This window comes from Zootoca vivipara, chromosome 11 (genome assembly GCF_965207765.1).
Source record: "Zootoca vivipara chromosome 11, rZooViv2.hap1.1, whole genome shotgun sequence".
Classification (NCBI taxonomy): Eukaryota; Metazoa; Chordata; class Lepidosauria; order Squamata; family Lacertidae; genus Zootoca; species Zootoca vivipara.
In genome coordinates this window covers 7,071,347-7,289,381 of record NC_142594.1, presented here as the reverse complement: position 1 = coordinate 7,289,381, position 218,035 = coordinate 7,071,347, and the positions used below count along the sequence as shown (strand labels likewise).

The 218,035-nt window shown below is 42.5% G+C and overlaps 2 protein-coding genes across 4 annotated transcripts; one reads left to right on the top strand and one right to left on the bottom strand.

The window, feature by feature from the left end:
- The first annotated feature begins 27,467 nt into the window (after positions 1 to 27,467).
- BMPER (BMP binding endothelial regulator) lies at positions 27,468 to 185,899 on the top strand. Of its 3 annotated transcripts, XM_088653429.1 has the most exons (16): positions 27,496 to 27,951; positions 29,227 to 29,312; positions 61,564 to 61,663; positions 61,813 to 61,902; positions 68,856 to 68,938; positions 71,656 to 71,746; positions 73,253 to 73,335; positions 106,280 to 106,379; positions 114,084 to 114,193; positions 115,213 to 115,353; positions 118,109 to 118,213; positions 124,765 to 124,810; positions 129,278 to 129,607; positions 134,303 to 134,639; positions 180,804 to 180,934; positions 183,385 to 185,899. In XM_088653429.1, exons 5-16 carry the CDS (start codon positions 68,924 to 68,926, stop codon positions 183,564 to 183,566), a joined length of 1,671 nt encoding a protein of 556 aa, XP_088509555.1. In that variant the 5' UTR covers positions 27,496 to 27,951; positions 29,227 to 29,312; positions 61,564 to 61,663; positions 61,813 to 61,902; positions 68,856 to 68,923; the 3' UTR covers positions 183,567 to 185,899. The 3 variants fall into 3 exon arrangements, with proteins under 3 accessions (XP_034984627.3, XP_034984628.3, XP_088509555.1); XM_035128736.3 differs by lacking the exon at positions 61,813 to 61,902 and having other exon boundaries at positions 27,468 to 27,951; XM_035128737.3 differs by lacking the exons at positions 61,813 to 61,902; positions 106,280 to 106,379 and having other exon boundaries at positions 27,469 to 27,951; positions 73,253 to 73,285.
- A 586-nt stretch (positions 185,900 to 186,485) lies between these two features.
- FANCD2OS (FANCD2 opposite strand) lies at positions 186,486 to 190,104 on the bottom strand. Its single transcript, XM_088653430.1, has one exon. The coding sequence runs from the start codon at positions 190,025 to 190,027 to the stop codon at positions 189,497 to 189,499; it is 531 nt and encodes a 176-aa protein (XP_088509556.1). The 5' UTR covers positions 190,028 to 190,104; the 3' UTR covers positions 186,486 to 189,496.
- Between the last annotated feature and the right edge of the window lie 27,931 nt (positions 190,105 to 218,035).

The window sequence follows — 218,035 nt, the reverse complement described above, 5'->3', positions numbered from 1 at the left end:
TCTGGGCTTTGAGTTCACACTACGTGTCTGAACATTCCTCCATATTGCCCCATGTCAAAGATACTGTGTCAGGGAGAAAAATTCCAGTCTAGCCTTTGCCTTGATATCAAACTTTATATATATATATATCTAGAAAGGCTTTTTTGTGAGAAAGTTTGCCATCATGAGAGACTCCACTTGCAGGTTGAATTGTTACCACTTTCATTAAGACCATTGCAAAAGATGCTTGGGTCAAGCAAATGCTTTGCCCAACTTCATATAGAAAGACTAGAAGCAGAACTACCAACTTTAATGATGTTCAAGTCCATTTTCTCCCCAGGAACAAAGAATGCAGTAGGTAGGTAATATATCCCATAGCCACGATTGCCAGCAGAAAGCTCCAACTAAATCCGGATTAGAGATCAGAATATCCCACGCCCTTTTAACAATTAAAAGATTTCACCAACATGGAAAAGGGGGTGTCTGCCCTCCTAGGGATGTGGGTGATTTAATGCTGCAAGGTTTGTGAGAAGATTTAAAAAAAACCACATACCTCAGCTGGGCAGCTAAGCTTCTGCATTTGCATGTAAAGCAGTGGAGGCGATCAGACGATGCACAGCCATTTCCTGGAAAGGCCTCACTAGCTCAGTCCACTTGTAACACTAAGCCAACCCATGGTTTAACACAATGAGCAAATGTATGGGTTCCTGGAATCAAGATCATAGTCTCAAGACCCCTCTCTTGGTCCTGCTGCAGACATGCTACTCAGGACCAAACTGTGGCTTAGCTTAGTGTAACTTATAAACTGGGTCACCACCTGTGATGGATATAGAATATCTGTAAAACCTGGCTAAGTTGGCTGATTCTGCAAAATAAGAGTTTGGGGCTTTTAAAAATGGAAGCAGGCCAACAGAGACTCAGTTTTGTCACATACATATCAATGTTAGTTTTCTTTTATTCTAAGCATAAAGTTAGTGAAGAGTGGTATGGAATTCCTATTGAAATTCAGGAGAGTCCCATCAGGAACGTTTTACTGTTCTCAAACATTTATGACAGGCATGCACAAGATGTCCTCTCTGGGTGGGACACCAGTTGTGTATTGTGAATCCTCGGGTGTTTGATCTAGAGCACCTGCATTTATGGCCCCAGTTGAACTGGATAATAGTATCTGTAAAACAGGTGGAAGCCTTCAGGACATGGTTAGTGTAGCACACCCACGGGCCACAATTAGTGCAGTCTTGGCTTCCGATGTGAATAAAAATAGTGTGAGAACACCATGCAGTTACGGTACATAGTTCCCATTCACATCAGGACAACCTACTAGGAGAGAACTACAGTATTTATAAAGAAATAAAGAAAATGTGAATTATTCATGGATAAAGTATGAGTAGTAATAACACATGGAGGTCTTTTACCTTCTCGATAAGATGGAGCAATTAATTACATACAGGAGTTCATTTAGCAGGCAGGAAACAGTGCAGGTGAGTCACCATTTTCATTTCCTTGGCTATGTGGATGAAAGTAGCTCAAAGGACATTGCCATTTGTAGTGTAGATAATAACGTAACAGAATGCCCTCCAACATAGTATCTGTTACAATGTGATCATCTTGACTGCCAAAACAGAAAAGTCAAAGCCAAATGTGTTTAAAAATTAAATATAAGCCAATTTGCTCACTGGGTGGAGGGTGGGGGCTGCTGTGCAAAAGTCAGCACCCACGTTTCTGAACACTGAAGATAATATTACTAAGTCAAGTGTGGGACTCTGAAGCGATATTAAGTTGGTTACATGGCTAATAAAGAGGTCACAATCCTTAGTGTAAATTGAATTTTCTTGTGTTAGTTATTTATATTTTCAGTAAGGGATAAGAATATTTTTTAAAAAATGTTCATTTACAATCAGACAAGCTTTAAATATGCAGAATGCGTGTTAACGTCATCAACTTATTTAAAATGTATGCTCTATTTTTATGAGATGCTTGTACCAAAACAAATGTTTGTCTTTGTCAAATATATTATAGGCATATATAAATGTAGGAATTGTGGGCAAAGTGTTTTATGTTCTAGCCAATTCATCACAGATGCTAACTTGATATTTCTACAAGGTATAGTTAAAACTTTCTACCATTTTACAAAAGTATTTTCTAACTTGCATCCTTCAACAAAAATGTCTAATTTCGATTTCTTTAAAGAGCTGAATATTCTGTAGTACTTGATTGCTGAAGAATATTTGCCCAAGGCTATGATCCACAGAGCAGGTAAGCATGCACAGTTGCATCTATGTTGGCACAAAAAGCCTATTCCACAAATCAGTTAAATCAAAGCATTTAAAATGATGTTATCTAAGTTGTGGAGGGAGATGAAGGGAGATAGTAAAGCAATTCATTTGTAGACAGAACATGGAATTGTTACATTGTCCACAATTCTGAACTACATTAAAACCTGCAAATTGCTTTTGCTATTTTGCTATCAAAATAGTATTAGGCAAAGAGTAATACATGTCTTTTTCTATTAGATTTTATTTCAATAATACAAGGTTTCTTATTGTCATCTATAGTTCTGTGTTAGGTATATACTTGATATTTTTGTTGCTATATATGGAGAATAATTTACTGCCACAAACCAAAGGATGTTGGGTGAGGATAATTTTCATGTTAAATCTATAAGTAGAAATATATTATTATTTATGTACTGTGCTAAATAAAATATTGTCTTTATCAAAACAGCAATTTTTACACATTTTTTTTGAAATGGATTTATTTGCCTCTGAAATCTTTTTAAGATTATCAGTCTTCTGCAAAAGCAAAAAGTAACTGGGGACAGGTTGTTGAATGAGATTTGTGGTGCATCTGATAAAAAAAAGTTTAAATAAAAACATTTTACCCCACCTTTTCAAAGGAAAATCGCCTTTTGTTCTAGGTGACTTGATGGTTCAGGATTTGACTGTTCTGTTAGCAATACAAAGGAGTTCCTGACTGATCAAGTGGGCTAGTTACTGGCTGATAGTGGCGATGCCTTATCACCCTTAGTTAAGCATGGCATGTTGCTAGCTGTTGCTCTGTCTTTATGGCAGGCTAAAGCCAGCATCCTGTTAGAGCTGCAGGCTTCTGTTTCAGGGATCAAATGTGGCCTTAACAAATCTATGCATCTGTGATTAAATTCTTGTGTAGTTTATTTAGCAAGATCAGTTCAAATTTATAGCACTTAAGTGACACAACTGAAGCACACTTTATGACCTGTTTGGGGGGTAAACTCTAAGTTTGTTTGCAGTTCTATACCCTTTTTTTTTTTAAGTACCAAGAAGAGTCATTCCTGGGGAAGGGTCATAGTTCAGTTGTGACATCTCCAGTTAAAAGTCTTTCAGGTAGCAGAGCTGGGAAAGACATTTGCTGTCACTGTGCTGGGCAATGTGGAACCAATGGCCTAACTTCATGCAAGATAGGTCTGGAAGAGAGATATTTTTTTTAAAAAATAATGTTATGCATTCATGTATTCTTAAACCAGGACTATCTGTCTTTAGTTCTCTTGTCTAGCTGAGAATCTGGAATCCCAAGGATCATAGCATACTTTATACATGTAGTGGAGATCAGAGGAAAGTGATGTGGGACGTTTGGCTAAAAACAGGTTGCAGCTACATAGACAGCCATGGCCCAGATGCTAGGGAATATGAGGGGATGTGTAGAGGTAGTTGTAGGTTCTTGACTTCTGCCCTTGACCATCACCTAGGCTTATCTCTTCTGGTTTTGTTAACCTCCTCCCCCAAAAATAAATATTCCCAAGTTTTGCAAATGTTCCATCTCTCACCTATTCTGCTCTTTACCTGTTCAAAATTCCCATTGGGGCTAGAAAGAGGCATGGATTGTTTGACTTCGATGCCAATCTGCACAGTTTCTGCGGAACTTCTATTGTGCCTTCCAATCACACCTCATCCCTTCTGGAATGTGTATCCCACAATCCCACTATGGTTTGTGCTGCTTATGAGTGAAACCATTTGTGGGTGGTTGTGCCAGTGGGTAAAGCCCATGAATGAATGAATGAATGTGTCAGTTGCCTTATAAACTTGCTTTAATTCTCTGCTGCAAAAGGTGGAATGGGTAAGAAAGGACTTGCTGAATTTGGTTTCCATAATCTTTCCAAGGAAACTTTATAGATTCAAAGACTGCAGTGCCAGACTAAGAGCACATCTACCCCTTTCATTGCACTGCAATTATTTTAGCATTTCCAGAAAACCCCATAGTAATTATTCCTACTAGCCACATTAGGACAGATAAAAATCTCCCTTTTAAAAAAATATGAAACATATGGTATGAAATATGAATTTTAGAAGTCTTTGTCTGCATTGTTGATTTCCCATGTGCTCATTTTTTTTCATAAGTGTGGCCAAGAGATCACAGCGCAGCTATCTAGCGGTGTTTTATTAGGGTTCAATGTAAAAACAAGTGATTTAATTAGTTGTGGGATTGAAGCAAAACAAAGTTAAGTGATTTGACCTGATATCTTCTGGCAGAGTGTCTTGGCCACCATATCTTAACATCTGTTCTGGGTGAGAGAATAAAAGATATACAGAAAAATAAACATACTGGGAAGGTATGTCCAGACTTTACCAGTTATTAAATACCATTGTATTTCCCAGGTGATTGCAAGTTGTGGGAATCCGAAAAGACTTTGTAATAAGCTAGTAATCACTTGCAGACTGAAACTTCCTTGAAGGGTGACTGCATCTCTTCCTATGAAATCCCTGCATTCATATTTTGAATCTACAATAAAAAGAAATTATTATAGTTTAAAAACATGTTACGTGAAGCATTTATAAACTGCCCATCTAATCCAGATTCCACAACAATAATATACATAATGATTTTTGTTCAAAAATAAAAAATATATAGAAAATACCAATATAAATTACTTTTATGGTTTAGGGCTAGTAGATTAAAATGCCTGGGTAAATAAAAAAGTAAAAAATGAGGGCATTCCAAATTGAGCTGCTGAAAATATGAGCTGGTTATATGGACCACAATATTACCTAATTTCAATAAAGTAAAGAAGGTAAAGATTATTAAAGGTAATTTTTCAAAATAAACAATTTAGCTTCGTAGTGGTGATTAGGAAGAAACGTTTGCAGTTACATCTTAAGTGTCTACCGGGAAGTCCAGTCATTAGCACAGAGCTGATACCATCCCATGGCCATCCATATTACAACAGTATGACCAGTGGGAATAGTGTTCTTGCTCCAAACTTCTGACCATAAGCTCTTAGTAGTCTCCTTTGCATAAGAACCACTGCTACATTCTGGGGTAGCTTCACTGAGTCGAGAGCCATATGAAGGCTTGGTTCAGATGCAATGTGAAACATTATGCTAGCCATAGTTAAGAAGCCACACCATAGTTTGAGCTTTCCAACAAACATCAGCCAAACCATAGTTTAGGGCTGCTCTGGTTTATAATTTCATTAAGTTCATTCACCTCTACTTGGTGCAGAAGGCTTCTGCGGTGGAGCAGCAGCCATAACTGTGGTTGTCAATTGTCTGAATTTAACACAGTGATTTACAAACCAGCTTCAAACTGAGGTTTAAGATTTGAAATTTATGGGCAGGCTTTGGTTCAGATGTTAAAATAAACCATAATTTTGCTCAGTGTTAAGAACTGGATCCAGCCTGGGGGCTAGATCTTTACTTCTCTCACCCATTGCAGGCCAACTTTGACATTTAGGTGGGGCCACCTAACTGTCAATCACTTGACATCATTACAACTTCAGGCAACAATTTAAAAGGGATTTGCTCTCAGCATCTATCACCTGGTGCTGAGGTGTGGTGCTGAGGTGTGGGGCAAGTGGGTGTGGCCTCATGGGCCAAATGTGGAGGACTGCCAGGTCTAATTAGGTCCCACAGGCTGAAGGCTCCCCACCAATGGTTTAGCTAACTAAAGAATGAATTTGTATTGCACTGTATACCACTGAACCTACCGGTAGTGTTCTTTGGGGGAAGGGATTCTAATAATTCTGATGAAATGGACCGTTTCAAAACGTATTGCTGTGTCTACCATTAATCCACAAAATAATCTAAAATAGTTCTGCTGTGGAGTTAAGGAAGAGCTGGTCCTATAAACTGACTGGATAGTATATGGAACCATATCTACGTGGCCCAGAGTATTAGCATTGTATGTGTAACAATGTTTTGCAGTTAACCCCCCTGCTAGCAAGCACCTTCAGAAGTAGCTCTTCAAATCATGCTAATCCAATTAAATTAAGAAGGAATAATCTAATAATTAATGGAGAAAGTAACTGCAATATATTTCAAGCATTGTTGTTGTTGTTTAGTCGTTTAGTCGTGTCCGACTCTTCGTGACCCCATGGACCATAGCACGCCAGGCACTCCTGTCTTGCACTGCCTCCCGCAATTTGGTCAAACTCATGTTCGTAGCTTCGAGAACACTGTCCAACCATCTTGTCCTCTGTCGTCCCCTTCTCCTAGTGCCCTCAATCTTTCCCAACATCAGGGTCTTTTCCAAGGATTCTTCTCTTCTCATGAGGTGGCCAAAGTATTGGAGCCTGAGCTTCACGATCTGTCCTTCCAGGGAGCACTCAGGGCTGATTTCCTTAAGAATGGATAGGTTTGATCTTCTTGCAGTCCATGGGACTCTCAAGAGTCTCCTCCAGCACCATAATTCAAAAGCATCAATTCTTCGGCGATCAGCCTTCTTTATGGTCCAGCTCTCACTTCCATACATCACTACTGGGAAAACCATAGCTTTAACTATACGGACCTTTGTCGGCAAGGTGATGTCTCTGCTTTTTAAGATGCTGTCTAGGTTTGTCATTGCTTTTCTCCCAAGAAGCAGGCGTCTTTTAATTTCGTGACTGCTGTCACCATCTGCAGTGATCAAGGAGCCCAAGAAAGTAAAATCTCTCACTGCCTCCATTTCTTCCCCTTCTATTTGCCAGGAGGTGATGGGACCAGTGGCCATGATCTTGGTTTTTTTGATGTTGAGCTTCAGACCATATTTTGCGCTCTCCTCTTTCACCCTCATTAAAAGGTTCTTTAATTCCTCCTCACTTTCTGCCATCAAGGTTGTGTCATCTGCATATCTGAGGTTGTTGATATTTCTTCCGGCAATCTAAATTCCGGCTTGGGATTCATCTAGTCCAGCCTTTCGCATGATGAATTCTGCATATAAGTTAAATAAGCAGGGAGACAATATACAACCTTGTCGTACTCCTTTCCCAATTTTGAACCACTCAGTTGTTCCATATCCAGTTCTAACTGTAGCTTCTTGTCCCACATAGAGATTTCTCAGGAGACAGATGAGGTGATCAGGCACTCCCATTTCTTTAAGAACTTGCCATAGTTTGCTGTGGTCGACACAGTCAAAGGCTTTTGCATAGTCAATGAAGCAGAAGTAGACGTTTTTCTGGAACTCTCTAGCTTTCTCCATAATCCAGCGCATGTTTGCTATTTGGTCTCTGGTTCCTCTGCCCTTTCGAAATCCAGCTTGCACTTCTGGGAGTTCTCGGTCCACATATTGCCTAAGCCTGCCTTGTAGAATTTTAAGCATAACCTTGCTAGCGTGTGAAATGAGCACAATTGTGCGGTAGTTGGAGCATTCTTTGGCACTGCCCTTCTTTGGAATTGGGATGTAGACTGATCTTCTCCAATCCTCTGGCCATTGCTGAGTTTTCCAAACTTGCTGGCATATTGGGTGTAGCACCTTAACAGCATCATCTTTTAAAATTTTAAATAGTTCAGCTGGAATATCATCACTTCCACTGGCCTTGTTATTAGCAGTGCTTTCTAAGGCCCATTTGACTTCACTCTCCAAGATGTCTGGCTCAAGGTCAGCAACCACACTACCTGGGGTGTACGAGACCTCCATATCTTTCTGGTATAATTCCTCTGTGTATTCTTGCCACCTCTTCTTGATGTCTTCTGCTTCTGTTAGGTCCTTACCACTTTTGTCCTTGATTATGGTAATCTTTGTACGAAATGTTCCTTTCATATCTCCAATTTTCTTGAACAGATCTCTGGTTTTCCCCATTCTATTGTTTTCCTCTATTTCTTTGCATTGCTCATTTAAGAAGACCCTCTTGTCTCTCCTTGCTGTTTCAAGCATAGATTAAATCAATTGCCAGACACACAATGGGTGTTAACTGTTTTCTTTCCCTGAACATTAATTGGGGTGGAGACAGTTGGGATCCATAAATAATCTACAGCAATCAGTTTTTCATAGACATATTTATATAGCTGGAGATTCTCCATTGCTGCCTGAGTTGAGGGTTTTTCTGCATTGGTACTTTTTTTTTTTTGCCTTGCTTTGTTGTGAACCACTCTTGAGTGTATAGTGTATGCAGAATGTGCTGGGTGTACAAATAAAATGTAGAGAAGAAATGTACAGATAAAGTGTAGAGAATAAAATTAGCAAACAGCACTTTTGCTGCCGTGCTCATCTCTATTCTACGCACTGCTAAAAGAACCACTGAAAGATCCAACCATTTGTAGGGATCATACTTTGTACTGTTAGTTTTTTTGAGGATGAAATAGTTAGGCACTGTTATAAAAGGGCAGTCCCCACTCTGGCACAAACTATAGGGTAGCAATGGGAATCCCATCCTATTCTCTCACTGCTGCCAGCAGCCACTTAGGTGCCACTCAGGGCAAAGTGTGCAAGATTCCAACTGGCTTACAGTGGTCTCTCCAGGATTAGGGAAGCAGCCAGCTGTATTTCAAGTCTCCAGCTTGGCAAATTCAGCCCATCTCTTCTCCTACTTTCCTAGATACTTTAACAACCACTAGTGTAGCCCAAACAATTTATGATTATGATGATGATCTGTTTATTTTTCACATTTCTATCCCATCTTTCTTCCAAAAAGCTCAAGGTGATATACATTGTCCTTTTCTTCCTATTTTTATATTCACAACAGCCCTGTGAGGTGACTTGGGCTTAGACACTGACTGGTCCAAGGTCACCCAGCTATATGAGAATCAAATGCACCATGCTGAGCTCCTTAAAGAAAATGTGGGATATGAATGCAAAAAACAAATGAACAAAATTAACATCATCAATCTCCAAACCATTAGTTGCAAGGGATTATGAAAGTCATCTCAAGGATGAATTTGGAAAGAAAAAAACTGTACAAAGTAATTACAAGTGTTGATGAAAGAGAATTGCTACCACTATAGTTATCACAAGAGGATAGCTGCATATTATTAAAAGTCAGTAGAGTGAGAATGAACCACTAGAATATATAGGCACTTAATGGATCAACAGGAAACAGGTTTGAGGATGCATTATCAGGAGCTGAAAAAATGCATTATGGCAGATGCAGTTGAATTGTGGAAATTATACTTCACTGCAGGCGGTTTATGGTTATTGGCTGAGTGTTTACCAGCAGTGGAATCTTGGATTTCTTGAACAATTAAGTACATGCACATTGGGGAGAGGCTGTTGTTGGCTGGCTACAAGGTCAAGGTGGCAACTGTGATAGCAAATAGCATTACACTGTGGAATATGCTGCATTTGCCTTATGTTGCATGTTTTAATAATAATAATAATAATAATAATAATAATAATAATAATAATTTTATTATTTATACCCTGCCCATCTGGCTGGGTTTCTTTTTTGTGTGGCAACATTCCTTTTATCTTCCTCCTCTTCATCTTCCTTGTTGTTCTCGACTGCCATTTTTATTGTTTTATTACTTACCACTCCTTACTTGGGTGGATTGAGGGAGAGAGGCCACAGTGGGAGGGCAGAGCCATGAAAGTGTGTACATATCATTGTAGAACCAGGACTTTGCTGACTTCATGACCAACGTTGGATCTCTGGTGTTTTGTACTCGCCTGGCCTCCAGAGGGATTTGGTTATACTGCTGCTTTCAGCTTTCCAGAGTGTTATGGTTTCAGAGAGTAAAGGTAGCGGTTAGATTCATAAATGCAAACTTTGGACTTTATTAGAGTACAGATTTCACAGCAGTCTGCCTGCTTTACATGTTTTCTGATTGTATCGTGTTCATGAAGTCCAAATTCAGCAGGGGCTATTGTTTGGATGAATCATTCAGTAAATGTCAGCTGGTCATCAGATGAGTACTAAGTGGTAACTGACACCCTCATCTGGCAATCAGTAGGTGTGTCAAAATGTGTGGAACATTCCAAGGGAGGGCCAAAAGGGAACAGTAATGAGAGTGTGTCTAAAATAGAGTGGTCTCACATCCTGCCCCTCCCTAATTATTTGCACATGCCTCACTGGCTAAATGAGTTCTGACTGCGGATGGTCCTGTGTGAAGCACAGGAGTGGATCTGGTACCGGTTTAGAAGTCCCTGAACCAGACTTTTTTTTGTCCCACTGGGTTGCCTAGAAAAAAAACTGGAAAGGGGAAAGAGGTGTGAAGGAAGAGGAACACCGGATCTGCCTCCTGCCAGCCTTGCGGAGCTGTGGGTGTCCACAGCAAGTTCTTTTCCAGAGGCAACAGCTGGTACCCAGATTCTACCACAATGTCTCCAAGAACGCCCACCACTGTGTGACATTTTCCTTTTGCGTAGGACAGGCCATGGTTTGAAGCTAATTACAGCTTCAGGCACACTCTTAGCTGAAGGACAGGGCCTTTTTAAAGCTCTCCCACAAAGGCCATTTGGATAAGAGAACAGCATGGTTTGATCTACTGCAGTTTCATCTCTCTCTCAGTTGATTCTTACCCTCCTTACCTGGCTTCCGTTGTTATGGCCTCTCACCAGAAATTTACTCTCTGAACTTTTGTCCGCACCAACTCACTCTTCTACGCAGTGGGTCAATTCTACTAAAACCACACAAATATGATTAATTTATGCATGCAGAAGCATCAAGGCAACAAGATTTTACAGATTAACACAGTGGGGGGGGGAGGAAATGGGTTTCTGCTCTGATGTACTTTCAATTTCATTTATAGTAAGATCTCTCTTCACCCAAACCGTGTTAATATACCGCCCTATACCCAAACCTGTTATTAATATACCGCCCTATACCTGCAGGTATAGCAAAACAATGGAGTGTATTTGTAGACTGACACATTGCTATACAACATAAAAGGTAAAGGACCCCTGACAGTTAAGTCCAGTCACGAACGACTCTGGGGTTGTGGCGCTCATCTCGCTTTACTAGCTGAGGAAGCCGACGTTTGTCCGCAGACAGTTTTTCTGGGTCATGTGGCCAGTATGACTAAGCCGCTTCTGGCAAAACCAGAAGGTAAACTCTTGTTTACCTTCCTGCCGGAGCGGTACCTATTTATCTACTTGCACTTTGACGTGCTTTCGAACTGCTAGGTTGGCAGGAGCTGGGACCGAGCAACGGGAGCTCACACCGTCGTGGGGGTTCAAACCGCCGGCCTTCTGATCGGCAAGCCCTAGGCACAGTGGTTTAGACCACAGCACCACCCGCTTCTCGCTATACAACATACATTTGGCTTTATGTGAACGTGGACAACATAAATCAGGCTCAGAACTGGAATACGTAAAGGAGTACTGAGCATGTGCAGTTACTATTTCTCGTCTCTGAGTAAGTGCAGCCTGCCCATATATGTGATTGCCACATTTTGTTTTTACTTTCATGATTTTGTGCTATTTCTATTAATAAACTGTGAGCTGTAACGAGATATAAATCTAATTGTTGCATGCCATCAGCCTACAAATTAGATGAAAGGATGCTTGTGATTTGTCGTCATCTGTAGACGCTACGTATGTGTAGAGATGAACCTCCTCTCCTTCCCCACATCTGTGGAAGCACATTGAATGAATTAATAAATGGATTTATTCAATAAGCAAAACATCTAAATAAATAACAGTATAAATCTAAGCGAATAATTGCTAAATCAATGGGAGCAAAAACCAACCGTAGATTAAAACATATACAGTACATAGAATACTTGATTAAGCATAAATAATGGGTGAATAAAAACTAAGAAGAATTTAAAAAGACCAGTTAAAAACAGCTATATGAGGTGGGGCTTCAATGATACAGATCTAACAATATGGGCCTACATTTTAGGACTATGGAATCACATTAACGTGGGGCCTGCAGAGGACCAGATCTCAGGACTAGAGTCTGCAGTGGGTAGAGATTAAGGAAGACCATCCAAGGAAACCTCTTTGCACCAATAGACCTGAGCAGGTCTCCTATAAAACCTCCTAAAAAGGTTTGCTCTCTGGTCTGAGCAACATGTAGATATATTCTTTCTGGCTATAGGATGGCCTTCAATTTTCTGTTCACCTTGCTCCCATTTTTGAACAGCTTGTCACGTGCCAAGTGGTTGTTAGTCCTGACCCATAGAGTTTGAAGGACATACTGCAAGCACTTAATGTGTGATATCTATTATTTATTAACTGCATCAGAGTGTTGCCGAAGTTTTTGTGTGCCACTGTAATACTCAGGAGCATGGCAGGGCTCCATTCAGATCTTGATTCTGTGCATTATACTGTAGTGTGTGACCTTTTCAACATATAAACTTTTGTTTTTGGCAATACCATTACAAACATCTGGCCTAAATAATGTGTGTATGTATGCAAGGAATTAAGAAGGGATGATCTTAATGAAGCAACTCATCCAGCACCAAGCGAATTATGTTCCTAAGAGCTCCATTAAAAATTGAGACAGGAAGGATCAAGGTAATGGCTCAACATCCGCTAAGTACCTCTTGCACATACTTTAAAATGTCAAGTGAAATCAAAACGGGTGGAAGGCACTTGTGAACCCTGCATGTGGTCTTCAGCAGCCAGGAAGATTGATTTGTAAGGTCACATATTCTCAGTGAGATTTTGGGCAGTTTAGACACATGAAAATTGATTGGTTTAAAATAATCCTCTCCACCAATTTGAGTTTGTAGACTGCTGTTAGTACCTCTTTTCTCCTGCACTGCAGGGTCAGAATCTCTGGCTGTGTCTTGCTTTTGTGTTATCAATTTTTGCCACATTCTATGATCTCCCCAAAGCCATTCCCCTTCCTTTTGCATGTTCTCCACCACTTACCAAATGGCTGTTGGCAGCAGTGTCTTGGTAGAAATTGGGAAAATCCGGACATATGGAAACCCTACCTACAAATCTGGGCCAATCTAAAAAAAAAGAGCTCAACAACTTTTCTGTCTGGATTTCCACCGTTTGAAATATGGCAACCCTACACTAGGATAGGTCATGACAGTGGTTGGCATCTCATGGACTGGACTAGTTCTTTAGCCTGACCAGGACTACAGACTAATTAATCTGAAAGCAATCCAAGTATTTGAAAATTTTCAATCTAGATTAATATTTGCTCATGTTTGTGTTTACATTACCCTGAGAATTAGGGCTGTTTCATACATCATGCCTATATAATCATTACATGAAAACCACATTAATTCCAATGTGTGTCAATCTCTCACATGGGTTCTTCGTTGTGAGAAGCTGGCTGTAAGATTCCCACATGCAAATGTCACCTGTGTAGGAACTCTGTGAAACAACTCTGAATCGGGAAAATGATGTTTCCAGAAGATGAATGCAAGAGTTGGATAAAAGGACTTTCCATTGTAACTTTCTGCTACAAACCCAACAGGAGCTTTAAGATTAAGAGTTCCTGGAGAAAATGACTAGGTAGGAACTAGGTGAGCTCAGTTCTATTAAAGTCTTTTATTGGTCCCAACGAAGTCAAATTTTCAAAGGGCCTGCTAATTTTTGTATGTCTAAGGACTAATTCACGTCATCATTTGACACAGTGATGCTACCACAAGTTGGCTTTTTTAAATTTGTTGGCCAGGATCTCAGCTTGGCCTATTAGCTTCCTTTTCTGCCCTGCAGACTGGTGGGAGGCCAGAATTTACACCCTACATGAACACATCCAGTCTTGAGAAAGGAGGTCTTTGCAGATGTGCATTAACACCAAGAAGGTGATCTTGGTGTGAACACATCCCAAGTCACTCCCTTGCTTTTGGCACTGGATATGTGAAGGCCGATCCCTGGTTTGGAAAGAAGTCTTGTAGTTTGATCATGACACAATGCAAACTCCTACAGCTTTCCAGTATTACAAAAATAAAAAATAAGGTGCAAGATATTAATTTATTCTGTTGCTAGTTTTCTCCATTCCCTCTTGAAGTAAAGAGGCAGGGCTGGCCTAGGTGGCAGGCAATCAGACTGGCAGATCATAGAGCCAACATTAAGGGAGTGCCAAATCATCCTGTTCCTCAGATTTTGGGTGATGGTGCTAGAAGTGTGGTGGGAACGAGCCAAAACTACTTTCCACCTTGGTTGCCAAAATGTCTATGGGCCGTTCTGACCTAACAACCAGCCAGAACTATGTTGAATGTTTCAAATACAGATTGCCCTTTCACAACAGAGGTGGGTATGCAGCAGTATTCAGTTCAAGCTTCCTAAAAACAGACTACAAAAGAGAAAGAAAGAAAGAAAGAAAGAAAGAAAGAAAGAAAGAAAGAAAGAAAGAAGGAATGAATCACAGCGAGGGGGTCTTACGCCAAAGTCAACATGAAACAATAATTCCTATGGGTGTTGGAATTTTAATTAAAAAATTCAAAAGGTTTATGTGAATTTTGAATGTAGGCTTTTCCACTGGGGAAACGGGCTAATGAAAGTGACGATAGCAGAATGCATGCCACTCTTTCTTTTTCTGATCCCCACCCCAAGAACAGAATCTAAGCCAAGTTAGACATGTTAAATGCACAAGTACAATTGACTTGGATCTTTTTTGTTAAGCAAATAGCAGCCACAGCTGAACAGCATCTGGACCACGGGGGCTGAAGAGGGAGTTTCTCTCCCTTGCTGTGGTTTCAATGAAAATTCCCTTCCCTAACTTTGATTTGCTTCAGGAGAGGAGCTGCATTTGGCACCAGTGGAGGCATCCTTCTCCCTCTAGATCCTGAAAAGGTGATAGGGTAATTTTATTGGGACCACAGTGAAGAGAAAGGGTTAATATCTCTCTTTTTACCCCACACAGTCTTGATTTGGCTTAGGCTCCCCTGTGGCAATTTTTATAAAAAGGATTTGGGCAGGTTAATTGCATTCATGCAATCCTAAAGGTAAAGGTAAAGGGACCCCTGACCGTTAGGTCCAGTCGCGGACAACTTTCGGGTAGTACGCTCATCTCGCTTTACTGGCTGAGGGAGCCGGCGTACAGCTTCCGCGTCATGTGGCCAGCATGACTAAGCTGTTTCTGGCGAACCAGAGCAGCGCATGGAAACGCCGTTTACCTTCCTGCCGGAGCAGTACCTATTTATCTACTTGCACTTTGACGTGCTGTTGAACTGCTACGTTGGCAGGAGCTGGGACCGAGCAACAGGAGCTCACTTGGTCACGGGGATTCGAACCGCCGACCTTCTGATCGGCAAGCCCTAGGCTCTGTGGTTTAACCCACAGCGCCACCTGCGTCCTAGTCATGTTTATTTCAGCTCTCAGAATTCCTTGCATTTTGCAATGTTTACATTTCCCTCCTAAGAACCTTGGCATTTCAAAATGTTTTCATTAAACTCTGGATATCCAAGTGAACCATTTTTCTATCCATATGTGCAGCACAGAGTGGTCACCTATTTATGACTTGCAATGATAGCAAGTGGAGCTTCCTTGTACAAGGGAAGTATACCTTGAATCAGATGCTGGGAGACAAATCACGGAAAGAAGCCTTTACTTTAATGACCCAACAAAGGGGATCCTAGAGGCACCTGCCTTGTTGCTATTTAAAACAAAATGACATTGGTCTGACCTAGCAGCACAATTCTTATGTCCCAGCAGGAGCTGCCCACATCTCTGACCATGTGCTCTAAAGCACAACACAAAAATGGCACTCTCTCCACTTTCTCCTTGGGAAATTGTTTCAGAAATGCAGCCATATGCACATCACAGCCTTCACCCTGTAAGTCATGTGGCAAGGACCTAAGCATCCTACAGGTTGCAGACTTAAGGCTTCCAGTCCCCACAGTAGAAGCCATCTGGAAGTGCCCTAAGCTAATGCTGCCCTTGATGGCTTTTTATGGTCAGCATCAAGAAGGAAGAGGGAATATTTCCTTTGAAAACTTACCACAAAGATGCGAGTTACAGCCGGCCACCTAAGGGGTGCGGGTGGGGAGAGAAAGATCACTTTACAATTATGCTAAGTTTGAATCTGGAAACTAATGACAGAGATATAATCTCTGTAATGCAGTCTTTATTTGATTTTTTGTTCGAGTTCACATACAGGATAAAAATAAATGCATCTAGTATACAAAGAAAGTGATTCTGGAAAATAAATCATGAAAGCAATTTTACCCATCTTAGAAGAACCCATTAACACATTTAGAACACACCAAGCCAAGTATACAGCTGTAGCTGGGACCAGCTGAGACATCTTATCTACTCTGCTGTGAGGCTGATAGTTCCCAACACTGCCATCTATAGGTAGTTTCTACACACAACAATTCTCCTTCTCTGCCTAAAACCTGAATAATCTTTTGGGTGGCTGTTCTTCTTTTATGTAATTCCTGTTATTTATTCATTCCTTGGTCTATAAATATTATTATTTATTTAAGGAAGTCTCAAACATTATTTAATTCTAAGGGGAGTAACTAGCCACTATTCTACAATTATTTATCTAAGTGTTACAAAAGAAGTATGTGATAAAGATGGAATATATACATAAGAGCCTGAATAGATCAAATTTTAGTAATTTTAACACATATATATTGTGAGTACAATATACTCATTCTCCTAAAATGTGAGAATACAATAAAAGCAAAATAAATGTGAACAATATTACAGTACATGACATTAATATTATGTCCTTGGGCCATCTTCTGTGGGTTTATCATTTTGAAGAACATATAATCAGGAGGGATTTCTGGTGTTTCTCTTTACTGACATTTTAAAAGGAGAATGTTTTTAGTACATCAAAACAAGCACAAAGCATGAAAATCATTTTAGGTGTGTTATATTGCAACACCAAAGAATACTGTCCAAGAGAAAAATTACAACCTCCAATTCTATGCACACTTAACATGAAAGCAAACATGTATGGGACTAAACTGAATATGTGGAGGGGAAATTGGCTTTTTTGTTGGTACCTCTAATATATCTGGACTGAAATGACAAAATTCTAATGTGTACTTTTGATTTTTTGGCCTTCCATTAAATAGGATACATCTTTTAACTACCCTTTGCATGGTCTTTGAAAGGAATTAGTAAAAGGGAAGCAAGCCCTATCTCAATTATATTGTTAAGTGTTTTTTTATTATAAAGCTGCTCATATGAAGCAATGAGAAACAGAGAAGCTTTTGCTTTTCTATTCTGTTGAATAGTCTTGGAAATCTGAAAAATGTCATTGTCTTGAAGAAGTCTTTTCTGCATGGAAATGCTCAAACTCTCCCCTTGTGAATAAATGCTGCAACTGTTCACCGATGTCTCCGAATATCTGGTTCCTGGTAAAACACTGCCCCTAGTTTGCCTTTTGGTGGTACCTTTTAAAATAATAGTGTGCACCCATGTGGTCATACCTGAATATTCAGATAGAAAACATTGCTGAATGTGCAATCTTATACACATGTAGCTGGGAGTAAGTCTCATTGAATTCCGTGGTATTTAACTTCTAAGCAGACATGGGTAGGATTTCACTGAGTCACAGTTATTTCACAAGGTACACACCAGTTCCACTGTCCACTCCAGTATGGCTGCGCTCCAGTACATGCTTACTTGGGAATAAACTCCATTAAATTTAGTGGGACTGACCTGTTTGCAAAATCCCATAAAACATTCCTCCTAATTTTTAAACTGATAATGGACAGTCTGCAAATTATCATCTTCAGAAGACAGGGAGGAATAGGGTGTCTTAGGGTAAATGAAATATTGCATGTACCTCAAGAGACTTCAGTAATATGTAATAGGTGGGTTGGATGCTCAAGCAGTTATCCTTAGGATGAGAAGAAGGTTGTAACAAGGGGGCAGAAATGCTGGGTGGCAGAGAATGATTTCCTGACGCTTTGGTTAGTTCAAAATCCTAACAGCAGCTAGATGATGCCTGTGGATATAAGTATTTCCCCAATTTATCTCAAATTTCAAAAAAATGTTTCATGAAAAGGTATTGTTGTTCGGTCCAGATTTGCTAGCCTGTTGTTCTAAAAACAACAACCATGAAATGCTTAGTATGTGATTCCTTCAAAACAATTGCTTAGAAGTCCAACATACCTTGAGAATTATTAGTTTTCAAAGTGAGCAAAAAGAAAGTGTCAGTTTCAAACTATCGATTTATTTTGTAAGATTTTAATAAATATGAAGCTATACTGTAAATCAGCACTAAAATGACGAAGGTCTCCCTTTCTAATTACAGGTAGGTAGCCGTGTTGGTCTGAGTCGAAGCAAAATAAAAAAATTCCTTCAGTAGCACCTTAAAGACCAACTAAGTTTATATTTTGGTATGAGCTTTCGTGTGCATGCACACTTCTTCAGATACGAAGCAAAATAAAAAAATTCCTTCAGTAGCACCTTAAAGACCAACTAAGTTTATATTTTGGTATGAGCTTTCGTGTGCATGCACACTTCTTCAGATACTTCTTCAGGTATCTGAAGAAGTGTGCATGCACACGAAAGCTCATACCAAAATATAAACTTAGTTGGTCTTTAAGGTGCTACTGAAGGAATTTTTTTATTTCCCTTTCTAATGTTCTTGATGCCAGCTGACTTCTTTAGCTAAGCTAACTTATGGGGACATAGGAATTTTCCAGACAAAGAACTACAGCTGATTTGTGCTGCTCGGCGACTGACTTTGCTAATGCTTACTCCTTATCAGCTACACCAGCTGTTCAAAGGCTATCTTTCACAAAACACTTTTTTATGACTGCAAGGATATTTTGTTTACAGTGACCAAGTCACAAAACAAAATACAAATGCGCCTATACAGTTGTGTTTGTTTTGTCTGTAGCCAATTTAATGGCATCCGCTATCACTTTTATGGCTAAACCTGACAGCATTTCCTATGTGTCTGGGGTATACAAGGGATGTGAAAAGTGCAAGTATCCATTATCTTCATATGGGAGTGATTTTTTATTTTATTTTTAATTAAAAGAACTTGTTCAGGTTTCAGATGCCTGGATTACTGTTGCCAATGGGAATGTCCTCTCCCTGCTTTCTTTTTTTGTTAAAGGATTCTGATTTCAGTGTTTAAATATAGTCAGCAATCCATCTTTTATACAAAACAATTGCCTGTTCTGTGTTTCAAGGGGAAAGAACTAAAACAACCCAAGTGTTTAATTATGAGTCGTATCTACACAATATATCTATATTAGATATAGTATCCATAAGAGTTTATGAAGTGTTTTAACAATAGGTAGTTTAATAAAAACGTGCTTGAATTAATCAAGATTCTGGGGTAAAACCCATAAATTTAACTGAGAATGACAAAATGAAGATATATTTAGAATAGTTCACTAGCATTTCATTTAACGTTCTCATTTTACATCTTCAGCTTTAAGTCTTGAAACAGTGCTTTATTAAATTTGATTGGTTTTGCCTAAATGTTGGCCTTAACAGAGTTTTTAGTGAACTATTGAAATGTTCCAAGCTCTTACTTTAAATCTGATTGTATTTTGAAAGTTATTTACAGGAAACTAAATTATTGACCACATTCACATAAAAAAATAAACCTCAAGTTCATGTACACATGTACACACACACATACACGGTTCGCCTACCATGTACCTGGAAGACTTCAGGAGCTTTCCCTCTTGGTTCAAGTTAAACACAGCTTCTCTCTCTGAACCTTGGACACAATTACCTAAGAATAAGCCCCACTGAATTCAAAGAGACTTGCTTTTAAATAGGAATGTCAGATTGTGTTATAAATTATTGTTTTTCTTGAGCTATTATGGTCTTTCTGTCTTTAAATGCAGTGTTGAGTTTGGACGACATAACTATAATAGCACAGGTGAATTATTATTATTATTATTATTATTATTAATTATTATTATTATTATTATTATTATTATTATTATTATTATTATACCCCACCCATCTGGCTGAGTCTCCCCAGCCACTCTGGGCGGCTCCCAATTGAATATTAAAACAATACAGCATTAAATATTAAAAGCTTCCCTAAACAGGGCTGTCTTCAGATGTCTTCTAAAATTAAGATAGCTGCTCATTTCCTTGACTTCTGATGGAAGGGCATTCCACAGGGCGGGTGCTGCTACCAAGAAGGCCCTCTGTCTGGTTCCCTGTAACCTCACTTCTCCCAATGAGGGAACCGCCAGAAGGCACTTGGCACTGGATCTCAATAGCATTTGGAGGACAATGAGTTAAGCTAGTGATCCTGGATATACATATGACTGCACTTAACTAGATACATCTTTGACACGATTTTATGTTATGATTCTTGATGACACTGCTTCTAATCAACAAAAGGTCAATCATATGGTTAATTTCAGACCAATGCATTTACAGCTGGTTTTCTCTCTCAAAGTTATTTGGGCAAGCAACATACTATTTCAGTGATGGAAATGAAAATGTTAGACCTTTTCTTTCCCCCTGTGAATGGAGCAAGAGCACTTGTGCAGATTTTGAACTTGAAATGTTGAATTGTGTCCTGAATTATTATGCTATGTTTTATGCTCTGTTTCAACAGTAAGGGGGAATACTGAATTCCAAGGTAGAGATCAAAAATGTTACACTGCTCAACCACTGGTGGGTGGATTGGAACCATTTCAAATGACAAATGTAATTATATGCTCAGTGCATTTGTAATGATATCAGATTACAAACCTATAATGCAAATGAGCGAGCTAAGATGAAGATCTTCCTTTGTATTGCCCATTGTTTGCTGATTTGCTGTTAAGTCACAAAATTCACAGGTCATTTCAATCTGATAGTATCAAAACTTTATATTGCTGTGACACAACATATCCTTGGCTTAACAAAGGGCATGATGAAAATACTTTTTCCTAATTAAAAGAGTCATACACAGACAAAGGAAGACTCCAAACTGAGCCAGGAAGTCCGTTCACTAAACAACTGAGAAGGAACTTCCTGATTTATTCAGAAGCTGGTCTGGGGTCTTCCTTGGGGTGTACATCACTCTAGATTTTTCTCTAGATTCTGACAATGGAGAAGGAATGCCAGGTTTATTTTGACAGGAATTCCTGGTTCATTTTGAAACTATTTTACCTTTTCAGATAGCGAAGTGATTGTAGCCCAGAGAAATAATTGCTAATTTTGTAATTAGCTCCTGCAAAGACAAGAGTTCATGCTCTTTCTAACTGAAGTTTAATTTTGGCAAAAAAAGGTTTTTTTTCTGAATATGTAAAAAAATACAATGGAAATGCAAACAAAAGCTGGCATGTGTATATATCCATATTGCAGGGGAGATATTGTGATTGACTGAGAGTGTAGATTACATCAGCCCTGCAAAGTAGTCCAATGTTGCTGTACTAATATTGTTTTGGGGTTGGGATGAGAAAAATGAAAAGGAAGGGGGGAGCTGCTGATTTGTAGTACCAATATGAGGGTGGTGGTGATGAATTGCTTCCCATCCAAGGAGGGAAACAGGAGAATTCTTGGGGGGTGTAACTGTTAGTATAAACTAGGGGTAAGGTAAAGGGACCCCTGACCATTAGGTCCAGTCGTGACCGACTCTGGGGTTGCGCGCTCATCTCGCATTATTGGCCGAGGGAGCCGGCGTATAGCTTCCAGGTCATGTGGCCAGCATGACAAAGCCGCTTCTGGCAAACCAGAGCAGCACATGGAACGCCGTTTACCTTCCCGCTGTAGCGGTTCCTATTTATCTACTTGCATTTTGACGTGCTTTCGAACTGCTAGGTTGGCAGGAGCTGGGACCAAGCAACGGGAGCTCACCCCGTCACAGGGATTCGAACCGCCGATCTTCTGATCAGCAAGCCCTAGGCTCTGTGATTTAACCACAGCGCCACTAGGGGTAGTCATCCTTTTTATACCTACCGCCCACTAATGCATCTTTCTTGTTGGTAAAATTTCCTTACTGCCCACCAGTGCTCAATGGAAGGAGGATTCAGCTTGTGCCGTAGAACCCCCCTACCGCCCACCTAGAATCCCGAAACACCCACTAGTGGGTGGTAGAGACCAAGTTGACAACCCCTGGTATAAACACTTAAATGGATACATTTACAGTGGTACCTCTACTTACGAATTTAATGCGTTCCGAACACACATTTGTAAGTCGAAAAAAATTGTAAGTCGAATCCCATAGGAATGCATTGGGAGAAAAAATTCGTAACCCTATCTAAAAATTTGTAAGTAGAAAAAATCCTATCTAAACCGCATCCAAGATGTCAGACGGAGCTCCATTCGTAAGTAGAAAAAATTGTAAGTAGAGTTATTCGTAATTAGAGGTACCACTGTATGTTAAAGGCTCAAAAAGAAAAAGAAAAATGAGGAGGGGTGTAATGTCTTGTAAGTGTAGTTATTATGAGGTATATATTGTTCTATACTGCCTTAATATTTTATGTGGCCAGTTTATTCTTTTCTAAATATGGGCAGTTTATACATATTTCTATCAATATAAATCAATGACCACAAGAAATGCACCCAGAATACTCTGTATTTAAATAATAATAATAATAATAATAAAGTAATACTAACAATAATAATATAATTTATCTAAGCACAGGCACCAGAACTTTAGTTGCTATAAATCTTATATTTCTTATGAGCCCATGCCCACCCCACCTTCCACCACCTGAAGTACCATTCCTGCTCTTACCAGTGTTAGAAACTGAGATATGAAAGCCAGGAGCTAAATGGCACTTTAAACCTAGTTTATGGGAGCAGCAATTGAATATCTAGGTGCGCTTTTTTTATAACAAGAATACAAAGGTGAAATGAATGAACTGCAGCTAAAATATTATGTTCATTTTATACATTTTATACATTCATTCTCCTGCCTACCCCCCTAATATTCTTCATTCTCCTGCCTACCCCCCTAATATTCTTAAAAGGCTCTCTCTTCTCCGGTCTTCAGAAGGTAGCTGGAAGTGGGGAGGCAGAAAACAGCGATCTTGGGCCTTTAACAGCTTTGTGACAGCAGAAATGAAAAAGATTAAACTTTTTCTAGTATGGAAATAAAATTAAAGAAAAAACTCCATCTGTTGAAATTTTGTCTCTCTGAAATGTTATTGCTTGTGTGTGGCCCAATTTATTATGGGGCCCACAATTTCACCTGCAAAACAGGATACAAATTTGTGTATAACACAAACTGTATGCAAATTTTATGCAAAGTTTCAAGAGGCAGAAGGCCCAATTCACATACTTGGCCCAGAAAATCCTGTTGGTGCCCATGCCATGTGGCATCTACAACTTCTGAAAGACACAGAGCAGCATTCATAAAGAATCTCACCACTGCCAGGAATGCTAGGAAACCCTCTACTGATCAGGCCAATCCACATTGTAAAAGAAGTTCCCATGTGAATTACTGTAGTGTTGCCTTTGAAAACAGTTTGGAAACTTGGAGTGGGTATGGTTTTTGTTTGTTTGTTTACAAAATACGTAAGTTAACTGGGAGCAGACAAATGAAAATCATTTTGCCAGTCTTAAAACAGTTGCACTTACACATAATCTGCTTCTTGTCTCAGTTCAAGATGCTGGTTGTAGCTTTGAAAACCCTAAAGGATCAAGGCACCTTAAGGACAGTCTCCTCTCACATACACCTGCATGGCTATTAAAATACCCCTCAGAGAGAACCATTTTGGGTCCCCATCTTCAAAGGCGAGACTGAATATGTTCAGCCTTCTACTGCTCTCAGAGACAGAACAATTAATTAGCAACAATGGGATCTTCCCTCCAAATTCAAATGGCAATTGTGGAGAGGGAGAGTCCAGACTTGGGCAAAAGGATTAAAGGGCTCTCTTCACATACCATGATCCCAATCTCTCTCACACACAGAGAGATACACTTTCACACCACAGCTGCAATTTGCTTTAAATATGTACAACCACACAATATCCGACCCTCTTAATTACTTAGATTTCAATCAATTTTGGCTTTTTCTTCTTCTTTGCATTAGGACTATCTACACAAATTGTCAGAGAAGAGTGAATCAGGTCCAAATCAGTAGAAAAATGCCACCTTTGTTTTGTAAATAACCCTACTTCTATCAGGAATGTCAAAGGCAACAATTAAAAAATGCATTTACTGCTTCCTAGTCAGCTGGTACTAGATGTCTATGGATGGAGGCTATAATTTTGTCTGGATTATCTCCTGATGCATTTGAAATGTTACAGAAGCCAGAAGAGAATACAATAGGTGGGTCTCCTTGTGAGAATTAATAATCACTTTCCTGTTTTGTTCCATCGTTTGCTGACCTTTTTGCTAATTCTTCTATACAGAGTGGAACCGCAGAGAATGGTTGCTTAAAATAAGCTTTTCAAAGAGATGCCACAAAAAACAATCAGTTATTTTCTAAATAAACTTAAGTAAAAGCTGCCAACAAGCCTAAGTAGTGAAGTATGGAAAGAGTCCAGCATTGAAAGGAGGTGGATGGTAGCACATTTGCAATATATTGCAGGAAACACAGCTGATCTGTTTTTGCTTTATTGCATTTTAGTAACTGCTGTCATAATGTAAAGATGTGCAAAGCATGTGACTAACTTCTCTAAAAAGATGTTATGTATTTATAGGTTTCTGCAGTCTGGCTTCAAAGTTTATGGATTCATAAGATCAGAGAAGCAAGCTGTTTATGTAACATATTCATATAAACATCCAAATGTGATAGGAACAACATCCTCATCAGGAACTTGTACAATAAGGTATCTTACTAGCTCAACAATTGATAAAAGTATGTTGTATGATTCTCTCTCTTCACAACAACAAGAATCACAAATAAGGAGAACCTGGGCATTAACCTCAACGAGTTTTGCGCAAGCATGAGTATATTGTGATTTAAATATCAACCTGTGTAGACAGAACACAAGAGAGGGAAGGTAAGACAAAGTGAAGGAGCAGCAGGTATATTAAGAAGTATGTGACAATAAGACAGAGGGGATTGGAAGAATATACAGTTGTACCTCGGTTTACACAGGGATGTGGGTAGCGCTGTAGGTTAAACCGCAGAACCTAGGGCTTGCCAATCAGAAGGTTGGCGGTTCGAATCCCCGTGATGGGGTGAGCTCCTGTTGCTCGGTCCCAGCTCCTGCCAACCTAGCAGTGGGCACAACAAAGTGCAAGTAGATAAATAGGTACCGCTACAGTGGGAAGGTAAACGGCGTCTCCGTGTGCTGCTCTGGTTTGCCAGAAGCAGCTTTGTCATGCCGGCCACATGACCTGGAAGCTGTACGGCGGCTCCCTCGGCCAAAAGAGCAAGATGAGCGCCACAACCCCAGAGTCGGTCACGACTGGACCTAATGGTCAGGGGTCCCTTTACCTTTAGCTCGGTTTACAAACACAATTGGTTCCGGAAGTCTGTACTTAACCTGAAGCAAACTTTCCCATTGAAAGTAATGGAAAGTGGATTAATCCATTCCAGACGGTCCGTGGAGTACTTAAACTGAAGCGTACTTAACCTGAAGCGAACTTTCCCATTGAAAGTAATGGAAAGTGGATTAATCTGTTCCAGACGGGTCCGCGGAGTACTCAACCTGAAGCGTACTTAACCCGAGGTATGAGTGTAATTGGTACCGGAAGTCCGTACTTAACCTGAAGCGTACTTAAGCTGAAGTGAACTCTCCCTTTGAAAATAATGGAAAGTGGATTAATCCGTTCCAGACAGGTCCACCGAGTACTTAAACTGAAAATACTCAAACAGAGGCATACTTAAACCGAGGTATGACTGTATTCAAATGATAAAAGACCATGATTAGGAGAGGAGAAACCCCTGTATCACCCCACCCGCAACCCAATATGACTACATATTCAGGACTGCCAGAACTCTCCTCTTGCTTTTAAAAAAAAACAAATAATACTAAAATGCTCCAAGTCTGAACTCGGCACTGAAAATATGTTCTAAGACTGTACTTTGTGCTTGTGTGTGAATGATGTCCTAATGGGTGTGCAGAAAGAAGCCCAGGAAGAGCAATGTGGGTACGTGGGGTGGGAAAAAGTTGAATGTGATGTGGAAACACTTAGCTGAAGCATGACTCTGTTAGGGATATGAGCAGGGCACTTTTTATCAGCCTGTTTTTCATCAGTCAAAATGGGAATAATAATAATCACACAGGACTGCTGCAAGGATGAATATGATAAAAAGAAGACATACAAGTGAGGTGGATGGAAGCAAAATATGTATGTCTGTATGTGTTCCAAACGTGGTAGCATGAGGAATGGCACAAAAGTGCATGCATGAAATGGTCCTCTGAATTGGCCTGCACACTGGAGGGAGAGAACAGCACTGGATTTAGGGGAGACTATCTAGCAGTGCATGCTCCAGCAACCATTGGCATTCCTCACCTTGAATTGCCAAAGGTGTAATGAGACGTAGCACCTCACACAATTTTAAATGTAAGCTCTGGGATAGAAATAGGAGTAGTTCTGGGAGAAGTGCCCTTCCTGAACTTTGTCCCTTACTGCTTGAAGATGAGGCAGAAGAGGCAACCACTATGTTTCCTACTTGCAGAGTTGCTTTTACATTTGTTTTACAGCTTTGCGTATTTTTTAAAAATACATCATCATCTTAATCTTGGTACCTTTAAAATGGATTAATCCAGGCAGCAGATTTAATAATTTTTAAAATGCTTTTACAGAATCAGGTGGCGCTCCAATCGCACTTAACCCCCGAAATAGGCCCCAGTGAATCCCATAGGAGCCAACTCCTAGAGACTGACCCCCCCCTAAAATATTTGAGAGGGTCAGCCACCCACCCACACCCCAGTAGATGGGCATTGCCAATCAAATAAGTGAGCGCATGCTACATCATGTGATCAACTATGCAGGGCGGGGATTACCTGCCTCCCCCCCCCCTTGTAATCAAGTTGGCACCCCTGATGAACTCAGCCGGGTTTACTTCTGAGTAGGCAACAGGACTGCCCCGCAAGTCTTTGCACCTCCACGTCTCCTATCCTCTCTCTCTATATATATACGTAATAGGGTGAAGGTCAGGCTGGCAGAGCAAATAAGGGCCGTGCTGCTGGTTTCACCCTGAAGGCCTCTCCCGCCACGACCACGGGCAGGGCAAGAAAGTGCCTTTTCCTTATGAGGGGGGGTCCTTAAATTTCAAACCATTATTATTATTATGAATAAAAAATGTGCGCGGTTTCTCTACCTCCACCGACGACTCGCCACGTGCGAGGAGGAAGGCAGGCTCCCTTCACCTTAGCGGCGGACCCCGGAGCACTCTCTCCCCTCAAGGGAAAGGAAAAAAAGGACGTGAGGAAACTCTAAAGCGACGCGGGACAGGGAGCGAGGTTCTCCTCCTCAGAGTCTCCTTTTCCCGCCGCCCCCTCACGAAACAACCCCCTTAAGCCGAGCAGCGCTGAGGGGCGGGGCCCGGTGGTGTCTCGCGGGCCGCCGCCGCCGCCGCCCCCCAACGCCTCTCGAGGGGGCATGAGGGGCGCTGCGTGAAGGGCGCCCGCGGGCGCGGCGGCGGTCACGGCAACTCCTGTCAGGGCACGAGGCAGGCGGGCGGGGGGGGGGGTCCTTCGCGCAGCGGCAGCCGCCGCTGGCTGGCCCCGCCTCGCCCCCACCCACCCCGTCCGCCCACCCATATCCCGCTCAGGAGGGGCCGGTGGGCTGGCGAGCGCCTCACAGCAGCAGCAAGGGAGAGAGAGGGGGAGAAGTCCGCCTCCCTCCGCCGCCTCTTCATCCCCAGCAGCAGCAACTTCCCTGCCCGGCTCCCCGCCGCCGCCTCCTTCTCTCCCTGCTTTGCAGTAGCAGCAGCAGCAGCCGCAGCCGCCGCCGCTCCTCTTCTCCCGGGGACGATGCTCTGGCTCGTCAGCTGCAGCAGCTCCCGAGCCGTGTCCCCGCGGCTCCGCTCCCCCGGGCTCACCTCCTTCGCCGCCTGGCTCCTGCTGCACCACCTGGGGGCAGCTCCCATGGCCGGGGCTTCCTCCTTCCCCACAGGTAAAGGGCACATGAGGGAGGGCAAGCGGCACGCGCTCAGGCTGCTCGCCCGTGCCGAAAGTTGCGCGCTGGGACGTGTAGCGGGGGGGACGGGACGGGACTGCGTGCATGATGGAGGCAGGTTTTTTTCGGGTCGTCAGAATGGGCCGAAAGGGGGGTCTGCGGCGGGCGAGGTTATTTTGCACGCGCGCACCCCGCGTTCGGAAATGCGAGCATCGCGCAGATGAGGATCGTTAAGACAGCCGAGCAGCCCGGCTGCCGAGCGTCAGATCTGGATCTGCAAGTTGCTTGCTTGCAGAGCTGGAGAAAGAACGGAGCGTACAGACAGGCTGATAGCCGTAGGGTGCAGTTGCGTGGCGTAAGGACGGCTGCATCTTCTCACTTAAGATGATCAGCATCAACACGCGGATAAAGCTGTGTTAAGGGAGCATTACGCACTCGGGGAGTCCTTGAGAGCCTTTGGTCAGCAGATGTAGAGATGTTGAAAAGGAGAGGTGATTTCTAAGTTGCATGCCTTGCTTTCAGCCAGGTGAAGGACCTCAGCTGCTCTCCTCTCCACCGTCCCCTTGCTTCATGGAGGGCATACTTTACTGACACCTGGTGCGTCCAGAGAGATGTTGAGTCCATTTCTAGCCATTGTGAGAAGTGTTAGCTTTCCAGAGATGCCCCTCTATGATGTACTGTGTTTGAGGGTGTGTGGGGATGTGTGTGTCTCCAGGGAGGTTTTGCTCACTGGACACATTTTGCAAATTGTTGCTGATTATAGTCTTGGTCTTTAGGTTTCAAAGACACCAGTGGGTTGAGTTCATGTGATCTGATCCACATAAGTAAAAGAGAAATTCCCACCTAGAAACATCAGGTCCTTATCAAAGTTGCCTAAATTTCTTTTTTAAAAGTAACACTCCCAAGGAGTTCCAAAGGATCAAAAACATTCCTGTCTGTTGAGACCTAGGAACAACTAACACAATTAATTCATTCCCATACTACTTATACTTTGTGGATGCGTAAGACAACAATAATTTTAAAAAAATGTACAAATGCTTAACAAAATAGTAATAATCCCAAATACTTGCATTTCTTCAATCAAAGGAAAACACATGTTTACTTAAAAGTAAGCCCTATTCATTTCAGTGGGCTTTTCTTCCACGTAAGTTACATCATAAGTATGTGTAGGACTACAGATTTTTTTTACTGCAGTGCTGTGCATAGTTAATTCAGGCTGAACGTGAGCAAAGTGGGAAGAGAAAGTATTAATTTTTAAAATATCTATTGCAGGTTCTGTTGCAAAATGTGAAAATGAAGGAGAAGTACTACAGATCCCCTTTATCACAGACAATCCTTGCATAACGTGCATTTGCCTGGTAAGTGTGAATTCCACTGATAAGATCAAACAATAATGTCTCATGTAATCAAATTTCCTTATCTTTTCCCTTTGTGCCGCCAGAGGTTAATTTCCAGTCCATAATCTTGGAATCATATCCTTGACTTTTGCTTAGAGACAAATCTTTCAGCTGACTTTGCCCATGACATTGTCAGGCTACCTGAACGCTCTTGTTTACAGGATGTATTTGTGATTGAAGCTTTTCCCTTCTAATGTCCATTGTGCTGAGCCACTGTTAAGTGGTTTTTGTGCTTGTAGAGTTTGTGCTTATGGACGAGGAGAAGGATTTGATGTTTAGCTGAGCATTTGCTTATTTTCTGCCCAAGTTCTAGAAATTGGCTTCAGAGTTGCAGTGAAAGATATAACAGGTCAGTAACTGCAACAAAATCCAGGTGGTTTCGAAATGCGGTGTGGTATACATTCAGGCTCTGCATTCTTGGCTAGACATATTGTAATAAAAAGACAATGCCAGCACACATGATACTTCTATCAAAAAACTGCACTCCGAGGATGACACTGGCTGTTGTTTGTTCAGGAAGTTCAGATTCCCTGGTAGTTAACAATGACCCTGGTTTGTATTTTGCAGCAAAGGAAATGCCCCCTTATTCTTGCAAGGGATCTCAGTTTCACAGTAGAAATGCTTTGCAAGCCTGACTGTCAGAGCCACATAAAAATAATCACTGACAGTTGGAAAACAAACAAATTTGAGCAGATATTTTTAAAAGGATTTCCCCCCAAAAAAGTCATATGGGAACTAGAGTAGGAATAACTGCATTTATCTAAGTGAGGGAGGAGCAGGACCTTGCAGATTTTTTGTGTGTCATAAAATGAGGATTTTCCATCTGTCAGATCAGAAAAAGAGACAGGTGGTATAGGTCACTGTTGCTCCAAAAAAACCCAAACCACTATTTTATTTATATTATGAAGGTACCCAGCTCTGCAGTTTGTCTCATTAAGTGAAGGCAGGTGTGCCTGGCCATTATTTAGAGAGCCATCAAAACTTTGAATCAGTGTTCGTGATAGTAAGTTTAGAGGAGGAAGAGAAACTGGCGGGGGGGGGGAAATGGGATGGCAGGGAGCAAAGTGAAATATAATGAGTTGTCTGTGGTTTTACTTTTCCCAAAGATGTCTGCAGCCAGCTGTTTTCCATGTGATTTGCAGTTGAATATATCACATATAGCTTGTGTTGTTCATATCTTATCATGTTTAATGTCCTAATTAGTGCTTCAGTTTTGATTTTTAAAACATTAAATGAAGATAAATTACAATGTTAAACAGGTGCTGCTGCTAACCTTTATACCGTGTCCTCCATATTTCTTGCAAAAATCCCAGAATAGCTCTTCTCCTGGCTATTTTCCTGGTGCATTATAAGAATGTTAGTTCCCTTTCAGTTTTTGTATGTAAAGGTTAACCTACTAACAGATACCCTCCCATCCCACACCCAAATGAATATTATGTTACTTATTTTATATTTGTGTATCCATGTTTTTCAGTTTGGAAACTGTCATTTGCATTACTATTTTCCTTAAATTTTAAGGTCTCCTGTTCTTACTTTTGAGCTTTGGCTTATAGACTGAACTTTGGGTACCTGCCCTACCCCTAGATCTGTTTTAGATCATTATCTTGGTCCATCCAGAGTCTAGCCCAGTATAAGATGGAGCCATATTGGACAGTACTCAATAGACACAGGGAAGGAGGCAGGGAAGTTTCAATTCCCTGCTGGAACATTACTGCAAGGACTAAGGTTCTCAGCATTCTGGAACCTGCTGTGAGCAAGTGCAGTTACATCTGAAGCTTCCTTGTGTCTTCGCCCTCCTCTCTCACTAGTGGAAAACCTCCTAAATTCACTTTGTGGATTAATGTAGGCTTGTGTGTGCATTCATCACTAACTCTTTACATAACCTAATAAAACTTGAACACAACACAGCTGTCTGTATGTATCACTTACACTTTTTTTTTAAAAAAGGAAAGCAGACCACCATTCAAACAGGAAACCATGTGCATGCACAGTTTTTAGAGGGGTCCCTTGTTGCAGGAAGAACAAGGCACTTTGTGGCACTTAAAAGGTAAAGGGCAAAGGGACCCCTGACCATTAGCATAGCTGCCAAATTATCCCTTTTTAAAAGGGATTTTCCCTTATGCTGAATAGGCTTCCTCGCGAGAAAAGGGAAAACTTGGCAGCTATGCATTAGGTCCAGTCGCGGATGACTCTGGAGTTGCGGCGCTCATCTCGCTTTACTGGCCAAGCGAGCCGGCGTACAGCTTCCGAGTCATGTGACCAGCATGACTAAGCCACTTCTGGCGAACCAGAGCAGCGCACGGAAACGCTTAGGAGGCACTTTGTGGCACTTAGGAGTCCACAAAATGCTTTAAGGTGTCATAAATAAAATGTCATAAACATTGCTATTTTTGTGGGGGAACGCAAATATGAGAGTTCTAATATTTTGTGTATGAAATATGATATCAGAGCATTGCTTTGTGTCTCTACATTGAATGCTCTGGTTGACTTGTCATTTCATAAGCAAAATAGGTATTAGGTCCCACACATTGCCCCCATTTCCAGTTGTGATCTTCCAGCCAAAAACATCATGCTAGAAGAGGCCTACATACCAAAATTGGCTCAGCTCCATGAACTTGTTTTGGGGTTATTGTGGCCATACTTCATGCACATTAAATTAATGATTTTTCATTTAAAAAGAAATTTAGCAGATTTCAAGCTAATTTATATTCTTCAGAATTGCCTATCATTCCACAAAGAAGTTACATTTCACATGCATGGAACTGCACAACAGCTCCCACTAAAGAGGTGCATCAGATTATAATGAGTTGCACTTAGGTGTTTGAGCATTTTCACACTTGCCTTTGTACTATTTTTGTTAGTACTTGGTCCTTGTTAGTGCAGAAGCGAAGCTGCAGAGGCCTTTTCCAGTGTGACTCTGCCAATGTAGGTTTTATATTTTCATTACAAAGAGGTTTAAACGAGCTGCTTTGGTCCCATTTGTGAAAGCACCTGATGCTAATTCTGTAGTTTATATGATGGTTGTCACGTGTGCTATAGTAGTATTGTAAGATTTTTAAAAGTAACTTGGATTATCTAGACTGGTATGTGTAAAAAATGGTTGTGTGAATTGTCTCTGTGCGTTACCTGCTGGTCAGCTGGAAGTATAACTTTCATATCCGTCTGTTTGTGCAATCATTTCTGTATGTACTTTTGTAAGGGCTATGATTTGTACTTGAATAATACCCTCCACTCAAGCCCTTCAGACTGTACAAACATTGACGAATGGAGCCTTACACGAACTCTGCGTCAAACAAGGAGCCTTACGTACAGAGAGATGTGATTTGCCTAAATGCGTTCCAAGAAGGCAAAGCAGGGAAAGGAGCCATAGACTAGTAGTCTTCAGCCTTTACAGACACAGAACTCACTTTCAACACAAACACGCATTTAGGGAACCTTTTTTTAAAACCATATATCTGTATGGCAGGAGTGCTGCTGTTATGACCCACCTTATACTAAGTCATGACCCAATAATGGGTCATGAGCCACAACTCAATAGTTGGTTCTGAGCCACCAGTTAAAGACCAGTGCTATATACAGTATAGCACTCATCCCTGCTATTGTTGAAAACTTTTAAAATTCAGCAAACCTATCCAAACATAAGGGATGCGGGTGGCGCTGTGGGTTAAACCACAGAGCCTAGGGCTTGCCGATCAGAAGGTCGGCGGTTTGAATCCCTGTGACAGGGCGAGCTCCCGTTCCTCGGTCCCAGCTCCTGCCAGCCTAGCAGTTCGAAAGCACATCAAAGTGCAAGTAGATAAATAGGTACCGCTCTGGCGGGAAGGTAAACGGCGTTTCCGTGCACTGCTCTGGTTCGCCAGAAAGCGGCTTTGTCATGCTGGCCACATGACCCAGAAGCTGTCTGCGGACAAACGCCGGCTCCCTCAGCCTATAGAGCGAGATGAGCGCGTAACCCCAGAGTCGTCTGCGACTGGACCTAATGGTCAGGCGTACCTTTACCTTTACCCTTTTATCCAAACATAGTTATATATACTTGCTTTTAATTTTTCCTCATTTTATCTATGTTTTATTGATAATTGATTTCTTTTATTTTGTACACCTCTTAGAGATTTATTTTTTTGTTGATGATGCGGTTAATAAATGCTTATAAATAGACTGTTATCTTCTCAAACCATTTATTCCAGCCCAATGTATATAACTAGGGTTATTTGGAAGTAAAAGTTTGGAGTGTAACAATGGCATCTCTTAATTCTTCATTTTTTATTCATATATATTCTTATTTGCCTTCCAGAGCTCTTTATTCTATGTCCATCAGTATTTAGCCACATTTGTCTTCACACTATACTTGTACATGGGTGAATTAAAGTGCAACTATTGAAGGACATTGCCCTCTGCAGGCATTCAGTGTTCATTTCTATGCATGGAAGGGGCAGGGTGGAACTGTGAATGTGCCCCTCTGCAGATGCCCAACATCCATCTGTACAGCAGAGTCTTTGCATCCAGGGACCTGTGCAGACATCCAAAACTTGCATGATCGACACAGACCACGTGAATTTTGGCTATGCATGCAGGCTGCGTGCAAAAATTCTGCTTTACTCGTTAATATCAGGCACATGGTTCACAGCAGGCCTGTTCTGTGCCAGCAGTATGCAAAATCACCTACTTTTTCCAGATATGTAACCCTTTATTTATATTTCAGTGTATGATGAGCCACATATTCTTTTGCCTGTGGCTTCTGCACTTCCACTTTGAAATAAATTTTGGTCATCCAATGACCATGCTTTGGCAACATTATGACATGCAAAACCTCCAAAATATTGCAGTCATGGTAGTATTGTGATGGGCATGCAGTTCGTCCCACTGTTGAGGAACAATGATAATCTCAAATAGCCTCCTGATTTTCAGGTCCCATCATTTCCGTCCTTGAAAGAGGCAAGGAAACAGTAGAACCATCCCAGTTCTTGATGTTCCTTCTGTTTTGCTGGGAATGTGATATAAAACTTAAGCCTCCTTTCCTTGCTGTGCCACTTCTGACCTCTGCCCATATTTGGTTTAAAAACATAAGAGGAGTCCCATTAGATCAGCCTAAAGGCTCATCATCTGATCCATCATGCTGTACTTAGTGGTCAACCAGATGGCTATGGGGAATTCACAAGCAGGATCTACATGCAACAGCACTCCCCCCAGTTGTGATTCCCAGCAACTGGCATTTGTTCCCACACCCAGAAAGAATACTCAAGGCAACTTATTAGGTGATTTAAAAACTATTGAAATGTAACAAATTAGCTCATTTGCTAAGTGTGGGCAGGGGGACTCAATGAGGGAACCATCCCTCAACCCTGGGCATTTAAGCTGGCACATTATTTACCCCACATTGTGCACCTGCACCCCACCGTCCAGCATACATCGTGATGCACAGACAATCCCCCAAGGAAACCCCCCAGGCTTCCAGTTATGGGTGATGACTCAAAAGCACCATTATCCCCATAATGCCTTGGGGTGGTAGTGAATTAAGGCCTTATCTTTCCTTACGTGCCTTCAAAAGTGGTGGGAGAGCATAGCCATTATGGTTAGTAGCCATTGACAGGCCTCTCCCCCATAATTTGTCTAATCCTCTTTTAAAGTTGGTGGCTGTCACTATACCTTGTGGGAGCAAATTCCACACTGTGTGCTGTATGAAGTAATTTTTTGTCTTGAATCTTCGAACATTCATCTTCACTGGGTGGCCCCAAATTGTAGTATCATGAGATGTGGAGAATGGAGATCTGAAGAAGTGAGGGTTTTGAAAAGAACACAACTCATCTTCCATCCACCGATGAAAAGTTCCAGAACTGCATCGCATAGCCTACATGTTTCAGTGTTGTGGTTGAAATGCAGGATTAAGGTTTATAAGACTTCACAGGTACCTTAATGGAAGGCTGCATAACTAAGGGCACTTCTTCATTTAGGCTGTGAAACGTGAGGATTTAGATGAGGCAGGATGGGTTCATCAATGTTCATCAATGACTTTTGATTTGTGACTTGTACAGTATATTACTCGTAAACTTTTTAATGTCTAAAAATAGGACTTTCATATTACTGTACCTCAGAAACAATGTCATTCAGTAGAGTCAGTTCCTGCACTCACATGCCAGTCATCAAAGTACAAAAACATCAAGTGAAGTGCCTGCACGTCTAAACCAGCCATAGACTCGGGAATTTGAAGGAAACTCTCATTTTGCCATGCCATTACGTAGGGACCTGTTTTATATGAAAGTTTTGCAATATAGAAAAGGGATAAAACAACAGGGATATTTTATGGTAAACCTTGGTATAAGCACAATAGAGAACCATATTTAGCTTGGTTCTTCTATGTCTGAAAATAGTTCACATGGGATATTGTAGCATTTATTTGTAAAAGTATCTGAAGAAGTGTGCAGGCACACGAAAGCTCATACCAAAATAAAAAACTTAGTTGGTCTTTAAGGTGCTGCTGGAAGGGATTTTTTAAATTTTGTTTCGACTACGTCAGACCAACACGGCTACCTACCTGTAACTATTTGTAAAAATATGTCGTGCTTCAGTGTTATCTCATAAAATTGCATAAAATTGCCCCAGCATAGCAGAAAGAGCTGAAATGAGATCTGTGCATAATTACAGGGTTTAAAATGTTTGAGTGCCCCCACAAGATCAACCTAGCCTGAATTAAAAATTTTGAGTTTTTAAATGTTCGGAGATGATTATGGCCATGAGGGTTGCAGCTTGGGTGGTGTTGGTGGAAGAAACCATATAATTTCATCCCATGTGTCATTGCCTGCATAAGACTGGAGCATCTTACCAGATGGCAGCTGGGATCCAAGAATAACCATCCCATAAGCTGTTTCTGGATTTTTAGTTTTTAAAACAAAACCAAAGGGAAAGATTAAGCACACTACTGCAACTGGATGGGTGACTTGACAGTCTCTTCCTTCACACAGATTTGTACTGGCACAAAAGAGGTGTGTGGTGTTGCATAATGAACAATATACTATATGACCCAATCTACTGGAACATTTTAAGGCATATTCAAACAAACTTCATTAGGACTACTTCCCATGGAGCTTGGCATTGGGGGAATTCATAAAAACAAACCGATTGACTGCGGCCTGCACCAGCGGACCCTCGGCACAGGGCCACTAATGCCCCCCTCCAATGTGGCACACTTTTTCTCTTGCTGCCACCACTGCCATCCATCTGTAGACTAGGGCATTGTATTTTAGGCAAGTTGAAATGGCGAGTGGTCACTTTGGATGGGAGCCAGGCTTGCCTTCTGTTCAAAAGTGACACCACCACCCACCCACGGCTAAAATGTAACCTGGAGGCCTGGAAAGGCTGATAGTAAGGTAGCACAGAGCTGTCAAGTTGGTGAGGAGACATTTTGAGCAAGTGAGGCCCTTGGCCTGTGCCTGACCTGGGCCCACCACTGGGGAAGGGGGGGAGAAAGAAGCAAGCAGGGCACCTGATCCACAAGCTGCTTTTGATAGTTAATTAAATGCAAGAACAGAGATACGTTACATCTTTTGTCTGCAAGAAATCCCTGACTGTCTTCTCTTAATCTCCTCACACCTTGGCCTGTTGAGGTGGTAAAACATTGTCTGACTTGTGCCATTGAAGACTGCAGCTTTGGTGTGCCGTATTCCTCCATACAGAAAATTAGATGTCAAGGAGAAAAGCTCTTATTGGAGCATGGGGAGGGAGGTTTTAGATGGAAGATCATTTGATCCCCTACCTGGAGTCGGATGTGATACAGCTCACACAGAGATTTATTATCTCAGTGAGGACTAGGCCTTAGTTAACTTTCAAAAGTAGGTGATCTGACATTGATCTCTTGGAGATGTAGCCATAAATCTTTACAAGCCAATCGTTGCAAGAGCTGATTTCTCATTTCTTAATTATCCTGCTAAAACAGCTCTACACTGAATCAAGTCTTCTAGGGATGTTAAAGGTAAAGGGACCCCTGACCATTAGGTCCAGCCGTGACCGACTCTGGGGTTGCGCGCTCATCTCGCATTATTGGCCGAGGGAGCCGGCGTACAGCTTCCAGGTCATTTGGCCAGCATGACAAAGCCACTTCTGGCAAACCAGAGCAGCACATGGAAACGCCGTTTACCTTCCCGCTGTAGCGGTTCCTATTTATCTACTTGCATTTTGACGTGCTTTCGAACTGCTAGGTTGGCAGGAGCTGGGACCAATCAACGGGAGCTCACCCCGTCACAGGGATTCGAACCGCCGACCTTCTGATCAGCAAGCCCTAGGCTCAGTGGTTTAACCACAGCGCCACCTGGGTCCCTACCTAGGGATGTAGATAAGTTTTAAATTCTGGTTTTGTTTTGTGTTTGTGTTTGTGTGTGTGTGTGTTGTTGTGTAGTACTTTTGAAAACCATGAGTGAAGTAACAGTTGATAAAAGCCAGAGTAATGACCTTGACAAATGACATCCATACCAATCCCCCCACCCCGCCAAACCTAAAGCCTGCCAAGTGTACCTGAGCAGCAGTAATTGCAGTTCTCAACCTTTTATCACCTAAATGTGGAACAGAAGGAAACCAATGTGAGCCAGAAAGTGTAATCTGGCGTTGGAAACATGAGAAAAGTTGGGAGACAGGCACTCGGGAAACGAGAAATCGGAGCTTTGCTTGGCATGAGTTTTATTCAGCATGAAACATCATTCTGTAGTTTAAATTTCCATTTCTATATCCAAATGTGCCATGTAGAATTTGACCTTGCAGTTATAAAAATGATGTGAAGCCCAGTGTTATAAGAATTGGGTTCTACCTAGCTTGAGAGAACGAAGAGGTGTAGTGAAGGAAACCTAACATTCCTCACATCTAATATCAATAAATGAGTAAATAAATAATATTGCTGATCAACACCCACACTCCGCTGTCTTGAATTCTCTACATACCTGTTACAAGCCTTTTGCACAACACCCTATTTGCAAGTGATGCTCAGTCTGGTCTAAAGGCAACTGTTTGGCATATGTCTTTGGTGAAAACAGCAATATCTTAGTACATCAGGATCCAATTTTTGTTGTATCAAGGTATAATATGGGCCAGATGAAATGTTGTGGAATAGTGCATATTAAAAGAAAACCATCAAACAGTACATTCAAACCTGTTTTATTCAATATAATTTCATGAGTTGATGTACATTGTCCAAAAGAGCCTACCTGAATTTAATCTTCCCTCACTTTAAATGCCTTTATTGCTGTAAAGTACAATCAATTTTCTTCTCCTCCCCTCCTACACAGTGGTTAACTGTAACCTTTTATGGCATCATGCTGAAAAAGGTTTTGATCAGAATTTGGTAAGTGCGTCCCAGAGTAGAAATGGGACCATATGCTGTTACTTTTAAATGTTTTCACAGATGCATCAAATGTACACGAGACAGAAATCATGTTTAGAGTAGTGAGGTTCCTGAAGCATGTTTTTGTATTGTCATATTGACCAGTGCTAAATTAGTAAGTGCGAATTAATGATTAAAAGGATGCATAAATCAATCAATCAAGAATGTAAAAGTTTTCCAACTGCTCTACTTGTTACTTTCATTCTATAACGGACCCAGTGGCTGCAGGGCAAGAAGAACTGATGAAGAAATTACCGGAATGCTGGTGGTTCTCTGGTTGAAAGCAAAATAAACAAAGTTCAGTCCCTTTCCTCAGGTGCTTAACTGCAGCCAGAAATTCAAACAACAATTTATTGTATATAGCCAAAGGCCTTCACAATGAACAACACAGGGCAAAAAGTAGGATATTCAATTAGAATCACACAACATAAATTTAAAATTACACAGCATAAAATTTTGAAACTACAATGCATTAACATTAACTGGAGCACAGCTGCTTAGGTGCCAGAGCAAATTTGGCTACCAGATGTGTAATCTGTAGGTATTTATCCGCTAAGAGTTCAACTATCCATTCCTGGGGGATCGCTCTGAGAACAAATCAACGAATAGTGCATGATATCCTCAACCTGGTTACATCCATAAATTCATTTCCATTCCATGTCTTCTATTCCAAAGTATGTCCCCTCTATGGATGCTGAGGGCATCTGTTGAAACCTAAATTCAACAAAGACCTGTGTAATTATGGAAAGGTCAGTGTCTCAAGGTAATGGGGCCCTGAGTGGTTGTCCTTGCTTTGAGGGTACCAAATAGAGTAATGGGCAGCAATAATGGATGCTCTGCCTTGGTTGCTGTCATGGTCCAAGATCCACTTTCTAAGACCACACAAGCATAGGACAAATATTTATCCTTTTGGAGACTGTAAGCCTTAAGCTTATCTTGACACTTCTGTGCTTGGTGATGATATGATCCTCAAAGGCATTTAGTCTATGCCAGTATCTTAAAGTAGGCTAGATTAATTCTGGCTGCTATCGAAAGGAGACCCAATTGGGCTCTAAGGTGAGCCAACAGAGTCCTAGGAGAAAGCCCCAATATCTGCCTCATAAATTTATCTTGCAGAACTTCAAGCTCAGATTTGACACCAGATCCCCAGAACTCTCATGTGAAGATCAGAGTACACATGGATTTCTGGAGTGAAATAATTTTGAGAAATGGTCCTTGTAACATAAAAGGATTTTGTTACTAACAGAAATGACACAGAAATACAGTAATAATAACAGTAATTTATTATTTATATAGGTAAAATGGTAAGGTAAAGGACTGAGGGAGCCGGTGTTTGTCCACAGACAGCTTTCTGGGTCTTGTGGCAATCCATGACTAAACCACTTCTGGTGCAACAGAGCACCGTGACAGAAGCCAGAGCGCACAGAAACACACCCCCCACAGTGGTATCTGTTTATCTACTTGTACTGGTGTGCTTGCAGTGCCAGTGTGATGTAGTGGTTAAGAGCGGTAGACTCGTAATCTGGGGAACTGGGTTTGCGTCTCCACTCCTCCATATGCAGCTGCTGGGTGACCTTGGGCTAGTCACACTTCTTTGAAGTCTCTCAGCCCCACTCACCTCACAGAGGGTTTGTTGTGGGGGAGGAAGGGAAAGGAGAATATTAGCCACTTTTGAGACTCCTTCGGGTAGTGATAAAGCGGGGCATCAAATCCAAACTTTTCTTTTGAACTGCTAGGTTGGCAGAAGCTGGGACAGAGCAACAGAAGCTCATCCTGTTGCGGGGATTCAAACCACCAACCTTCCGATCGGCAAGCCCAAGAGGCTCGGTGGTTTAGACCACAGCGCCACCTGCGTCCTGTATCATTCATTCATTCATATATTTGTTTGCTTGCTTGCTACCCCATCTGACTGGGTTCCTCCAGCCACTCTGGGCAGTATTTCACAACTGGGAACAATCTATTTTTTCAAATGCATTTCACATTTAATTGATCATAATGAGAACTAATACAATGTTTGGAAGTCTGCATTGATTACAGATGTTGACGTCACTCTGCCAAAAGAGAACCAATACTGTAGTAGTGTTAGTACATCAGTGCTGCACTTCAACTAGAGTAAGCTGGAAAGTGCCAAAGGCTTTGCTTTGGCATAATTAAGAGTTCCAGAAATCTGAATACAAAAACACATAGTTAAAATGAATAAATAATAAAATTTGTAAAGGGCGCCCCACCAAATACCATAAACTAAATGGGGAAAGTCTAATTTAGGTTGAAAATGTCTCTGGAATGTTTCTGCTTTATATGCAAAGTGGGTCTGGGTCTGTGCTAAAGAAAGAAATGGATTTCCCCCCTTTATTGCCAATAAGAGCAGTGTTGTTAAAGAGAAGGTTCAATATCAAAAATCAGTTTTAAAAGCATACTGTTACCTGTGCATATTCCTTTATAAGCTTTCAAGTTTCTTCTATTGAGTTGCTAATAGACTTTTTAAAAATTACGATCTTGTAATTCAGTTGCAGGGTATCTGGTATTCTGCTGATGTTGCTATATAAAAATAGTCATTTTTCTTTAAAAGGGGGGGGGCTCTTATTTTTAGTTTCCCATAATGTTTTAATATTCAATTCTGGAGGCGGATACATAAAGGAATTCATGTTTAAACTTAAAAAGGCACCATAAAAATAAAAATAACTTGAATGAAATGTTTGTATTTCAAGACTATAGAAACTGCCACTGTTCTGGTGTTTTTATTTTAATGTTATTAAAATAACAATGCTGTCCTTCAACTTTGGATGTTTCCCTTTCTTTTTAGCAAGTACATATACTGTTTGTAGGCTTATTATTATTATTTTCTGTTTGTAGGCTTATTATTATTATTATTATTATTATTATTATTATTATTATTATTATTATTTAAAAGGAGGGGTAGAGCAGAGAGAAGCATTGCTGGATCTGATCCCAGGACAATAGTTGACAATTTGGTTATCAACCCCACATCCCACTTAACATGTTTTTCCTTTTTCTCGTGTGAATCCAACCCCATACCCCACGATCTACCAGTGGTACCCCCAACTACTCAACCTTTTGGGCCTCTTCCCTGAGAAGTTATCTGGAGGGTCTTCCATCATTCAGAAGTTCAAGGCAGAGGAATTCTGCCACCAGATGGACAGAGTGCAAAAGCCTCTTTGAAATAAGAGAAAAAACCACCTGCTATTTTGGGTCCAAACCATTGATTTCTTGTATTTGTAGATAAGTCTTCATTTAATCACGTCACGTCAATGCCTGCTGAACACCTCTTCACCCCTAGCTCTTTAATTCCTAATCCTGTGAAATGTAATTTCACATATACATGAAATAAACATTTTTTTTCTATTTAGCAATTTGAAAGTTGTTATTTGAATGTCACTAACCATTGGATTTTGTTATGATGGACAGGATCCACAAACTCTACCATACAGCTGAACACACCCATTGAAGCTGTTTTGTACTGAGTCACATTATTTGCCCATCTCGCCCAGCATTGTCTACCATGAGTGGAAGTGGTTCCCTGGAGTCTCAGAAAGTGGTGTTCCACACAGGGGCACACCTAGGAGCTGCCCAGGTTGGCCCCCACCAAGGGAGCAGGCCCAGGGGGCGCCAAGATTGTGCCTGGTTTGGAGGGGCAGAGCGCCCGTGGACAGGGGGCTTTGGTGGTGCTGATTCAGCTCCTTGCCAAGGGCACAAGGGAGCCTAGGTACACCTCTAGTACCACAGTAATAACAGAGGTGCCAGGGGTTAAACCTGGGAGCTTTTGCTTGCAAGACATGTGCTCTACCCATAAGCTACAGCCCCACCCCATCAGTCAGCCATCAGTGCTTGCCTCTCAGTGGATGTCATCTTCTGTTCCCATTGTAGCGCTTGGACCCAACGAGTCTTGGGTCACCTTACCTTTTATTGTTCAGCTTGGGAAACTTTCCTGGAATGCTGTTCTAGACTGCAGGAAGAATTGGACTATGGCAGATACAATCACAATAAACTCTCCCAGTGTCACGGCGTTTAGGTTATAGGGTTTAAGGTTATTGTCACAAATTATAAACACTTAAAATACACCTGGCAATCACACTCCGTATATGTGCAGTTGTCTGCTCACTCTTAAAACTTCCCAAAGAATTCCTGCTTTTATACATTCCATTTCAGCGCAGACCTGGAATTGTACACTTCTCTTCAAATGAATGTGGCATTTCAAACAGAGAAAACATCTGTAGCTGGCTTTCCTCCTGTGTGGATTTTTTCAGCCATGCATAATCCCGTTTCCTGGCATTTGAGGACGATTAGTTGGATTAACAAGATGCTATCTGCTGTCACTAGCTATGGAAAGTAACCTCCTTGCAGAGATCGTAATGGCACTTGATATATCACACAGCTTTTATAGCCATCACGAGGTGTAACTGCAAGAGCCAGTTCCAAAGCAGGTTGTGTTTCAAGTCCCACAAGGCCCCTTCTTGACTTGTAAGGATTGCTGGTGGTCGAGGCCAACCATTCAGATGTCTTTGACAGTGTCCCACTGGTGACCAGAAGTCACTTTGTCAAAATGACAGATGAGCTGTGCATGTAGCTTTTTCACTCTGCCTCTGCCACTTCGTGTGTGATGTCAGCTCTGCTCACTTGTCAAAAGTAGGTATTTTTGTTATATCCAGCAGAGCCGGTGGGGGATGAGAAGGGAGCAAAGAAAGCACAATCTGGTTGAATAGCTCCTAGTCAACTATTATTGAGGATAATAAACTCTGCTCTTTTCCCTAATCCGTTTTATGTGCTGGAGTGCAGAAGTAGGAATAGGAGCTGGTTTTTTTAATGTCATTCTGGCCCTGCTGGGTTAAGATTTTTCAAAATCTTATTATTATTATTTTCTCTGACATAATGCAATAAATTTATTCCAACAAGTAAACCCATTGCGGGGAACAAAACTGTTTATGTAACTTATTATTCAGTAGCAATGAATGTGGTCTATGAGCTGATGGAAGCAACCTTGTTAGTTCTGGTTGTAGCACATTGCTACAAAAATAACTCTTCAAAAGGTTTTTTTATATGATAATAATCATACCCATAGGAATTGGGTAATGGTCAAACTGGAGCTCCCTGTATGAGCAACCAGGACCCCATCCTGATTTCTTGATGAGGGCACTGGAGTTAAAGGCTGTGGAGATGGCTGAGGAAGCCAAGGCTGCCCCATTTTGGTGCCCAAGACAGAGCAGCAGATCCCTGTTCCCCAAAGTCAAGATGCTTAGCACTCAAGACTGGTCAAATTATTGTATCACCTCAGCCAGAACACCCCACAAGTGACTGGGCTCCTGGTCAATAATAGTTGACTAGGAGCTACAAGCCTGGTAGATGAAGGGAATGCTGTGGATATAGCCTATCTTGATTTCAGCAAGGCCTTTGACAAGGTGCCCCATGATATTCTTGTAAAGAAGCTGGTAAAATGCGGGCTAGACAATGTTACCATTCAGTGGATTTGTAACTGGCTGACTGACCGAACCCAAAGGGTGCTCATCAATGGCTCCTCCTCATCCTGGAGAGTAGTGACTAGTGGGGTGCCACAGGGTTCTGTCTTGGGCCCAGTCTTATTCAACATCTTTATCAATGATGTGGATGATGGGCTTGAGGGCATCCTGATCAAGTTTGCAGATGACACCAAATTGGGACGGGTGGCTAATACCCCAGAGGACAGGATCACACTTCAAAATGGCCTTAACAGATTAGACAACTGGGCTAAAGCAAACAAGATGAATTTTAACAGGGAGAAATGTAAAGTACTACACTTGGGCAAAAAAAATAATGAAAGGCACAAATACAGGATGGGTGACACCTGGCTTGAGAGCAGTACATGTGAAAAGGATCTAGGAGTCTTGGTAGACCACAAACTTGACATGAGTCAACAGTGTGATGCAGCAGCTAAAAAAGTCAATGCAATTCTGTGCTGCATCAATAGGAGTATAGCATCTAGATCAAGGGAAGTAATAGTACCACTGTATTCTGCTCTGGTCAGACCTCACCTGGAGTACTGTGTCCAGTTCTGGGCACCACAGTTCAAGAAGGATACTGACAAGCTGGAACGTGTCCAGAAGAGGGCAACCAAAATGGTCAAAGGCCTGGAAACGATGCCTTATGAGGAACGGCTTAGGGAGCTGGGTATGTTTAGCCTGGAGAAGAGAGGGTTAAGGGGTGATATGATAGCCATGTTCAAATATATAAAAGGATGTCATATAGAGGAGGGTGAAAGGTTGTTTTCTGCTGCTCCAGAGAAGCGGACACGGAGCAATGGATTCAAGCTACAAGAAAGAAGATTCCACCTAAACATTAGGAAGAACTTCCTGGCAGTAAGAGCTGTTTGACAGTGGAATTTGCTGCCAAGGAGTGTGGTGGAGTCTCCTTCTTTGGAGGTCTTTAAGCGGAGGCTTGACAGCCATCTGTCAGGAATGCTTTGATGGTGTTTCCTGCTTGGCAGGGGGTTGGACTTGATGGCCCTTGTGGTCTCTTCCAACTCTATGATTCTATGACTCTGGCTCTGGCTTCATACACACCAACCCGTATGTAGCACAAAAATATAAGGTCCCCCCCCCCCCCAAGAATAGTTTGCTTGTCCTTAGCATGTTGTTTTCCATCTAGTTGATTCTAGATCCTGCTGTCCACAAGGGAGAGTGTGGTTACCTTATACAGACATACCTCATGTTACGTCCGCTTTGGGTTACGTCTTTTCAAGCTGCATCCCACAGCAACCCGGAAGTACCATAACGGGTTACTTCCGGATTCTCCACATGTGCAGAAGCGCTTAATCGCACCGCACACAGACATGGCGCTTCTGGATGCGAATGCTTCGAGTTGCAGACATGCCTCTGGGACGGATTACGTCCGTAATTCGAGGCTCCACTGTATATGTTTGAAAACCCTGCCCTTAATTACTCCTTTTCTTTCCTGCACATTCCCCAGATGAGTGCAGAAGGAAGTGGTGCTTGCAATTTTGGCATACGCACACCCACAATGTTGCTGGAACTGCCTGCATCTGTTGTCAAATGGACACGCTGCAGGGCAACACAGCATCATTCTGCAATGGGCTTTTATTTCCAGAATGAAGCCAGTTTCTCAAAAGGCAGTAGCAATTGCAGCTGCATTTTACTCTTACTGGGGTAACTGGGCTAATTAAAGGCACTCGTATTTGACATAAACCATCAGCATGACTTGAAGCCGCCAATTGCGAGCATTGGTACGCATGGGAACTTTTGCACAGGCAGTGCCCCTCGGTATTGGCGTTACTCTGTAATCCACAGCTAAATAATGAAAGCGAACTGATATATATATATATATATGTCATGGCAGTGAAATAGGGCTAGGTCTGCAGTGCAATTGTGAGAGTACCAACAGAGCTCTCTTGAAAAAATTGCTGGAGAGTGGGAAATGGGTACATGCCTATCACCATCTGAAAATCCCAAAAGTAAGACAAATAAAATTCGACCATGTATTAAGGAGTTTTCTGGTTGCCTTTTCTGAAGGCTGTAGAGAATACTTATGTTTAAATATGTTAATAATGTTAGAGGGTTATCATGTTTATCATAATTGCTACCAACATTCATTGGTCTTCATTAGTGAAGTAAGGGTGTGATGCCCGTTATTTGAATGGAAGTGCAATATAGAAGTGATAGATTTGACCCAGTGGCTTTAGGAAATTAGGTCAGCCTTAAAGTTGTAGTATATTGCCTAAAAAGGTAGCTTTTTGGCAGACCTGCATGGACCTTGTTTTGTTTTTCCCCCCAGGAATACTGACATACCACTTTTACAACTTTGTTTACACAGGTCTGCCTAAGCTGTTTTCTCTCCTTTGTAATATTTGCTAATACGTAGCACAGACAAGATCACAGTAAGAAAATAAAGCCAGGGTCAGCTCTTATTCTAGCTGCAAGTACTTTAAGGCAGCAGTTTCTGGAGGCCTCCTTGTTTAGATAATTTTGTAATAGAAAACAGATTGCTGCTACTTTCTTTGGGCTACTATTTTTATTTTGCTGTTGCTTTTCAAGCTCTTTGGGCAGAGGTTCACAATTTTATGCAAAGGCAACAAAGAACCTCCTTGACATGTTTTTCCTTGTGAAATCTGCGGTATAATTTATAACTCACTAAAACGTTTCAGTATTTCAAGGTCAGAAGGGGGAGAAAAAAGTTCTGAAGAAAATAATGCCCTGGACCCAAAAAAAAGACACTGTAACACATACCTGCCCTTTGCATTTTAAAATTGTGGATAACACACACACAGACACACACACATGGAAAGAAAAGCATTCCCTGTTGCTTCTTCTGTCATCTGTCATATTTTTAAGAATAGAGTATCATGAGAACACTGGAGTTTGGTGATGTATTAGGGTCATATATCTCTAGAAGATCATTTCTTTAAAGGATATGAGCGGTAGAAGACATGATTCTGGCCAGACAGATCAGCAGGGGATTTTTCTTTCTTTCTTCCTTCTTCTTTAATCTAACTCTGTTTTTGTGTTATACAGAAGTGAGTTTCTTCATGGGATATGACTTGTTGCAAAATAAGCTGGGAGGCCCAGTGGGCTTTGTAAACCCTTTTGAAACTGAACAGCTTCAAGGGCCGCTTTGTTCAGAGTTTTTAGTGCAGGCTCTGGCCACAAGGAAGCCCAACAAGGTAATATTTGTCATGGCCCAAATCTCCAGTGTAAAGACCGTCTGAGCAGACCTTTGATATGTAGGAGAGATGGAGAAAGAGAGAGAGAAGAAAATCACAAGGCAGCTGCAGTGGAAGCAGTGACGGAATGAAAAAGGCTATGAAAAAGGTTATCATTAGGTGAAGCATTAGGTAGGGTAAAACTTCGTGGAACTATTCAAAGAACTCAGCAATTTTCTTTTGTTGAGAAAACACAGGCATCCTAGAGAAATTCAGTTGTTGTATTTAGGAGAACATCTTGTTACTTTTCACTGTAGGACTGCAAACACTTTTTCTTTGCACTCAACACCAGTGGTACAGACCCCAGTAAAGGGACCCCTGACCATTAGGTCCAGTCACGGACGCCTCTGTGGTTGCGGCGCTCATCTCGCTTTACTGGCCAAGGGAGCCGGCATACAGCTTCCGGGTAATGTGGCCAGCATGACTAAGCCACTTCTGGCGATCCAGAGCAGCGCACGGAAACGCCATTTACCTTCCTGCCGGAGCGGTACCTGTTTATCTACTTGCACTCTGATGTGCTTTTGAACTGCTAGGTTGGCAGGAGCAGGGACCGAGCAACAGGAGCTCTCCCCATTGCAGGGATTCGAACCACCGACCTTCTGATCGGCAAGCCCTAGGCTCTGTGGCTTAGACCACAGTGCCACCCTTTACTTTGAAAGGGAGCTCCCGATTGTTTCCACACAAAGCTGCTTCAGCAACCATTCCCTCTTTCTGTGGAACAGCGGATACTGTTGTTTTGCAGTGGATATTAGGGTCCAGAAAAGTCTCAACATACTCACCAAACAACATTTTTTTCAAGAATCTTTGGGGGAAACCATTGCTGTCAAAGTAATATAAAAGCAATCCAACCTTTGTAGTATGTGTACAGTACCTTGACCTCAGAACATCCTGGTCTATTAGCAGACTGTTTTAACAGGTTTCAAATAAAATACTCAAATCAATACTATTTTTTTTTTAGACAAAAGCCTTCATAATTTAATTAAATTTACTAGAGGGCAATTGATAATAGCAGAAGATCTTAATTTTGTAATATGCAGCAAAGCACTGCATAAAAATTCCTTTGTCCCAGTGGGAGCCTAGCAAGGCAATACTCCTTTAACATTTGGTTGATGCATGGAGACATGTGAATCAGAAGGTCAGAGACTTATTCACATATATTTTTCTGAGTTATTAGTTATATTTTCAGCTGGGTTATGTACTAATCTCTGCCCGGCTAGGAACTCACATGGGTGAATAGTTATCCTTTATACAGAACATTTTATGGTAGAGGTGAGATTGCAAATTAAAACTAAAGGTCTATTTCTTCCAGTGTGGCATTTAGATCCAGTACTACTTTTGAAACAACTCTCAGTAGAATCCATTTCAGAAGCCCTAAAGGAGTGTTTTGATATAAATATATCCCCAAGAATGAGCTTCACCACAATCTGGGATGCTATAAAAGCAACAGTGAGGGGCAAAGGCATTGTGGAATCTGCTACGTATAAAAGGCGGAGTGATTCAATTAGGCAAGGTCTCTTACAAGAGATTGAATCCCTGGAAATAAAACACAAATGCTCTGGCTCCTCAAAGTTTTTTAAGACTTTTAGATAATAAACGGAAGGAACTAGAAGCACTGGGCTCATATAAGATTGCTAAATCTCTGTTGTGTGTTAATCAGAAGCACCATGAGGCAAGCAATAAGCACTCCAAACTCTTCCACATGAATTAAAAGAGAAACAGACAGTTAATAAAATTCATTACTTGTCAGAAAAGGATGGGACTATCGCATATGATTAGTCCAAGATTAATGCTATGTTTGTAGAGTATTACGCAAATTTGTACAGCTCAGTAAAGCCCAACAAGAATCATATAGATATGTATTTAACTGAAGCTGCTATAAATCCTATCAATGAGACACCAAAAAATACATTAAATAAAAATATTTCAGAAGAAGAGATTCAACAGGCTATGAGAAGGCACTAGGCACTAGGTTCAGATGGATTACTAGCCCATTAAAAAAATAAAAAAATAAATCTGAGACCATCGAGTCCCACATTTGCCACACTATTAATCTCAATGTCCAGAATTACGGTATTTCCTAAATCGACATAGGCAACAAGCTGGGACACACAGACCCATTACTGTACTCTGTTAAACTACTATAATTCTTCTTTTTCCTCTAAATTAGCTTGTTTTCTAAATGCAATGATGACTGATAATATGCATCCTGACTAGGCATATGTCATCCTACAGCGACATATTGCAGACCCTATTATTCATTATTCATTTATTAAATTTCTATACCGCCCTTAATCCAAGGATCACAGGGCGGTTTATGATATAAAAACACAAAAATACATTCCGTAGTAACAAACCAAAACAATACCCCTCCCCCAGTTTAAAAGGTCATAGATCATTCAATTAGCCAAAGGCTTGGGAGAAAATGAATGTTTTTGCCTGGTACCTAGAGATATGCAAGGAAGGCGCCAGACAAGCCTCCCTAGGGAGAGCATATTACACAAATGGAGCCACCCACTCTTGTGCTGCTACATTCTGGGCCTCTCATGGAGAAGGCAAATGAAGAAGGGCCTCCAATGATGATCACACGGTCCAAGTTGGGTCATATGGGGAGTGGCAGTCCTGGAGGTATTGCGGTTCTGAGCTGCTTAAGATGTTATAAGTCAAAACCAGCACTTTGAATTGGACTTGGAAACTAATTGGTAGTCGGTGCATTAGGAGGCTTTTGAATATTACATGAGATACCACATGTAAGAAATGAACATGCTATTGATGCCCAGTATTTAAAAAAAACTAATGCTGCTGTCAATTAGGCCATTGTCTTATAACAGCAGTCTCCCACCTACAGAATAAAAAAATTGGCTCTATTGCCCACCAATGCTATGGAGGCAGAGGTGCAAAGATTCTGACTAACTGTTCACCAGGAACTTTAAAAAAATACAAGAGAAACTATTATTTTTGTCAGCAGAGCTTTGGTCATTATATTTATTTAAGGGACCAAATTATAAATTTTAATTTAAAGAATTCATAAACTTTCTTCTCATTGCAGCTGGGCATTGAATAATACAAAGATGGAAATGGTTTGGATGCAGTTGCCTGGCTAAGGAATGTTTGCTTGATTTCGATTTCTGTAAAGATTAAGCACAGTATCAGACTCCTGCAGGGAAAAGAGAAACTTTCTATGCTACCTGGCATTGTTGTTGTTTTATTAAAAAATCACATATGCGTGTCTACCTCTCTCTATATATCTATCTATCTATAAATTATATATTTATATATTTATACAGTACTACATATATTTATATATAAATGTCTTCAGCAGCAGCAGAAATTTAGACAGCATGAGTCTATGGCTGGTGGCAATGATAGCTATATTTTATGCCTTCTCTCCACCCCACCCCCCGAATGTATCTACTTACCCTTGGTGCCTTGAATAGATGGGGTTTGTTATTTGTTTTGTTGTTGTTCTATTTGCTATAGTATTTAATAAAATAGTTTCCATGGTCTTTCAAGCTGTCCTCTGGCAGAGGCAAAAGTAGCCTCCTGGAGGTGTGGCTTCAACAAGTATTTACCGGATGGTGTCAGTGGTAACATACTTTCACCTTGGTGCTCAAACGATTTTTTGTTGACATTTGTTTGCTGCCCCATAACGTAACATTGTCTGGATGACTTACAATCAAAGCAAAACAGAAAGTAGTTTTTTTTTTAATGGAAGAACTCTGTAAGTATAACAAAACAGAAGCTGCTAACATCCCAAAAATTAAAAAAAAAAGGTTTTAAAAACAAAACTGAGGCTCATGTTATCAAAGTGAATTGAAAAGCCTGGGCAGAATGACCTTCACTTGGCATCAGAAAGGCTACAAGGAAGGTGCTAGGCAAGCCTCCCTGGGAAGGCTATTTGCAACTGCTTTTGAATTGTTTTGCATGTGAGAGGATACATGCATATATCTACATATATATCTCAAGGACCGCCTCTTTCCATATGAACCCAGCCAGACCCTGAAATCATCTTCTGAGGCCCTGCTTCGTATGCCTCCTCCATTAGAGGTCTAGAGGGTGGCAACACGAGAACGGGCCTTTTCTGCAGCGGCCTCCCATTTGTGGACTGCTCTCCCTAGGGAGGTTTGGCTGGCGCCTTCATTATACACCTTTAGGCGACAGGCAAAAACTTTCCTTTTCAACCAGGCCTTTGGCTGATTGGCTTCCAATGCCCTTTAAAACTGGGGGGGGGGGGTTATCGGGTTGTTTTTGTTTTTATTCTGTATTTGGTGTTTTTGTATTGTGATGTTATGTGGAGACCTGCGGGTATTGGGTGGTATACAAATTTAATAAATAAAAATAAAATAAGAATACATATGCTTATTAATTTATTTTTTAAGGTTTTTTTTTATCCAACCCCAAGTTTTTATTGTGAGTGAAACTGCTTAAAGCATAAACTGCTTTGATCCATTGAGGTGAATGAGGGGAAAGCAGTGGCAATTAGGGAAACAGAGCAAAACATATGTTTAATATAGTGGACTCCTATCCCATCAAACTATTGTATTTAAATGGGGATATAGTGTCCCCCCCCCCCGCCTTTCTCTCTCTGTTATTTTTACACCAGTACAAGCACACACATTTATTTCTGTAGCACAAGGGCAGTATCCTACAAACTGAAAGACTCAGGTGTGCAGCTGAGTACAGGATAAAATTTGTTTAAGCATCAGGCACACCACAGAAAGTGATTGTTTGGCCTTTAGGGAGTGGTGTGAACTTCTTATATAACTTGGTGGCAGGATGAAAATTTGCAGTGTAAATTATGTAGGTCTTTGTGCAAGCTCAAACCTTTGCTTTGATTAATGTCTCCTTTGGGTCAGGGTGGAATGCCAAAGGGAGTAATAGATGTTGGCAGAAACCCCTCGTAGCCAGATCCGTAACACCATCCATACTTAGTATCAACAATGCCCTGCTGCTCTGGGCAGTGTGGTCCTTTCAACCTGCAAGATTCAGGGCCAGTTTTGGCATGGATGTAGCAGTGCTTTGGGAATGGCTCCAGCTGAGATGCACGTATAGCAAATGCTATGTCGGAACGAGTATTCACGTAATTTACTTTAAAAGAAAGATTCGTCAGCACGATTCAGCATGGGGCTGGTACCATGGCAAAGTTGACTTCACTATGCAAGGAGTTTCACAAGAAGAGCACCATTTCTGAAAAGTGATATTTTTCTTCACCACTTGACGTGCCTTCAGGTGGTTACAACAACATGAAGCAGGACCTCATGGATAACTTGGGCAGGTCCTGAGGCAAAGATGTTTAGGCTGAACAGAGAGTTATCCACCCACCCATTCGTATTTGTACATTCAGGTACAAATGTATACATCTAACATGCTGTAAATTGCTTAGAGACCTTTGGGTAGCAAGCAACTAGCAAGTCTCAATAATAGTAGATTAGCAAATACAATAAATGATATAAGCCTAGGCTTGTACAAAATGCTTCATGTGCAGTGTGTGAGCATGATGATTACTCTTGTGCTCTTTAGAAAACATACCCATGTGAAATGACCCAATGAGATCTTCAATGCTATCCAGAATTTTGAGCATATGTAACAAAGGGTAGATTATGTATTTTCCAGATTTATTGAAGTGGCACAGGAGAAATATTTTGAAAAGCTGCATGACACTGAAAATACAATACAAGGCTGTTGAAAACATCTTTTCAAAACAAGAAGAATAAGAAAACACAGCTGGAATGTAACACTGGAAGTGAAATTAGCATCTTGAGAATTAGCATCTGTGCTAGTTGTACAGGCTGTTTTCCCTCTACACCTTATAATCAAACTTTAGGCTCAGAACACAGCAAGTCAAGTTATTCTAGAGTGCTCCTCACATTCCCAAAAGAAAGCACAGCTCCTGTTCCAAGCCACATGCCTGTTGAAGAAAGCAATTCTTAAGAGTGGTTGATAGTTTCTTTTTTCTTTCTTTTAGCTGAGACGCAATAGGGAATCCTGTTGGAATTTTGGCAGCTGACCCAAAACTGTGGTTTGGAACAGATCCTGTTCCAGGTCTTTGCCAAACATTTTCGATTAAAAAAAACTTTTCATGTTGGCATTTTATTTTACTATACCATATGAGTTAAGGATATATTTTTTTTTATTCCTGATATGATTTGTCATTATAATGGGCCTTTTATACACAGAGCTCTTTGATGCTAGGTAAAATATAGGCCACGCTTTGGGGATGAATAAATTATTGGTGAGGCAAGATTGCAGAACAGGCAACGCTAAAGTCAGCCTCTGTTTGGTTTGTCTGCCTTGTGAATGAGTTGACACAAACTTTGATTAACAAGTCCAGTAATTCATGATAGGTAAAAGAAATGGGCTTCTAATGAAGTGATCAGATCTCTCTTGATCATTATGTATGTCAAAGTTTGTTACTAGGTTGCATCTCTCACATCCTAGAGCTGTACTCTAGCATAACCAAGAAATTAAGCAAAGAAGGAAGCTCTGTGGATAGAAATGAGCTTATATCTCAGGGCCTCCTGGGTAACAAAGTGAATGGGCTACAAATAGGCAGAGATATAAAAACCTGCTTTATGTAAGAAAGGGGTGTCAGCAGAACTAAGGGGGTATGTGTAACCTTCACACCATAAGTATTCATGAATAAACTTATTTACTTGTGTAGGGCATCCTTCCACAGTGGGGGCATTGCTTTCTGGGCGGGAGTTGATCACGGTGTGGATTTGCCAAGCGTGCCTTCCTCTTAGCACATTTCTCCTTTGCGTCCTGAGTTCGAGCGTCTTCAAAGCCCATGACACCTTTGGTAAAGGCTGTTCTCCAATTGGAGCACTCGTAGGCAAGTGTTTGTACCACATTTTTTTTAAAGTTTTGCCTTGAAACAGTCTTTAAACTTATTTTGTTGACCACCAGCATTACGCTTTCCATTTTTAAGTTCGGAATAGAGTAGTTGCTTTGGAAGACGATAATCAGGCATCCGCATGACATGACCAGTCCTAACGAAGTTGATGTTGAAGAATCATTGCTTCAACACTGGTGATCTTTGCTTCTTCCAGTACACTAGTATTAGTTTGCCTGTCTTCCCAAGTGATGTGTAAAAATTTTCAGAGACACCGTTGATGGAATCTTTCGAGGAGTTGGAGATGACGTTTATTCATTGATATGGACCTGGTTGGGGAAGGAATGTATATTTGTGAACAAAGCACAGATGTGCATTTTGTTCCCTAGCTGTCTATGGGAGCTCTTTCACACTCCTTATCTCTGAAAATGGTAGCTCTTTTGCTAATTTTACAGAAGAGATTGTTCTGATCCTCTCAGCCATTGGCTGGGCTGCTGTGAGACTATGGAATGTTCTTAAACATTTTAATTGCTGAGAGGGAGAGCTTAGTGATAGGTAGTTGACAAAACAATGCAGCTTCTGTGGACAAATTGGAAGATTAATTTGGTTGACTGAAACCTTGCACAGGGCTCAAGGATAGGTGTGTGTGCTAGGTGGAATATGTAAGGGGGGAGGGACTGACAACAGCAAGAATGCTGGAGAAGTTGAGAAACTATGTGAAATGAGGCCAGGAATGAGGGCAACTCAAGAGAAATGAAGTTCCTAATACCTGAGAGAAGTGGCTGAAAGTATTTGCAGTATTCTCAGAAGTGGGGGCTTTAAGGGAAAGATAAGTAGAAGGGTTGGATGAGAAAACAAGCTGGAGAAACAGGAGGACTCTAGGAAAGCAGAGAGGAAGTAACTAAAAAGGTAATTTACAGAGATAAGGATGGAAACAATAAGAAGGTGGCATGGGGTGAGGTGGTATTGATTTGAAGATCTCTCTAGATGTAGGCCTCTAGTAGATAGAATTATCCAATTGACTCTTCCAAGTAACCCCAAATTCCTTATTTTCAGGCAAGTCTGAGATTCTAGGATAAGTCCTGCCAAGTAATCATAGTGTAATGCATCAATTGTCACTCTGCATTGGTTTTAGAAACACTATCTTACTCTCCCACCCACCACTTCCCACCTCATCCTGACTGTACTCTGCAGAATCATCAGGGAAGTTCTCTTGCACAAGCCACAATGAAGTGAGCGGGAGCTTCTCAGGAACCCACTACTATACCATGCACAGCAACTGTAAACTTCAGAGGGAGATCTTCCTCCCAGTGTCCTGAGGTTTCTTTTTCAAAGAACCATCCATGGTCTAATATTTATCATCTCTCCCGGTGTTTATGCATGAAAACTAAATTTAAAAAACACCCAGATGTGAATCTGTAAACCATCTGTTTAAAATAACTGTTGTGCATGACTGTAATTACATATTATTTATTATGAATCTTGGGATCCTATTATGGATTTTGCCTGACTCCTAGCTTTATGATTTATAAAATGGTTTATATATTTATGAGCAATATGTCTCTTCTGTACTCACTGATGCCAAAAGTACACTGCTGTCCTTTATTTTTTTAATGACAAAAGAGGGAGAAAACCCTCTCCTCCTTGCCTTATAAAAAAGTTGGCTTCCGAAAGTTGCAGTCAGATGGGGTTCCCCCCCTCCTTCCTTTGAAGGAGCATTATCGACAGATCTGTGAGCTTTCAGCAGCTTCTGAAGCACACAGTAGACAATGTATAAAGAGTTTTGGCTCTATTGGCTTTTCTTTATTTTTGGCCCTTTTTTGCTTTGAGTTGATGGCTGGAGGAAAGTATTGAAATGATGCACTTTATGGTTAAAGAAACAACTGGAAGCAACAGAGTTCCCGGTTAAGGCTTATTTGACCTAGTTACTCTACTCCCCCTCTCGTCCCCTACAAAGAACAAGACGGATTTTACTAGACTAGTGGCACCACTTAAGAGTGAAATTTTGGGAGGCGGATTAAAAAAAAAGCAAGAGAATTGTTCCTTGTTTGATGAGGTTTTATCTTCTTTCCTTACAATCCATACAGGGCCTCGGAGACCTGCCTTTTACAACAGTAGACTACAATAGACTAAACAATGATTTACCAACTCTGCTTAATCTGAGGGGCAAGATAGAAAAGGGGAGGGGGTGGAATGATATACAGAGAAATGTCCTTTTCCTCCACATCAAGTTTTACTGTTCATGACATTTCTGAAGATATAGCCTACATGGTATGAATCATGTTAGACCATAACACTTTTCAAAGGAATATTCTGGAATGGTTTAAGGGTCATATCTAGCTGGAGCAGAAAGCAGGCACAACTCCAAAGGTTTCAGTGGAATTACACATGCTTGTTTTAAGAGATGAATATTCAGCAGATCTTTTGAAGTATAGAATAGGTAATGCAATATCTTCCTTGAGCCAACTGTGTGCTGGCGGAGAATCATGCAGGTTTTCGACCTGTATAGACCTCTTCATCAGGCAGACAGTTTTTTTTGTTTTGCTTTTTACCTCTATTATAAAAAAATGCTCCATTACGTTTGGAACTTTGACATATCCTTTTGGCCAGAAAGGAATGGTAAAATAGTACATTTGTTAAGACCACAATGTTGTGTGTAAACTTTTGAGCTACACAGGACAATTTCCTTGTGCTGGATGTTTCAGTTAATTGAAGCGACTGAAAAATTCACTTGTAACCTGGAGGGAGGGAGTGTGGGTTGGCCATGGGGTGAGGTGGGGTGACACCCAGGTAGTAGTGGATGCATAATTAGGGCTTAGGCTGGACTGGGAATTGATTTGCAAAAGAAGTAGGTGGTGAGAAGAGACTTGAAAGAGGAGATGAGGGAGTAGAACAATTGCATGGATATTAAAGTGAGAGAATGAGACAAAGGAGAAGGCTTGGGTCTCCCCCCCCCCAATATGAGTTTTTAATATAGCAATTCTAAGTGAACAGTTGTGGGGGCATCCTGTGTTTTGTTTTCATGGTAGTGCTTCTATTTCAGGGTACAGAAGGGAATTGCTAAATGATTCAGGTCAGGCGAAGGCAAATACCTCTTCACACAATGCATGGTTAAACTATGGCAGTGGTTCCCAACAGGTGGTCCGGGGACCCCCAGGGGTCCGCGAGCTATGCCAGAGCGGTCCGCAAGATGCTATTAGAATAAAAAATATATTAAATATATTTCGTATGATAACAGATTTTTTGTTTTGGCCGCTTCCTGCATGAGCAGAGTCTAGCGCAAAACTAGAATTAGATGAGGCAGTAGTTCTGCTGTATGCCGTTAGGTGGCGCTTTACAAACACTACTGTTTTGCAAAGAGGCAGCGCACACATTCTACTAACACTCACCTCCCCAAGATGCTTTGCGCGTGTCGGCTTCATTTGTGCACTACTGCGCAGGTACCCTGTCTTCTCCATTGCCCTCCCTCCTCCGTGGACTCTTATAAAAAGACTCTTAATTTGGCTCTCACTTTTTAAATTTAGGATTAGGAATTAATGGGGGTCCTTGTCACAATAGCGGCTCGATGAGGGGTCCTCGAGAAAATTTTGTTGGGAACCCCTGAACTATGGAATTTGCTCCCACAATACAGGATTAGAAAAATATGTGGAGGATAAGGCTATCAGTGGATACTAGACATGATGGGTATGCTCCGTCTAGACGAGAAAAGTGTTAGGTGGCTTTGTAGCTGGTTGACTCATTCATCGACATCCTAGGAGAAAAGTGGCAAGTGGGGTGATACAGGGTTCTGTCCTGGGCTCGTTGTTCTTCAACATCTTTATAAAGGACTTGGATGAAGGTCTTGAAGGGATGCTCATCAAATTTGCAGGTGACACCAAAATGGAGGGGTAGACAATGCTGCTGCAGACAGAATTTGGATTCAGTATGACAACAGATTGGAGAACTGGGCCAAAACTAGCAAAATGAATTTCAGTAGGGATAAATGTCAGGTTCTGCACTCAGGCAGGAAGAACCAGCTGCACCAATATAAGATGGGGGGCACCTGGCTTGCCAGTAGTAGATGTAAAAAAGCTTTAGAGGTCTTAGTAGACTACAAGCTTAACATGAGTCAACTGTGACGCTGCAGCAAAAGTAGCAAATGCCATTCTAGGCTGGATCAACAGAAGTCTAGTGTTCCACTGTATTCTGCATTGGTCAGACCACTCCTGGAGTACTGTATTCATTTCTGGGCGTCACAATGTACCGTAGGAAGGATATGAACAAGCTGGAACTTGTGCAGAGGAGGACGACCAGGATCATCAGGGGTCTGGAAACTGAGCCTTATGAGTAATGGTTGAGGGAATTGGGTATGTTTAGTCTAGAAAAGAGGAGGCTGAGAGGAGTTATGGTAGCCATCTTCAAATAGCTAAAGGGCTATCACATGAAGGATGGAGCAAGCTTGTTTTCTCCTGTTCCAGATGCTAGAATCTGAACCAATGGCTTCAAGTTCCAAGAAAAGAGATTCAAACTAAACATCAGGAAGAACTTTCTAACAGTAAGAGCTGTTTGACAGTGGGACAGACTCCCAACAAGAGGTGGTGGACTCTCCTTCCTTGGAGGCTTTTAAGCAGAGGTTGGATAGCCACCTGTCATGTAGTTGGTCTTCTTGCATTCAAGGGGGTAGGACTAGATGACCCTCGGGGTACCGTCCTACTCTACAATTCTATGATTCTAGAATATTAGTTGCTGGGAATTGCAGATGAGGACAGGGATGTAGCATTCAGGTATTGGTTGTGGATTTCCTGCGAGCGTCTGGTTAGCCACTGGGAGAACAGAATGCTGAACTAGATGGGCCTTGTTCTGATCCTGCAGGCCTCTTCTTAGGTCCTTATGTTCTTTATTGCTGCATGGAGCTTCTGCTTTAGTTCCACTACCTGCTCATTGTGGAAAATCCGTGCCTCAGCACCAAATGGCTCCATTGTGGAAGCACCCCAAATTAGCTCGTTCTTGATGAATAAGCAAATGGGCATGTGCTTGAAATCCCTGTGATTTGAGGAAGGGCAGTACAGAAATTTACCGTAATTAATAATAATAATAATAGTGACTCTTAAATGTGTGTTGATAACTTGGTTAGGTTTTTAAAAAATAAAACTGAACACATCCCTTAACATAGGCAGCTTTCCTGCCTTTTAAGTTTGAATATTACTTGAAGCTTGCTATGAATCTTTGCTTACATTGAAAAATCTCTCCGCCCCTCTTTCTTAAATGGTGCCCTGTTAAAAGACAAAATTTGGCCCTGACATTACTTAGCCAGTTTCCTAAATGTGCACTGTGCTTGCATTGAGCCAATTCAGAAGTGCAGGGGAGCTGTATTGATGAGCTGGATTCCACGTAACCCAGATTTATGACTAAGTGTTTGCAATTGTATACTAGTGTAAAAGAGCCAGAATAACACAGGACTGAATCATTCTGACAATAGACAGTATTCTGACAGCAGCTGATCCTCTGCTTGAGAACTCAAATTCTTCCTGCTCATACTTTATAGTCACTGCAGTTGAAATAATTGCAGATTTGGCTTGGCGAGGGAATAATGAATCATAGCTTATAGCAAAACATTGTCTGCACTTACTGCAGAAGGAATAAGATGGCGTATGATAGTTGGGAAGATACACCCCCGCCTTTTAAAAGCCCGAATCTCCTCACTTATAGTAAAGACTTTGAGCTATCCTTTAAAAGTACCTTGGCTTGGGCCTTAGGAAACAATGAAGCTCAGAGCCTCTTCATGACTTAATTTTATGATTGACATTCTTCCTTCCCCTTTGATTTCCCCCTCCTTTTGGGGGTCTCTAATTATGCCATATGATCTGCTAAGTGGACAGTGCCATCTGGCAAATGAGCTTCTGTGTCATGTAATGGACCAAACCAGTAATTATAGGTGGGGCTTTATGCAGAGGACCCCCGCCCCCCCTTTTGCCGTGTTTAAGGAAGGAATTTCCAGTAGTAAAATGTTATTTCTTAAAAAAAAAAGGTGCAAGGCTAGGGTGGGGCAGAGTGGTAGGAGATGCTTGAAGATCAGAAGATTGTCACCCATCAGTTTTGTTATTTATTACCAGTATTACTGCCTTCACTCAGTTTTCCTCACTAGAAGCAAGCTGAATCACAGGAGGAAGAGGCTCTTACACTGTTGCAGCCATAGAGCCTTGGATCAGGTCTTGTTCTGACAGTTTGAGATCAGTTATTAGATTAAATTATTATTTTTTTGTAATGTAAGGGGCACAATTCAGGCGAAATTAAAACTCAAAATTAAAAATGAGAATGGGCACACTCCTTTCTGTTTCTGTAGTGCCCTGACCTGCTTGCAGTGGTGGTGTGCAAGTGGAAGGAGAAGCCAGTTCATCAGGGGGCTTAGGGTATCTTAATTCCCATCACCTTCCTTCCCCAGCCCAGTGCTGTGATGAGTAGAAAATTAGCTCTCTTTTCTCTTCCAATCCCCGAAGATCTGAGAGAGCCATGTCTCTGCCACCATAGTGCTAGGCTGTAAAGAATGTGCAGAGTGATCACATAAGCTAGAGTGGCTCTTGCCTTCACTTGTCCATGGCTGTTTCTAGCATTTGGCCCTGGGAGGGTTGGTCAACAGCAAATGTGCACCCCCCCCCCAGTCTGAAAAAGCTTAGTCACTCCTAATTTAAACCAATGAGACTTGAAAGGGCATAATGTTTATTTGACCAGGTATTTATTCAAAGAACTTTTCCCTTCCTTTCAGCATTACCGCTGCCTGTGTTCCCTGGATTGTGTCTTTGGTTTGCAGTTTTATTGTTTGTTAGAAAGAAAGAAGTTCATTGAAGCCATCTTTGTCTTTATTTGGTTTGGAAATTCAGACTTTCATTTTTTAAAACTAACTCTGCTATGCAAACCTGTTGAATAGTCGTGGCTAAATATTTTTGTTCGCACAAGGAAGTCCAATGCCAGGTATTCTAAAGTCCCAGCTATAGTTTACACAAATATTATCATTTCTACAGTATACCAAAAAGTAACATTGGACGAAACGAGTCACATGTTTCCTTTGGCATAACTTTATCGAGGTTCAGTATCCTTTCTAAAGTTGCCACCACTCCCCCTTTCTCCCCATTTTTTCAACTCCCTGCTGATGCATTTGTGTCGCAAGAGGGAAAGCATCTCTGTTTGTAAGAAAAAGGGGTATGATGTCCTCTCTGTATCCCAAAGATTCCTTATGGAACAGAGGGAAGATTTTCCAAATCTGACTTCATGGTGTACTACCTTATTGGGAGAAAATGGAGACTGATGCTCTTATTTTGCTCTTCTCTTTTCCTCTCCACAGAACAAGGAAGTGACATGCAAGCGAGAGAAGTGCCCAGTGCTTTCTAAGGAGTGTGCTCTGGTCATAAAGCAGAGAGGGATGTGCTGCGAGCGATGTAAAGGTGCAGTGGATTTCATACGTATCTGGAAATTTGGTGGCATTACTGTTGCTGGTGTTATTGCAGCATGCCTTGTCTCTGTGAGCTGGTTCTCACAACATTGGTAAGCCAAACTATGGCTTAGTGAGACCTTCCTCATTTTCCTCCTGCAGTGCTCAACAACTGATATCAGAATGGCTATGCTGGCTGGAGTTGATGGGAGTTGTAGTCCAGAACATTAAGGGGGCAGCAAGTTGGGGAAGGTAACAAGTTAAAAGCATCACTTACTGTTAGTAGCAGCAATTTATTGTTCACTGTTATTTGTTGTTAGAATAGAAAGTATAGTTTATTTACCAATAGGTTTGATCCTTCTGTAATAATAATTACTGGTCATTGACCATAATAAAGCCATAAGATACAGAAACAGTTCATTTTGTTGGCCAATGAATTAAATTATCTTTGAAAGTTCTAATGAATCACTACAACTTTTAACAGTGCTAGGTAAGATTACCAGAAATGTGAATGATTCACTGAACATTTTTCACTGCGTATTTGAAGGATTGCATTTAAAACGAAAAGGCACGTTTTAAATAGAAAAGCAGGGAGAGTAATATAGGACAAATCTGTTTTAAAAAGAAAAACAACAAAAAGTTTTCTGACAAGTGAGTTCCTGACATGCATGAAGTAACTTAAAGGGGGGTATGTTGATGGGGAGCTCTGAACCCCACAACCAACACAAACATAATATCAATATACAGGGGGGGAAACATAAGAGAAAGAAAATAGAATATGCTATAATTCTGACAAAACAGATTTGGTGGATATGGATATGTATTTTTCCTTGACGAATAAAAGCACTTGATGGCTGATATGTTTATGCACTTTTTCTGGTGTGCAGCTTTGTTTTTCTGAATGTGTGCCCTGCTAGACCAACCTGAACCCACCAATTTATATAAAATGCTGGCCTTAAAACAATCAAACCTACAGTTTGCAGCAGCACCTTTTAAGAATTCTGTAAACTGAAATGGCATACATTTAAAATTTACTATTTTTTATTTTGTTTTACATTTATTATTTCATGGGGCTTCATCAAGGTCTCACCCTGATTGTTAATATAGTCTGTATTCATGTACCATTGATTTTGGTTGCTCCCGTTCATTGATTGAGCCCTAAGCATTGCACAACATTGAAATTATGTCCTGCTAATCAGTTGCTTCATATGTTCAACATACTATATATTTCCTTTATTTATTGAAAACATTTATATCTTGCCTGTATTATGCAATCCAAAACAGGTTGGTATAATCCATCAGTGACTCAATTATATTATGGATTTTGCCAGTTCTGGGTGTTTCCATGCAGAAACATGTAGCTATCTGTTCCCATTCTTCAGTGTAGAGGTGGTGGCTTTACAAGAGGGGTGGCCTTCTGGATGTTGCTGAACAACAACTCCCACCATCCTTGGTCATTGGGCACACTGACTGAGGCTGCTGGGAGCTGTAGTAAGCAACCACTGGAGAGCCTTAGATCAGGCTTAGATTTCATTCTTTGGTTTCATTCTTTGCCTTTGGGGTAACTGATTAAAACTGCCAAGGATGTCTCATAATTACAGCCAGAGTATCAAGGCTGGGAAGGGAATTTAGCTACAAGACAGAGGAATTCATGTGGTTTTGGAGCACCTCACATACCTTCAGCAATTACAGTGTGGCGGGCTTTGTGTAAGCAGTCATGCGTTCAGCCAGTCACTGAGGAAGGCAACTACATTTACAAACTAATCTAAATCAGCTATGTTCTAGATGCTGAACTATACAGACAGTGCTATTGCCAATAGTAGGGATTTGACATATCTGTAGATTTTTTCACTATGGCTGGCGAAAGCAAAAGTTGCAGCTTTGTTAGTGGCCTTAGACATCACCTGGTCTTCCTTAGGTTCCTCTTTGAATACCTTCTTTAGCATGACTTTGACACATGGGTAGATGCGCAGACGCCCATTAGGTAATGCATTCTGTTGTCATACTGTATTGTAGCAAGGACTCACTTAACCAAGATTACCCCTGAAACCTGTTTTCAATACAAGGCTTATCCCTTGTGCAAGAGTATGTGAAGTAACCATTCTGAAAGAGTTGCTTAAGCATGTGGAGAGTGAAATGTTCTTGGTGATGGAGCAACCACAACCAGCCCAGACACATTGAGATGTCTGGAAAAGGCTTCTAGTTGCGGCACATGATTTCCAGGGAGTCATAGGTCAAACCAGACCTCCTTTTTAGAAATAGGGGCCTCATGGGGTTGCATCCAGACTAAACTGCTCTTAGGCCCCATTGAATTCAATGTGAAAAGTTAGTAATGACTGATATTAAGTCCCAAAGGTTTCAGCAGGAACTGAGTGCAACTAACTAAGCCCTTAGTATTGAATTGCTTTCCTAACAGGAAAACAATATTTGTGCAGACCTCTAAAGACCTCTAAAGAAAGAGTTAAATCATGAATTTTTGCCCCGTTTCTTCTACAGTTGTAGCAGTGGGGCAAAACATGCCTTTTCCCTTCTCTCATTTATTCAATATATTTAATCAAAACATATGAGATCACGGATTGTTATAGAAATGGATTTGGCAGTCTTTCCTTATTTAGTTGGACGGAGATATGTCATTTTAATTTGGGTCTGTCTCCATCTATAACAATATGTATTTGCTTTCCTAATAAGTGTTTGTTATTAGTGGATTGGAGATGGATAAGGTACGTTTATGATAACTGTGAGCCATACTCTGTTCTTGTTCCCAATGCACACCTCCCATTGATGTCAATATGAGTGCAGGGCAAAGATCACACCCTAGAACTGTAGAAGAATGACTTTGGAAGTGGTCTCCGGTTATCTAATCCAATGCCTTCTTTGGCAGGATCCCCACAAATAAGAATGCCTAGTCTGTCCAAGGGCAACCACCATGGTGTCAAGTGATAGTTTAGGATCACAACCGTTTCCTTTCACTTACTGTGCGATAGCATTTTACTAGTTGTTTCCTCTTCCCAGAGGTGGCCCAGGGACTTCCCACAAGGGATTGTCGGCAAATTCACTAAACCACAACCTCCTGGATTCTTTAGCAACAGCTAAACTGATACAAAATCAGCATGTTTATAGCGTGAATATACCTTCAAAAGGTATGTGGCAGGGCCCTGAAATAAAAAACAGCTCATAAGTTTTGATTAATGTGAGATTTGCCTTTGAATGGAGTTTGATAATTTCTAAAGACACACTTTCTCTATATGGAGAAAGTTAGGGTAAATTCACATTGCCTTTCTGCATTTCAAGCCACATTTGCACAGAGCTGTTTGCATCAGAGAGAGGGCAGTGATGTTTACAGCGGATGCACATGAACTTATATCCCCCCCCCCGCAACCCCCATGGAACACCTGTCACCTGCACTTGCATGCTCACCTGCTGCTGCTGCTGCTGCTGCTGACTGTTAGACTATGTTCACATTACGACTTATTCTGCTTCCAGTTGTCTATGATCAGATTGAAGCTGGTTTGAGGAAAAAACCCCGCACCCAACAGCAGTTTTTGTCAAGAAACTGCAGGATCGATATGGATTGTGACTAATGCCATGTGAATGCAGTGCCAAAAATTAGCAGTGGGAACATACCGGATGCTGTGATGGAACAACTCCCGCCCTGAAACCTATGTCCCCACTGTGGAAGGACGTGTGGATCCAGAATTGGACTCCACAGTCACTTACGGGCTCACTGTTAAGACCGTGTTCATGGAAGACCAACTTACTCGGCTACGAGTGATCGCCAAAGAATAAAAGAAGAAGAATGTGAACATACCCATAAATGCAGTAAATAAATACTTTATGCTTTATGGGTATGTTCACATTCTTCTTCTTTTATTCCATATTGTCCTGCAGGTGTGGCTTATACCAGTATTCAGTCACTGCTTTAGTGACAGAATGAGCAGGCCATGTGGCAACGCAGGAGGTGGGTTCTGGTAAGGGCAGGTGAATCTTCCTCTTTTAATAGTTAACTGCTGTGAGAGAAGCTGGCATTTAACTTTACTGTATTTTGGAAAGAGGTGTATCTAGTCTATACGAAGTTTGGGTAACTTTCCACAGTTCTGCATAGCCGTGTACTCCTCCTTCTTTTCAAATGCCATTAGTTCTCTATTTCTGTCATGCACGTATATTGTTTTTTTGCTGGTGGTGGTGATTTACCATCCATTCAATGCATGCACAGTTGACAAAAACCCAGTTTCCCCCCCTCCAATGAGCAGGCTTCAGTACCAATTCCAAGTGCCATTGGAGGGGTTGCAGATTAAGACATCATGCAACTCCAATATATGCCAACTCCATCTAAAAGATTGAGGGGGGCTTTTTAAGCACCTTGCACCCCAATTCTCCGCACCCCCATCTCCCAGCTTTGGGAACTAACTGAGATGAGTACTAGATTGTTAGCTGAGATAATCAGAGAAGCCAACTTGAAAGATTAATCCTTGAGCACAGTTGCTTTTATCTTTACAAGTTAATAAATAATGTTGTTCCTAAAAACAAAACAAAACAGAAGTTTGCGTTTTTATAGAGGAAGCGGCACAGCAGTATCTATTTCCCCTTTCACTAAAGTTTTTGTCCGGCATGGAACTTTATGTCTGCTTCAGCATGGTGTGGTTGACTAGTAAGAACTCCTTGAATGGCGAGGCATTCACTCACAGACTTAAAGCAAATGTCTAGGGAGTCCAGTTTTTGTTCAGGTAGTGCAAATATTGCAGTTCTCCTGTGCTCCCAGTTTGGCTGAGTATAACACACACACACACACACACACACACACACACACCTATCCTGCGCTTTGCACAAGTCAAAGGTGGGAAATATGGTCCTCCAGATATTGCTGGACTGCAACACACATTGCAGCCTTAATGTGTGCAGGTTCCTCTTGTCCAATGCTTACATGTAAAGATTTCTTCACGATCCATCCTTAACCATGATTTTTCAGTGCTGGCCACAAAGGACTGCTACCCTGCAATTTGTAACCAGCTTCAAATTCCGGTTGGTTTATGTGGGAATCTTAGTTAATATCAACGCGGACATTATGATGAACCATGTTAAACAGTACAGTGGGAGGTTGGGGGTAGTCTCCTTTCAGTCTGTTAAGGGTTATGTCTGTGCTAGTCCTATTAATGTTAGGTTATTGCAAGTTTTGCATCAGTAAAATAATTTAAGAACATTTTGGGGCTTGGCCAGGCAATGCCTTTGATTTTAATATGTTACAAAAATATGCAACAATGCATTTACTATCCTCCGTGTATAGAATTTGCCGTTCTTTTAACTTGGTCTACATGTTAATGTTTATGAAATACAGATGCTTTTTTTTAAAGGGGCACTGTTGGGATGTTTTTATATTTCTGCACTAGTTTGTCTGGACTTTCCTCTGAGGAACAATTTATCAAGAATTAAATATAACATGTCCTTGAAAATTTTTCTTCCTCCTGATGTTTATTTTTCATGCCAAGAGAAACTTTAAAAAAGGAGTAGGGAGTAAAAGAAAAAGAATTAGAAAAATCCACCGTAGGAAAAGGGGATTATGGGGCCAATATACAGTATGTTACCATAATTTTTCCCTCTTGGGAGTATAGGAAACGACCTGCTTATAAAATTCCTGCTAACATAAAATAAGCAAAAATGCCTGGTGAATTATTAGTTTTGAAATGACTGTTTTGAATGAAGTCTTTAGGGAAAGAGTGAGCAGCTTATTTAGCAACCTGGTGCATCAATGTGTTTCATAGGCCAAAGTGGGCAAGTAAGTCTCATTAATTTATGTAGCAATATTAGAAACATGGCAGATTCCACACTACAAGGAGTGATGGGCATGTTTCGCTGTTTCTTCAGTATCATTATTTAGAGACATCTATGCTAAAATGTAATAATAGTTGCCTTTGGAAGATGCTTATATAGGAGCCCTGACGTTTACTTTCTGATAGTAAGGGTTGTTGGATAGTGGAACGGACTTCCTCGGAAGTTGGTGAACACTCCTTTTTTAATGATGAAAGAAGGTGGCAATACGAGGCAGGAAAACGGTTCTCCCTACAGAATCTGATTTTTTTTAAAAAAAGAACCGATTGTGTTTTTTTAAAATGCCCAAGTGGGTTGACTGTTAGCTGTTCAGAGAACTTTATGTATTGAGTGGCATACACATATCATAAATAAGTAAAATAAATGAAATAAATTAATGTGAATCTACTACCGGTATCTCAGTAAAAACAAAATAAGTGTTTGAGCTTCATGTTTTTTTTCTTTTGCCTTAATAAAGTACAATGCAATAGTCTGAAGGTTAGAAGTAAATGCATAGCCGGTACAAATTGACAAAGTGCACTTGAAATGAAAGTGGTTTGGCCTTCTGTGCGGAGCTTTAGGAGTATATTGGAATGAAGCCCGTGGTTCCCCCGCCCTTTGATTTAATCCAGAAGGTTTCTTCTCCATCTGGAGGATAAATAGTATGAATGGTCTTAATGCTTGATTATGGTGTAATGAGCAGGATGGAAAGCAAGGCCTTCACAGATATCTCTGAATGTGAGGAATTCAGTAATTGCTACTTTCTGTGCCAAATATGCTCTGTGCTCAGTCATGTAGCAGGTGGAATTCTACCTGGCTGAATAAACTTGCCAAAGTGGAAGACATTTACCATTCCGGCAGTTTTCTGAAGAGTTCTGCATTAAGACAGTACTTCTCTGCAATTGCAACTCTCTTGAACAGAGAACAGGACTGAGAGACAGAATATGAGGCTTGGAAAAATGCACAAAAATGTTTTTGCTGTTTTCATGGGCAATGCCTTTTATTTTAGTAAGAGCACATTACAAAAATACTACTCCACTTTCCCCTTTAGTCTCCTCATCTAATACCTAAAAAAAGGTAATTACTATAGCTCATCCAAACCACCAGTGGCACCCATCCCTTTCTCTCTCTCTTTGTTATGGTTAGCTATAAGCTAGCCTGCATGTTTTCAGTTGTATTTTCTGAACCATGAGGATGAGAAACTTGCTTTATTTTGTAAGTGGTAACATTTTTTAGAATGCAAATTGTGCCTCCGATAACAGAATTTCCATGGAATGCTATACCTCCAGAACTGTAGAAATTAGACAGCCCTTGAAAGAATGTGGTGGTTTTTAGTGGGTGGGTGTGGATTAGTAAAATAAAAAGAACTGCTCTACTCATTTAATTTTTCATTTTCCTTCTAGGTTGCAGTTTTGAAGGAAAATCATATAACAGCTCACAGTCATGGCAGGTCTCGGACAAACCATGTATCATGAATCAGTGTCAGGTAAGGAATAGAACACATGGATTATTATTATTATTATTATTATTATTATTATTATTTAAAAGCCTAAGTTTCTAAATCTCAAGAAAGGGAAAGATTGTGTTGATTCATAAAGTGAAATTATAATGGGTTGGGAATTAAATGAAGAATCTGGAGGTAAGTAAATAATGGAAGGCACCATTGGTATATGGGCATTGCTGTATATAGTCGATTGCTCGGACATTTGCCTATGAAAATAGCAAGAAAATGAAGATCTCCCCAAGGAAAGATTCAGGGCCTTCTGTGAAAGCACTTTTAGACAGAGCAATGGATTCAAGATGTTAAAGGAGTGGGGTTCTGAAAGTCTGAAATGTTTATATTAAATATGAAACTAGCCTTAGGCTTTTCTACCCCCAAATTATAACACGGTATGTCTAAATGTTACTTATCCCAAATTCCGTCTATGTTGTGTGTAGCAGAAGCCAAACAGTATATCTTTAGTACTTGGGCTTTATTTGGACGTACATTTGGTGGATACAGAACAGTGAAATGCATGCCAGGCTCCCAGGCTTCATTAGATTTAGGTAGGATCCAAAGTGCGTATCAGAGGCCAACAAACTGAAGCTCAGTCTGGACAAGGCAGAGGGTGGGGTTGCGTGAGTGTCCTGGATGGTGGGTTGTTCAGGCTGTTCTAGGTGGGGTTGCATTTGCCCTAAAGGATCAGTTTAGCAGTCTGGAGGGAGACGTTTCTTCTTGGAACTGGCCTTGTCTTTGGAGGTCCAAGTGCCATTCTGGCACGAAGCATGCTTCTCCAGCTAAGGCTAGTGTGCCAGCTGTGACCGCTTCTGGATAGAGACAGCCTGAATGTGTGTGAATGAGTTGTGTGGCTATCCGTGCTCTGGCAGCATCCTGCTTTCATTACAGGAACTCACTGTATGCAGAGCAGGTTTGGAGGACTGTTTCGACTCAGGGACTGCATTCTTTCATGTGAGCCTGCCCATGCATTAAGTTCCACTGCTATTGGAAAATGGCGACTGGGGATATGCCTTTTCTGTGGTGGTGCCTTGGGCTCCCTTTCACCAGGGGCAAGCACTGAGTCTCCTGTTTTGTCAATTGAAGAAGGGTTGAGCCCTGCCCCCCTTTATTCTCCCAGGCCTTTTATTTCTTTAATTTTAAACTCTGCCTTTTTCTGGCCATGTTCCTGCTCTTTTGTTTGGTTAAAAATGTGTTTAACTCTGTTGTTGTTGATTTGATTTCATACTGGGAGCCGCTCTGAGAATTTTTATATTGGAGAACAAGGTATCAAATATCCATTTTTCAACCTTTTTTAAAAAGGGGGCTAGATCTTGAGGTCAGGAGCTCATGTCACATGAGACGTGTGGCTGTGGCCACAAAAGACAACTGTGCATTTCATCCCCTGTCTGCCATGCCTGTGGTAACATGCCCATATCCTGATCGCACTGAGTTGGGCCTTTCCCTGTCTCCCCATGTAATCATAGGCTGCCACTTGTGGACAAGAAAACCCACAACACTGTGACATCAGGATATGAATAAGTTGTCCCAGGCATTCTATGGGGAGAGGGAGGAATTAATGCACACTTGTGGTTTACATGAAATGCAAGGTTGCTCTTGGGGTGTGTAGTTCTTGCCTGAGTATACTTGTCATTTTCAGGGTCCAAATGCAGAAATGGGTTATTCTGCTTCCATTTAAAGCACTAAGATTTGGAATTTGTTTTTTAAAAAATACTTCTCTTTCTCTGTGCTTAGGAATGCAGATAGATCCATCAGAAAAGAGCAACCTGTGCACAGAGATCCTGTCATTTTATTTACCAAGATTTTGACTTCTGGAGCAAGGAGTGCAGGAAGTGATCATTTACTAGACCCCTATCTGCAGAAGCATCAGAGATAAGAGGCTTCCATTCCACAGAAGGAGAACCTTTTATCTCTTTTCATAAGCCCCTTTCCTCCAAGGAAGTAGGGTGGGAGGAATGTCTTTATCAGGCCTGTTGCAATCAAAGCGTTATTTTAACATTTCCCGTGTCTTAAAGGCTTTTGAGAAGAGTGGCGTTGGTTTTTTCCTCTCAAGAAGGTTTCTTGGTTTCCTACATCATAGCTGAATCTAGCAAGTGGAGTTAGGAAGACTCAAGTACTATTTTACTTTTGGATTAATCTCAGTTTGGACCATTGTACAGAGAGACAAGGACAACCACAGCAAATGCCAATTCCAGTCCTTTCCCAGTGGTCCACATTTAATGAGCTTTGTAAATAAAAATAAATAAACATCATTGAGTGCCTCCCATCTCGGTCATAGCTCTACCCCTTTGTCATCAAACAACAGTGTTATTTTTTGAAAATGCAAAAATCCAGCATAAGTTGATGTGACAAAGTGTCACCAGGCCACTGTGCTCTTTAGCGATGTTAAAGAGCACCTCTCTCCTATTTACAGTATGAGTATGTATGAATGTTATCATATAGGAAAGTGTAGCTACATTACAGAGATGTGAAGTACAAAAAGTGTAGCTACTTTACAGAGATGTGAAGTACAAAATCTGATTTAAATTCTGTATGTTAAAAATGCCTTAAGATTCTGATCATTATCTTAATTTTTTATCATTATGTCAATTGTGCAAATTGCTTATATAATATGTTATTTATTTCTGTACCTCCCTTCCATGTGTACTCCGTGCTTTACTTTAATTTTTGGATTGTAAATAATCGTTGGTTTGTTGTGCTCTTGACAGGAAGGAGTGATAACAGAATCTGAGATTCACTGCATTGTTCATTGCAAAAACCCTTCAGAGCAGCCAGGAATGTGCTGCCCCACATGTCCAGGTAAGGTTTCAAAGAGACAGTGCTATACAAATCTAAAATGCATTACCTTCTCTGGGTCAGTTTTTAAGGTGGAATACGAGGCTCAGAACCCAGAGCCCTGGTTCATCTAGCTAAGGGTTGTGGTCTCTGGCTGCCTGTGAGAAGCCTTCCTTCTGGGGCCTCAGTTAGCTCCGAGGGTTGGCACTGTTGGGCATCTGCCAAAGCCCACAACCTTGCAGTTGGCTCACTGTGGTGTACTGCTGCTAATTTATGCAGTTACTGTTTCATGACTATAGAAAAATTAAACCAATTGCAATAAACAGAATCAAAACCTATCCATCTCCTCACAATCTGTACAGATAAAAGATATGTCTACAGATCCTGCCTCACTGAAAAGAGATCACAAAGGGCCAAAAGCTTCAGGAAAAAAGGAAACCTTTTGCCTCATGCTTAAATATAGATAAAGATGGTGCCAGGTGAGCTTCCTTGGGGAGAGCATTCCACAAGTTTGGAGCCATCCTCTAGCCCTCTCACGCAGGGGTCACGTGGAGAAGGGCCTTGGGTGGTGATTGCAGGGTCCAGGTCAGTTCACGTGGGGAGTGGCGGTCCTTGAGGTGTTGTGGTCCTGAGCCGCATAAGACTCTGTGGGTCAGAACCAGCACTTTGAACTGAGCCCAGAAACCTAACAGGTCGCCAAAGCAGTTGTGCCATAATTGATGTTCTCAGTGAGGCCTCCCCTCCATAGCTGACAATTCACACACCCCTCCTCTTGCCTTGAGGGTGGTTTTATGGGTTGCACTCATAGGAAGAGGACAAGTGAATAGACAGCTGACACTGGCAATGAGGAGGGAAGCCCACTCATGGAGGGAAGGGTCCACTCAGAACATTGTTCCCAAGCCCCCCACTAAACATGGAGCTGGCACTGCCTAGCTCTGTGTTTGCCCCTTTCCTGGCACCATACTTTCCCCCATCCTTGTTGCTATAAAACATTGGTTCATATGCAGAAGCAAAGCAGGCATTAATGTATATTTTTCTTGTCCATGAATAATCTCTACCTCACTTCCTCATCTCTAGAGTATCACATTGATTTCTTTTTCAGTATTCACGATGGCTGTTTGGTTTCCGCATGATATAATCAATACATAATTGTGGTACTCAGTTAGGATTACAGAGTTCAATTTTTCTTTTCATGTTTGTTAAAATCTGAATTCCTAAGATGTACAACACATTACTATGAACTCCATACTTAATGCATTTTAATTAAGTTCCTCGACCTCTGTGGTTATGAAGATAAGATTTAAAATGATAATGTGGTGTGCCCTAAAGGCTTGGAAATGAAAAGGCAATTAAGAGGAATTCCCATACGTGCTCATGTTATTTTAGATAATGATTTTATCCAAAACTACTATTTGCAAACAGTTTGGGCTACTAGTACTTTTCACACACTGCATTTATAATGCAGCTCAACTGCAAGAGAGATCTTATACAGATATGAGCCAAACTTATTCTCTCTTTTTTTCCACCCAGGTTGTACATTTGAAGGTAGACATTACCATGAAGGTGAGGAATTTCAGCCTGAAGGGACCAAATGCGTCACGTGTGCTTGTGTTGTAAGTTTTTAACTTTGTATCAATGCACATGATAATATAACAGCATTATACGGTATTAAATGAAGTGGGACTCAGATTCTGGTAGCAAAAGCATTACTTGAACATTTGGGGCATAATTTGAGTTTTCTGTTTAGAGCAGACATCACTTGGTAGATAAAGAACTGAATTAGGTGGTTCAAGTTATTGGTTGGTTTAGGAATTCAGGCTTGGCTTTTCCTGGCATAAACGGTATTTGAATATTTGCCAGTTGGCCTGTCTCCTCTCCTCTCCTCTCCTCTCCTCTTCCTGCCCCCACCCCATCAGTCAGTTGGTACTCCATGGAATTGTGTACAACAACAAAGGTTTGTCAAGTCCCATACATGTCAATAGTTGCTTATGATGGTAAAACATTTGCTTTTTAAAAATACAGAATATACTGGAATCATTTGCTTTCTATAAAGCAGAACAAACTTAATAGTTGACCAACCCTCATATAGTACTTGCTAATTTTAGATTTGGTTCTACACAAGCCTCTGTATTAGGGATGATTCAGTTCTCCAGGAGTGTGTGTTGCTATACAAACTGGCATGCTTCCAAGTGGTCAGGTGCCATAAAAAAATTGGAACCATCCAGCAGAAAGAACTGGCATAGCTATGCATGATGTGTATATAAAATTATGCACATATGTTAACATATGAAACTCAAAAGAGAGATACTGTGTAGCATCACAGGGTGGAATGTATTCATGTCTTATAACATGAAAACAGTTTTGCGCTCTTCCTTATGAGTGAAACTGTGAGTGAATTTGTTACAAACCCTAGATTAAAATTTGGTAGGGCCAAATTCCTTTTGTTGGCAAGTTGTTTCAAGTCTGCTATGCACATTAGTTGAGGTGGTGTGTGAAACACCTCTCCAAAGGATTGAGGACAGGTTGCCTGGTTTACACCACAGTTGAGATGCCTACTTATATCAAACATACATTTAAAATTTGCTCCCTTTTAAAATTTTGCAGAAAGCTCAAAAAGTGTGTATACAGTAATTGCATGGGTGGTAAAATGCTTTTAAAGTCAAGAAAACACCAAGCACAAACAGGATGTAGACTTCAGTCGTATTCTTTACAACTCAGCAACACTTACTTTTGAGTAGATGCAGATAGGATTGCACTGTTAAGAGAATAAATGACCAAGCTCAGACTCGGTTGTAGTATGTCCCATGTACGATGATCTTAAACTTAGATGAACATGCTGTGCACTAATATTTTACTAGGAAGCAGTGGGTCTAGAAGTGATGCACACTTTTAGTCATTGAGTGTGCCTAATTCAGTGCTTTGCAGGTTCAGGATCTGAAAAACCCCAGTGAAAAGAACTGAGGAAGTAGTTCCGTGGCAAAACACCTTGGTGAACTCATGTTGATGGGAGTAGATGGACTAAGTCAATACAAGGCAGCTAGTTTTATATTCCATATTCTGCAGCGGTGTGAGATTTCTTGAAATCTGATTTGTTTCAGATTATTCCAATTGTTTTGCCTTTAGGAGGGTCACCCCTGGGTGATAGCTGGCACAAGCTAAAGAAGAAGCACCCTGTAACCCTTTTTTAATTGGCAGCTTTGCACATGGCACAGACATGTTGTGCAACCTACAGAATCTGGCCCCGATGGCTTCAATAAATCATTCAGCACGTTCGGCATAGCTGAAGTCAGATTGGCTGTGCATGCTTGCTTTTGCCTTGGGGTGTAGTTGGCTGTTTCTCTTCTCCAGCGCCTCCTTAACTTCATCAAACAGAAGTTGCACATTGATTAAAATACAATTAATATGCTGCCAGTTTGTCAGTGTTTCCTTCCCCACCCGTTCCGTTCCTACCCAGAGGACTAGGACTAGGTGTGTGTTAGTGGAAAGAAAACTCCCAGCAGACTGGAGAGCAGTGCAGCGCTCTTCCTCCAAGCTGTTTTCTTTACTCCTACTCATCTGTCTCACCTGCTTATTTGCCTTTGAATAAGGGCCATACTTCTACCTGTGCAAACTGAACATGAGCTGCGCAGCCACCACGATGAATTCTTGCAGAAGTTTGCTGCCTGTGCTCTGGAGTGTCCTCCCCACCCAACCCCTTAAAAAAGAAAAGAAGATTGCGGCAGCAAATCTCTTATCGGAGAAGTAGGGCGGACGTCTGCTTTCAGATACCTATCTAGTCATGCGATAGTATGGGAACTGGCTTGTGAGTGATATGCTGCAACATGTGAGGACTTTATTAGATGAAAGGTATTTTTCCCCCACCCCTAATTAGATTTCCACTGTGATTTTAGATTGTAGTCATTCGGCATGACTCCTGTAAGGGAGGAAGAACCAAAGTGTGGAGGAGGAGGGAGACCAAAGATACATCTCTGCAAGGATTTCCCCCCCCCCCCTTCGGTTTTGGCAATAGGGAGATAGGTGGAAAAACACAAGGCTGTTTAATTTAACTATAAATTCCCATTCCCAGGAATGTCTGTGACAGCCAGAGCTTGGAATAGTACAGCAGCTTAATTAGAATACAGGAGGAAAAAATGTTTCTGAAAGCTAAATTCATTTTAATACAGCTGTGCCACCTGTTTGCTCACTTGGGGCAAGAAGCTATACGTTCCAGGGGAACAGTATAAGTGCAAACTGCTCCCTACCCACCTGTGCTTTCACAGCATTATTTCAGGCATCTTCCATAGCTAGTTCCACTCTACGCTCTTGTTTCCTTATACAGATTCAGACCACCCGTCCATGTTGCTCGGTATTGACTGCAATGGCTGCAGTGACCCTTCAGGGTTTCAGACACGAGGGTTTCAGACACGCTCCTTAGCCACCCCTTTCTTTCTGTCTTTTGGCCTTTGTGGGTCAGTGGCTTGGGGGCTAGAAAACAGAGAGGAACCAAGGTGCACAGGCATTGCTGTCCTGCCAGTCCCAGCATTAAAAGGTTAGAGCAGGATCCAGGGTGTAGCTAAGCCTGGACTGCAGCTAAGCCTGCACTCCGAACAGCAGTTGATACAACGGCATGATAGGTCTTTTGTAGTCATTACCCCCTGGAGAGGGAAGCATGGGTAGAGGGGTGGGGTGGGGACTTGTATCTTTCACCACTGATGAAGCCACGCAGCTCCTCCTCCTCCTACAACGTATCTGCGTAGGCTCTCTGCCCAAATGGAAACCCTGATCAAAATTGCCTGAGGAGAGATTTAGTGCTATGGCAGCCAAGCAAGTGATAACCAGACTTTGGAAAACAACCTCTTACAGAGCTTACAGAGTCTGGTATGTTTCTGCGATGCAGGCCCGTCCTAGCCATAGAGGCTAGTGGCGCTGAGAACTACGGCGCTGGGCGCTGGAAGGGTGCCAAGTGAGTGCAGGGTTCCGGCGATCTGGCCAGGACTGCGCTCCACTAGCTGAGAGGCTACGCTGCGTCTCTCTCCTTCTCCGAGGACTGCACCTCCTTCTCGTTTCCCCAGTGCTGGGTTCCGCTCAGCGCTGGTGGTGAAGCTTGACTGAGCAGAACCCAGCACTGGGGAAACGAGAAGGAGGGGCAGCACGGAGTCCTCGGAGGTGGCCTCCCGCTGCTGCCGCGGTCCGCTTGGCACTCCCGAGCCCTTGGAGAGGCTCTGGAGGGGGGCGCTGGAGGGACCGAGCGCCAGGGCGCTGGATGGGCTTAAGACGGCCCTGCTGTGATGAGAAAACCTGCAGACCAAGTTAAGGAGAGCAGAGGTCCCAGTACAGGGACTGCTACTGGCTTTGTAGCCATTTGGTGCAATTACTTGGATGTCCATGGCAAGTCACCTGTGAATTGTATCTCTGCTCCAGAGTAAATTTTGCACCTCACCATGCTAATCATCCTGAGCGATTGAGAATCCTAGTAAACGGGGTCTTGGGCTTATTAACATAATGGCCAATGACCCTTCTTTTCCCTGTTCCTATCTATACTAGCATTCTCTGCCCCGCAACCCCATATTGTTCTATTTTTACATGCCCACAGTACGCCTTCTGCAAAGCCCACAGCTTTGGTGGGTTGACCTTTGCTCAGCAGAAGCCGGACTAAAATGCTTTGACTTTACTGCGCCAAGATTTAGTGTCCATACGTTGGATACAAGTTGTTGGCTGTTACTGATCCAGATGGCATCCATTCTTAAGTCAGAGACTTGAAACACACTCTGTTCCATTAACACGTCCATGAGCAATCTCGTTCTTTGGGTGACTTAAGGGCTTCCTGGTAAACATGAAAATGTATGGGCCAGTTCTGGACATAATTGCCTTTCAGTCAGTGAGCAGCCTTTAAATGGCTGGATCTCTCTGGGGAAGTACATTTAAGTGTGAAAGAAGTGCAGGGTTATGGGGATCACTTACTGAAGCCCAGCTGTCCTGCTATAATTTATCCATCTAGCATTAATGTGGTAGCACTTGCTCTACTGGAGCCAATTTTACAGAAGCCTTGGATTCCCCCCCCCTTCACCTTGAGGCATTAACTCCATTCATGGACTGGTGACATTAATCAGATGTATTCTTCAGAAGCCACATTTGCAAGCGCTTGAGAAGGAGGCTGCCTGCCTGTACAAGGGAGGAAGGTTGCTGGAACTTTTGGTTTTCACATGTGCTTCCTTGTAGCCTATATTAAATAGTCGGGTTCCAATTATCTCATTACTTATTTCCCATTTTGATGTACTGTAACTGTTTAGAAATAATAAAAAGGAGGCAGGCTTGCCAACAAAGCAGCTCTCATGCAAGGATGGTAACCATGACAAAGTTTATTCTTTAACAAGAGTATTCCAAGCCCACAACGGAGCCCTTTTAATTGCAGAGTCTCCCACATACCCATGTTACCGAGACTATAATCTGTATGAGTTCTGGCATGTGAGGTATTTGGAGATAAGAGGCACTGCCATGCTGGAAGAGGAGGCAGAGCTATTGAGTGGCTTCAGAGGAGGACCATTCTAGTTTTAGTCTCCAACCAGGAGTGCGGAAGCAAGGCAAGCAATCAGCTGGCCTATTAAGTGGGGGGGGGGGTATACTTGGCTACTGCTATAAAACAGACTAGGCAAGAGGGGAAAGACAGGTCACCTTTCATCTCTGCAGGAAATATGCAGATGAATATCAGGCAGGTGTCCTGCGAAACAACTGCCTGCCTCATTTCCCATTGGTTTAGCTATCACATAGGTAATCATCATATTTGCATCCCATTTCTCCTCCAGCAGCATCCTCAGTCTCACTTGTGATAGGGATAGGGAACTTGTACTCCCCACCTCCCGGATACACTTCCCACCATCTTGGACCATTAATCATGCTGGCTCCCACTGTCTTTGCAGTTCTAGCTGAGGTGTCCATGGCACTGCCTTCCTAGGCTTCCCATTTCAGTTCATGCAGCCTTAAACTGGTGGTCTTGTGTCCATGCCTCCTGAAGATGCTTGTCTTGGATTCTGTGGTTTATAACAACTCCGAGCTGGTTGCAAATACCTCATTCTTGGGTAATGTGGAGTTTGAGGGTGCACCTGGCTCCAGATTTGTTCTTGGAGGCTCAGGTAGACTCAATGGCTATCAGTGCCTTTGACCAGGTATGGCTGGTATGCCAACTATGACCGTTCTTGGATTTGGATTTTTTTAAGGCCCTTAACATCTTGGGTCCAGGACACCACTCCAAACATGTTTTTTTTTCTTTCCAGAGGGAGTGCAGCTCCATCCAGAACATCTATACCTGGTTCTGTGGATTGATGCATCCTGTCTAATAGACTGCCTATAATCCTTTCTCCCTCAAGTATATCTCTTCAATTTTGAAGCCAGTTATTCTGCTTCAGTAGCAGAGGGTTTCCCAAATCAGTGAATAAATCAGGGCATTAATGCCATTTCTACAAACAGCCAGGCATTGCTGCTGTTACCTTTTACTCAACTCCAGTTAGATGGAAATAATTTCAGATGCCCTTCACTTCCTTTGTTGAGGTGATGTGTATTTATATATATATTGATTTTTCCATACGGCAGTCTGAAGAAGTTGAATTTCATAAGGTGGGAGGTTGAGCCTAAGGCTTGGGCGAGAACAGGAAACCTAACAGAATTCCATTTCGGCTTTTGGCAACAACATTATTTTTATCTCCAATTATTCAAAAATTTAAATCAGGGTGTGTTTTTTTAATCTTCAGTCATCCAAAAAATATTTTTAGCATTCTCCTTCTTAATAGCAAACTCAGGTGGTGAGTGCTGACAGAAATGGTGCCAAAATGGCACCAATGAAAAATTCAAGAAAGGATTTGAGGAGAATGCAAAGATTGTTAGAAGTACAGTGGTACCTCGGTTTGCAACCGCAATCTGTTCAACGGAGGCGGTCGCTCGCCGAAGGCATGCGCATGCGCGAAGCACCGATAGAGCACTTTTGTGCACGTAAACGCGCTGCACAGATCACCTCTGCGCATGTGAGAGTTGCGCAGATTGTATCTGCGCATCCGATGCCACGGACCCCGGATGTAAACACTTCGGGTCCGCGGCGGTCGCTCACCGAAGCGGTCGCTTGCCAAGGTAGTCGTAAACCGAAGTTTGACTGTATACAAAATGCCATTAAAAAAACCCTTAATGGGGCAAAACTCCCTAGTGAGGACTGAGCATGCTCAGTAGCCACAGGAAGCCATGTAATATGGAAAAGAAAACCCAGAGGGATGTGGCTGCGTGGAGTGGGATAGAATGCCCTGCTTAGAGTTTAATTGGATGTTAGAAAGTGAGAATACACTGCATAAATTTCTTGCAGGTTTCGCTTTTATCAGAAAGGTTTGTGGGATGAAGGTTATTTTTTTAACATGGCCACCCATATGTATAGGAATCATCTGGCTTTCAGCAACCATTAAATTTAAGAATGAAATCCAAGGGCGGGGGGAAGCTCCAAAAGATCTCAGTGAGAATTAAACGTGTTCAATGGCCACAGAATGCTGGGCATCTTTAGTGGGGGAGGGGGAGGAGGGGAAAACCAAGGAGAAGTAAAATGAAGTATCCTGGAATAGGACATGGATGGCTGGCTGGTTGAAACTGTGAACAGGAGTGCTCCACATTGCAGCAGAACAATGACCTGCTCCCTGTAAAAGTAAACCTAGATGGTCAAATTTTGGAAGGCGAATGGGGCTCCCCAAAATAAGGAAGTGATTTCTGTACTTGAGGACTTTGTAGGCACATAGAAGTATGGAAGTCTGTAAATTAAAATATTTCCACTAAGCAAGCTTTGAGTAAAAGATAACAGTTGCAGTGCCAGGAAATTCATAGTGATAGCCAATGGGAAGAAAACAACCCTATATTCATCCTTTGTTACCTCTTCATGGAAAAGAGTGTTACACCATAATAAGGTGACCAAGTTCTGTCTTTTTCTTTTTCTTTCCTAGTTTATCCTCTTCAGGTTCTTTGCCCTTTCCCCCAACATACTCTGAAACCCCCTATGTCTGCTTCCTTGCTGCTTATTCATCCCATCGACATTCCTGGAGCTCTTCAGATAGAGTCTGCAGGGGGTCTTGGTCCCAAATCTGATCTGACTATTGAGCATCTGGTCTGAGTCCCACAGAGCCTGGTCTGTTTTTCGTTCATCTCCTGGGGCCAATTCTGACACTTGGAACTCTTGACACAAGCATGGAAAGATTTCTTGTCTAAGGCTGCAGTCCTTTTCAACATCGAAACTGCTTGATGAAATCAAGATCTGGTCTGAAATGTCACCATCTCCATTTCTCATTTTCACCAAATCCCAGTGAAAACCCTGAACTGTTGTTGTGATAGCAGCGAGGGACCAGGTGCAGGAGAACAAAGTAGAATTTAATGCAGTTGGTTGTGGGATTAGGGTGATCTAGTTTTGAGTGCAGGGCCGTCTTAAGCATATCGGGCGCCGTGGTGCGAAGATCGCTCCAGCGCCCCTCCCCGCCCCGTTTCCCACCATGACTGTCTGGCGGGCGCAGGGCCGCTGCAGCGGGTGTAGCCGCACCACGCCCCCTGGCAGCCTGGCGCCCTGGCGCCCTGCGCCACCCAGCCTTGCCTTAGGGCCGGCCCTGTTTGAGTGTTCAGTTCAGGTTGGGCTGAACTCTCTCATAATATAGGTTTACAGTTGGGGGGCTGTTTATTTCTGCTTTTGGGTTGCCCAGGTTGTGGCAGTAACTAGGTGGGTGTTGTTGTTTTTTTACTAGCTCCAGTTAACGTGTGCTGTTCTGCTGGAAAAGACAGACATGGCTATGAGCTTTAGTAGCTTCTAGATTGGATTACTGTAATGTTCTTCGCATGGGCAGCCTTGAAGAGCATCCAGAAATTGATCCAAATGCTGCTGCCAGATTTTTTGCCACAAACTGACCAGATGGAAAATAATATTCTGGTTGTGTACAAACTTATGGTATTTGGCTTCCTATATGTTTCTAGGCTTAGCTTTGTGCTGGTTCTTACCTTTAAATAATACTGGTACAAACCTTTCACAGATTTTTGTTGTTGTTGTCATTCATGGGATACAGGATGCAAACTGAATGGGCATACTGAAAGACGCAAGGAGGGAAGGTTGTGAAGAACTTGAACAGGGTTTTTTTTCCCCCACAGGTTGTGCACGCATAAATATTTGGCAAAGTTGGTTTGGGAGAAAGTCTTCACAGTGCCCCCAAACTCTTTGTTGCTTCAAGCAAGGAGATTCTGATTTCATGCATGTACATACTTCTTATCTTGATTTTAAATTATCCTTTTTGGATAGATGAACCAATCTTTCCATATCCTTAAGAACTCAATGCAGGTTTTAATATTGCTTCTCTGTATCGATGTAGTTATAACACTGAGGGAAATTCCTTAGTCTATGCCGTGAGCCTGTAAATAAAGTTAAAATATTGTTTTATTTTTCATTCTGGGTTGCATTCTACCTTAAACAGACTACTAAAATAGAATTATATGTAGTATTAAGGGATTAACATGAAAGGAGTGATGATTTTATTCTTTTAAAATGTGATCAACTCATACTTTTAATCTCATTAAAGATATATCTCTCACCTCCTAAACTTACAGGCATTGTAAATGTTTGGCACAATGGTTGTTTTTTTACTGTTTTAAAAAGTAGGCATGCTGGCACATTTAAAGATTTTTAGATTTTAGGTTTAATAAATTAGTTGTTGAATTAATTTGTTAGCTTTATATAAACTTCCTTCTTACCAAACCTCATGGCAGTGATTTAGGAGGCTGTACCATAAATTGTTAGAATGAAAAGCCCACCCTCAATAACTAATATTTGATAACATGAATTACTTAGCTTGCAAGAGTAATTAGTTGGTCAGAAACATAGGCACTCCTTGGGAAGAATCACAGGTGGTCTGAAGCACCCTGGGTGCGAGGGTAAGGTTAAGGTAAAGGTAAAGGGACCCCTGACCATTAGGTCCAGTCGTGACCGACTCTGGGGTTGTGGCGCTCATCTCGCATTATTGGCCGAGGGAGCCGGCGTTTGTCCGCAGACAGCTTCCGGGTCATGTGGCCGGCATGACAAAGCCGCTTCTGGCGAACCAGAGCAGCACATGGAAACGCCGTTTACCTTCTCGCTGTAGCGGTACCTATTTATCTACTTGCACTTTGACGTGTTTTCGAACTGCTAGGTTGGCAGGAGCTGAGACTGAGCAACGGGAGCTCACCCCGTTGCAGGGATTCGAACCGCCGACCTTCTGATCGGCAAGCCCTAGGCTCTGTGGTTTAACCCACAGCGCCACCCGCGTCCCTGGGTGCAAGGGGCAAGGAGGCAAATGTCCCCTCCTTTGGACATGGCCCTCATATGGAGGTTTGTTAGTTGATGCCTCTAACAATACATAAGGATGGGTGTCTAAATCAGCTTCGGTTTCTCAGTTTTCCAATTTCAAGTTTAGTTCTCTGCATTTCTATATCAGCTTGCGATTTTGTTTTGTTTTTTAAACTGAAGTTCATTATGAACATTCAGCATTTTAGTCCAAATTTACACACACACACACACACACACACACACACACACACACACACACGTTTTGTACAATAAGCCCATAACTTATACACTGTTAACTTGTACACATTCAGCTTTATGACACTGGGGGAAAATATTAAAAAATTAAAAGAGGGCAGAAACTGTTCAGGTGCCCAGGAAAAAGACTTTAGAAATCCCACCTGCCATTGAACCTAATGTGTTTTGATTATACAAGATTTGGGCTGTAGGTACGATCCCCAGAACAGAACTCCCACCTAAGTTGCAACTTTACTTTATGCAGTTTGGCCTGCTATACACTTTTTTGCAAAGCAAATTTCCCGAATACCCTGTATTTTTGCATATTTCCCCCACAAACATTTGATGTGCCTGCATGGAAAAGAGAAGATAGAGAGAGGAACCTCCGTGTTTCCTAGATAGTCATTTCTGAGCTAACCTGTGCTAACCTTCATTCAGATGCTAGACTGATGTTCTTGGAGTTGTTGACTTCATTTCCTGCTTCCTTCTGCTTCATCCTCACCTTTGGAGAGGAGATATCTCTTGTGGCTCTCCTGCTGAGATGCAAGAGTAAGCATGGCTCATTGGCTCAAGGCATCTCTGCTGGCACCTTAGTTAGATAAAACTAGGATCTTTCTTACAAAGCATGCATTTCTGGTAATAAACATAGCTCCCCCCACCTAAACTGAGAATCTCAGTGTGATCATATCCAGCATCCAGTGTGCTTTTTCAACAGGGATTCAGTATTAAGTTCAACTTCCGTTGAGCATTTTAGCTCTGAATGCCAACACTTCTCTGAATTGGATTTATTTCCCATTCCTAATGATAATTAGCATAAGTGAATGGGCCATCAAAGATCAAATGTCAGGCAATATTTTCATATTCATCATGTGGTATGACCAAACCCCCTAGAAAGTACATGGCCAAGAATGGAAATGGTGCTCTATGTTACCTGTTGACTAATATGGTTAGCGCAATTGGAAGCAGTTTAATGTTTTTTTTCCTGAATAGGTTAGTGCTGTTTTGTCTGTTCCCATGTCATTGGAAATAGTATTAAAATTAGCTAAACAAATAGCTGCTTTCACCATTCTGCCATTAGGAACAATAGTGGTAACTGTGGAACTTTCTTAAAAACAACCCGGAAGATGTAGCTTTGGGCTTGTATCCTAATTCTCTGAGCATGAGTATAGATAATAGACCCCAGTATTAATGCTATACATCTTCGTGTCCCCATCACCTTTGTCTGTGCTCTGGTGGGGAATACGTAGTTGAGGTAAATGGGTGACTGGTCTGACCCAATGGGGTCTGTTCTTATGATGTTTCTTTTACAACATTTGCTGGACAGGGTCCTTTTGTATTCCCCCACCCACCCCCATCATGTATACAAACTGGGGGTGAGTCGGTGGGTGTTATTGAACACACATAATGATGTTAAAGGTTGACAAGTCCCAGTTCATAAAGCCTTCCTAATTAACAAGCCAGGATTGATTGCTTCCACTGACAAGCAAAGACTTAACTTTACACAGTTCAGGCCATAAATGTGGGCCATTAACAGGCTGCCCCGATGAGAACCTACATTTTTTATTGGCTTGGGGCTTCACTGGAGTTCATAAATATATTGGTTTGAATGGACACCTCAGAAAATGTGTTGGGGGGGGGGGGAGGTCGTTTCCCAGGGAAGAGGTGCAAAAGACTGAGGAGAAAAACAAAGCCTCTGGAAGCCACTTGAAAATAAATGAACAATAACCCCTGATGACCGTAAGGGAACGAAATTATTGCACATTACTGCAGACATGTCCAGAGAGTGCAGTGGATTTATGTTCAGCTGCTGAGGCACTTTTTATAAATTGCTTTCAAATGGAATGTGTGTGGTATCTCATGGGGCCACTTGTTTGAAAAATTGATTTAGGTCTAGATGATTCCCACAACTTGTAGTAGGAAGCAGTAAAAGCAACAGCTTGTCAATGATTAGAGCCTTTGTTTGCGAAACGTTTTATGATGAGTCTAGGATCCTTCTGGCTTGCAGGCCGCAGCTTTGGATGCATTTTTCCACACAAGGGACAGGTCACTTGAAAATGCAGAGTGCACAGCGAAATTTACACCGTCCCAGCTGTATTGCAGTGCATCTTACCACATAGTCACTACTACCATTATATTTATTACGCAGTGAGATAATACACATTTAGCATGTAAATGTCATTACTTGGAGAGAGGTTGCGGGGGGGAGGGGAGGCATATTTCAGTATAATGAGCCCCCCAATATGAAGAGCAAGTGCAGAGGCGCCTGGGAATGTGCCACACAGCAAATGCTACAGCTGGGATGGTGGATGTTTTGTGTGACAGCCACACAGGCAAATGCTCTGCCGTGTCTTCTGACCCTCTGCAACTCTCGCAAGTGCTGTGTTCATTCTAACAAGGAATCTGCCAGGCAGGTATTGCGGTGGCAGAAAACCATACTTCCTTAGATAGAAAGCCTGGCGACAGCCTTGTTGGGCGTGAGTCAGTGCAAGCACAAAGCTGCATTTAGAAACTTGCAAGTGAAGGAGGAGACGCCTAACAGGGCTCCAATAGTGCATAATTAAGTTATGTTACTTTTCTGTTTTTTCCAGTTGTGCTTTAAATTTATCCACTTTTCAAAAACACAAGAGCAAGGACACGAAGGACATGTAGACTGGAAGGCCACTCCACAATTTTTGCCCCACTGTTAAATGTCGGCTCTTTAGTTGTAGTGTTAACCGCTTAGTGGTTTTGTTACACTCAAGCAGTATATAAATTTAGTTAAATAAAACAAATTCCTGAACTCCGTGACTGTGAGATCAGTCTGGCTACTAGCTACCTGGTGTAATAATATATGCACTGTGTACACCAGGTAGCTAGTATGATAGCATCTACTTTATTCAGGGAGAAGAAGTAGCCCTTTCAGTTTTCCTGTTTCTTTGTTTTAACTTTGCTCCTGGTGAGTACTTTTTATCATGGAGTGAAGTAGTTCCTAGGTTTCACACTGGAACATATTGGAGGGTACGGTGGCACCATTCACATAACAAAAACTACCACAGAGATATCACCATTTTCAAAAGTAGGGGGTCCGTGGCTTGGCTTTTGAAAAACAGGGGGTCCACAGTACCAGATGTGGTGTATTGCAGTTATTTCCCAGCCTTGGAATGCCATTTGCCTGCTCTGCTTTTTTAAAAAATGAATCACCTCTGTCTTTCTTATTGTTTTCAGTTCATACCCATTTTCACAGGGTTGGTGTTGTTGTTTTTTTGTAACACTTGTATGAATATTTTATTGACAGAACTTTAAACTTCAAAGTATGCATTGCTCTTTAGAACTATGTACCACATGTAATTAGTTTGGATCTTTTAATCACAGGCTTAATGCAAGTTCCACAGAAGAAGTGTTCTTCAAAGTAACCATTAACCATTGTATGTTACTTTTAATATATATATAACTGGGGCAAAACAAAAGGATCCGATTATTGAAAACGACAATTAACTCTGAATTGTGGCTGTTTTCACAGGCTTGATCTACCTCTTGTACCATTATCACATTCTTCCCAACTTTCAGTCATATTTTGTGAGGATTTCTTTCCATACCTGTGCACTGATGGTGCAGGTTTTAGGATCAAGCTTATAGGCATATGTTGATTTGTCTGCTGTCAAACAGCTGTTGAGGATGTACATAGATTGCACCCAGCATAGGCAGCTGCAGGCTCAGCTGAACAAGGTACTGTAGTGCAAGATAAATTTTGGAGATCACAAGATGAACATATAGATTAGTAAATTGAGGGGATAACTATGTGTTACACCCAGATGTGCACATTCAAGCACCCTGGAGCAATTTTGGAAGAGAATAATTTTGGACTGGAGAACCAACAAGCAAGTACATATGTCTAAATCCACTTCCTGCTTCTCCATCCCAGATCACATCCCCATATGCTTCAGAATCACCATCACTGATGAGGTTTCAAATGCTGTTTGCCCTTGATTTGAACCCTGCTGGAAGAAAAGTGGTTTGGAGACTCGGAGAGAGGATTAGAAGACATACCTGTTAGTTTTTTTGTTCCAAATTACCCTCTTCCAAAGTTGGGCACCCCTCGTTGCTTCTACAGATTCCCTCCTTCTCAATCCTCCTTTTTCTTGTGTGCGTTTGTGCTTACAGCTTAGCTAGCCCCTGATCATGCTACTCTAGTTCCCGCCATGATCCTGCTCATAGATGAGTTCAGTCCTGATGACAATATCCTCATATCTGTTCTGATTCTTGTGTTTTGCTTCTTTTGACAACTTGACTTGCACCCATTTCATGGTAAAATTATGCCCTTGCCCCCACCCCCATTTAAAATGTTTAGGAACTAGTATTCATATAGAGAGCAAAGGCAGACTGGTATTCATTAAGAAGCTTGTTGTTGTTTTTAAAGTACTCTGGCAGCAGCTCTCCAGGATGGAGGGGAGTCTCAGCATAACTGGAGATACTGGGGATTGAATAGGGACTGTCTATATGCAATGCAGATGCTCTGCTACTGAACTATGGACCTTCCCTGAGCACCAGAGAAGCTCCTCCAGAACCAACAATGGGAAAATCTCGGCTGCGTATGTCTTCTCTTGCTAGATGAAAGCCAGGATGCATTATTAAGATAGCTTTAGTTTTGCATAATCAAATACCACCATCCAAATGTTTGTGAGTTTACTTTTCCAAGTTATTTTTGTGATTTTTTTTTTTGCGTAATGAATAAATGTTTGAAAGATTAGTCATCTGCTTTAACCCATATTATAAGGCTGAAAGAAACATTGCTGTAACTTCTAAGACAGTACACATCATCAAAACATAACGTCCACCTCTGACCTCTGCTTTTCAGGACTGGAAAATTACTTTTTTATTCTGTAATAAAGAAAGACATGTCAGTCCCTTAAAATATCCACATTACAACACTGTGGGCTGGTGAAGCAGGTATTTGATTTGTGATTTTCTTTGGGTGCTAGTAAATACACAGAGTAAATGTAATAAACATTAAATTAAAATTAAAAAATAACTTCCAAAGCAAGTCATTTGGGGGACGTGTAAGAGTAGAGGGTGGAATTAAAAAATATTCATTCAGGAATCTAGTATGGGAATTTTAGTTCCTCTGAATCAATGGAACTGCTTGAAAGCTGGAGCAGAACTCCTTCAGGAGGTGATAGGCTGGAAGTATTTAAGGAAAGGCTAGACAGCCACCTATCAGGGCTGCTGTAGTTGCATCCTGCATTGCAGATCCTGCATTGAGCAGGGAGTTTGGTCAGATGACCTTCACAGTCCCATTCAGCTCTATGGTTTTGTGGCGAGCATGTTCAGGGTGCGGGGATTCTGCCTGGAACAGCAAGCAATATTGCTCCCCAGAGATCCCAAGACCATGAAATATATGCCGGAAATCCAAAACACTGATAGAACCACCAAGCCTTCTAGTGCACATTCTTTGTTGGGTGCAATCAAATAAGTTGTTTGATCATGCAGTGTGATCAACATCTAGCATTGGTAGAATGGGCCACAGTGAGGTGCCAGTTATGTAATCAGCCTGGTTTTGGAAAGCATGGTAGCTGCAGAATGACCTGAAGATTGGATCCCTTGGCAAGGAGCAGTTTCTCAAAGGTTATTCTATAATGTCATTGGGGTGTGATAATAATAATTTATTATTTATACCCTGCCCCTCTGGCTGGGTTTCCCCAGCCACTCTGGGTGGCTTCCAACTAAATATTAAAATGCAACAATCTGTTAAACATTAAAAGCTTTCCTAAACAGGGCTGCCTTCAGATGTCTTCTAAAAGTCTGGTAGTTGTTTTTCTCTTAGACATCTGGTGGGAGGGCGTTCCACAGGGTGGGTGCCACTACCGAGAAGGCCCTCCGAGGAATCCTCACATGAAAAATTGGAAAGAATATCCACCATTGAAAACATGTTTATGCACACAACAGGAACAAGGCAAACATGCACATCTCGGGCAACCACCTCCCCCCCCCCCTGCAACTTACGGGGGGAACTGAGCGCTGACAAAATTCTCTGTGTGTTTTGAAGGCATTTGGTCCAGAGTCACCCTCTCTACATTTCTCCCCACTGCCTTATGGCTGACAAGTCAGTGGGCTGAACACCTGCATGGCTGCCATTGCTCAGTGGAAAAGGAACATGGCCTGTAATGTGGAATGCAACAGCTTGAACATTAATACAATTCTGAGGATTTTACAGTTAAAAACAAACAAACCACCCTTCTAATCTCCGCAAGTGGTGGAAGAGAATTGGTCATTATTGCCCGTTTGCTGCATGAACTCCTGCTGGCTGTGCCCTATCTCGACAGGATTTGCCTTTGACCCACAGTAGCTCGGTGTTAAATGACTGCTGGAAATCACAGCAGCAATTTCCTAACATTTCCCCTGGGATGCTTGAAAAAGCCAGTACCAACATTTCTCGAGTGTGGCGTATCTGCTTTTTGTCCTGCTGGGCAGAAATAGTTAGCTAGAGTGCTCTTATCAAAGGTAGCATCCTCCAGATCTGCTCTGACACAATACAAAGTCATGTGGGGGGCCCATTTCAAGGCAATAATTCTTTTGCACAGCAAGTGTTCAGTTGTTACATATTTGTTGCAGCGGGATCCAGATGTCTGTCCAGCATTTCTGTTCCTTTTCCATACTGTGTTTTCCCTCTTCTTTTGATCACCCATTTGCCAGCTGACAGAATGAAAGACAGTTGTTTTCATTAAATGCCACATCTGAGCTAGCTTTAAAAAACTTTAAATCACTGGGACTACTTCACAACTGGTGTAGCTATTTTACATTTTTGATCGTGTGTTTCCCTAATCAATGGCTTATTACTTACTTGTTCGGTGGCACTTTAAAAACAAAAGCTATATAGTGATGCTTAAAGAGTCATTAGTTGAAAAATAGGTACAGTTGTTTTTACATTAAAAAGGGGGGGGAGGTGCTGTGCTGTGGCGGCACGACATGAAGCTGAGCAAAGCTTTGGAGCCATTGCAAAAGAATGCTTTCCTGGTTTCAGCTCCGAGAGACACATTGGGTAGAGTCACTAGTATGGCAACAGTTATCACTGGGTTTGGAACGAGGAAAGCATTGCTCCATTGCTGTTGGATTGTAAACAAATAATGACCTTTGCCATCTTAAAGGTAGTTATCATTTAATGTCCTATAAACCTAGCTACCAGTTGAATGAACTGACACTAATTTGTTCCTATATACAGTGGTACCTTGGTTTACGAACTTAATCCGTTCCGGAAGTCCGTTCTTAAAGCAAAGCATTCTTAAAGCAAGGCGTGCTTTCCCATAGCAGCGGGGGACTCAATTTACAAATGGAACACACTCAACAGGAAGCGGAACATGTTCTGCTTCCAAGGCAAAGTTCACAAATCAAAACACCTACTTCCAGGTTTGCAGCGTTCTTAATCCAAGTTGTTCATAAACTGATCTGTTCTTAAACCAAGGTACCACTGTATATTCTTGCTGTTGCCTAGATGTAAGGCTCTGTGCAGCTCAGGGTGAAATTACTTGGGAGGGTGAATGCCTGCAGTCGAGGTCCCAAAGGTCTCAGATACCTGTTTCACAGAAACCCGGAGCAGGGCTTTCAGTGTGGCTGCCCCTATTCTCTGGAACAGTATCCCTGTTGAGATATGACAGGCACACACTATCTGCACTTTTTGGAAACAGCAACAGGCTTTCCCAGCTGGACAAATGGATCTTTGCCAGGAGCAACCATTTTGTATTGCTTTAGTTTTGTTTTAAATGTACCTGATTTTTAAAAATGCTCCTAACTGTTTTTATTGCACATTGCCTTGAGACATTAATAAATTGATGGTGGCAGTAATAGTGATGATTTAAACCTGATACCGTGTTAACCAAATAGTTATATGTAGAGGATATGCATCCTAGAGGATGTAGGTATATTAAGAGGATAGATTCTGCCCACCCACCCCCAACCCCCGGCAAATTGTTTTACCTACGGTATCTGTTTCCTGTTTGTAAAAGGCATACAATATTCGTATGAGGATCAAGGCTAATAAACAGACATGGTCTATATATAACCATGTTTTTTGGCACCACCTAGTGGCTTTCATGTGAAACTACCTGGTTCTCAAGGGAATAGAGGGCATTATTTTAAGTGTGGCAAAATGGTCTTACTGGGAAACGCTAAGGAATGAAATGAGAATGAAACAAAGATCCTTCCAAGCGAAAAGATTGTAAAGACTGGTTGCCCAATATGCTGCCGTGGGGTGTCCTGAAAACCAATAAAAGCTGATCTATCTAACTTATTGGTATTTCATTCCAAATATTTTGCATCATTTGAAGAATGTGAAGCTTTAATGTATGCATGTCATCCTTCTGATGCTGAGCAAAAATTAATACAAATTTAATCACCAATGCAAGTGAGTGAATAGCCTTTGAATCATCTGTTGTTCCTTGCTTAAATTCAGTGTTGAGTTCAGAAGAACACGGAAAAAGCAGGGGGGATTTTGCATTTTATTGCCTTAAAGGATCCCAGTGCACCTATATTAAATAGCCAGACACATTCTCCTGTTACACTATTGTTTTGTAATTGTTGTGCATGAGTCCCAAATTTGGCCCTTTCACTTTTTGTTGTTGTTGTTGCTGTTCATGCTTAACAATTTCATTACTCGTGTAATGAAAAAAATATACCCAAAAGGATTTTATGGGCTTTGTCCTTATTTCTTTCCAGGGCCTTATTAAAGGCAAAACAAAAGGAGCTTAGATGCTGTTGGAATGTTAGTGAGCTGCTTTCCCCTCCGTCACTCGCAGGGCTGCGAGTTTTTACTGCTGCTACATTTCAGCGATGGTTTGAAAAACACAAACTTTAAAGGAGCGAGTGAATCTCACTTTGCCATTTAACAGCATATGAAAGGCTGAGGAGGAAAGACTAGGCTGCTGACTAATGTCACATGCACTTACTGCAGCTTATAACGGTGTGTTTCTAAGACTCTTGGGATAACTGCAGATGTATGGTTGTGACATCACCTCCAGCATGGTGTCCATGTACTTGCATGTCATTGAGCTTTGTTCATGCCTTGCGGGCACATTCCCTCTTGGAGGTTTACATCTGTCACTTTTTTTTACCCTGCCAGTTTTCCAAGAGCTCAGCCAGACGTACACACACAATTCCCTCCCACCACCACTTCCTGGCTGCAAAACCCTTGTGAAGTAGGGCTAGCTTGAGAGAGAGTGGCTGGCCCAAGGTGACCCCACGAGTGTTATGGCTAACCAGAGATTTCTACCCACATCTACCTCACCCAAGCCCATCACTCTATTAACAGCACCATGCTGGCTCTCAAAAGCTGCAGAGGTGCCAGGACTACCTCATCCTAAGCATGATGGAAAGCAGTGCAGGAATGCAAACGCGCGCACACACACGAACGGGACTCCAAGGCCAGCCCCATGACATCATGCTGAAACTATACCAGAAAAGATGCAGTGAAGGGAAGAAGGTCACCTCTTAAAAGCATAATGTTTCTGTAAAAATGTGACTTGCCACACTAGCAAAGGTGCATTTGGGTTGTACCACCCATATACTAGCATGAAACGTGGTGTTAGTCCAGTGTTGCAAATTTCACTGCGACCCTGTGGACAACTTAGTCAAAGCAAATATTCAGGGCTTGAGTTTTAATTGACAGGTCGTTGTGGGTTCTCTTAATTTTTCCTCACAAATTAATGTCACTTCCCATTCCTTTAAAATTTATTGCCTTTTTTCTCTAATTTGTTCCTCGTTTTCTTCTACCTACTCATAACTTTATCCTGACCTGGTTCCTCTGACTTCATATTTTCAATTTTAGAACGACAGTCTTAAAATGCTCCCTACTGAGAATAAGATAGCACTCATAAAAAATAAAATAGCCCATGTTTGAAGTTGCCACTCTTTGGACTTTTCCATTTCTGACATCTTGTAGCTGTGCGGGACGGGTGGGGGACCCATACCAAGGACAAAGCAATGACTGAGGAGCTTCCCCATAGACCCCAAGCAGATACAAAATCAGAAAGTTGTTTGATCCATGAGAACAAAATTAATAGCATCAATAAAACAATAGACCAACAAATGTTCAATGCATGACATTTTGCTGAGTTGCACAGAGTTTTTGTTTGGGCTAGATATTCAGCTTTTTTAAAAAAAAAAACAAAAAAGTAGATTTTTCTGAGTGAAGGCCTAGGACTGAGAGTCACTTTTCTTTGGCTGTAGTTTCAGCCTTTAATGAATGGAGAAAGTCCTTTCAGACTTAATTTAATTACATTAAACACCAGCCTCTCTTCCTGTCCTTTTCTCAATATCCTCGTTCCACTTCTGCTCCAAATATTCCAGCCCTGGACAATTTAGTGATTGCAACAGCCTGGAGGGACGTGGTTGGAACTTCTCCTGATACTGAATTGCATGGGTCATATTGCACTTGTGCTTTTCAGACCTTCAGCTTTTAGGAAACACCTTGATGCCAGGAATCCCAGAGCATTGCAGAAGGTTCTGGACTATGTTCTAAGGGAGCATGGCCACTTGATATGGTCAGACTTGGCCAGGCCTAATTTTGTTGCCTCGGTGCCCTGCATAAACTCAGTGCATCTTCATGAAGTTGTGCACTGCGAGGGAAGGCTGAGAGGAAAGTTGGTTTTTCAGGGGTGCTTGTCCTACCATGATCCCTGATAAGCTTCCAGGGTTCTCTAGAACATAGTTGAGAAGCCACTGAAATTCAACAAGGATACAAGTTGCCTGCTGCATATAATCTTCCTATTTCAGGTAAAATTGACAAGCTATTTATATATTGGTTCTTCTGACACGCCTAGAACAGAGTCTTTGAAGAGTGCCTCTGCATGTTTGCTCCTCAAGTCTCAGCACAAAGCATTGGCAAGTCACTGACCTGGCATGCAGAAAGTTTAAATGACATCAGCTGGCATTTGGTATCTATAAATTAAATGGTGGCGAAAGTGGTGTGTTCTCTAGATAGAGTGAAGGATGGCTTTGACGCGTGCCCATAATTAAAACCTTTTCCTACGAATATGATAATCCACCTTGGAATAAAGAACAAAGGAAAATAAAGAGAAGGAATCTTCAAACCGGAAGCCTCTGAGGTATTTTGCTGTGGATCAAGCGAGAGAGAAAAGAAGAAAGATACATTTGCAGGTTTCCTAAATCTCAATCCTAACGAAAAGTGATTTGAACTCTTGTTTTGTCCCTGGACCTTTGATAAAATAGGAACGTGGCCAGCTCACCTTCAATGGGGACGGTTTTCCAAAATCATCCATGCAGCATCTGTTCTATGGGTCCCTTCGTTCTTTCCTGCCATGTTTTAGGTAATGAGAGAACCCCCTCCCTGATGTTTCACACCTTATCCTTCTCTCCTCTTTTGAAGACCTTGTGAAATTGGGCGAAGAGCCAGCCTGAGAATGGAAAAGTACATTTAATGCTGGAATAGCTAATGTCTTAAAATTTCCCATGGAACATCATTTCCTGTGCTGGGCTTTTCTTTTCTTTTTTAAGGAAAGTCCTCATCAACATAATAACCTGAAACTAATTCATTTGAAACCTCCATTTAAAATGGTAGATTTACGCTGTACAGAAATCTTTATTTGCAATAATGCAGATGCAGTCATTTGCAGTAGATCATTGTACTCAGAAACTAGTGAGCAAATTCATTTGGTATAGCTGCTGCTTTTACTAGCCAAACAGACGGAAAGTACATTACGTTGTAATATAACATGTAATTTTTGTACAGTGAGCAGAAGGCACTATTTGATTGCAAAATCATTTGCACATTCTCATTCAATACTGTAGAAGCTTTCAGGGAGAGTGTGGTGGAGAACCTGCTCTGGAGTTAAAATAGTCTAGGAGCAGGCAATGCGAACAGCCTGAAACCACCAAGAGTCAAATGAGACAACGCAGGGCTAGAAGAACAAATAGTCTGACTTGGAATAGGGTAGCACCCTCCTTTCATAAGCTACTGTCCCATTTTGTTTAGTTCTGAGAGATACCGTTGCTACTTTAGAAATGCAGTGTTTGAAAGGGCAGGCCAGATGATTTGAGAAAGGAACTGATCTGAAATGATGAAATTCCAGGGTTATAAATCTGGTTACTCATGTGACGACTAGCTTCAAGCTGAGCATATAGCACTATGCTGCTGGTAGGGTTTCTCTAGGTCTACTAAAAGCCTCAGAGGAGCCACAGGCTCTCATGGGCCCCCATTGAGAATTCTTTTAATAATCAGTGAAGCTTGTTGGCAGGTGCCTTAGTAATTCCTTAGTACATTCTGAATGACAATGTCTGAAATATTTCTCTGAGCTTAAAAATAGCTAGACATCTGCTGCTTCATTATGTATAATTTAAGGGATTTGCTTTCAGGAAAAGATTTCTTTCTAAGAGTCGGAAATCCAGTGCACGCAGGATACAGTTTATGGAGGGTGTCCTTGTTCTACCTGAAGGTTGAGCACTTTGTTGGCATCTTAAGGTATGAGAGCATTTTCTCTCCGCCTCTCATTCTCCCTTTCTCTTACACATCTAATTGGGCTTGTGGAGAAGTGGGGAGTAGCTATAGTTTCAAAACTGATTTCATTGGAATAGCACCTGTTTACACCAGGTCTCAATTTAGCCTTAACATGCCTGTGGAATACATTGGAAGCAACTCAAGACTCTTCATGAGAACTCTCTGCATTACAAAATTTCCTGTTAGAGGTTTTACTTTAACAAAGTTTCATTGTACCTATCTACTGGCTTTTTGTGTTTAGCTTTTTTATATATATATAAAAAAACCCGGAATCAAACTTCATGAGCTTTGCACTACAGCTTGGAGGAAGGAAGAGAAAGAGCTACTCACAAGAACACTTAAGAACTTTCTTGAGCTAATGAGAATATTATGGTGTGGAACAGTTTCAGCAAGACTTGCCAAAGTCAAATACAAACATCATGCTAGGCAGGGATATATGAAACTCCAGTGAGAAATTTTGCTAGCTTGATTTTAAACTCTTCATCCTCCATTCAAAATCCTTCAGGTGGTTTACCAGATTTTCTCCAGATTTTCCTTATATGCAAAATCTGATGCAATCAAAGGGTGCGTGAAACCCCCTTGGAAAATTTTTATAGTCTTATTGAAACTCTTTGGACTCTCATTGAAATCCCTCAAATGTGTTTTCCAGAAGAGGACCTTCAGCCTCACTTCAAAATCTACTTTGGTGGTGCAATCCTCAAATTACCCCTGGTAGCTGCAAGATGCTATATGCGGTGTACTCAAACCCACTTCCTACCAACTATGCGTTGGGCAGGGAGAAGGCGATGCATATTTCGATTGAGTCCATTGTCCAAGTATAAGCAAATAACATGGAAGCATATAGAATTTGCAGGGTATAAAAAAACAGGAGGTCCTGATGGATGAACAAGGTAAATTGAAACTCAGCATAAATGCAACTCTCTCCTAAGTACAGTTAATGGCTAGCAGCTTAGTCTTACTCCTCTTCATCTGTGCAAATTCTGTTGAAGATATGGAGGCTCGACAGAATGGCTGCTTCAAAGATTATGCTATAAAATGGGGATGATTAATTATGGATGTTGGCTAAGTTAAAATGTTTCCCATACAGGCTTGCTAATATGAACAAGCAGGTAGAGACCTCACAGAGGGGTGGGTTGGGGAATTCACATGGCCCCCACGTAGGCTAGAATTGACCTGATGAAACCCACCCATATTTGCACATTGGCCCAGATCTCTAAGCGGAATGGCTCAGTGGCATAATAATAAAACTGTCAGGCATCAGTATCTAATTTACACCAATATTTTTAGATTCTCTGTAGGAAAAATGTGTCTCTCCTTGCCGCTGAAAAATGAGGTGCGATTCTGTAAGGCTTGGCTGAAAAAGAACAGATGCCGACATCTCTAGAGTTAATATTTTTTCCTTAAAAACACATCTGTCATCAGCCTCCACTTAGAAGAGCAGTGAAGCACATATCTAAATAAACATGGCACTTGGCTCCAACACTGAACCTGCTTTTTGCATAGCAGCAGCTATTATTTTGTCATTGTGGGTGGAAGGTATTTGGGGCTGTTAACCAGCGGGCTATGGTTTCTATTTGGCCACATAGCTGCTCTTCACTTTTAAAAGTAATTTCGGATTACACCTTCTCATATTGTTAAAAAGCTTGGCTGGCACTGCAGGATTAGAATTAGCGTAAAGCTAATTGATAAACTCAGCTAGTTTATACAGCTGAGAACATTGTGGCCTGGAATCACTGAAGAGCAAAAAAAGGGAAATTAGTTTATCTTGGGTGAGTGTTCACCATTTTGAGGAAATGAACATCTCCTCCGCTCCAACCTTCTGACCTTTTCTTGAGAGATGTATTTGCTGTACTCACCCACTCCGCATCTCCAGCTGAAGGGAAAAAAAATAGAAGGTAGGTTTTACAACTTCCATTCCATCCCATAGCTAGCATTTCCCCAGCTCTAAACTACAACAAATACATCTGCTGCTCCAAAAGGTTGACCATCTCAGAGCAAGGATAACCGAGGGAGGGAAGTAAGTAAGAGGGAATGGTAACTTGCAAGAGGGAGAATGGGGTAACAATAAGAGCCACTGCTACAGACATGGCGTTTGGATATGGAACTTGAAATTCATTTTCGGAGCTTGGAAATTTGTCCAGAATTATTGGGGGAAATTCTCAACCTTCCTTACTGAGGTGGGCTCTCTGCAATATAGTAGTTATCAATCAAATCTGTGAGAAGACCTGCCAGATTCCTTTCCGAATGCCTGTTTTTGAAGTGGTCTCAGACTGACAATAGTAGAAAAGAAGCTGCTTTGCCACAGTTGTTGTGGTGGCAAAAATCTACATTAGCTGAACTTCTGCTAGCCGTGCAGCCATGAAAGGCAGTGGAGCCCAGCCTAAGGTGGCAGAATTAAGTGAGTTGGGTGAGGAATGATACTTCATTCCTGGTTTGTGGAAGGGGACCCTGGATGTGCTGCTCTTGTAATTAATTTCTACATTCCTTCATTCAAATGTACAGTATTCAAAGCAACTTATGACAGTAAAATAAGAATACATTACAAAAGTAATGCTCTAAAAGCAACTCTGTCAAATTTTGGAAGACAAAACCACAGTATAATATGCTGTAGACACCTTTTCTCTGTAGTGGCCTCCCCCCCCCCCCAAAAAAAATACTCAGGCCTACCTGAGTGCCAAGAAAATACATTTTTATTTTCCTGGGTATTTGGGCAGCGCCAGTTGTATTTTATGGTTAATCAGTTTTAAACGTGTTTTTGTAATGTTACTCCATTTTTCACGTGCTAGTAAATTGCTTCAGGATATTTTAGTGGGAAACAATATGCAAATTCAATAAACCTAATCCTAGTTTCAACTATTGTGTTGGAGATTCTTCACGTTCAATCCTAGGACCTCCAGGACAACACAGATACCGGTACTTTGCTACCAGTAAATTAGGTGTGAACTTTTCACCGTGAACTTCAGCAGTCAGAAGTACTACTGTAGCCAACTACATGTGAATTCTGTATAAATATTTGTCTCCCTTCCCGTGACTCCACCAAAATACGGCGTTGGCCAGTATGACAGGTTGTTTGATTGCGGTTAAGTTGAGCATTGGCTATGCTGACTGGGGATGATGAGAGCTGGACTACAACACTAGGTACCCTGACATATGAGATCCATAATACATTATGTGTAAATTATACACAGATCATCTGCACACTTGCCATGATATTGGGTGCACAGGAGATTATATAATACATGTGATGCATAATAGTGTGTGCAGTTTTAAAAGGTCTGCGAAGACTCTGCAAATATGCTCTAGTTTTGCAAAGTTCCCTGCAGATGTTCTCAAACATTTACCGTGTAAGCATGTGTACTGCTTATCTAGGTATTATAACACCAGCCCTTACCCATTACTCTGGGACATGAACTCGACCCTTCCTGCACTCAGCCCCAAGGGATAAGAATCTACAACTCTTAAGCACCTCTCTACTCCCCCCATTTCATCCCCAGCATATTCTGGCGCTCTGGCTCAGGCTTTAGACTGTGTGAGATTGGTGTGTGTGTGTGAGAGAGAGAGAGAGAGAGAGAGAAAGAGAGATAGAGAGAGAGAGAGAGAGAGGGAGAGAATCATAGAATTATAGAGCTGGAAGGGACCTGGAGAACCCTGTAGTCCTCTTCCCTGCAGTGCAGGAATCTTTTGTCCAACATTGGGGTCGAACCCACAACCCTGAGAGGAAGAGTCTCATGTTCTACCTATGGAGCTCAGGGCTGAGAGAGAGAGAGGTGTGTGTGTGTGTGTGTGTGTGTGTGTGTGTGTGTGTGTGTGTGTGTAAGAAGGAGGTATGGTTTGGCCCTGCCCACCACCTGAACGGGCTCCCCAACCCTTTCCCCCCAGAGAATGTCTTTGTCAGGTTCCCCACCCCTACCTTCAAGGGATTGTTGTGGGTCCCTAACCCCAGGCATTCCTGTTTAGGGCCTCTAGCTCAAAGATGGCTAGCGGGCAGGCTGCATCAGCCCCCCCCCATGACTCTCCTCCCTTGCAAAAAAAGTTATCATCCTTTTCACTGCTCCTGTGTTTCCCTGCTGTGAAGCCATCATGCCAAAAGGGCTTTTTTGTGGCGCCTCAAGGCTACCCACTTCCCCAGTTCAGTCACACCTACCTTCATATGTTTCACAACATATGTTTCACCACATACGTTTTAGCACCCGTTAATTTAACGGGCTTAATGATACTAGTGAGATCCATGATACATTATGTGTAAATTATACACAGATCATCTGCACACTTGCCATGATATTGGGTGCACAGGAGATTATATAATACATGTGATGCATAATACTGTGTGCAGTTTAAAAAGGTCTGCGAAGACTCTGCAAATATGCTCTAGTTTTGCAAAGTTTCCTGCAGATGTTCTCAAACATTTACTGTGTAAGCATGTGTAGTGCTTAACTAGGTATTATATTTCCAGTCTCCTATGTCTGTGTGTTTCGAAGAACAAGCAGGATTTCCTGTTAGGGCAGCCCTTTGATAGCTATGCTGAAGGAAGTGGAATGTGTGAAATCCTGTATATCCGGAGATTGCATCAGCAATAAGTGTGGAATGCAAATAGTCTTTAACAGAAAGTATGTGTGTGTTGCATGTGTTCATGAACACTGACGACATACTAGAGAAAATGCTTCAGGGAGTTCGTAAGTAGAAGTGCTCCATAATAAAGTAGCAGGCCGTATAATGGCAAAAGAAGAAAAGTATACAAATAAAGGCTTTATAATGGGGTACGTGAGGTAGGTGTGGGTGTTTGTCTGGAGTTTAGTTTATAATAGTCTATGGCTCCAGAGCTACATGTGTTGGGAACTACCATGGATGCAGGACTTTCTGATGTTTCTACCGCAGCCACTCAGTTGGCTCAACAAGCATGGTGCATTTCTGTTTAAAATTCCACATGAACAGCAAATATAAAAAGATTCAAACCTCCACAGTCCACTGTGGAGGATGGGTGTACCATGGGGCCAGTCCTAACAACCTAATCTTTATTTTGGAAAGTGGTTTTCTGCTGTCTGCTTTTTTTCTGTATGTTCGGAAATCTCTTGAGATATCACTGCCAAATATGGCACAAGGGATCGCAGGGGGGGGCACTTTTTGCCAATGCTTGGTCGCCAGTCGCCATTTTGAATCAAGATGGCAGACCAAAACGCAACATTGATGTGATTTCACCCAGGTTTTGATTATAGGTTTAGCCTGCACTCCAAATATTGTTGCCAGACTTGGCACAAGGGTTCTTGAGGTAGGGTGGCAACCTTTGTCGTTGTTTGTGGACTGGGCACAGTTTTAAATCAAGTGGGTGGCCCAAAACATCAATTTGGCATGTTTCTGCTAATTTTTTGGCATCGGTTTGGCTGCCTTTCGAGACAATGTCACCATTCTTGGCACAGTGGTTCTCGAGGGGCAGTGGACTTTGTTGCCATTGGGTTGTTGGGCACCATTGTGAATCAAGATGGTGGAACGAAACGTGACTTTGGTATGACTGCACCTAGTTTTTTGTTTGATGCATCCAAATTCACAAAATACACTATTCATTCAAAAAACACAATATTCTCAGAATGTTATAGTAAACTGTAGCATAATTTTAGACAGTCAACTGATGAGAAGGTGAACGTAAGTATGATAGGAATTTTGTATTACAGAGCGGTGGATTTCTTGGTGCCAGTAAGAATAAGGTTGTTCTAATTTAGGGCAAAAGTGCTTAGAAAAGCCAATAGTCTGGCATTCAAAATGCTGTTCTTCATCTAAATGAAGCCCTGCTTTATTAATATGAGTGGTGGCCAGGGATTTCTAGATGTTGATTTCTAGTAACTTTTCATGTTGAAGTAATATTTCAATGTGCACATTATACTCATTATTTAAGTCTTTGTGTAAGATACAGTAAATACCCTTGCAGGCTGACTTCAAAAGTGGACAATGTTGGAGCCCAAGATGGGTGGGTGCAATCCTTTTCTCTCTATTTCTGCCATCTGTTTACCACCACTCCTCCTTGCCATCCACATTAAATTAGGGTAAGGGCTGCATGTGGCCCTAAAGTCACAAGTTGCCCAGTGCTTTCCTAAACCATAGTTGCAACTTGCCATAATTTGTCATGCCAGAGGAGGAGACAGGAGCTCACAGTCCTGAGGCTCATTCACATAGCTCAGTCACATGGCACTGAACTAGGGTTTAGCATTACAGCTCAATATGACATTTGGCTCTTGAAAACAATTAAATAGAAAGCTTTTGTGTATTTGGTAGTAGAACAGGTTTAGAGGCTATCAAGCATTTTCAATTACTCCAAGTGCCCCTCTTTAATTTAATTCATGAAGGCTCTTCATTAGTAAGCACGAATTTCATGGTTATGAACAGGAAGTTATTCTCTGCACCCATGGGCATATGTAGAAAGCCAAAACGAAAACCCCACCTATCTTACATAATTATGCAATTTGTATTGTCTTAACAATTACAAAAAAAGGAAACTAATTATTGGAGTCTTTTTTCACATGCTGAAATGAGCAATGGCTCATGGGCCCAATTCTGACACCGTACCAAACCATGGCTAAGGCACTTTGACTATTATTTAAGTAATAACTGAATTGACAAGCCAGAAACCATGGTTTGAAGTCAAGTTTGCATTCCTGTGTTTATGCTAACTATGGATTGGCATGATGCCTGAATCAAGAAACCACAGTTATGGTTGTTGTTCTATGGCTTGAGGCTGTTGCTTCACAGAATGAATTCATAGAACAAAGTGCAAAGAGGGTGAGTGATTTAAGCACACAAGGAAGTGACAATCATGGGCTCCATGATATATATCTTGTTTTGTCCTAAGCCATAGTTTGGTGCGATACCTGGTAATACTATTGAATTCAATGAATTAAAAGAATAAAAGATTATACATAGTGCAAAGTTTTACCAGCGGTGAATGGAATATATTAGATTTCTGTGTTGCAGGTTTAATTGAGCTTCTTTGCTAAGAGGAAATTCTTTGACATCATTACGATGTACTTTGGCTAAAAGCCTGACATGCTGAAGTGTATTTTTGTGATCTCAGGAAGCACAGCCCCTGGAAACTAGAATAGATGACAAACAGCAGCATTGATTTGGCCCTTGGCACCACACACTTCAGCATGTTTGCCGGTTGTTAAGAAGGAAGATGGCTGCAATTCAGTGGATTCCTTTTGATCTGAATTACTAGCTGATGGACAGTACAAAAATTCATTGCAGCTGGATGCACCTATAAAAAGCTTAATTGCAAAAGAGGAACCAGTCCATAATTACTTGGGGTTCTAATGTCCCAATAATTTTGCGTTACACGGACAAGGAACCTTGTATGAAATCTGGCAGTGTGTCCTGTCACACATTTTTTTTCTCAAATGCTTAACTTTTATATTTATAACGTCAAAACTTATAGAACATATTTTAACATTTTGGATGCTGCAATTTCCTATTTTTAAGGTGTCATACATCATCTAGATTTAGCACACCCACACAAAGTTGTGAGTTCCCACTCCCAAATAAAGTAGATGGCATTAGGCTAGCTAGGTACAGTGTAGTTACTGAGGGTACCATTATTTTTTTTAACTTAACCATTTCCAGGTACTACAACAGCTTAAATAACATTGCAAGTAATGGATAACACATGGAAAGGAGGATGAATCCAAATAATCTTGGCAAGAGTTTGTCCATTTGATTTCTGTTCTTCCCTTTGTTTCATGACATGCACACAAGGCATCAGTCCCACCAAAGAGATGCAAAGGCACTTTCAATTACAGTGTGAAAAAGCTCTCACCTCTACTGTTAAGTTCAAATCCAGCATGCACCAACAAACAATAACATACCATAGTTGAGATTTATAGATACAGCAGCTGTATAACCGAATAACTAATATGTTTGGATCGGGCTGGTGAGGAAAATTTCCCTTTATTCACCATTTGGTAAATGCTGAGTTAAGAAACATTTGGTTCAAACTGGTCCTCTTTTGGAATTTTTTTTATAGGTGCATCCAGCTTGTTTCCAGCTTTTTAATGTTCCTCTTTGAAAACAATGACAAAAGTATTGCTTTTTCTCTCGCAACGTGTCATCCTCATAATATTGCATCAGTATTATTGGGGTGGGAGAGAGATGTTATAAGCAGAAAGGTTTGAAGTTGGCACGCTCCCTGTTTTGCTAGCTGTTGTTTTGATCACTGGGGCCCAAATGATCAAGGCCTCATCTGCGCTATACACTTAAAGTAGCGCCATACCACTTTAAACAGCCATGGCTTCCCCAAAGAATCTTGGGAAGTGTAGTTTGTGCAGGGTGCTGAGAGCTACAATTCCTAGAAGGGTTGATTGCCCCCAACACCAGATGGAGGGGCACAGACTCACCGCTTCTGCTTTAAACCACTGAAGGTGTCTCTCGCTTGACCTACCTTCTCCTTCGGATAACCTCATCACTCATGCATCACGAAAATACCTTTTGGGCACGGTGCCTGTTTCTAGGCTTCTCCCGTGAGCAATTGTACCATTTTTCAAAAGTTGTAGGTTTAGTTCTCTGATATCGCACCTGCACATTCTTGAAAAAAGAGAAAAAAAAGGGGGGGATCTGTTCTCTGAGCTGCCTAAGTGGAAAAAAATCATTTCAGAGTTTCCTGACTGATTCATAATTCAGAGCAGCAGCTTCAGACCGCAATATACTTTGCATCCCTGGATGCTATGTTGAAAGGATTATGAGCGCAGGCCTAAAGCTGTGCGCATTCAGGATGTTTCAGCAGCCCCCCTTGGGGCAAGTTGGAGGGGGGAAAGAAAGGCTGTGTTCTTTTCAGACAGTGCAGTGTCTGAAAATCATATTAAAGTGAGTGTATGCAAGTAAAGATAATGCTTTATTTTGGGTATTGGTATTAACGTTAGGATTAAAACATATCAGTAAACTCATCACACACCACAGCTTCCTCCCCTGTGCTCTAGAGAGGTAGAGCATTTATATTCCTTGTCTCTCGAGAGTTTAGAGAGAGATCCTGAATGCGTGTGGCTGTGGACAACTCATAATTCTTTCATGCCTCTAGGAGCGCAGAGTTTATTGTTGGCTGCTTCTGCTGCTTTAAATTATAAACTATACAGGAAATTTAAATGAGACGATCTGGAGCAAAGACTTCTTTCTTTCTTTCTTTTTTTAATATGAGTTGATTGCAGTCCTTTGTGGGAGACACAGAACAGGTTTTGCTGCAGCGGAGGTTGCTGCTGCCCATTCATTCATAGCCATCGCCCATTCATTGTCTTCTGAAATGAGAAACAAAAGCAGAATATTGTTTAGGCTGATAGCTCCGTGTGGTAGTAGAGACAATCTTTTCTCTTTATGCACAAACGCCCAGCAGATGAACTGTGCTCCCTGACCAGGGCCTCTCTGTGCTTATATACATGTTGATAATATTTCATTTAAAGGGCTGTGTTGGCCAAAACAATATATCTTTCACAGTTTGACATTCACCCTCTCTATTTTATTCCCAAGACCTTTATTCTATGTTGTACCGTATAACTCCAAGGATAGCTCTTTATTCTTTTAAAAACAATCTTTCTCAAAATCCGGCCTCATGTTCCCGTATTAATTTCTCATTTCCCAGTGCCTGCTTCATTACTGCTTATGGGGGATTTTTGCCTTCGTTTTTAGCTCTGTGTTTTCCCCTCACAGTGGTAGTATTTAGAGCAGCAATTGTCTGGTGTGGAGGCACCAGTCTGCCTCTCCTGCCTTTTGGATCCAACTTTCCCTCGGGAGAAGTCACAAGATTATAGAAAGACGGCTTAAAATAAAATAAAGTAACGGTTTCAAACCTGAAACCAAATTTAACTCTGTTTGTAACTCCATGAAGAAAAGAAAAGAAAGATTTTAATGGATAACAAAGGTACATACCGTAGAACGTCTCTGTTTTCAATTAATGAGAGCAGGTCAGTTACACTCGGTATGAGATGCTGCCTGTGCTTTTTTTTCTTTTAAAAAAAAAGTTTAGGGGTACTCTCATTTTAACTCAAGAAAATCACCATTTGAGAGTTCAAATCGGGGGAAATAAATATGGTAAATGGACAAAAGTACAAATATTCACAAAATGTTGGTATATGTACCCCTGTGTCCCCCCCCAGAAAAAAAAGGACTGGATACTGCTATCGTAGCATTGTGAGGTTAGGGCAGAGAGAAGGGGGGAGAAAGAAGGAGGGAATAATGATATTTCATTCTTTTGCATAGTGTATGTGCACAGTTTCTGTATCAGTGTCAGGTGGACTCTCAGCACCCATAACAAACAAAATTCCCCAGGATTCTTTCTAGGCAACCGTGTGCTTCATATGGTGTGGATGTTCATGTTACAATATGCTGAAATGCATTGTATAAGATTTGGCCTATGAAGGCGTTGTTTTTGAAGTGTTTGTATAGGTGAGACTCTCAGCTTTCCTGCTGGGTGCATTTTCGATACGTTAGCATTTAATTAAAGTGCATTTAGAGAAGTGTGGCTCAGGCTGCACTGCATTCTTCAGCTGTGTGTTCTCTAACTGACCCTATTTTCTTTTAGGGTGGCAGGACACAGTGCGTACAGGAAGTGTGCCCCATTCTTTCATGTCCCCAGCATCTCAGTCATACTCCATCCGGACAGTGTTGCCCAAAATGTTTGGGTGAGTGGTTGTTTAAACAGGCATATTGCATGTACTCTGTACTTTTTCTTTCAGACAACTCACAGACACTTGGGGAAGCTTATGCATAGTTATATAGCACCGAAAGTTTTGAAAGAGAACAATTGCATATAGTTAGAAAATTATATCTGTTACAATGGTATTCTCATTATTATTTTCATATTTTTTCTGTTTTTCTTTATCAAGAATTAAGCCAAATCTTGGCCACTTAAATTTGGTTTTGTATAGATGTCAGATGTACTATTTACTTTGGAGAATAAATGTGATTTTCGGAACTGGATCTGGAGGATTATTATGTACATCTGTTTTTACTCTCCCCAAATGAGAGTAATGCTGTATGATATTTTATTTATTTAGTAAGACCATCTTAAACCCACCCTTCACCCAATGATCACAGGGTGGGTTAAAATAATATTTAAAAGAGGCAACAACTATCCAATGATTAGAGCAGATAAAACTGTAATTCACATGAAAATGTTTTGCAGAAACAGACTAACATCTAGATGCAACATTAGCAACGTTGTGGTTTGCTTGGGTTTGTTTGTTTTACAGTCAGGTGGTATATAAATTGTATGAGATAAATAAATAAAACAGTCGTACTTCTGGGTGGGTTGGGGAAGATGTTCCATATCAGTGTGTCACTACTCAGAAGGCACTGTCCCCCCATATTACCACCCAGTGTATAGAAATATAGAAATTCTAGTGGTGAGACAAGAAGGGCCTCCCTTCCAGACTGAAGAATCTGGTGAGGCTACTGCAATTAGGGAGCCAATTAAGAACTTTAAAGATCAGTATATGATCCCTAATAGCTACTCCAGTGAACATTTTAGTGGCAGCATCCTGCACTAATGATCATTTCTGGACCATCTTTCAGTAAAGCCTCTTGCAGAGTACATTACAATAATATAAATAGGGGCAGGCCCGTCTTAACCACATCCACGGCCATGGTGCAAAGGTCCCTCTGGCGCCCCCTCCCTTCCCAAAAATAAAATTTAGCCTGGAGCGGAGGGAAGCGGTTCCGCGGGACGAGCGCGGCCCCCTTTGGCCCCAGCCGAGCGAGAGTGACGGTGCCCGCTGTGACAGGTCGCCGCTGCCCGCTGGCTTTGTGCAGCCGCCACCTCCGGCAGGAAGGGAGGCAGTGCGGCACAGTGACCGACAGGGCGTCGGCTGGTGGTGCGGCTGAGGGAGCTCGCCCCCCCCCCCGGAGCGAAGGCGCACCTGCGCAGGCCATGGGCAAGCAGCCGGCGAAGGAGACAAGCGGGGTGGGCCACCACAAGTGGCCTCGGTGGGAGCTGCGCTGGCAGCGCCCGGCACCCCAGTGCCTCCGCACATCCCCTACCGAGCCGTAGACCCTGGACCTCTTCCCTAGCACCCTCCAGCGCCCAGCGCCGTGGCTCCCCACACCACTAGCCTCTATGGCTAAGACGGGCCTGAATAGGGGGCTGCCAGGGTAAGAGTGACTGTGGCTAGGCCACTGTATCCATGAAAGACTGCAGCTGCTAGAAAGATGCAGTCTGTGCCATTGAGGCTACCGGGATGGAGTGACAAAGTTGGATCAGGGGCTATCCTCAGAGTACACATCTGTTCACTTATTTAGTTATTTAATTTATTAAACCACAAATGAGTACAAAACCGTTCTTATAACAGTAATCAATATACAAAACCAACTAGAGGTGACAAATTCTTTCCTTGCGTTCAAAAATGGTATCTAGAGTGAAGGTTGGGGTCACCTAAATAGTTGTGCTAGCAAGAGGCAGAGCAAGGGCTCCTGCTAGCGCAACAGGGCTTCCTCCCCTCTCCTCTGCTATGTGATCCCCGCCCCCGAACAGCGTGTAGCAGGAGGAAGGGGAGGTTGTTCCATCAGCAAAGCAGATGTGCTTGCGCTGATAGAACATTTGTTTTAGTGTGATATTGAATTCTTCCCTGAATATGTGAAATCAGCTGGCTGCTGTGCAGGCTAGATGATCCATGGGATCCCTTCCAACACTGTGATTATATCATCATTCCAATAAGGATCTCCACAATTTGCATTGGGGGGGGGGAGTATATCAGCTCAGATAGTTAGGGCATAGTGCTGATAACGCCAAGGTTACAGGTTTGATCCCCATATGGGGCAGTTGCATATTTGTGCATTACATGGGGTTGTACTAGATGAGGCATCCCCAAACTGCAGCCCTCCAGATGTTTTGGCCTAGAACTCCCATGATCCCTAGCTAACAGGACCAGTGGTCAGGGATGATGGGAATTGTAGTCCAAAACATCTGGAGGGCCGAAGTTTGGGGATGCCTGTACTAGATGATCCTCAGGGTCCCTTCCAGCTCTACAATTCTATGATTCTATGTGCTAATGGTAATTGTCTTTACATCCTGTGTGCTAGTTAGACTTGTCCAATATTGCAGCTGTACTTCCAGGAAAGTACAGCTAACCCCATTGAGAAAAGGCTGCCTACCCAGTTCCTTGATCCAAGAACTACCACCCCACAGTTCTTTCATCTTGTTGGGATCAGCCTCAGTTTATTGACCCTCATCCAGACCACTACTGTCCCCATGCAGAGATCCAGCACTTGCAAGACATCCCTGTGGCTCCAGTGATAATGAGAAATTATGAGAGTCCTTGACATCAGCATATGGCTGATCCCATTCCCCAAACCCAGCCATAATGTTCCAGCACTACTCCAGAGGAGCATCTCTTGAACTGGGCCAGGCATAGCCTACATGGCATCTTCCAGGTGTTGTTGTAATACAGCTCCCATTATCTCTGACTATTGGCATTGTATTGCTGGGGATGATGAAAGTTGTAGGCCTAGTTGTAGCATCTTTTTAGCTACTGCTGAACTGGGCGGTGCAAGTGCTCTAGGTGGTAAAATGGCTTGCTTCTAGATGTACCTGCAGTATAAAAGGGAGATGGAATGATATAACTGGCTTTTGGGAGGATACGACAATGCAAGAGGCTTTGTTAGTGAACAAGCTAGATAACTCATTTATTGTTTCCTGCCTTGCCAGACCAATATAATGTGCTTTCATGCAATGTACAGCAATGCAAAGGATGTGTTGTCCCATATGGGATTTCTGAACATCTTGAACTGATTTTCATAGGACAGTCTTGGCGTTGACTGGGATTTTTCATATCCTGCAAGACTTGGCTGGCATGCCATAAAAGTTGTACTGAATTATCTTCTGGGCTGGTGCACATCATCACTTAGTGATTACTGCTTTCTAACTCAAAACATTACATCAAGGAGATTGTTCTGCAGGATGTACAGAGCCGTTTTTAAAGACGTGTGCTTGTTGTAAGACTTGGCAATATCATTGCAGGTGGGGATTATTCAAACGTCTGTTCACAGTAGATGAGATTTGTTAAAGGCACACTGACTCCAAACCAAAATGTGACAAGTATACTATAAACCAGACTCTGGCAGGGCACTTGTCTTATACCAAGCACACAGACTCAAGTGCTCAAATAGATTAGCTCCAGCATGAATTTAAGTGCTGTAATATACAGTAAGAACTTTGCACATCCAGGGTTGTCTCCATTCTCTTCAGTGTTGAAGAATGTTCCATGGCACCGAGAATTTGTTGTTGTTTAGTCGTTTAGTTGTGTCCGACTCTTCGTGACCCCAGGCACTCCTGTCTTCCGCTGCCTCCCGCAGTTTGGTCAAACTCATGTTCGTAGCTTCGAGAACACTGTCCGACCATCTCGTCCTCTGTCGTCCCCTTCTCCTAGTGCCCTCCATCTTTCCCAACATCAGCGTCTTTTCCAGGGAGTCTTCTCTTCTCATGAGGTGGCCAAAGTATTGGAGCCTCAGCTTCACGATCTGTCCTTCCAGTGAGCACTCAGGGCTGATTTCCTTAAGAATGGATAGGTTTGATCTTCTTGCAATCCATGGGACTCTCAAGAGTCTCCTCCAGCACCATAATTCAAAAGCATCAATTCTTCGGCGATCAGCCTTCTTTATGGTCCAGCTCTCACTTCCATACATCACTACTGGGAAAACCATAGCTTAACTATATGGACCTTTGTAGGCAAGGTGATGTCTCTGCTTTTTAAGATGCTGTCTAGGTTTGTCATTGCTTTTCTCCCAAGAAGCAGGCGTCTTTTAATTTCGTGACTGCTGTCACCATCTGCAGTGATCAAGGAGCCCAAGAAAGTAAAATCTCTCACTGCCTCCATTTCTTCTCCTTCTATTTGCCAGGAGGTGATGGGACCAGTGGCCATGATCTTGTTTTTTTTGATGTTGAGCTTCAGACCATATTTTGCACTCTCCTCTTTCACCCTCATTAAAAGGTTATTTAATTCCTCCTCACTTTCTGCCATCAAGGTTGTGTCATCTGCATATCTGAGGTTGTTGATATTTCTTCCAGCAATCTTAATTCCGGCTTGGGATTCATCTAGTCCAGCCTTTCACATGATGAATTCTGCATATAAGTTAAATAAGCAGGGAGACAATATACAACCTTGTCGTACTCCTTTCCCAATTTTGAACCAATCAGTTCTTCCATATCCAGTTCTAACTGTAGCTTCTTCTCCCACATAGAGATTTCTCAGGAGACAGATGAGGTGAGCAGGCACTCCCATTTCTTTAAGAACTTGCCATAGTTTGCTGTGGTCGACACAGTCAAAGGCTTTTGCATAGTCAATGAAGCAGAAGTAGATGTTTTTCTGGAACTCTCTAGCTTTCTCCATAATCCAGCGCATGTTTGCTATTTGGTCTCTGGTTCCTCTGCCCCTTCGAAATCCAGCTTGCACAGAGAATGAGAGGGCATCTTTTCCCAAGAAGCTCTGAGTGGTCTGTCAAAGCTCCATGGGATGTGTTGTTGATTCTAAAAGATGTAGTTTTAAGTGAGAAGGTTCCCTAACCTTTAGTCCTTGATGTGGCATACCTAAATGTCTAATCAGACGTGAACCCTCAACTTCTCAGACTAAACCCCTTCAATTTTTCACGTTAACACCTCAAAACAATATTTAGCATTAGTTTTATTCTAGCGCTGCACCACCATCTTCTCTTCTCTTCTCTTTGCTTCTCTTCTCATGTGGCCAAGAGAGGACCAACTGGGAGATGCCTGCCTACTCTGCAGCATCTGGGTTTCATCAGGAGTTGGCTCAGAGAACAGTCTGCAGTCAGGAAAAAGGAAGTACTTCTTCACACACCGCAGAGTTAATGGGATTTGCTGCCACAAGATGTGGTGACTGCCACCAGTTTAGATGGATTTGAAAGTGGATTAGAAAAAATGGAGGATGGAGCTATCAGTGGGCACTAGTCATAATGGCTGGACACTTGCCTCCAAATTCGGAGGCAGTGAGCCTCTCGATGCCAATTGCTGGTTAACAACTGTGGAGAAGGACTAATGCCCTCAAGTCCTGCCTCTGGCCTTCCCAGAAACATCTGGTTGGCCACTGAGATGGGCCTTTGGTCTAATCCAACAGGAATCGTCTTCTTCTAGCTCATTGTGGAAGATCCTTTCCACCTTCCTCAGACTTTGCCTCCAGATTCTTACAAGAGAGGCAAGAGTTCCTGTCCCCAGAGATTTTTCATATTGCAGCCAATTCTCTTTTCCATTCCAATGCAATAGAGCAGATGTGTTTGTGGGCTTGTCTGAGGCAGTAGGATGGGGGTGAAATCTGGAAAACAGGTGTGAGGGAGAACAAGTTTTGAGGTGGCAAGCAAATGTGTCCCCTCTCAATTGGTTCCAGATATTACATACATAGTTATATCTAAATCCTCTCCAACACATCTGCTGTGTTGTGATGGTTCTGTTACAAGACAACCTGTAAAGGCTCTTGGGCCTTTTGTTAGTACTGCTATCCAAACCCTTAACAGTTTTTACAACAACCCCTCCAATAATTAGGTCAGAGTACTCATTCACCCAGGAATTATATGATTTTATTCATAATCCTAATAGAGCGTTGAATCTAGATTTCCCATCATGTGCAGAGTAGACCCATAGGTATAAATGGGGCTTAAGTCATGACCAATTTAAATCCTACTAGTATCAGTGTGTCTGCTTTAAGCATGACAAAGTCCAGAGTGAGTCCAGAGTGAGCTCTTAATTTTGAAATGAAACTTTTGAAAACAAAAATACTTATTGGTATAGTATAATTGTGCATGCTAATCATCTCTAGAAAGCCCAGCCATTTAAAAGTTTATTTCCAGGTACATAGTTTATTAGCACTGGTGTAACTGAACCCTTGGGAAAGCTGCTGTCACTTTACCTCCTTTCCTCAAGCTGTAAAATGGGGATAAATCTACATTACAATGTTGTCTGTATCTGTCTGTATTTCAGTACTGAAATGGCAGTGCTCGTCAAAAATGGTGACAAATATGAGGGCAATTAGGTATAAGGGACTCGGGTTGTCTGGTATGACCTTAGAGTTTTACGTCTTTGTGAAACAAAACAAAATTCTTAGTAAAGAGCATAGAAGCACATTTAAAGTTAGGCCAAGCCATATAACACAGGCTTTGTGTGTATAAAACCCAGGTCCAATTCTTGGCTTCTCCTAAACTAAGACAACTCCATTGTTGCAATACCTTTTTGTTTTGTTTTTATGGGATATTAATCGTACATTTGTAGAAATTGTTTTATTGCATTTAGTGTTTGTAGAGATGTTATTAATTGTTTTTAGAACTTGTGGGGGGGTTTGTACTTTATTTCATTTTTTATCTTGTTGTACACTGCTTCCTTGGTTGCAAGCTATGAAGCAGTCCATAAGTGTGTAATTAATTGTTTTATTTATTAAAGTGAGACCTGCAGCTAAATGTTGCAGTAGTGTTCCTGTCCCAGATATTCCATTCCACCAACCCTCTCTTCTGGTTTCCCATATTCATCCTCAAAAGTCAGTTTGGGTTCCCCACATTAGCTGTTTTCTTCCCCCCACAAAAAAATATAAATAAATTGTGCTTCTTTAAACGTTGGGGTTTCACCGAGCTCATTGCTGTCTCTTTCTTGTGGGTGGTACCATTTTGGCCACATGAGGACTGGTACCCAGATAATTGAGTTTACTATTATTTTTCAAACACATCTCTGGCAGCAGAACTAGGAAAACCCTGTATGTGACCCTCAGAAGTGCCACTGGCCATGGGCTAGATGGGTCAATAGTCTTGTGTGATTATCATTTATCCATTTATTTATTTAAACTTATCAGTCGCTTGTCACCCGAAGATCTCCAAGCGACCCAGCAAAGAAGTACATAATACCATAGGGAGGAAATCATCTAATACAGTACATCAATATTTGATATAACATCCGTGGAAAAATACATACTGGTACTAGCCATATATTAACAATACTCAAATAATAAACAGAGCAATACTCTGACCTGCTAATTAGCAAATGAACAAAACTTCAGCCTCCCTCTATTCCAAAAATCATTCACATCGAGCCAACAGTTTTTCCTATTGAACCCAGAAGTCTAGTGTCAAGGCAAGCTGTTACAAATCAGTGGTTTAGAATCCCTCCACTGCACAAGTTTCATAGAGATTTGCCAGCATCGTTTTATAGTCCCCTATCTTTGCATTAGGTAATCGGTAATTTCTTCAAACAGTATAAAAAAGGATTAAAAAACAAATCCCGTATAAATGGATTAAAACAAAACAACCCAGTCAATAATAGTTTGCAGATGAGCAATAGCTATCTTTGTTGATGATGCAGCTCCCTTTAAATCACCCCCCCCCTTGTTTGTATTTCCCAGGGCAGAGGAAGGTGTTTGATCTCCCATTTGGAAGCTGCCTCTTTCACAGTGATGTTTATGACAATGGAGCCTCTTTTGCATACGACAATTGTACTAAGTGTACCTGCAGGGTGAGTTGGTAGTAAACCTTTATGTCTTTTTCATGGTACAGAAGTGATGCTTATAGTTTGGGGGCTACAATGCTTGCGCCCATCGACTTTCAGATGTATCTCATAGTAAGGACCACCTCTCCTCATATGAACCAACCCAGTCCTTGCAATCATCATCTGAGGCCCTTCTTCTTGTGCCTCCTCCCCAAGAGGCCAGAAGGTGGCAACACGAGAATGGTCTCCCCATCTGTGGAATGCTGTCCCCAAGGAGACTCACTTGGTGACTTTGTTAATATCTCTTTAGGCACCAGGCAAAAGCATTCCTCTTCTCCCAGGCCTTTGGCTAATTAAACCATTTATGGCCTTTTAAACGGGGGGCGGGCGGGCTGGTATTGTTTTTGTTTGTTACTATGTTATGCATTTTTGTGTTCTTATATTGTAAATTGCTCTGTGATCCTTGGATGAAGGATGGTACAGTCATACCTTGGGTTACAGCCACTTCAGGTTGCGTCTTTTCAGGTTGCGCTCTCTACCGAACCCAGAAGTACCAGAACGGGTTACTTCCGGATTTCGGCACATGCGCAGAAGCGCTAAATCACGCTTTGTGCAATTGCCGAATCGCGACACGCCTGTGCGCAGACGTGGGTTGCGAACGCTGCAGGTTGCGAACGTGCCTCCCGCATGGATCACGTTCGCAACCCGAGCGTCCACTGTATAGAAATTTAATAAATACATTTGGGTGGGGGTTAGGCATAGCCTGAAAGGTTCAGTGTTTTAAAACTACCAGACTTTTAGAAGACATCTGAAGGCAGCCCTGTTTAGGGAAGCTTTTAATGTTTGATGGATTACTGTATTGTGTGTGTACACAATATGTACTGTGTAGATATTCTTACTGTGTTACTGTAGTTTCCATTGTCTCCATAGCGGCATCAGTTTAGCAACCACTTCATGTATGCAGTAGTCACTAACTGAGGAGGGAATGTTATCCTCTTCATCCTCTTATCTGCAACCTCTCTCCCTCCCTTCCTCTTTCCATGTAGGATTCCACTGTGGTGTGTAAGAAGAAATGCTCACCTCCTGGAGATTGCATTAAAGGCAAAGAGCAGTGCTGCAAGGAGTGTGTCTCGTACATGTCCCCAGAGAAAACAAAAGTCTGCAAATTTGGCAACAAGATCTTCCGGGTAAATGCTCTTTTTTAAAAAAAATGAAGCTGCCCCACATGGGTATCATTGCAACACTTGAACAATCATCAGGTTGCAATGAATCCAGAGCAGTGGTTTTATCTTTTAGCAGTGCAGAGACAAGGAATTAAAATAAAACGGGGGGAAAAGATTAGCTTTCTGCAGTCTGGTAAACTGACTCCTTTCTGCCTAGGCAGACAGCCATGCTGCTTCCCTGTGCTATAAAATGCATTATAATGATGTGATTCAGTTTCCTTAGCACGTGCTGATAGCTATAGTAAAGGTATTTCTCTGTGGCCTGTAGAGAGCATGGCTGAATAGACAAAGCCAAAATGGAACCTCCCCTCCCACCCACAGGTGAACCAATAGGAACTGAATTCACCTTTCTGGATATAAAGTACAGAGCTATAGATACAGACAGTGCTTCATGAGTTGGGAAGGCATGCAGTAATAATCTACCCCAAGGTCATTGGGGATTCCCTCCCCAAAAAACTCCCCATATTATTGGGTGCCTGCTTGTTTTTTTCAAGCCATGCAGAGTTTCTCTCTCCCCACACCCTACCTCTCTGTTGGAACTGATTTCTGACACTGTGTCGACCATCTGTGTGTTGAGAGATCCTGGGATCAGATGAAAAGTTAAATCCCTTATGCACATAGTATTTACTCAGCCAATGCTGCTTTTCATTCATTTGCATTCACCACCACCCCGCACATTACACAAAGATGCACTGTACGTAGGTTCTGGAAACCCTGTTTACAGTCAATTGAAAGGAACTACTCTTCATTCAGTTGGTGCTTACACACAGAAAAACCATTGTGCCACCAGCCAATTGTCTCTCTCTTTACTTACATGCATTCTCTCATACACACACACACACAAATGCACGACTCCTTGTGATTATCATATTGACTTGTACTCAAAGGAGCTACTTCACGTGCATACAAAGGATCGACTTTTTTCTTTAAACCCAAGTGCCCAAGCCATACACTGCTTTTGAAACACACCTCAGTTTCAAAATAGGCGTTTGAAGTCTGGGGTTTGGTAGGACTGCTGTTCCAGAAACTCATGTCTAAAAACCACTTCCAGGTGCAGAAAATTCAGATCTTGGGATCCAGGCTTGTATTCCACAGAACAAAATTACAACAGCAGACAATGACTGTCCAGCCTCTTACAGTGGCTTAGTCGATGTGTACAATCATTCTTATTTCCTAAGGCTGCACTCATACATTCACTTTCTAGGGAGAGAGGCCCATGGAGCATAATAAGACTTATTTCTAAGCTAATATGTATAGGGTTGAACAGTTACAGTTAGTTGTCTCTGTTTCTTGTAGTTCCATAGACATTGTGTTTTGTGGAAAACAGCCTTTATTTTGTTTTGTCGTTAATACTTGCTTTGGTCTGTTGAGATCTGTTAATAATTATTTTTTCCATATGTCCACTACTTCTTGGTTTATTGCCTCAGTTTTCAAAACTGGGATTATAAACTGAGCAATCTGAGGGGGATCATTTTAAAGCCAAGAAAGGCATTGTAAAATTCAGGAAAGTGTAAAATTGGATTATTTTCTGATCCACACATTAGTCTAAAGAGTGCAGATCAGGTCAGTTCACATTAGAATTCAGATAAATTGAATTCCTCAAGTGTCTCTCTTCTTCATATTATTAAAATATTATGTAGAGTAGCAGAGGGAGAAAAATGACTCATGGGAAATAGCTGACTGGGAAATTGTCTTCTGAAAGCCACAAATAAAGTGAATGAGAGAATGTGAGAAATCCCAGAGGATTGTGTCCGGTGTCAGGTATTCGGGCATTATCTTCAGACAGATTACCCACTGTGCACCCTGCTCTCACCTGTGGCTCATAGAAGCTGTCAGCATTTGATAAGAAATAAATAAATGGGTTCCTCTCACCTTTTTTTTGTATTCTGCATCACACTGATCGACAGCACATACCTTTTCTCTCTGTTACTATCTGCCCCACCTTCATTTCCTTCCAATAAATCAAAGGCTTCTGTAAGTTGGATAGAAAAGGAACAGTGCCTGGACCTCTGATGGGTAAAATAATGCTTTAAGAACTGCATTTGGCCCAAGCAGTCCATAAGGAAGGAAGCCAGGGCATTTCTGAAGCAGCACTTTGGAGTCACCTGCTAGAATTCTTGGGTAATTTTTGTTCTCTATCTGTTATAAGCATTTTCAGATGTTTCGTGGATCAGATGTCTGCTTTTGCACTGCAAGTAATCCAAATCTGAATTCAGTATTAAGTACATTCCTGGGTTGAAGTAGAACGATGCCACATCTGGGAATAAATTTTCAGTGTCCTGACATCTTTATCAAATACTTTCACGCGCGGTAACTTAAACATGCCAATCACAGTGACTATGTTGAATCAATTTTTTTTATAATTATGTCATCCCAAATGAGATGCTCATGATACTGTGTGATCACAACTCGAATGTTTTTCAGGAGAAAAGGCAACTAATCAGGATGTTGCTAGAAAATTCTGACACGTCTTCATTAAGCGTACAGTAAAACTCCTCTATCTGGAAGGATCAGAGTGAAAAATCATCCCTGATGAGCTTCCATCCTTAATCCAACTGGGTGGAGATGGACATCTCAGAAGTGATTTAGACTAAACAATGACATAACTCCCCAACAGGGAGAGTGTTGCTTTTCCCTTGTATAACAGGATGATGCATTACTGGAACTGCTTCCTTCTGCTGCCCCAGCTGATGGCTGTATCATGTTCTCCCTCCTGCAGGATGGAGAGATGTGGTCCTCCGTTAACTGCACCATCTGTGCTTGTGTGAAAGGCAAGACTGAGTGTCGCAAGAAGCAGTGCATTCCAGTCAGCAGCTGCCCTCATGTGAGTGTGTGTCCTTTTCCTCCGGTTTATAAATTGATAGAGCTTTTCAGTACAAACTTTGGCAGGCTTGATTTACGCAGGCTTGGGAAAAGGAGAACCATAAGGAGACTCCCAAGTCCTGGGGCAGAGTGAAATATTCAGAACAGGACAGCATGTTTCCCCCTGTTTCTTCTGCTCTGCTCCAGACATTTATTTCTGATTCAGTGACTCCTAATCCCAGTTTTACATCAACTAGTGCTCTTTCCTTTCATGCTCGGTATATAGCTCTCGCTTTACTTGCCTTCATTGAGTGTCTTGTGCCATAGGCATGGTGATTTGCTTAATAAGTATCTGTTTAAAATGTTTGGAGCTGGCTAAATTTACTTACTTGGAAGTATGACTTAGTATTTCAGTGGAATTTGCTGACATGCAAGTGTGCTAAGGATTTCAATGTACATTGCTAAGCTTATCCTACAGGTGGATGTAGGTAAAGAAAGCGATAAAAACATTTGCATAGTCTTTATATAGCGTTAGTAGACAAATTTGGCATTGCTGTTAACTGTCCCACAGACTGATGTGTCCTCAGATTTGCATTCATCTGTGTTTGCAAGGAGAAACTGTGTTTGCCCACAGTTGTGTGGCAAATGCAGATACTGTATAAAATATAATTAGAACACTGCCACAACAAAAACAGCAAAAAACTTAGTTCAGTGCTGCCTGCAATTGCTTCCTTCTTTTTAAAGAGATTTCTTGAGAGATTTTAGAGACTTTTAGAGGTACCAGAGCTGCAGCAACTATCCGCAGGTGTGTACATGTGAGTTTCAGGGTACCTCTACTCTGTGAAGATGAGCAAGTGTGAGCCTAAGCTCATTTGTGCATCGAGAACGTAGTACTTAACTATGGTCTTGCCATGTAGATGTTACTGAAGCAGGGTAATGAAATCCTGCTAGAATAGAATGACTTCAGAAATGTCTCAAAAGCACCTTATCTGGTACCCCTCTCCCAGAGGGAATAACAAAAGGGAAAGTATATTACTTTGTACCTCTAACACTCTTGGGAACTCTGTTATACTTCAGTGTCCACGGTTATCTGCTTGTGTCTCGTGTATCTTATTCTGTGCTCAAGAAAGCGAGGTGTGGTCTTACAAAAAAATAATGGACAGGCTGATTCACAGTATTTTCAGAGAGAGTTCTTTAGAGCCATGAATCATAAAAGCATCATGTCATCAGCCATAATGGACTTCATCATCTAAAGCAGCCTCATGTTACTTCCCTACAAAAAAAATCACTTCCTGTTGATTTTGAGTTAAGGCTGATTAAGTAATCTAATACTAATCTTTATGCTTTGAGAGATGGGGGATGAAGCTATAACATTACATTTGAATGCATTTCATGAATGGGGAAAAAATGATAATTAGAGGCTAATTTTATGCAGAATCAGTTGGCACTGTGGTTCATAATGAATGTGTTACTAGTAATTTCACAATGCACATCCCAGTCATAATGTTTATTGTACAAGGCAGTTTGGGATACTGTGTTTTGCTTTCATGCTACCCTGGTCTTGTTGAGACACCAAAATTGTTAAAATTAAAAGTTATTATTATTATTATTATTATTATTATTTATTAAATTGATAACATTAAAAGTTGGCAAGTTTTCATTGTTCCAGACAGGTTTCCTAGTGAAAACTGAAATGTGTGTTTGGGGGATGTCAAGTTACCTGCTTGCCTGTTTGGTAGCAATGTGACTGTAACAATTGGGACCTGCAACAATAGAAAACATTGCAGTGTGGAGTGTTCCTTTTCAAAGATCCAGCCAGCCAGCCATACTCTCTTGCACAATACTCCATTCTATATCCCCTCCCCTCTGATTTTCTAGACTCTCCTGATGATGATCCCTTTTGTGCATGGATGGTGCTATTTTGGCCACATACAGAGCACTGAAAATGATTATCCAACCTTAGCTCCATTAACTTTGCTGAGATTTTTCTTTAAAAGTGTTGAGAAACAACATATGTCTGTTAATATGTCTCCTAATTTTGGTACAACTTGCAATTTTTCTGAGTACCCCACCCCCATTTTCCTGGATTAATAATGACTCGATTCCAAATTAGAGCAAGTAGGCCTTCTGTATCCCAATGATGGTTGGTAGAGTGGCAGAGCACATGGTTTCAAGCTCAATACCTGGAATCTCCAATTAGAAATGGAACATATTCTGGCTGAAACCCAGAGAACTGCTGCCAGTCTGTGCAGGAAATACTCACACATTGTAAGGCAGCTTCCAATGTTCATTGGGCCATTGGCTGCACTGGTGTCCAGAGGACTTTGAGCCCGTTGTCTGTATAGGGGACCCAACACTGCTCTGTGCTATTTTAGTAGCTAGGGTCAGGGGTCATCCAGTCTACATGCCAGAAAGGGGGAGTGTGCAAGGAGCACTTGGAAACTCCCACACCTGTGCAAGATGAACAGAAGCCCCCCCTCCCCCCCCAGGCCCAGACTGCTGTGCTGCTTCCTTTTTGGACTCTATGGGGAAGGCATGATCCTTGTTAGGAGAGGTACAACAAAAGTGGAAGCCCCTGGGGCCCAATGATTTGATATCTGAAGGGGCTCTGGGACCTGCTGGAAGGCTGAGCCATTTCAGCCTCTTTCTGGACCCCCTTTGGATAACCAGGCGTCTGATACGGACCTGAAAACAGGTCACTAAAATCCTATCCATCGTCCTTTGCATTCAGCGGCAACTCAAGGCTTAGTTTGTGTTGTATGACAATCTTTGGCGATCTTTATTCCGTGGATACATTTTGAGCCTATGGATTTGAGCTTCGGATTTACTCTGGGGCCTGTGTCCCATGCCTAACGTGGACAGTATTGAATTTTTTCTTACACATCTGCTATTCTTACAAACAGAAAGAAAAGTTGCCGGTCGTACTCCAGTGCCAAATGAGGCACAAAACAACAGCAGCTGCTGCTGTTGCACAATGGAACACCACCACCAAGAAAGAAAGAAAGAAAGAAAGAAAGAAAGAAAGAAAGAAAGAAAGAAAGAAAGAAAGAAAGAAACCCTAATTAGTTCTGTCTTTTCAAAAGAATACGAAAAATAAAAGGATAGCGCTTGATATAAAACTGAAACTCTCATAAAACGAGGGGAAGAATAAAATATCCTACAAAATTCATAGATTCTCAAATGTGGTCTGCTTATAAATATTCATGGGCAAAATTGGAATTGCATCTCACGGGCCGCTCCTAAGGGAGCCCTCGGTGCAAACGAACTCTAGCAGCACATGTTAGTAATAATGGGCTTCCTTATTCGACAAGACAAAAACAGACTCCCGTGCCAGCATGGTGGCTCAGGTAACCAGCCATAGCAGGTTGGCTGGCATACCCTAATTTTGCTTGAATTCCTTCCACTTGCAGCTTCCTTGATGGCTGCAGCCCTTTTATGAAAACACTGAGGTAAGACTATCCAGTGCAATGGAGAGGCATTTTTTCAGCTACGTACCTCCCAGCCATGCTAGTCTAGTTTGCCCAGTTAAAACCTTTCCCTGCGGATACAGTGATTGAAGGACATGAAGGTGATTTATTACAACAGGTGCTTTGTACTGAAGGAAGCAGCTCTGCAAAATGACAGCACCTTGGCTGCTTTTTGGGGGGCACCGGATTGTGAGTTGGTGTCAGCATTATGTAGTCCTCCTCATATTCCTACTTTTATAATAGCTTTCCCGTCGTCTGCTTTTCCTTCAGGGTGGTGCCTCCACAACAACCTTGTGGAGTAGGTTGTGCTGAGAGAGAGGATGACTTAAGATCCAAGGTCACCAAACCTTATGGTTGAGTTGTGATAAGACCAGCCCTCTAGCTGTTATATCACAGTGGCTTTGAAGGCAGGTTTTTAATACGAAGGGTTTCAAAACCCAGGCTCAGCCCCGGAAAATAAGTAACATGGTAACGTAGAAGGATGTGCTTCTGAGCATGTGCAGAATGTATTTCATCCTTACAACTAAGCACCCTAGAGGTGATTACAATGTAGGGTTGCCAGACTCAATAGAGGACAGGACTTTTGTGCCTTTAATTGCCCTGCTCTCTTTTGAGTCTGGAAAACTTAAAGAGAAAGCAGCAGACCCTTTGCTTGGAAATTAAACAAAGGGTCTGCTGGTTTCTCTTTAAGGTTTCCAGACTCAAGAGAGAGCAGGGCAATTAAAGGCACAGAAGTCCTGTCCTTTACTGAGTCTGGCAACCCTATTACAATGATGTGCTGTGTGCTGAGCTGGTCGTCTTCCAAGTGAAGAGGAGAATTTGCAACTAAGCTAAGAGTACAGGAAAATGTCTTCTATCCTCAAAACATACACTGAAACTGCTAGCAACAGAGCCCCTTTTACTCCAATTTTAAAGCACATTTATCTTGTCAAAGAATTGTGGGCACTGTAGTTTCTTCAGGGTTGGCTGGGAATTGTAATTCTGTGAAGGGTAAACTATCTTGCCCAGAATTCTTTGAGGGGAAAAATGTGCTTCAAATTTGCTTTAAAGGTATAGTATGTTCACAGCCTCTGGTGATGGAGTTACAGTAGCCCCCCCCCCTTTTGCTGGATTAGAGTCTAAAACATCAGTTTTTAAAAGACATTATAGGCAAATTGGATCCAGGAAGTGACTTAGCTTCAATTAAGGTGGTCAAGTTCCATCTGTTTCACTATAAGCACTGACACAGAATCCAGACCACACAAAAAGAAATGATACAACTCAGGTTTGTTTGTTTTTTAAAAAAACAAAAAGCGAAGGAAATGCTCCCATTCAACAATTTGGAAGCCATTGCTACAAGTCTTTTGCTACAACAGGGGATATTGTTACCATTAAAAAATGGCTGTCTGAAACCAAAACTCCAATTTCTCTCCTTATGGTAGAACCTTCAGTCCCCTATGCTTGCAGAAATTGGCTGGTGACCCCATGTAGCAAAATACCTGCATTAAAAAGTCTTCATACATGTCTGAGTGAGTCTTTCTCTCTATGATCTTTACCCTCTTTCTTCAATATTCTAATCATCAAACTTCAATACCCTCCCCCATTGTTCTTTAGACTTCCCCCCACTTCTTTTGCGACTTCCAAATTCTGCCAACTCTCCATGGCCTTTCTTAACATAGCTGCCAAGTTATCCCTTTTTTAAAGGGATTTTCCCTTATGCTGAATAGGCTTCCTCGCGAGAAAAGGGAAAACTTGGCAGCTATGCTTTCTTATTGCAGTTCAAATTTCAACCTGTCAGCATTTGATCATGACGCGATTTGCAATTTCCACCCTTTGCTCTATTTTTACCTGCAAGCATAAGGCACGCAACACTCCGCATAGCCTTAGAGCTAGAGCTTTGCTTGTGGAAAAAGCTTTGTTTATATCACACCAGCTTGACCAGGCCTTCCCTACTATTCCTCTATAGCAGGCATAGGCAACCTTGGCTCTCCAGATGTTTTGGAACTACAACTCCCATGATCCCTGACCACTGGCCCTGTTAGCTAGGGATCATGGGAGTTGTAGTTCCAAAACATCTGGAGAGCCAAGGTTGCCTATGCCTGCTCTATAGGTATTCTTCTATAGGTATCACAAAGCACTGACCCACTGTATTAAGAGTGTGTGAGCCAGCTCCAAATAGACTGCTTTCTTTACCTGCTCCTTTCTTCAACATGCTTGAAGTGTTCCATAAACTTCAAGGCACCTTCAACCTGTCCTGACTTTGTGGCAGCTGGAGGAAGTTCTGGAACATTGTTGCTATTGATGCTAATTTCGCTTCTTTTAAGTGACAATCATGGAGTATGTTTTAGATCAGCACCAATAGTCCATGTGTCTCTTTGGGCTGCCTGTCTTTCCCTTTACCATTTTTCTTTGCAAAAGTGTTTAACTTTGCTTTTCTGTGTTACCTTGAAGCCTGTGTAAATTGTTCACTAGTTGAGTGCTGAATGCTAAAGAAATGTGTCAACGCAACTAATATGCCCCTAGTATGTATGGTATATAATAATCTGAATATACTTAATTGAGTATTTTTAAATTTTTATTATTTTTTATACTAACCAAGTTTATTTTTGCTTCTACTACCCCAATATGGAAGTTTTTTTATTTCTTTAAATTGGAAGCCACTATAGTCTTAGCTCATATATTTATATATATGAGCATGACGTTAACTGACATTATAAAAACAATAGAACCATAGAATTGTAGATTTGGAAATGAAAATGAGGATCATCTAGTGGATCATTTTGATTCAAAATGGTCCTAGCACCCAAACATCAACCCTCACATTGGGAAGCCTCATGCCAAGTTTGGAGACGTTACCTTGAGAGGTGTCCAAGCTTATAGAGAACAACAACAAACAAATGGACAAACAAATTGCTCTCCAAAATATATAGTAGATTGGTTGCAGATTTGTATACAGATACATAGCTGCAAAAGGAAAGTTTTGGATGGCTTTCCGCCTACCTTATGAAGCAGAAGTCAAGGTACCAAGTTCTCTGCTTTCCACATTTTTCTATACTTTCAAAAGGTAACCATTGCTCCAAATGTGTTCCCCCCGCCATTAAATATTGTTTATATTTATCCCATTTAGGGAAAGATCCTCAACCGAAAAGGATGCTGTCCCATTTGCACTGAAAGTGAGTAAGTTCATTCTTCGCATTTTTTCAACAAGTTTTTGAACTCTTCCACACACAACTGCTATGTTGTTACTCCTGGCCTAGTCCATTTGCCATCATTGGGAGATTCTTGCCTAGCCTAATGAGCCAGAGCTTGACACCAGTTATTGGTTTCACAGCTACCGTAGCCAGATGGTTAGCAAGTAGTCTACTTTCTCACAAAAGACAACCCTTGACAACAAGCCCAGACGCTGAAGAAATAGTCTGGAACTAGGAGTCAATAACTCTAACTTCTTGGATTGGGGTTTGATGTTTCAAAATATTCCCGGGGAAATGAGAGAGACCCAGGTTCATTTGCGAAGGTGTGAATGTATATTACTGGAAAGCGCAATAGTCTACTTTCTCCAAAGAAAGCAAGTGCTAAATGCTAAGTCTCTCCAACGTGATTTATAAGGCAGCACGGAGGTACAATTTAAAGGCTGGTAAAAACAAAATATGGTGTATGGGAAATATGTCGGCGTACAGAAGAATATACAAAAGAGAAAAGGAAAAGGGAACAGCCCATAAACATCGAAAAGGGTAGAATTCCTTGGACACCACCCTGGAAATAGGTTATGATTGACAGTGGTTTGAATTACAGCAGGTGAATATTTCTAAAAATATTCACCCAGACTATCCTTTCAATCACAGCTAGTCCATTAATTGGACATAGATTTAAACAGTGTACAGTGCAATTTATAGTTGCAAAATACCAGAATGATAATGAGAGAAATTTCACTGAACGATTTTCCACATAATTAATGCAGCTTGTAGTTTTCCTGGGCTATAATGAAAATATTTATAGATGGAAAGTCAGTGGGATTAAACACTGAGTATAGGAGTTGCTCTTTCTGAAATATTTTAACTGAATTTTGAAAGAACTTACTATGTTTTAAATCTTGGTGGTGTGTAATTTTGGTTGAATTAAGAACAATTAACTTAAATTGTTGCATGATGCTCCCTGGTGTATTATATAAACAAGAGCCCTGAGCATGTGAAAAACCAGAGGCAATGCGCCTTTAACACCAAGCAGTGGGCACATCATTGTAAAATAACAGCAGAGATATGCCAAGTGGTGCACTAGCTTCATTAGGAACAAATTGTACTTGTAGCTGTGGGGAAGTGATTCATCTGAGGCGTTGTGGAATAAAATGGTCCGTCTTGTGTTTCTGTGCTGATGCCCACTGAAATCAATACAAGCTTTTCCAGTGAGAGTGGGGGGGTTCAGAACACAATAGCTGACTTTACCACTGAGGTTTTTATCCAACGGAATGATGAAGACTCTCCTTCTCCTTATTCTTGGAAGTCAAGCAAGGCCTGAGAAGGTGCCAAAATAAAATGGCCTTTCCAGATTGGTGGGTTGCCTCTCTCTGTGGTTCAGGGCAGTAGCACTTGGAATAACAACAAGGAGATAAAATGTTTTATGCAGGTTATGCCCTCAGGCAAGGTGGATGAATAGGAAGTTGGATCCTAAACAAAACAGATCCTAAAGAAAATGGGTCCCCCAATTGAAATGAATCTTCACCCAATAAACATGTAAATTGCAGATGAGCAAAACATATATGCATATTTAAATTCTGGATACATTTTCCTGGGGGCCTTGGCCATTCCGGACATGCATACATGGGTGTTTAAAGATACTTGTACAACTGTATAAGTTATTCCTGGCAGTGCATGTGCACCAAGTGTGAAGCTATCCTTAGTACAGGGTGGCCCAAAAGTTCTTGATTCAAGTTCGCTGTCATCATTCACAATATCAGTAAAGAAAAGTAATCCTTTTATCTGACTCCACTATTCTTTCCAACTATGTTGTGTGTCAGTTAAGTGTATTCATATAATCTGTTGTGGTGAATTTCATTGATTCACCTACTTTTGAGCCACCCTGTATAAATGTGTTGAGACACGTTGCTGGGGTGTTGTTTTTTTTGTACACTATGAGGAATGCAATTCAGCTTCATTCTGCCTGTGATATTCCTAGCTTTCAAATTAATGTTTGCCCCCATTTGATTTAAGGACCTGCAACTTGCTTTGATGCTGAAGCCTAATTCACATTTTGGCCAACTGTCTCCTGTGTTTCATTTTTGGTTCTTGAAAAGCCAAGTCCCGTTGAGTTATGTATGTGTGAACAAATTACTCTCCATTCTGTTTTTTAATGTCATAGTTTTACTCAGAAAGCATCCAAATCCCTCTTAGTTATGGTTTATATAATATTTTCCTTGGCTGCTGTAAATTAGCTGCAAGCCCTGCCTCAAGAGTCTGTTACATCTGGACACTTTGGAATTGACTTGACTCTTCTGGTGTTCTGGCCCGTCTTCCCTCCGCTGCCTTTTGCACAGATTGTGCGAGAGTCTTGAATTCCAGTGCTCCCCGCATGCAAGAGGGCCATCCTCCTAATATGGTCATTTCTTTCTTTTGTGTTGTGGCATGTGGGTTATTAGATACCGTGAAAACCGTCCAAGAATCCTTCAGAACTCTTTCCAATAGCTAAGTAATTTAGAGTATCGACTCACCGCATCATGAGCTCCTAAACTGAGACTGCCAAGTCCAGGGACAAGTAAACTGCATGATCTTGATTCAGGATAGTGAGAGCTGGGGATGTGAATTAAATGGCCGTTTGCTGCATGTCGGTGCATATGTTGATATACAGCTTGGCCCCATGCCTTGTAAATCTGGAAAAGGATATTCGTTTAGTGAAGTCAAAACCGAACCCATGCATTTTAAAGTCACATTCATCTGAAGGGGAGAGAATTAAGCATGTGATTCACTCACTCTCTTTCAAATCAGTGAGACTTAAAAGCGCTTAAGCGCCCTCAGCATTAAGTAACTGGGGACAGACACTTCACACCAGGGATGAAGGAAAAAACTTCCTGACCCCAGAGGCTGCACCCAGAAAGACTGGGACCCAATCATCATTTCCACTTGAAATGAAGCACTGCTTCTTCCCGATTCCTATGTCCATCCGCCCCCTGATGAAAGTTTGGTCACACTCTGAAGTTTCCTTTTGCTGTAAAGGTCCACAGGACAGGATGCCACACAGTGAGGGGTGAGGTAATCTAGCCCACTTCATGTCTGGGACAGATTGACTCAATGTGTGGCCAGATGGAGGAGCAGAGTAGCAACATCAGGAGGAGGAGGGCAGGTGCCCTCAGAAACCATACTAAAGGACTATACAGTCGTACCTCGGCTCCCGAACGCCTTGGGAGTCAAACGTTCTGGCTCCCAAATGATTGAAAAACCAGAAGTGAGTGTTCTGGTTTTCGAACGTTTTTTTTTTTTTGGAAGCTGAACGTCCTGCGTGGCTTCCGCTATTGCTTCCGGTGCACCTGTGCCATTAGAAACCAGTCAGAATCTGCGCCTTGGTTTCCAAACATTTTGGAAGTCGAACGGATTTCCAGAATGGATTCTGTTCAACCTCCGAGGATGCAATAAAGACAGAAGAGTTGAGGTTTCAGTGCTGCTTCTGTTGATTTTTCTAATTGAATTTTTAGCACTTTGATTCAGTTGCTTCCATTTTTCTGATTTTGAAACTGTCACTTGTAATTTGATTATGGTGATTCATTGGTGTTAAATGTATCTGACAAACAAATGCCAGGACTTTCCTATGAATTATTTCTTCTTCCGCTCCAATTCGTACAATCGGTTCATTTGGGACATCATAAATTGTTTGGGTTTTTTTTTAAAGCAGTTCTGGCAGTAATTATTTGAGAGTCTAGGCTACAATCCAGTACAGAATTAAGCATGCTTAAAAGTCCATCTATTTCAGTGGGATCTTCAAATGCACTTAATTCTGTGTTGGGCTGTGGCTTTAATAGATTCCATTGCCTTGAATTTCTTCTCTTCCAAAGAATAGCAATGTTTAATCCAGATTGCACAGCAGCAGTTGCCTTTTCCTTTATTATGTCAATGCAGAACTTCTCCTTTACCTTTGTGATGAAACCAGCTACACATGGAATGCTGTATATAGCGTTAGTTGTCGATCCTGAATCTTCTATCATTCATTGGATGACACTCAAATTCTAGGATTATGAAAGAGGGAGAAAGCCTCCCCTCCAAACAGTCCTGTATATTGCCAGAGCTGCAATATACAATTCATGGATTCTACCTCCACTTACCATTCTCTATAGCTGCAACAGTATACTGGGGATCCTACAGACTGTGGGTGCTGATAATCTATCTATATCATTCCAGGACTTAAGGGCCATTTCATGACAGCAGTGCTAGGTTTCTCACTGAGTGTACCCTTGAAAGAAAATGCATGGTTTTCATGTCTCCTTTCGTGTGTTTGTCTCATTCACACACAAACACACCCGTTTTTTAGATATATGCCTAAGTCACATTGTTTATGAAGTAGCCCAAAATGTTGAAAGGCCATTTGCATTCATTTAATACCTGCTTTTCCCAACGTGAAATTTGATCTTGATGGTGCTTTTGTTTCTCACTCACCTGCAGAGCCCGGAGTTTGCACTGTATTTGGAGACCCCCACTACAACACTTTTGACGGACGGACATTTAACTTTCAGGGAACATGTCAGTACGTTTTGACAAAAGACTGCTCCTCCTCTACCCCGCCCTTCCAGGTGCTGGTGAAGAACGATGCCAGGCGGACTCGCTCTTTCTCCTGGACAAAATCTGTAGACCTTGTGCTGGGCAGCAGTACCATCAGCCTCCACCAGCACCTCACAGTGAAGTGGAACGGGACACGGATATCCCTACCTTACGACACGCCACACTTTCACATCGACTTGGAAGGCTACCTCTTGAAAGTGACAACCAAAGCAGGTGGGGCTACATGAGTGCCCTGGTTCTCAGGGCGGAGTAGTAACACAAGTGTGACATGCTAGCATATGGATGTTTTTGTTTTGTTTTGGCTCTCTAAGCTCTGGTAACTACAAAGGTGGTATTTACATTACTTTACATAAGAGTTGTATCCCATTCTTTCAGTATAGAAGTAACACCCAAGGCAGCTAGCAACATAAAAAATACAATAAAATAATAATAAACAGTTTAAACCAAAAGTGAGAGGATGCAGGAGACGGACAGATTTCCCTATTTCCCTTCCATGCCAATTTTGTTTGTGATCAGTTTTAGGTTTGTTCTCTCCCTGTTCTGAATATTTTTTGTGGAGAGGGGAATTCACCCCCACAGAAAAATCATATTTAAATTGGACACATTGATCCCGAAAGTATACATTTGCCATTCATTCTCCCCCCCCCCCAAAATACAAATTTGTGCTTTTCAGTGCATTCCCCCTAAAATAAGCATTTTTGCATGTTTTTTTCTGTAAAATAATAATTTGTGTGTGTGTGTGTGTGTGTGTTTTCAAAATCTGAAAGTATCATAGAATTAAGAGAAATGCAAAATCCAACAGATTACTGTATTCCAAATCACATATAATTCGGACCAGCAAGGAAAGCTTTAAAATGCAGACTTGAAAAAAAATATATCCTCCATCCTTATATAAAACATCAGAATCAGCATAAGAATGAAGCTGTGCTCTTCATGCATGCCTCAGGAAAAATTCTCAGATTATTTCCTGGGCTCACCTTTTAAAAAAGAATTAAATTTATCAGGATCCGACAAAAGTGTCTATCCACCTCTGATGAACCAATCCAAGTCTTACAATGCTACAATACATAGGCAAAGTTTGTGTAAAATGAACCAGGGAAGCTTTTGCCAACACAAAAGCTTTCCCATCCCCATCAAATTAATTTGAATTATCAGAAAATTTCTACTTGACGCTCCTCCACCTGGCATCAAGGCTTACAGGTGTTTAAACTGGGGGTTCCAGGGTATTGGTTGCCTAGTTAATGGACATGGGCAATAAACACAGAATTGACTGCTTTGCCATTGTGGAGTTTGGTTCTTATAAAATGACAGTAACTTTGCCAAGTGAACCTCAGGATTATCATCACAGCCCTGAAAAGCTTCTGAAGCACCCGCAGGACACAGTTTGAAAACAACTGATCTCAGCTGTAGTTACAGCAAAAGCAGAGATCAGGAATAAGCAAGCACTGTGCCAGAGGTGCTTGTAGAGTAGGGAATGAGTTCAGTAAAACATGTCCAACCCAAACAAACTCAGTAAAACAAAACAAATCCAGAAGGCTTTAGCGAGCTCACCAGCCAACATGGCCTGCATGAAAGTTGCTTGCTGAACCAAAAACTGGTGTGATATTGAACCCCAAGTGTGCAAGGAAAGCTGTTTGCTGTGCCTCCCTGAAGTGTGGTGTTCTTGCGTAACATCTGTCTGGGTTTGCTTTCTGCCTAAATGAATTGCTTTTGCAACTGGATTCATTCTTTTGTGTGCATGTGCATCTTGCATCATTCAAACCTGAAGCATGATTTAATTGGGAAATGGAGAACATCTGGTAGCTACTTTAAACAAAACAGGTAAATGGGACGGCACGGAAATCTGAGGTTGCTGAATCCTAAAATTTCAAGATGCTTGACTATGTTTTATTAAATAAGTTTCATTTTTATTTTTCAAAGTTTAATCTATGGGTGTCAAATTGAAATGAATTTTAATTTGGTGGGCCAAATTTCCACTCACCAGATGGTTAGAAAGAACATCTGTTCATGAAAAACAATTCCAGCCTCCTTTTTCAAAAAGCAGCCTGAAGTGCCTGCTTGGGGGCAGATCTGCTTATAAGGAAGGAGGCTGATCTACAAGGCTCCTAGCAACTCTATGATTATAAATACCCCGGCCTGCTTCTTTCCAATAACTGGTGCCCACTTGCCAGACTAAGGCGGCAACTTTCCACATGGATTAGAGGCTGGATTGAATTATTCAAAAGCAGCTTTGAATTCCTTGACAAAAAGTGGGGTGTATTCAAAAAAATAAATAGATAGATAACCACCCCCTGTTCATCCCTTCCTCTCTTTCCTCCCCCCCAGCCACTTTTAGGAACATAGGAAGCTGCCGTATACTGTGTCTGACTATTGGTGAAGCTTGCTTTGCAATGTCTACACTGACTGGCAGTGGCTTTTCAGGGTCCCAGTCAGGTTGTCTCTCCCATCCTTACCTGGAGATGCCAGGGGTTGAACCTGGGAGCTTCTGCGTGCAAAGCAATGCTTGACCACTGACCTACAACCCCTCTCACAGCATCAGCCAACACCTCTAGGAATCCTGGCAGAATATGAAATGGCTGGGGGTAAGTGGCAGGTGGGGAAATGGTTAAACACCACCTCATTCCTCTCCCCCATAAATTATGCCACCTGCACTCCTCTAAGTGCTGTTTAAAAATATGTATGGCAGATATCCTGGTTCCCATACCTTGGCCTTCCATGATTGATCATTTATATTGCCTCCTTTAACCAAAGGATTGATGTGAAGCATAGTCAACATCTAGAAAGCATTTAAAGGCTATCACAGCATATCCTGCTGAGCCAAGAACTCATACACCTGCTTCTTTGTCCCCTACAAAATAAAAACCTCAGCTCTGGGCTTGTTCATCAGTCACAGGATTGGGGGGGGAGAATGTTTGTGGCTGTCTGTGGAATGCTCACAAGAGGAGCATTATTCATAAGCTCTAATTAAAAGCATCTTGAGCGTCTCTCTTCACTGCCAGCTGAGTTATGAAATTCCACTGAATTCCTGAGAACCATTCTGGATGCTTTAAATCGACTAAAATGTGATTCTCTTGTTATTCCGGTTGTCTCTTCTCTCAGCTCAGTAAACTACAGCAAGCATCATTGTCTCGGTTTTGGCAGAGACTGGACAAACAAGGCATGTAATGGTTCACTCAGTAGTGTGTAATTGAAGCATATTACCATCCAGATAATTTCCCCTTCAACTAGAAGGGCTCATATTCCTCACAGTGAATTGCACGTCTAATACTTTGCTCCTAATACTAGTGGCTGCACAAGCGCACACATGCTTAGACTGGGATGTTGCAATACTGGGATAGATAGATCCAAAGTCTGCCTCAGTATAAAACATGTTGGCACGTTCAAGCCATTTTGAGTTCATATGTTAAGAAAAGCACTGTGAAATATTGGCTATTCAGGGTGTCAGGCACAGGTGTTTCCCAGATCTTTTTTGAAAAACTATCTTATTTCCCTTCTGAGCCAGTTTTGCACAGATTTATGCATATGTACGTTCTGTCCTGATTCTGCTCTTTTAAAAAAAATCAAATAATATTTTCTCTCTATGCATATTTAATCACACTCCCTCCCTAAAATAGATATTTTTATATAAATTTTGCTACAAATTTGAGCTGAGAATTTCATCACATAATTTGACCAGTGTGAAATCCAAATAGTACCCGCATTTCAATCCACACATTAAACCAGGAGCAAGGTGGTTGGGGGCCCTGGTGTTATTTCCAAAAGGAGCCAAGCTCAGAAAATAAGGCACAAGATGGTTAAGCAGAATTTGTGGAAACTACCTAAAGACAGTGTAAAAAAAGTCCTATTCTGTATATGCCTGTTGTCTTTGTCCATGGAGTTTGTCCAACATGTGTCTGCCCAAACTGCGGGAGGCAGTGGAAGACAGGAGTGCCTGGCGTGCTCTGGTCCATGGGGTCATGAAGAGTCGGACACAACTAAATTACTAAACAACAACAACAACATTCTGTATATCTCCAAATAGGACAGATGTTGCACTTTTTGCCTTCAAATTTGCCTAATTATTTTATATTCTAATTCCTATCCAAGAGATTCCTGCATTGCAGAGGGTTGGACTTTATTCCCCTCGGGGTGCCTTCCAACTCTACAATTCAGTGATTCCATGAATGGAGAACTCACCCATTCAGAATAAAAAGAGTCATCAAAAATTAAATTCGAACACAGCCTAGTCTTCCACATCATTCTGTTGTGTATGCAAAACCCAGCCTTAGCTGTCATGCCTGCAAGTGTTAAGGATGTAGCAGAGGCTGAGATGTCTGAGCAGGTGACACTCTGAAGAGGCAAGTAGGAGAATCGCCTCTACACTGAGCAACACACAATAGCTATATATCAGAAACAGTGAGGTTTGATTACAGGAAGCCCACAACTTATGTGAGGCTTACGTTCCAGGGATTGTGCGTAAAGCCAAAATCACGTATGGTCAAAACACATTGGGTGCAATGGCTGGTGGGCTTGCCAAAGTTTTCACCCCCGGACACACAACCTCTTTCCACCCCCCCTTTTAATTAATTAAATTATTTATATTTGCATTGCTGAATAAACACGTTAAATGCACATAAGTGGGGAGTGTTCTGTGTGCCCTCTTTTTGGGGGGCGGGCAGGCAGTTGCCTCTCACTTTTTAACCTGCCTTATGGTGTGTGTAGAACATATGCACAACTCCATGGCAGAACATATGCTTTGAATGCATTAGGTTCCAGTTTCAGGCCCTGGCATTTCCAGTTTAAAAGATCTCGGACTAGAAATCCTCCAAACTGGTGCTATCCAGAGTAGCCAGTGCTAGGCTTGATAGTCCAATGATCCAGTTCAGTATATAAGGTAGCTGCACATGTTCACATTGCTTTCTTTTTTAGGCCTGGAAATCTCTTGGGATGGAGACAGTTTTGTGGAAGTCATGGCTCCACCACATCTTAAGGGCAGGCTCTGTGGCCTATGTGGCAACTACAATGGACACAAGAGAGATGACCTGATCGGAGGCGACGGGAATTTTAAGTTTGATGTGGACGACTTTGCCGAGTCGTGGCGTGTGGAGTCAAATGAATTCTGTACTCGCCCTCCAAAGAAACAGTTTCCAGAACTGTGCCAAGGAACAGTGAGAGTGAAACTCCGCGCCCATCGGGAATGCCAGAAACTCAAAGCATGGGATTTTCAGACGTGCCACTCAACTGTGGACTACACTACATTTTATCGGTAAGCTTAGCAAAGCAAGAACCTGCTAGAAATCCGCTGGAAATGAAAAAGAGGTTGAGAGAAGAGGGTTACAAAAGTAGTTAGTAAAGAATGGTAACTATGCTATGTACCTTAAGGCAAAAGAGAGGGGTAATTTCAGTCAACAGTGGGCCAAAATGTATGCACCTCGTGTCAGTTTTGAAATACCGTTGAGGTATATCGGACTGAAATTGCAGCCATGCAAATAAGTTAGCCGAGATTGACTAGTCCCAAAATACTTTTGCTTAGCAAAGTAGGAAATAAATAAACTTGCTATTAAACAACAGTCCATTTGCTCTGAGGAAGCTCACACTGGATATTGGCTAGTATGCTATTAATAGCAAGGGGTGGTCATCATAGAGAGACCCAGGTGGCGCTGTGGGTTAAACCACTGAGCCTAGGGCTTGCTGATCAGAAGGTCGGCAGTTCGAATCCCTGTGACGGGGTGAGCTCCCGTTGCTTGGTCCCAGCTCCTGCCAACCTAGCAGTTCGAAAGCACGTCAAAATGCAAGTAGATAAATAGGAACCGCTACAGCGGGAAGGTAAGCGGCGTTTCCATGTGCTGCTCTGGTTCGCCAGATGCCGCTTTGTCATGCTGGCCACATGACCTGGAAGCTATACGCCGGCTCCCTCGGCCAATAATGCGAGATGAGCGCGCAACCCCAGAGTCAGTCACGACTGGACCTATTGGTCAGGGGTCCCTTAGTAATCATTGTCAAGGAAACTAATTGACACTGCCTATTAAAGGTAAACTCAAAACTCAACCCCAAATGACATAAAAGAGGTAGAAAGCTTGGCTGATACTTCTCTCAAACATTTTGTTTACTCTGTAAAGCCAATTGAAACTAAATAGTATCCTTTTGAAAGGTTCACAATATATTTTCTAAAGGGATTTGTGCCTTCACAGCATGAAAACATTGCTATGCATGCTGATGGGTGGAAAAAAGGATTTAATGGTCATTGGTGGTGAAGGTTTATAAATGAAATTGCTTTCAAATGATAATGGATAATTTATAGCAGCTTCCCTGAATGATCACCTAGCTGGGAGTCTTATTTACCAGAGGGGACCAGACAAGTTGCTATTCACAAGCCCGCCCTGTGAGCATTTAAAACAGATCTGCTTAGTGTGGTTGTGCTGATTTGCTTATTTGAATATAAACCATGAAAAATACTTTTCTGAGATTAGTTTTATCTGCTAGGATGACAAAGGGTAAATCAAATCTAGGACCATCTAAGTCCAAACTAGGAGGACATCACTTTCTGTTTCTTGTTCAGCACGTATGTAGCCATCTTCCAGCAAATGTACAACTTTTTTATTTCATAAGTGAATATATACCAAGAGTTATGACAAATCAGGACTCCCCAGTGCGTGTCCAGTGCTTAGTGTTAGTAGTCTGTTTTCTCCCACTTGATGTCACATTTACTGCTTGTTATTTTGGTCTAGGCAAGGAATATACATATGATTGCCATAAAGAGTGTTACGACTGCAAAAAGTATTTTGCACTTCTGGATGCTAAAGGGCACCTGGGGAAATTCATGTGTGTTATTACTCCCTAATGGCTTCGGCCCAAACCAGCCTTGACAAAGGCTTCACAGATACTGCCAACAGCATGGGAGTTGCTTGCACATGATGTGATCCCACCTGTGAATAGCATGATCATATAGACTTCCCCCCACCTACATGGCTTCTCCCCAAGCAGCTGGAATTCCATTGAACGGAAAATGCATAATTTGGGTGGTTGGCCTCACTCCCGTAATCACATTATCCACACAAAGGCCACTGCACCGTGGGTTCACAACACACAGAAGCAACTCTTAAGCTTCAGACTGCAATAGTGCAGAAGACTGGAGAGCTGAAATATGTGCAAAGGATGAGATTAATACAACAATATATTATATACTGAATCTGAAGCAATGCCCTTAGTGAAGTATAGTCCAAAAAAGAAGAAAGGGTATTTTGTGGCACTTGTGGTATTTTGTTTTCCTCTCTTGGGCTAGATCAACAAAGAGCATTTGGAATGCTTATGCAAGGGAGAACTGTTGCCTATATTTCAGCAATAGTTCAATTTTACTTCTGCCATTTTTCACAGGTAAGTGATGAAAACTGGAAATGAGGACCAGGTACGGAGGAATCGGGCTTTATTTCATCAAGCACAGCATCTGCTCTTTTCTTTCCATAATGGGGAGTTCCCCCCATTTCCTCTTCTTAAGGTTCTTATGATTAATTTAGTGTACTAAATTTCTTGACACCAGGAACAAAAGTGATTTATATCTTGGCAAAGGCAGATACCAAACATCACAGCAAAAAATGATGTGCAAAGGTTACCGTGGCTAGTTTATTCTTTCCACAATAGAAAATAAAATTACACATGGCCAGAATTTTTGTAAAGGTTACGTCTTCTGAAGATTAGGTGCTTTACTTCAAAGAGTACACTATTGCTAAACCATTCAGGACTTTAAAAACAAAAATCCAGGCCCTGCTTGATCAGAAGAAGGTCCATTTTACCCAGCATCCTGTTATCTACAGTCAGTGTCAGATTTACATATAAGCTAAACAAGCTATAGCTTAGTGCCCCACTTTCTTGGGCCCCCCAAAAAAGATTAAAGGAAAAAAAATTGGATGTAAGATAAGATATAAGATATAAGATAAAAAACAAATAAAATAAAACCTACATACAGCAACAGTGTTTTGTGTTATGTAGGCTCCTATGATGTAAGTAATGGGCCCCGCCTGCTAGCCTGCTCCCTAAAATATCACTGGTTTGCTCATTTCCATATAGCATACATTCAACACAAAAAACAGCAACAATCTGTTGTTGACAAAGGACAGCTGGACCTATAAAGGGCCCCATTACCTTCAGTAGCTTAGGGCCTCATCAAACCTAAATCCGGCCCTGTCTACAGTGGTCAGCCAAATGCCAATTTATCTGATCCCTTTTTAAACACACACACACACACACACACACACACACACACACACACACACACACACATATATATATATATATATATATATATATATATATATATATATATATATAAGCTGGTCACATAGCAGATCAGCTGATCACCACTAAATTTGTAATAAATTCCCGAAGTACTTCCTTTTTGCCTGTCCTCAATCTCTCGCCATGCAGCTTTGTTGGACAAGTCTGGTTCTAGAATTATGGATTTCACTGGCAGGTGCAGCGGGGTTGGGAGAAAAGGAAAACCAGCCACAAGCTCTGGCGGTTTGAAAAGGATGTTAGACAAATTCCTGGAGGATATGGCTCTCAATGACCAGGATCAGACACACCATACCTCTGAATACCAGCCACTGGGGAACCACAGTGAGGGGAGGACTGTTGAGTTTTCTATTTTATTTTTATTTTGTTAATAATGAGACCATTGATCAATAAAATGAAAGCAATAAACAATGTACTGCAGTCACACAATCAGTCCATCAGTAGCTGGACTGGGTTCCACACAGTCACAAAAACAAAATGAAAAAGGTTCGCAAAAACAGAAATGCAAAATAAATAGCAAAAACAGGCAGACCTCAGCGTAACACTCAAAACGGAAGTGTGGCACTCAAAATGGAAGCATAACACTCAAAACGGAGCATGTTCGGCTTCTGGAAAAAGTTCGTAAACCGAAACACTTACTTCCGGGTTTGCAGTGTTTGGGTTACAAGTTGTTTGAGAACCAAGGCGTTTGAGAAGCAAGGTACCACTGTAGTGTCCCACTGCTCCTGGAAAGATTCAGGATCCTGAGCAGGGGGAGGGGGAGACTCTCACTATTCCTCCTCAGTTCATCCCTTGTCAGCACGGTCCCTAACAAATGTCAAGCAAGAGGGGACATTACAGAGGTGTACAAAATTCTGTCTGGAGGGGAAAAGATAGGTGGGGAAAGGTCTTTCTGCCTCTCAAATAATATTAGAACTTGTGAGCATCCATTGAAGCTGTAGGTTGGAAGATTCGGGACTGACAAAAGGAAGTGCTGCTCCACATACACTGCAGAGTTACAACTACAAGTGGAAGTGATGACCACCAACTTTAAAAGAGGATTAGGCAAATTCATGGATGATAAGGCATCTGTGGGTACTGGCCACACTGTGTTCTGCATCCACTATCAGAGGCGGTAAGCCTCCAAATGGCAGTTTCTCCGAATCATAGGCGGTAGAATGTGGTTGTGTTCAGGTCCTGCTTGCTGAGCTTCCATGGGCATCTGTTGGCCATTATGAGAACAGGATGTTGGATTTGAGGAGCCATTGGCCTGATCCAGCGGGCTCTTCCTAAAATGGTTAAAAAGTGTAGGTTTGCACATAATAGACTTTTGGACCGCAAACTTCATAGCATTGTATGAAAATGAGGTGAGCATCATCGCCTTGCCCCGGGTTGATTTCTGGAGGTTGAGTTGTTCTGCAGATTTAATGTGTTATGAAAGAAGGAACATTCTGTAGATTGCAGGATTTTTGGCAGGCCCGTTGCTTTCTTTCCATTCCAATGTTTTCTGTTTGAAACCTGTGCAGAAACACTGAGCCATTTTTATCCAGATCATCAACACTCTCTTAATTTTCACTACAGTGCTTTTTAAGAGATCTATTGTTGATAAGTTTTCTGAGAAATATATCTGTGCAAGAACATTTAAAATTATGATACGTTCTGAAATACCAAAAAAGGCAATCGACCAAGCATTTCAGCCACCTAATGACATTGTGTTAACAATGCAATTTCTGTGATGACATCTTAACTTCAGTTTTAAGATTCTTTTCTTGAGTTGTGATTTATTCCGTATTTAGGAATCCAAAGCATACAGCAATACTGTATGTTTATGTATGCAAAACTAAAATTTTGAGTTGCAGGTTGTTTGAAAAGTGCCCGAGGAACAGTGGCACCATGTAAGGAAGAGGTACAACTTCTAGTTCCTTTTCAAACTATAACCAGTGGTTGCATTACAAGTTTAGACTCTCCTTTACAGTCTACTCATTATTCTATTTAGCCAGAGCGTCCTTATTAGACTATGGTACTTTTAAGGACATGGTGTGGGTTCCCTACCTACCTCCTCCTGTATGTGCTGTTCCACTTCCTGTCAGGTATATTCATGAGCAGATCTACCCCACAGTAAATCTACTTGCTTGATGGTGAGCCAGTAACAACTAAATGCAGACCATATTTTATCAGTAACCTGAACATGCATGGCTGTGTCTATATGACGCTCCACAGACAAAGTCTCTCTGCAAACGGAATTTTTTGGAAGTATTGCCAAAGGTAACACCTTCAGATTCACTAGCATGTACTCCCTGTGTTGATTCGGGTTGTCAGGTGATAGAGTCACCATTGGCAGGGCAGACTCATATGATGACACCATACACGGTTGTGACTTGTGACAGTTGCACACACTCCCCGGTGCTGTGGGATCAGACTTCAGGGAAGTGCTCGTCCACTGATAGGGTAATGTGTAGAAAATGGGTGTGCAAAATTCTAGTACAAGTTGTTAGCAAAGGAGAGGAGGGGGAGAAGGAAAGTAGGCCACAAGTGGAAGGTAGCCTGAAGTTTGAAACTTCCCTCAATATTTTTTTGAATTTCATTGTTAAAATTAATATTCAAATGCTGAAATTTTAGTCTTTCAAATACCTATTTGCGTGCCTTATGGCAATACTCCAGTTAATGTGACTGCAACAATTACTCCCAAATTAAGAAATCTAATTGAGACTTTATATGGAACAGTCTCTTGTTAAGGCAGTCTCTTATTAATGGAGGTATTTTTCTTTTTCTTTTTTAAATCCGTTGCAGGCTACCAAGTGCACATTAATTACAATGGTTAAATAGTATGTTCATTGGCATAGAAGAAAGTCACACACAGTACCTTGTTTTTTTAAAAAAGCTGCATTTCTTTTTAATCACCTCCATCCAGACATAGAAAAGCAAAAGCTGATAGGCAACGTGCTAGTTGGCCTCATTTAATGTAATCAGTTTTTGAAGCACATTTGGTACGATGCAAATGCAATTAATTTATCTGTCTTAAATAATCCAGTGTAACAAGAGAAATACTGTTGGAAAAAGAGGCCGCTGTGGAAAAATAACTAACATTTAAGTATGCATGAATGGAGACATACGTTTACACCAATCTAGAAAATATTCAGACTAAAACTAGAAGATCTGGAATATGCCCTAGCCTTTGAGAGGAACACAATAATGTAGGGCATTCCCCCTTGATTCTGCCTCACCCTCTATGCCCCAAACATAAGCCTGACTGACACCTGGAGTGCACATGCAAGTCTACAGCCAATCCTGAGTACAGAATAGAAGTAATTCCCATTGAATTCAGTGAAGCTTAGTCCCAGGAACCTCTATACAAGATTGGTAATTCAGACTCATGCAAGTGAAGTAGAATTTGCTTTATGCAACTCTTTATCTGTGGTGCCTTCAGGATATGGAGTGTTTTAAATACCTAGGAATCTATATAATAATAATAATAATAATAATAATAATAATAATAATAATAATAATAATTTTTATTTATTTATACGCCCATCTGACTGGGTTTTTCCAGCCACTCTGTGCGGCTCTCAGCAGAATAGTAGAAACACGACAAAACATCAAAACTTAAAAAAAATTCCTAAACAGGGCTGCCTTCAGATGTCTTCTAAAAGTCGGATAGTTGTTTATTTCCTTGACATCTGGTGGGAGGGTGTTCCACAGGGCGGGCGCCACTACCAATAAGGCCTTCAGCCTGGTTTCATGTAACCTCACTTCTCGCAGTGAGGGAACCACCAGAAGGCCCCCAGAAGAGGGCCTCAGTGTCCAGGCTGAATGCTGGTGGAGATGCTCCTTCAGGTATACTGGGTCAAGGCCATTTTGGGCTTTAAATGTCAGCACCGTCCAACACTTTGAATTGTGCTTGGAAACGCACTGGGACCCAGTGAAGATCTTTTAGGACTGGTGTTATATGGTCCTGGCAGTCCTTTTTAGAATATATAAACTGTTTATCTAGGAATAATGAATTTAAACTAATTTTTGCCCTCACTCTTTCATATACCTGAGCAGCTTCTTTTACAGGTTGCATATGAAATAACACCACCACCCAGGGTTGCCATGCTTCTGTGATTTCCCGGACATATCCGGAATACTTCAGTCGGCAGCCGTACCCGGGCAGAAATCTGTAAAATGTCCCGAGAAAATCTGGACGTTTGGCAGCCCATGTTGACAGTGCTGTTTTTACCAATTTCCCAACTTTTCTGGCCAGATTTTCACTGCTTGAAATATGGCAACTCAAACACCACACCAGCATTAAGGGGGTGTTGTTTTTTACTTAACATTTAGCTACCGCTCCTACAACTTCTACAGGTTGGTTCCGTGATTCCACAGTACTGCTCATAGAGACTATTTATAATTACTTCTTGTTTAAAAACGCTCCTTAGTATTATTTTCTGTCACAGATGTTTTCAACTACCCAACAATACCATTGGCTTTTATGCTTGCCAGTTAGGTGATATCAGGGCTCAACTCAGATTAGTATTTTTCAGAATATCCATGACCATCTGCCCATTATAAGGTATTTCATATACGGTAGTACAGAGAACTATACTTATTGTTTTATAGAAGTACCCCAGGAAACTTGAAGTTGGAGGAAACCCACTGCCCCCCTTTGTGTTTGTGGTTATTGCAGCTGTAAAACATTGAAACTATGCCAGAGGATTCACAGATGTCTCTTTCCCCATTGAGGTACTGGGACTGGGATGCTGAGAAGGAGGGTGTGCGGGTGGGACATCAGATTCTGACAAGACCGCAGCGCTGGACAGACATCACTCACCTGGGACTCCCAATGGCTTCCTTCCAGTCTAGGAATAGTGTATCTCCCCTGTGACCCACTTTACGCTCTCCCTCTTTGGGAAGCTAATGATTTTTGTTGTTGATCTTCAGGAGCTGGGAAAGAATTTATAGGGAAACCAGATGAAGAAGCATACTATTTTGTAATTAGAACTTAGAAGTTCTTCTTGGTTAAAAAAGATGGCATGTCAGGAATGCTCCTTTTGGTCTCCCCTAATTATACAATGGTACCATGTTTCTATATTAAGTAGATATGGTTTTCTAGCAGGAACACACAATTCTCTCTCTCTCTCTCTCTCTCTCTCTCTCTCTCTCTCTCTCTCTCTCTCTCTCTCTCTCTCTAGTTATACTGTGTGTGCTTGTTATTTTTATCCAGCAGAAATCTCTAGCTTTTTGGTTCATTACTCGAGTCATTGAAATCTGAGTCTGATGTTTCATAAGCATCTGCTGCCCCTCCCTGTCTGAAGAATGTGCCTGCAATTCAGAGGGTCATTTGGGTAGGTCCCTATAGGCATGGGGGAAATACTTTTAGAAAGGTTTGGGCAGCCATAGCAAGGGGAAATTGGTACTTCTTTAGGTGCCTGCATGCAGTGAGTTGAACCCTCAGATGCATTCTCTACCTTCCTTCTAAATCAGGCTTCCCCAAACTAAGGCCCGTGGGCCGAATGCGGCCCACGAGGCTCTTTTCTGCGGCCCCTGACGTCGCCCAATCTTAATGGCGCCACGTGGCCACCCACTTCCGGGTGGCTGGAGCATCGGAAACAGCTTGTGCACATGCGCAAGCATCATTTCCGGCACACTTCTGGGTCGGAGGAGGCCCATGCACACGCGCACAAGCTATTTCTGGCGCTCCTCCAACCCAGAAGTGTGCCGGAAATAGCGTGTGTGCATGCGTATGGGTGTGCGCTCTTGCGCACTCTCCGGCCCGCCACACGATTGGCGCGGTGGGCACTGGCCTGAAGCCGGGTAAGTTTGGGGACCCCGTTCTAAATTGCCATTGCCTGTCACATAGATACACTTCCAGCAAGATTCGTGGTCATGGTGGCTTTCTCCTCATGCATGAGGCCAGCCTTCCCCAAGCTGGAGCCCTCCAGATGTTTTAGACTTCCATAATTCTCCGCCAGTAACAGCCTAAGTTTGTTTAAATCATAGCCCATTGAAATCAATGCAACAAGTTAGCTATATAATAATAATTTATTATTATTATTATTATTATTATTATTATTATTATTATTATTATTATTATTATTATTCCCCAGCCTCTTTGGGCTTCTTCCAACACATATAAAAACATAATAAAATATCAGGCACCAAAAACAGGGCCAACCAACTTAGTATGGATCCAGTCCTTTGGTTGCGATGCTTGCATTACTGTCCTATTTATTACTAGCAGTTGCTAGAGCAATGATCAGTTTTAAAAAACACAGAAAACCCTGCTTTACAATTCTTTACACTACTTTACCCTCACTTGCCTAAGTAGACTAGGGCAGAGGTTCATAACATGCCACAGAATCTTTGAGTTGGAAGACACCCAAGGGCCATCTAGTCCAACCCCCTGCAATGCAAGAATCTTGGCTAAAGCATGCATGACAGATGGCCATCCAACCTCCAAGGATGGAGGTGGCCAAGACCACTCAGTGAGTGTCATGGCTGAGAGAGGATTTGAAATCTCAAACTTTTACAAAGCAATGGCTATATCTAGTCTCCAAGAAAACAGATGAGCTCGCAGCCTCATTAGGACCAGGAGTCCCTGTTTCCAGGAGGCAATAGTTATATACTCTCCAAGAACACTGTAGCAGTCACGTAGTTTTCAGTTGAAGCATATTCCACTCTGTCAGTTACACCTAGGCTTGACTATCGTCCAGGCTTCTTCAAACTGGCGTTCTCCAGATGTTGTTCAGCTACAGTTCCCATCATACCTGAGCTTTAGCCATGCTTGCTAGGGCTGTTGGGAGTTTTAGTCCAAAACATCTGGTGGGATCCTGGTTGGAGAAGGTTTCTTTCATCCTTAGGGAACACAGCATTGGCAACAGAGTGCTCAGTAGCACACACTCTCCCCTTTTCCCATTGTGAGCATAGCACTAGGGCTTTTTCGTTCGGCTGCACACAAAATGAGGGTAGAAACACCCACATTGACTACATACAAAACCCCCTCTATCACAAAATAACACATTATTATACCTTATCATTTCTTCTTTTAAAAAAAGGGAACTTTCACTCAAGGTGTGCAGATTAGCAAGCGTTTTTTAGACTACTCCACTAAGTGGCAGACTTCCTAATGTCTATGCAGAAAGGTTGCAGCATTGAGGGCATTTTAGAGAAAAGGAGAGTAAGAAGCAACATGGTAAAAGTTTTAACAAAATTATCCATGGCATGGAGAAAGTGGGTGAAGTTTTTCTGCTTCCCTCAGTGCTAGAATTTGTGAACATCTAATGAAACTGAATGTTGGAGGTTTGGGGACAGACAAAATAAAGGATGGACTCCCACAAGAAGCAGCGATGGCCACCAATTTGGATGGCTTGAAAAGAGGATTCGACAAATTCATAGAGGTAAAAGCTATCAGTGGCAACTGGCCGTGATGGCTATGCTCTGCCCTCACAATTGGAGGCTGTAGGTTTCTGAATACCATTTCCAGCAAACCAAAGGCGAGGAAGGTGTTATTGCATCCTGCTAGCAGGTTCCCCACAGCTTCCTCCCCATGAGAACAAGATGTTGGACTAGACCAGCCATTGACTTGACCCAGCAGACTCTTCTTATGTTCTTAACTTCTTAAGGCCTAATCCAGGGGTCCCCAAACTAAGGCCCGGGGGCCAGATGTGGCCCAATCGCCTTCTAAATCCGGCCCGCGGATGGTCCGGGAATCAGCATGTTTTTACATGAGTAGAATGTGCCCTTTTATTTAAAATGCATCTCTGGGTTATTTGTGGGGCATAGGAATTCGTTCATCTCCCCCCCCCAAAAAATAGTCCGCCCCCCCCACAAGGTCTGAGGGCCAGTGGACCGGCCCCCTGCTGAAAAAGTTTGCTGACCCCTGGCCTAATCTGTTCTGTGCTTGTCACATTTTTAGCACACTTAAAGATCGTAGGTGTACACCTGAAAATGTAACGTGTAGCTGAACTGCAGTAGAATTCAAATATATATTCCCAAATAATAGCATGGTAAACAGCTTATATCTGCTCATTTGCTTTTCCTGTGGGCTGCTGCTGGCTTTCAGATTCATAGGGCCTGAGGGGAGATTTTTTCCTTCGTGACCTGACTGATTGGATTTGAAGATTCAGTGACTAAACAGAAGAAGAGTGTGTTGGTGTGACTGGGTTTACACTTCAGCCTACCGTGTTTCTCCTTTTTTAAGACGTAGGCATAATATAAGACATAGCAGGATTTCTAAGCAATTGTGCGATATAAGCCATAACCCGAAAATAAGACATAGTGATAGACCCTTCCCCCCTCCCGCCAGCAAACTCCCCCCCCCTAAAAATCTCTCCCCATTTTGCTGTCGCTCCAAAGACACGTATTTCTTTTAAAAGCTTGTAAAAATGCACCGAAGAGCCATAGCTGCTGGTTGCTGCAGACTCGTGATTTCCCCTCCCGTTCGATTTTTTTTTTTTTAGCTAGGCTGTGTGAGTGAAGAGGAGAAAAGTGGCATTTGCGGTGGGGGAGGAGATGAAACAGGAGGAAGAAAAGAGGGGCGATTGAAGACGCTGCCTTCCCCTTTAGGGAGAGACTCTGTGTGCGCGTCTCTCTCTCTCTCTCTCTCTCTCCCCTGCGTGTCTCTCTCTCTCTCTCTCTCTCTCTCACACACACACACACACACACACACACACACACAGAGCCCACCTCTCGCTTCCCCCCACCTTCCCCCCTTTTAAAAACCTTTTAAAAAGTGAGGATTCTTTTTCTTTCTATTGCTTGTCTGTAGAGCTGCCCCTTTAAGGATTTTTACTGGTACCGGGATCGCTGCCGGTGGCTTCTCGCTGTTTAGGAGCTGCTAAAAGTTAACATTTTGTGGGTAAGAGAAGCAGTTAGGACCAGCAGATTATCTCACCCCGCTTTCCTGCTGGCTCAATTGCTACAATTGCTACCATTTACCATTTTAATTGCTGCTCAACTGCCTTGTTTTCTACAGTATCTCTTATCAGCCGGTAGCCTCTTTGCTATCAGTGCTACAAAGTGCTACATTGTTGGAACTTTCGCTCTTAAGTCTTGGGCTGGCTGGTAGAGATCCTTATTTGCTATACGTACTGCATCACACAGATAGATTCCATTATACTGTACTGGTTTAAATTTAAGAAGCTCCAGTGTAGCAGATTGCTATTAAGTGAGTCCCCACCTGGGAGGAGAGAGAGAGAGAGAGCAGCCCTTCGGAGGAGCTCCCTCCCTCCCTCCCTCACGAACATCCCAGGGCCGGGGAGAGAGGGCTGGGCCAGGGACGCACACACTTCCCTTCCCTCAGACTCCCTCTCACGGAGTTTGGTGGTGGCTGTTGCCCGTCCTTTTCTTTCAGTCAAGAATCCTGCCCCGCAGGGAGCCAGGGAGCAAGAGGGGCACTGCTCCTGACGTAATAAAAACAAGACATTCCCTGAAAATAAGCCACCCAGTGTTTTTTTGAGGGAAAAAAGTTATAAGACGGTGTCTTAAAATGTGAGAAACACGGTATACTGACTGTAGGGAATCGCTGTTGTTAAACTCCAGACCTATGTGATTTTTCCAGAGTGGTTCTTCAGCCCTTAAATAAATGCTGTGTACTCTGGGTATGTCTGCCTGTGTATTGGAGAAGCTAAGGGACTGAGAGATAGCTTTCTTTGTTTTCTCATTTAAGCTTTACAACCAAAAACAGCTGAAGCACCATTTGGGAAACGGATTTATATGAATTCCTCTTACTGGAAATGTTTATACTTTCTTCCTGAGAAATAGCCCAAGTGTCTTGATATTATAGCATAAGCTTCAAATCTGTGCAAGTTGGAAGAGAATTGAAGGGAAGAGAGTACCTTTGCAGAGAACCTTAGGGTATCATTCCCTGTGAAGAGGTTTTGAAAAATGTCTGCCATATAGTTGGATCTCTTTCCAAAGCAAATATATATCTTTCAGAAATATTGCTGTGGACTACAGAGTTAAATGCCTTTTGGGGCTATGGAGTGAGATGGGGATTACTTAGTGGCATTCGGGGAGGATAGAGGCAAAAGAAAAATCGCATAGGATCAACTTAAACATTATGATTTTTTTACTAAGTGACTCTTAGAAGCTGTTGGTAATCCCTGATTGATCTGTTTTGGACTTAACTTATTGTTAGGTCAGTTCAATTCTCTGGTAGGAAATTTAAAAGAAGAAGAACATACTCTGTCTGAAATAAAATACGTATTGAGTATGCCAAATGATGGAATTAAGGCACAAAATACAGGAAATCCTTCTTAGAATTATTGATGACCTAGCTACTTAGCTTGACATTATTGATAGAAATAAATAAATATTTCATTGAGTTTCTTCCAAAATTTGCACCCTGTTGCACTTCCAAATGTGCCCTTAGGGGTACAGTGGACCCGATCAGCCTTCCTACCCCCAACTCCTGCTGCAGCCCCCTGCCCGGTCTCTGATTCAAACTTACATTGCAGGAGGGTGGGGAAAATTCGATGCCTTGGGTCCATTAGTCCCTTGATGTTACCTCAACTTGGGGGCACCTTCCAAAGCCACCGGGGACTGAAATAAAAATAGTTCCCATAGTTTCTGACACTTGGAGCAAACTGACCCTGAGGCAGTTTGGATGTTCTGCCGAATAGTGAGGATAATTTTTTCCATTCATCTAATTCTGGTCAGAAATATGAGTCTCAAGAAGAGTGGTAAAATTCCTCCCACCAGTTGAGCCGGAAGCTACATAACACCAGCTTACCTTCTGATTACATTAGCACTATAGTAACTTATAACTTGGGCATGGGTGGCGCTGTGGTGTAAACCACTGAGCCTTGGGCTTGCCGATCAGAAGGTCGGCGATTCGAATCCTCTCGATGGGGTGAGCTCCTGTTGCTCGGTCCCAGCTCCTGCCAACCTAGCAGTTCGAAAGCACGTCAAAGTGCAAGTAGATAAATAGGGACCACTCCGGCGGGAAGGTAAATGGCATTTCCGTGCACTGCTCTGGTTTCGCCAGAAGCAGCTTAGTCATGCTGGCCACACGACTCGGAAAAACTGTCTGCGGACAAACGTCAGCTCCCTCAGCCAGTAAAGCGAGATGAGCGCCACAGCCCCAGAGTCGCTCGTGACACGACCTAACTGTCAGGGGTCCTTTACCGTTGACGTATAACTTAGGAAAGACAGAAGTTGTTACGGGGAGGCATGGCATGATGTCACGGAATTGTGTCCGGTGGTGTCCCACGGGGTTCCATCTTGTCCTCCATGCTGTTATCGGGAGGTTTGGAGTGAAGAATTGTCAATATACACATGGCACCCACTCTATCTTTGTCCATCTGAACTGAGAGAGGCCAAAAAATAAAATAAAAAATGAAGCCAAATCCTGAGAAGACAGAAGTGTTACGTGTTCTGAGTTCTCATGTCTGGGAGATGTGGAGATAGCCTGCTCTGTGCAGGGCTACACTCCCTTGGAAGTGGCAGATAACAGCTTGCAGGTGTCCCCAGAATCAATAAAGTCAGTGGAGACTCAGGTGGTCTCAGTGGCCGGGGGTGCCTGTTACCAGCTCTGCCTGTTTCCCCATCAGCAGCTCCTTTTGGACAAAAATTACTTAGTTGCTGTACTCCATGCTGTGATAACTTACAGATTGGCTTTTCGCAGCGTTCTGTATGTGGTGCTGCCTTTGAAGATGACTTGGAATTTTCAGTTACTCCAAAATGCAGCAACTGGGGTTGTTGTTGTTGTTGTTGTTGTTGTTGTTGTTGTGTTAATTTAATTTCTATACTGCTCTTCATCTGAGGATCACAGGCGGTTTACAATATAAAACCACAAAACCACATAATATACATAATATAAAAACAAACAAAAACAATGCCCCCCTCACGCAGTTTAAAAAGGCCATACAAGGTAAAGGTACCCCTGACCGCTAGGTCTAGTCACGGACGACTCTGGGGTTGCGGCGCTCATCTTGCTCTACAGGCCGAGGGAACCAGCGTTTGTCCGCAAACAGCTTCCGGGTCATGTGGCCATAGATCGTTTAATTAGCCAAAGGGTTGGGTTTTTGCCTGGCGCCTAAAGATACCGTGTTTCCCCCTTTTTAAGACACCGTCTTACAACTTTTTTTCCTCAAAAAAGCACACGGTGGCTTATTTTCAGGGGGTGTCTTTTTTTATTTAAGTGCCGGTACAACTTGGCGCTCTCTCCCGCGTGCATTTTCTGCCTCTTCTATTCTCTCCGTTTCCCCTCCTCCCCCATCCTGAATCAAGGGCTCTCCTTCCTTGGAGGCTTCTAAGCTGAGGCTGGATGGCCACCTGCCTAGGAGACAGACGTGCACACGGGGGGGACGGGACAGACTTCACTCTGTGAGGTGGAGCAGGAGGTATACACGAAGCTGCCCACCGTCATGTCAGTGTAGGTGGGACGGCGCTGGTCGCAGTCGAAGCACTCGCGATTGGGTGGGAGCACTGGGAGGCTGCTCATCTCCCTCAGCAGCTTTAGGTGCTTCTCCTCCTGCTTCGGCTTGGCGCTTGCTGCCATGGCTTCGAAGGCAGCGGCGGCCGTGTGTGTGTGCGCGCGGAGGTATAGAGGCTGCTCCCCGGGCTCTCTCACGCTGGCCGGGGAATGAGGAGAGAGGCCGGGACCCGTCCCGCTCCGAGACGCTAGTGAGGGAAGCGCGAGGGGGACGAGGCTTGGGCCTGCGGCTCTGGCACGCGCAACCCCAACTGACGGACTGACGGAAGGAGGGGGGAGGGAAGGAGGAGGAGAGGAGCGGCGTCAGCTCTCGGCGAGGAGGCTGGGGCAGCTGAATGACGAGCCGAAGAGGAACCTGCGCGGCACCTTTTCTCTGTCGGGGGGGGGGAGAGACGCGATCACAAACAGAGAGAGACAGACGCGCACACAGGGGGAGAGAGAGAGAGAGACGCACGGGGGGGAGAGAGAGAGAGACGCACGGGGGGGGGAGAGAGAGAGACGCGCGCGCACACACACAGAAAGAGACTGACACCCACACAGAGAGGGAGAGCGGTGCTGCTTCACGCTTTCTCAGCGCTGCAGCCGCCGCTTCCGAACGCCAACCCGACCTGGCAGGCTTCCTCCTCCTGCCACGGCCGGCATTGCAGGAGCTGGGTCCTGCTGGCTTGTGCCCTCAGTGTTCCGTGCGGCACTGCTGCACGCTTTATCGGCGCTGCAGCAGCCGCCGCCGCTTCCGGGCATCGACCCAACCCGGCAGGCTTCCTCCTCCTGTTGCGGCCGGCGTACTGGGTCCCGCTAGCTGGCTGGGGCGCTAGGTGGTCTTGCTCCGCACGTCGCGGAAGTATGGCTTATTTTCGGGGTATGTCTTACATTTCTCAAACGATTAAAAACCTTGCCATGCCTTACTTTTTGACTACGTATTAAAAAAGGGGAAACACGGTATGTAATGAAGGAGCCAGGCGAGCCTCCCTGGGGAGAACATTCCACAAGTGGGAAGCCACCAAAGAAAAGGCCTGCTCTCCTATTGCCACCCACCACAAAGAAGAACCTCAGATGATGGTAGCAGGGTCCGGGTCGGTTCATATTGAGAGAGGTGGTCCTTGAGGTATTGCAGTTCCATTTAGGTCTCACGGAAGTGTTGTAAAACAGCTGCGTTAGTTGCTAGTTCATTTCTAGATCCAATTCAAGGTGCTCACTTAAGTGTTTTAAGCCCGAAATGACTTGGGCACCAAATATCTGAAAGACCCCTTCCTTCCTACAGACCTTTTTGGGTGTTAAGATCAAAAGAGGGAATTATCTTGATAGTTCCACTACCCTCAGTAGCTTCTGGGTAGCGGCCCAGAAAAGGGCATTCTGTATGACAACCCCTAAGTTGTAGATTTGCCTCCTCACAGAGGTGATTCTGGCAACTTTGCTTTACAGTTTTTGACAAATGCTGAATATACCTCTGAGGTGTATGCTTTTACGACCCACCATATTTGTGTGACTGTAAGTTATTTTAAACTGTTTTTAATGTTACATTTTAAATTGTTGTAACCCACCCTGGGATCTTATAGTGTTGGTTGGGTAATAAATTAAGAGAATAATTGATAAGGCATGTGTGAGGAACGGAATACAACTTCTGGCTACAAGGAAGAGAAAAATAGCAAGAGTAGACCCATGAAAAAAACCTGAGCCTTTATGCCGTTGCCATTGTATTCAGTGGCTAAAGTGTCTGAAATTAAAATGGTTGGATAAAATTGAAATGCGAATATTGAAGCTGAGGCAGGATCCAGTTTTCATTCCCATGTACAACTGGTGTAATGCTTAGCCCTACAAATCCAGGTTGTGAAAATTAATATCAAGCCACTTCTCTTAAGACTCTTTTAAAGAGAGAACTGTTTTAAATGTTAAGTTATTCCAGCAGCTGCTTTTTGTATGTCAGCTCTCAAGTGTACCATGCAGTTTACAAAGACAGTGAGTGTTTGGAATAGGAACTGAATATTTATATTTGTTTCAAAAAAAAAATGTAGAAGAGGGAAGGCTCCGTGGCAGAGAAGGTAAGCCTTATAGAGGTCATTTGGAAAGTCTGTCTGTTATTTATGCTTTGCCTTTTTAGGTGGTCTACAACTATTAATTAATTTATACAGGACTCATGGGAGGGAAATCCGGGACTACCGTGTTAATTCAGGAAAACTCAGGGTCTGTCCTGGGACTTGCATTTCCAAAAAATAAACAGAATACACAAACATCCCAAGTGCATACATGACCTAATGCCAAAGGTTTCTTCCAAACTGGTGGCTTTTAGTACAAAATCATGGCTGTTCTACTGTAAGCTTCAAATAAACACTGCAGTTGATGTTCCACACTCTTTCTGCAAGTTTATCTCACTATACTCCATTGTCTTCAGTGCTGATTACAGCTGCTATATTAATGATGATGATAATTTAGAACACATAATAGCCAAGTGTTTATTGGTCTGTTATTTTATTGGAAGTTTGCTTACTTCCTCTTTAAGAAATTGGATTTTTCTCTGCATCCTTTAAGTCAGCTTTTGTCAACCTAATGTCTTTCAGACGTTTTGGACTGCAACTTCCATCAGCTCCAGCCAGCACCAGGTTGATGGGATTTGTAGTTCAAAATATCTGGAGGGCACTGGGTTGGCAAAGACTGCTTTAAGCAAAACACTTTCACATTAATAACAAGGAACTGATCCCACTTGCTTTGCAAACTGAAATTTCCCAGAAGAAGGTATGCTTTAATTGAATAGTGAAAACCACAAGCCATCTTGTATGTGCCGTTAATTTTACTTGGGCATAGCATGTTATAAAGGGAATGTGATGGTGGCTGATGACTTAAACATTAATAATAAGAATTGATGTTCAGACAGGTAGCTCAGATGTAGCTGTTAGAAAACTGCTTTATTTATTGAACATGTATTGTCCAGATTTTATAACTCCAGCTGTTTATCTAGATATGCCAATATATTCCCTAATGATAACTTGTTGAGAATGAACAAATCGCCTTCCTCTTTTCCCAAAAACATCACAATGGTGTATGTACCTGGTGGATGGAATGCCTGATGTAAATAGTACTTTAAGCTTCTGATTTCCAATATATTGGGCAGAACTGAAAATATAAGAACTGATTAAAACCAGTCAATCAATCAATCAATCGATTTATTATATATAGTCAAAGGCCTTTACAATGTACGGCAGGGATAAGAACAAGGCTGAAATCACATATCATGATTAAAACCAGTCCCATGTTGTGTATGACACAGGTTCTCGTGAACGTTGTGCTCAGTGGTGATAATTCATCATTTTGTTCTACTGAGGAAATGTAAAAGTGAAAGTATAGTGAATGGTGATCAGTATGAATCAAAATGACAGAAGCACCGCAGCAGCAGTTGAGAGTTGTTTATTTTGTAAGTTTGCTGCTTACAACCTCACCTGTATTATTCGTGTGCAAAGAAGGACATGCTATACGTACAGTAGGTAGAATGTTCCTCCATTATCCCTCCCTATGCAAACTGTGTACCCCTCAACAACTAGTATCCTGCAGATAGAGAGTATGCATCCCTCAGAGCTGTAGACTGTGGTTTGACTGAAAGAAAGCCATGGGATCAGGCTCACAGCACTTAGTTTACCTTTGCCTTTTAATTCTTCTCGGACTTTCCCTTCTGATGTCAGCCTTAAGTTCTGTTCCATTAAGACAGATGTTTTTTCTCTAATGAATCTTACAGACTGTGTTCCTGAGCAGGACTGGAAGACAGCTTGCTGTAATTCCTGCAACTATGGGCCTTTGTATTATCTCTTTCCCATGCAAGTTGCAGACAATTCTTCCACAGGCTGCTCATCGAAGGATGTCCTTAATCCATCATTCAAAAAGTATTTATTTAAATATTGAATTCCTTTCTCTCTCACCCCAAGGTTCTTGTACAGGACCGTCTTTCTGATTACTGAATAATAGCTCCCCTCCTCCCTACTCCCTTTCCTCTGTCAAGGGATTTGTGTCAAGGTTTCTTCACAGAGGAGTAACAACCTTATAGATTATGGGAGTTGACAGGTCTTGTGACATTCAAGGTGATGCCATTTCAGTGTCTTTGCTCTGGCCTTACACTGATGCTTGTCCCAGACTCTGATTCCAAAGTATATGCCATTTGCATGATGTATAGTAATTATAGATGGAGCAGGAACAAGATCCATAACCAAGATGGGGCCTAAAGGCAAACAGATTACACTGAATGGTTAAAAGTTTTTCCAGATGCAAAGGAAATTGGGAGATTGAAATCTTCCTTTTACCCTTTATAATGGAAGCCAAGTTGGTATTAAACAATTACTGGTTTCTGTTTTGTGGTCCATATGAAGATTTATTGACTTGAGAGCAAATATTGACTGAGAGGGAAAAATCCAAGTTCGCTGTTTACCCCAAGGCGCTATAAATTCAGATGCTAACTGAAAGCAGAAGTTTGTGTGTTAGAGACATTCTGCTGCAATCTGTTTACAGTACAGTTAATGGTTCTTCCAATAATCAAAACCACCCCAAAGCTTCCTATGTAGAACTACATGGCACAAGCACCAAATGGGTGAAAGGGAAACAGTGTTTTCTTTCCCCCAAGATGGTGCTATGTGAATTCTGTATGTGGCTAAATGTTACTTCTGCCCTCGGTTCCTCTAAAGTAATGATTTCTAGATTGTGTCATGTGAGATGGTACCATTTCCTGTCCTGGGGGCAAAACAATTTTATCATGGAAAATGTGGATTTTGTTGTATATTAAATGTGGTGTGAATATTTTTCTGTTGTGGTATAAGGGTTGGGTGCAGCTAAATCACATAAGCTCTTCCCAGACAACATATTAAAAGTGCAAGGTGGGAGGGGAGCTAAATCATGCCTGCTGCCTCCACTGCCAACTAACATGCATTTGAAATCTGGGGCTCTTATTGGGCAATTCGGGGTTCTTTTTCAGGGTTCCTTGAGAACTGTACACAATACTGTTGTAAATTGCTCTTTGCAGCAATTCTAATGTAGGTTGGAGCATATTTGTTGTTGTTGTTTAGTCGTTTAGTCGTGTCCGACTCTTCGTGACCCCATGGACCATAGCACACCAGGCACTCCTGTCTTCCACTGCCTCCCGCAGTTTGGTCAAACTCATGTTCGTAGCTTCGAGAACACTGTCCAACCATCTTGTCCTCTGACGTCCCCTTCTCCTAGTGCCCTCAATCTTTCCCAACATCAGGGTCTTTTCCAAGGATTCTTCTCTTCTCATGAGGTGGCCAAAGTATTGGAGCCTCAGCTTCACGATCTGTCCTTCCAGGGAGCACTCAGGGCTGATTTCCTTAAGAATGGATAGGTTTGATCTTCTTGCAGTCCATGGGACTCTCAAGAGTCTCCTCCAGCACCATAATTCAAAAGCATCAATTCTTCGGCGATCAGCCTTCTTTATGGTCCAGCTCTCACTTCCATACATCACTACTGGGAAAACCATAGCTTTAAGTATACGGACCTTTGTCGGCAAGGTGGTGTCTCTGCTTTTTAAGATGCTGTCTAGGTTTGTCATTGCTTTTCTCCCAAGAAGCAGGCGTCTTTTAATTTCGTGACTGCTGTCACCATCTGCAGTGATCAAGGAGCCCAAGAAGGTAAAATCTCTCACTGCCTCCATTTCTTCCCCTTCTATTTGCCAGGAGGTGATGGGACCAGTGGCCACGATCTTGGTTTTTTTGATGTTGAGCTTCAGACCATATTTTGCGCTCTCCTCTTTCACCCTCATTAAAAGGTTCTTTAATTCCTCCTCGCTTTCTGCCATCAAGGTTGTGTCATCTGCATATCTGAGGTCGTTGATATTTCTTCCGGCAATCTTAATTCCGGCTTGGGAGCATATATAAGCCTGCTATCATGATCCTCGCCTCTCCCCCCCCCCAAATGTTCAGTTACTTGATTGAATTTCTGAAAATATGTATAGTGACTCCACCTGTAGCAGAGAATACATATGTTCATCTCAGTGAAGGACAATGTAAATTATGGGCTTGAGAGTGTATAATAGATGGGAACAATATAAAAGGTCATTGGCATCCAAGTTAAAAAATGAAGGAAACATTCCAGGGAAAGGAATATCATTCCCAGTGCGGTTAATAGGTTATTAGGGTACAGTTGTGCATTTCTCTCAGCATAATGAAAGTACATTTAGCCTTCTTTGGAATATGCCCTTTATTTTTAACTCTAGATACTCACAGCTTTCTTTCCTGTTCATCAGATGAGAGTAGACTCTTGAGAAGAACCAGTTTTGGAATACCTGAAAGTCATTTCTGCATCAGGCACAGTGCCTAAGCACAGCACTGGATTTAATACATTTTAAAGAGTATTAGCAACTTGGTTGAATTCATCATGACAGTATTGATAAAAAAAGGTATTCTTACAGCTGTTTCATTAAAAATGTTTTATCCAGTTAGCAACCACAAAATGATTGCCCCAACTGGAAAAGGTATATTCACAAGGCATCTGCATTTTTCAGCAAACTGGGATTTTACAAAGGCTTGCAATGTATTTTGAAGTAAAATAAATGCAGTACAGAAGGAGGGCTGGAATTCTTGAATGTGTCTCAGTCACGGGTATATACATTATCAACTTGCCTTTAGTGACTAGATCAGCAAAAACTGCAATAAGTTTGACATGAGACACTTGCTTCTGCTTTAAGACTTTGCTTAGCAATTCCCCTAATAGGTTGCAAATTTAAATATAAAGCTGTCCTTTTTGTTCTGGGTCATGCAGAAATTATAACGCAAGTGGCAGGGGCACAATGAAACACACAACCCGCTGGTTGTAGCTCAGAAAAAGATATTTCACCTAACTAAGCCATTTCCCAGAGTGAATTGTTCAAATGGATTTTGCAAAAAAATGTAACTGCCCAGAAGCTTCTCTAAAATGAGGCTCCTTGTGTGTTTAGGTTAAAACAGACCTCCAGAATTTTTAGCGGAATGTAGCTCAGCATCATTATAAATTGACTGCATCCTGTTTACCGTAAATCTGCTTCCAGCCTGTTTAATTATCTTTCTCATCTATCTGCATTAGTAAATCATGGTAAGAGATGGGCAGAAAGTAGCATTGCAATGCTTCTTGAGGACCCATATGGCAGTAACAGTTCAGATTTCATATTGTATTTTATATTGTACAGAGGAGTTTGTTCTCCAGATATAGGTCAGTTGCAGTAAGTTACAGAAGCATAAGAGATAGATTTCCGTATCAGGACTCAAATGTATATAAAATATGGAATACTGCCATCAAATAAAGGCAGCAAAAACAGAGAGGAAAACACCTGGAGCTGAAATGGAATCGTATTTCTAATTTACTTCCAACTCAGTGTCCAAATTTCAGGGTTGGTTTTGTGGTGATCTCCTAAAGGACTTTAACTGATGCAATGCACACACTTCTGGCAGAAAAGCAGTGTTTTAAAATGTGATCTCATGGTTGAATCCCATCAGGTCTTGGTTACCTTTCCAAAAGACTGCCACCCAGGGTCAGTCTTTTAAGAGGGGTAGTGGATGCACTGAATCTAGGTCTTCACCTTGGAATGCCTTGCGAACAATTTATTCTCATATAGTTGGAAGGCATCAGTTGTCACTATTGTTAAACCAATCATTATTGTTGCAGGAAACCTAAGCATGGAATAGCTGTGGCTGTGAAAAACTGACACTGAAGGTATGAACCCATGTAAAAGTGGCTGGCAGACTGAATAAGAGACTTTCAACTCCAGGTTCCTGAAGTTTAGTTACGCTTTTCAGTTAAAAAGTCAGCCCTGTCTTAACTAATATATTGAGAGTCTCACAGTTGTCAAATATTAGAAAATAGGGTGTGCTGTCAGCTTGTCCAACATATCAATCTGAGTACCTTCATAGTGTGTCACAGTGTCAGTTTATCTACTGCATCAGTATATCTCCAAATTCAGTATTTAAAAAGCCATGGAGTATTTACTTGGGAATCTTTATTGTATGACCTATTTCCTGGGTGGGTTACAACAAGAGTGTGGGGTCTTGTGCTCTGTCAACCTTGAACCCTATTCACTGCTGTGTCTGGGCAAGACACTTCCTTCGATGTCTTTAAATTTAAGGGTGCAAATGTAGGTTCAAAATTCAGTATCAAAGCATCCATTCTGCATAAAAACCACTGGGGAAAACATTTAGAGGTACGGTAACTAATGTGCCGGCAGGGTTATGGTGCATGCAAATATTGTCAACCTGGTTCAGCTCAGGACTTTGTTGCACTACTCATCGTTTTGTGTTGTGATGATTCAGCTAAATAGTTAACTCCTCATTTAGATATAGTCCATTGCTAGAAGATAAAACTGTTGAGGGAGACAGTAACACTTATGCTGAGAGGCAGTGACAGAGTGACCTCATAAACCTGAGAGATGAATGTTGCATTGGCAGCTGCTAAAACAGGTATTCAGATATGTGAAGGTATGGTATAATAGTATGCAGCTTCACTTTGACAGAAACAACAGAGGGGGAAAGGGGAAATAGGGGAATGGTTGGAGGAAGGTAGCAGCACTTGGATGTGCAAAAACGCAGTTGCATGTTATTCACGCTCCATTTCAGTTGAAGATAGGAAATAAGAGTCTAACTAGAGGACAGTTCGAGGGGACGCGGGTGGTGCTGTGGTCTAAACCACCGAACCTCTTGGGCTTGCCGATCAGAAGGCCAGTGGTTCAAATCCCTGCGATGGGGCGAACTCCCGTTGCTCGGTCCCAGCTCCTGCCAACCTAGCAGTTCAAAAGCATGCCAAAAAGTGCAAGTAGATAAATAGGTACCGCTCCGGTGGGAAGGTAAATGGTGTTTCTGTATGCTGCTCTGGTGTTCCGTTGCACCAGAAGCAGCTTAGTCATGCTGGCCACATGACCCCAAAAAACTGTCTGTGGACAAACGTCAGCTCCCTTGGCCTGTAAAGCGAGATGAGTGCCGCAACCCCAGAGTCATCTGCGACTGGACTTAACTGTCAGGGGCCCTTTACCTTTAGAGGACAGTTCACATATGAAGCTGTCTTATGTCAGACCACTGGCCCATCTAGCTTAGTGCCTGACAGTTTCTCTCTGGGGTTTCAGACAGGGAATCTTTCCTAGACCTACCTGGAGATGCTGGGGATTGAATCTGGCACCTTCTGCATGCAAAGCAGATGTGTTCTCATTGAGCTGCATCCCTTCACCAGCCATGGAACTGCTATGAATCCCTGTCCCTCATCGCCTCTGTGTCTGGTAATGTCTGGTTTTACCCAATGCATTATATAGCATCATCACCCTACCTGCAAAACCATCCCTGCTCCCCTGATCATTGCTGTCAGTGGCAGCGACTGGGAACACACAGAGAGAGCGCTCCCTGCCTCTTGTAATGTCTAGTTAAACCCCAAGGGGTTCATCCGTAAGCCAGTGCTCAACTGCTGCATCAGTGCACTGTTTCAGGACATGGTTTTAGGCCAACATTTGTAAGCAGGCTGCAGACAGTTACTCAAGCACAAATGGTTATGATCAGAGTGTCAAGAATCAAGTTAGCAAGCATATCAGCGGTCATCTTCTTAATCCTTCAAGTAACATTTGCTCAGATCCTCGTAACTTAGGTTTTCTTTCATTCATGACAAAGTTGACAACAAGGCCTTGTTAGACTCAGCTCTGGAAGAAGTGCCCTGGACCTGAACTTTACATCATGGTTTCCATTGGCTGTCTTGTGTGTATCCATGTGGAATTATCCACTGGCTCTGCACAAAGTTTCTCACTTAGTCTCCATTGCCCATCTAATTGGCAATGGGCAGAAAGCGACTTGTGTGTGGAGCAATAAGCTCGCTCTTTGGACTGCTGCTTTCTGGCAAACTGTTCACACTGATCTTCTGTTAGATTTTCAACCACTGGGAATTTTTGAGAGAGTTGGAGGGAAATGTTTACACAGGTTAATTTAAAAAAAGGGAGAGAATTGCTTCCTGTTCAGTTTGATTACTGATGTGCAGAGGTTAGTTCCAGGCTGCTGAGCCTCCGAGGGTTGTGAAAGGGATGTAAAGACAAGAGAAACAGCTGGAAGCCTGATCTGGAAATCACAAATAGTAACTTGTTTGTCACTTCCCAGATCCCTGGTGCATGCATTTTCCGACTTGTTTGCTGTGTTAGTTTGTGATGTCTGGCGAGACAATAAAATGAGCATGGAGTGTAATAGTTTCAGCTTTGTTCAGTGACTGGTGTCCAAGGGATTTTTGTAGGACATTTTGGGGAAGAAGTCCAGTATATAAGCAAATAGTGTTGGCCTGGTGTCTTCAGTATTTACAACATAGTGTAAATGTATTGCACTAGACAGTCCCTTGGAGATGAGGCTGAGAATTTGAGTGACAAGCACAGAAAAATGGACTAACTTAATAGAGTACTTTCTTAGGAGTATTGCCATATTGCAATAAAACAAAGGTCTGTTGTTTATATGATTGCATTTGTTTTCTGATACTATCTAGCTAGTAGACCATATCTAATTTCTTTGACATTTTGTGTAAAAAGAAGTCAGTTTTCCTGTTGTTTTTCAGCAGTTGACTAGAGCAGCTTGGAGTCCCTTCCTAATCACCTTCTACGGTACTTTTCTGAACACGTGATGCACAGAAATGCCAAAGGAGCTTTCAGTGCCCTGGGCCTAGGCTGAGTGTATCTTAGGAAGTGCCTTCTCCCATTTCAGATATGAACCCCCCTCCCTGTTCCCTCAAATTGCCTGATGAGGTTCTCCACAATCCTGCTGTCCAGGAGGTCAGATCTACTGGAGACCTGGAGCACAATATATAGGGTTCTCCTTCTCTGCAGTGATGCTCACTTTAGAAGTAGTGATGAAGTAGCTTTGCTTTTAACTTAATGTTGACAGATAAAATTGTTCTCATATACTGAGGCTTGCGTTGCTATTCTTTTGTGGTGATAATTGTTTTTATAGCTTTTATGTTTCATTTTTTCATTTTGAATATTTTTTTTTGCTTTCTACATTACCTTGTGGTGTATTGCAACAACAACGTTAATTAATCAGACTACTTGGGCTTAAACTGAATTACTGCTGTTAGGACAGTGCTTGGATGGGACGAGATCAGTTTTAGTCAACGTTCTTTCACATTAACTGGTCTATGGTTCATCAGGTGTGTTGTTGTTGTTTAGTCGTTTAGTCGTGTCCGACTCTTTGTGACCCCATGGACCATAGCACGCCAGGCACTCCTGTCTTGCACTGCCTCCCGCAGTTTGGTCAAACTCATGTTTGTAGCTTCGAAAACACTGTCCAACCATCTTGTCCTCTGACGTCCCCTTCTCCTAGTGCCCTCCATCTTTCCCAACATCAGGGTCTTTTCCAAGGATTCTTCTCTTCTCATGAGGTGGCCAAAGTATTGGAGCCTCAGCTTCACGATCTGTCCTTCCAGGGAGCACTCAGGGCTGATTTCCTTAAGAATGGATAGATTTGATCTTCTTGCAGTCCATGGGACTCTCAAGAGTCTCCTCCAGCACCATAATTCAAAAGCATCAATTCTTCGGCGATCAGCCTTCTTTATGGTCCAGCTCTCACTTCCATACATCACTACTGGGAAAACCATAGCTTTAACTATACGTACCTTTGTCGGCAAGGTGATGTCTCTGCTTTTTAAGATGCTGTCTAGGTTTGTCATTGCTTTTCTCCCAAGAAGCAGGCGTCTTTTAATTTCGTGACTGCTGTCACCACCTGCAGTGATCAAGGAGCCCAAGAAGGTAAAATCTCTCACTGCCTCATCAGGTGTAATGCCCATCAATTACATGGAGTTGACATTCTAGAAAATGGTTCTCTTTCCTATGAAGGAGTGTTAAATCTGAACTTTTAAAAGTCAAAAGAAGATCACTGAATTTTTTTACCTTTGTAATAAGACTGCTGTTTTGTGGTAGAGGCAACAGGACACTTGCGGTAGCAAAAAGTAGTAATAGCCCCTTTGATTAAATATCAGTTGCTTCTCAGCAGTCCTGAATTACTTCTGCTCTTTGAGCTTAGTGCTTTGCTTCCTGCCCTAAAAACTGTATTGCCGTCTGCTGGAAACAGGTGCTATGGTTTCTAACCCAGAAGCAGCTGACTTTGGTGCTCTTTGAAGCATTCCTCCCACTGTGTCTTCCCTCACGCGGATGTTATGTGGCTTAATTAATTTGGGACAAGATCTGTGACCTTTGAATAAAAGGCATTATGGATTGTCCAACATCATAATTGCAGCAAAGCTGGTGGTCTGTACAGATGTTCTTCCCGTGTTGTTGCACAGCTACTTAATGGTTTCCTACAGATGTTCCCATGAGGACACATATGTATATTCTTTCCATCTTCCTTTTATGACACCCAAGACCTATTTTCTAACATTCTTTTTATTGTTTAATGTCAAGCAGCAGAAGCAATGAAAACATTCCCTGCACTTAGCAATGTTGGTTTCCTCACCTTTTTTATTTAGATTGTGAATGCCGCGTAGGCAGAGACTTCCCTCCTTAATGGTATACCCCGTACCACAAACAACTGTGCCTGCAGATGTTTTTCTATGTCTCTTTCTACTTTTGTGTTCCGTTTCCTTTGTGGTTTTCATTCCCACACTGTCTGATTCATGGGACTCTTCCTCTCCTGTGAGTACCATGTGGCATTTGTCATTTCTGCAGTCCTCTGGCAGTCGTGAGGATGGCCAGCCCAGATGGGATCAAGAATTTTGCTTCCTGATTCCTGCTGTTCCGGTTGCTGGTGCTTAAGATTTGGGGTTTGAAAAAGATATATAAGAGTAGGTTACTCTTGGCTCTGAGTGCTACCAAGCATTACAGTGTGTGTGTGTGTGTGTGTGTGTGTGTGTGTGTGTGTGTGTGTGTGTTTCACACAGCAGCACAGTGTGCGCATTTCACAGGAATGAGTGCATCGTGTTCCTGAAAATTCCTTCATGCCAACCCATGCTTAGCCAATTTCCAGCACTGGTAGAACACGTTTATTATATTTATATCCCACTTCACAGTTGTTTTAAAAACGATGAAAGCTTTTCTTTTTTATAGCAAACCCTACAAAGCCATAAAAACATTCCAATGGGGGGTGGGGTGGGAAGCACACCAAGACTATTGTGCAAGTTGTGTTGCGCTAGCAGGACAGACACCACACTCACCTTAACCATATACGTATTTTTCGCTCCATAAGACACACCTGACCATAAGACTCACTTAGTTTTTAGAGGAGGAAAACAAGAAAAAATATATTCTGAAACAATGCCGCTGGTGGCGGCGGCAAAGGGAGGAGCCCACTTTCAGGCTGCTTGTCCCTCTGCCGCCACTGGGAGCCATGGCATTCCTCGGCTCGCGACTGCAGCAGCAGCCAAGGGATCCCACTGCCGTCCAGTGCCTTCGCTCCATAAGACGCACAGACATTTCCCCTTCCTTTTTAGGAGGGAAAAGGTGTATCTTATGGAGCAAAAAATACGGTATTTCTTAGTGCTGTTGCTCACAGGGGTGGGCCATTTTGCATTTTCAGACCAAGTCTTATGATCCACCCCATTTTACTTTGCAGTACATCCTTTTCTCCTCCACCTCCTCCTTCATGTAGCGTGCACGAGCCCTTGGGGAGTGGTTGTGAGACACAGCAAACACCAATCTGACTCTATGTTCCCTTGAACTGTCTGCATATACCATTTTGCTTGTCAATCTGCCTGCAAGAGATCAGCACCTGGGCTGAAGGCAGCTGGCTAAAGCTTAAGCCAAGAAAGCAAGGGCTGATGGCGATGAGAAGGGGCAGGCAGGCAGCAAACTCCGCCACACCTCTGACAGTGCTATCCATCAAAGGGAATTTGGCCTCCAAATATAGGCATAACATGAGTGTGCACCTGGGAATCAGCCTTCATGTCTTAAGACAAAGCAGCCACAACCCCAACCACCACCACCTCCTCCTCCTCCTCCCCCCACTATAGTGACTACTATTGCTGCTGCTATTACTAATGTTGTTGTTGCGGGCAGCTGTCTCAAGAGACAATTGAGTGCGCCTCTGGGGGTGAGTTAGCAGGACCAAAGTGACCTCCTTGGGGCAGTGTGTATGGAGGTCCTGAGCTGCCCAGACAACAAGACCCCCCTCTCAGCCTCGCTGATGGGGTCCAAAGGAAACCAGAGCAAGACGTTTGGCACCAGTTTGGCTGCAGGAGTTGCTGGAAGGAGGTGTGCAAGGGACAATCCAGCGGTCTTGGGGGTGGTTATACCATATTGTTTTCAGAGGCTTGTGGTTGGTTGGTTGGTTCGTTGACTTAACTTAGCATCCCCTGGAAATACGTAGTTTTAATGAATCAATTCATCGTCTTCATCCATAGCCTTCTCTTTCCATGTTCTGCTTCATGTTTTATAACGCCACTCCTTGGTCTCTAACTTTCAGTCAATTTGTTTTCCAGTTTGAAGAAAAGAATTCGCACAAACATGAATTTTTTTTCTTCAAACTGGAAAACAAAACTATATCTCATGGGAGATATTTTAGTTGGGACTGAGATGTATCCGAGTTTCATGTCTTAGTTTCAATATTAAGACTGTAAACAGCATCTTAAAAGGGCCATAGCTCAATGATGGAGCATCTTTGCTGCATGCTGAAGGACCCAGGTTCAATTGTCAGAATCTCCAGGTAGCTCTCAGAGAGATTCTTATCTGTAATCCCAGAGAGCTGCTGCTGGTCAATGCAGAGAACCCAGAGCTAGTGCTTTGACACATTATAAGGCAGTTGGTTTTCTGAAAAGGAAGCCGAGGAAGCCAAATTGATGTGATGTTTTTGCCCATAGAGAAATACCCACGAAAAACATTGAAAAGCCAGTGTACATTTTGTAGGAAAGTTCTGCTCACTCCTAGTCTGGTATCTTTCATATTTTGCATAGTTCACTGTGAATGTTTCACTGTGGGATATGAAGTTCTAGCCTTTACTGAATCAGATCATTCATCTAGTTGGCTTGGTCCTGAGAATGCTGACTGGCAGCCAGAGTCTCTGTGGTCTTGGGGGCAGAGGTCTTTCTGAGCTCCTTTAACTAGAGTTGTCAGAACACCTCTAACTAGAATTGTCAGAGAAGCAAGAGAACTTATATCTACAAAGGATAGTGTCTGCTACCAAGCCACGCCCCCTTGTTAACTCTATAATCAGTCCATTTGCTACCCACCACCCCAAGCAATTTTTTAAACAACAATTACACATTAACAGTTTTTTGAAAAAATCAAGACTAGAGACTTTATTTTGAAGTTCAAATAACAATCCAGTAAGAAATATGAAATTAATTAAATATATCAAAAGAGGAAAAAGCAGTATAGAAAACTAACAAAGCCAGGGTCCATAACCATTACCTTATAAAACACAGTGCTATGCAGTAAATTAGATCTTGCAACAAAAAGCGACCTGGTAGGGAAAGAATGCAAAACAAATGTTATGAATACCAAATAAAGACATATTTCCATAATTATCCTATCATATAAATAAACCATGGCCACCAGATAAGAGACAAAATGTATAGGTTTTGCTGCACCCTGAGATATGCTTAATTTGTAAATCACTTTATCAGAGATGAGCATAAACATTACTTAATTGAACCAAATATTTAAAGGAAAACCCAACAGCATTATGGCCAAATGAGCAGCTACTAACAGAAAAAATTATAAGTGGTTTACATACTAAATCCATATTTGACACATCAAAATTTGATAAAAGACATCGTGTGAGGTTTAAAGGAACTGGTGCACCTATTATTTCAGAAATTTCCTTCGTTACCTCTTCCCAAAATTTGTACCAAGACCATCACATGTATGCTCCTCTTCTGTCATGATCCCCATGTAGGGGAACCAAAAGTAGTTATTTGTGCAAGACAGACTGGGCTCAATAATCATTGTTGGCTTATTTTCAGTGAGTTTTTTCCGGGTATTTGTGGAGACAGATCTAAAAGGGGTAGTAATTGGTCACACTTCTTTTTTGGGAGTGAGCAGGTTCATTCAACTCAGCTCTGAAGAGCTCTGAAATATAGCAAGAGTCATCTGCCACTCAGGGAGGCTCCACACAGCTACGGCAAGGCAGTGAAGAATCTGGGTCACTGTTGTGTAGGTGCAGCTGGCCCAGGCACACCCAGTGCAGACACTAGCATCCATCTTTGGTCTGTGTTCATGCTGAGCACACCTGGCTGTTTTTGTTTGTCCATTGCCGACCCATATGCCTCTCCCCAAATACTCCTTTGCAAATACTTCTCACGTGGTTTCACTTCAGGCAGAATTCAATGAAAAATTCAAAAGGGAGCTGAGTGAAAGCCCTCTGATAAATTTTACAGCTTCACTGTAAAACCAGAGCTTCACTGATGCCCTTTTAGCTTCTTTCTTCCAAGCAATTTTGCCCTCTCAGTCTTTGATTATAGGAGGTATCATGCACACCTCCTACAAAAAATGCAAGAAATGTACACAGGTTATAATACATCTGTCAAATGTTCCATGCATATTCCTCCATGGCTATCTTAAGAGGGGGGCAGGGAATGGTCACTTTGGAATCAGCCCTTATTTTTCTCTATGCATTATTTGCGCGGTCAGGCGGAGTCCCCCCCAACACCCCAGGCAGCTCCCGAGTGGAATAACAACACCAGACAACGTTCTATGGGATTAAAATCGGCCACAACTTTATTAAGATTCAGATGTAGGGAGACCTTGACTCAGGCATTGGGCGTTTATCCTTCCCAGTCCCCAGCTGGGAATCTGGGTAATTTCAGGTTTATCCAGCATATGTGGGGGTTGGGCTAGCTCTGGAGAACATATGTTCAAGCAGATAGCCCACCCCCCTTTTTCGCTGCTGCTGGAGGGGGAGGGCAATGACGACCTCTGGGCGTAGGGTCAATGCCCCCCCAAGACCCCTTTACGGGAACCCTGGTATCGCCGCCGCAATGGGGGTGGGGGGTCACCTCCCCCACGCCCCCCATGTTGGTAAATGACTAAAGGATTCCGCCCAAGGCCTGCAACCGCCAAAGTTGTGACGAATTGCTACGGGAAAGGCGAAACCTGCCAATGCAGGGAAATTCCTTTCCGGCCCTTCAACAGCGGCCTTGTCATAGCAGTGCCTGCGTGCGTGTTCGCCTGCGGAAGAAAAAGGTTAACCTGTAATGTAAGCATTAATTTTGGGAGTGAAGGGTGGGAAAGCTCTGGAGCCGTCGGATGCTTCCCAGGTATGTCTCTCCTTCTGCTGTGTGCACTGTATGGTTACCTCCTCCTACCTGGCCAACCCGCCCCCCCCGGCAACACCTCCCCCATCTGGATTGGACAGCTGGCTGTGTGGGCGGAGACCACAGGTATCCAGCCCGGGAAGGTGGTGCCAGCTTCCGAACTGCTGAGTGCTGTCCTGGGGATCCCAGGCGGCTGCGCGCGACCGCACAAAATGCACACCCCTTTTATAAGGGGAACGGTCATTTCTTTCAAAATTTTGCATGGGCTCCGGCTTCTGACAAAGCATTTCTGATACTGATATTCCTTGCTTTGGAGGTGAAAAAAAATATGCCATCGAAACTAACCTTTAATGAATTGGTAGAATCCCATTCCTCCTCCCTACCAGAAAAGCAGAGGCGGCCTATAAACATTACAGTTCTTGAGGGAAAACTGAGCGGAGGTGTGAGCTCTACAGACCACAGTGTTCCCCCCCCTTCCTTCATATTGCTGGCCCCAAACAACAGGCTATTTCTTAAATTGATCCCACCCCAGCCAAATGTCTTATTCAACGTTTTGCAGCCCCCTAAAGGAAGAATCTTTGTTAGTCCATCATGTTGTGGAGACTTTTAAGAATGCAAAGAGTTCTCAACTAGTGAGAGTGTTTATTATTATATCGCAGGACCTCCTAGGAAATATATACAGTGAATCATCAGCAGAAGCTGAAGATAACTTCTCCTGAGTTTACTGTTCCTGCTCCAGGCCCCCATTTTGCATTTCATTGGAAATGCATTGTTGAGCGGTTCCAGGTTTTCTACCAGTACTTCTGTTTGTTTTAAATTTGGAGCGATAGGATGAAAGAGATGTATGTGTATGTAGGAAATATATTTTCCCTTAAATAAAAAAAGTTGGGAAGCCAAATGCAGCTGTTTTTCTGTGCAGTTACGTGTGATTCGTAGCAGGGACTCTCTCTTTTTTTCTCATAACAAGATACTGTAAGCCAGGAAAAAAATACCTCCTCGAGTGTGACTGCAGTGCAACAGAGACAGATTGTACCTTCATAAAGGACATTCTTCTTTTGCCTGACTGGAAGATAGAGGTGGAAGAAACAGTCTAGATCCAGCCTGTGTCCCTTGCAGGTCCATTCACTCCCAAGTCCATGTGGATTTATTTATTATTTTTTGAAGGTCCCACATGCTTTCAATAGACTTAAATTGTTTTGGAAGAACTTACAAGTGATCCACGTCTTCTCTGTTTTTTGTTTGTTTGTTTTTAAACAACTGGCAAAAAGCTTCTGAAAGTGGTGGTGCATAATGATTTGTGCCCCTCCCTTCCTGCGTAACTGTGCAGAGAAAAAGGTAGCTGCTCCCCCCTCCCTGTGTACCTATTTAGTGGTAAACAACAAAATGTGCTTTAGAAAACATAAATGGCCATTGCTGGGGTACATGGGAGAGCAGGAGCAGGGCTATGGGAGGGGGCATTAACCCTTTGCAGCACACCTGACCAAAGAAATACTCCTCTCCAGCTGCTGTTGTTCCCATTTGTACTGACAGGGATTTCCAAGAGCTAATAGCAGCTTCAGTGGGGTGAATTTCATCAGGATTGTGTTGGGATAGGAGCAGCCTCCCTAAGCACTGCTACCCTGACACCCCCCCGACCCCCACAGCAGCTACTTATGTTTTGAAAAAACTATATCTCGTGCCATTGGTGCTGTGTGCAGTGGCGGAGCTTCACACTCTGGCACCGGGGGTGGAAAGCAGGCGCGGGCATGGCTGGTGCACGTCCTGGGAGCGTAGCGCGCTGCCTGCGTGTCGTGGCACCCAGCACGGGGTGGGACGCAGCCGTGATGGCACCCCAGCGGGATCGTGGTGACAGGGGCGGCACACTCCCCCGCCATAGCTGTCAAGTTTTCCCTTTTCTCGCGAGGAAGCCTATTCAGCATAATGGAATTTTCCTTTAGAAAAGGGAGAACTTGACAGCTATGTCCCCCGCCCCCTCTTCCTCCGCCAGTGGCTGTGCGTGGTTTGATCCTTTCTGCTCCTTCTGGCTGTCTTGTCTCACTCAGCAAAGTGTGTGACCGTATCTTTTTTCCAAGCCGCCACAATGGTACGAGTTGTAGTGGGTGCACATAATAATAAAAATAATGAATATTGTGGTTGTGGGGTTATTGTTTTTGTTCATTATTATGGCATGTATTTTGTGTTCTCGTATTGTAAACTGCTCTGTGATTATTGGATGAAGGGCAGTGTAGAAATTTAATTAATAATAATAATAATAGTAATAATTGTCGACCCACAGACTGCACCAGGGTCGAGAGGCACACACACAATAAGCTGTCAGCAAGATTGAAAATTCATGGCTTAAAAACAAAACACAGTGTTTTTCAGATGGAACGGAATCAGCTGATGAGGATAGACTCTTGCCATACGATCCGTCAAATGTACGGTACTGTTTACCATTTAATGTATAGAGTATTAGCACTACGATAACTTGTGACTCATTTCCTCTCTCGGTACACAATAAGGGCAAAAGAATAGGGGAAAGCCAAATGTATTGTTTACATTTGACTATTTTAGCATCTCTACATCTTCGGGGCATATGAATCATTAGACAGAAAGCTATGTAAATGTTTAAAGCTGCAATCCTGAACACAGAGACTCGGGCACGAAACCCATTGAGCACAGCAGGGCTTCCTTCTGCATAAACACACTTAGGCTTATGCTGCACAAAGGTTTTTGAGTATCTCGGTTTTGTATCCATATGGCCGTTTTTTATTTTTGCTCAGGAATATCTTACCATTCTGGAGCCTAGTCTGGCTTGACTTGAAACAAATTTAAGATTACAATTAAGATAAAACTAAAACAAGCTACTCTTAGTTGACAAAAATAAGACTGTCCTCCATACAGGGGCGTGCACTGATTTAATTAAATCATTAAAATGTTCCATGTTTGCTTGCAGAAAAGACCTTCTCCTGCAAAGTTTACATTATAGTGTTTTTTTTAAGCTTCCAAAATAGCCTTCTAAAAATTAGTCTCAGGTGGAAAAAATAATTGAATTGTGCAAAATTCTCTACACGGTATTTAATTCTGCAAGAGGAGTTTCACGTTACTGTGGAGGAGGGTACTGAAAGCACTTTTTAGAATTCTGTTATATCTGCGGCCTTTCTGGCAAGTAAATACATGCACTTGGATACAGGTGTATGAAATAGGAGTACAGATAACAGACATTTAATAGATGTTGTTGTTGTTTAGTCGTGTCCGACTCTTCGTGACCCCATGGACCATAGCACGCCAGGCACTCCTGTTTTCCACTGCCTCCCGCAGTTTGATCAGACTCATGTTCATAGCTTCGAGAACACTGTCCAACCATCTCGTCCTCTGTCGTCCCCTTCTCCTAGTGCCCTCAATCTTTCCCAACATCAGGGTCTTTTCCAGGGAGTCTTCTCTTCTCATGAGGTTGCCAAAGTATTGGAGCCTCAGCTTCACGATTTGTCCTATTTATCTGTCCCCACGATCTGTACTATTTAATAGATAGTACTTGTAAATTATAGCTTAACTTTATGGGGCATTTTGTTGTTCTATCTGCCCTCACCAAGACATTTATGATGACATCACTTGTAATATTCTTTGGGGGAGGGCGAACCATTTCTTATATATATGTTCTCTTTATTATTATTATTATTATTATTATTATTATTATTATTATTATTATTATACTAGCTGGCCCTGCCACACGTTGCTGTGGCTCAGTCTGTTAAATGGAGGCTCAGAGTCCCCCTTCAGACTCCCCTGACCTTCAGAGTCCCTCTGTTTTACGCGTGTTCTGTTTACACAGGCGTATCCCTGTGATTCCTCCCACCCTGTGCCGATCCATGACATATCCCATCCCCTCCCCCCCCCCCGGCTTATTCCTGTGGTTCCCCCCACCATGTCCCGACCCATGATGTATCATGACCCCTCCTCCCCCATCCCTGGCTAAACCCTGTGACTGGTCCACCGTGTCCTGACCTATCCCGTCCCCTCCTCCTCCCAACCCCCACCCAGGGGACTCAGTACGTCCATTCGGCCTAGTCTGTAAAGGCTTTGGCCTAGGTGCTGTTGAGTGGAAAGGTTTTATAGGCATAGCTGCCAAGTTATCCCCTTTTTTAAGGGAAATTCCCTTATGCTGAATAGGCTTCCTCGTGAGAAAAGGGAAAACTTGGCAGCTATGTTTATAGGTGCAGTACCAGTGTAGCCACTGCTAGAGGGCGCTGGTTTGCAACCTGGTTCTTTTCTCAGCATGCACTTTCGTCTGATTTGTGAGTTCTGGAACACGTGGTTTTTTGGGTTTTACCTGGCCCAGGTGTGACACCTGTCTTTAAAAATGGTACGGGCTTGCTCTCATATTCACATGCGGCATTGGTTCAAAATTTGAACGCAAATGGTCTGTGCAGAATGAATGAAATATACTCTTGAGGCTTAGTCCAAAGAAAGTTAGGTCTGTGTGCCTTCAGGTTCAGGGGAATAGAGTATTTAACTGTGCACTAAACCCATATTAGTTTCAATGAGACTTAAGCACACTCTTGACTGCTCTTCATGAATGTGTCACTTTATTTATTTAAAGCATTTTTACCATGCTCTTCAGCTTGCATGAGGTCAAATCCCTTTTTCTTCCCTTAAAAAACATAAAGCTTTGCCTCCTGGTTCCTCAGCCAAAAAGGCTCCCAGAGCAGTTGACATAAGGTCATAAAAACAAGACAGTCCCTGCCCCATAGGATTACAGTCTTAAAGACACAACACAAAAGGAGGAAGAGGGTGAGAAACGAAGAGGAAAGCAAGCAAGCAAGCTAGCGCCAATTCTTAAATCAACGTAATTGTTTTTTATATAATCAGTTTGAATGTACTGTAAACAGTTCTGGGAGAGGAGGAACCAAATGGATCTTGTGCTGATGGAGGGGCCTGGCATCCCAATTCTCCCTCTGCTTCATTCTGATGAAATTTTTACACTGTTGTCCATCCCTTAGAAAAAGATATTGCAGTAGTGATTATCTTTACCCAATATTTATTTGTGAAATATTTTTGCTATTAGGTGAATTAATTGCAGACATACTCACTATATTGTGTTTTTCCTACCCAGCACCCACTGACTTCCCAGTGCATTTGACATGTATAGGTTTAAAGAGGGATTTCAGTCTTTTCCTTTTTCACCATAGTCTGGTGGGCTGTCCGCGTTTTTTCTTCCCTTTAAAAGTACAGAGCACAGCAGGAACATTTATTAATTAAAATGTTAATTCATCCATTAAAAATAGAAGAAATGTGTTTTTTTAATTTATTTTTAAAAAAGAGCTTCAAAGTGGCTAGAGTAAGTGGATTTGCAAGTGCACTGCCAATTTTAGATGATGAGCAAGTAAGCCTGACATGGAAGCCATTATTTGGGCCAGAAAGTTATACTTGACCCATTCAGGCCTAGCTTCTTCTCTAGTATGCTTCATCTCTCTGCAGTTCCATCTTTTGTGCAGAGCTGGGTGGTGGTGCTCAGGAAGAATCTCTGTGTTCCTGTACATAACATTTTTCAGGAGGATCCACTATAGCCTTGAGTCCCTGCAAGATGGCACCAGTGTTTCTTGATGCCTTCAGTTACCCAGCACCAGTGACTGCCTCATATCAGGGCCGGTTGGGTGTGAACACCGAGCAGCTGCGGGGCATGTGCAATGGGGTGTGATTAAAAGGCCTCATATCAGCCGTACCCCTCCTACAGTTCAGTTTCCAATACGTAATCTCTTTGCAGTAAGCCTCACCTTGCAGAGCTACAACTCTGCACAACTCCTGCATCCAGACTGTGGATGGCTTTGTAGGGCCAAACCTTGTTTGCAGTGGTAATACTGAAATTAATGGGACCACTTCCATGAAAAAGGCTAACATATGTGCATAGTACACAACTGTCGGTCTGTTCTCTGAGAGACATTAAGGCATGTGCTTTGCATTCTTAACTCCGTTCCAAATAGTCTTAATGAGTCCCTTCTGGTGTACACTGGGAGAATTTATTTCTAGCCTTATTTTCCAAGTATGCCTGGTATGAACTTGAAACCCAAATACAAGCTGCACGAAAGCCCCACTGTCTGCAGATACTGCTTTAGTATTTACAGAAGAACTATAACTCCAAGTCCTTGAAGCAAAACAGCCATGGCAGTTCATGGAACAGTACACAGCTAGGAGTTAATACGAGACCAGCCCACAGGTTAGGCATTGCTTTGATTCATCAGAGCCTGAATTGCCAATTGAACTATACACCCCACATCTCACAGTGCCTTAGTGGGATGTTATGGATGCTTACAGACCATCCTTTCTTAGACTGATACTTTCTGAACGATTGGCTAATACTTCATCTAGGACTGAGCCGATTTCACCCTATTTCTCTGCTCCATTTGTGGGGCAACAAAAGTGAGGGGTTATTTTGCGTTTTGGGTGGTGAATTTTGAGAGAAGGGGGGGGGGGAAACCAACCTCAAGTGCCACTCTCAAATGCTCAATAGCACAGATCATCATGTTGAATTAAACACAATGTCTAGGGCTGGTGTAAAGAGTTGGCATGATAAAGCCTCTGCCAAGGGCCCACACACCAAAGATGGGTCCAGTGACAAGAACTTCTGCCACAGTGAGGAAGCAGACTCCTTGAGAAAGGCGCCCCATGGAGAAGGTCTTGCCCAAAGGCTCTCCAATTCCTGAAGTTGACATTGATTATGCCCATAGTGATGTATGGAAGTGAGAGCTGGACCATAAAGAAGGCTGATCGCCGAAGAATTGATGCTTTTGAATTATGGTGCTGGAGGAGACTCTTGAGAGTCCCATGGACTGCTAGAAGATCAAACCTATCAATTCTTAAGGAAATCAGCCCTGAGTGCTCCCTGGAAGGACAGATCGTGAAGCTGAGGCTCCAATACTTTGGCCACCTCATGAGAAGAGAAGAATCCTTGGAAAAGACTCTGATGTTGGGAAAGATGGAGGGCACAAGGAGAAGGGGACGACAGAGGACGAGATGGTTGGACAGTGTTCTCGAAGCTACGAACATGAGTTTGACCAAACTACGGGAGGCAGTGCAAGACAGGAGTGCCTGGCGTGCTATGGTCCATGGGGTCACGAAGAGTCGGACACGACTAAACGACTAAACAACAACAACAATGCCCATGGAACAATGTTATCTTACATGATAGCATTGTTCCAAATGGCATTCTGTTAGGGGAGAGGGATTGGGGGCTACTGGTGAAGACTGTCATCTCCTCCTCCTGAATGTCCCTCAACAATGCCGTATCACACTGTAGTGTCATTCCCAAGACATACTGGAGAATTAACCCTGGCGGTTGGCAGTAGGTGGCAGCTGGGAGGAAAGGATCGTGATCTAGTGGTAGATCGCGGAGTGTTCCTGGTAGAAGAAGAAGAGTTTGGATTTGATATCCCGCTTTATCACTACCCGAAGGAGTCTCACTGGTAGATCCTGGTTGACCTCTGGCCCCTCAGCGATCTCCTTACAAAAAAGCAGCAACTTTGGCTTCCTAAAAAAAGCTCCACAACTTTGGGTAGATCACTGCCAGTCTTTTTATACTGTGAGCAGATCGTAGTCTATTGGGAGCTGGATGTCCCTGATATAAAGGATTCACATACCATGTGGCTTCCTAATGCAAAGCAAAGGGGGAGCCCACGGTGTTCTTCATCAGGATAATTTATAAGGAATATTATGAGGAAATGAGTGGGATTTTTATTGCCTTCAAAACTATGGCTCCAGATTTAAGTAGGATTATGAAGAAAGCTCTTTGAGGTGGGTACTATGATCGCATAGTCCTGAAAGTTTTATTTTGTGTGGTTTTAGAAAACGTTCCAGGATATTTCATTATTCATTTTATCTTATTATTGTGGTATGGTGCTGGTTGAATCTATAAAATGCAAATTTGGCTTGAAGTCCATTTTCACATAAAGATTCAAAAAATATACATAACAGCACACTGGTGCTTTTTTAAATGCCTCTATATTTTTAACAGGATACGTTGAAAGGTTTTAATGACACAGCATTGTTCTGCGTAAAATGTTAAAAGGTATGTGCTGAGTTACAAAATAGGAGCTTGCAAAATAGCGTATTTGCTTACATCTTGGGTGGAAAACTTGGAGCCTTATTCACCAAACTTTTTTTTAAAAAAAAAACTTGCAGAATTCTTTAACATTTACCACTGTTACTACTGCTGCGTCTGCAGCAACACATGATGGTCTGAAAAAGTTCGAAGTACAGTGAAGGTGATGTCCATAGCTGGACAACTAAGAAAAAACACTCTTGTTTCATGGAGTGCTCTTCTTCAGGTCCCAGATAGCCAGCCACTTAATTTTCAGGATACTCCATTCCATTTCTGCTTGTGAGGCAAAAAGGGAAAGCCCTGCTCTATTTAAGCAGAGAAATAAATTCCCTAAAACTCTGAATCAACCAAGTTGTTGAGCATTTCAGCTTTCAGCTGCTTCTCCAGAGTGGAAAAATGAGCTCCCTCTTGTACGAAGCAAAACAAAACCCCGCCGTCTTGAGTCACAATATTAAACTTGAGCGCCTTGAAATGTGATTATGACAGTGTCCAATTTGGCTGCCGAATAGATTTTGGATATCTTCACTGTTAAATTAGGTGAGGCAAGCGCTAAAACTTGGATTGCACCTCTCCAGTGAGTGGACTTTCCCTCTAGACACTCGCTTTACAGGACACTAGACTTGGTGAATGATTCTTCTCCCTTTCATGTGGCAACTCTTTGCCCCAATCCCCCCCACCAGGAACCCCCCCCCCCCGCAATTGCAACAGCCAGGTGATACTGTCTTAACTGGGGTAAGTGTTTCATGGCGAGGCCTGGGGCAGAGACTTCTTTCTACTTCAATTTTAGGCCTTTGGGACATCTGCTTCGTTCTAGAATGTCCCTGTGTCATGCCTTGGAAGAGCTTGCACATTTCAGTGTGCACTACATCATGCTGAGTTTGTGAACTGAGCAGCACTTAATATGAAACGCAAAAGGCATTCCCACTTAGGGTGATTGATTTGGAGCGCTTGTTTACTGCGAAGTAAAAGGAACTGCAGATGTTTGATGAAAAGACACCAAACATCTGCATTTTCGATACTGTGTAAGGGCAGCAGCAACAGCAAAAGCAGCATTCACTTAAAATAAAAAAAAAGAAGCAGCAAAAAATTAAATGAAGCAAAGGGCTCCTTTTCTTTAACCTCTTGCAGGACTTGGACACTTTCCATAGTTTAATGTGGAAAAGGCCTGTTGCTAAAGAAGTGTAGTCATATGGTTTGCTTTGAAGATGTGGGAGCAATGCAGGGCTGCCTGACGCAGGGGAGTGTCCCACAGATGACAGATGTGTTTGCTTTTCGTGGCTTTCTCCGTGCAACGGGCTATGATTATATCCACCCAGTTATCACCGCTTCTTCACAGATGAGACAAACTTGCATCCACACGGGAGCCTGAGTGATCAGCGCAACATCCAATGAGTTCCACAGCCTGGCTCTGAAAGTTGACAAAAAGGCGAAAGCAGCTGCAGAGAGGGGGTGTTGCTTAGGAAAGCCACAGGCCAGGGAAGGGGGAAGCAAAGCAGCCTCTCTTGTCCCGTTGCGCTTTGCCACTGAAAAGGCTTTGACTGTCGGAAGCAAACAGAGCTTTGGGAATGTTTTGATTGTTTTCAAGATTTGGGTGCCTCCTTCCTAGGTAGCCCTCATGAAAACCGAAACAGTAGTGAATATTTCATTATATATCAGTAAAGCTACAATCCCCACCCTTTAGTAAAAGTAGCCTGAAATGAAGTCTTTGGTGTTTGTTCAAATGCCAGAAGAAAAGTAGGGGCCATCTGAACTCTTTTAAGGAGGCAGTTTCACACAGTTGGGCCCACCACTGAAAAGGCCCTGTCTCTAGTGGCATAGATCTCAATGGCGAGTCTAAAGCAGGGTTACCAGACGTCCCCGGTTCCTGGGGACAGTCCCCGGATTTGAAAATCTGTCCCTGGACAAATTCCGTCCCTGGAATGTCCCCAGATTTGCAAATCTGTCCCCAGGAAATGTGGCAGCGGCAGCCTCAGCAACCCGGAGCCAGCTTGGTAGCACAGTTGGCTCTGGCTGGCTTCAGGAGCTGCTTGCTGCCGTGGCGCCCGCCATTTTTCCTCGCTGAAAGTCCCCATGTGATGTGTCTTGTACGCAACACATCATATGGGGACTTCCGGTGAGGAAAAATGGCAGGCGCCATGGCAGCGAGCAGCGAGCAGCTCCTGAAGCCAGCTGCGTTACCAGGCTGGCTCCAGGCTGCTGACTGGCGCTGCTGCCGCCACTGCCAAAAGGGAACCGGGGATGTCCGGTGGTACAGATCTCCTGCCCCCTTCCCCCTTTGCTTTGACTGATCTGGGGAGGCTCAGGAGTCCCGGCCGCCGGCCATTGCCCAGTTTTTAAAAAAAAAACTCTGTGCATTTATGTTTCACAGGGTGCGAAAGAAGGGCTTTGCACCTTGCCTGGCAGAGAAACCGCACCCTTTGCACCCCTCCTGGGCAATGCCCACCCGCCTGCGACTCCCAAGCCTCCCCCAATCTGTCAAAACAAAGGGGGAAGGGGGCAGATCATTGGGGAAGGCTCGGGATATGCATGTGTGCTTGGGCCCAGGGTCTTTTGCCTCTCCATCCCCACTACTGACTCCCTGTTGCTACTCAGCTTTAAAAAAAAAAGTGTCCCCAGATTCATTGGAAAAAAAGTCTGGTAACCATAGTCTAAAGCTGATCCTAGGCTGTCCTCCAAATGCCTGATTTCAGTCTTGGATAAATCAGCATACCTCACCAATTTGGTATTTATTTGCTCCAGTGCGAGACAGAATCCAAGGTTACGATAACTTACTAAAAAGGGGGGAAATATTTAAAGTATGCAAAAAGAATTAAGTGCAACCCATTTTTTCCTGAAAGATAATTTTTTATGTTTCTTCTACCTTTCAAATGATGTCTGCATTTCTATATTTACTGTATGTGGAATCATAGAATCATAATATTGAAGAACTGGAAGGGACAGCAGGGGCCATCTAGTCCAACCCCCTGCAATGCAGAAATCTTTTGCCCAGTGGGGCTCAAACTCACAACCCTGAGACTTAAGAGTCTCATGCTCTCCCAATTGGCACTTGTACCATATGGCCCTTCAAAATTGGGACGCAGATCCACCCTTAACCTGATCCAGCATGGGTTTGTGGCCTATCTACAAGGAAATAAACGCAGTGAGATGTTTCATGGACCTGGATTTTGTTGCAGACATTTCCTGTTTCAGAGAAAAGGGACTCTCAATTGAAACAACCTTATAGGGACACTTATCATGGCCTGTCTTTGTCTCTGTGAATATATCCTTGGCTCCACCAGCAGCTTCAGATGTGATTGATTTACTACACAGACATCACTCCTATGCACACAAAAAAGTATGCAAACTTAATTTGGATTGTCATATGTGTTGAATTCACAACGTATCTATTTTGCTTTATATAGACATGCTTTGGAAAGCTATGGCTTCTCAACCTTTATACATGCACCAAAATAGTGGAATGATGTTCACAAATTGGTGTACAGCTGGCATGTCGTGCCCCCCCCCCCCGACTGAAATGTTGTCATTTTAGAAAATTTGACACGTTTTGATGCAAACCTACAATTTTGGGGAGAAATGGCTTGTCTAACATTTTGCATATTGAACACTAGAGGGAGCCAATGTCTGCATATTTTCTTCATGTACAGTAAATTCAAACCTCCTGTCACTTATTGCTATGGAAATGTTTCTTAAAAGATGTGTTGGTTTCTAAATGTGGCCCTTACACACACACACACACACACACACACACACACACACCAGCATTAGTGAAGTTTCCCAATTTGCCAACATTGTTTAGGCCATGTATAATTTTCTACACTTACTTTATGGCACAACATTCATAGTTGGGAGGTTCATAATTGGGGGTGGGGGTGGAGAATCAAACCCTTCCAGCCTAGTGGAAGGGCACATGCTCTTCAGTTATAACCTCAGCTCTAGAGTTCAGTCCGCTTAAGCAGCAGAAAAAAGGGGAAAGCAGCAGAAGAAAGGGGAAAGAAAGAGCAGGTCTCCCCAAGAAACAGGGACCTGATCAGGCTTGAAAGCAGAAGATTGCAGGATGCATGTTTGCCAGCTGGTAGCTTTGCCAAAGAGGAAGAGTTTCTTTTTCACGACCTTTCCTTATTTCTGTGATGGGGCTACTTGATGTGCTAGAGTTGTGGGTCCCTCTTCAGCAACAGAAAGGGATAAAGATGGGGCAGAAGTTGGATGGAGAGAGATGACGTGTTGTTTCTGCACAAAATATTCGCATTGGCTAAAGTGAAAAGCATCGCTTTTTATGCTCAAGTTGGGCATAAACATTAAAATAAAGACTATAAATGTGACTGTCTTCCTGAAAGTGTTCAGGTGTCACAGACTGCCTGGATGCAGAGGAGTGGTGGAAGCACCAACTGGGGAACCCCCAAGGGAAGAAGGCTCACTTCCAAGGGGTTGGTGGTGGGATGACAATGAGTGGTCAGAGAAGAGGGAGCAGACTGGGAGGAGGAGGTGTCAGAAGCTGAAAAGGTAACAGGGTTTAGTGAACAGGAAGAGGGTGGGACAGAAGCAGAGGCTGGTGAGGAGGGAGGCCAAAGATGCAGAGATGAAGCAGGCTGCTGAAGAAGCCAAAGGGTACCCCCCTCCTGTTACGACCAGCTCCTCTCCCACTGGGCTCCCAGCACTAGAAGGGGTATGAAAAGGGTGAAGCAAAGGCAGGTGCATTGATGGAGTCTCAGGTTGCTTGGGATGGACCTGGGGGAGTAGGGGGCTTACGCAACTGTGGGAATGTGTGGACCTTCAGTCCTCACAACTGCCACATAGGGGCAAGATCTACCAGGAAGAGTCGCTGTGCTCACTAGGCCTTGCCTCCTGAGCTGTTTGTTTCTTTGAATAAAGATTTAACTTCACTGATGCTGTGTGAGTTATTACTGACCTGCTCCTGGCACCTGCCTCTGACATCAGGTATTAGAAGTTTTTTAACAGTGCCTGCCAGGAAGAGTTGGCCTTAAATCCATAGGAAATGGCTTCTAAAAACACATCTTTCTTTTTGTTGTCCTGGTGAAGGAGGCGGTGAGATTAGCATAACTTTGGGGCTTTTCTGGCAGGAGCCTCGGGCTGTTGAAACTTACTGATTAGTTATTGTTGGGCAGAAGGAGGGAGTGACCTTTTAGGTCACCATATCTTGGCTTAACACTTCCAGAAGAAATATGATGCTGTTTCATTTCGATTTACAAATGATAAGGGAGCACGGTAAAGATTTACAGTGGAGGCGACAGCAAGCAACGGGTTTAACAGGAGGTGTTGCAAGTCAGCTTGCTTGAACTTGCCCTGACTAAAGCCTCTCTAGGCCAAACCAGAGTTTTGCTTCTCAGGTATGGGCAACCATTGCAAAAGCTGGATTTTAGGGATACTGTACTTCATAACAGTTGCTAGGATCCAAGCCAAGCCAATGTGACAATTTGTTGTTGTTGTTGCAAAAAAAAAACCCAAACTAAACTAAACCCAGTCTTTCATTCGCTTCCCCCCTACCCTGTTATTTGGAATATTCTCTACAGGTCCTGCGTGACAGACATGTGTGAGTGCCCTATTCATAAAAACTGCTACTGTGAGTCCTTTCTCGCCTATGCTAGAGCCTGTCAAAGGGAAGGTCTGAAAGTTCACTGGAAACCTGAGCAAAATTGTGCTGGTAAGTGAGACACACTGATTGCTTCTTTGCAACTGCAAGTGCATTTCATACTGTGCCCATGTAACAAAACCTGGTTTTTGCTCCGGCTTCTCTACTTAATTCTCCCCGCTCTCTTCACCCAACCCATGGACCAGCAGTTTTGCAGCATGAGGGGCTGATTCGGAGTGGAGAAATGGTGGGCAGGGAAAGGTTTAAGCACCCCCACCCTAAAGCTGGTTCCCCAACCCCCCCTAGCCGAAATAGCCCTTAGGCAACAGGCTTGCAACACAGTTCTGCCCCAAATGCACAATCTGGCAGTTTACAATATTGCAGCTCTGTTAGAGCAGAGATGGCTAAATGGTTCCCAGGTGCTGAAATCCAGTGGCCAGCCGGCATGCATTGTGCTCTTTGGAGAGAATACAGGAAGCGTGTCTGACAAGCAAGATTCCAGCAACTTTGTACTAACAAGCCCGTTGTAAAACTTTGCATCGGGTACCTATTTCACTTGTCTGAGCCTGCTGGAAGAACAGAGGGGTGAGTAGTGCAAGGATCACAGGGCTGTAATCGTGAAATATTCTAGCTGATTACTGGCATTTCCTAGACTGCCTGCTCACTCATGTGGAAGCACAGATGCAATTGATCTTCTTTCATAGGAAGTGAGAAATGAATGGCAATCTGTGGTGGAAAAACACAGCTGATCTGCATCTATTTTATTCATTAAACTGACTAGTCATGCAATCCAGTAATCATTTAAACCCAAGTGCTTGCAATTAAGTACTCCAAAAAGTTTTGGTGGAGCATGGAACAGATTTATCCCACTGTACCCATCCCCTTATGTGGTTTGGGCCATTCCTGGCAAGCAGGGCAAAACACCCAGAAGCTTCAAGTGGGGTAGGAGAGTGGTGCGGAATTTGACCACCTGCTGTGCTCCTTCCAGAGTAGTTTGCCCACCTTTGGTCCCCCACCTTCCCTTTGCCACAGAGTCCTAGGAAGTAAGAGAAAATTAGAAGCAAATTGCTTAAAACATAAAATCTTGGTCATGAAACAGTAACATAAAACACAACTTTGAGAGGAAGAGCATTGAATGGAGACATTGCAAAGCCTCATAGATTGCTTTATAAAGTAATCCTTGGGCCTAATTTCTTTATATGAAAAGAGAAGGGGGAAAGGTAGTGTAGCACACGATCGTATTTTTAAAAATATAAATTGGGATCAGAAAATGTAAATGAAAGGCAAAATTTGGAAGTTTCGGATTAACTGTAATTGGAACTCATAATGGCAAAATTAAAAACATAGCAGTTTAAGTGTCATCAATTTTGTTTTCTGGTTTTCTGTTTTTGCATTAACTTTTATTATGATTAAGAAAGGGATAAAAGGTGTTGATTGATTCCAGTTCTGAGGTAAATTAGGGAGATATACAGTAGGTAGATATAGATATAGATATATATAGATGTATAGGACGAACTAAAATTCCAAAGAGACTGGAGTAAATTCATTGACTATATAAATAATAACTAGAAGTTTCAAGACACTAGCAGGATTGAAATAAATCCTAGGACATGGACTTTATAATATAAGATTAAACTGTGAGATATAGGGGAAGCTTGTTGGTGGGATGGAGGGAAGTCATAAGCTCAGCAGAGAGGTAGGGAGTGAGATTTGTAGGTGTATGTTGGAAATTATAGTTTATTGTTTAAAGTGAAAATTCAATAAAAATTATATTAAAAAATAGATATAGATATCCCTTTTGGAAGGAACAAAAATGATGCTAAAATATATGCAGGTTGATTTTTGGCATGCAGTTTAAGAAGACTTGGAGACTGCTTTTGCCTGTTGCAGGCCCACAGGGGTTGTTTTACCGGCCCCTGAGCTGCCCCCGAACCGAGCCGCCTGTTTGGCAAGTCCCCATGTGCTGCGCTAAACCAGCGCAACGTGGATACTCGCTTTTGCGGCTCCGGAAATCGTGTTTGCGCAGATGCTGGTAATCGCAGGCACGCACACTCACACGGAGTGAACCGGCCCAGGCAAGGTAAGCCTTGCCGACCCCTGCTATATGCAGTGTTAAAAAAACTATTCATCGAACTTCTGAGAAGCAGAAAAGAACATCTGACTCTCATATCTCTTAGACACATATCTCTTAGACCAGGTATCCCCAAACTGCGGCCCTCCAGATGTTTTTGCCTACATGATCCCTAGCTAATAGGACCAGTGGTCAGGGATGATGGGAATTGTAGTCCAAAACATCTGGAGGGCCAAAGTTTGGGGGTGCCTGTCTTAGACAGTTTCCAAGCTGAGGCCTCTAAAGCATTTCCTCTTGTTTCCTTGACACATACAGTAAATGTTCCACTGAGAATTTGCAACAAGAAACACTGCACTGGTGTGCCATAATATTACAAGATATGGGATATGGTAAAACCCATGGGTATAATTTTAAGCGATGACAATTCCTCTTTCTTTGAATTATCTTCCAGCCACCCAGTGTAAACATGGTGCAGTCTATGATACCTGCGGTCCTGGATGCGTGAAAACATGCGACAACTGGAACGAGATTGGTCCCTGCAATAAACCGTGCATTGCAGGCTGCCACTGCCCTGCGAACTTAGTCCACCACAAAGGAAGATGCATCAAACCCATTCTCTGCCCACAGCGGTGACATTTGCTTTTATCCACAAGGACATTGTAACTGGTGGCTTTTGGTAGCCTTTCTAAGCTCACAGCCAATGAAGGACTTTCAGTGCTGGCTGGCAGATTTTGCAAAGCACTCTCACAAAGAGTGGGGGGAAATAGGTGTGCCTATATATTTATATGTGTATATGGATATATATATATAAACACTAGTGTATGTTGATACAGAGAGAGAAAGAGAGAGGCGCGGTAAGATAATTTTAAGACTCTGGACTTCCCAGGATTACGGGTCCTCCCCTCCTACTTTTGATAGTAATGTATATTCTCTGAATTATAAAAGTTACCCAGACCTGCTCATTCTGCTACATGTGATCCTGGACTTCTGCCCCCAAATCCTGGCCCCGATGGCACCCCTATGTGTGTGTGTGTGTGTGTGTATTGTGTAATACCATGTTCAGGGAGAGCAGGTGTAGAGAAATAAATGGTCATACCCTTGGTATCGCAGGACAAAAGAAATGGCAGCAGCACCTGCCACTCCCCGTAACATGAGGCCCACATGATCAAATACTCAACACAATAGCCATAGCATAAACAATTCCATACAATGCCCATTGAAGCAACAGGTCACCCCTCACTTCTCTGTCCCACCTGCATTGGCTGAAATGCATATAGGCCCCTGGGATATAGTAGCATCAGTCCTAGTTTTAACTATATATACCCACATACACATACATGTGCGCACACATATGAAAATAGGCATCATTTATATAAACCATGGGACATGGGTGGCACTGTGGGTTAAACCACAGAGCCTAGGGCTTGCCGATCAGAAGGTCGGCGGTTCGAATCCCCGCGGCGGGGGTGAGCTCCCGTTGTTCGGTTCCAGCTCCTGCCCACCTAGCAGTTCAAAAGCACGTTAAACTGCAAGTAGATAAATAGGTACCGCTACAGCGGGAAGGTAAACGGCATTTCTATGCGCTGCTCTGGTTCGCCAGAAGCGGCTTAGTCATGCTGGCCACATGACCCAGAAGCTGTCGGCGGACAAATGCCGGTTCGTCGGCCAATAACGCGAGATGGACACCGCAACCCCCGAGTCGTCCACGACTGGACCTAATGGTCAGGGGTACCTTTAACTTTACCTTTATATAAACCATAGAAGGATGAGTTATTATATGTATATTATTTTGCTATAAAGTTTACGTATTAGTGTTTCTGTTAAAATAAGGCAGGTGTTTGATGGCATGATGGCGCCCACTGAGCCATCGCCTCCGAGTTTCCATGGCGTCTCCCAAGGCCACAAGATTTCCACATAAAGATACTATTAGATTCCGATTTCCGGATACATAAGAAACAGGTGTTATCTGAAGTTAGGATTTATCCAGGGATGACTCAGGTTTCCCACCTCAGACCAGCCTCGGGTGATTGTTAAGAGCACCTTAAATTAGCAAAGAACCCTGGGCTTGGAGATTATGCATCACTGGTTTGTTCTGGGGTTCCTTGAACATCACTTTAGTTGGCGTAACATTTAAATGAACCCAACCACATGCATGGGGGCAGAGGATGTAGTTCCCCACCACCAGGCACGTAGTGTGGGGAGGACCGGGAGGCTCATGATTTTGAGGGGGCGCGAGCCAGTCACCCCCAAGCAGGAATCCACACCCTGCCTGCCACTGAGGTTCTCTGGGCCCCAGAACCCAGCCTGGCCTGGCCACCACACCCCCAGCCCCCTCGCTGAATGGACGCCCAGCTAGTTGGGTGTGTGTGTGTGTGCAACAGCTCTCTCCCTTGTGGTTTTCAGCAACAGGTATTCAGAAGCATGTTGCCTCCAACAGTGGATATAGAACACAGCCATCAATCCTGCTTGCACTGCTCAGCTTTTTGTCCTTCTGGACCAGACAGCAGCCGAGACATGTACAGAAAGGGATGCGTAGCGCATGCAGCAAGAGACTCAAATATTCACTGTGCTGCAATTCCTAAGAATTCCTCAGCCGTTTCCCACAAACGTGTTTTGTGCCAGGTGATAGCTATTCCCTGCTACCTGAGATGGGAAGATTGTTGTTCATGCTGAGATAGGAAGATTATTGTTCATGCTCAAATGTTTTGCTTCCTTTCAAAAGGAAAAAGAAAAAGTGGAAGAACTTTGTTTATCACAGAGAACACCTCTGTACTGTACAGGATGAGTAACAAAAAGGAAAAACAAAAGGTGCTTATTTAAATATTTAAATGCATCTACCTGTATATGTTATGTTTGATAGCCATGGAAAATAAATATTAAAGCAACAAAAAAGATTTGCGTCAGACAAAGACCTAACCATAGGCTTTCAGTTCATCTCATAAACAATTTTGGAATTTACTTTTTTTTTTAAAAAAAAAAATAACCATTAAATAATATGCCTGTTTGAGTTGGAACAGAGGTTTGATTCATTATAAACATATTTGCTGTTTTGAAATTCATAAAGGAAAAGGGGTTTCCTGTGATTCTCTTCCCAACACCTAGAAGAGCTTTTTTTTCTGGCATGCATGTATTAAGTCCCAGCACAGAGCATAAAATGTGAAATCTGATGCAAGCAAACTTTTGGGCCTTTCCCAACTTTAGCAGCGTGGAAGTTGATGCAATGTGGCTTCTTTGTAGGACCAGAAGCACAGAGTCATTCAGGGGATATTCCCAACCCCCCAGAGAAGATTTAGGTGTAGAGGTGTTCCACTGAGCAAATTGAACTCTGGTTTGGTTGCAGACAAGCACAGCTGAGTATATATCCTGCCGATGTCTGCAAATGCCCTCATGATTTATTTATTTTATTTTTTTAAAAAAATTACATTAATAGTATGCCACCGGCACCAAGACAAGTTAATGTGGCCTTACATTTTAATAATGACTAATGAAATGAAAACTAATCTGGACGCTGGGAAAGAAAATGCCACATAAATTTCAGACCACACTGGACCTTAAGGGTTTTTAATTTTTTTTTCTCTGAACATCAAGTTTCACTTAAAATAAACTGCATCAGGTTAACAAGATGTAAATCCATACAATTCAGTTTGAATGTTTCAAGGTAAAGTCACATGTTTCAAAAGCTGGTTCCATTACTAGAAATAAAAGCCACCAGAAGGGCTTTCCTTTGAAATGCTGTTAAGGCAAAGGTGAATTGCTTCAAGCTGTATTAAAAATGCCTATTTTTAATACCGCATTGAAAATCCGCTTTGTCGCCCCGCCTATTTGGATAAAGGCATTGGGTTTAAAAAGTTATTATTTGTTTAGGTTCAAGGCAACAGAGGCTGTAGGAATGTGCTTGTAAGCTTCTTTTATCTCACACATTTCACTACTTGGAGTTGGTTCCTTAGCTTATGGTGAGGCATAATCTGATCTCTGTCAACTTGAACGGCTTTGTAAAGTCTCTGTTTTGAATATTCTTACAAAGATCTGAACTTCATGTAAGCCAATGGTTGCAGCTATTTTTGTTTTAAAGTCAACGCATACAATGGTGTATTGTTTTTAAACACAGTGACTGGGCTTCATCTTCATTTACTGATTCAGATAAGATACCTGTGAATATCACCTGGCAGATGATAAAGATTTAGCAATTCCTTTAAAATACTGCCTGAGTCGAATTATTGATGTGTTCTTCATCTCAGCAGATAATAAATGCAGACTACCCTTTTGAATCGTACAAGGCAATCTTCCAAGTTTTATAGTTCATATTCATCAGCTATTAACAAATTGTACACAGGACATTTACCAAACAATAGCATCCCCATTTTGTTTTGAAGGTAAGTTCATTTGCCAAATGATAAGAGGGACTTTTACTCAAGAGGAATGGTGTACTTATAATTCTTGAAATAATTTCACATTGATTTCTGCAAATTGTGTAAAGCACAGGATGCCCGAGGCCTTGTCCACCATGTGGACAAACCATGGTGTTTTATCTTCTCAGTGTTTTTTTTGCAGGCCAGCAGAGATATTTATTGTGAATTGAAAGTGCCTTTCATTTGCAAAGCCAACCAGCACTTTTACAATAGGCTATGTCTCCTTGCTATTGATTGAATCCTAATTTTATATGTGGTTAAGTTATTCATGGAGGAATCAACGTTAGTCTGACTGGTGCTCTTTATGACTTCAAATGTGGGCCACTGGTTTTCAGCTGTGTAAGGCGGTTCTTGTAGGTGCAATGAGCTGCAAAGTTCCTCGTCTCTGAATAGTCTGAACAGAAATTAAGCTCAAGAATATTTTGGTACACTGTACTATAGAACTGCTGGTCCGTTTAGAAATATTAAGATATAAGAAACAACAACCCACGCAGAGCCCAGAACCTTGAAGTGGCAACATTTATCTTAATTTCCTTCAGAACTTTGTTGGTTTTTAGTTGCTTATTGGCAAATGGAGAAATCATTGATTAGTAGATTGGGAATAAAAGTCACTTTCAAGGTCATGCCAGGAAAGGAAAGAAGAAGCACATTTTGACTTTAAATGTCTTCGTCCATTTGTCTTAAACAAATAGGGAATCTCACTCACCAATCACTGAGAGGCAGATCCTTTTTCTACAGGTTGAATCCATAATTTTTAATTATGCACCCGTCAGTTGTAAAGTGGGCAGAGGTGACAGGAAATTGAATAAATTAATCAAAACAATCATTTAAATTCCATTTTGGGATGCTGCATAACAGTATTTCTGTAGATAGAAATTCTTCAGAGTTGAAGATTGTTTTCAAAAACACCTTTTGATTTTTTTTAAGGTGATTTTTGTGTATCTATGAAATTAGAGTGATCCCAATGAGTTTAGATTTCAGTGCTCAAACCACTTTAATGTGATCATTAGATGATTTGGTGACTGTGTGGCTTTGTATTTTTAAATCTTGCATTTTCAAGCTTTTTCTGAAAACAAAGATTTTTAGGGCAGTGGTCATAATAAAGCTTGTGTTTCCAAGCTCTTCCACCAGGAAAAAAATAATAATTTGTGTTTATGTTCTTTAAGTCTGAACTTTGTGTAATAAACTTCCAGTTGCTGGAGTCTTCATCCATTGGTGTAAACAAATAATGATTGTTTTAAAATCATAGCACAGGAAAGTGTTTTCTATGCAGTAATTTCATCTTGGTGACAAATATATAGATGTCTGTTCAGGAAAGTGGTACATTTTGCTCATTGGTTGGAGAAATAAGATTTCATTTAGAGAATCTCAAAACTTCTTCCATTTGGAATCCATACATTTCCATGCTATCTGAGTTTTATTGTATTATTGGCCTTTAGTCATTGTTGGTTTAAATGTAATTGGCTTAATTTACATTTATTTTCCAGCTTCATTCATTAATATAAGAATGTTTCTTTGTTGTCGAAAATGTGCAGTCTCTTCGCTTTGCAGATGTGTGTCCTTTACCTTTTTTTTAAATAGAAAATATTGTTGTTGTTTTTTATATAGGCCCCATCTTGTAATGCAGTTATTTTTACTGTTCATGTTGAAAACGATAGGCAGGAAGGTTTTGAAAAATTACCTTTGCATTGAATGGTGTACAAGTGTCTGTGTCTCTGAAGATTGTCTCTCATTGAAGATGCATGTAAACTTGTTTGATCTGAGTTTCAATGATCTCGGTCCATTTATTTATAAAGGCTTCCATTCTTTTTAATTGCCTTAACTATATTTCCCCCCAAATTCGTGAGCCAGACGCTGCAAGGGAATAGGTTCACAGCGTAGGTAAAAATGATCCTTTTCTTTACTATGTTGAATGATTAGTTTCATCTCTCCGCAAACAATCTGAGGTTTGTGTGCCACTCTGGATCTTTTCCTTGCAGGCTTAAGCTGTTAAGTAAATGTTTCCTTCTTGGTGGGCAAAAAGTAGTTTGGCGATGGTGGAGAATTCTGCGGCACAGGTAGATGGAACTGATGTTGCTGAAGGAGAATGGGTGAATCTGTGGATGGGCAGGCAAAGATCCCGTTGAGCTCTGCCCTTCCCCAGGCAGGGTTGTCCTAGCGGGAATGTTGCAGGGCAAAGGCACACTTCTTGTAGGCAGCATAAAGCAGGAGGATGGCTCGCAGCATTTGACGGCACATAGCCATCGCCATGCGCACTTGTGGTTCGCGGAGCCCATGAGGCCTGCGCTGCTGGGGACTGATGACTTGGCAGAAGGCAGAACGCTCTGAAACCCGCAGCGAGCCGGTCCAGTGCGGAGGCTGTACCGTCACAAGGTGCCCAAAGACTGAGTCGAGCCCCGTGAGCCGCACGGCCTGGGGCTTGTGCACAGCTCCGCTGCATCCTCGTGACTCTCCAGCCACTCCAGGGGGTTGTGGGTGCCCAGCTCCTGTCTTGGCACTGGGCTCCAGCACCAGGCTGAGCCCCTGGAAGCAAAGCTGCACTTCCAGGTCGGTGGCAGTGGCTGGACTGTGCCCTCCCCGAAAGGGGTGCTTGGTGCTGCTGGGCTTGGGCACGGCACCCCGCAGCCATTGCAGGGACTCATCCAGGGGGGACCAGGGTGCCCAGAGCTGGTACCCGCTGGCCATGGTCAGCGCTGCCCAGCCGCTGCCACCCTGCTCTGCCCAGGCTCTTGTTGCATCTTTCCTTAGTCCGGCGCCCGCGGCAACCCATTATGACCATCCTTCACTCCAGAATGCCAAGGCTTGAGCCAGTGTTCCACAAGCTCCTCCCTTTGACTCACACAGAATGGCTCTTCTTGTGAATCCCTCCCTCACCATCTGATATTAAAATAAATTTAAATGAACCGAGGCGGGGGGCGGGGGATCTTCTTGGTGTTGGTACTAAAGTTATGATGGAACAGGTCTCTCCAGAGAGGCTCACCTGATGCTTTCCTTAGCTTTTCAGTACCCGGTAAAGAACTTTTAAGCAACTTGTGGTTATTGTTGTTTTAATAATCTGGGGTTCTCAGTTCCATTATTAATGTTTCTTCGTACATCTGTTTTGTTTTGCATTTTTAATAATTGCATTTCATTCTTTTTATTTTTGTGAAGCTCCCAGAGAACAAATATTGGGTGGCCTTATAGATATAGTTAATAAATAATGAGTTAAATAACAACTCCTCTGGATGATACTAATTCCAAAATTATAGGGAAATGAATCTCACAAGTTTTTCCTTCCAAGTGAAATCCATGAAAGAGTTTCCTTAATTCAGCCCATTTTGATTTTAATTTCATATTTTATCTGTACACTGCAGTTTTCCATCCACACAAAAATCAACTGAAGAGTCGCTAAGACAGGGTGTCCTCCAATATGTTGGACTACAGTTTCCATAACCCCTCCCCCCCACTTTGGCCACGCCCATGGTATGACAGCTTCCTATGCTCCTACTTCTTACATCCAGGGTGGATAAAACCTATGGCAGGGTTTGTTTCCATGCTACGCCAATATTTAATTCTCATCTCTGTTCAAGAGATGTACTCTGGCCCCAATCTGTATAGTCTGACAGTTGGAGTTTGTCTGGCAAAGTTTGCTTCTTTGGTGAACTTTACTGGCACTTAAGACGGAGGAAAATGTGTTGGGCATGAATACACTTCTAAGAAGCTGGCACCGTTTCAGATGAGACAAATGACACAGTCGGCCTAAAGTGTTTAATTTTTCATTTGCAGTTTGTAATAAATGGTGCTTATCCCTTTGGAAGGAAATTAGTTCTTTGGAAATATATTCAAAGGAGTCACTTGGCATTTGGAGTTTGTCTTCTATAAGAAGTGGTTTGGCTACTGTTCATAAAGATGTTTCTCTGTATGCTTGCACTTCACCTCAACTCCAAAATCCCCCCCCCATTAATTTTTTAGCTTTGTTTTATATGAAAAGGAAGTGCTGCCTTAACAGTGTAATCAGCCCCTCTACCTGTATATTTTTAATATTAATTTGATATTGGAAAAATAGTATTAGCAAAGTAGATTAGAAGGTAGTACCAACTAGTTTTAGTGTCTTATTGCATTTCTGCTTCCCCCAAATATGTGGAAGTTGCCACTTATGCTATATATGGCAATACTGTACAAAATTATGTGATGCCAAAACTGGCCAGAAATCACCATAGGATCCATGTCTCTACACTGGCATAAACATGTAACTTGTCACTTATTATCACAATCATGGTGCCGGATGAGATTTTGAAATAAAGGACATTTAACATTTCTTCTTTTTAAAAAAAGATTTTTCTTGAAGTACGAGAATTTTTACATACATTATATTCTCTCCTTCCAATTTTTAATTTCCCGTACCATTTTTCCTTTCCTTTCCCTTCCCACCCCCTCCCCCACTCTTAATCCATTAGAAGGGTTCAAACAGTTGTCCTCAGCCACGGGCACAATGTCTGTTGAGCTATTTCAATTGCCTTTGTTCGATTTGCTCATTGCAAACTGCTGAAAGTCTCTCAATTTTTATAATAAACCTGATGTGCAATGGGAGGTGAATAATTTCGATTGCTACTGTATATACATATCCCAAGGCTAGTAGGAGATTGTGCATAATAGCCAGAGAATGTACAAAATGCAGACAAGATACACACATTCTCCAAGACCTATTGAAATTCATGCATATTGACTGGAGAATGTACAAGATATTGTCGAGATAGGCAATGCCTGTTCCCGAATGCCTGTTGAGCATGTTGAAGAGATTGTGTCCTTGGAAATCTGCACAATCCCATGGGTCTAACCATGACTAATGACTTACAAGGGCTATAGATCAGGCATCCCCAAACTTCGGCCCTCCAGATGTTTTGGACTACAATTCCCATCATCCCTGACCACTGGTCCTCTTAGCTAGGGATCATGGGAGTTGTAGGCAAAAACATCTGGAGGGCCGCAGTTTGGGGATGCCTGCTATAGATCTTCAGGGGCAGGAGAAATCGAGTCCTATGAGAAAGGGATCACGGAGGGCTTAAGACAAGTTCAGAGATCTGCCTCTTTAAATCAAAACAGCGTTGATCTCTTGATGCTGAATTCTGCCCCCTAGTAGAATGGTTCAATCACTGGCTTAACAAAAATGCATTCACTTTAGCTAGAGCTGAAATGTTTTTATCCGTAGATTATTAACTCCACAGTTTTGCAAGAAGTGCAACCTCTGCCTTTCAGTATTTTATCAAAGCTTTTAGGGAAGAAAAAACTAATCTATATCCTTATCATTTAAACGTTTCCAAGCACAACTGCGAACAGCTTCTTATTTGCTTGCTGGTGAGATGTGTTTGCTTTCTATCTGTTCAAATTGAACACAGCTGGGGGAAATATACTTTTCAGATATATCTTGGATATAATATTCTTTTGGAGTACTAACCTGGGCTGGATTGTCTACTTCTTCTTTAAATTACATTGCAGTGGCTGTCTTCACAAAAGAATGCAGTATTGCCACTATTCCTAAAATATTTATGGAAATATTTGCTGGGGAAGTTCTGCAGCAAAGAGAGCATTAATAAGCAGATATAGCTGGTCTGTCAATAAAGGGGGTTGGGGGACTTATATTAGGCCAGATGGGACCTGATTGGATCCAAATGTCACCTTATTCTATTAGTCTGAAAACCACGGCATCCCCCTGCAGCATTGCAGTGGTAATGGGGCAGCAGAGATCAATGCAGCAAACTGTCTAAGTACATACTTCTCTCACAGGGTAATTGTGAGAGGAAAAGAGGTGGAAGTTACCATGTACACTACCATGAGTTTCTTGGAGGAAAGGTGGTATGGAAACGAATAAAAGAAAGAAACAGTATTGTTGTGGTAGTATTGTTGGTGAAGGGCACATGGAATAAATGGACAATCATTATTATTATTTTATATCTTTATTGTCATTGTCCCCTTGCGGGAACAACGAAATTACTCGGTTGCTACATCCACTCAGATAAAGCATTCCGCATAATCCAAAATTACAAAACCTAATTAAAAACAGTAAATATAATACAAATAACAAAAAAAAAATAAGATGACTTCAAAGTCCAGGCTTTCCATTTAAAGCCAAAATTGCTCTAGAGAAGAAACTGTTCCTGAGATGGCTCGTTCTTGCCTGCAATAGTTCTATATCTCCGTCCCGATGGCAGGAGCTGAAAGAAATGGTGACCAGGGTGCGTTGGATCTCTTGATATGCCTAGTGCTTTTCTATGGCACCTGGTGGTGTAGATTTGTTCTAAGGTGGAGAGTGAGCAGCCAATAATGCTCTTTGCTGTTTTAATAATTCTACACAGCCCTGCTCTGTCCTGGGAAGTACAGCTTCCGTACCACACACATAAACCTTACGTGAGCACGCTCTGTATGGCACAGTGATAGAGGGCAAGCAGCAGCTTTTGTGGAAGATGGTTTTTCCTTAAAATTCTCAAAAAATACAGTCTCTGCTGTGCCTTCTTCACAAGCCCCCTTGTATTAACACTCCAGGACAGATCCTCCTGTAACTCAATGCCTAGAAATCTAAACGTTGTTACCCTCTCCACACAAATTCCATCAATCAAAAGTGGCTGGACCTCGTTCTTCTGTCTCCTAAAGTCCACCACAAGCTCCTTTGTTTTCTTTGTATTTATGAGCAAGTTATTAACTCTGCACCACTCTGTCAGCCGCTCCACCTCATCTCTATAGTCCGTTTCACCCTCCTTATCAGAGATGAGCCCGATCACGGTTGTGTCATCTGCAAATTTGACAACCCTATTTCTAGGGTGGGCAGCGACACAATCATACATATAAAGAGTATAAAGGAGCGGACTAAGCACACATCCTTGTGGTGTTCCTGTGTTAGTCCTAAGCATGTTAGACATATAAGGGCCCAACCGGACCCTCTGGGAGCGATCTGAAAGAAAGTCCAGTATCCACCCACAGAGTGATAGCAGGAGCCCCAGATTTCCCATTCAAAGAGTAAGCCAGCAGTCAATCAAACCATTCAAATATGGAGTTAACTCTTAATTAGCAAAAATATGATCTTCACAGACTTGGCTGAGTGTCAGCAAAAAACCTCATCCCTGGTAGGTCTAGCCCCATGAATTAGTTGCTGTCTCTGTGTCATCCTCTCTATGGCTTTTCCCAAGCAATCAGAGACTACGCCTGCATGAAGCCTGCCTCTGCTTTGCCCTTTTCATCCCTCTTCTGGTTCGGGGAGACAAGGGGAGTTCAGCTTCTCACAACAGGAGGGGGAGACACCTGTGATTCTTCACCAGTCAGACTCATCTCTGCCTCTTGGCCTCCCTCCTCTTCTGCTTCAGCTTCTGCCTCTGATTCTGAACTTCTCTCTGCCATCGCATCTTCCTGCTCACTAAGCTTTGCTACCTTTTCAGCTTCTGACACCTCCTCCTCCTCCCAGTCTTATCACAAGGAAAGTGGTCAAAGAAGGCAAATCAGAAGAGATGAGTGGGTGAACTAACCCAAGGGCAAATGACATAAAGAGCTCCGCAGACAAGGGTAAGGCCTTTGAAAGTGATGTGAAATGCATTAGGAAGCTGGAGAGGTTAAAAGAAGAAATGAAAGGCATTGTTCTGACTCTGATATTCTAAACAGATTGAAGCCTGGGTTGGGGAGAAATAATGTAGATGTCTATTGAGGAAATGAATAGAGAAAGCAAGGGGAGATATGAATGGATACTGAGACATTGGGACATGGTTCTTTCCGCTGTCAATTGTAGAAACAAAGTTCCAGGGGTGGAACATCTCTGAGTTTGGGAAATAGAAGTTTAATTTTGTAATTGTCTGTGAAAATTGTGGCTTGTGGAGGTGGAGAAGAAAACATCTCTTAAGCTCTGAATCTTGAAATGCAGTTCTAATGTGTTTAGAAATGCAGGTACAAGGTTAAGGTGTACATAAAACTGCTAATATTCGTGAAAATGACACACACAAATGCACTGTATTAGGGAAAACAGAAAAAAATCTTATATTGGGGAAAACAGCATACAAAAATATGCATATTGGAAGAAATCTGTAGTAAAATGCTGGTGCATTTTCACGAGGGTTGTTTTTTTTTCCTTTTAAAAAATCACAAACTGATGTGGAAATGTGGAAAAGTAAACTTAAAATTGGAAAAATGAAAAAGAAAAAAGAGAGAGAGCTGAAAGAAACTGGAATTGGCTATTGATCTCATCCAAACTGTGAGGTGTTTCCTGACTCTTGACTTGTACAAGACTACAACCTTAATGGGCTATTAATAAAGTAAAATAATAATCATCTTCCAGATGTCGAGCAAAAGAAATTAGCAAACCTTTTGCCAGAAAACACCAACTTTTTAAAACCAAGTCACTTGACAGTGCAACTCCAGTAATATTTTTTTTGGGGGGGGGGGTCCCACTGAGTTTTAAGAACAATCTAGGATAGGGATAGAGACATAGAATGAAACAATTCAGCCTTTTCTGCTAGTCTCAGCTGATGATGTCTTCGTGCTGAGGCCCTGCTTTTATGATATCACTAGCTGATTTTGATGGCTGACAAGTTTCTTGTTTGTGTCTTTCAATAATGTAGGTGGTGATACGCCATGGGGTCCAGGGCTCTTGACAGTTCTGACAGTGAAAAAGATACAGACACATACCTGCCATAATTTGGCAATTATATACAATTTTTACTGACATGGAAGCCTAATTATGCCTTTCTCTCACTTAAAAAAGAAAGTAGCCAACACATTTTGCATCTTCTGAAGTATTAATTTTTACATGGAAAGCTGATTCACAGAAGCATTGAATGGCATTTCAAATCACATACCAGCCTGCTGTCAAGTTATATATCACATTGAAGTTTCTCATAGAAACATCTTTAAAAAAAAAAACCCACATTGTCTCTTCCTGAGTGCATTGTGCTGTCCATGGTTTAATTGGTCTTGTGTTGCTATAGCCTTTTTGCAGTTAAGGAACTTTTTCCAGATTGACTTGCCTGTCAGATAAGGGGATTCCCGTACTTTGCAAAGGATTCTGGGGGCATCTCGGTTCACATGGAAATAGGTTAGTTCTTGTGAGGTTGATAAACCGGTGTGTGAGCTGTACCACCTCAGATTGCATGTTTGAATTTGGAGAAACAAACATTGGGAGAAACAAACATCTATCCAGCTGCAATCTTGACTTTGTGGTCCTTGTCACTAGTTCAGCCTTACTAAATGGGGTGCAAATTTGAACCCAGATAAATAAACAAAAAAAAACCCCAGTTTTTCCTAGCAGTTGGGGTGCAGATGAATCCCAAAAGAGGCTGTTGCCACATCTTGTGAACGCATCTGCCTTCTCTGAGAGGAATGGAAAGGAAAGCTCTCTCTCCCTTCATTTCAGATTCAGCATATTTTCCATTATTAATTCCGTTATTAATTCAATGAAACATGTTAGGCGATGAAAATAAATGGTTGTGTGCCTGGAAACCCTAGCAATTGTTTTTATGTTTCTGAAATCTCTCCACAGCATGTGTCTGTGAGATAATGTTGAGCATCTCTCTTATCATATTGTGCTTTAAATTTTGAGGTTCTCCTCCTGTTCAACTCCCTTGCATGCTTTATTGAACTAAGACTTGTTGGTGGGGTGTGTGTGTGTGTGTGCTGACCTAGTTTGGATACAAGGCCTCAGGCGGCAGAATCCACAGGGGCAGCAGATCACAATGTAGATCTTTATTCCCACCCCTTGTCCCTGACATGAAGACAGGAACTTCCTGACAGGGAGAGTGGTGCCATTTTGTGGTTTGCCTCAGGTGCTAAAATTTCTTGGGCCAGCCCTGTTTGGATATACCTTATAATGTTGAATCTGCTTCACTCTGTGAAGGTGAAGACACAGAAAGCAATGTAGAAGCACTTAAGTATCATGCTGGGGATCACTTGCCACATAAATAACTTAAGTCAGCAATAAATCTATTTGTCCACTCAGGAAGTCTCTCGACTGAGTTGCAAGACTGCTACAGCATATGGGTGACCCCCAGACTGTCAGCATTTTATGGGAGGAATTCAAGAAATTAAAGTCAATCAAAGCACTCTGGTACCCAAGCACAAAAGATCCATTCTTTTAAAACACTTTTTGCAGCAAGGAAAGTGATGGAGAAAGGCACCAAAAAGTGTGGTGTGGACAAATGGTTAATGGGAGACGTATAAACACCCCACGAGCAACTCAGAATGAATGCTCCTTGTGGCATAACTGCACTGTCAACAAATGGGAGCAAATGCTCAGTAAAGACTGAACATAGGCTAAACCCCACTTACGCCTTGTGCAAGCAGATCAGGATGAATGCTCAATCAAAACAGAACATCTGGAGGAGCCCTCAATCTATGTGGAACAACCTGGGGAACTAACTACAGGAAGGACATGTGCTCCAAGTTGCCAGCCACACATTTATTGGACTGATGCTTCTTTATCAGCCTGTTGTACTTAGAGCCGGAGCATTGTCCATCTGCTTAGGAGAGGACTGTGAGGTCCAATAGACGTATGAATGATTCAGAGTACAGTTGTTTTTCCATTCCTGGCTCCACTTCTGAAGAGCACTTTACAGTCTGCTTTAACTGTTCTTGACTATTTCTTTCCCATTAGAGAAAAAGCCTATATTTCTCCCTCTCCCTCTCCCTCTCCCTCTCCCTCTCCCTCCCCCTCCCCTCTTCCTTCCTTCCTTCCTTCCTTGTTTTCCATGCTAAAATAAGTTGTGGCATCACAAGCACTCTCATTTTGCCGTGTCAGTTTTCAAGGAAGCCTTGGTCAGGTGTGTTCCGCATTGATATGACTTCAACATTTGGTGTGTATTATTTCTGGGCTAGATCCAAACTTATGAGGAACGGCTTAGGGAGCTGGGTATGTTTAGCCTGGAGAGGAGAAGGTTAAGGGATGATATGATAGCCATGTTCAAATATATAAAAGGATGTCATATAGAGGAGGGAGAAAGGTTGTTTTCTGCTGCTCCAGAGAAGCGGAGACGGAGCAATGGATTCAAACTACAAGAAAGAAGATTCCACCTAAACATTAGGAAGAACTTCCTGACAGTAAGAGCTGTTCGGCAGTGGAATTTGCTACCAAGGAGTGTGGTGGAGTCTCCTTCTTTGGAGGTCTTTAAGCAGAGCCTTGACAGGCATATGTCAGGAATGCTTTGATGGTGTTTCCTGCTCGGCAGGGGGTTGGACTGGATGGCCCTTGTGGTCTCTTCCAACTCTATGATTCTATGATTCTTTGCTTGTAAGTGAGTTGCAGTGAGTTCCCATTGAAATCAAGAGTCTCAAGCTAAATCATGACTGGCTTGTCCCATTGTTCACTTTATTTAGTCTGGATCCAGCCCATTATATTAACCGCATTCTAGAACCCAGCTGGTCCACTGGGGGTGTTCTCCACAACAAGTGTGCATACTTAAGATCTCCTAACACAATTCCATTACTTCTAATCCAGGGGACCCAAACTAAGGCCTGGGGGCCGGATGTGGCCCAATCACCTTCTAAATCTGGCCCGCGGACGGTCCAGGAATCAGCATGTTTTTACATGAGTAGAATGTGTCCTTTTATTTAAAATGCATCTCTGGGTTATTTGTAGGGCATAGGAATTTTTTCAACCCCCCCCCCCAAAAATAGTCCAGCCCCCCCACAAGGTCTGAGGGACAGTGGACCGGCCCCCTGCTGAAAAAAGTTTGCTGACCCCTGTTCTAAACTGTTAACCATTGGCAAGATTGGCAGCAGCAGCGATAAGTTCTGTGCTTATTATAATATGTCATTCTCCTGCTAATTGTGCAGTTTAAAATGTGCATTTTATATTTGACTCCCTTTAGTAATATTTTCTTTTGAAATGTCTTAAGATAAAAAAAAATAGGTTAACTTTGCTGCATTAAATGTGCATTCTGTAGTTGTCCTTCCTCCTTTTGGAATGTTTTATTTTGAAATCTTTAAGATAACATTTTAGTTTCCTGTTAATTATGTTGCTTTGAATGCATACAGTATTTTTGACTTTCATCAGTAATGTCTTATTCTGGATTTATGTAATGATGATTTAATGTGTTGTAAACTGCTTTGATAATGTTTTTTCCTTAAAAACATAAAGTGGTTTAAAAATGAAATGAAGGATAGTAATTTTTCAAAGAAACATTAATATGTGAAAAGGGCACCACAATGGAAAATCTTATTTATTCCTAATAGGGAGAAAAAAAGAAAATGCTTTTGCATCCAGCATTACAAAAATAAGTTATGGCAAATTATATTCCATGGAGAAAATAACAGCTTGATTAAAAACACTACTGAAGGCAGAGAAAACAAATTAATGAGCATGCTAGTGGCTTGTAGAAAAGAGCCAAATAAAAAAATGGGCATTGTTTTTGTAATTCTATAAAACCAGGTTGACTATTTTTTAATGAATTGTTCATGTCTTCATAAAAAAAATCCATGAAGATGTGGAAAGATTGCGTGCCAAGGTTTGTTTTTAGGCCGGGGGATCTCTGTTGACGGTTACCCTCTGGAAGAAATAAAGTTAAACTGGAACATTTTCCTGGAATCTGGAACAGCCAGATGGACATGTGACACTCATTTTGTGCTGTCAGGAATTAGCTTCTTACATTTTTCCTGAACTTACCAAGGGCGCTGCACCAGCCAGTCATGCTGCTGACATCTGTATGTTCAATTGACCGCACATGGGAGCTTCTGTGTGATTGGGAGCCCCGAGTAATTTTGGTTCTTGCTGGAGTTGGAGTAAAAGTTTGATGCACTTTGTATTTAAAGGGGAACCTGCCTAATTCACACTATCCAAAACAATACGTAAACTGAAACACAACCACCCTATGAAATTCATGCTTATATTATTGAAAATAACATGAAAGGGGGAATTTTGTTACAGAAAATTCTGTACAGCAAAATACAGAAATTTTGCTTTGCAAAAACATACATCTTGGGCAAAATTGCATACAAGGATGTGTATATTAGGAGAGGCTTGGAGAAATAAAATGCTGATGAATTTTTTAAAATAATAAACTGGTATGGAATTGTGGAGAACTGAATTTAAGGTTGGAAAAATGAGAAAAGAGAGAAGAAGAAGAAGAAGAAGAAGAAGAAGAAGAAGAAGAAGAAGAAGAAGAAGAAGAAGAAGAAGAAGAAGAAGAAGAAGAAGAAGAAGAGGAGGAGGAGGAGTTTGGATTTGATATTCCGCTTTATCACTACCCGAAGGAGTCTCAAAGTGGCTAACAATCTCCTTTCCCTTCCTCCCCCACAACAGACACCCTGTGAGGTGGGTGGGGCTGAGAGACTTCAGAGAAGTGTGACTAGCCCAAGGTCACCCAGCAGCTGCATGTGGAGGAGCGGAGACACGAACCCGGTTCCCCAGATTACGAATCTACTGCTCTTAACCACTACACCACACTGGCTCTCAGAAAATGGATGGATTTGCTCATCACATGCAGCCTAGACCAAGAGCACCTTGTATGCCCCAGATGTTGATGAACTATAACTCCTATCATCCGAGCCCCTTTAAGACATTCGGCCAAATGTCATTGTTATGGCCAGAGGTGGCGGTGCGGTAGCTGGACGGCTTGGTCTCCTTGCATTTAATATTGATTTCAAAATATTTATATCTCACTGTTCTCCTGAGTTGAGATCCACCACGGCTTTAAAAACACTGTGTCGAAAATACAGAATGATAAAAACAAACTTGCTTAAAGCCGCAATCAAAATACATCGCAACCCAACTGAAACCAGCGATTAAAATATACGGTAATTTGTCTTGTCAGCAGCCCAGTGGCCAGCATTGTCTGTATAGCTTAGTCTTCAAAGGCCTGTCTGAACTGTAAAGTCTCAGTCTGCCGTGGAAAGATAACAAAGAGGGAGCCAGTCGAATCTCTCTTGGGAGGGAATTCTTGTGTCATGCTTCCGATGTTGAGAGGAGGTGCTCACCCAAGAGTCTTAGCACCCAGGAAGCCTAGTATAGGGAGACCTGATCTTTCAGGTAGCCTTAGCTGAAGCCATTGTGGGTTTTGTAGGAGATAACCAGCACTTTGAATTTTTACCAGAATTGGACCGGAAGCCAGAAAGCTATTTTAACAGGAGAGTGACCTGCTCTCTGTAACCAGTCAGCAGTTCGGCTGCAGCATTTGGGATCAGTGGCCTCAAGGTCTGTAAGAGGCTGTTAAGAATAAAGATGGAGTTAAGGTTATGGCCTGAGGCAAGCAAGCCTGGACTTGGTCGATGATGGCATGGGGATCATATGTATGCAGCCTTGGATTCAATGGTAGGAGGAATGCAGGACATAGATAAATACAGTGGTGCCTTGACTTATGAATTTAATCCGTTCCGAAGGCGCCTTCGTAGGTCGAAAAATTCGTAAGTCGAAAAGCGCCATTGGAAACGCGATTTCCCATAGGAATGCATTGGAAACGGGGGAAAAAAACGTAAGTTGAAGCAACCCCATTAAAAAATTCATAAGCCGAAAAAACCCTATCTAAAACCGTCACGGTTTCCATTCGGATGTCAAGAAATTCGTAAGTGTACGGCCATTTGCCCCACTCGTAAGTTGAAAAATTCAGTTGTCGTGTCGTTCATAAGTCGAGGTACTACTGTAAAAGAAAAATAGCTAAATAAATTAAGGTAGGCAAAAAAGGTAAAGGACCCCTGGATGGTTAAGTCTAGTCGAAGGCGACTATGGGGTTGTGGCGCTAATCTCACTTTCAGGCCGAGGGAGCCAGTGTTTGTCCACAGATAGCTTTCCGGGCCATGTGGCCAGCAGGACTAAACCGCTTCTGGCACAACGGAACACCATAACAGAAGCCATTGCACATGGAAACGCTGTTTACCTTCCCGTCACAGTGGTACCTATTTATCTACTTGCACTGGTGTGCTTTCGACTGCTACAGCAACGGGAACTCACTCTATCACAGGGATTCAAACCGCCAACCTTCTGATCGGCAAGCCCAAGAGGCTCAGTGGTTTAGACCACAGCACCACCCACGTAGCTAAATAAATACTTCAGATGGAAGAGGAGACTCATGACTACATGAAAGGAAAAAGAAAGCTCCATTTTAGTTTTGGTGACACTGGTGGGAAGCCCGTTTAATCTTCGGAGGACTGAGTGTAAAATATATGTTTGGTTTGTAGTAACAGCACTCGTGTTGTTAATGTGTGCAATCTCCTTGGCAGTCTGAGGCCTGCACACAGCAGGCAAGGCCCTTCCTACAGAGCTTAGGTCATCCCATGGAGTCATCCAAAGGATGAGGGCAATGGGAGCACTTGAGCCTCACCAAGGAGTCGGCAGGTGCGATCAATTTTCTCACAATTGGGACCAAATAATTGGAGGAAAGTAGAGTCTGTGTTACCAAATTATCCTCATCTATTGGAACAGAGTTGGGGGCGGGGGGGGGGGGAGCACACAAAGCCAGACTGCATCTGTTCTATCATATATAGCTGCCGCTTTTGTAACTACGGTACTAATGCTTGACAACGGTGCTTGAAATGGATATAATTGGGGGAGAGAAAAAAAGTCTTTCCTTCTATTTGGGGCTTAGAAATGCTCGGAGGAAAAGGAGGTTTATGAGAGACAAATTAACTACAGTATTAGGTCCAAAGTAGCACATTTTATAGGTTTATTTGAAAAATCCATACGAGCTATTCATTTCAAGCCTGTTTTATAGCGAGTAAATTGTTCTGAAAGCTCCAGGAGCAGATGGGTTGAGGTTCCAGCACTGGAAATGAGCTGTCAAAGGAAACGAGGGAGCCAAGAGTTCCACAGTAGTAGTAGCAAAAATACCTTGTCTCTTGAGAACATCTCCCTAAAGCCAAATATAATATAGGAAGAAGGAATTGGAAACTGCGAGACCCCAAATTTCTCTAATAATGCTAGGACAAACCCAGGGCTTTTGAACAAGATAGTGTTCTTAAAGAGTGATATACTTTGGTGACCTAATTAAGATGATGTAATGCAGGGAACGGCCTTTGATTAAAGGCAGAGCATGTGCTTTGCAAACCGAAGGTGTCTGGTTCAATTCCCAGCATTTCCAGGTAGGACCTCCATCTGGGATCTTCGAGAGTTGTTGGCAGTCAGAAAATACGGAGCTAGCTGGACCAAGAGTCTGACCTCCGTAAAAGGCAGCTTCCCATGTTGCAAGTCAAATGGACTTCCTGGCTCATAGTCCAGTCTCTCAGTCACTACACTACAGGAGCTCTTGGTGTAGAGCAGGTTTAAATATTTTGCCAAACGTGCTTTGTGAAATGCTGCCTTCAGTAATAAACTGTTAGGTGAATTCCGTGCACTTATGAACAAAAGCCTGTCCCCAGCATCGGCCAACTCTTCTCTGCACATTTAATATTTTGCACTGCCATTGCTTTTATTTAGGACTGCTATACATCTGGAATTCCTGGGCATATCCAGGATTCGTCCATCAGAAATAGCACCCAGGCTGCCAAATATCTAAAGGACCTACTACTCTCTTCCCATCGAAGAGCCTTTATGCTCACGACTAAATGCCTTCTCCTCTGCAGTGACCACACGGTAGATTCTCACATACCCCATATCAAGCCCATCTGTGTGCCTGATTCTTACCTTCCAAGTCCCGGACTGCAGAATCCGGGACCGGCAGCCGTGTGACACCGGAAGTTGCGTCGACGTAACTTCCGGTGTCGCTTTGCCCTTCTATGGGCACCAAAAATGGCTGCCGCCGGCTTCAAAAGTCGCTTGTACGCATGTCAGGAAGTGCGTTGACGCAACTTCCGGTGTCGCTCCGCCCATCTATGGGCACCAAAAATGTCCGCCGCCGACACCGGAAGTCGCGCCTATGCACTTCCGGACGTGCGTAGATGCGGCTTTTGAAGCCGGCGGGCAGCCATTTTTGGTGCCCATAGAAGGGCAAATCGGAAAGAAAAAAATGGCCGCCGGCAGGAGAAAATAACGGAGAAAAACGGGAGACGAAGTGATATGGGGGACCACCGGGAAAGGGTAAGTAAAATCGGGGTTTTCCCGGAGAAAACGGGGTACTTGGCAGCTATGGTCTGATTCAATGGACCACATTATCTTGGATTGGTCTTTACACAGTAGACCTCGCCAACTGATGCTGAGCAAGATGTTGGACCTCTGGCCTATTACTCCGAAAAGAAGTCAAATGAGGTCTCTCCTGGCAGATACCACTGTTTTAGTAGCTTCCTTTTTAGCCACAATTTTACTCCAACCCTACTTGGAGAATGAATCTGGGACCTTCTGCACGCCAAGTATGTGCTCTTCCCATAGCTACAGACCTTCCCAGACTTATCTGGGATAAAAAAATAACACAGCAGATGCAATAAAATCAAATCGTGCCTATTGGTAAACTGGCACTCATATTACAGATGGACAAATATAAAACTTAGTCTCATCTCATACTTCTCAAATGTTGATGTGTCTTCTTTATGATCTCACTAGCCCAGAGTAAATCACTAGAAATTTCCTCTGTGAAAATCATGTGACTGTGTGGATCCCATCTGTTGATTTCTGCATCCCAGCAGTATCTGAACTCTTATTGATTCACCTCTCTCACCGGTGAAAATAGTGTTTTCCCTAATCTTGTACCACGTATAATCTCACAGCAAGTATGACAATCTCTTTGTAACTGTGGCAGTGTTTAATTTTTTTATGGTTAACTTAACCCAATGCAAAGACAGAACTAAGCTCCATAACAATATAAATGGAAGTTAGATGCTCCTTCCCCACTCGTTTTCTTCTGTCTTTGCAGTGGTAGTGCACTAATTCTAACGTTAAACTTTTTCCCAGTTTGACTCATCAAATAGCTTTTGCCAAGAATCCAGAATCTCATCAGGTACATGCTGAAGGATTGTTTGTAATAAAAGTAGTATATGCAGTAAGAGTCATTTGCACTGTCAGCCTGCCTGAGCTGCCTGCCAAGAACATATCCTCCTGTCCATATAATAACTTCATAAAGAGGAGTATAGTTCAGTATATTTAATGTCCTAGTGTTGGGGTGACAGTGGATTCCACTTGGTGATTCATCTAGCTATTTAAGTAGATGCATGGTTGCGAGGCTCTGTTTTAAACATCCTCAGGTGCAACCATCTAGTATTTTATCAGCACTGACTCTGTGCCACATATGGCTATTCCATTCATTACAGAAGGGAGCAATATTGAAAGCTTTTTCACGCAGAAAGCTGCTTAATCAGAGAAAAAGGACCAATGTTCATCACTGCTTTAAAGAGCAGCTTCTTCTGACCAACATCAAAGAGAAACTAAAGTAACACAACAGATGTGTTGGATTTGGAAGGGTATGACAATGTATTTGGATGGCATGCTTATTTATGGTATGATAAGGTCAAAGGTCATAAAGGTTTCAAAAATCATATAATCAGAAAGTCATTGTTCAATGTGTGGAATAGATATAAAGATTTATTAGAAAGGAAAACACCCAAATGGATTTCACCTCTAGAGGCGAAGGTTCAAAAAAAAGTTAAATATGGAAACCAGGTGGCCAAAATATAGAGAAACAGAGGGCAGGGGTCCACTCAATGAAGGTGAATGTTGGAAGATTCAGAACATGCAGAAGGAAAGACTTCTTCACCAGTGATTTTAAAAAAGGATCGGGGGAAATGCACTGAGGATATCGCTGTCACAGGCTGCTAAGCCGTGATAACTGTGTTGTCCCTCTATTGCCTCTGAACAACAATTGCTAGGGAGAGCAATTGGGGAGGGTGATAGTGTTGCACCCAGGTGCTTACCTGTGATCTTCCCATAGGCACTTGGCTCTCTGCCAGACTAGATGGGTGTTTGGTGTGGTCCAGTAGGGCTCTTACATTCTGAATGTGATATATAGAGGAATTACAGTCAATCGTGACTTTGGGCCTATCTATAGGGCCTGTCACGCATTCCCCTCCGAATGTGAAGACATGGAGAAGGGAGTGAGAGAGATTAGAGGGTGCACAGACAGATGGATGCACATAGATGTTCTGCATGAACCTCAACCATTCAGGCTTCCCCGTTGCATAGAGTGCCTACACTCCTGCAGCTGCTGCCCTCTCTGCAGATATCCTACTGTATCTGTGAACATGGAGACAGTATTGCTGAGTGTAATATCACTCCACATATGTAAGGGGATGAGTAGGAACCTTTCCCAGCATTGACTAAGGATGAAACTCCATTCACTTCATCTGCCCTCTTGTCCTCTCCAAAGACCTATTCGGAAGGCTTCCTTAGTGCCCAGATTGGTCTTGAACAACACTTTGGAAATCCTTACTTTTTTTTTGCCAACAGATGCTTTAGGTTATGCAAGGACTTGAAGAATACAATTAATCAGGCTTTAAAGCTGCAAAAGGCATTTATCTAGATTCCCTTTGGGAGTGCTGTAAGATGAATAATGTTTTCTGAAGGACTGTTCATAGGCAATCAAAGAAATGAAGAAATTTCGTTTGGGGGAAAAGAGGCAACTATTTAGCTGAGAACCAAGACCAAATGTCCTATCACATCCTACGAATGGCATCCCTGTATTGTTCACACCAGCTAATAATAATAATAATAATAATAATAATAATAATAATAATAATAATAATTTATTATTTATACCCCGCCCATCTGGCTGGGTTTCCCCAGCCACTCTGGGCGGCTTCCAACAGAAACATTAAAATACACTAATTTCTTGAACATTAAAAGCCTCCCTAAACAGGGCTGCCTTCAAATGTCTTCTAAAAATCTGGTAGCTGTTTTCCTTTTTGACATCTGATGGGAGGGCGTTCCACAGGGCAGGCGCCACCACCGAGAAGGCCCTCTGCCTGGTTCCCTGCAACTTGGCTTCTCGCAATGAGGGAACCGCAAGAAGGCCCTCGGAGCTGGACCTCAGTGTCCAGGCAGAACAATGGAGGTGGAGACGCTCCTTTAGGTATACTGTGCTAATGCATGTGTTGGGTTCAGATTAGGGATGGTAGAGAAATTCAATTCAGTTTGCATCTCAAGGCAAACCTACCTAATTCAGACGTTCCACAGCAGTGTGCAAACTGAAGCCCAGCCATCCTTTCAAAGTCAAATTCCTCTGAATTTTGCAATGCAGTTCTCCAGCCCAAGTATCATGTACAAAAATGCATATAACCGGGGCAAAGTGTGAATCGAAGTGTGCAAATATATGTGTGGAAATAATATACAAAAATGTGTTACACAAAAGAAAATAGTTTTGCAAACGCTTCTATGTTAAGCACATGAAAACGTGTCTATTGGGAGAAATTTGCACTAAAATGCTGGTAAATTTTCATGGGCGAGGCAGCTTAGAAATAGTAAAATGCAGATTGATGTGAGAATATGGTGAAATGGAGAAACTGGGAGAACCAGAAACTGGTGGATTCTGACTACCCCTACTTCAGAGAATGATTTGAAAGCCATATATTTCAAGTTTTATTATTGTTTGTAGCCAATGGCTGTTGCAATATAAACATGAAATACATATGCGTAAAACACAAGGTAAAAAATACATACATGCCATGATCATGAAAGCCATATGAAGTGAATTGCATTGGTAAACCTAAGCTTTCAATTTCATTCATTTTCATGCACTGCTAACAGGGTGATAATGTTGATAATAGCCAGGGCCGGTGCTAGGGTTTTTTGCGCCCTAGGCGAGATCACCTTCTGGCGCCCCGCCCCCCAATCATATTTCAAGCACAGATGTATTTCACATCCAACCTGTTCCTTGTAACCATGATCTCTGCTACATGTTCCAAAGCAGTGGCAGCCCTGCTACCACAGAATAATAATAGTGCAGGGTGGTGAGGGAGGGGGAAGAGAGAAGGAAGGAAGGGAGGGAGGGATGAAAGAGAGAGGGAGGGAGGGAGAGGAAAGGAGGGAGGGAAGAGACAGAGAAGGGAGGGAGAGAGGGAGAGAGAGGGGGGAGGGAGGGAGGAGGGGGTGAGAGGGAAATAGCGAGAGAGAGAGGGAGGGAGGGAAGAGAGAGGGAGGGAGGGAGGGAAGGAAGGAAGGGGTGGGAGAGAGAAAGAGAGAAAGAGAGAAAGAGAGAAAGAAAGAAAGAAAGAAAGAAGGAAAGAAAGAGGGGGGGAAGGGAGTCTGCTCTTGTGAGAGGCGGCGGCGGGATGAGTGCCCCGAAAGGAGCACTTTCGGAGTGCTGATCCTGTCGCCACCTCTCGAGGGGCAGCCGCGTATCCCTTCTCCCCATCTCACTGTGGTGCGGGGAGAGGGAAAGCGGCCCAGACGAAGCCCTCCCTCGCTGCTCGCCCCAAAGCAGCGGGGCTAGGCAGGAGCTAAGTGTCTCCTGCACAGCCCCGCTGCTCCAATACAAGCCGCGAGGGAGAGAAACGGAGCCCTCCTTCAAGGCTTTGAAGCAGCGAAGCCCTCCCTCACGGTTCGCCCCAAAGCAGCGGGCTGAGCAGGCGGAGGCAGCACAGCCCGGCGGAGCGCGAGTTCAGCATTCCAGCCCACAGTGCCGCGACTCCCAGCTTCCCGTCGTGCCCTCTGGCTGCCCGCCGCGCTTGGCCTTGCCGGAGGGTGAGACAGGGAGCTGGAGGGAGGGCACAGTGCGGCAGGCGGAACGCCTAACTCGTGCTCTGCTGGGCTGTGCCGCCTCCACCTGCTCAGCTGAAGCGGTGGAGTGGCGCTGCCCAGGGCTAGGACGGCCCTGGGCAGGCTGGCCTGCGCCCCCTCCATTTTGGCGCTCTAGGCGATTGCCTAGTTCGCCTAAATGGATACACCGGGCCTGATAATAGCTTGTGAAACTTAAAAAGTTTTGGGATGACTGTATTTATATCTGTTTTGGATTTCTTTAGGAAGTTACTGGGTTTCTCTCGGCAGTGAGAGGAGTGCCCCTCCCTTGTCTTATCAAAAAGGAGCTGGGAGCTTTTTCTCCAAAGAGAGCAAACTGCTTAGAAGCATTTCCATTGTTTAGACCGAGCTCCTTTGTGGCATTTAACTAATACAGTTTCACTGACCTAAATATAAAGATTATCTGCAGAAATGCATGATGGAGGGAATTAGACTAAGGAAGTAATGATGGCAATTTGCTGCCTGACTGTTGAAATTTCTCCACCAAAGTGCCTCATTGCATAGGATTTATGGAGGATTTTATATGGGTTAGATTAGTAAGAAGAATACAAAGTTCAAAGACTGCATTTATTCCTTTCTTTTTTTGGGGGGGGGGAACCCTATATTATTGTACAGCAATAATATTATATATCACAGGAATTATCTTTAGAGTGAAGCAGGCATATTCTCCATAAAGAACAAAACTTTCTGGATAAATGTGATAACACTACGCACCCCAATTCATATTGCTATTGTTCTTTAATCATGCCACAATTGCCTGGATTGTAATGGAATAGTCCTTCTCTGATATGCATTATTCACATCAGATATAAAATCGTACCACAGCAAGGCAAAGTATCTTGCATCTCCCAGGTTTTTCAAAATACTGTGTGGAGCTTTTTTCCAGCACTGAGTAATTGTGCAGCTCGGCAGCTACCCATAAATCTGATTAGATTCTTTCGCTCTGATAGCCAGAGTCATCTCCATCAAAGACAGAAAGCAAAAACACCACATTTCTATGTTGATTTGTCTGTGAAAGAAACCCTGCACACCTGCCAGTTCATTACTGGGACCCCACAGGAAATTGTGGTTGCTCCCTGTGAGGCATCAGAGGATATGAAACAGCGGGGGGTCAGGATCCACAAACAGTTTGCTAAGACCGTTGCCAGCAGGCTGATGTGTTAGAGATCCTGCTTTGCTTGTTCTGCCAAGTATCAGAGGGGAAATAGGAAGTTTAAAGCACTCGGATGGATTCCTCACACTACTGTACATAGCAGCCAATGAATTCGTGGCTTGTATGGATTTTTCATGTGTTGCTACTTGACTTGCATCCCAATGCTATGCATGATTTATCAAAGGTAAATCACCAAGTTCCATAATAATAATAATAATAATAATAATAATAATAATAATTTATACCACACCCATCTGGCTGGGTTTCCCCAGGCCCTCTGCCTGGTTCCCTGTAACTTTGCTTCTCGCAATGAGGGAACCGCCAGAAGGCCCTCGGCGCTGGATCTCAGTGTCCAGGCTGAACGATGGGGGTGGAGACGCTCCTTCAGGTATATAGGACCCATGCTTAGCTGGCATATATTAGCAGCCAGAGCAGTTTTGAGAACATTGCCTGATTTCTTTGCTCTTGATCAGAGTGTGCCATAACAGCGCCCCATGGACCAGCTGTGGCACAAGAAGTGACCTGCCCTTAGGGACCAGGAAGAAATTTGGTTTGGTTCTGATTTTCATGTGAACCTACCTAATTCACATGTCCCCAAACAACCCATGTTTAGATTGTTACATATGATGTTACACATTGTGTTTTGCCCTGTTTAAAGTTAATTTCCAAAAGTATTAACGGCCCAGCAAGATTGTGCAGGGCTAGCTAGCACTGCCCATTCAGTGACGATGAACACAATGGATGCGTCCCCCAGTAGATACATAATTGTCCCCGCCAGAAGAGGCACTTCCAGGCAAGTAGGATTTCTACCGCAGGAATGAGCACCAAATGCCTGAATCGATCTGTTGCAGGTGCATGGGGAACATATGATTAGGCATAGCTGCCCAGTACATGCACAACCCATGCTCAGGCAGTGAAATGTGTGCACATTCCCCAAATTCCCCAAATCCATGCATGAGGTTTTTGCTGATTCTGTGGTCTAAACCACTGAGCCTCTTGGGCTTGCCAATCAGAAGGTCGGCGGTTTGAATCCCTGCGACAGGGTGAGCTCCCGTTGCTCGGTCCCAGCTCCTGCCAACCTAGCAGTTTGACAGCACACCAGTGCAAGTAGATAAATAGGTAGTGCTCTGCCGGGAAGGTAAACGGTGTTTCATTGCGCTGCTCTGGTTTCGTTGTTCCGTTGCATCAGAAGTGGCTTAGTCATGCTGGCCACATGACCCGGAAAAACTGTCTGTGGACAAATGCCAGCTCCCTTGGCCTGTAAAGCAAGATGAGTGCTGCAACCCCAGAGTCGTCTGTGACTGGACAAAAGTCAGGGGTCCTTTACCTTCAACCTTTAGTGCCTTACCAATAGAAGATATTGCAAAAAGTGTCCTCTCTTGGCATGGTGGCAACCATGGAGGGGTCAGAGGAGGTCAGGCCAATCAGGTCATCTGAGGTAGAAGGAGAAGACCACCAGGAAACAGAGATAGCTCAACCCTTGGTAATGATTCCAGAAACAGGGTGGCTAGCAACAAGTCTCCCAGGACCCTGGACAGAGCCGAAAGAGCTGGAAATTTGTTCTAAATAGAGCTTGGTCTAAACTCCTGGCCCTGAATATCCATTTCAGGCTGCTCCTGTTGCTGAAAGATGCAAAGCCCTCTGGCCTGGAGTCTAACACTCAGTCGTCAGTTCAAATCTGTGGGGTGGGGCGAGCTTCTGTTGCTCTGTCCCAGCTCCTACCAACCTAGCCATTCAAAAGCATACCAGTGCGAGTAGATAAATGGTACTGCTATGGCAGGAAGGTAAACAGCGTTTCCGTGCGCTCTGGTTTCCATCATGGTGTTCCGTTGCGCCAGAAGCACTTTAGTCATTCTGGCCACATGACCCGGAAACCTGTCTGTGGACCAACGCCAGCTCCCTCGGCCTGAAAGTGAGATGAGTGCTGCACCCCATACTCGAATTCGACTGGACTTAACCGTCCAGGGGTCCTTTAACTTTTTACCTTTACCTTTACCCCTTGTGGAAGAGGCAATTCCATAGTTGAACACGCACTGTGTGAAGCAGTACTCCCTAATGTTCAGCGCTCTCTAATGTTCAGCTTCATTGGGTGGTTCAGGCATTATGAGAGAGGGCAACTGCTTCTCCCAGTAGGTCCCAGCCCAGGCTTTAAGATCAGCAGGCAATACTCTGCTGGTCTGCATCCCCACTGTGGATGACACAGAGAAGGGCCTTCGCCACTGTAGGGTTTTCCCTAACCTCTGAGTGTTCAGAATGGCTTTTTCTTCCAAACAATCCTGCATCACTTTCTAATTACCTGCCCCATAGTTCCACTCCATGCATGTGGTCCCTGTTCCCTTTTGCCTCAATTAAGCTTCTTTGTCTCTTTCTCTTCTTATTCCCATTTGCCTCACTAGTCTGAATATAGGTCCTGATTTTCTACACAAAGCCATTTTTCTCTGCCTTCAAGTGACTCAATAATGATAAGAGAGGAAACACTTTGCCAGCATAGTCTTATTTTTCTGAACATTTCAGCCTTGGCTGAGTCAAGAAAGATTTTTTTTTTCAGTTGGTGGCCTAATGTCTTCAAAGATGTACCACTACAAAATTGAAGATGAAGTCATTGTCGCTTTAATGTGATGAATGGTTTTGCTGTTATTTATAAATAATGTGATCCTCAGAGTGGGAAGTGATTAAAAGTGGCCAGGAGTTGGCACTGAATTCTGTCATTTGAAGAGCTAAATCAATGCTTGATTACCTGTAATTAGCTGCTATTGTAGGGAATAATCTCCAATCAGAGTCTTTGGAATGGGATCTCCAAAGGCGCTGCATAACTATACATTTCAAAATGCTGGAGAAAATTATCAACAAGAGTTTGGGGCGGTGAAATTAGTCTCTATATGATGTCTATTTGCACATACATCGTATCCCATGAGGCCTTCAACATATTGTTGCAGTCTGGAGTGCTCCTGTTCAGGATACTGCTCCCCCCACCCCGCAGTCAGTCAGTTTTCGGTGCCTAAGGAGAGTACTTAGTACATGGCACTAGTTGTGGGGGGAGGGTGTTCCGCAATAAGGTTCCCCATCCTAAGATTCATTGTACTTCTGGGAACCTTGAGATTTCCCGAAGCTTGCTGATTGGACTCTTTTATGAATAGATGGTCAGGTTTGGGCATTTGGAGAACTATTAGTACACAAGTGATAATAAAACAGACACAGTCATTGGTCCACCATGGACCAATGCAGCAAATAATGAGCTTAAGAACCAGCCCTGAGGGTCCCTTCCAACTCTACAATTTTGTGATTCTATGACTTTACATTTGCTCAGGTTATAAACCAGCAACTACATCTGCTCTGCTGCATCTCCCCTCCTCCTCCTCCAGTGGTCCATCTGTCTGCTTGCCTTCTTATCTCTCCCCCCCGCTCCGCCCCCCCCCCGCTTGCGTATTTCCCATTTTATGCTATTATCCCACTTCATTGAAACAGAAACTATTAATTTCACACACGGACCTAAAATGCTTTGCCTTAATATACAGTGACATTCAGCGGGTGCTGTTGATCTTGCTTTGTGTTTCATGCTAACCCTTTATACGTATTTCAGGCTATGGTGGGGCTATTGTTCACCAGAACAGAAACCTCTGAACCCTATGTGAGTGGCCATTAAGGAACTGTGATGTGTTTTTTTAAAGAGATGGCATAAGAAGATTATTGTTTTTGCTATAAGGGCCTGTTGTTATCATTATGCCCTCTAACATTTCTCTTTTATATAATCTTCACAAAGTCCAAGGTAATTTGAAGTCAAGCCACTGCTCCAGAAAATCACATCAGAGTCAAAAATCTTTTGCTAAAACTTTTTAAGTGCTTAATGGACACCCATTAAATATTATTAGACCTCCTGTAATTTTAACAGAGGTGAGAACAGGGCAGATAGTGGCAGGGACACAACTGAAACTGACTCATCGATATAATGAGCACTGTGTCTCCCTCCACCCCAGTTGCGCTCTGTCTTTGTCCTTTGTCTTTGGCTCAGTAAATGTTAAAAGTAACAGATTACTGGGTAGAGGAGACCATCCATGTCTTGGGTTTCCTTTACAGAGGCCCTGCTTTTTATTCATTCATTTCATAAAATTCATATACTGCTTAACTGTAGAAAAAGAACTCAAAGCAGTTTACAAAATAATAAAACAATAAAATTATCATTTTTTTAAAAAAATGCAACCATAATTTAAAAAATACAGAAATTTCAAGCTGCAACAGAATAGACTAAAACAAATTAAAACTCATACAAACTTTCTAAACATCTATGCTTGGCCATAGCCAATGGTACTGATGGAATCAAGTTTGATCAAGTTTGCAGATGACACCAAATTGGGAGGGGTGGCTAATACCCCAGAGGACAGGATCGCACTTCAAAATGACCTTAACAGATTAGAGAACTGGGCCAAAGCAAACAAGATGAATTTTAACAAGGAGAAATGTAAAGGACTACACTTGGGCAAAAAAGAAAAAAGAAAGGCACAAATACAGGATGGGTGACACCTGGCTTGAGAGCAGTACATGTGAAAAGGATCTAGGAGTCTTGGCAGACCACAAACTTGACATGAGTCAGCAGTGTGATGCAGCAGCTAAAAAAAGCCAATGCAATTCTGGGCTGCATCAATAGCATCTAGATCAAGGGAAGTAATAGTACCACTGTATTCCGCTCTGGTCAGACCTCACCTGGAATACTGTGTCCAGTTCTGGGCACCACAGTTCAAGAAGGATACTGACAAGCTGGAACGTGTCCAGAAGAGGGCAACCAAAATGGTCCAAGGCCTGGAAACAATGCCTTATTAGGAACGTCTTAGGGAGCTGGGTATGTTTAGCCTGGAGAAGAGAAGGTTAAGGGGTGATATGATAGCCATGTTCAAATATATAAAAGGATGTCATATAGAAGAGTGTGAAAGGTTGTTTTCTGCTGCTCCAGAGAAGCGGACACAGAGCAATGGATTCAAGCTACAAGAAAGAAGATTCCACCTAAACATGAAGTAAGAGCTGTTCGAAAGTGGAATTTGCTGCCAAGGAGTGTGGTGGAGTCTCCTTCTTTGGAGGTCTTTAAGCAGAGACTTGACAGGCATATGTCAGGAATGCTTTGATGGTGTTTCCTGCTTGGCAGGGGGTTGGACTGGATGGCCCTTGTGGTCTCTTCCAACTCTATGATTCTATGATTCTAATCATAACAGTTGCAAGGAAATATTTTACAAAACCAACTGCTGCAAATACTCTTGAATTCACTGGTTTTTAGCCATTTAAGAGTGAGCCTTTAATGTTTAATATTTTATTGTGTTTTAATATTCTGTTGGGAGCCACCCAGAGTGGCTAGGGAAACCCAGCCAGATGGGCGGGGAATAAGTTGTTGTTGTTGTTGTTGTTGTTGTTGTTGTTAAGCCCAGGGGTGGGGAACCTGTGTCCTTTCAGAGGTTGCGGCCATTGGTCAAGGATGATGGGAGTTGAGTCTTGAGTCCATCAAGGACAAGGACTGGGGGGAGGGGTCACGGGTACCCCATCTTTGCGCTAGATGATGTTCATTGGCAGGAGGGATGGTGCTGATGTTGGCAAAAGGAGCCAGCAAAAGAGCAAGCTCCATTGAACCTTGCACACATTTGCACAAACCTGTCTCAAGCATCACTCACAAGAGCTTGTGAACAGCCGTTGATACCGATCTTCATACTGTATATACTTTTGAAATCCTCTTCCCCATTTTCAATCTTCAATCTTGAGCTCGCAAATCTGCTCACTGGGTGCCAAGCCGAGAGGGTGCCGCAGGGGGCACCGTAACAATGACAAACAATGGAAAGCAAGAGGGGGGGGGGCGCTGAAATTTCAGTTCACTGCTGAAATTTAAAGCCCAAAGTCTGACACTGGTGAGATTCCAGGGGTTCCCGGTTCTCACTGGGGGTTGTGTTTTCATTGGGAAATCAAGGCACAGCAGAGAACAGGGCCTTATTTATTTTATACATATTTACACCTAGGTCTACTTTGGGGAGAGTTCAGAGCACGGCACCTCAAGAAGGTCATGTTCCCTCAGAAGTGCAGCACTGGATCCCCAAGGGACGCCGAAAAACATCTCAGTGCTTCTACCTCGTTCTGCCAACGTGGTTTTGCCCTGCATGGCCTCTGCCTGGAGATATGGCGCCACCTTTCCCTTTCCCCAGAACCCTTGCTGGGAGGGGGGGACAAGCCTTGTGTAAAACAGCACTGTGGGCACAATGTGTCCCCCACCCTGTTTCCTCTGTCGTGGAAGCTAGAATCCTAAACCTTTCTCTGCCCATAGTAACCATGGCAACTCTGTTTCACAGATTCAGGAATCTTGCTTTGATGTACTGATGACTGACTATTGTCCATTGACTACATATTGATGGCTCTTTCCTCTCCAGGGTGCTTCCCAGTTCAGCCTGCTAACATTTACTAAATTTAGGAAATTATAGGGAGAACCTGGCAACCAGGGATGCTGCCTATAACATTTACTTTATTTTGATGCAGATTCTCTCCACTGTTGATGTGACTGTCAGGCCTCGGACAGCATGCATTTGCAAAAGCAGAGGAGAAAGAATTAAATACACTTTGGTTTTAAAGAAGCAGATTTCGTCCCCTCCTATCCCACTAAGAAAACATGGGCATAGACAAGGGGGCAGGGAGGGGCAGCTGCCCCCCATCAATAAAATCAATACATAGCTGACTGAGATTCTGCCCCCCCCCATGAAAATCCTGGCTATGCCCATGTAAGAAAACCTTTCCTTTTTCAGTGCATCATGGTAAACCAATATGTTACAACAGGGGTCCCCAAACTAAGGGCCGGGGCTGGATGCGGCCCAACTGCCTTCTAAATCCGGCGTGCGGACGGTCCGGGAAGCAGCATGTTTTTACATGAGTAGAATGAATCATAATCTGTATTATTTGGGCAGAGGCAGAATTAGAGTCCTTTGCACTCTTGGCAAGGAGCTGTATTCCCCCCCCCCAAAAAAAATCTCTTGTGCCCTTGGCAATGGGAATATACCAGCACTTCCAAAAGCCAGGAGAGACCATGGACTAGAAACTCAAAAAGTTTGATTTTCGACCCCTTTTGCGCTCCACCAGTGACTTCCTCCGCAGCCATCATGGTCTGGTCTGGTCTGCTTCCCCACTTTCATTGGTCCACCTGTCTGCCTGCCTTCCTAAGCCCCTCCCCTGCTCCCTCTGCTGGCTGCTTCCCCTTTTGTCTCTTCCCTTCCTTTTGCCTCCTCCTGCAACTTTTGCCCACTCTTTCCACCTTTCTTCCCTCTGAGCCTCACTGGGCACTCGGTTCACACTTCTAAAGGTGTCACCAGCCATCTGGGGAGGGGGCGCCATAGGGCCACATGCCAGTGACTAGATTTCTCCACGGAGCATTACCGAGGCATTTGCAGTTCGACAGTCCTGCGCCAAGCGCCTTCTGCCACTTCCCTCACTACGGGAAGCGAAGTTACAGGGAACGAGGCAGAGGGCCTTCTCGGTTGTGGCGCCTGCCCTGTGGAACGCCCTCCCCAGGGCCGGCTCTAGGTATAGTCCCGGTGGTGTGGGGTGCCAGGGCGCCGGGCCAGCAGGTGGGGCGCTGCGAGGGCTGGGGCGCCGGAGTGATCTCCGTGCCTCAGTGCCAGGGCGCCCAACCTGCTCGAGACTGCCCTGGCCCTCCCATCAGATGTTAAGGAAATAAACAACTATCGGACTTTTAGAAGACATCTGAAGGCAACCCTGTTTAGGGAAGCTATTAATATTTTTTAGTATTCTACTGGAAGCTGCCAAGGGTGGCTGGGGAAACCCAGCCAGATGGGCGGGGTATAAATAATAAATTATTATTATATATTATCATGTCAGATCACTCTGCTTACTAGGCTGAGAGGGAAAATGGCGAAAACAGGCTATTTATTGGGATACAGTGACTTTTGCAGCTCTTTGTTAAAGTTGCAAAAAACGAAGCACGGGGCTGAGTGAGGGAGAAATTTCTGGAACAACAGTGGGATATCAGCTCTGC

Excerpts from the sequence above, each read along its gene's own strand:
- BMPER (XM_035128736.3), top strand. The coding sequence starts at position 27,810 with ATGCTCTGGCTCGTCAGCTGCAGCAGCTCCCGAGCCGTGTCCCCGCGG. Across the intron at positions 115,354-118,108 it reads TTGGCAACAAGATCTTCCGG|GATGGAGAGATGTGGTCCTC; the intron begins GTAAATGCTCTT and ends TCCCTCCTGCAG. Across the intron at positions 180,935-183,384 it reads ACCTGAGCAAAATTGTGCTG|CCACCCAGTGTAAACATGGT; the intron begins GTAAGTGAGACA and ends ATTATCTTCCAG.
- FANCD2OS (XM_088653430.1), bottom strand. The coding sequence starts at position 190,027 with ATGGCCAGCGGGTACCAGCTCTGGGCACCCTGGTCCCCCCTGGATGAG.